Source organism: Trachypithecus francoisi, unplaced genomic scaffold, assembly GCF_009764315.1.
Source record: "Trachypithecus francoisi isolate TF-2019V2 unplaced genomic scaffold, Tfra_2.0 Lachesis_group5, whole genome shotgun sequence".
NCBI classification, from domain to species: Eukaryota; Metazoa; Chordata; class Mammalia; order Primates; family Cercopithecidae; genus Trachypithecus; species Trachypithecus francoisi.
In genome coordinates this window covers 37008227-37235084 of record NW_022681470.1, presented here as the reverse complement: position 1 = coordinate 37235084, position 226858 = coordinate 37008227, and the positions used below count along the sequence as shown (strand labels likewise).

At 37.8% G+C, this 226858-nt stretch overlaps 2 protein-coding genes, 1 non-coding gene and 1 pseudogene across 3 annotated transcripts; 3 read left to right on the top strand and 1 right to left on the bottom strand.

The window, feature by feature from the left end:
* Positions 1–4254: 4254 nt before the first annotated feature.
* Positions 4255–217980, top strand: ACBD6 (acyl-CoA binding domain containing 6). The gene is made up of 8 exons (XM_033196388.1): positions 4255–5180; positions 12207–12271; positions 16014–16110; positions 83850–83932; positions 100847–100952; positions 117930–118019; positions 191922–191952; positions 217692–217980. The coding sequence occupies exons 1-8, from the start codon at positions 4959–4961 to the stop codon at positions 217844–217846; spliced, it is 849 nt and encodes a 282-aa protein (XP_033052279.1). The 5' UTR covers positions 4255–4958; the 3' UTR covers positions 217847–217980.
* LOC117074687 (voltage-dependent anion-selective channel protein 1-like) lies at positions 77758–78230 on the bottom strand. The gene has a single exon (XM_033196394.1). The coding sequence runs from the start codon at positions 78145–78147 to the stop codon at positions 77758–77760; it is 390 nt and encodes a 129-aa protein (XP_033052285.1). The 5' UTR covers positions 78148–78230.
* Positions 165444–165531, top strand: LOC117076999 (annotated as a pseudogene).
* A 6607-nt stretch (positions 217981–224587) lies between the features above and the next one.
* On the top strand, positions 224588–224694 carry LOC117076941. Its single transcript, XR_004434552.1, has one exon. It is a non-coding gene; the product is annotated as a U6 spliceosomal RNA (small nuclear RNA).
* The last annotated feature ends 2164 nt before the right edge of the window (positions 224695–226858 follow it).

The window sequence follows — 226858 nt, the reverse complement described above, 5'->3', positions numbered from 1 at the left end:
TCTGGGGTCTTGCATTACTTCTCCCCTTATTGTTCCCTTGGGGTTGGCTGTCCGCGTGGGGAAAAGAAAGAGATCAAACTGTTACTGTGTCTATATAGAAATAAGTAGACATACAAGACTCCATTTTGTTCTGTATTTGAGATGCTGTTAATCTGTGACCCTACCCCTAACCCTGTCCTTGCAAGAGACATGTGCTGTGGTGACTCAAGGTTTAATGGATTTTGGGCTGCGCAGGGTGTGTCTTTGTTAAACAAGTGCCTGAAGGCAGTATGCTTGTGAAAAGTCATCACCATTCTCTTAATCTCAAGTACCCAGGGACACGTACACTGCCAAAGGTCGCAGGGACCTCTGCCTAGGAAAGCTAGGTATTGCCCAAGGTTTCTCCCCATGTGATAGTCTGAAATAGGGCCTCGTGGGAAGGGAAAGACCTGATCGTCCCCAAGCCTGACACCCATGAAGGGTCTGTGCTGAGGAGGATTAGTATAAGAGGAAAGAAGGCCTCTGGGCAGTTGAGATAGAGAAAGGCATCTGTCTCCTGCCCATCCCTGGGCAATGGAACGTCTCGGTGTAAAACCCGATTGTATGTTCTATTTACCGAGATGGGAGAAAACCGCCTTAGGGCTGAAGGTGGGACTTGCTAGGGCAATGCTGCTCTTTATGCACTAAAAAGGTTGATGGAGATGTTTGCATATGCATATCAAGGCACAGCACTTTTCCTTAAACTTATTCCTGTCACAGAGATCTTTATTCCTATGTCTTTCTGCTGACCTACTCTGTACTATGATCCTACTATCCTGCCACTTCCTGTTTTCCGAGATGGTAAAGATAATGATCAATAAATACTGAGGGAACTCAGAGACCGGTGCCGGCGCGGGTCCTCTGTATGCGGAGCGCTGGTCCCCTGGGCCCACTTTTTCTTTCTCCATACTTTGTCTCTATGTCTCATTTCTTTTCTCAAGTCCCTCATTCCACCTAACGAGAAATGCCCATAGATGTGGAGGGGCAGGCCACCCCTTCAGTCTGCATGCACATGCTTGAGCCTACTTGCCCCACTCCTGAGATCTTACCGGGAAGCTGCTGATCACTCGTTTCAGGTGTTTTCTATCAGGAGACGGCTAGTCCCTGGTGCCAGCTGTGATCAATTATTATTTTAGTGAAACAGTTAACAACCACTTGACCATCACCTGACATTCCTGATATGTGGGTGTGGTGGGGAGCCCTCTCCTGCCCTGCTCATTCCTGACTAGCTACCCACTGTAACAAGATTGAGATGTTGGGCATCTCAGTCTTACCTATAGAGAAGAGACTAGCATGAGAATAAAGCTGCAATTTGTAAAGTAGTGGTAGTTATTTGTTTGGGCCAAGAAAAAGGTGTTGTGTTTTGCAGTCAGTAAAGTGAGCTTTTTGTCTGTGCTTAGAAAAGCTTAATGAAGTGGTTTGCTTTGTATCATTGTATCATAATTTCAGAGTGACCTTGCCTGCGGTTGCTATTTTGTGAGATTATTTCTATCCAATAGGAGAATAACAAGGCCTAGCTGTGAGTGCCGGGCCAGCTTCTGAATGTTAAGGACCCTTTCCTTTTTCTTTCTTACACGTTATTTTTATAATAAATTTTTTCATTCAAATCTATACATAAAGTACATAAATTAAAAATGAATTTTCATAAAGTGAACAAACATCAGTGTACTAATGTCTGGCGTAAGAAACAACTTATCCAAATACCAGAAGTCCCCTTCATGTGCCCTTCAGATCACTAACCCTGAGGTTACCCACTATCCTGAGTCTAACACCACAGATTACTTTTGCCTAATTTTGAATTTTTTTTTTTTTTTTTTTTTTTGAGGCAGAGTCTCGCTCTGTCGCCCGGACTGGAGTGCAGTGGCCGGATCTCAGCTCACTGCAAGCTCCGTCTCCCAGGTTTACGCCATTCTCCTGCCTCAGCCTCCGGAGTAGCTGGGACTACAGGCGCCCGCCACCTCGCCCGGCTAGTTTTTGTATTTTTTTTAGTAGAGACGGGGTTTCACCGTGTTAGCCAGGATGGTCTCGATCTCCTGACCTCGTGATCCGCCCGTCTCGGCCTCCCAAAGTGCTGGGATTACAGGCTTGAGCCACCGCGCCCGGCCTAATTTTGAATTTTTTATGACTAGAAACATATAATATGTACTGTTTTGAGTATAGGCCTCCTGAATTCAACATTTGTGTTTGAGATTCATTCATGTTGTTCTGTGTCATTGTAATTAGTTCATTCTCACTGATGAATAGTGTTCCATCATGTAAACACACCACAGTTTATCCATTCTAGTGTTGATGGACATTCGGGAGCTTCCAGTTTGGAGCAATTAGGAATTAGTTCATAGTGCTGCTATGAATGTTCTCCTACATGTTTTTGGTGAATGCCATGTATACATTCCCACTGGGGAGGAGTCAAATTGCTATATGTTTATGCTCAGCTTTAGTAGATAGTGCCAAACATTTTTCCACAATGATTGTATCAATTTATGCTCACACCAGTAGTGTAAAAGAATTCTGGTTGCTCTCTTTCGCAAGTTATGTAAACTCTTCCAGAATACAGAAAAAGATGAAAACTTCTAAATGCATTCTACAAGGATTTTATTACCTTGACACAAAATTGAGAAAGTATAGAAAAGGAAAACTGTAGGTGAATCACATCTTTAAATGGAGATGTAAAGATAATGAAAATATTAGCAAACTGAACCTACAAATAACTTTTTTAAAAAGTTTCAGGAACAGAAGTGATGCTCAAAACTAGGAGGTTTTGAATTAACGCATATTAATATATCAATGTTAGCTATTATTCATTAAATCCCAAATTTATTTTTGTTAATATAATTCGTTAAAATAGAAATTGTTAATATAATTCCTTTCGAAGACTAGAGAAAAGCAGATAATCTCCAAAGATGCCAAAAAAGCAGTTAATATTCAATTCTCACTTTAATAAAAATTAGAAAAACAGAAAGATATAAAAGGCCCTGTTATCTCTCCTTCAGTCTACTCTTCGGGTTCATCATCCATTATTACCCCACATGCAGGCTAACTTCTTTTTCCTTGCTCCTCCATTTGCTAGCTGTGCATCCTTTGACAAGTTAACCACTCTGTGCTGATTTCCTATGTGTAAAATAAGAGTACCTACCTTACGTTATAAGGATCAAGTCCTCAATACATTATATATTCTTAATCACTTTTTAATCGCAAGAATTTGGTCATTAAACATCCCTTTGACTGGATTGTGAGCACCTTGACAGGGACTAAATGTCATGCACATCTGTGTATAGACCACCAAACAGGCTTCGTATGAGCAACATGGCTGTTTATTTCACCTGGGTGCAGGCGGGCTGAGTTTGAAAAGAGAGTCAGTGAAGGGAGGTAAGTGTGGGGCCGTTTTATAGGATTTGGGTAGGTAAAGGAAAATTCCAGTCAAAGGGGGGTTGTTCTCTGGCGGGCAGGAGTGGGAGTCACAAGGTGCTCAGTGGGGGAACTTTTTGAGCCAGGCACAAGATAATGTCATTGCTTAAGGCAAGGACCGGCCATTTTCACTTCTTTTGTGGTGGAATGTCATCAGTTAAGGCGGGGCAGGCATTTTCACTTCTTTTGTGATTCTTCAGTTACTTCAGGCCATCTGGGCGTAGACGTGCAAGTCACAGGGGATGTGATGCCTTGGCTTGGGCTCAGAGGCCTGACACTAACAGTGGAACTTTCTGCAGACTTAAGTAATGTTTGTTGAATCCTGATGCAAGCTTTCTCACCTTCCTGTGTTCTCTCATAGATTCCTCATCCTGTCCAGCCCTCTGTCCACCCATCACAAGCCTAACCCCAGTCAATAACCACTCTTTATAACACTCTTTGTATCTTCTTATAGTGCTTATTACATTGAGTATTAAATGAATATATAGTGCGTTGTTGTGTTTAACATTTAGGACATAACCACTCAATGTTATAGTTTAAAAAAAAGTTTTGTACGTTCCTCTAGGGTAGAACTGTGCCGTACTTCCGGTTTCACTTCATAGGGTCTACAAAGCACAGTGTCAAATGCAGAGCTCGTCATGAGAACTGGGCTAAGGCGCGCGCCGCACCCCCCAAACCCTATTATCGGCGCCCGGAGAGGTGCGAGATCCGAAAGTGTGGACAGCGAAACACGCAGAGGAGTGATTCCACTCATCAGTCCCACGGTAGGGCGGGACAGCCCCATCTTGCAGTTTTTCATTATTTCAACACAGAGCCCAAGGCGCGGGCAACAGATCCGCGCGCAGGGCTGTTTGGGGGCGCTTGAGGCGCACAATCTGGGGCAGGCGGAACCTTAGTCCTCAAACCCGCGTTTCCCGCGACTCCGCTCTCACCGCTACACTACCACACAGACGGCCTCCATCCCCCACCCCCAGGGGCCCATGCCGGTGCCGGGCTCCGGAGTTCGGGACTGCTAATTTCAGCGAAACGATTAAGAGACGCCCGAACAGCAGACTGCACTTTCTCTCCTCCGGCAGGGAAAAGCTTCCAGCGTAGCGTCTCCCACGCTTCCCCGCCGGCGCAGAGCAGGCCCCACAAAAGCGCACGCCGCCGGCACGCACGCCGCCCCGCCCCGCCCCCACGGCCTGTAGCCAGCCGCGCCCCGCGCTCGCCCGCCCCTGCCTCCCTGGCCCTCGACCCTCGTTCGGTTGGAGGGGCCTGAGGCGAGCCCTAGCGAGCTGTTGGCCGGAGGGAAGCCGGAGGAGACCGGGTCGACTGGGCAGAGCGGCAGAGGGTCGGGGAGCCTGCTCTGCAAGCCCAGGGAGTAGAAGTGGGCAGGGAGCAGGGTTACGTGAGGGAGCGCGCCGCAACTGAGCTTGGGTCCGACTGGAGCTCAGGCTCGGGACCCAGACTGGTGGGCCAGGCCTCCAAGTCGGTCTTACACCCTATCCAAGGAGGACACGCCGGACGCAGAGGGACGGAGCGAGCAAGGAGATATGGCTTCATCATTCCTGCCCGCGGGGGCCACCACCGGCGACAGCGGTGGAGAGCTGAGCTCAGGGGACGACTCCGGGGAGGTGGAGTTCCCCCATGGCCCTGAGATCGAGGAGTCCAGTTGCCTGGCCGAGCTGTTTGAGAAGGCTGCCGCGCACCTGCAAGGCCTAATTCAGGTGGCCAGCAGGGAGCAGCTCTTGTATCTGTATGCCAGGTACAAACAGGTAAAGTAGCAGGGAAAGGGTGGATGGGGGAGAAAGATACGGAGCATCATCTTGAACGAGGAAAAGATGTTTGCTTTCTAGGAGTGATATTTATTTAGCTGGGCACTGGACACTTTTTCTGTTTTTTTTTCTGACTTATTCAGTGATCTTGCATTTTACCAGCTTAAGAACCTTTACAAAATGAGGATAAAATAAGATTTATCATTCATTTACCCTTTCCAAAGGGCCACATGGAAGTAAATATGGTAAAGTTAATTAAACTATATTGAGATCCAAGAAGATAATAGGATTGTAATAATGTGATGCAGGGCTGGGCGCAGTGGCTCACGCCTGTAATCCCAGCACTTTGGGAGGCCGAGGCGGGAGGATCACTTGAGGTCAGGAGTTCGAGACCAGCCTGACCAACGTGGAGAAACCCCGTCTCTACTAAATTACCCAGGCGTGGTGGCGCATGCCTCTAATCCCAGCTACTCAGGAGGCTGAGGCAGGAGAATCGCTTGAACCGGGGAGGCGGAGGTTGCGGTGAGCGGAGATTGCGCGCCATTACACTCCAGCCTGGGCAACGAGAGCAAAACTCTGCCTCAAAAAATAATAATAATAATGTGATGCAATGCAAAATACAATATTGCAACTTTTGTGATTTTTATAAAATCCAGAATATCTTTGATTTATGTTTTCGTTGAATATGTCTTCTTTTCTGTTTGATACAATCTAAAAAGAGCTATGAACACCAGATGAAATAATGCCCTTCTTTTACAGAAAAGGAAACTGAAGGCCACAGAGAGTAGGCAGCTTGCCTAGGGTCATACAGATATATCAGTCAGAACTGGATTGTAGCTCCTGACTCAGTCTAAGGCTGTGAACTTTACCTGGAAATAGGGAGATGTATAGACATGTTTAATTTATAATTCAGGTTGACATTGGTTAGGTACCAGAAGGGAAATAATTGCTTTGTCATAAGCAACATATATTTGTTCAGCAGCTTTTATATGCAAGACACTTGGATATAATGCCTGCAGAGAATGCAGAGAAGGAAAAACATGACACAATTTTTTTTTTTTTTTTTCCACAGAGAGTTTGGGTTTCGCCACGTTTCCCAGGCTGGTCTTGAACTCCTGAGCTCAGGCGATCCACCTGCCCAAAGTGCTGGGATTACAGGCATGAGCCACTTTGCTGGCTGACACTTTTTTTTTATTTTTATTTTTTTTTTTTGAGATGGAGTTTCGTTTCTGTTGCCCAGGCTGGAGTGCAGTGACTAGATCTTGGCTCACTGCAACCTCAGCTTCCCCGATTCAAGTGATTCTCCTGTCCCAGCCTCCCAAGTAGCTGGGATTACAGGTGCCCGCCACCATGCCCGGCTAATTTTTTGTATATTTAGAAGAGACGGGGTTTCATTATGTTCACCAGGCTGGTCTTGAACTCCTGACCTCAGGTGATCTGCCTGCCTCGGCTTCCTAAAGTACTGGGATTACAGGTGTGAGCCACCGTGCCCAGCCCACATTTGCTTTTAAGAGACTTACAAAGTACTTGAGGAATCTAGGTTTGAACACACCTGAAAAATTGCTGACAAGAGTTAAATAACAGTTCAGGAAAATTACAGCTCTTTGAAACACTGGAGGAAATGAAATTCTGGATAATAGCCTATTTTGTTTTATTAAAAATGTGTAACCTTTTTTTCGTTTTGCCTCTTGACATAGTTACATATTTTCCCCTGTATTTGTTAAAGGAAAAATAAGTTGGGGGAGAGGCCTGCTGTATTCCTCTTTTTTTTTAACTAAAAATTTTTTTTTAGAGATGGGATCTTGTTCCGTTGCTCAGGCTAGAGGGCAGTTACACACTCATAGCTCACTGCAGCCTTGAGCTTCTGGCTTCAAGCGATCCTCCTGCTTAAGCCTCCCGAAGTACTGTTATTATAGACATGATCCCCCATGCCCAGCCCCACTGTGTTCTTAAACTGGATATATTGAGTAGAGATGAACCTTGTTTTGAAGGTTGATGGTCATTATTATGAATGTCAGTTAATGTGACCTGAAAGATAAAGCTGTAGGAACAAATGGTATAAATTATAGTGTTGAATGAAAATTACCTCCAAATTGGACTTGGAGTTAGCTTTCTGGGAAAAGTTCTTGATATCTGTTTTCTCTTTGGTCATTTGTTATACTTTGTCCTAATAACATTAGAGTGAAACTTTTGATTATTTAACAAATATTTATCGAGAATCATATTAGGACCTGTAATATGTCTGATGATTCTCTGGGCAGTATGAGACTAATTTTCCCCAAATTCCCTAGAAAATATTCTTTTTTCTTCTAGGACATATCTTTATTTATTGATATCGGTGTCATTATTCAATATTCTATTTCTAAGTCATGAGTGAACTGTAGTCACCTATCAACTTGGGAACCATTCTGTCTCAGGTATACTCACTTCATTCAGATAATATGAAGGAGGAACGTCCCTCATCCTTTCAAGAACTTGACTTTAGGGTGTTTAGAGATATTCTGTATCTGCAAATAAAATTCTGCATTATTAGGAAATAATATACTTGCTTAGATATGACACTGGGCCACAGTTTTCATCAGTCTCCTAAATATTTTATTTTTGACAAAATTCTGAGATAACATTAAGAATAGCATCTTTGATAGAATAATAAAGTTGAAAGTCCAATATCATTTCTGCATATTGTATCAAAATTTATCATAAAATAACATTTTGTATTCAGAATAGCACCCTATTTTGTAGGCTGGATGAGGTTGTTGTCAGGAAGATAATAAATAAGCTAAGATATGAACCTTATTTTCTCAGGGAGAACTCTAAATTTACTTAGCGTCACAGCTTTATTAGTCTCAGATTAATAAAGTATATAAATAATCTTTCAATAAAGTTTCAACAAAATCAAATGAATGAACAGTTTTTTGGTCGCTCTCTACATCAGCCTACACTCTCCCTCCTAAAGATAGCTAATTGACAGCTGTGAAAACTGGAGAGTAATGAAAATTTGTGAATTCCTGTTGACTTCATGAGATACTATTTAATAATACTTTTTTTTTTTTTGAGACAGAGTTTTGGTCTGTCATCCAGGCTGGAATGCAGTGGTGTGATCTGGGCTCACTCCAACTTCCGCCTCCTAGGTTCAAACGATTCTCTTGCCTCAGCTTTGTGGGTAGCTGTGATTACAGATGTCTCTCACCACGCCCGACTAGTTTTTGTATTTTTAGTAGAGATGGGGTTTCACCATGTTGGCCATGGTTGACCAGGCTGGTCTCCTGATCTCAGGTGATCCGCCTGCCTAGGCCTTCCAAAGTGCTAATATTACAGACATGAACCACCGCGCCTTAATACTACTTTATTAAATATTAACCCTTGAGTCAAGTCTTAAATTTTGTGTGATGAGATGGGAAGTACACACAAAATACTTCTGCTGCATACTGAGTTATGTTAACTATTTTGAGGAAAAGCACTTGTGTAATTTCTGAGTTGCAAAATGAACTATATACTTTTTTCCATTTTTACTTAACAGAACAACTCACAGATAATTATACCTACTCAAATTTGGGTATTTGGCAGGTAGTTTCTTGAAAATGAATGAAATAAGCCTGTCACTTCAAGGAAAACAACTCAAAGTATTTGTTGCCAGTAATAACATTTGAGCCTTCAAGTGAAAATGAGAAGTTTGGAAAATCTGTATCTGCCACTGTGAGCTTGACAGCTTCCCAGTACTTAAAAACTTTTTTTGATGAGATAAGTGGTGACAGTCATGAATGTGAACGTTTGCTATTATATCATGAAATGTGTCAACATTTGAAAAGTCTGTGTAACTCAGTAAACCATATTTTCTAAATATTTCATGGAATGATGTTACAAATCATGTGTTGGTAAAAGATGCCTTTCAAAGTGCAAGTCAGACCAATGGATTTCAGTGTTAACAGTATGAAAAATTCATTGATATGAGTTCAGATTCCTCATTGCAACTGATGTGAAACTACCATCTGTTAGGTTTTGGCATAGTATCAAGGAAGAATATCTACAACTATCTCAAAATGCTGCTAAAATACTTCTCTCTTTTCTAACAACATATCTGCGTGAAGCTGAATTTTCTTCTTATACTTCAACCAAAACAACATATTGCAGTAGATTGGATGCAGCAGTAGATATGCAAATGCAACTGGCTTCTAAGCGAGACATGAAAAAAATTAAGAAATGTAAAACAGTGCTACTTTTCTCACTGATTTTTTTAGAATATGTAGTTATTTTGCATAAAATGTTATTTATGTTAACATCTAATGGATTTATTATTTTTAAATGAGCTAATACACATTTTTAAAATGTCCCAGTTTTAATTTCTAATATGGTAAATATCAATAGATATAACTCATATAAATGATGGCTCTTTAGGATCATGAGAATATAAAAGGATTATAAGACTAAAAAATTTGAAAACTGCTGCCCTAAGTTCCTTTTTCATGGTCAGAGGTGGCTTACCATCACCACATGTATATCATATCCAGGGCAAAGGGAAAGGGGAAGACAAACTCCTTTTCTTTTTAGGAAGTTATTTGTATCACTTTTCCATACATCCAGTCCCCAGAACCTAGGCAGAAGTTGGATGGCCATGTGTAATGTTTAGCTGGATGATCATGTGTCCAGCTGAGACTTCTGTTACTACAGGAGAAATGGAGAAGAACTATTGGCATTTGTTGCTGCCACTGGATGGTGTCTGGATAAAAAACAAAAATAGTTATAACTGCTATTTTTATGATGTCTTGAAGTTTGTATAATTTATCTCATTTAATATTTCTAACAGTCTGATAGTTCATGTGATTTTAGAGAGTCCAGAATTGAATCCCAGACTCTATTTAGCATTTAAGACAGAATGATGTAGTAAAGGGGTATTGAACTTTGGAGTCAAACACTCTTGGATTTAAATCCAGACTACTAATTCAGGAATATACTAATGTGTGAACTGAGACAACCCTCCTGAGCTTCTTTATCTTCATTTATAAGATGAGTTTGTAATGGCATACCTAGCAGGATTATTTTTTGGTCTTTTCGAGATAAAATATGTGAAGTGTTTGGTCTATGGTGATTGTTTAAGAAATGTGGCTCCTTCTTTTTTTTTTTTTTTTTTTGAGACGGAGTCTCGCTCTGTCGCCCAGGCTGGAGTGCAGTGGCCGGATCTCAGCTCACTGCAAGCTCCGCCCCCCGGGTTCACGCCATTCTCCTGCCTCAGCCTCCCGAATAGCTGGGACTACAGGCACCCGCCACCTCGCCCGGCTAGTTTTTTGTATTTTTTAGTAGAGATGGGGTTTCACCGGGTTAGCCAGGATGGTCTTGATCTCCTGACCTTGTGATCCGCCCGTCTCGGCCTCCCAAAGTGCTGGGATTACAGGCTTGAGCCACCGCGTCCGGCCAATGTGGCTCCTTCTTACGCTTTCTTCTCTCTATTCCATCATAACAGGGCTGTTTCTATGTAAGTATACATTTTAATAACAGCAGAGGGCCATGCGATTAATTGCTAAGCAAATGATAGAGGTGGTAATTGTTATGAATTCAGAGGTAGATGAGATCATTGTAGATCGAAAGAGTTCTTAGAATCTGAAATTTGAGTAGAACTGGAAGGTCGTGCAGCATCTTAAAAGCTGAGGAAAGAAGAAAAGGCGTTTCAGGTGAGTGGAGTGACAAGCAAAACCCTAAACTAGGAATCCCTAAGGCAATCAGTAGATCATTCTGGTTAGATGAAGGCATCAGTTAGACTTTAGCAGAATTCAAGTGTGGAAGAGTAATGGGAGATAGTGGGAAAATCCCTGAGAAGTAGATAGGTGCTGTGGATGAGGTAAGAACAGTTACAGGCTCTATTCTAATAGAAAGATGAGACTTTACACAAAACTTTCTAACACATGGTAGAAAAAGTGAAAAGTACCATAAAAGATATATAGAGTAAATGCTCTAAGAGTTCATAAGGAAGGAAGATGACTTCTGGCAGTGGGAATCAGGGCCTGTATAGTGAATTCTGCACTTGTGTGAATTTCATTTATGCTTATTCTCAATGAAAATATTCACTGTACAGTTTAACTACAAATGTCATTTGAGGATTAAAATTAAGTATTGACCACAAACAAAAGATGATAAGACTGTTGTAGAAAAATAGAATTGTATTGTTGAGAACCCCTAAAATTTTTTTGCATGGCTTTTGGCATCCAAATTTATATTGATGAGTTTCTTAACAGGGCACTTTAAAAGTAGTACACTTTTTCCCCTGAAATTTTGGAGAGATAAAATGCTAATAGAGTTACGAGAATCAGCATGAAGAAATAGTGTTATGAATTCTGATAAATTATGAATTCTAAACCTTATTAATTCTGTGTTAAAAAATTCTTTATACATGGTAATAGAGTATATAATGTATATTGATAACTTGTCATATGTAAATAGTCTACTAACTTCGAAATGCAACCATTTATCACAGTTTTTCTGTATTTCAATATTAGATAATAGTTGTTTTGGCCGGGCGTGGTGGCTCAAGCCTGTAATCCCAGCACTTTGGGAGGCCGAGATGGGCGGATCACGAGGTCAGGAGATCAAGACCATCCTGGCTAACACAGTGAAACCCCATCTCTACTAAAAAATACAAAAAACCTAGCCGTGCGAGGTGGCGGGCGTCTATAATCCCAGCTACTCGGGAGGCTGAGGCAGAAGAATGGCATAAATCCAGGAGGTGGAACTTGCAGTGAGCTGAGATCCGGCCACTGCACTCCAGCCTGGGCGACAGAGCGAGACTCCGTCTCAAAAAAAAAAAAAAAAAAAATAGTTGTTTTATGCAGTAAGCCAAAGTAGCCTGTATGCAATGTTTGATTCTGTTTGGGTTTTTTGTTTGCTTTTGCAAAGAATGTTAAATTTTGCTATTCCATATAGGTGCAAATATTTTCCAACCTATGGTTACTAAATATACATAATACATTTGAAAAGGAAAAGTTTCTCAGATGTTTCTTTGAAAAATAAGTTCTTGATTTTCCTTCCCTCATTTAGGTCAAAGTTGGAAATTGCAATACTCCTAAACCAAGCTTCTTTGATTTTGAAGGAAAGCAAAAATGGTAAGAAATTCTTGGAATCTTTAATGAGGTTGTTGGAAATGGTTTAGGTGTTTAGGAATTAGAAAGCAGTGAGCTGATTAAAGAATTATTTTTATATTAATCTCTCTCTGCTGTAGACTGTACTAATAACAGGCAATTGGAGAGAGATTAAAGAAATCTACTTTTAGCTAAGTCTCCTGAAGGATTCTTAAGCTAGCATGTTGGAATATAAGTGGTTCACAACAGACATACATGCCTCACATTTTAATACGTAGGAGAGTGATCATGAGAGCTATTGCTTGAGATTTTCCTTTCCTGTCATTCAGCCCCTAATGGATCAGGACTTCTCCCCTCTGGAGGGTTTTTGGAAGAAGGCCAGAATGACGGGAAGGGCCGAACAGCAGGATAAATCCCCATTTTTCATCCTTCTTCCCTGTCCCAGTTTCATCTCCCTGTCTCTTGCTAATCTTGTGTTCCTTGCCCCACCCACGCCACAGTAAATAACAGCTTATAGTACTCTTGGAAAGAAGGGAGAAGTTCAGTGAAAAGCCAAAACCAGATACTAACTTCTGTGTTTCTCTGAATACATAAAGAAAGAGTATACTTTTGCAAACTTTTTAAACTTATAATCCAGAAGTTCCCTCTTGTCATTTATGAGACCTTGTCTTCTCTTACCTTGTCTAAGTGAAAAAAGAAATTGCATACAACTGGGAATCTTAGTTATAGAAGGGAAGGCTTTGGAGCATCAGCCCTGGAATTAAAAGAAGGTTAGAAGGTAGAGTTGAAAACGAAAAAAAGATAAAATATGATTATAGAGAGAGGAAGTGATAAAATACGGGTTCTGAGTTTATATTCTAGAGCAGTCCCACATAAAATCTGGTCCCCTGGATACATTTCCTGCCTGCCAACTGTTACCCAGCTGTAAGGAGATACAGAGCTTGAACCCAGATGTAAATCACTTATGTCACTACCCACACTGTTTAGTTCAGCTGATTTTTTTTTTATATAGGACAGTCTCAGTGAAGGAAGCAGTGCATTGATTATATTCTTGCACAAGTTTTTTGGTTGATGATAACCAACAGTTCTCTGGCATTTTACTACTGTTCTAAAGAATACCTGATGTTAATGTTTATGGTGAGTTTTTGTCATAATTGATGAAATTTTATAGCTTCATTTTTTTTCTGTGCTTTGCCTGTTTCTCCATTGTTTTTAGCAATTAAAAAAATTTAGATTTTATAGCCACCATAATAATTGTTTAGGCAAGAACATCAACAAATGATAAAATATTAGATGACAAAATATTCGGGAACTACTGGAGAAAAACTATTGAGGAAAACTGTTGTTAAAATGCTAGGTGAAAAACTATTGGGGAGCAAAACCATGGGTTACAGGCTGACCCACCATTTACTTTTTAATTATGAGGGAGAAACCTGACAGATACTGCCGTTACCAAGCCATGAATCTTATTGATGATGGGACAGACTGACATCATGTGCCCCCAGTGTGATGCATTGAAAAGGGCATGTCACCTATATATTACTCTGCTGAAATAATTTAACCCAATTCTAATCATGATTAATCATTTCTGGCAAGAACACTATGTAGGTAAGGAAACAATTAGACAAATTCAAATTGAGAGATATTTTATAAAACAGTTGGACTCTTAAAAAATACCAACAATATGGAAGACAAAAAAGCTGACGATACATGAAACTCAATCCTGTGTGTGGATCTTGATTGGTTCCTGGTGTGGGAGAAGAAAGCTATAAAGGACATTATTGGGACAATCAGGAAAATCTGAATGTATAACCTCTCTATTATATATATTTTTTTTTTTTTTTTTTTTGAGGCGGAGTCTCGCTCTGTTGCCCAGACTGGAGTGCAGTGGCCGGATCTCAGCTCACTGCAAGCTCCGCCTCCCGGGTTCACGCCATTCTCCTGCCTCAGCCTCCCGAGGAGCTGGGACTACAGGCGCCCGCCACCTCGCCCAGCTAGTTTTTGTATTTTTAGTAGAGACGGGGTTTCACCGTGTTAGCCAGGATGGTCTCGATCTCCTGATCCCGTGATCCGCCCATCTCGGCCTCCCAAAGTACTGGGATTACAGGCTTGAGCCACCGCGCCCGGCCAACCTCTCTATTATATAATAGTATTGATGATAAATTTCCTGAGTTTGTGTAGGCTGATCTATTTAGGGATGAAGTGTTATGATACATACAAGTAGTTCTTAAGGAATTCAGTGAAAATAAATTTAGAAAACCTCAGAAAGATGTTATATTCATCCTAGAAGCAGGAAGGTAGTGAAAAAAAAAATGTGGGATTGAGTTCTGTTTGACAGCAAATCAGGGAAATTGAGAAACCCTGGTTGGAATTAGAAAGAATTGGCAGGGAAAAACCACGAAGGAGGCCTGTCCTGGCAACCTGCAGCGGGTGGGAAAAAAAATGACTCAAAAGGAAGCTCAGGACTAAAATGCTGCTTTTGCCATTTATATTGTAGGAAGTCCCTAACTTACTCATTAATATTCTTTAGTTGTTGCTTTTGCTTTTTGGGTTTTTTTTTGAGACAGAATTTTGCTCTGTTGCCCAGGCTGGAGTGCGGTGGTGCCATCTCAGCTTACTGCAACCTCTGCTTCCCAGGTTCAAGCAGTTCTCCTCCCTCAGCCTCCAGAGTAGCTGGACTACAGGCACAAACCACCATGCCTGGCTAATTTTTGTATTTTTAGTAGAGGTGGAGTTTCACCATGCTGTCCAGGCTGGTCTCAAACTCCTGAACTCAGGTGGTCTACCTGCCTCAGCCTCCCAAAGTGCTGGGATTACAGGCATGAGCCACCACCCCTGGCCAGTGTTCTTGTTTCTGCCCTCACCATCCCTGACTTTTGAAGTCCCAGACTGAGTTCCCAGGATCAGTTACTAGTAACTTATAGATGAGGTAAGAGCAGAAAGGGAAGGTGGATTCCTTGTATCTTAGTAAGAAGTTTGATGCATTTTCCTTGGGAATATTGTTTTTTATGTGATGATTAGTTTCTGTATGACCAAAATCCCATAAGCACAGTTAATTTATGAGAATAATCTGTATTAGTCTGTGGAGCATACATCTGCAGTGGGGTGAAAATTGGTTTGAGGAAGTTATAAAATCTTAGATTACAGTGGTTTGTGGTCTTCCAAAATTTAATAGATATGCAGTGTATCTGTGTTTTTAAAATTTCATAGGGGAGGGTGATTAGGAAAAAAAAAAAAAAGTCTGAAAAGGCTTCTTAGGTAGGGCAATAAGGTCTGTATAGCCCTAGACCAATGTAAATGCAAAAAGACAGAACTTCTGTATCCATAACTTATTATCTCTATATTCCGAGACCCTCGAAATGTGTGTGCAGGCCGGGCGCGGTGGCTCAAGCCTGTAATCCCAGCACTTTGGGAGGCCGAGACGGGCGGATCACGAGGTCAGGAGATCGAGACCATCCTGGCTAACATGGTGAAACCCCATCTCTACTAAAAATACAAAAAACTAGCCGGGCAAGGTGGCGGGTGCCTGTAGTCCCAGCTACTCGGGAGGCTGAGGCAGGAGAATGGCGTGAACCCAGGAGGCGGAGCTTGCAGTGAGCCGAGATCCGGCCACTGCACTCCAGCCTGGGCGGCAGAGCGAGACTCCGTCTCAAAAAAAAAAAAAAAAAAAAGAAATGTGTGTGCAATGTTTTTTAATAATAATAAGAAAAATGCTATTTGTGTTATTTGCATAATGACAGGCCATTTTGGATATTCCATATTGTAGGGAAGCCTGGAAAGCACTTGGTGATTCAAGCCCCAGCCAAGCAATGCAGGAATATATTGCAGTAGTTAAAAAACTAGATCCAGGTTGGAATCCTCAGGTAAGACTTAATGATTATAAATAATACTTTCCAAAAACTTATGATCCTTCTCTGTAATAAATGTCTAAAACTAAGCTTAGTTTTAAGTAACATGCTTAAAGTTTTACTTTCTTGAAATATTATAAAGTTATTGTAATATTTATCTAATAAAATAATTGCTGGCCAGGTGTGGCTGACACTTGTAATCCCGGCACTCTGGGAGGCCAAGCCAGGTGGTTCACCTGAGGTTCAAGACCGGCCTGGCCAACATGGTGAAACCTTGTCTCTACTAAAAATACAAAAATTAGCCAGATGTGGTGGTACACACATGTAATCCCAGCTACTCTGGAAGCTGAGGCAGGAGAATTGATTGAACCTGGGAGGCTGAGGCTGCAGTGAGCCAAAATCAGGCCACTGCACTCCAGCCTGGGCAACACTGCGAGACTCTGTCTCAGAAAAATAAAAAAAATTAATAATACTTAAATAGTAACATAACCAGCTACTGATGCTGAGAACTTCTCTGAGTTGCAGAGTTTTTGAAAGCAGAAGAGTTTGAATTACATAAGAATTTGAAAGAGTTTAACTTGAGATTATCATGCTGGAAAAAACATTACTCTTGGATTTCTTTTTTATGATCACCTTCTATGCAAGGGCAAAATGCTTCTTATTAGGGATAAAAGATAAATAAGACATGATTTCTGCCATTATATAGTTTAAAGTGTAATAGAGAAGGTAAAACATATCAATATATATAATCTTTAATAGTATAAAACGATAATGTAAATGTTAGGGAATCCAGCAGGAAAAGAGATTGCTTTGGACTTTGGAAGCATTGGATATTATTCACTTAAATATACCCTGTTTTTCTCATATACTTATTGGAGAACATCTAGACAGAATTTAATAAAGGTGAGGTCACTATTTAAGAATATTGTTAACTGATTAACAGGTATTTCAGTGAGATAGAGGTTGCATTGTATCACATAAAACATGCAAATTGAATTTTTTTCAATAAAAACAATTAGGCCAAACATTTTAGCAGTTAATGAATTAAACAATTTTCAGTGTTTTTGTAATAATTACATGGGTACATAGTTGTTACTGGTATGAAGGAATTTGTTCCATTAATCATGGAATCTTAAAAATCTCAGACTTGTTAGGAACTTTAAAAGATTATATATTATGACATATTAAAAATGTATCTTTTTTTTTTTCTTTGTTGAGACGGAGTCTCGCTCTGTCGCCCAGGCTGGAGTGTAGTGGCCGGATCTCAGCTCACTGCAAGCTCCGCCTCCCGGGTTTTCGCCATTCTCCTGCCTCAGCCTCCCAAGTAGCTGGGACTACAGGCGCCTGCCACCTCGCCCGGCTAGTTTTTTGCATTTTTTTTTTTTTTTTAGTAGAGATGGGGTTTCACTGTGTTAGCCAGGATGGTCTCGATCTCCTGACCTCGTGATCCGCCCGTCTCGGCCTCCCAAAGTGCTGGGATTACAGGCTTGAGCCACCGCGCCCGGCCTAAAAATGTATCTTAAGAGTACAAAGTGGAAGAGATAACCAACTTTGGATATCTTTAATGATATGACTGCCTTTTAGAAGTCATTGAAAAATTTCCTTCTTTTTTTTTTTTTTTTTTTTTGAGACAGGGTCTCTCTCTATCAGCCAGGCTGGAACATAGTGGTAGGATCTTGGCTCAATGTAACCTCCGCCTCCTAGGTTCAAGTGATTCTCCCACTTCAGCCTCTGGGACTACAGGTGTGCACCACTACACCTGACTAATTTTTTTATTAAAATTTTTTTTTTTTTTTTTTTTTTTTTTTAGTAGAGATAGGGTTTTGCCGTGTTGGCCAGGCTGGTCTTGAACTCCGGACCTCATGTGATCCACCCGCCTCGGCTTCCCAAAGTGCTGGGATTATAGGCATGGGAAATTTCCTTATGTTTCTGATGTGCATGAGTCTTCATTTTCAGAAATTTTCTATTTTTTATAAGACCAAATATGCATACAAGTATGTATCTCAAGGTTCTGAGGGCTTAAAATCTGAAAATCAGTGGTCAAAACAAGTGCCCCCTGAGCTGAACTCAGCCTGAACAACTGTTGCACAATGTTTAAAAATGAAACAAAACGCCGGGCGCGGTGGCTCAAGCCTGTAATCCCAGCACTTTGGGAGGCCCAGACGGGCGGATCACAAGGTCAGGAGATCGAGACCATCCTGGCTAACACGGTGAAACCCCGTCTCTACTAAAAAAAAAAAAAAAATGCAAAAAACTAGCCGGGCGAGGTGGCAGGCACCTGCAGTCCCAGCTACTTGGGAGGCTGAGGCAGGAGAATGGCGGGAACCCGGGAGGCGGAGCTTGCAGTGAGCTGAGATCCGGCCACTACACTCCAGCCTGGGCAACAGAGCAAGACTCCGCCTCAAAAAAAAAAAAAAAAAAAAAAATGAAACAAAACTTGAATATGAGTGCCTTTAGGCAGAGTATTTTTCAGGTCCAGTCACTGTGTTCTCATCCTTCCCTGTTGATTTATACAACACTATTGCTGATGCTTGGCCTATGAAGGCATTTGAGTTTATAAATTCTGATAAATGACAGAATTTATGATTTCTTACCTTCAGTACTTTAGTAAAATTTCGTTAACTATTACTCTTAAAATGCTTGCAGGCCAGGAGCAGTGGCTCACACCTGTAATCCCAACACTTTGGGAGGCTGAGGTGGGTGGATCATCTGAGGTCAGGAGTTTGAGACCAGCCTGACCAACGTGGTGAAACCCTGTCTCTACTAAAAAATGCAAAAATTAGCCAGCCATGGTGGCGGGCACCTGTAGTCCCAACTACTCGGGAGGCTGAGGCAGGAGAATCGCTTGAACCCGGGAGGCAGAAGTTGCAGTGAGCCGAGGTGTGCCATTGCACTCCAGCCTGGGCAACAGAGCAAGGCTCTGTCTCAAAAAAAAAAAAGCTTGCAGATTCCAAACAGGTGTTAAGGATGCTTTTTAAAAGTGTCTAAATCTAACCTATTGAGCATATACTTGAGTAAACCAAGCAGAACCAAAGGCACTTTCATATTCTTTCATTATTTAATACATTAAATAATAATCTTTTAAAAAATATATTATTTAGTACATTGAATAACATTAAAAGAATATACAACATATTATTCTAAAAGTATTTTAACATTGGAATCCAGTGGTAAGGAGGAATTTTATGTTTTATTTACATTTTAGTTTTTGGTTTAAACACTCTAAGCTGGTCCCCTTTGACTCATAGCTTTTTTTTTTTGTCTTTTAAACTGTTGGGAGGCAGATCATAACCTCCATCTCAGAAAAGATTTGTCATTTAGTTCATTATCTTTTAGGTTAAAAATGTTCTTTTGATATTCTAAAAAATAAATAAATAAATAAGAACAACACTCATTCTGAATGTGCTGAGTTCCTTTTTTTTTTTTTTTTTTTTTTTGAGATGGAGTCTCTATCACCCAGGCGGGAGGCAGTGGCACAATCTCAGCTTACTGCAACCTCCACCTCCCAGGTTCAAACAATTCTTCTGCCTTAGCCTCCTGAATAGCTGGGATTACAGGCGTGAACCACTGCACCTGGCCTGAATGTGCTGCGTTCTTTACATGTATTGTCTTTTGATATCTTCACAAAAAGTCTTCACAGTTAGAAACTACTATAATCTGCATTTTAAAAATGAGGAAATTCAGGCACAGAGAGATTTAGTAACTTACCTAAAATTAGCCAGCTAAGGCCAGGTGTGGTGGCTCACTCCTATAATTCCAACACTTTGGGAGACTGAGGCAGGAGAATCACTTGAGGCAAGGAGTTTGAGAGCAGCCTGGGCAACAAAGCAAGACCCCATCTCTTAAAAAAAAAAAAACAAATGGCCGGGCGCGGTGGCTCAAGCCTGTAATCCCAGCACTTTGGGAGGCCGAGACGGGCGGATCACGAGGTCAGGAGATCGAGACCATCCTGGCTAACATGGTGAAACCCCATCTCTACTAAAAATACAAAAAACTAGCTGGGCGAGGTGGCGGGCGCCTGTAGTCCCAGCTGCTCGGGAGGCTGAGGCAGGAGAATGGCGTGAACCCGGGAGGCGGAGCTTGCAGTGAGCTGAGATCCGGCCACTGCACTCCAGTCCGGGCGACAGAGCGAGACACCGCCTCAAAAAAAAAAAAACAAAACAAAACAAAAAAAAAAACAAACAAAAAAAATTAGCCAGGCACGGTGGTGTGCGCCTGTAGTCTCAGCTACCTGGGAGACTGAGGTGGAAGGATCCATTGAACGCAGGAGTTCAGGGTTGCAGTCAGCTGTGATTGCACCACTGCACTCCAGCCTGGGTGACAGAGTGAGACCCCATCTCAAAAAAAAAAAAAAAAGCCAATAACAAATGATGGTACTGGGATTTAGACCTGTATTTATGTGAGTCCAGAGCCTTGTTGTTAATCACTCTACTGTCTGTTCTATAGCTGATATTGGAAATATATCTATAAGGTGTAAACTTAAGTGTATGTATATGTGTAAAAAGTTCAAGGCAGCTATTATTTTTGTCAAAGCTCTGTGGTACCTTGAGGTATAAAACAGTGCTTTAAAATTCATCTTTAAAAATGACTATGTTTTCTGTTATATGTTTCGTCTTATCTCAAGAATATGTTGTTCAGTGTTTACTATAATCAAGGCAATTATTTTTGCCTTTGTTTTGGGGGGAGGGTAAGTTTTTTTTTGTTTTGTTAAGTTTCGAATAATATAAGGAACTTCTGTAAGGCCTTTATCTAGGTTCACCATAGTTGTATTTGCTTTATCATTCTCTTTCTTTACAGATAGACACACATGTATATAACACACACCCCCCCCCACACACACACATAAATACATTTTTTCCAAATTGTTTGAGATAAGTTGGAGACATCATGTTCCTTTATCACTGATTCAGGATTTTTTTCCTAACAAAAAGAACCTTTTTTTATGCAGTGGTCCCTCCTTATCAGGGAATACATTCCAAGACCCCCAGTGAGTACCTGAAACTGTGGCTAGTACTAACCTGATTGTTAACAGTTGGAAAACATTCCTGTGCATGTCTTCAATCCACAAAGTAAATGTTTTTTTCTTCTGTACTAAGTACTTATGTTGCATTATGGCTGTAACTTTTGTAGTTTAAGGTGGGATAGGAAAACTAGCACAAGTTTTTTTTTCTTTCACAATTTCTTGGATAGAAGATTTGTTCTTACTGTCGATCTTAGTAACCTCAGCATACGATGTTTTTCTTTCCTTAAGTTGAGAACTTTCACCTTTTCACCTAAAGGAAGCAATTTATGGCTATTCTTTGGCACACTCAATTGCCAGTATCACTACTCTTTTACTTTGGGGCCATTATTAAGTAAAATAATGGTTACTTGAACACAAACATGGTACTGCAACAGTCGACAGTCGATCTGATAACCTTGAAGGGAACTAAGTGACTAATGGGCAGGTAGCATATACAGTGTGACTATACTGGCTAGACAAAAGGATGATTTATGTTCTAGGCGGGATGGAGTGGGTTGGAGTGGAGGGCATGAGATGGTGTGAAATTTCATCACACTGCCCAGAGTGGTGCACAGTTTAAAACTTAGGAATGGTTTATTTCTGGAATTTTCCACTGAATATTTTGGATTGGCAGTGGGTAACTGAAACCGTGGAAAGTGAAACTGTGGATAAAGGAGGGCTACTGTATAAGTATACTATAATGATCAAAATGAGGAATTTTAACATTGATTTAGTATTGTCAAGTCTATAGTCCGTATTCAAATTTATCGTTATAATGATAATGTCCTTAGTAATGCCCTTTAAAGTTATTCTTCAAATGCTGATCCATCTTCTAATGCAGGGTCATGCATCGTATTTAATTGTCATGTATCTTTAGTCTTCTCTAATGGAGCAGTTTCTCAGCCATTTTCTTCCCTTTCTTGCCCATGATACTTTTGCAGATTACAGGCCACTTATTTTGTAGAATGTCCCTTATTTTGGGTTTACCCGATGTTTCCTTATAATTACATTTAGATTATACATTTTTAGGAAGAATACCACGCAGTTGTGTCCTCCTCAATACATCATACCAGGAGGTACATGATATCTGTTTGTCCCAATACTGGGATGTTAACTTTGATCACTTGGGAAAGGTGATATCTGCCAGACTTCTCTACTGTGAAGTTCCTATTTTTCCCTTTGTGATTAATGGGAAGTTAATTCCTTTTGTAATTAATTAATGAGTACTTTGTGGGGAAACAGTTTGAGACTATGTAAATATCCTTTTCCTAGTCAGATTTCACCCACTAGTTGTAATATTTGTGAATTATTTTTTAACTCCATAATTTTGCCTTCATTTATTATTTAACATTCCACTGCAAGGATGGACTTTCCCTTTCTGCCCGTTTATTCATTGTCGAGAACTTTCCTCCCTTTTTTTTTTATTTATTCGTTGTCAAGAACTGTGAAATGTCTGAGATTTTACTCTACCTGGAAGCTGGTAAGTTAGCCTGTTACTGTTTCTTAGATGCTGGCAGAAAGCATAAGACTCTTGGGTCAGAGCCAAAGGACTTTATTATTCATGGCATTGTAAACTGTATAAGCTTCATTTGGTTTGCATTGATTTTTTTGTGTTCCTCAAATCCCACAGGGATTTTTTTTTTTTTTTTTTTTTTTGAGACGGAGTCTGGCTCTCTCGCCCAGGCTGGAGTGCAGTGGCCGGATCTCAGCTCACTGCAAGCTCCGCCTCCCGGGTTCACGCCATTCTCCTGCCTCCGCCTCCCAAGTAGCTGGGACTACAGGCACCCGCCTCGTCGCCCGGCTAGTTTTTTTTTTTTGTATTCTTTAGTAGAGACGGGGTTTCACCGTATTAGCCAGGATGGTCTCGATCTCCTGACCTTGTGATCCACCCGTCTCGGCCTCCCAAAGTGCTGGGATTACAGGCTTGAGCCACCGCGCCCGGCCTGGATTCTTACATATGCAGTGTATTGTGCTATAGGGAAGGAGCACTGAGCTATGGGGATTGACCACTTTTTTAGCAGGTGGAAGCAAACCTGATTGTTGTCAGGGGATGGAGATACATTACTTCATCCCTGAAGATGGCTTCCTGCATACACAGAAAGAAATGGCCCAGGTAAAGAATGGTCAGGGCCTGGTCTATTGAACCAGGATGAGTAGGGACACTCAGGGCTCATGGTAGATTGCCTCACTCAACATTCATGTATTTATATCAATTTAGACTCATAGATTTTTATTCAGTGGGATATAATCCATTAAGATCATTATTTTTTTGTCTACTGGGAGTACCTTCAAGATGGCTCCTATATTTATATTGGTATAGACTCATGGATTTCTCTTTTATTCAGCGAGGTATAATTCGTTAAAAGCATTTGTTTGGCCACTTGGAGCTTTTTCAAGATGGCTTCTATGTCCTTTTTGATATGTCCCCATCATTGAGCATTTTCTTACTTCTTGGCACAAGACGTTTCAAGCAGTACTAGTTTCCTAGGGCTACTGTAATAAAGTGCCACAGACAGTACTTTGTGGTTTAAAACAACAGAAAATTATTCTCTCACAGTTGTGGAGGCGTTGGAAAGAAGGTGTTAGCCAACCCATGCTCCCTGTGAAGGTTGTAGGGAAGAATCATTCCTTGCCTCTTCCAGCTTATGGTGGCCCCGGGCATTGTTTGACTTGTGGCTGCCTACCTCTGTTCTTAGCCTCTGTCTTCACATGGCCTTCTTCCCTATGTTTCTGTATCCAAATCTCCTTCTTCTTTTTCTAGTAGACACTAGTAATTGAATTTAGGGCCCACCTTAATCCAGTATGACCTTATTTTAACTTACATCTGCAAAGATCCTGTTTCCAATTAAGGTCTTATTAACAGGTCCTTGGAGGCCAGGCACGGTGGCTCAAGCCTGTAATCCCAGCACTTTGGGAGGCCGAGACGGGCGGATCACGAGGTCAAGACCATCCTGGCTAACCCGGTGAAACCCCGTCTCTACTAAAAAAAAATACAAAAAACTAGCCGGGCGAGGTGGCGAGCGCTTGTAGTCCCAGCTACTTGGGAGGCTGAGGCAGGAGAATGGCGTGAACTTGGGAGGCGGAGCTTGCAGTGAGCTGAGATCTGGCCACTGCACTCCAGGCTGGGTGACAGAGTGAGACTCCGCCTCAGAAAAACAAAACAAAACAAAACAAAAAAAAAAACAGGTCCTTGGGATTAAGATTTGGGCATACCTTTTTGAGGGACACAATTCAACTCACTACACGGACTTACCTGGTGTTTGCCCTGCCCTATCCCTGGAATTGGCTGCTTCTCTTTAACTCTTTAGTAGAGAAAAGTATTTAGAAACCAATGTCTGGATGCTCAGGTATGTTCATTGCTACTGGAGTGTCATTGCTTCTAGGCCCTCTCATAAGACAGACCTAAAATTACATACCCTCAGATGTATGTATCTGTAGATACACACACTTTTTTTTTTTTTTTTTGAGGCAGAGTCTTGCTCTGTTGCCCAGGCTGGACACATCTGCAGTGGTACGATCTCGGCTCACTGCAACCTCCGCCTCCTGGATTCAAGCAATTCTCTGCCTCAGCCTCCCAAGTAGCTGGGATTACAGGCGCCTACCACCACGCCCAGCTAATTTTTGTATTTTTAGTAGAGACGGAGTTTCATCATGTTGGCCAGTCTGGTCTTGAACTCCTGACCTCGTGATCCACCCGCCTCAGCCTCCCAAAGTGCTGGGATTAAAGGCGTGAGCCACCACACCCAGCCATACACACACACATTTGTATATATATGCATACATGCGTATGTATGTATATGTATACATACATAGATACACATGTTGAATACACATTGTAGACAGACATATGTATATGACACAGACATGTGTATACATGTATTAATACTTATGTAACTCTCACATATGTGTCCTGTATCAGTATTTATATATTTATCTACTTATATACTAAAAACCATAAGTTTATATTCATACCTATAATTCCATCCCAATACTACAGGGTACATGCTAGCCTTTCCTCTTTCATATTTGTAACTCCTTTCTCCAACAGAACAACCCTGGCTCCCAGTATCCTCAATATAGTTACTCATTTGCTTAAGTCTAGAATATACAGAAAGTAGTTTCAGAATTTCTAACCTATACCACTGTGAAAAGAAAATTTACCAATAAAGTTCTCTATAGGAGTCTTACTTTGTTTTTTGGCAAAATTTATGTATAGTGAAATGTACAAACGTTAAGTGTGTAATTCAGTGAGTTTTGACAAATAATAAGGCAGTTTTGTAAAAACTTTGGTAAAATTGGAAAATAACCGCACCCCAGTCACCTTGTTTTTTTGACTACTACTTAATTGACTTAGTGATCACATGGAAGGGCAGTATTTTCCTTAGTGTGAATGCCCTGAGCCATAAAGTAACACTGTTCTGAAGTGGCTTCCTTGCTTGTAAATAAATAATGATGACATGTAAAGCAGGACCACCAAACTGTAAGTCTTGTAGTAATTTTAATGTATTTTCCACTCTGGACAAAAAGATATTTTTTTATCCCTGATAAATATTAATGGTTCTAGAAGAGGACATTTTCCAAGTTAAAGAATTAGGTATTTTTTTCGTAACTCCCAGGTAGTATCTGATATTTTCCATAGCTCTTTGGAGAAGATTCTTGTTCCAAGATGCATGGGCACTATTTCTTTTGAGTCCTGTTATACAAAAGCTTTTAAGTACTAATAGCAGAATGATTAAATTTGAGTGTATTTGGTATCTTAGTCATATACATTAGGCAGAAACAAAAAAGCAGCCCATTAATGACATTAATGATCTCTCTCCAGATCTCACTGATTAAAAGATTAATAGTATGTACTTTGCATGTATAATTAAAATTTATCCTAATCCATAATAGATTACCATTTTATATTGAACCAAATATAAAATGAGGCATTTTGTTCTTTTTTCTACCATATATTAAGGTGTTATTGATACCAGTCAGTCATTTATTTCACACATTAATTTTATACTTACTGTGTGCAAGTTGTAGTTCTAGGGGCTGGGGATTTAGCACTGAACACAGCAGAACAACCCCTGCTTGCAGTGGTTAGAGAAGGAAGCTTGCAGTCGGATAGAGATAAATAATAAAGTAAATATTGTAAGTATTAATATTGTATTAGTAAATGTGGTGTCTTAAAAAGTGATTAGTACTATGGAGAGAAAGCAGGGAAGAAGGATAGGGCACACAGGAGGTAGGGGTACCTTCTTAGTTTAAAATAAGATGGTCAGGGGAGGCTCACTGAAAAGGTGACATTGAGCATAAATTGAAATTAAGTGAAAGAATGAGCCATACAGGGGGAAGAATATTCTGTATAGAGGAAACAGCCAGTGCAAGTCTCTAAAGTAGGATCATGCCTGAAACTGTGCTCTAGAAACTGCAACGAAGACAATGTATATGAAAACGAGGGGTGGAGAAATAGAAAATGAGGCAGAATTGGGTACATAGTAGAGCCTGCTGTAAGGATTGTGGCTTTTACTCTGAATGAGAAGCAAAATATACTGATTGTAAACTTGTAAAAAGACTTAGGTATTCCTCCACATTGTCCACTAAATAATGTTTTCATGAAAATAATAGAGGCTTATGGAAACAAAAATTCAGGCAGTGTGGAAGAGTAGAAAATGAAACTTAAAACAAGTGCCTTGCCCCACACACTGACACACTCTTTCAGTCCCATTCCCTAGAAGTATCTTTTCACTTGTGACTGTTTCTGTAGTCCTGCAGAGCTACCTCCATAACACTAAGCTCTAAATTCTTCTTTTAAAAAAGGGTTTCTTTGAAAATGAAACCTTTGTCTGATAGATAGAAGAAGGTTAACTTAGTTTCTGCAATTCCACTTCTCTGTCTTCTGCCTCCGTTTCTACTCGCATCTGGTAAAACCTTTAGTGACCGCCAGAGGGAGCAAAGTTCATTATAAATAAGATGCAGTTTTATTCTCGGGAATTTCTAGTGTTTTCTGTGTGTTTCAGTGGTATTGTTAATACTTTGGTTCTCTCTCTTGCTTTTTTTTTTTTTTAAACTTCTTAGATCTTTAAAACTTTTATATTTACTGGGGATCTTATTATTAGCTTCATTTCTCTTCACTTCCCTGGTCTGATGATGTTTAGACTGGGATCCATTGTTATTTGTGTGCTGTCCGTGTAGATAAATAGCATAGATGAGAGAACTGACACCCTCCTTTCTTTAGTTCCAGCAGCCAAATAAGTGGTTGTCTAGCTGTCCAGTATCCATCTAGCCTTTTGCAAAATTTGCTGCTATTCATCTGTGGTTTTTGTAACATCATCTTTACCTATAACAATTATTGAAAGAGTAGATAAATTTTTACCTGTTGTTTATGCTTACCTATGAAGGCAGTCATAACTTTTACAATTTGTATTTTAAGAATTAGCTAGACAGATTTGTTTATTTTTGACAAAAATTTACCTTTGACTTTTTTCTTGTTATTCATATCTAATTTTTGCTGACTATAAGGTATTACATTGAGGTTCTTTAGCTGCCTTATGCTAGAGAATAATTCTTTAAGTTATGTTTTCTCATGTACTAAAACTCTTATCTCAGAAAGAAATTCACCTGACTGGGCCGGGCGCGGTGGCTCAAGCCTGTAATCCCAGCACTTTGGGAGGCCGAGACGGGTGGATCACGAGGTCAGGAGATCGAGACCATCCTGGCTAACACGGTGAAACCCCGTCTCTACTAAAAATACAAAAACTAGCTGGGCGAGGTGGCGGGCGCCTGTAGTCCCAGCTACTCGGGAGGCTGAGGCAGGAGAATGGCGTAAACCCGGGAGGCGGAGCTTGCAGTGAGCTGAGATCCGGCCACTGCACTCCAGTCTGGGAGACAGAGCGAGACTCCACCTCAAAAAAAAAAAAAAAAAAAAGAAATTCACCTGACTGTTGGACTTGATAGTAGACCATCCAGCCCATAGGCTCTTCAAGGCAAGGACCGTGTCAGATTCACCTTTGTGTTGCTATTTACCACCTACAAAGTTCAACACAGGGCCATGCCATAGAGGGTACCTAGATTATTCGAATTTCCTTCTAATTCTCTTTTCCAGGGTAAATAACATGAATCCCTTACATTTCTCTCTTAGAGTGTGTTTCCAACCTTCTTCTGGTTCTTCTTTTGTTTCTTCAAGTTCCAGGGCATAACTTATGCTCAGTATAAGGGGAATACTTTATTTAATTTAATTAGCATTTTTAGAGCATGTAGGTATGTAGGATGCTATTAGCAATTCCTGAAAAAAGCTACCTGGGAATAAATAGAATACTCAGCATTTGTGGTTAAAGACTAACAGTATTACTGAAGAGATTAAAATATACACAGGGAAAGTGAATTTTGAATCAAGATTTCAGTATGGTAAAGTCCACTTTTAAGGTAATAGAAATATTATAAAGCATAAAATCTGCATGATTAAGTATTTTTTTGCCCCAAGATTCAGCCTGTGTTGATGATTTTCAAAACTGTGTCTCTCCCTATCATTTTTGCAGTTTTAACCACAGCCTATATTGAGTCTAAATTTATGTTTTAGCCCTGATCTTTCCTGTGTCCTGATCAGGGCTTAGGGTTTTTAGAACAGGGTCACAAAAAAAATCAAAAACAAGTGCCTTCATGGGCCAGGCCATTAACATAAATGAATGAAGTGGGTTTTGATTTATATAGAGAGAATCACGAGGCTGTGGTTTGCAGTAGAGTGCATGCCCTATTTAAAGAGGGGAATTGGACCTTAGCTCAGCTCAAGCCAGTTATTGCCATGAATGCTCAGTAGTACCAGATCTGATATAAACTCTCGATTTCTTTTTTTTTTGAGACGGAATCTCACTCTGTTGCCCAGGCTGGGGTACAGTGTTGTGATCTTGGCTCACTGCAGACTCTGCCTCCCAGGTTCCAGTGATTCTCCAGCTTCAGCCTCCTGGATAGCTGGGACTACAGGCACATGCCACCACACCCAGCTAATTTTTGTATTTTTAGTAGAGACGAGGCCTCACCATGTTGGTCAGGCTGGTCTCAAACTCCTGACCTCAAGTCGTCCGCCCACCTCAGTCTCCCAGAGTGCTAGGATTACAGGCATGAGCCACTGCACGCAGCCTGAAATCTCATTTTTTAAGTGACATCTTCTGATTTTTTTTTTTTAAGTTAAACATAATGTGAGCCTAATCAAGTACTTCTATAAGCTCCATTTGGCTTGAAGAACTCTGCCTTTTTGGCTTTGAGTTTCCATTGAGTGCTGGAATACTTACTGAGCATTTCTGTTTAGTGTTGCATTGGCACTTCCGACTCAACAGGTCTAAAATAGAACTCATCAACTCTCTACCCCCTTTACCCTGGCCTTCAGGTGCTTTCTTCTCCTTCATTGCTTATTTAATGGTACGGCCATATACTGAGTTCATTCAAGTGACAAACCTAGCAGTGATCCCTGAGTCTCTTCTTACTGCTTTTTCTTTCTTTTTTTATTTTTTTGAGACGGAGTCTCGCTCTGCCGCCCGGGCTGGAGCCGGATCTCAGCTCACTCCAAGCTCCGCCTCCTGGGTTTACGCCATTCTCCTGCCTCAGCCTCCCGAGTAGCTGGGACTACAGGCACCCGCCATCTCGCCTGGCTAGTTTTTCTTCGTATTTTTGGTAGAGACGGGGTTTCACCGCGTTAGCCAGGATGGTCTCGATCTCCTGACCTCGTGATCCACCCGCCTCGGCCTCCCAAAATACTGGGATTACAGGCTTGAGCCACCGCGCCCGGCCTTACTGCTTTTTCTTAGTGACCTATTTAATTAGTTACCAAGTGTCACTAATTTTATATTTTAAGTAATCTACATCTATCACTTTCTTTCTATCCCTACTGCCTCTATCTTAATATATCATCATCTCTTGCCTGGGCTGTTGCAATGCCTCCTGTATTCTCCTTGTTTTGAGTGTGGTCCCTCTCAATTCTGTCCTCCACATTGCTTCTGAATTGACTTATCTGAATGTATACCTGACCATGTTTTCCCCATTTAAAAGTAGTTCCCCTTTACTTACAGGCTAAATTAGCATGACATACAAAGTCCACCATAATCTGATTTATATTCACACTTAAGTACCACCTATTTATCTCTCTTCATCTTTTATTTTAGATTCCAGTGCTATCAGACTGCTTGTATTTTCTTTTTTTTCTTTGGTTTTGAGACAGGGTCTGGCTCTGTCACCGAGGCTGGAGTATGGTGGTGTGATCTCTGCTCACTGCACCCTCTACCTCCCGGGCTCAAGCCATCTTTCCACCTCAGCCTCCTGAATACCTGGGACTACAGGTGCGTGTCACCACACCCAGCTAGTTTTTTGTATTTTTAGTAGAGCCGGGGTTTCTCCATGTTGCCTAGGCCAGTCTTGAACTCCTGTACTCAAGCAATCCACCCACCTCAGCCCCAAAGTGCTGGGATTACAGGTGCACCTGCCAGACTGCTTGTATTTTCTTATGAATATGTGGGGTACCAGTGAAATTTTGTTACACGTGTGCAGTGTGTACTGATCAAGTCAGGGCATTTAGGGTATCTGTACATTTTTGTCAAGTGTAGTCCCACTACTCTGCTATCAAACATTGAATTTATTCCTTCTTTCTTACTGTATGTTTATACCCTTTAACCCACTTCTCTTCATTTTCCCCTCTTCCCCCGACTCGCCCCTCCCGCTCTCTTTTAATTCTTTCCACTCTCTACCTCCATGTGATCAAATTTTTTAGCTCATCCATATAAATGAGAACATGATATTTGTCTTTTTGTGTCTAGCTTATTTCACTTGAGATAATGACCTCATGTTCCATCCATCCATGTTGCTGCAAATAACATTTCATTCTTTTTTATAGCTGTATAATGTTTCATTGTGTATATATACCACATTTTATTTATCCATTCGTCTGTGATAGACATTTCGGTTGACTTGTTATCTTTGCTATTCTGAGTAGTGCTGCAATAAGCATGCAAGTATTGATTTCTTTAGAGAAGAGGCTTTAAATGAGATTGATGAACATTTTGTTTGTGTTTAGAGACAAGGTCTTGCTGTGTTGCCCAGGCTGGGTGCAGTGGTGCAATCCTAGCTCATTGCAGCCTCAAATTCCTGGGCTCAAGTGGTCTTCCCACCTTCGCCTCCCAAGTAGCTGGGACTACAGGTGTGTGCCATTGCACCAGCTAATTTTCTTTTTCTTTTTCTTTGGTAGAGATGGGGTCTTGCTTATTGCCTGGGCGTGAGCCACTGTGCCCAGCTAAATGGATATTTGACATAGGCATTTCTCTAGCATAAACTTCTTTTTTAAAAAGGGATTTATAGACTGTGTGCGGTGGCTCATGCCTGTAATCTCAGCACTTTGGGAGGCCAAAGCAGGCAGATCATCTAAGGTCAGTAGTTTGAAACCAGCCTGACCAACATGGTGAAACCCTGTCTCTACTAAAGATACAAAAATTAGCTGGGCATGGTGGTACTGTAATTCCAGCTACTTGGGAGGCTGAGGCAGGAGAATTGCTTGAACCCAGGAGGCAGAGGTTGCAGTGAGCCGAGATCATGCCATTGCACTCCAACCTGGGCGACAGAGCATGACTCCGTCTCAAACAAAAGAAAAAAAGAGATTTATAGAGCGGGAAAATTTTTCTTCAGGAATGAGGCAGAAAGTCCAAAATTCCTTGTCTTGTCTAGATTATATTGTTCTAAGTATTATAAATTGAATTGTTGTTTAATTCAGTGGACTATAGAGGGCAGTGTTTCCCAGTTTAAAGTTACTGTGATTTTTCTGTGAAACTAAATACACTTGAATTATGCTTATTTTGTGTGTTTCCCTAATAGACACACAATAAAAACTATAAGGTTAGAAATTATTTCTTAGCTGTACTTAATAAATAAAAATACATTTTAATGAAAAATTATAATAATTTCAGTAAAGATAATCTTGTTATCTTTATATCCCCAAATGGTGTACTTTTGGGATAATAGATTAGAACTAAAAATGATTTTGTTTTCCTATTCAATCCATGTAAGTTAAAAATAAGCATCATATGGTGATCTAAATTCATTGGAAAATTTAGAGAAAATTAGTATCCTGTGCAACTAAAATTTTCTTTTGCAAAAGAATTCTTTTTTTTGTTTTTGTTTTTTTTGTTTTAAGCGATGGAGTCTCACTATGTTGCCTAGGCTAGACCTCAACTCCTGGGCTCAAGTGATCCTCCTGCCTCGTCCTGCCAAGTAACTGAGACTACAGGTGCACACTGCCCTCCCCAGCTTGCGGAAGACTTTTTAAGACTTCTTATTTGTGCATTAGAGCAGGATAAGCTTTTTGTAGATACAACAGTTACACATTTTAGTAGATTAATTAATTAATTATGATGTTAAAGCTATAGCTAAAAGAAATAATCTAGAAATAGTTTCTTTCCTGATTTAATAAACCATTTCTGACTTATTTTAATAAAAAAGTAACCTGTATGTATTAGTTGGGAATTAAGAACTAGGACTGCATTTTATCTGTTTTTTAAATTATAAAGAGATTATTTTTTCTACTGAAAAAACATTTGTTCTAATGGAAAACTCTATTATGACATGTTTTGTTACTGGGAACAGAGATTGATTATATTTTGGGCCAAATTTATTAACCTCCATATAGAGATAATTTTCAATACAGAAAAGCATGGTGTGTTAGTAAAAACATTTAATGGTCTATCCTACTGACTTTATAGAGAGTTATGCAGTATTTAGGAACTGTAGGATTCTTAATGCTTGTGTGTATGCTCTTATATATGTGTATGTGTTTGTCAGTGGTCCCTGTTTGTGGTTTAAAAATGTATAGCAGTCCTCCCTGATCTATAGTTTTGCTTTCTGAGGGGTTGCAGTCACCTGAGGTCAACGTTGCTCCAAAAATATTAAGTGGAAAATTCCAGAAGTAAACAATTCATAAGTTTTAAATTGCATGCCCTATTGTGATAAAATCTTTCCTGTCCCACTCCATACATCCCTTCGTCAAGATGTATCATTACCTGTTTCTATATAGGAAAAAAACATATTATATATAGGACTCTGTAGTGTCTACAGTTTCAGGCATCTACTAGGGGTCTTAGAATACATACCCCGTGGATAAGGGGGTATAATGTTATACAAAACATTATATTGTGTAATGTTTTGCCTAACTTCAGAGGGGAACTGGTGAATAGATATATAATCTGATATATTCATTGGATATTTTCACATTTCTTCCATCCATGTACTTGAGTTTTTGAGTTTTCTTGTTTTTGTTTGTTTGAGACAGAGTCTCGCTCTGTTGCCCAGGCTGAGTGCAATGGCATGATCTCAGCTCACTGCAACCTCCGTCTCCTGGGTTCAAGCAATTCTCCTGCCTCAACCTCCCAAGTAGCTGGGATTACAGGAGTACACCACCACACCTGGCTAATTTTTGTATTTTCCTAGAGACGGGGTTTCACCATGTTGGCCAGGGTGATCTCAAACTCCGGACCTCAGGTGACCCACCCACCCGCCTTGGCCTTCCAAAGTGCTGGGATTACAGGCACGAGCCACTGTGCCCAGCTGAGTTTTCTTGTTTTATTTGTCAATTGTACTTTTAAATTTTCTTTTGTGATACTTCTCAGTTGAGGAAAAGAAGCACTGTATTAGCCTATATCTGTGCATAGGCAAAAACCTTTGAGTGACTTCATTTAAAAAAAAAAAAAAATTTAACCCATTTATGCCTTGTGTTCCATTTATTGGAATGCAAAGCTTGTGGGAGTTATTTACATCTTACTGCTCAAGGTCATTGCCAAGGTCTGATTTTTGAAAAAAAATTTTTTTCAACCTCCGGCATAAATGAGTTAATGATATAACTTAAACAGAACTTGTGAATGCTTTTGGCCTCACATTCCGTCTTTAAATAACACGATAGTTTCACATCAGATATCTCAAATGATTTTACCTGGGGAGAAACTTCTAGTCTTTTCATTGATGTTGGTGGGATTGGGTTGTATTGGAACCAGATTCAGATTTTGGTATGTGATAGTTGTTTGTTTTGCTATTTTCCCTAGCCATAATGTATACCTGAGTGCCTAGACGTGATAAATGTTACCTTCTACTTGTCCTGTTTTTCCTTGGGTTGAATTTTAATATGTTTAATAACAAACTTAGTGAAACTCTTAATAATCTGTGATGTTGATTTAAGTAAAAGGGAAAATGAAAAGTGCCCCACTAACTCTAGGTGTTATAGCATTTTCCATTATACGGTAAACGTTAAGTCATTTTACTTTTTTTTTTACACAAATGTTCATAGCAGGTTTATTTATAATAACCCCAAACTGGAAACCAAATTTCCATCAACAGGAGAATGGCTAAACAAATTATGGTATATCTATACAATGGAATACTAAATGGGAAAAAAACTATTGGTATACATAACATGGTGGCTCATGCCTGTAATCCCAGCACTTTGGGAGGCCAGGATGGGGGGATTGCTTGAGCCTAAGAGTTCAAGACCAGCCTGGGCAATATAGCAAGACCTCATGTCTACAAAAAATAAAAAAAATTAGCTGAGTGTGGTGGTTTACACCTGTGGTCCCAGTTACTCAGGAGGTTGAGACGGGAGGATTGCTTGAGCCCAGGAGGTTGAGGCTATAGTGAACTGTGATCATGCCATGGCACCCCAGCCTGGGCCACAGAGTGGGACCCCATGTCAAAGATAAATAAATAAATAAATACAATTCTAGAAAATGCAAACCACGGTGACAGAAACCAGATCAGTGGTTGCCCAGGGATATGAAGTAGGAATAAACAATAGGGATTACAAAAGGGGCACAGGGAAACTTGCTGAGATGGTGGATATATATATATATGTTCATCATCTTGACTGTGGTGGTGGTTTCACCAGTATATGTCAAAACTCATCAAACTGTACAATTTAAATATGCAGTTATTATATGTCAATTATATCTCATTTAGGCTGTTAAAATAGTGCCACCTTTCACTCTCAAAACTATCTCAGTTTGAATGCTGGTAATCTATTTCTTGATCTGGATGCTGGCTTAATGGATTTTTAAATCTGGGTGTTGATTTCATATTTATTCAGTTTGTGAAAATCCACTTAAAATATGTACATTTTTCTGTGTACATGTTAACTTTAACCCCTTTCCTCTCCACAAAAAGCCTGAAAGTATCCCTGAAAGGGACGTATAGAAAATGTCCCAATTGGACAGTAAATTACAGGGAGACAACACTGGATCATTTTAAATATAGATCCTGAAAGTCTGTTGTTTTGGATTTGAAATCCAGTGAAGAAAGATAATTTTTTATTCTCCACTTATTTTAAAAATACACTGGTACAGAAGTAGGTGAAATTATATAACGTAGACTTAATGAATGTATTATTTCTATTCTAGTATACTCAGTAGCTAAAAAGTTTTTAGGTAAAAAGCCAGAAAGATTCTATTAGTCTCAATTAGTCCTTTTAACAATCTTGTAGAGAAAATAATTCCCCTCTTACAGATGAGGAAGCTAAGGATCAGAGAGGTTAAGTAACCCAGCCCATAGCCAGAATGTCCAAAAGCGAAATTTCAGGTCTAGGCTTGCTTAACTTAGATACCTGAATTATTTTCTCCACATGACATTACACAACACATTTTAGAAGTTTTTTTTTTTTTTAGCTTTTTAGATATATTTTATGTTTTATGTTGTATTTCTTTGAGTATCAGCTATTTGGCCATATTTTATTAGAGCCTGGTGCTCTTTTCTAGGACTGCATACCCTTTTAAAAGCAAGTATGAATTTCAACTATATTTAAGCTATTCTAGTATACCTCTCATTGTATAACTTTTTAAGGAGCAATATACTCCACATGTGTTTCAGGATGGCTTAATAGCTTTCTGTGCTACCTTGACAAAATAGTGCTATCTTTTCTTGTATTTCTCCCTGAATGTAAGTGAATATTAGCAGAATTATGAATAAATTGGAAATTGTAAATCAATAGAAAAATGGTCTTTAATTCGGTAAGAATTGGTAGTCTTTGGAAATATTTTGAAATACTACTTTTAGATTTACAATGAGGCAAAATCTCAACATTGAATGTTATAATTTTATAATTTAACCCTATTATATATAAAATCGGCTATGGGCATGTGTATGTATATGCATATATATGTTTTTATATATATATATATGAGTATTAATATGGGCATTACTTTTTAATACAAGTAAAAGGTTATAAGAAATATTTTAATCAAGTGAATCCAGAACTTATTTTGGTGGTGGTGATAGTTTAATTTTTATGTTTGTGTGTGTGTGTGTGTGTGTGTGTGTGTGTATGTGCATATGTGTGGGTTTAATCTCTTTGTGCTACTGTTATTATGTACCATTCAGTATCAGTAACTATAGCAAAGGGAGTTTGATGGTATTAGTAAGAAATTAGACACATTAAAAACCTGAAAAACAGCAAAATTGTATATACATATATTACTGACTTTTATTCCAAACAATCCTATCTGTATTGCCTCAATTTTTTAAAATGCATGGACAATTTATCTCTTTTTACAGTTTTTAAATTTTTAACATTTTGGGATATTAAAATTTTGTATTACGAAGTTAGATAGAGACATTTTAAAGTTGATTTCTCTCCCTACCACCCTCCCCTCCACTCCTGCCAAATTTGACTCGTGTAAAAGTTTTACATTTTGAGAGACTAAATGTTTAAAATATCTAATATTTATACAATAGCTGATTAAATCATTTTTACCACTATCTTAATCTTTGTGCTTTTTCTAAATACAAATTTTTATAGTCCATGGAGCACTTCACTTGTATATGTTTTATTCTATGGAATTATTCTATGCTTTTGTTCAGTAGTATTCTACTAGATTCCTATACTTCCAAGTACTGTATAGTCTTTGTTTTCATATCTATTTGTGTTGTAAAACTAGGGGGTGACTATGTTAATTTGTCCCTTGAGATTCAGTTCAGCTAAGATTTATTGAGCCCACTTCAGGCCGTATTACTTAGCATAAACTAATGCTATATTCTTGCTGAAGTCTTATAATAATAATAATGATTAATTATATGTCATCTTCTTAAATTTTTAAAGAATTAAAGTACTTTAGAATGTGTTTTTCCTAGTAAACTCAAGAGACCAAATTACTCAGCTTTTAGCTTCTTTCTTTAGCATTCCTACTGATCAGTGTAACATGAAATCATCCAGTTCAATTACTGTATTATTGAACTATGACTTTGAAAACTGAATTATATTTTATGAATTTTTTTATACTTATTGATGATACACACCCCCACACCCTCACACACACAACCACCCAGCCTGCCTTTGTGTTTGTAGTGTCTCCCATGGAAATTTAAATTGGGGAAGTTTATCTCTAGACCAACAGCTACCCTCTGGCTTTATCATCCAGAGTTTCCAGGAATGTTTGATGAAGTACTTTAACTACATCTACCCTGAATCACAATGCTGTTGTCCTCTGATACTCTGAGGCATTCTTGTTTACCAGTAAAGTGTGCACCGTTCATTCGTAGTATAATTTTTTTGCCACACGTCACCTAAACATTACAGATCAACCTTGAATAGTGAAGTAATGGAAGGTTAACATATTTGGTACCCAAATGGGCCCAGCAGAGAATACCTTAACTTAAAGGAGGAGTTTGACACTGTAGTGGGACTGAACAAGATAGAGCAAAGATATTTTGGAGCTCCTCAGGTCTGGCCTTGCCCTATACGTACCTATGTTCCTAAAACTTCAGCACATTAGAAATAATATTACATGCATAACTTTAGTCATTAGAGATAGAAACATTTTTCTTTGTTTATAAATATCTGTGCATGCATGTGTGGAAGAGAGAGTTTTGAGGAAACTCATTGGTATAAACCTCTGCTGAGGCAGAATACCATGTCTCTTGAATAATTTGCTATACCAACCATACTTGGTTTTTGTTTGATCATTTTTATGCTTAAATAAAATCTGGAGTTTTAAACTTTATTACCTTATACCTATTAAGAAAGAGTAAAGTGCCAGTTTTCTTGATGTGGTGTGGTTGTTTCCCCACCCAAATCTCAACTTGAATTGTATCTCCCAGAATTCCCATGTGTTGTGGGAGGAACCCAGGGGGAGGTAATTGAATCATGGGGGCTGGTCTTTACCATGCTATTCTCGTGATACTGAATAAGTCTTATGAGATCTGATGGGCTTATCAGGGGTATCTGCTTTTGCTTCTTCATTTTTCTCTTGCCGCCACCATGTAAGAAGTGCCTTTCGCCCCCCGCCATGATTTTGAGGCCTCCCCAGCCATCTGGAACTGTAAGTCCAATTAAACCTCTTTTTCTTCCCAGTCTTGGGTATGGTTTTATCAGCAGCATGAAAACAGACCAATTCATATCTCCTTCCAAGTTGACTGATAAACTTTTTTTTTTTTTTCTCTTCTTAGAATCTCACTCTGTGTTGCCCAGACTGGAGTACAGTGGCACAATGATGTCTCACTGCAGCCTTGACCTCTCCAGGCTTTGATCCTCTCACCTCAGCCTCTCAAGTAGCTGGTACTACAGCCACATGCCACCATGCCTGGCTAATTTTTGCATTTTTTTGTAGAGATGTGGTTTTGCCCATGTTGTCCAGGTTGGTCTTGAACTCCTGGGCTCAAGAGATCTGCCCACCTCAGCCTCCCAAAGTGCTGGGTTTACAAGAGTGAGCCACTGCACCTGGCCAACAGATAAACTTTTAATTTTTTGCATCACTTAGGAACAAGGAAATATCAATTGCAAAATGAACAGAAGAACGAATTCTTAAGTTGCAAATTTCTATTTACATTATATTCACAGGTTAATAACAAAAAGTTCTGAAACTTTAGAAAACAATATTTTTCTTTAAGAGATGGATTTATTTCATCCAAGAAATTGAGCAGTTAATTATTTTTACCCATCTTCACACAGTGGCATTTGGTCTTAAATACCATTTTAATTATGTGCTTTAAAAAATGAATTCAGTTTAACTATATTTAAAAAAATACTTTTTGTGAGCATAAACAAAGTGACCCTTAATGCCTGGATATGATGAAATGTGGATGTAGCGCTTGTTGGTATGCAAATAGTTAAAACTGTATTGTTGTCTTTTCCAGGGGTTTAGCAAAAATTTTTCTGTATTCTAGAGTTCCTTGTCAACTGTGTGATCATAGAATCATGGGAGGCTTAAGATCTTCTAGGGACTATTTGAAATATTGTAATATATACCGTAGTTTAACTACGTACTCTTTTGCAGATAGCCCTCATTTCATGCAGAGTTCTGTATTTAAATAACTCAGATCATTGCTATTCTAAGTAGTGCTTTTGCAGTCAAACATCTGAAAGGTGATTGACTTTTTTTCCCATAGCACCATAATTTATAAGAAAACATAAAATGAAAAGACTAGACCAAGATGATTCTGGTACATGGTTGTAATATTAATATCAGTTTAGAAAGTAAAAACTAAGTCTGTTCAGAATAGACTGTTTAAACAACTGATCAGCTGGAATTTCATATAACTTCTTTTCATGGTTCTTGTGTTTTTTTGTTTTGTTTTTTTTTTGTTTTTGCTGTTTTTTATCTTTACGTTTAAGTGTTGGGTGTCTTTGATTTTATGTCTTTTGAGAAATTTATGATCCTGTGCTTTATTTATGACACTAGTCTCAGCTTAGGCAATTGATTGAAATACAATATAGGGAAATTTAGTATGCATTTTTTAACAGCTTAAATTGGAAAAATGAACCAACAATGTTAATGTGGAATTGTTTTGTAGCAAGATAAGAAGGGAACAATAGGTTAATTTCTTTCTATTTCTATTAATCTTTTATTGTTAAAATCTTATTCATTATATTTGACATAATTTGCTTTTGGAGGTTAGTAGTGTATTATGCTTTAAAGTTGTGAAGGAAGATTGTAATTCATTGAAATTATATATGTAGAAAACAATTTGTAAACTGTAGAGTACAATGTAAATATAAATTTTATATCAAATATGATACTTAACTGAGGCAAGTATTTTATTAATATGCTACCAAAAAATAAATGGGATGCAATGTTAGTGTTGCTGAGGATATTAGTAAATGATAACCTGCACATGGTAGGCTATGGTGAATAAATGACCAGGTTGAAATTACAGAGGAATTATTCAGAGGGAAACATTAATACATTTCTGTTATGTGGCTGTACCATGGCAAACCTCGATTCTTATGGGATTGATTTAGTTGTCTAACTCATATTCCTTTAATTTAGAGTTGGAAAATTATTTTCTTCATCTATATTGAATCTATCAATTGCATGAATTAGATTTTATTAACCAAGTTGAAAATGAATTTACTTTTTGAAAATGTTTTTGAAGGCCTGGATTTAAAACTCTGTAGAATTATTATATTGTTTTCAGGCTCACTATAGAGTATCCTCCTTCTAGAGGCAGTGGAATTTTATTTTCTTTACAGAGCATGTGAAATACGACTTCTAGTTATTTGACACAATTTCTAGTTCAAGACCAAAAATATTGCTAACTTTACAGCTTTACTTCCAAAACTACCAATGTTTGTTGGACTTTGAATTCTTGGAGTATGGCAAAGATGAAAAGGGGGAGAGTTAGGTGATGGGTTTGCGTACAATGCAGAATCAAATCTAAAAAAACAATCAGGGTAATTCTTGACAGGTAAAAGGAGCCTGAGAGGAAAAAGAGAAGATGCTATTACAAATTTGGTTCTGAATTTCTCAATATGTATCCTTTTGTGGAAAAGGACTGTGTATTGTTAAACATGGTTATCTTATGGTCAAAACCCTGTAGTAATAAAATAAATTTGAGCACTGGCAGTGCAGCTTGGTTGGTGTGTAGATAGAGAGGTGATGGCAGGCAGGTGTTGTTCTGTGTGATACTGAAGCATTCTGGCCACAAGTTGAGGACATATGGAAAGCTGGGTGGAATTGCAAAGTTTTGTTAAATGTCAAAAGTTTCCCTAACCCTACAAAATATAGCTGTGGAAACTAGGATAAGGCAGTTATCATGTTTTTGCCTTGTCTTCCTCTGTGGTATCTATGGAAAGAATAACCATCAAAGATTTTTATGATGTTAAGCTAACTGATAGCCTTAAATATCTGATTTAGGGGTAACTTGAAGTAATTTTTGGAAATAGGGCAGAACTGAGATTAACAGTACCTTGTAGTTTATAGACTCTTAATGGAAGGGTGAGAAATTTGTAAAAATAGTCTGTCTCCAGGGGAAATAACAAATGCCAATAAACAGAGAAAGATGTTCAGCCTCACTAATAATCAAGAAATGTAAATAAAATAGTATATACTACTTCTTATCTGATAGATTGAATTAGAAGGCTTGTTGGCAGAGCTTGAGAAAATAAGCCCAGTCACGCATCTTTAGTGGAGTGTAAATTGGCAGCAGTCTTCTAGGATATAGTTTCTTTGCCTCCTTAAACCGGCGGCCTTCTTAGCCTCCTTTAGTATGAGGACCCGCGTCAGCAGGACCTCCTATCCAGCCAAACTCATGGAGGCTTTGACTCCTACTGCTTCTGGGCTCAGGAAATGGGGACAAATGTGATAGAAGCTCTATCCTCAGTAATTACTTGGAGGAATTAGGTAGCAGGCCCAGAAGTTCAAGAGGCAAACTTTGCCCAAGGATAGGCAGGAGATAGGAAAAGACTGGCAGATGATTCCTTTTTTCTTTCTTCCTTTTCTGCTGGTTGGGCTACATTCTGCTGGTTGGGCTTCCTTTTCTGCTGGTTGAGCTACATTGGTCCATAGCCTGACTGGAAAACATCCTATGTGACCTAGGTCAGTCAAGCCAGTACCATCTTTTGTTTGCTTTTCCTGTTCTCCTTCCACACCCCTGTTTTCCTCTTATCCTTCATATTCTGGGATTTTACTTTCCAAGAATTCCTTAGCTTGGGAGCTTTGCCTCAGGTTTTGTTCTTTAGGGCTAAGTAGCTAACAATCCCATTTTTGAGACTCTGAAAATATCTGCAGGTTTTAGAAGATATATGTACATGTTTACATTGTAGCATTGTTTGCTTTACTGAAAAATTAGAAACAATCTAAATGAATCTCAATAGGGGAATGGTTAAACAATATACAGTGAAATACTGTCCAGCAATAAAAATAATGATATGGAAAGTTGCTCATGGTGTATTAAGTGAGATAAAGTGCAGGCCAGTATGTTTAGATTGATCTCATTTTGGGAAATTAAGCCCTTTATTTTATTTTTTTAGAGACAGGGTCTTGCTCTCACCCAGCTGTGGTGCAGTAGCGTGATCATAGCTCACTGCAGCCTCAGACTCCTGGGCTCAAGTGGTCCTCCTGCTTCAGCCTGCTGAGTAGCTAGGGACTACCAGCATATATCACGATGTTCAGCTTATTTATTTATTTATTTATTTATTTCAGAGATGGAGTCTAACTATATTGCCCAGTTTGGTCTTGAATTCCTGGGCTCAAGTGATCCTCCCACCTCAACCTCCCAAAGTCCTGGGATTACAAAGTCCTGGGATTACAGGCATGAGCTACCATGCCTGGACTACTTTTCACTTTATATACTTCTTTTTTTTTTTTTTTTTTGAGACGGAGTCTGGCTCTGTCACCCAGGCTGGAGTGCAGTGGCCGGATCTCAGCTCACTGCAAGCTCTGCCTCCCAGGTTCACACCATTCTCCTGCCTCCGCCTCCCAAGTAGCTGGGACTACAGGCGCCCACCTCGTCGCCCGGCTAGTTTTTTGTATTCTTTAGTAGAGACGGGGTTTCACCGTATTAGCCAGGATGGTCTCGATCTCCTGACCTTGTGATCTGCCCGTCTCGGCCTCCCAAAGTGCTGGGATTACAGGCTTGAGCCACCGCGCCCGGCCACACTTTATATACTTCTATAAGATTAAATTTTTTTGCATGTTGAATATCGATAAAACAATGGAAAAAGAATTTGCTACATGCTTGGTGTGGTAGCATGTGTCTGTAGTCCCAGCTACTCGGAAGGCTGAAATGGGAGGATCACTTGAATACAGGAATTTTAGTGCAGCCTCGGAAACACAGTGATACCTTGGCTCTAAAAAAATAAAAGTTATAAAAAAGAATTTGCTACTTAAAGATATAGGCACTGAAATAATAATTAAAAATGAAGAACAAATATATTTAAGGCATAGAAAACTATACTAGAGTCCTTAGACTCTAGTCTAGTGTTAATCTTTGGGGATTATATAGGAACTAAAATTTAAACTTTATTGTATATGTTTTTATAGGTATATATACATAGTTATATAGATATATATGGGTTTACCTTAAACTGGGGCATTATTCTAAGTGCTTTATATGTATTATCTTATATACTGGTCACAATAACTCTTTGAGGTAGGTGCTGTTATTCCTGTTTCACAGACAAGGAACCAAAGCCTAGAAAACTTTAAGAAAGAAAAAAACTGGCCGAGCACGGTGGCTGAAGCCTGTAATCCCAGCACTTTGGGAGACTGAGACAGGCGGATCACGAGGTCAGGAGATCGAGACCATCTTGGCTAACACGGTGAAACCCCGTCTCTACTAAAAAATACAAAAAACTAGCCAGTGGCGGGCACCTGTAGTCCCAGCTACTCGGGAAGCTGAGGCAGGAGAATGGTGTGAACCTGGGAGGCGGAGCTTGCAGTGAGCTGAGATCCGGCCACTGTACTCCAGCCTGGGCAACAGAGCGAGACTCCGTCTCAAAAAAAAAAAAAAGAAAGAAAAAAACAAAACCATGCCTGATGCTGTATATACTTAAAGTGACAGCACATAAAGTTTTTGACATTCATGAGCTATATAATGGACATTTTGTGCATAGGCAAACTATCAAAGGTAAATTTTAATGAAGTTTATCATAATTGTTTTAATAATAAAACAAATTATTTAAAAAATATAAATACACTCAATAATAAGTCATTAATTTCTGCAGCAAGTCAAAGAAACAAGCAAGTGTTGGAAAGTGTCAAGGTCTTATTGCATGAACATTATAATCAAACTGCCAGACCACCTATCGAATAGTAAATATTAGTTTGGTGTAAAAGTAATAGGCAAAACCGCAATTACTTTTGTACTAACCTAGTAAATATTTTAATAGAAATGTGGCCATAAATAGTCCCAGAAAATTCCTTTGACTATGTTATGTTTACATTTCAATTTTATGTTGTTGGTTTGTTGCTTCAACACTGAATATGATTAGAATAAAAATATGCTAATACTTTAATTTTATATTTTGAGTCAAAGCTTACTAAACTAAACCTTTACTCCCAAAATAGTATCTGAAGTAAATACATGCAGTTTACCCACTTTATTTATGTTTTCTTTTTAAAAATTTTTATTTTAGGTTTAGGGGTACATGTGAAGGTTTGTTACATTGATAAACACATACCACAGGGATTTGTCTTACATATTATTACATCACCCGGGTATTAAGCTCAATACCCAATAATTATCTTTTCTGCTCCTCTCCCTCCTCCCGCCCTCACCCCTCAAGTAGACTCCATTGGCTGTTGCTTCCTTCTTTGTGTTTGTAAGTTCTTATGTAGCTCCCACTTATAAGTGAGAGCATATGGTATTTGGTTTTCTGTTCTGTGTGTGTTTGCTAAGGATGATAGCTTCCAGCTCTATCCATGTTCATGTAAAAGGCATCTCATTCTTTTTAACAGCTCCATAATATTCCGTGATGTATGTGTACTGCATTTTCCTTATCCAGTCTGTCATTGATGAGCATTTAGGTTAATTCCATGTCTTTGCTATTGTGAACAGTGCTGCAGTGAACATTTGTGTGCATGTGTCTTTGGGTAAATGCTTTATATCCCTCTGCGTATATACCCAGTAATGGGATTGCTGGGTTGAATGGTAGTTCTGATTTTAGCTATTTGAGGAATTGCCATCCTGCTTTCCTCAATGGTTGAACTAATTTACACTTCCACCAACAGTGTATAAGGGTTTCTCTGAAACCTTGCCAGCATCTGATATTTTTTTGAGTTTTTCATAATGGTCATGTTGACTGGTGTCAGATGGTATCTCATTGTGGATTTGATTTGCATTTCTCTAATGATCAGTGATGTTGAACTTTTCTTCCATACTTCTTGGCCATATGTATGTCTTCTTTTGAAAAGTGTCTGTTCATGTCCTTTGTCTACTTTTTAATGGGGTTGTGTTTTGCTTGTAAACCTGTTTAAGTTCCTTATAGATGCTGGATATTAGAGCTTTGTCAGATGTATAGTTTTCAGATATTTTCTCCCATTCTGTAGATTGTCTGTTGATAGTTTCTTTTGCTGTGCAGAAGCTCTTAAGTTTAATTAGATCCCATTTGTCAATTTTTACTTTTGTTGCTATTGCTTTTGGTTTCTTTGTCATGAAATCTTTGCCCATTTCTGTGTCCAGGATAGCATTGCCAAGGTTGTTTTCCAGAGTTTTTTATAGTTTTGGGTTTTACATTTAAGTCTTTATCCATCTTGAATTGATTTTTGTATATGATGTAAGGAAGGGGTTCGGCTTCAGTCTTCTATAGCTAGTCAGTTATCCCAACACCATTTATTGAATAGGGAGTCTTTTCCTCATTGCTTGTTTTTGTCAGCTTTGTCAAAGATCAGATGGTCATAGATGTGAGGCCTTGTTTCTGGGCTCTGTATTCGGTTGCATTGGTCTATATGCCTGCTTTTATACCAGTACCATGCTGTGTAGTTTGTAGTATAGTTTGAAGTTGGGTATTGTGATTTATCTGGCTTTTTTCTTTTTGCTTAGGATTGTCTTGGCTATTTGGGCCCTCTTTTTGGTTCCATATAAAATTTAAAATAATTTTTTTTAGTTCTGTGAAGCATATCATTGGTAGTTTGATAGGAATAGCATTGAATCTGTAAATTGCTTTGGGTAGTGTAACCATTTTAATGATATTGATTCTTCCTGTCCATGAGCATGGGTGGTTTTCTCATTTATTTGTGTCTGGTTTTTTTGAGCAGTGTTTTGTAATTCTCATTGTAGAGATCTTTCACCTCCATGGTTAGCTGTTTCCTAGGTACTTTATTTATTTATTTTTATGACAATTGTGAATGGGATTGGCTTTCTGATTGAGCTCTTCATTTTGTTGGTGGTGGTGTATAGGAATGCTAGTGATTTTTGTACATTGATTTTGTATCCTGCAACTTTGCTGAAGTTGTTTATCAGCTGAAGGATCTTTGGGGCCGAGACTATAGGATTTTCTAGATATAGAATCATGTCATCTGCAAACAGAGATAGTTTGACTTTCTCTCGTCCTATTTGAATGTGCTTTCTTTTTCTTGCGTGATTGCTCTGGCTAGGACTTCCAATACTATGTTGAATAGAAGTGTCGATTTTCAAGGGAAGTGCATCCAACTCTTGCTCATTTAGTATAATGTTGGCTGTGGATTTGTCATAGATGGCTTATACTACTTTGAGGTCTGTTTCTTCAACACCTAGTTTATTGAGAGTTTTTAACATGAAGGAATGTTGAGTTTTATCAAAATCCTTTTCTGCATCTATTGAGATAATATGGTTTTTTCTTTAGTTCTATTTATGAATTTGCGTATGTTGAACCAACCTTGCATGCCAGGGATGAAGCCAACTTGATCATGGTAAATAAGCTTTTTGATGTGCTGCTGGATTCAGTTTGCCAGTATTTTGTTGAGGATTTTGCACTGATGTTCATCGAGGATATTGGCCTGAAGTTTTCTTTTTTTGTTGTGTCTCTGCCAGGTTTTGATTTCAGGTTGATGTTGGCCTCATGAGTTGGGGAGGACTCTCTCCTTTTCAGTTTTTTGAAATAGTTTCAGTAGAAATGGCACCAGCTCTTCTTTGTACCTCTGATAGAATTCAGCTGTGAATCTGTCTGGTCTTGGGCTTTTTTTTGGTTGGTAGACTACTTATTGCTACCTCAACTTCAGAGCTTTTTATTGGTCTATTCAATAATTCAGTGTTAGGCCGGGCGCGGTGGCTCAAGCCTGTAATCCCAGCACTTTGGGAGGCCGAGACGGGTGGATCACAAGGTCAGGAGATCGAGACCATCCTGGCTAACACCGTGAAACCCCGTCTCTACTAAAAAATACAAAAAACTAGCCGGGCGAGGTGGCGGGCGCCTGTAGTCCCAGCTACTCGGGAGGCTGAGGCAGGAGAATGGCGTAAACCCGGGAGGCGGAGCTTGCAGTGAGCTGAGATCCGGCCACTGCACTCCAGCCTGGGTGATAGAGCGAGACTCCGTCTCAAAAAAAAAAAAAAAAAGTCCTAATAATTCAGTGTTAGCTGGTTATTCGGTTTCTTCCTGGTTCATTCTTGGGAGAGTATATGTGTTCAGGAATTTATCCATTTCTTCTAGAGTTTGTAGTTTATATGCATACAGGTGTTTGTAATATTCTCTGATGTTTTCTTGTATTTCTGTGGGGTCAGTAGTAATATCTCATTATTTCTGATTGTGTTTATTTGAATCTTTTTTCTTTTTTATTCTAGCTAGCGGTCTATTTTATTAATTTTTTCAAAAAACCAGCTTCTGGATTTGTTGATCTTTTGAATGAGTTTTCATCTCTCTATATCCTTCAGTTCAGCTCCGATTTTGGTTATTTCTTGACTTCCGCTAGCTTTGGGATTTGTTTGCTCTTGATTCTCTATTTCTTTCAGTTGTTATGTTAGGTTGTTAACTTGAGATCTTTCTAACTTTTTGATGTGGGCATTTTAGTGCTATAAATTTCCCTCTTAATACTGCCTTAGCTGTGTCCCAGAGATTCTGGTACATTGTATCTTTGTTCTCATTAGTTTCAAAGGACTTCTTGATTTCTGCCTTAATTTCATTATTTACCCAGAAGTTATTCAGGAGCAGGTTATTTAATTTCCATGTAATTGTATGGTTTAGAGTGATTTTCTTAGTCTTGGGTTCTAATTTAGTTGTACTATGGTCCAAGAAACTGTTTGCTATGATTTCAGTTCTTTAGCATTTGCTGAGGAGTATTTTACTTCTGATTTTGTGACCAATTTTAGAGTAAGTGCCATGTAGCATTGAGAAGAATGCACATTCTGTTGTTCTGGGATGGAGAGGTCTGTAGATACCTATCAGGTTCATTTGATCCAGAGCTGAGTTCAGGGCCTGAATTTCTTTGTTAATTTTTCATCTCAGTGGTCTATCTAATATTATCGGTGTGGTGTTAAAGTCTCCCACTATTACTGTGTGAGGGTCTAAGTCTCTTTAAAAGTCTCTAAAAACTTGCTTTATGAATCTGGGTGCTCCTGTGTTGGGTGCATATATATTTAGGATAATCAGCTCTTCTTGTTAAATTGAACCCCTTACCTTTATGTAAAGCCTTTATCTTTTGATCTTGATGATTTAAAGTCTGTTGGAAACTAAGATTGTGACTTCTGTTCTTTTCTGTTTTCTATTTGCTTGGTAAATTTTCCTCCATCCCTTTATTTTGAACCTGTGTGAGTCATTGCATGTGAGATGAGTCTCTTGCAGACAGCATACCAGTGGGTCTTGGTTCTTTATCCCGCTTGCCACACTGTCTTTTAATTGAGGCATTTAGCCCATTTACTTTTTTTTTTTTTTTTTTTTTTGAGACGGAGTCTCACTGTATTGTCCAGGCTGGAGTGCCATGGCATGATTTTGCATCACTGCAATCTCTGCCTCCCAGGTTCAAGTGGGTCTCCTGCCTCAGCCTCCTGAGTAGCTGGGACTACAGGCCTGTGTTACCACGCCTGGTTAATTTTTGTATTTTTAGTAGAGATGGGGTTTTACCGTGTTGGCCAGGCTGGTCTCACATTCCTGACCTCAAGTGATCCGCCTGCCTCAGCCTCCCAAAATACTGGGATTATAAGTGTGAGCCACCGTGCCCAGCCTACCCCATTTACATTTAAGGTTAGTATTATGTGTGGATTTGATCCTGTCATCATGATGCTACCTGGTTATTTTGCAGACTTGTTTTTGTGGTTGCTTCATAGTGTCACTGGGCTGTGTACTTCAGTGTGTTTTTGTAGTGGCTGGTAGTGGTTTTTCCTTTTCATATTTGGTGCTTCCTTCAGGAGCTCCTGCAAGGCATGTCTGGTGGTAAGGAAGTCCCTTAACATTTACTTGTCTGAAAAGGATCTTATTTCTCCTTTGCTTATAAAGCTTAGTTTGGTTGGATATGAAATTCTAGGTTGGAATTACTTTTCTTTAAGAATGTTAAATATTGGCCTCAAATCTCTTCTGGCTTGCAGGGTTTCCATTGAGAGGTCCACTGGTAGTGTGATGGGCTTCCCTTTGTAGATTACCTGGCCTTTCTCTCTGGCTGCCTTTAAAATTTTTTTGTCATTTCAACCTTGGAGAATCTGATGATGATGTGTCTTGGAGATGATCTTCTCGTGAAGTATCTTAATGGGGTTCTCTGCATTTCCTGATTTGAGTGTTGGTCTGTCTCGTAAGGTTGGGGAAGTTCTCATGGATGATATCCTGAAATATGTTTTCCAAATTGGATCACTTCTCCCTGGCTCTTTCAGGTACACCAGTCAGTCATAGATTTGGTCTTTTTATATAATCCCGTATTTCTCAGAGGTTTTGTTCATTACTTTTTAATTTTTTTCCTCTATTTTTGTCTGCTTATTTCAGAAAGATACTCTTCAAGCTCTGAAATTGTTTTCTCCACTTGGTCTATTCTGCTATTAATACTTGCAATTGTATTATTAAATTTTGTATTGTGTTTTTCAGCTCTATCAGGTTGGTGATGTTCTTCCCTATCCTGGGTGTTTTGTTTGTCAGTTCCTGCAATGTTCTATTATGGTTTTTAGCTTCCTTGCATTGAGTTAGAATGTGCTCATTTGGCTTAGTGAAGTTCATTTTTATTCATGTGGTGAGGTCTATTTCTGTTGTTTCAGCCATGTCAGCCTCAGCCACATTCCAAACCCTTGCTGGAGCAGTGATGTTGTCATTTGGAGGAGAGAGGCCACTCTGGCTTTTTGGTTTTCAGTGTTCTTGTGCTGATTATTCCTCATATTTGTGGGCATACTACCTAAATCTTTGAGGTTGCTGACCTTTGGATGGGATTTTTGGTTTTTGTTGTTTTGTTTTTTAAGAGTCTGGCCACTTTTTTGTAGAGCTGCTGTGGTTAGGCATCCACTGCAGTCCGTAGTTGCCTCGGATTTTCCAGTACCTGGAGGTATCACCAGTGAAGGCTGTGAAACAGCAGAGATGGCAGCTTGCCCCTTCCTCTGGGAGCTCCATCCCAGAGAGGGTACAGTCCTGTTGTTGACCTGAGTGCACCTGTAGGAGTTAGCTGGAGACCCTGGTTGGGAGGTCTCACCCAGCCAGGAGGAATGGGATCAGGGACTTGCTTAAAGAAATAGTCTAGCCCCACTTTCATAGCGCAGCCATGCTGTGCTGGGGTACTGTTTCTGCGACCTGTTGGGTTGGGCTCTCCAAAGCCTGGAGGCTGCAATGGCTAAGTTGCTAAAACAGCAAAGATGGCAGCCCACCCCATACCCTAGGAACTTTGTTCCAGGAAGTTTTCAAACTTCTGTCAGCCAGAGAACAATGGTGGGAGTGGCTTGAGGCCCCTGTTGGTAAGTCCCACCCAGTGAAGAGGAACAGATCAGGGACCCACTTAAGGCAGCAGTCTGGTAATGCTTTTGTAGAGGAGCTATGCTGTGCTGGGGTACCGCTTCCATCCCTGAATGGTTTGGACTCCCCTAAGCCCACAGGCTGGAACCAGTTTACCAGCTTTAAATGTTTTCTAGAGGTCATATGTGTTTGGTATTTTCCCATTGTAAAATTTAAGAGTATGTATCTAGATGTGTAACATTTTTTTCCCCATATAAGCATCACTCATTTAACAGAATTTAGAAGAAGATGAATTTATGAATTAAATAACAAATTGACTTTAATTTTTTCTCATCTTCATGGAAATTGAGAAACTTGACATTTCACATATATTGCCAGAGACTACCAAACCCCTTTTACTGTGTAGGTTATAAACTAAAATGAATGTGGGAGAACATTTTAAAATGTACTAACAACTGTTAGTGAGAGCCCTTGTCCTAGTAAACAGACCCTTATACTTGGGACTGTAATTGTCACAAAGGCCCAGTTTTCTCATTTGCCTATCAGGATGTTCATTAGCTGTGTGTGAGTTGCAAGACCTAGCTAACTGGAGCTGAGTTTCCTTAGCTATGCCATAATTGAATATTTCAGTCTATGACTTTATAAACTGCTATTCCTATGCAAGGATACCTTTAACAAAACGGGTCAGATATACTTAGGGGGGAATGTTAGTAAATAAAACAGTAATTATAATTATGGAAAAAGTGTGAAAGAGTTAAATTATTGACCATGGTTTCAAATTTAGAAACATTAGGTGAACTGGAGCCAAATTGCTAAAATACTAGAGATTTCTCTTGAATAACGGGAATATTTTAAGTTATCTGTTAGACTACTAGATTGTCTAATGAACCTACCATTTTCAGCATCTTATGAATAATTTTAGTGCTTTGTAATATGAATTATTTTTAGTGTTTTACACTACTGAGATCTTGAAAAGATATCATTACTTTTATTAGAACTTTGAGGTTCTAATAAAACTTCTGATAAAACTTTCTAATAAAACCTTTAAAAAGTTTGTTACATTCTAAGTGTGATTGTACTGCATATGGAGATAAATAAACAGTTTTATACTGGAACATATGCTTCTTTTTAAATAATGAAGATTAATAGGAAAATGACAGATTTTTTGCCAAACTTTTTAGGAATCATTATTTAAATCTAAGTTTTTAGTTCTTTGAAGATCCTTTTTTTTTTTTTTTTTTTTTTTTTTTTTGAGATGGAGTCTCGCTCTGTCGCCCAGGCTGGAGTGCAGTGGCCAGATCTCAACTCACTGCAAGCTCCGCCTCCCGGGTTCACGCCATTCTCCTGCCTCAGCCTCCCGAGTAGCTGGGACTACAGGCGTCCGCCACCACGCCCAGCTAGTTTTTTTTGTATTTTTAGTAGAGACGGGGTTTCACCATGTTAGCCAGGATGGTCTCGATCTCCTGACCTCGTGATCCGCCCGTCTCGGCCTCCCAAAGTGCTGGGATTACAGGCTTGAGCCACCGCGCCCGGCCAAAGATCCTTTGTAGTATGTACTTCTCTTCCCAATATTATGAATCCAGACTTATCTCTTAACTTTACACACTGTAAGTTTGATTGCCATTTGATATACCTTTTCATTGCCCCTCGACTGTGGTGGGTTTATTATGCCTTCTTTTAACTCATGCTGTTTTCTGAAATGCCTTTATTACTGTTCCTACCTATGGTTTTTTTTTTAAGCCCTGGTTAATTCCTGTTTATTCCATGAAGCCTTCAGTCCCCACTACCTTCTCCCTTTCTGCAAATCAATCACATTTATTGTTTATGGCAAATATTTTAATATTTGATCTTATTTGTCTTATATTGTTTCTTATCTGTGTTATATGGCAACACACCTAAATTCCTGGTTATACTAAATGTCTTGATAGCAGGTGCCTTGATTAATATCTTACAGTGATGAGCTCAGTGTTTAAGACAGTAGGTTCTTAAAAGTACTTATGCTGTTGAAATGAGTTGAACTGAAATAGGTTATGCCCCATAGTATGGCGTGTGTGCTTTTTGAATGTGGTTCTAACAGTTATGTATATTTTTCAGTGTCTTTTTGAAAACATTCCAGTTGCTGAATCGTGCTTATTTATTGAAGGACTATTTTGAGCCATGCTGTAGGAAAGATATATTAGGATTGTATTATCAACATTGGTAAAAAGTTAATTTTTGGCCGGGAATGGTGGCTCACACCTGTAATCCCAGCACTTTGGGAGGCCAAGGTGAGTGGATCACCTGAGGTTGGGAGTTTGAGACCAGCCTGACCAACATGGTGAACCCTTGTCTCTGCTTAAAAAAATACAAAAATTAGCTGGGCATGGTGGTGGGCGCCTGTAATCCCAGCTCCTCAGGAGGCTGAGACAGGAGAATCACTTGAACCTGGGAGGTGAAGGCTGCAGTGAGCTGAGATTGCACCCATTGTACTCCAGGACGGTGACAAGAGCAAAACTCCATCTCAAAAAAAAAAAAAAGGTTTTTTTTTTTTGTTTGTTTTGTTTTTTTGAGGCGGAGTCTCGCTCTGTCGCCCGGACTGGAGTGCAGTGGCCAGATCTCAGCTCACTGCAAGCTCCGCCTCCCGGGTTTACGCCATTCTCCTGCCTCAGCCTCCCGAGTAGCTGGGACTACAGGCGCCCGCCGCCTCGCCCGGCTAGTTTTTGTATTTTTAGTAGAGACGGGGTTTCACCGTGTTCGCCAGGATGGTCTCGATCTCCTGACCTCGTGATCCGCCCGTCTCAGCCTCCCAAAGTGCTGGGATTACAGGCTTGAGCCACCGAAAAAAAAGTTTTTGTGGTACAGTAGACTTTTTTGGAATAATGCATTTAGTGTTTATATATACCTATATGTCTTTGTATTTTATTGTGTGAAAATTCTCTGATTTCTTCTATTAATTTTGCTTTCCTCAAAAGAACTCACTCATTCTGATTCATGTTAGCCTCTTGCTCTCCTTAAATGGTTGTAATTTTTCTTTGCCTATTGATTGTAAGATTCCTTAGCACTAGGTCTGGCTTTTGAGGTCTTTTGAACAGAGCTCAGGTCTGACAGTTTAAGTGAGATCTAATTTTTTCCTAGTCTTGTAGGTTAGAGATCCCTACTGAGACGAGATGGAGTAAGAGAGACGTTTCTCTCTTTAGGACTATCCAGGTGAATGCTGAGTGAAGGTAGGTCACTCTGGAACAAAGAGATTGAGGACAGTTCAGCCTACCAGGATAGTTTGGGACTGCCAGAGTAAGCAGGATTCACCATATGTAGAAATTATATGTAGCATGTAGCAGATGTGGCCCCTCTCTGCTTGCTAAGAAACTCTGCCTTCCCCAGGCAGTTGGGCCCCTTTGAAGGTTCAGGTTTTACTGCCTGAGTAAATTTCTGTTCTCACCTTTGGGCCGTGGATCTTTTGCCCCTACATGCTCTCCTTTAGGTACACCTGTATTTCCATCCAGGCTTGTTTCAGTTTTTGATATGCCATACTGGGGAGAGGGAGCCAAGGGTATGTGTTTACATCTTCCTATTATTGTTTTTAGGAAAAGTTTGCTGTTTCTACTGTCTTTCTGCGGTTTCTAGGTTTGCAAGGCTTTTTAGTCAATATAGTTTTTTCAAGTACTTGTTGTAGTGTAATGTTATGAAATATATTTATTTGATCTCTTGCTAAAGATGAATTAGTGGGAGACCCTGTCTCTACAAAAAAATTAAAAAATAGCCAGGCATGGTGGCACATACCTGTAGTCCCAGCTACTTGGGAAGGTGAGGCAGGAGGATCACTTGAGCCCGGGAGGCTGAGGCTGAGGCTGCAGTGAGCCCTGATCATGCCACTGTACTCCAACCTGGGCATCGGAGCGAGACTAAAAAAAAAAAAAAAAGAAAAGCTTTTAAAGATCAACATTTAGTCACATTCGTTGTGTGAATTTTTCTGATATTCTTCATAACTAATTAGAAAGTATAGGTGGAAATACCTTTCAGAATTGCATGTTTGTTTTTGTTGTTTCATGATGTGTCAGTCTCGTCAAATAAATGTTCTGTGTGCCTATAACTATCGTGTTTATACTTTTCGTGTGCTTTCTTAGGGTGGAATTCCTTGACCAGTGGCAACCTAGGTGAAGTTTGCTATGGATCCTCTTTGAGCTGATCCTCAATAGTATTGAGCTGATCCTCAATAAAATACCAGAGCAATTACTGTACCCACATTAATGGTCTTCTAATCTCCAACTTTGCATGTAATTGCTACTGTCATGTACAATTACTCTCTGCCCAAGTTTCTTTCCCTGGGGACACTTGTGCCATGCCTTGATACAGAGTTAGAAAATGAAAAGAGAGTTTTTCAAACTTTATGAGGGTTTGGCTTCTAAATCTGTCTACTTTGAAAATTTAAAACTATAAAATTAAAACACTTTTTTTTTTTTTTTTGAGACGGATTCTTGTTCTGTTGCCTAGGCTGTAGTGCAGTGGTACAATCTCAGCTCACTGCAACCTCCGCCTCCCAGGTTCACGTGATTCCCCTGCCTCAGCCTCCCGAGTAGCTGGTACTACAGTCATGCATCACCACGTCCAGTTAATTTTTTGTATTTTTAGCAGCGATAGGATTTCACCATGTTGGCCAGGCTGGTCTCGAACTCCTGACTGCAGGTGATTGCCTGCCTTGGCCTCACCTTTTTTATTTTTTGTAGGACTGACCCGAAAAAGTCTGACAATAATAAAAGATAATAGGCTGGGTGTGGTGGCTCACACCTGTAATCCCAGTACTTTGGGAGGCCAAGGCGGGTGGATCACAAGGTCAGGAGATCAAGACCATCCTGGCTAACACAGTGAAACCCCATCTCTACTAAAAAATAGAAAAAAATTAGCCAGGCGTGGTGGTGGGCGCCTGTAGTCCCAGCTACTTGGGAGGCTGAGGCAGGAGAATGGCGTGAACCCAGGATGCGGAGCTTGCAGTGAGCCAAGATTGTGCCACTGCACTCCAGCCTGGGCAACAGAGTGAGACTCCATCTCAAAAAAAAAAAAAAGAAAAAACAAGATAACAAAAAAGATTTGAAAGTTCATTGATTGTAATTATATTTCTGAATAATTAATTATGAATACATTTCCTTTTTGGATTAGGACCATATTGGCTACAGTTCAAAAAACGTAATTCTAAGATGGTGTTATTTTTTAAAAAGTGTATATATAGTTGATTCCCCCTGCATACTTTTGAATTAATTCAATTTTATGGTTGTAATTGGACAAGATCGTAATCTAGTGTTTCTGGATTAGGGATTACTTATTAAAGTAATGCCTTCTTTAACCGAGTTTTGGAGAATGAATTAGTCTACACGGTGAATTTTTCAGCAAATAAAACCTTCCTTTTCAAGTATCTAAACTTTTTTTCATTTTTAGGTAATCACTCTTTGTAATATGATCATAAATTTCCTAGTTTTTTTTTTTTTTTTAATTCTTTAAGTTCTGGGATACATGTGCAGAACGTGCAGGTTTGTTACATAGGTGTATACATGTATACATGTGCCATAGTGATTTGCTGCACCCATCAATCCATCATCTACATTAGGTGTTTCTCCTAATGCTATCCCTCCCCCTGCCCCCCCACCCCACAACAGGCCCCTGTGTGTGATGTTCCCCTCCCTGTGTCCTTGTGTTCTCATTGTTCAACTCCCACTTATGAATGAGAACATGCGGTGTTTGGTTTTCTGTTCCTGTGTTAGTTTGCTGAGAATGATGGTTTCTAGCTTTGTCCATGTCCCTGCAAAGGACATGAACTCATCCTTTTTTATGGCTGCATAGTATTCCATGGTGTGTATGTGCCACATTTTCTTAATCCAGTCTATCATTGATGGGCATTTGGGTTGGTTCCAAGTCTTTGCTATTGTGAATAGTGCCTCAGTAAACATATGTGTACATGTGTCTTTATAGTGGAATGATTTATAATCCTTTGGGTATATACCCAGTAAAGAGATTGCTGGGTCAAATGGTATTGCTGGTTCTAGATCCTGGAGGAATCGCCACACTGTCTTCCACAATGGTTGAACTAATTTATACTCCCGCCAACAGTGTAAAAGTGTTCCTATTTCTCCACATCCTCTCCAGCATCTGTTATTTCTTGACTTTTTAATGATTGCCATTCTAACTGGTGTGAGATGGTATCTCATTGTGGTTTTGATTTGCATTTCTCTAATGACCAGTGATGATGAGCTTTTTTTCATATGTTTGTTGGCCACATAAATGTCTTCTTTTGAGAAGTGTCTGTTCATATTCTTCACCCACTTTTTGATGTGTTTTTTTTTTTTTTTTTTTCTTGTAAATCTGTTCAAGTTCCTTGTAGATTCTGGATGTTTGCCCTTTGTCAGATGGATAGATTGCAAAAATTTTCTCCCATTTTGTAGATTGCCTGTTCACTCTGATGATAGTTTATTTTGCTGTGCAGAAGCTCTTTAGTTTAATTATATCCCGCTTGTCAATTTTGGCTTTTATTGCCATTGCTTTTGGTGTTTTAGTCATAAAGTCTTTTCCCATGTCTATGTCCTGAGTGGTATTGGCTAGGTTTTCTTCTAGGGTTTTTATAGTTTTAGGTCTTACATTTGTCTTTAATCCATCTTGGGTAAATTTTTGTATAAGGTGTAAGGAAGGGGTCCAGTTTCAGTTTTCTGCATATGTCTAGCCAGTTTTCCCAATACCATTTATTAAATGGGGAATCCTTTCCCCATTGCTTGTTTTTGTCAGGTTTGTCAAAGATCAGATGGCTGTAGATATGTGGTGTTATTTCTGAAGCATTTGTTCTGTTCCATTGGTCTGTATATCTGTTTTGGTACCAGTACCATGCTGTTTTGGTTACTGTAGCCTTGTAGTATAGTTTTAAGTCAGGTAGCATGATGCCTCCAGCTTTGTTCTTTTTTCTAAGGATTGTCTTGGCTATACGGGCTCTTTTTTAGTTCTATATGAAATTTAAGGTAGTTTTTTCTAATTCTTTGAAGAAAGTCAGTGGTAGCTTGATGGGGATAGCATTGAATCTATAAATTACTTTTCACAACTTTGATTCTTCCTATCCATGAGCATGGAATGTTTTTCTATTTGTTTATGTCCTCTCTTATTTCCTTGAGCAGTGGTTTGTAGTTCTCCTTGAAGTGGTCCTTCACATCCCTTATAAGTTGGATTCCTAGGTATTTTATTCTGTTTGTAGCAATTGTGAATGGGAGTTCACTCATGATTTGGCTATTATTGGTGTATAGGAATGCTTGTGATTTTTGCACATTGAGTTTTTATCCTGAGACTTTGCCGAAGTTGCTTATCAGTTTAAGGAGTTTTGGGGCTGAGATGATGGGATTTTCTAAATATACAATCATGCCATCTGTAAACAGAGACAATTTGACTTCCTTTCTTCTATTTGAATACCCTTTATTTCTTTCTCTTGCCTGATTGCCCTGGCCAGAACTTCCACTAGTATGTTGAATAGGACTGGTGAGAAAGGGCATCCTTGTCTTGTACCAGTTTTCAAAGGGAATGCTTCCAGCTTTTGCCCATTCAGTATGATATTGACTGTGGGTTTGTAATAAATAGCTCTTACTATTTTGAGATACGTTCCATCAATACCTAGTTTATTGAGAGTTTTTAGCATGAAAGGCTGTTGAATTTTATTGAAAGTCTTTTTTTTGCATCTGTTGAGATAATCACGTGGTTTTTGTCATTTGTTCTGTTTATGTGATGAAATGCATTTATTGATTTGTGTATGTTGAGCCAGCCTTGCATCCCAGGGATGAAGCCAACTTGATCATGGTAGGTAAGCTTTTTGATGTGCTGCTGGATTCGGTTTGCCTGCTGAGGATTTTTGCATCAATATTGATGAGGGATATTGGTCTAAAATTCTCTTTTTTTGTTGTGTCTCTGCCAGGTTTTGGTATCAGGATGATGCTGGCCTCATAAAATGAGTTACAGAGGTTTCCCTCTTTTTCTGTTGTTTGGAATAGTTTCAGGAGTGGTACCAGCTCCTGTTTGTACCTCTGGTAGATTTCGGCTGTGAATCTGTCTGGTTCTGGGCTTTTTTTGTTGGTAGGCTATTAATTACTGCCTCAATTTCAGAACTTATTATTGGTCTATTCAGGGATGCAACTTCTTCGTTAGTCTTGGGAGGGTATATGTGTCCAGGAATTTATCCATTTCTTCTAGATTTTCTAGTTTATTTGCGTAGAGGTGTTTATAGTATTCTCTGATAGTAGCTTGTAGTTCTGTGGAATCAGTGGTGATACCCCCTTTATCATTTTTTATTGTGTCTATTTGATTCTTCTCTCTTTTCTTCTTTGTTAGTCTTGCTAGCAGTCTATCTGTTTTGTTAATCTTTTCAAAAAACCAGCTCCTGTATTCATTTTTTTTGAAGGATTTTTCATGTCTCTATCTCCTTCAGTTCTGCTCTGATCTTAGTTATTTCTTGTCTTCTGCTAGCTTTTGAATTTCTTTGCTCTTGCTTCTCTAGTTGTTTTTATTATTATTATTACTATTATTAATTTTTTTTTGAGATGGAGTCTCTGTTGCCCAGGCTGGAGTGGAGTGGCATGATCTCGGCTCATCACAACCTCTGTCTCCTAGGTTCAAGTGATTCTCCTGCCTCAGCCTCCCGAGTAGCTGGAACTACTGGCACGTGCCACCATGCCCAGCTAATTTTTGTATTTTTAGTAGAGATGAGGTTTCACTATGTTGGCCAGGCTGATCTCAGTCTCCTGACCTCTTGATTCACCCACGTCGGCCTCCCAAAGTGCTGGGATTGATTACAGGTCTGAGCCACCCGTGTAGTTGTTTTAATTGTGATGTTAGGGTGTCGATTTTAGGTCTTTCCCACTTTCTCCTGTGGGCATTTATTGGTATAAATTTCCCTCTAAACAGTGCTTTATCTGTGTCCTCGTGATTCTGGTACGTTGTGTCTTTGTCCTCATTGGTTTCAAAGAACTTATTTATTTCTGCCTTAATTTCATTATTTACACAGTAGTCATTCAGCAGCAGGTTGTTCAGATAGAAATGATCCCTGAAAGGGCCGGGCGCGGTGGCTCAAGCCTGTAATCCCAGCACTTTGGGAGGCCGAGACGGGCGGATCACGAGGTCAGGAGATCGAGACCATCCTGGCTAACACGGTGAAACCCCGTCTCTACTAAAAAATACAAAAAACTAGCCGGACGAGGTGGCGGGCGCCTGTAGTCCCAGCTACTCGGGAGGCTGAGGCAGGAGAATGGCGTAAACCCGGGAGGCGGAGCTTGCAGTGAGCTGAGATCCGGCCACTGCACTCCAGTCCGGGCGACAGAGCGAGACTCCGCCTCAAAAAAAAAAAAAAAAAGAAATGATCCCTGAAAGTATAGTCTTTCCTGGTTTCTTTAAATGTAGTTTACTGAGCACATTTTTTCATTTTTCTCTGCTTTTTAAATTGACACATTAAAATTCACCCACTATGTTCTCCCATTTAAGAGTACAATTCAGTGATTTTTAGTATATTCATGAAGTTGTTCAACCATCATTACAATTCATCTTAGAACATTTTCATCCCTTCAAAAAGAAACTCCATACCCTTTAGCTCTTAGTTTCAATCTCATTTCCCTCAGCCCTAAGCAACCATTAATGTAGTTTCTCTTTCTATAGATTTGCCTATTCTGGTTTCAAATGGAATAATATAGCATGTAGTCTTTTATGACTGACTTTTTTTATTAGTATGTTTTCAGGGTATTCTTTCACATTGTAGCGTGTGTCAATACTTCATTCCTTTTTATGGATGAATAATATTCTATTGTATGGATATGCCACATTTAGTTTTTCCATTCATCTTTTTTTGAACATTTGGGTTCTTTCCACCTTTTGGCTATTTTGAATAATGTTGCTGTGAACATTTGTGTGCAAGTTTTTGTGTGTACATACATCTTTATTTCTAATGGACATATATCCAGGAGCGGAATTGCTGGATCAAATGGTAATTCTGTGTTTAACTTTGAAGAACCATTGGACTGTCTTCTAAAATGGCTACAACATTTTACAGTACTGTCAGCAGTGTATAAGGGTTCTAATTTGTTTTCTGTCTTTTTGATTATAGCCATCCTAGTGGGTGTGAAGTGGTATCTTACTGTGATTTCAATTCACATTTCCCTGATGACTGATGATATTGACCACCTTTTAATGTACACATTGACCATTTGTGTATCTTTTTTAAGTTATATTTCTCTTTCTTCTCTTGTTGTAAGCTTGTAATCTCATTATTAGAATGAATTTATTGGTTATTTAGACTAATTTTCTTTCTCGAGATGATTCTAGCATACAGTCTTTTAGCTTCTATTGGAAGAGTCCTAATGATGGGAAATTTACTATTTGTGAAGAAATTGGCCCAATTTTTGAAGAACTCCAGTTGTTAGAAGCTTCTTTTTATATTAAGCCAAAATTTATTTCGCTGTTTTGGTACTGTTATTGTTTTCTAATCTGTTATATTTTTGCTTTTTAGGCCCACATAGACTGTTCGATTCTTTACATAAGAGTCTTTCATAAGTTTTTTGTTTGTTTGTTTTTGTTTTTGTTTGGAGTCTCACTCTGTTGCCCTGGCTGGTGTGCAGTGGCACAATCTCGGCTCACTGCAAGCTCCGCCTCCCGGGTTCACGCCATTGTCCTGCCTCAGCCTCCCAAGTAGCTGGGACTACAGGTGCCCGCCACTACGCCCGGCTAATTTTTTTCTATTTTTTAGTAGAGATGGGGTTTCACCGTGTTAGCCAGCCAGGATGGTCTCGATCTCCTGACCTTGTGATCTACCCACTTCGGCCTCCCAAAGTGCTGGGATTACAGGCGTGGGCCACCGCGCCCAGCCGAGTCTTTCAGATGTTTTATGACAGCTTTTAAGTCTCCTCATCTTCAGGCCAAATATTTATAATTTCTAAAATTGTCCTTCATCTTCTTCATTATCAAGTCCCACTACCTTCCCTGTCATTCTTGTGTGAACAAATTTCAGTTTCTCAACACCTCTTTTAGAGTATGGCCTTTGGAATTGAACAGACTATTTTAGACGTAGTGTGACTACTGCCGAATAGAAGTTTTCTCTCTTTGGAACACTATACTTGCACTGATTGTGGCTTAAAATTACCTTAACGTTTCTTGCAACCACATTACAATGTTAATTCTTCTTTAACTTTCAGTGAACTAAAATCCTGTCTTTTTTATGCATTCTGTTATGCAATGTGTGTTCTGTATTAAGGTCAGTACTTATGTGTACCCATATTAAATTTCATTTCATTTTGTCCAACATCTTATTCCCACATTTAAGACTCTTGGGTGGGGGGATTCTGAATGTGACATCTAGTGTGTGAGCTGTCTTTCATTGACCCTGTCATCTGGAAATTAGATTAGCATGCTTTTTTTAAGTTTTTTTTTTTTTTTTAATTTAAGTTCTAGTGTACGTGTGCACAACGTGCAGGTTTGTTACATAGGTATACATGTGCCTTGTTGGTTTGCTGCACCCATTAACTTGTCATTTACATTAGGTATTTCTCCTAATGCTATCTCTCCTCCTCTCCCCCACCCCATGACAGGCCCGTGTGTGATGTTCCCCGCCCTGTGTCCAAGTGTTCTCATTGTTCAGTTCCCAGCTATGAGTGAGAACATGCAGTGTTTGGTTTTCTGTCCTTGTGATGATGGTTTCCAGCTTCATTCATGTCCCTACAAAGGACATGAACTCATCCTTTTTTATGGCTGCATAGTATTCCATGATGTATATGTGCCACATTTTCTTAATCTATCATTGATGAATATTTGGGTTTGTTCTAAGTTTTTCCTATTGTGAATAGTGCCGCAATAAGCATATGTGTGCATGTGTCTTTATAGTAGCAGATTAGCGTGATTTTTTTGTACCTTGAGTCAACCATTAATGAAGGTGGTCTATAGAACAGTGTCAGAGACTGACGTTGCAACTAGAAACTTTGGTGGCGATTGATATGGATCCATTTATACATGCCTTTCGCTAAGGCAGTCAGTAATAATAAAAATAATCATTAGGTTACATACAGCATTCTTACTATGTGCCGTGCACTGTGCTAAGTATGTGAGATACATTATTCTATTTAGTCCTCACCATGACCCTATAAAGCAGATACTATAATTATCTGCATTTTCTGCATAAGAAAACCAAACCTTAGGAAAGCTAATAATTTGGTCTTAAGTTAAACAGCTAATAAGTGGCAGAGGCGGGTTTGAAAACAATCTGTCTTATTCTAAAATTCATTCTTAAACCTTACTTTCATATGAAAACCCACCTTATTTGAAGTTATGCCTTATTTTTCTTATCCATTTATTCATACATTAAGCAAATAATTATTAAGTTCTTACCATGTGCCAGGCACTGTTCTATCTCTAGGATACATCAGTGAGCAAAAGCAGACATTTCTTACCCTTATGGAGCTTATTCTACCACTGGAAGTTTTGGGAGATTGTGAGCGTAGAATGAAGGGGTATTATTGGTTTATAATTTTAAATAGCGTGACTAGCGTAGGCTGTATTGACAGGATAAACATTTAAATAAGCACTTTAAATTGGCAAGGGAATGAATTACTCAGATAACTGGAAGAAAAGATTCCTGTTCGTTCCTCCTTGAAGTTATTCTGCAATGTTTAAAAGGCCAGAGATAGTTCCTTAAGATGCTTTTTGGTTATTGTAGGGAATCTAAAATATACTGTCTGAGAAAATTATTTATCTCTTCATGTCCTACATATTGCATCCTTGAGATAAAATGTTATTAGCTTGTATCTAAATAAGAGGAAAAAACCTCTTACAAGCTAAGGAAAGTTTTATTTTGAACCTCTCTTTCCCATTTAGAACTTCTTGTTTGATGAAATAAGAACACATTTCTCCTTTTTTCAAGTGAGGAGCTGGAGAATCCATGAAAAGAATATTTCTGGTTATTTGTCCTCAATAAGTTTCTTCTTGAATAGTTTGGAATTCCCTAGAGGACGTAATGTGTTGAGTCCATTTCGAGAAGCTATAAAAAGAAAAAAAGTCAAATTTAAAGGAAATAGAAGGAAATATAAAGATAAGAAAAGCCAATGAAATAGTTAACAAATGTATACTGGAGAAAAATCATCAAAGCTGAAAGTTGATTCTTTGAAAAGATTAGTAAAATCCTAGCAAGATCAATAAAGAAGAGAAAAAAAAGACAAACCAATATCAAGAATGAAAAAGGGACATCACCATGTATCTTAAAGAATCAAAAAAATTAATAAGTAGATCTGATAACTAGCTTTAGCCAAGTAAATGGATTATTTGGAAGAAATGGAATATTTTCTCAAAAAAATACAATTTGCCAAAGCTGACAGAATAGGAAACAAAATCTGAATAGTCCTGTATCTATTAAAGAAATTGAATCTTTAATTTTAAATTTCTGCATGGAAAATATCAGTTCCAGATAGCTTCACTGGTACGTTCTTCCAATTGTTTAAAGAAGAAGTAACACTAATCATATACAAACTCTTTTGAAAACCGTTAAAAGAGGGAACACTTCTCAGTTCTTCTTTAAGGCCAGAATAATCTTGACACTAGAGTCTGGCAAGAATGATAACAGAAAAAGAGATTTATGAACTGGACCACTGAGATCAGCCCAGTCCAGCCCAGATCAGCTAGACCCCTACAGACTGATGAGCTAAATAAATGTTAATGTTTTATGTACTGAGATTTGTGGGGTATTTGTTATATAGCACTGTCCTATCAATAGATAACAGATATGGATAATAATATTCACTTCATAGAAGTTGCTTTGAAAAATAAGTGAGAAAAAAAGAATGATACAAAAGAGGTCAGTTGGTCAATTTACTCATTAAAATATGTGGGGAAAAAAACCCTTAGCAAATCCAATTCCTCAACATATAAAAAGAATAGTATGTCATGATGAAGTAGGATTAATTCCAGGAATGTAAGGATGGTTTAATTTTGAAAAGCAGTGTAATTTGTCATAATAACAGAGAAAAAGAGAAAAAAATAATCATTTTAACAGAGGGGAAAAAGATTTGACAAAACTCAGTAGTCAATCATGATAAAAACCTCTTAACAGCTTTTAATAGAAGGGAAGTTTCTTAATCTGATAAAGAATATCTACAAAAAGCCTATGGCAAATATCAAACTCAATTTTAATTTTTGCATATTTGGTCAGTGTTTTCAGCCCACAAGTTTGTACATGATGACTTCATAGTAGTAATTACAAAGCAATAGTGTATTTCATGTGCTATCCATCAGTATGATGACATTGATTTCTACATGTGAATTTCTGATGGCATTAGTTAATATTCTCCTGTGTACTTAGCATATGGATTCATATAAATTTGATTTAATTACTTAAATCTTGCTTATAACTAACACTACTTTTGGTGGTGGGACCGCATCAACCAAATTTTGGACTGTGAATTAGGAAGTGTGAGTTGGGCTGGGTGCAGTGGCTCATGCTGTAATCCCACACTTTGGGAGGCCGAGACGGGCGGATCACTTTAGGTCAGGAGTTCAAGACCAGCCTAGCCAACATGGTGAAGCCGTGTCGCTACTGAAAATCTAAAAATTAGCCGGGCATGGTGGCGGGCACCTGTAATCCCAGCCACTCAGGAAGCTGAGGCAGGAGAATCACTTGAACCTGTGGCGGAGGTTACAGTGAGCTGAGATCACACCACTGAACTCCAGCCTGGGTAACAGAGGAGACTCTATCTCAAAAAAAAAAGATAAAAATTATGAGTTGTAAGTCAGTGATATGTTGCTCCATTTTATATCCATATGGCTTGCTTGCACATTTAGTTGATGGAATGTAGATAATGGGCCTGCACATCATAGCTTCAGGGAAGTCTAAGACATAAGGTTTTGAGAATTCTGCTTTTAGAAGTTGGGATTCACAATTTGGGAAGCTATTAAAATGTTGAGATAGTATTCATACTTGGGTAAGCCACAAATAACTGATGTTTACTGAACTTGTGTTGTCGGTCTCTAAATCTCTCTTTCATGAAATCATGCAACTAAGATAGTTGCATGGAGGCAAAAATAATGCAAAAGAGAGAATGGAATGGAAACATACCTACTTTAGCAATACATATCTATTTGTGTATTCCTATTCATGTGTTACATTAAAAATTATTTATGGTATTTGGAATTCTGGGAAGATGGTAGGGGCTGTAGCATAGTTTTTGCATCGTCCTGTTTCCTTAATAGAATAACTAGGATAGCATAATCAAAAGCTCTTGAGCAGTATCTGTAACAAAATTAGTTGATTAGAGAAAATAGGGACAAACCGCCAACAGCTGCCAGATTTGTATTTTTTAAAAAATGAAAGAAAAAAAAAAGATTTGTGTGGCACTGGCATCTCATCTCTTTAGAAGGAAGCAGTAGAGTACCTTACTGTCCTGAGAATGGCAGATTTCCAAAATAGCCAACAGGTAAAGCTAAAAGGGGTTTTTATGCATTTCAATTCATGGCTGAGTACAAGACATTCATGGTAAGGTTCTCCAGAGCTGTCTGGGCTCTAAGCCTCTAAAATTAGCCAAAACTTTTTTCCAGTATAAAGCTTCATACTAAGAGCAGTCTACAGGGAATTTAATCAAAATCAGGTAGGACAACAAGTACAATAAAACAAGGACAACAAGGACAATAAAGACAAAAGGAAAAAGAAGAACCAGAGGGGGCAAGAGCTAAGTGTCCTAGGGGCCAACATTTTTACCACTTCGTGAAAACAATAGAAAAGGGAGATAGAGATCTAAAAATCTATCCTGACCTATGTTTCTGTCTTAAAAATTTAAGAACATTAAATTTAGGTAAAGATGACCAACAAGAAGGATTGTTGTTGAATCTCATAGCAAGTTGCAATAGTTAAGGATTGTATGTTTTTCTTATAATATCCAGAAGTTATATTATTGTGAAAATAATTAATATGTGCTTAATATTTTTATGGGTCTTGGTAGGATTGCCATATACTTTCCAAAAGACTAATATCATTTTACAAGGCCATTAGGGCCATTCACTTATTAGTACCTGTTTCACTGTAATTTTACTACCTTATTTATTCTAATATAACTAGTTAAAAATTCATTGTTCATTGTTGCTTTAATTTGCATTTTGCAAATTATTAAGAGATGTTAAACATTTTCCCAAGTATTGGTGTATGTGAGTGGAACCCTAAACCTGTGGGTAACTTCAAGTATCTAACTGCTGCCTACTTATAATCATGGTCTGTTTATCCATTGGGTCTTAAAATTTTTTTTTTTTTTTTTTACACATGAGGTCATTTGGATATATTATAGAAATATTAACCCTTTGTTTTGCTTAATTAAAATATAGTTCCTTCTTTTCCTGTTTATTTTTGAGACATTATTACAGAAATGCTGGTTTTAATATCTGAATCTTTTGATGTTTTGTGATTTCCTTTGGTGTTTAAAATCTAAGAAAAGTTGTAATTTCTGAACAGCTATGATAAATACTGTATTTAGGATAATTTTCTAAAGAAAATTTAAATTTTGATCAGCGTCACATTTCTAGAAAATTAGTCATAATAACCTGAAGGTAATTTTCCATGATAGCCATTTTAAAACAGTGTTACATTGAGTAAAAATACTAACAAATATAAATGACTTACATATTACACCTTAAAGTGTGCTGGAACCAAGACAATTGACAAAAGCCAAGAAATCAACAAGAGTAATATAATATTTATTCTTAAATTCTGTTGTGGGGTGGTAGAAAGCAATTTCCCATTTTTGGTTTGTTGTTACAAAGTGATGACATTTACTTTGTGCACTATAAGGGAATCTTTGGAGTTCTGTTAACCATAGTAATTATGTGTAAAAATTATCTCATATTTTTGTGGTGTAAAGTGTTTTGTTAAAAAAAAAAAATTCTTCAGTCTTTTAATCTTTAAAACGTGTTAGCTAGTGTATGTAGTATATGTACAAAAAATATTAGGAAAGGCTGAAATTTGGAGGATTGGATAAAATACTTGTTCATATCATTTCTGTTCTCATTGCTTTTATTTAAAATTATTTTCCAATGCTAATTTAAGCATTTATGCAACATTTCTAGAGAATTGGCATTTTTATAAATGTCTGGGTTTTTTTGTTTGTTTGTTTTGAGACAGAATCTCACTCTGTCACCCAGGCTGGAGTGGCACCCAGGCTGGAGTGCTGGCAGTGATCTCAGCTCACTACAACCTCTCCCTCCTGGGTTCAAGCAGTTCTGCTTGAGCCTCCCAAGTAGCTGGGATTACAGACATGCACAACCATGCCTGGCTAATTTTTGCATTTTTAGTAGAGATGGAGTTTTACCATGTTGGCCAGGATGGTCTCAAACTCCTAACCTCAGGTAATCCTCCCGCCTCTGCCTCCCAAAGTGCTAGGATTACAGGCATGAGACTGCGCCTGGCTAAATGTCTGTTTTTTAAAGGTTTTAGGAGATGATTTTTTAAAATACTGCCGAGTGTTTGTAATTTTAAGAGAAACAAGTTAAAAACATACGTTTATGGATTTCCCCTTGAAAAAATTTGTAAATATTACTGTTATAAGTAGCAACTAACAATATTTTCATGGTAAGTTTTCTTTTCAGTGGTGTGACAAATGGTAGATGAGATGAAATCAATATTGTTACTTTTCTATGTTGAACTGAATAGCTATTCATGTTTCAGGGAAAAAAATTTAGTATTTCAAAAGGATTATCAGAAAAATGTTCCTCTTTTAAGGGTTTAGAATGATAGTATTAATCTGTCGACTAAATTGTGCATAATTTATCAGAATAATTTTGCTTCAAAATGTTTACTTTGAAGTTTTCTCTTTGAATAAATGGAGTACTTTATGTAAACATTTAAAAAGTACACTTAAGGCGGGGTGTGGTGGCTCACACCTGTAATCTCAGCACTTAAGAAGGCTGAGGTGGGTAGATTGCTTGAGCCCAAGAGTTCAAGACCAGCCTGGGCAACATGGTAAAACCCCATCTCTACCAAAAATGCAAAACAAAAAAAAAATTATCTGGGCGTGATGGCGCTTGCCTGTGGTCCCAGCTACTTGGGAGGCTGAGGTGGGAGGGGATCCCTTGAGCCTGGGAGACAGAAGTTGATTGAGCCAAGATCACCCACTGCACTGTAGCCTGGGTGACAGAATGAGACCCCATCTCAAAACAAAACAAAACAAAAAAAGTACACTTAAGACACAGACAAAATTTTCATTTATAATATTGTCAGTGTGTAATAATGGTTTCCAAAATAGCTTGGAGAAGTAATATAATTTAATTTAATAGAAAGAACACAAGCTTTGGATTATCAAAGGATCTTGGTGTGAATCCCAATTCTGCCACTTATGTGACATTGGGTACTTCACTTCTTTTCAGTTTTTGAATCTGTAAAATAAATATTTACTTATATTTCATCAAATCTTTTTTTTTCCCCCCCTTTTGTAGAGACAGGGTCTCACCATGTTGTCCAGGCTGGTTTTGAACTCTTGAGCTCAAGTGATCCTCCTTCCTCAGCCTTTCAAAGTACTGGAATTAAAGACATGAACCACTGCACCTGGCCAAATCTAAGGCAGATATTTATTCAGTTTTTAACATTTTTGAAATCTTCATGAGTCTTAGATAGTGTATTATATTTAATTGGTTATGTTTTTTTTTTTCTGAACATTACAGAAAATAATGGTGCTTCTTATAATTGAGGATATCTTAGATTAAATAAAATACAGTGATAATGCCAGCTTTATAGGCTCATTTTGAAGTGGAAATTGGATAATATAAGCACACGGAAGATATTCATTAAGTACTAGCTTTCTTTCTCTTTTTCTTATAACGAGGTATGTTAGAGTTTTTATGATTGTTTTGTTTGGGGGATTTGTTGTTGTATTATCAAAAGAATCAGAAGTTTAGAGCTATTAGGTAAAGACCATAGGTCAATATTTTAAGTCCCCATACCACAACATCTTGTATCTATATTGCTGGAACACTTTTACTTTGGAGAAATGGCTATGTTTTGGGCAATAATAATTATTGTATTAGCTAACACTTACAAAATGGCCACTTTGCACTGGATATTGTTCTATTTATGTATACATATAAATAGATATGAAATAGGGACTGTTATTCCCATTTTTACAAATGAGGAAACTGAGGCAAAGAAGTTGATTAATTTTCCCAGAGTTCTACAGTTAGACTATATATGAATTAAACAAACCAGTAAAACAAATCCAAAAAAGGTAGCACACAGAAGCAAGAAATCTCTTTGCAAAGACTAACCTAATAATCTTAGGAATAGAAGAAAAAGTTTCACAAGGCTTTAAATCTTGACTCTAAAACTGACTAAGGTGGAGTCTGAATCAAGTGATAAAGATTTAGCTAGCAACTTACCCTTTCCCTTTTGAGTGAAGGAGGATTTAAAAAAAAAAAAAAAAGGAGGATTTTAGTTTCTCAACTAGAGTCTCAGGCAATATAAGAATTGGCAAATTTTATCCTGTTGGCTGCCAAATTGAACTCTGTTTAATTGCTGATGCAACATAAAAGTGACTTAATGGATTTTGAGTAGAGAGAAATGGAATAAACTTCTAAGCCTGTATCAGAGAAATTTCACTGGAGTGGAAATCAAGAGGGTCAAGTAGCCAAAGTTTACCCACTCTGGTAGATGAAGTGTATAGAAAGGAAAACTAACGCATCTTTGGCATCTTTATTCTGGATTCAATCTGATAATGGCAGGTTATTTTTAAAATATTATTTCTGGCTGAGATAATAATCTTTTTATTTCCCCACAAAACAATGTGACTAGCATTCTAACATGTGTATTTGTGCAGTTGCATTAGAAGGAGGAACTAATCCCAGGAAAGGGGAATGTATTTAGAATATATCATAATCAAATTTTGGGGTCTTTTTTTTTTCTAAAGATTTTAATTAAAAGTACTTTCTTTCTTTTTTTTTTGTTTTTTGTTTTTTGTTTTTTGAGAGATGGAATTTCACTCTGTCGCCCAGACTGGAGTGCAGTGGCCTAAAAGTACTTTTTCTTATATTTAAAAATATTCATTATGTCTGTTTATGAGTGAAAAAGTGAAAATAACCTAATATTATACAACCGTTAGATAATGGTTAAGTAAATTATATTACATTACCTCATGGAATATTATGCTGGGTTTAAAATTAATGTTTGTAGGACTTATGTTCCTGGGAATGGTGGAGTAATAGGGACGAGATTTACCCTTTTGCCAGAAACAAGAAGAAAGCCAGACGCTTGGCTAAAATTACTGGATGAGACAGTAATCTTCAGACATTGTATTATAGGTACTGTAAAGTTCCAAAAGAAGGGAAACTGCCGGGCGCGATGGCTCACGCCTGTAGTCCCAGCACTTTGGGAGGCTGAGGCAGGCAGATCACGAGGTCAGGAGATCAAGACCATCCTGATTAACACGGTGAAACCCCCTCTCTACTAAAAACACACACCCCCACACAAAATTAGCCAGACGTGGTGGTGGACGCCTGTTGTCCCGGCTGAGGTGGGAGAATGGCTGAACCCAGGAGGCGGAGCTTTCAGGGAGCCAAGATTGCGCCACTGCACTCCAGCCTAGGCGACAGAGTGAGACATCATCTAAAAAACAACAAAACAAGCTGTGCCTTACAGGTGCATCCATTTATTTATTACCTGGCAGCATTTTCCAGGCTGCAAGGAAGGAGAACCCAAAATGGCCTGGCAGTCTCACCAGTTTGAACTAGAATTTGCAGGGCTGAATACCAGAGAGGATGATCCTTTATTGACAGTTCCAGAGATCTGCAGAGGGGTCCCTTTGGCTGAATACTAATCTATGCATGTATAAGAGGCCGGGGAAAGAAACATAAGAAAGCAGTAGGCCAATTTCTGGAGCTGACATAGGACTGAGAATATTTTGTTTCCTACCAGTTAGGAGTAGAATGAAAATGTAATATGTGGGGTATATGATACAGGCCTCAGAAGGGTTTCACTTCAGTAGCTGTGCTAAATTAAATGCTATATCAAAGGCTGCTTTGCCCTTGCCTTAGCACTGCTTAAAATTGAGCTTCAAAAGGATCAGAATGATTCCAAGTAACTTAATGCATGCCAAAACAAAGTCCAACATAATTTAAAGGAACACAACAAAATCCAGCAAGCAAGAATGTGAAATTTATTACAATGCCTTGCTTATACAGTAAAGGTCTTTAAAACTTGCCAAAAAGAGAAAAAGAAAAAAAAGTGGGGGCAGGAAAATATGACCCAGGAGAAAAACCTGTCAATAAAAGTAGATGGTGGAAATGATAAAGATGATACAATAACAGACAAGGACATGAAAACACTTATTTTACAAATATATACTATATATTCAAGAAAGTAGAGGAAAACGTGAACATACGTAGAGAGAAATGGAGGATACAAAAATATCCAAATGGAACTTTTAGATATGGAAAAATATAATATCTGAAGTAAAAAAAAATACTGGATATGATTAACAGCGCATTAGACATTACATAAGATCAGTGAGCTTGAAGCTCGAAAATGGAGCAAGTGAAACTAATCAAAATGAAGCACAGAGCGTAAAAAGACTGAACAAAAAAAGAACAGAACTTCAATGAGCTGTGGGAAAATATAAAGCAATGTAGCATTCTTGTAATTGGAGACCCAGAAGGAGAAAAAATGTGAGAGAAGACAGAAACAAAATTTAGTTAATAATGGCTGAAATTTCAAACAGTTGATAAACTGTAAACCACAGTTTTTCAATCTTTGCCCCATTGATATTCTGGGCCAGAAAATTCTTCATTATGGAGGGTATCCTGTACATTGTGGGACATTAAGCAGCGACTCTGGTCTCTATTCACTAGATGTCAATAGCATTGCATAGTGTGACAGCTAAAAAGTTGCCCCAGACATGCCAAACATCTGTGGATGGAGATGGCAAAAAAGAAAAAAAAAAAAAAAAACTGTCCAGTTGAGAGTCACTTCCATAAATCCATAGATCCAAGAAGCTCGATGAACCCTGTGCAGAATAAATGTAATGAAACCATACAATACATATAAAACTGTTGAAAGCCAATGAAAAAGAGAAAAAAGCAGACAGAAAACATAAAGATAAACAAAGGTAGAACTACAGTAGACTTCTTTTCAGAAGTCTGAAGTCAATAGGTTGACAACAAAAGGAAAAGATGATCAACCTATAATTCTATACTCAGTTAAGATATAATAGCTTCCAAAAATGAAGGTAAACTTTACTCAACGTAATGGGTATTTATGAAAAACCCAGAGGTAGATCAGGAATAAGACAAGGATGTTTACTTTCACCACTCCTGTTCAACATTGTATACATAAATTCTAACCAGAGCAATTAGACAAGAAAAATAAAGAAACAGCATCCAAATTGGAAAGGAGGCAATAAAAATGTTTATCAGTGACATGATCCTATACAGTATATAGAAAATCCAGGGAATCCACAAAGACATGCTAGAGTTAATATATTAATTCAGCAAACTTGCAAGATATAAGATCATAAGATCAGCATGCAAAAATCACTGTGTTCTTTAGACCGTCAGCGGATACTCTGAAATGGAAGCAAACAAAAAAATTCCATTTACAGTAGCCTTCAGAAGAAAAAAAAAAACCTGGGAATTTTAACCAAGGATGTGAAAGATTTTATAATGAAAACTATATTGCTGAAAGAAATTAAAGAAGACCTAAGTTAATGGGAATTCATCTTGTGTTCATGGATTGGAAGATTTAATTTTATTTAGATGGCAGCACTGTCCAAGTCAATCTGATTTATATGGAATTGCAAAGGGCCCCAAATAGTCAAAAGTATTGAAAAGAACAAAACTAGAGGATTCACACTTTGCAATTTCAAAATTTACTATAAAGCTACAGTAATTAAAACAGTATGGTACTGGTATAAGGATAGGCATATGGAAAAGAATTGAGAGTGCAGAAATGAACTCTCAAGTTTAAGGTCAGTTGATTTTCAACAGGACCATTCAGTGGGGGAGAAAATAATCTCTTCAACAAATGATCCTGGAACGACTGGATATCCATATGCAAAAGAATGAAGGTACATTCCTATCTTGACATATATACAAAGATTAACTAAAAATGGATCAATGACCTAACTGAGTTAAAACTCTGAGTCTTGGCCGGGTGCTTTGGCTCATGCCTGTAATCCTAGCACTTTGGGACGCCAAGGTGGGTGAATCATCTGAGGTCAGGAGTTCGAGACCAGCCTGGACAACATGATGAAACCCTATCTCTACTAAAAATACAAAAATTAGCGGGCATGGTGGCAGGCGCCTGTAATCCCAGCTACTCAGGAGGCTGAGGCAGGAGAATCGCTTGAACCCGGGAGGTGGAGGTTGCAGTGAGCTGAGATTGTGCCACTGTACTCTAGCCCGGGTGATAGAGCAGGACTCAGTCTCAAAAAAAAAAAACAAAAAAAACAAACAAACAAAAAAAAAAACTCTGAGTCTTTGAATAAAACATAGAAGTGTGTCTTAATAATCTTGGATTTGGCCATGGATTCTTACATAAGGCGGGAAAAGCTCAAGCAACCAAAGAAAAGATAAGTAAATCGGACTTCATCAATGTTAAAAAACTTCTGTGCTTCAAAGGACACTACCAAGAAAGTAAAACAGGAAATTTTTGCAAATCATATATTGAATAAGGGTCTGCTATTCAAAATATGTAAGTAACTCTTACAACTCAACAACAGAAAGACAACCCAACTAACAAATTGTCAAAGAACTTAAATAGACATTTCTCAAAAGAGAATGGTGTATAACAACCTGAGTTAGTCTTTTGAGTAATTCATTGTGATTTTGAAAGCCGAGTATGGTATTTCAAGCCACAACAAAATACTGCTTCATACCCAGTAGGTTGTCCACAAAAAAAAAAGATAATAACAAGTTTTGGCAGGGATGTAGAGACATTGAAACTGTCTTAGATTGCTGCTAGGACTGTACAATGGTGCAGCTGCCATGAAAGACAGTTTGGTGATTCCTCAAAAAGTTAAAAATAGAATTACTAGTTTTTTTGGGTTTATACAGGAGTGGAATTGCTGGGTAATTTGGTACTCAAATACCTGTATACAAATGATCATAGCAGCACTATTCACAATAGCCAAACGTGCAAACAACCCAAATGTCCATTAACTGATGAGTGGCTAAGCAAAATTTGGTATTGGAATATACATAAAATAGACTATTAATCATAAAAAGGAATGAAGAACTAATACATGCTATAATATCGATGAGCCTTGAAAACATTAAACCAAGTGAAAGAGGCCAGACATAAAAGATTACATAGTGTATGATTCAATTTATATGAAATATCCAGAATGGTTAAATCCATAGAGACAGAAAGCAGATCGATGGTTACCAATGTTTTGGGGGAGAGGGGAATGGGGAGTGACTGCTTAGTGGATTCAAGGCTAAAGGTTTGGGGGATGGGGGAATGGGGAGTGACTACTTAGTGGGTTCAAGGCTTTTTAGGGGGAATGACAAATATGTTGTGGCACTAGATGGAGCAGGTTGCACAATATTGTGAATGTATTAAATGTCACTCAGTTGTACATGTTAAACTGGTTAATTTTATGTGAATCTCATGTCAATACAAAAATAAGTAAATGTGAAATAAAGACTTTTCAAGGCTGGGTCTGGTGGCTCATGCCTGTAATCCCAACACTTTGGGAGGCTGAGATGGGCAGATCACTTGAGATCAGGAGTTCGAGACCAGGCTGGACAACATGTTGCAACCCCACCTCTACTAAAAATGCAAAAATTAGCCGAGTGTCTTGGTGGGCACCTGTAATCCCAGCTACTCGGGAGGCTGAAGCAGGAGAATCACTTGAACCCAGGAGACGGAGGTTGTAGTGAGCTAAGATTGCGCCACTGCACTCCAGCCTAGGCCACAGAGTGAGACTTCATCTAGAAAATAAAAATAAATAAAAAATAAAACTTTTTCCAAATAAACAAAAGCAGGTAATTCATTGCCAACTGAACTGAACTATAGTAAATTTACAGGAACTTCACATGAAAGGAAAATTATATAAGATGGAAATTTGTACCTCCGTAAAGGAATGAAGAGTCCTAGAAGTGCTAAATATGTGGGTAAATTTAAAGGACTTTTTCCAAAATTTTTAAATCTCTTTAAAAGATCACTGAACTTCCCGTTTTAGCTTCAACATGTGAAGAACATGCAAGTTATCACTCCTGTCCTTAACAATAACAGTAATCTGACCAAACTGAAAATCAAAGACTGTTCTGGATCCATCAGAGATTTGAGGTACCAGTTCAAACTGCCATCCCCTAAACTAGAGAGACAGGTGAATGCAGAGAATCATAACCAAGATAACAGAAGATGCTTGGACCATAAACTGGTAGAAACAATTCATTGGTAATGGATGAATTGCTGGAGGCTGAGTGTTTACTAGGGAGTCAAAAACTCCTCCCCAGTATTTCTTTTTGTTTTTTTTTTTCTTTTGAGATGGAGTCTCGCTGTGTCGCCCAGTCTGGAGTGCAGTGGCGCGATCTCGGCTCACTGCAAGTTCTGCCTCCCGGGTTCACGCCATTCTCCTGCCTCAGCCTCCCGTGTAACTGGGACTACAGCGCCCACCACTACGCCCAGTTAATTTTTTTTTTTTTGTATTTTTAGTAGAGACGGGGTTTCACCGTGTTAGCCAGGATGGTCTCAATCTTCTGACCTCGTAATCCACCCACCTCGGCCTCACAAAGTGCTGGGATTACAGGCACGAGCCACCACATCCAGCCCCTCCACAGTCTTAGTAGGGCCTTCCACTTTGGTAGGTCTTACCTCCCAGAATCACATTACGGTAAAGATTCAAGAAAAATCTTATGTTTTGTGCTAGGGGAAGTAGCATATAATTAACACTACTCACAGAACTCAGGGAAACACATTTGCCAGTTTATTATAAAGGATGTTACAAAGGATACAGATGAAGATGTTGAGGAAAAAAAGCCAAACTGTAAAGTATTTGAAGAGATTTATTCTGAGCCAAATATGAAGACCATGACCCATGACACAGCCTCAGGAGGTCTTGAGAACGTGTACCCAAGTTGATGGGGTTACAGACTGACTTTATAACCTTTAGGGAGATATGATGGCATTAACATTGGCCTGGATACCATCTTGAATAGAAGTGATGAGAATAGATATCCTTGCCTTGTTCCTGATCTTAGAAGGAAAACTTTCAGTTTTTCACCACTGAGTGTGGCCTTTCCATATATGGCCTTCATTATGTTGAGGTAGTTTTGTTTTTGTTTTTGTTTTTGAGGTTTCAGTATTTTACTCGTTTTTTTTTAAGTGATACTAATTACAGCATTTGAAGGGGAGGATCTAACTCCACACAAAATGGAAGACTCTAAAATGTACCCATTAAACTGCTAAAAAACAAATTGAGTGGTGAGAATACAACAGAAGTCCAATTTAGATTCTGAGTGTTGTCACCATGTGATTACAGTCACACAGACACTTTCAAGCTTATAGCTGGAGCTCCTGGAAGCTATTTCATACTCTGGTGCAAGGGCAAAAAAACAACGCAAGAAGGAATAAGTCCTGAATTACTGGCTTTATCACATCCACCCTCTCCAGCCCAAAATGGCACAAAAGAAATAGTGACCGCACCACCCTGCAGGCGTTTTGGTATAAAAGAGGTGATGATGAACTGGGGTGGGAACAGGTCATGAAGATCTGTCTAAAAAAATCCCAGTCGGGTGAGTTTGTACACACCATCAAGCAGTGAGCCTCTCATCAATTAGGGTTAGGAAACCAAGGTTTGATTCTCAGGAAATCACAGTTTCATTTACTCAATAAAATTTACAAAGTACCTACATATTATCAGCTTCCACTTGCAGCCACTTCTAGATAAGAAACCTGGTATCTCAAAGGGGCCACCAAGTTACCCCCAAGTCTATCACTGAAAGGACCTTTTTTGGAAATGGGTTTCTTCTGTACTTCTGAAAGGGTAGCATCTTAAAGCTGAATCATCTTTAACCTGGAGGTCTAACATATTTAGCAATACTTGCATTCCAGACATCCAACATTAAAAGATACAGTAAATTCTGAAGATAGCTATGCTGCAGAATGTTTAAAGTTAAACAATTGTACAGTATTCATTTATGCTTGAAATTCCAGGCCTAAACCAAGCTTGTGGCCACCAGCATTGACGTACTTGCCATCCAGAAGAGCTGACAGTGTCAATTTGATACCTGGCTTTAGGGTCTGAGTGTATCCTAAACCTGTCTGGCTGGCGTTACTCACTTTAACTGAGAAGCAGGTGTCAGGGTCAGTCTGATACTTGGCTGCTATTCTGAAGTGCATGTTACTGTTTCCTGCTGTCCAGGCGATATTGACAGCGGTCTCCAACTTGTTGTTCACCTTCTGGTAAACAGAGCTGCCAAACTCTGTCCCGTCATTCATATTAGTGTGAAGCTGGAATTCATCAGTCTTGTAGCCAACCACAAAGTTGCTCTGGTTCACTTGGGACTTTGCAGTCTCAAAATTCATCTGGGCCGTGTGCGGTGGCTCAGGCCTGTAATCCCAGCACTTTGGGAGGCCGAGGTGGGCGGATCACGAGGTCAGGAGATCGAGACCATCCTGTCTAACATGGTGAAACCACGTCTCTACTAAAAATTAAAAAAAAAAAAATTAGCTGGGTGTGGTGGCGGGTGCCTGTAGTCCCAGTTACTAGGGAGGCTGAGGCAGGAGAACGGTGTCAACCCAGGAGGCAGAGCTTGCAGTGAGCCAAGATCGTGCCACTGCACTCCAACCTGGGTGACAGAGTGAGACTCCATCTAAAAAAAAAAAAAAAAAAATTCATCTGGTAGCCGGCCAGCCAGGCCTGGTAACCTAGCACCAGAGCACCCAGATGGAAGGCCTAAGCAATGCCCAGGTTAATGTGCTTCCGCTTGTACCCTGTGTTGATTGTAGCATTTTTTTCCCCCAGTGTTAGGTGAGAAGGATGAATCGAAGGTACACTTCAGTCCACGTGCAAGCTGAACCTCCACGGTACTCTCAGTGCCTAGTGTATTGTTGGTGTTCCATTTCTCCGTAAACGTCAGGCCGTACTCAGTCCACCTGTACTTGGTTTCTAGACTGCCCGTCACTGGTGGTCTCAGTGTTGGCTGAGGCTGAGCTTGTAAATTCCATTTCATTCTCAGATTTTGCTTTCAAATCAGGCTTTATTAAGCCAAATCCATAAACCTTGGTGAAGATATCCCTTTCAGTTTTGCCAAGATTGGCATTTGTGGGTGCCACAGCCACCTTCTGCTTAGAGGCATTGGTGGCAGGCTCAGTGGCAGCTATGGCCTGTTGAGGTAGTTTTATTCTATTCCTGGTTAGGCATTGGTGGCAGGCTCAGTGGCAGCTATGGCCTGTTGAGGTAGTTTTATTCTGTTCCTGGTTTATTAATACATGTGAGGTATACATTTGTTTGGTCTGGAAAGGCAGGACAACTTGAAGCAGGGACTTATATATAGGTCATAGGTGGATTCAAAGATTTTCTAATTGGCAGTTGGTTGAGAGTTAAGCTATTATCTAAAAGCTTAGAATCAATAGAAAGGAATATCTGAGTTAAGGGTTTGTGGAGACCAAGGTTCTTACTATATAGATGAAGTCTCATAGGTGGCCACTGTTAGATGCAATAGATGACAATTGTTTCCTGTTCAGATCTTTAAAAGATTCTTCAGATCTCTCAGCTAATCTCTTTAGGATCAGAAAAAGGCCTGGAAAGGAAAGAGGATTCTTTACATAATGTAAAATTTCCCTTTTAAGAGATGGCTTTGCAGGGCCTTTTCAAAATATGTCAAATATATTTTGGGGTAAAATATTTTGATTTCATCCAGGGCCCGCTTTCTGTCATGTGATGCTATGCTGGAGTCGGGTTGAAATTGATATCTTATTGATACAGAGTCTTTTTTGTCAGTTGTAAGATCTTTGTTTTAATGTTAATGCTGGTCAGTTGTTCCTGAATACCAAAGGGAGGAAAGTATAATGAGGCATGTCCAGACTCCGACTTCCCATCATGGCCTGAACTAGTTTTTCAGGTTTCTTTGGAGAAACCTTAGCTGAGAGGAAGGGTTCATCCAGTTGGTCGTAGGGCTTAGAATTTTGTTTTTGGATTACAAGGAGATGTGTAGGGTGAGGCATGGAGGAGGGGACATGGAGCTTTCATGACCTCTCTCTGGGCATGCCACCCTCCAGGGACCTCCATGTATTCCTCTATCCCCAAGCTCCCAGCACCCATTCCTCTTGGGTTTCATGATGTCAGTATTCCTTCCCCTAGGGTATAGGGCAGGACTCTCTCTGGGGATTGTGACCCACAATCAGAAAGTGTAACTTGGGGCAGGTAAAAGGAGGGCAGGAGAAAGTCCCATAGATTCTCTTTCCTGAGGCTTGCTCTTGAGGCCTGACCCACCTAATTATATAACGAAAGACTGTAACAAGAGCTATAGGAGTTAGAAGCCAGGAACCATGGACAAAAACAAATCTCTCAGGCCGGGCATGGTGGCTCACGCCTGTAATCCCAGCACTTTGGGAGGCTGAGGCGGGCGGATCACAAGGTCAGGAGATCGAGACCATCCCATCCCGGCTCACACAGTGAAACCCCGTCTCTACTAAAAATACAAAAAACTAGCCGGGCGTGATGGCGGGCGCCTGTAGTCCCAGCTACTCGGGAGGCTGAGGCAGGAGAATGGCGTAAACCCGGGAGGCGGAACTTGCAGTGAGCTGAGATCCGTCCACTGCACTCCAGCCTGGGTGACAGAGCGAGACTCTGTCTCAAAAAAAAAAAAAAAAAAAACTCTCTTCTGTGCGTGCTCTATCTCTCACTCTTTCTCTCTGTGTACACACACACACACACACACACACACAGCATAACACCACAAATGCCTTTTATTTCTTGTCTGATGGCTCTGGCTTGGATACCATCTTGAAAAGAAGTAATGAGAATGGATATCCTTGCCTTCTTCCTGATCTTAGAAAGAAAGCTTTTAGTTTTTTACCACTGAGTATGTTGGTAGCTGTGGCCGTTTCATATATGGCCTTTATTGTGTCGAGGTAGTTTTGTTCTGTTCCTAGTTTATTTAGTGTTTTTATCATGAACACATGTTGAATTTTGTCAGATGCTTTTTCTGTATCAATTGAGATGATCATGTGGGTTTTGGCCTTCATTGTGTTAATATGCTGTGTTATATGATTGATTTTTGTGTGTTGAACCATCTTTGCATTCCAGGAATAACTCCCACTTGATCATGATGTATAATCCTTTTAATACAGTGTTAAATTCAGTTTGTTAATATTTAGTTGTTTTTTTGATTAATATCCTGGGATATTGGTTTTAGTTTTCTTGTAGTATTTTTGGCTTTGATATGAGAATAAGGCCTCATAAAATGAGTTAGAAGTGTTCCCTTTTCTTTAATTATTTTGAAGTTTGAAGAGGATTGGTGTTAATTCTTTAAATTTGATAGAATTCTCCAGTGAAGTGATCTGGTTCTGGGCTTTTCTTTGTTGGGAGGTTTTTTTTTTAATTACTGATTCAGTCTCTTTCTTGGTGATAGGTCTGTCAGATTTTTAATTTCTTTGTGATTCAGTCATGGTAGATTGTATGTTTCCAGGAATTTATTCATTTCTTCTAGGTTATCCAGTTTTTTGGCATATAATTGTTCATAGTTATCTCTTATGATTCTTTGTATTTCTGTGGCATTAATTGTAATATCTCCACTTTCATTTCTGAGTTACCTGACTTCTTTTTTCTTAGTTAACCTAGAATAGCTCATTTCTTTGTATTGCTGAATAATATCCTATTTTATGGGTGTATCATTTGTTTATTAATCTATTTAAGGACATATTGGATTTTAGCTGTTCCAATAGGTGTGTAGTGGTTTCTCATTTTTGTTTTCATTTGCGTTTCTTTAATGACATGATGTTTAAACATCTTGTCACTCGCTTATTTGCTATCTCTGTATCTTTGGTAAGTTGTCTATTTAGATCTTTTACTCACTTTTCATTGGGTAACTTATTTTCTTAGTGCTGAGTTTTAAGAATTCTTTGCATATTTTGGATACCAGTCCTTTATTAGATATGTGTTTTGCAATTTTTTTTTTCAGTTTATGGCTGGTCATTGCATTGTCTGAACAATATTTTTCACAGAGCAGAAATTTTCAATTTTAATTCAATTTAATAAAGACCTACTAATAATCATTTTTTTCTCTCATAGATTATATATATATATTCTTGGAGACAGAATCTTGCTTTATTGCCAGACTGGAGTGCAGTGGTGTGATCTTAGCTCACTGAAACTTTGCATCCAACTTCTGCAAGCAATTCTTGTGCTTCAGCCTCCGAGGTAGCTGGTACTACAGGCACACACCACCATGCCTGGCTAGTTTTTTGTATTTTTAGTCGAGGTGGTGTTTTGCCATGTTGGCCAGGCTGGTCTCAAACTCCTGACCTCAAGAGATCCACCTGCCTCCGCCTCCCAAAGTGCAGGGATTATAGGTGTGAGCCACTGCACCTGGCCTGTCATGGATTATACTTTTGATATTGCATGTAAAAAGTCATTGCCAAACCCAATATCACCTAGATTTTCCCCCATGTTACCTTCTAGGAGTCATTATTTTTTAAGAAGCTATGCTTGCCACTTCATACTTGGTTCTATCTCTATTTTTTTTCCTTTGGTATCCAGTTTTCTCGTTTTTAGTTTTATTTATGTAGTTATCTTGAGCACCAAGTATGTTTTAGTTTTATCCTATCAATGGAGCATGTATTTGGAATATAATTGGATTAAGTAAAATAAGTTCTCCCTTTGTACACGTTCCTCACCTTATAATGAGGATACATACTGATAATTCCATTAAAAGTAAAAAATGTCATAAATTGAAACATTGTAAGTTGGGGATCATCTCTACTTTTTTTGGGTATAAAGAAATACATTATCTATCCCAGAAATTCTTCATAGCATTTATTCTCTAAAAATGGCCCTCAGAGCACAGAGAAATCTGTCGTTTACCTAGTGCTTCTTGTTTGCTATCATCATACTAATACACTTTATATACTTTGTCATTTAATCATGTTAATAGTTGTTGTCTATGATTTTATAACTGTTTCTGTTACAAGTTGGTAACTGACTTGATTAACCTCCTCAAAATTTTACAACGTTTTTTGAAGCCTTAGGTCCCCCCAGTAGTGTTAGGAACAGATAGAATATGCTATCTCCGGAGGAGGGGGGGAGTCTTTTTCCTCAGTCCAGTGATCCACAGACTGAAACAAACAATTAAAAAAAAAAAAACAAAACTCGTACTTCTCTTAAGTACTGAAAAAATGTGTGTAGGAATTGTCTGTATTTTATTTGAAGTAAATCTAATCTTTTTGCAGTCAAATTAAATCATAATGTAATTTTGATTCTAAAGGAATATTTATGTCCGGAATCAGAGTTTTGACTTTTGCAGGATGTCCTGTACTAAAAGCTGTCAATACATGGGGTTTTGCAGAGGTTGCACTTTGATCCTTGCAGACAGTATTATCCAGGTTCATTGCTTCCACATTACATATTTTAGAAGAATCTTATTACTAAATTAATTTTATTCTTGTAAATTAGAATCTTATTACTAAATTAATTTTACTCTTGTTTTGAGAACATAGAGGGGCAAGACCTATTGAATCCTTGAGTTTGGAAAGTATTTCTGTGTAGTTTACTTCTTTTTTCTTTTATTTGAGATATAAACCTCCTTTCCTATCCCTCTTCTACCTTTTCTCCTTCCTTTTTTTTTTTAATCTATAAACTTTTTTTTATAATTAAATTTGAACTTTAATGTAGCTTCTTATTTGGGAACTTTTATTTTATAAATCTAGATATGATTTTGCTAATCACATTCATGTCTGGGGTTTGTTTTTCTTTTCCTCACCTGAGCATCCATATGTACCACATTGAACATCATCTCACAGTCAGCTAGGAGAATTGTTTTTTGGTGGCTCCAGAAGGTTGTACTAGAATACCTTAGATTGCCAGCATGTACCCATTCCACTCCTGTGATGGACTGAGAATCTTATTGCCTTTCTGTTCCACCTTAAAATTTTTACTAGGGTTTGAAGAGATGGTTGAGGGTAAAATCCTTAGTCTTTCTTAGCAAAATAACATTTTGTAACTGATTTAAATACATACTGTTTTAACCCATTTGTCTTTTTTTCGCTTCTTTTCCCCCTTCCCACAGATACCAGAGAAGAAAGGAAAAGAAGCAAATACTGGTTTTGGTGGGCCAGTTATTAGTTCTCTATATCATGAAGAAACCATCAGGTAATTTCTCTTCTGATCTTTGATAATAGAAATATATATGCCTCTGTGTGTGTGTGTGTATGTATGTGCTTATGTATGTGTATGTATGTCCTATATGTTTTTAATCCTGAAATCTTCAATTTGTGAAGCATTCCTTCTTAACATGAAACTGATTTGGTGGTATTTGCAAGTAGGACAATAAATGACAGGAAATAATTTTTTAGGTGTATAATCTTTAAAAACAATTAAATGTCTGAATCAGTGCCAGAGAAGTGTCTGAATAAGTGATAATAATTACTTTTCATCAGTGTCTAATAACAGCTGTCTCATTCAGTGACTTTTCCCCACACAAGTAGTTGGTGGGACAAGATGTTGTGTCTCAGTCTAAAGCTAAGGATTTTTGTGTTAATTTTCCTCAAAATACTACTATTTCTTTTAAAGATTTTAATTTTTTTAATTTGTTTAATTAAAATTTAATTTGCTCTATATTAAAAGTCATTTTGGAGTATAAAATGATACAGCCACTGTGGAAAACGGAGATTTCCTCGGAAAGTTAAAATAGAATTACCATATGATCCACCAGTTCTGCTTCTGGGTATGTATCCAAAAGAAAGCAGAATCTCAAAGACATATTTGCACACCCATGTTCATAGGAGCATTCTATACAGTAGCCAATAGATGGAAGCATCTGTTGACGAATGGATAAACGAATTGTGGTATATACAATGGAATATTATTCAGCCTTAAAAAGGAACGAAATTTTGACACCTGTTGCAACATGTATGAACCTTGAGGACATTATGCTAAGTGAAACAAACAAGTCACAAGGACACAAACACTTTGCGATTATACTTACGTGAGGTATTTGAAGTAGTCAAACTCACAGAAACAGAAAGTATTCAAAAATCAGAGAGACAGTAAAATGGTGGTTGCCAGGAGCTAGGGGATAGGGGAAATGGGAAGTTGTTTAATGGGGACAGAGTTTCAGTTTTACAAGATGAAAAAGTTATGGAGATTGCACAACAGTGTGAATATACTGTATACCTAGAAATACTTTTACCTTTTAGTTTTTGATAATGAGGATCATATTTTATCCATCGTTGCATTCTCACTATCTGAGGAAGTCCCCCAAACTTAGTAGATCTTCAGTGAAAGTGCTCAGAACGTGGGAGGTAGCCACAGCCGCTTCCGTTGAAGAACTGATAGTTTAGTGACTATTGCTTCTGCAGAGTTAGCCTAAGAGCCCTGTTGTAAAACTGAGAGCTGCTAGTTTGGTTCTTCTGTGATATGCCCATCCTCACCTGTTTCCCTTAAACCATAAAAAATGTGTAGGCTATTTTTCTTTCCTAGTTAGATAAATAAATTGAGATAGTTTCTTGACTTTCCTTTTTAAAAAAAAAAAATCACTGCTTAAGTTTCTAACAATGTCAATCACTTATCTGTAAATTATGATCTTTATTTTGTATGCCGTTTTCCTTAAGGGCTCCCAGACTCTAGTATTTTTCAAAATGACATACTGAATACAGTGTCTTTTCGAATGTCTGATGACATGACTGATCACAGCAGCCCTACAGAACATGAAGCAAATCCAATGTACTCCAGTTGTAGTGAGAGTAGAAATCCTGAGATAGAGTTAAACTGTGTTGAAAGGGTTAATCTTCCTTCCTTTATCCTCCACCCAATTGCTAGTGAAGTGATTCTTAGATTTAAATCAGTATTTAGAATTTTGACCATGATAAACAATGACAAAGAATAATACAGTTTCTTTTTGTAGAGATTTTAATTCAACACACATTTATTATGAACCTGTAATGACACAAAACATTGTGAATATTTGTGCTTCTCAGCTTCTTCACTTTTGAATAATATGTTCCTACTACTTTTGGCATTTTCATGAAAGTATGTTTAATAAATATTATTAATTGAATGAAATATGAACCTTTGTGGGCAAAACTGATTAGACTTGGCCTTTTTTTAATGAAGTCTTCATTAAGTATCAGTCTTATGATATCATCTAAATCTTCATATTCTGAACATATTGTTAAGAAAGAGTAAGAAACATGAATGTGAACAAGCCATTGAAAGCCATTTATTAAAAACACAGCAATTTTGTTACTACAGCAGATCAAAAATTACAGCAACTAATCATATTCTTGTATTGGGAGAGTTCTTTTTATAGTGTAGTAGAATTCCATTATAACAAATTAGGCCATAATGAAAATTCTTTTTTTTTTTTTTTTTGGAGACAGAGTCTTGCTCTGTCACTAGGCTGGAGTGCAGTGGTACGATCTCGGCTTACTGCAAAGTCAGCCTCCTGAGTAGCTGGGACTACAGGCGCGCACCATCACGCCTGTAGTTCCAGCTAATTTATGTATTTTTAGTAGAGGCGGGGTTTCACCGTGTTAGCCAGGATGGTCTCGATCCCTTGACCTCGTGATCCGTCCGCCTTGGCCTCCCAAAGTGCTGGGATTACAGGTGTGAGGCGCTGTGCCCGGCATGACAATTCTTATATACTGAAATGTTGGATTATTCCAGTGAAGAGCCAGATGTAGTCTCTATAGTTTCTTACATGTCAGAATGCAATTGCAACAATGAAATGGGTTATTTGTTGAAGTTATGTAATCAAATTATGCTTGTATTTTGGTGAAATATATCTGGTGTGTTTTATTTTTCTAAGAGAAAGTTGTGCTTTAATTGATGTTAATTGCAATTTCTTGGCAGAATTATGTTTAACTGAGGTGAAAGTGACAGTAGGTTTTAGAGTTTTAGAAGCATCAAATGGAAGACTTGGATGAAAGCAAAAATTCTTTTCTATGGAACTGTTTTTTTAAAAAGGACATAAAATAACGTGTTTTAAAGGTTTGTTTTGATACTTTAATGTATAAACTCCAGATTTTTTTTTTTTTTTTTTTGTAAAGATCAGGCAAATCAGTATCTAATAATCTATTTGGTTAAGTTTGGGTTCCATTGTTTTGGCAGCTTTTCTGATGAATGTGTATTGTATAATAGATGATGAGTTATGAGTTTGTTTTAGTTTTAAGGTAAATATTCTTGAGCCAAGGGCCACAGGGGCCAATTCTGAGCTTGCTTCCTGCTTTCCACCCTGTCATAGAAAGTATCAGTATAATGTCAGAGGTTCAGATCTCTGTGTTAATATCGCAGAGCTCTGACATCAGTTTCTCATTCTGAAGCTAGTTAATTGTTCTGTAATATAATTAAGGGGATGTAGGGGTATTCTAATTAAGTACAAAAAGTTATGGAGCCAAACCGCTGACATTCAAATGCTAGTTCTACCACTTACTAGCTGTGTGATCTTGGGCAAGTTACTTACCTATAAAATGGGGATAATTATAGTACTTGTCTCACTTGATACTTAGCAGATTATGTCAATACACAGACATCCTGGAACAGTTCTGGTGCAAAATAAGTTACTGTGTAACCGTTAGCTTTTATAAATAGTATTGTTACTCAGCAGAGGGAGTCCCTACAGAGGAGCAAGGAACTGATGTTAAGAGCTAAAATAACATGGCATTCTGGTTATATAATTAAATACAAGTTGTTTCCTTTTGCAAAAGAAAATGGAAAACAAGGAAGGAGAGCCGATATTTTTAGAACTATAGAAACAAGAGAGTAACAAATCTTATAACAGGGAGTAACCTCTAGTTTTGAGATCAGCTGTGTTTTTCATTTATACTGCAGATGGGCAGAAAAAGCACTAGTAATAAGCATAGGGGTTTGTAGAGTAAAATGATTCTTCACTACATATACAAGAAATTGCTTCTGGTTACTTATATGCTTCAAAGGTTTGATCTAGAAGTTTGCACATAAATTGAGAAATTAGGGCAAGAATTAAAAATATAGTAAATGAAGATTGAACAGTACCCACACCACCCTGCAATAAGATTTCGTCCTCCCTGTTATATTTTGTAGTTTGATGTCATGTAATCTATTAGAATTTTATTAATTCCACTTACACAGACAGCCATCTGGACCTTCTCTAAGCAAGACCAGACCTAGTATACAACTGAAATGATTGATGGGCTCTGGAATTGATTAGTTGTTCTGTGAGACAAATGAAGTGTTTTGGCAGAAAATACCAGAGGTCGCTGCTTGTGGTCAGACGCAAAAGCCTGTAGAATTTCAAAGAGATGCTTTCATCATTAACTTATAAAGTTTCCATTTTTAAACAATAATGGATTTTGAAAATATTTCCCAAATATCTTTTCATTGGCTGCTGTCTAGTCCTGATTATAAATGGAAGAATATAAGTATAAAAATTAGAATGAAAGTGATTGTTTTATGCTTTAATTTTTTATTCTTGGTGAAATATGAACTAGCTTGGAAGTAGCATAAAAGCCTGTCACACATAAATTATTCTCTAAAATTTTCCTGAAAGAGATATGATTGGAGAAAAAGCTGTAACATGTATAGTTTTGTTGTAAATTACTTCTAAAATCAGATGTTATAAAATTCTATTTATTCAAAGCTTCACATTGTTAGATTGCAGCCTGTTTTTAACAAATCTACTTAAAGATTCTTAAGCTTCAAGAGTGTATGTTATACATATTTGTGTTTTTAAAAATTGAATATTTGAATTTTTATGCGTTTAACAGGCCAAGTCATTCTGGAACACCACTATCCTAATGATACCACTGCCTTTAAGCACCAAAAAGCTTCCCTCCATCTGTTTGGCTGGTGGTAGTGTAATGCTTCCCTATTTCACTATGTTGCCTGTGATCAACATTGTGTTAACACCTTGGTGATAGGTGATAAATTGGATGACATATGTCTTGTTACATTCTGGTTATTCTTTGAGGACTACACAAGTGTGTATAGGCAAGTGGGCAACTCCCCCTGGAGAATCTGACTGCTCAGAATGAACTTGAGTTATGGATTTATTCAGCCTGTAAAACCTCAGCTGGCATAAATAATTGAGAAAGCAAAGGTTTGTCTTTGGTGCATACCTTAGGGACTTAAGGCTCCCTTCCTCCTCTCTACCTCCCTTTCTTATGAAAATGATTCCAGTTGCACTCCTAGATAATAACACACCAAGCAATTAAAAGCCATGGGTGGCTGGAGAGAGGAGAAAAGGTTTAGTTAATGAGCTTTTCCTCTTCCAGTGCCCATGAGAGCCTCAGGAATGACAAGGCGATTAAAGCGAAGAGATAATTATAGATTATGTGAAAATGGGTCCCCTGGGACATGTGGGTCTTGACATAAGCAGTAACTGTTGTAAGAGTCTCCTGGCTCTCGTATTCACCCTTTTCTAGCGTACTTCGTTTACCTCCTGTGTGCTCAGTATCATGATGCCAACCAAGCATGTACACAAATCTAGCCCTTTCTGAACCAAGGGTCATTCATCAACTAAAACCATCATCTTCTGTTCCTCTCTGTTTTCTTCTTTTTTCTTCTCCTCTTCCTTCTTCCCATTTTGCTCTCTGTTTCCTGTCTACCCCATCTAGTTTTTCCTTCTCTTCTTCCCATATCCTTATCTGTATGTGATACCTATGAAATGCTTGTTTACAAAATTTGTTGTGTATGTGTATGTGTGCATATATAAAGAGATATAGAGGTTATGGGTATACTGTATTCATTACAGTAATGAGAAGCAGAATATGTATTACAAATAATATGAACAGTGCCCCTTACCATCTCATCTAATGCCAGTTTTCCGCTCACCCCCTTGTTCACTCTGTTCCAAACACATTGGGTTATTTTTCCTTGAAGTTCTAATTAATATTTATTAGATTAATTGATACTTATGTAGGGTATGAGGAATGACCCCCAGCTTACAACATATGCTAAATTCTTAATAATAATGACAGTTAACATTTATTGACTGTTTCTTATATGCTAGTATAGTAACCATACTATATCATATGTATTCTCCTAGTCTTTAGGATGACCCTATTAAATATCGATGCTGTTAATATTCTTGTTTTACAAATAAGGAAACTGAAATTCAGAGAAATTAGCTTACTTGCCCAGGGTCACATAGTTAACTCTGCTCTTAATTACTGTGCTATGCTGGCTCTGGAAATGTTTGAGGAATCATTATAATCTCTAATTAATGAAATTGAGTCTGATGGTTGTTACTATTTACTGTGGTGAGTATCTTCAGTTAAATTTTTTTAAATAAAATTTCTTTTCCATTTAATGCTTTTAAAAATGTACTTTACTGGTAAAATTCGAGACTTTGGTCTTTCATTTATCAATGTACTGATGGTGATATTTCCTTTGGATCAATTATCTTATTGATTTTAGACTTACCTTAATGGTTGAGAATGTAATTCAGCTCTGTAGAGACTTTTAGGAAAGCGTATCTGTGCTTTTTCTGATATGGCAACTGATTTTCCAGAGATTGATTAGAACTCAACTACATTTTATATTATTGGCATTTAAAGTATCAGAAATTTTCAATCAACTTTATTTAAGGTTAAGCAGCTTTTAAGGGGTGAAAATACATTTTTAGTAAATGGTGTCTTTATAAATTAGGGTTAAGTAACTTCTCCAGTATAACTAATTATCTGTAAGAAATATCTGAGTCATTGATTTTTTTCTTTGTCAATACTTTATTGAAAGATTGTGAGAAAAATACATAAAAATGTATGTAGTTTTATTTGAAGGGACCCTTATCAACATAAATAGTGTAACAAATGGAAGTTTCAATTTGAAGGCTTTAAGAATTTTCTAGACCTAGAACTAAGTACCTTGCATATATTAATATAATTCAGTCTGAAAATAGTTATGTAGTAGAAGAAGATGTTGCCATTATCATGTAACAGGAAGGGGGAAAACTAACTGGTTTGTTTCTATAACTACCTGAAACCAGTTGCAGATATGGCACTGTGAGTGCAGGAATTGTGATTCAAAATATAATTTCTGCTTGACAAACACAGGTTGTGACTGCATAGGTCCACTTGATATTTTTCCACTTGATTATCAATGAAAATGTACATTGATATTTTTCAATAAATATATTGGAAACTTTTTTGGAAATTTGCAACAATTTGAAAACACTTACAGATGAACTACGTAGCCTAAAATATCCAAAAAAATTAAGAAAAAGATATGGCATGAATGCGTAAAATATATGTAAATACTAGTCCATTTTTTCATTTACTACCATAAAATGTATTCAAATCTGTTTTAAAAAGTTAATCACAATGTAGGCACATAAACACTAGCAGACCGTATCTGGTGCAATTCTCAATCCAGAAAAATGTAAAAAAAGCAAAGATGCAGTATTAAATCATAACTACATGAAATTAACTGTAGTACATACCATACTACTGCAGTAATTTTGTTGCTACCTCCTGTGGCTATTGTGGTGAACTCAGGTGTTGCTAGTAGCCACTTAAAATGCCAAGACGCTCATCATCTCCAAGTGAGCAGTTCATCTCTCCAGTAAACTGGGCATAACAGTAAAAAGTGATCCCTTGTGGTTTTTGAGTATTTTATCATTGTGTGTAGCACTATACTGTAAACCTTGAATGACACCATGAGACCCATATGAAGTACCACTAGTGATGCTGGAAGTACTCCCAAAAAGCAGAGAAAAGTCATGACATTATAAGAAAAAGCTGAATTGCTTGATATGTATTGTAGATTGAGGTCTGCAGCTGTGGTTGCCTGCTATTTCAAGACAAATTAATTCAGCATTAAGGACTTCTGTAAAAAAGAAAAGGGATAGGCCGGGTGTGGTGGCTCACAGGCTGGCCTTGGGAACACCTTGGAAGGCCAAGATAGGTGGATCACCTGAGGTCAGGAGTTCGAGACCAGCATGGCCAACATGGTGAAACCCCCGTCTCTACAAAAAATACAAAAATTAACCATGAGTGGTGGTGTGCACCAGTAATCCTAGCTGCTCAGAAAGCAGAGGCAGGAGAATTGCTTGAACCCGGGAGGTGGAGGTCGCAGTGAGCTGAGATCATGTCACTGTACTGCAGCCTGGGTGAAAGAGCGAGATTCCATCTCAAAAAAAGGGGAAAGAAAAGAAAAGGGAATTCGTGAACCATCACTGCAGCTACACTGGCAAGTACAAGAACCTTGTACTTTTTGTGCAATATCTTTTGATCTCATATTGTAAGTTCAGCTTTTATGTAGGTGTAGTTTTGCTATAGGAAAGGCATACTTATAGACTCGACTATGACTTGAGAAAAAGAAAAGTCATTCTGTGACAACTTAAAGCAAAAGGAAGGTGGAGGATCTATACCTGGAAAATATAATGCCAGCAAAGGATGATTTGATAAGTTTAGAAGGAGGTTTGACTTTAGAAAGGTCAAGATAATAGGAGAAACAGCTTCCTCTCACCAAGAGGCAACAATTAAGCAAATTTACAAGGAAAAAAACATTAAAAAGTGGGCAAAAGACATGAACAGACACTTTTCAAAAGAAGATGTACATGCAGTCAAAAAACATGAAAAAAAGCTCAACATCACTGATCGCTGGAGAAATGCAAATCAAAACCACAATGAGATGCCATCTCATACCTGTCTTTTAGTAACAGTCAGAATGGCTGTTGTTAAAAGCAACTGATTCTGGTGAGATTGTGGAGAAAAAGGAACACTTTATACGTTGTTGGTGGGAGTGCAAATTGGTTGAACCGTTGTGGAGGACAGTGTGACAATTCCTCCAAGACCTAGAGGCAGAAATACCATTTGACTCAGCAATCCCTTTACTGGGTATATACCCAAAGGAATATAAATCATTCTGTTATAAAGTTACGTGCGTGCATATGTTCACTGCAGCACTATTCAGAAAGCAAAGACATGGGATCAACCTAAATACCCATCAATGATAGACTGGATAAAGAAAATGTAGAATACTATGCAGCCATATAAAGGATCAAGATCATGTCCTTTGCAGGGACATGGATGGAGTTGGAAGCCATTATCCTTAGTAGACTAACACAGGAAGAGAAAACCAAACACCACATGTTCTCATTTATAAGTGGGAGCTGAATGATAAGAACACGTGGACACATGGAGGGGAACAACCCACACTAGGCCCCTTGGGAGATGGGGGGAGGGAGAGCATCAGGTAGAACAGCTAGCTGATGGGTGCTGGGCTTAATACCTAGGTGATGGGACAGTCTGTGCAGCAAACCACCATGGCACCTATTTACCTATGTAGCAAACCTGCACATCCTGTACATGTACCCTGAACTTGAAAAAAAAAATCATTGAGGGGAAAGGATATTTATTTGCATGAACAGGTTTTTAATGTAGACAGAAATGCCTTATTCTGGGGGAAGAAAAAATGCCACAAAGGACATTTATTAGTAAGGAAGAGAAGAAAGCACCAGGATTTAAGGCTCTGTTTTCTGCAAATTCAGGCAGGTTTATGATCAACACTACATTTATCTATAAAGCTGCTAACCCCTGTGCCTTGAAGGGAAAGGTAAACACCATCTTCTGGTCTTTTGGTTGTACAATAAGAAGACCCGGACAATGAGAACCCTTTTTTCTGGATTGGTTCCATTGATTCTTTTTCCCTGAAGTCAGGAAGTACCTTTCTAGTAAGAGACCACCTTTTAAAGTTCTTTCAATATTGGACAATTCTCCAGCCAATCAGAAACTCATGAGTTCAACACACAAGGCATCTACTGCAATCTACTGGCTCCCAAACACAACATCTCTAATTCAGCCTCTAGATCAGGGGTTATAAGGACCTTTAAGGCTCATTACACATGGTAGTCTATGGAAAGGATTGTCAACACCATGAAAGAGAACCCTGATAGAACATCATGAAGGTCGGGAAGGATCCACTGGAAATGCTGTCATTATAGAAAGGGCAGTGAAAACCATCATGCCTGAAGACATAAATTTCTGCTGGAGAAAACTGTCTACATGTTATATATGACTTCACAGGATTTACAACAGAGCCAATCAAGGAAATCATGAAAGATTGTGAGTATGGCAAAAATGTGTGGCAGGGCAAGGGCAGAGTTGGTTTTAAGATATAGATCTTGAAGAAATTCAAAAGATAATAGACACCACACTAGGGGAGTTAACGGAAGATGACTTGATGGAAATGAGTGCTTCCAAACCAGATAGATATGATGAGAAACAAGATGTAGAATAAACAGTGCCCGAAATAGAATGACATTAGACAATCTTGCAGAAGCATTCTGATTATTTAAGACTGCTTTTGACTTTCACTACATGGACCCTTATATGGGCACCCAAACTTAAGCAAATGGTGGAAGAAGGATTTGTACTGTATAAAAACTTTAAGAGAAACAAACTAGAAAGTCAGGCAGAAATTATGGTGTGTTTTCACAAAGCTACACTGAGTGTGCCTGCCTCACCTGCCACCTCTTCTGCCTCTGCCAGTGCTGAGACAGCAAGACCAACCCCTCTTCAGCCTGTGAAGACAACAAGGTGAAGACCTTTATGATGATCCACTTCCACTTAATGAATATATATTTCCTTATGATTTTCTTAGTAACATTTTCTTTTCTCTAGCTTACTTTATTGTAAGAATATACTATATAACACAAATACAAAATTTAATCAACTGTTTACGTTATCGATAAAGCTTCAGGTCAACAGTAGGCTACTAGTAGTTAAGTTTTTGGGGAGTCGAGTTACATGCAGATTTTTGACGATGCAGTGGGTCGGTGCCCTCCACCCTCCATGTTGTTTAAGGGTCAACTTACACGAATTCCTTTGGTCATTCACTAGTCCATTGGGTACTGTGTATTTTGAACCTACCTTATTACCGCCTTGACTCCTGCATACCGTTGTTTAAATACTATTAAGAAAAGTATGCCATCATTTAATTGTAAGATGCTGCAGATTATAAGATTCATAGGAGATGTTAACATGAAAAAATTTGCATTCAGAATCAATGAATATGACAAGGTAATAGTTTCCAAATATCTCTTTGTCATCCAGGATTTCAAGTACGATTTTTTTTTTTTTTTTGAGATGGGGTCTCGCTCTGTTGCCCAGGCTGGAGTGCAGTGGCACAATCTCAGCTCACTGCAAGCTCCGCCTCCCAGGTTCACGCCATTCTCCTGCCTCTGCCTCCCGAGTAGCTAGGACTGCAGGCACCTGCCACCACACCCGGCTAATTTTTTGTATTTTTTAGTAGAGATGGAGTTTCACTGTGTTAGGAAGGATGGTCTCCATCTCCTGAACTCGTGATCTGCCCGCCTCGGCCTCCCAAAGTGCTGAGATTACAGCTGTGAGCCTCTGCGCCCAGCCTCACGAATGATTTTAAGATCAGCACAACACACAAAAAAACACTTTGTTAAGTACTTTGTTATGAAGGCTAGACTTCTTGAACGTGGTTACCCCCCAAGCAATGTTTTGCCTCTTCCAGGGATTAAATCAAGGTTTTTCAGAAAGGAGGTACTATTTGGAAGATTTTACCTGAGTATCATAGTATAGATTCTCATTCGTTGTCTTTGGTAAGATTGAGAGTCAAAAACAGTATCCTACAATGTGAAATCAACATCTGTAATTTTAATTAAATATTAATTAGAAGTGGGGGTTTTCAGTGTGCTAAGTATGGCAGCCATGACTATTTAATCCTTGAGTTAGGAGTTGATTTTACCTATTTTGCTCCTCCCAGATAAGTCTTTTTTTTTTTTTTTTTTCCTCTTTTAAGAGACAGGGTCTTGCTCTGTTGCCTAGGTGGGGGTGGAGTGGCGTGATTATAGCTCACTGTAACTCAAACTCCTATGCTCAATTGATCCTGTCACCTTACCTGCCCAAATAGTTAGGACTACAGGCATGCACCACCACACCCAGCTAATTTGAAAATTTTTTTTTGTAGAGGTAGGGTCTTACTATGTTGCCCAGGCTGGTCTCAAACTCCTGGGTTCAAGTGATCCTCCCTTCTTAACCTCCCGAAGTGCTGGGATTATAGGTGTGAGCCACCACACCCTACCCCATATGTCTTAAACCAGCTTCACTAAACACCTTTGAATAAGAATAGATTCTTTTTTTCAGGGAGAGAAACATCTGTAAGTAAAATTAATATATGCTTGTGTGGTTATTTTATATTTATAAATTAAAACATACTTTTTAGTCTCAACTTAAAATATGGTTTCATCAGATCAAAGATTATATAATATTGTATTTATAAAATGAAGATTAGATATGTGAAAGATTATATTAAAAAGAATCAATGTTAGACTTTGAGTTTCATATTTGGCGTATACAGAATGTTGAAAAACATAGTTGAAATCAGTGAGATGACAGCATTATTTTCTTTTTTTTTTTTTTTTTTTTTTTTTTGAGACGGAGTCTCGCTCTGTCGCCCAGGCTGGAGTGCAGTGGCATGATCTCGGCTCACTGCAAGCTCCGCCTCCCGGGTTTACGCCATTCTCCTGCCTCAGCCTCCCGAGTAGCTGGGACTACAGGCGCCCGCCATCTCGCCCGGCTAGTTTTTTGTATTTTTTAGTAGTCTCGAGACCTCGTGATCCACCCGTCTCGGCCTCCCAAAGTGCTGGGATTACAGGCTTGAGCCACCGCGCCCGGCCGACAGCATTATTTTCTAACATTATATTTGAACAGAATACATTTCTTTGCCTTTCAGATCAACAACTGGCCCATCCAACAAGTAAATTAGGAACTTAAATTCCTACAAAGAAGTAATATTCACTAGCAGTATGACTGAATTTTGGAAGATAGTGTGCAGTGCAAGCTTTTATCCTAGAAAGACTAGCTCCAAAGGAACTTCACAGAGTGGAATTTTTGGTGAATTACCATTGATCAGTCAACCTCAAAGATGTAGAAAAAAGATCCATAGATCAAGCAGACCCTTAGAGACAGAGTAGGAATAATAAAATTGGCCCCAAACTGAGGTGTAAACTAAAATGCTTATTTGCTTACCAAAGGAACTATGTCTTTGTAGTGATTGAAGTGCTGGGTCCCTTTCTGAGAATTGAGGAGTCCAGAAAAACAGATTAACAGTTAAATGGTTATTTGTGAACATAAAAATAGAGCCAGAGAAAGTGTATCATTTTGAGGATTGCCTTAGCCATGGTCCTAATGAGACCTCATGAATGAACTGTCTTCCTCCAGAGAAATCACTCAGAATGTTTTTTTGCCTCAGTCTTTTGGTTATACTTCCTGAAGTATACTAACTATAGTAAGGAGAGAGGTGTAATGCTTCTTCACAAATGAGGAGAAGAGTGTTTGAGCAGAGGGAATGTGGAAAAGGAGAATGGTAATGGAATATTTGCCACAGGAACCTTTTCAGGTAGGTCAGTTTAGTAAAGAATGCAAGAAGTTGAAGAGCTGGAGATTGAGTCACTTAAAATGATCTATACCTGTATATCCTTTTAAAGGTGTTTATGTACCCTAGAGCCCACGAATATACATTCCTTAGTTTGAGGAATGATGGCATTTGTTTTTATCTTTGTAGGTATTGGCTTACTTTCTTGAGATTTTCATTCATGCAATAAATACATATTCATTGTCTATTTACTAGAATACTGTGTTTTATATCTGATTTCCAGGTGCTTGATAAATATATGAATTGAATTGAATATTTGTTGAACATGCCTATTAAATAGATTTCCAAGCTAGTTCCTTCCATAATTTTTGTAGTTAAATGGACTTTATATGTCTTGCCATGAGACCTATTTGAAATATTCTTTTGATAAGAAAATGCTATCTGAGTAGAAAATGGTACAGATAACATATTTAGGAATGGGCAAGGATCTTCCTGTGTTTGGGTGAAAAAGATAGCTGTACTTGAACACTATCCCTCTTTCCCATAGAGTGTGCTCTTACATTTCAAAAGAATGTCAAAACCAGTGATTTTTCCTTCAGGAATATAAGTGTATTTCCTGTCAACTTCAGAAAAAAATTGTAGTAACCTAAAGAAGAGACTTTCTGGTTTGTGCTAGAGATAACATGGGACATACTTTAGGGTAGTATCATAAACATAACTTACAGTCATCTACAGATAATGAATATGATAATTTTAGATGCACATTCAACAAAGAGAGGGAACAAGATAACTGAGTAAAAAATCAAGGAAGGAAAATAAAGATGTGGAGAGACACATTTATTAAAGGCTCTACTGTATTTCATAATGGTTGGATTCATTAGCACATTATTTTATTTCAGATAAGCATGGATATAGTGGGCAAGATTGACTTTGGAAGGCTTTATTGAGCTCTTAGAGAACTGTAGAGGGAGAAAGTTTGATTTACATATGTACATACTTTTGTTAGGGGGCAAGAAAGGAAATATGGAATGATGTTTCTCCAGATGTTTCTTCATTTTGGCCACTAGATGGTGACATTGTATAAAGACAGCTTGGTTGTAGCAGGTGAAATACTCAAAATTTGTGTGGGATTGGATATCTATATTTAACAATTAAGCCCAAGAATATCACTTAATTTTTTAATATTCATCATTCAGCCTTGTAGCACATTTTTGGTGAATTTATTGAACTTCTCTTTTTGGTATTTAATTTATATGTATACATTGTCCTGAAGTATTTTGTTAATATCTCTGTGCCTAGCATATTTAGTGATGATAAACTATATATGATAAACAAATACTTAAACAAATGCCACTTGCCCTCCAAAAAATTACATAGCAAAAAAATCTTATTGATGTATATGATGTGACTAAGAAACATATTTAAGATACATTAAACAAAACAGAAATTTATTTGTGTTTGTACTGTGTTTACTTCTTTACTGCTGATAGCATAGGTATACATGCACATTTGGAAATTGAACTCAGGAAGAGGGTCCACTCCAAAGGTCCTCTCATCTGTGAATAACCCTTTCATATTACTGGGTATGGGTAACCCATATGCCAAGGATCCTTCTGCTTTCCTTTCTGTGCCCTACCACCAACTTCCCATTATTTTCCAATTCAAAAACAATTGGCGAGTAGCACTGTAGTATTGCTATGACTTTAAAAGACACAGTCCTTTCTGTAACAGTTGAGGTTGGTGCCTCTTGAATTAGTGGGTTTTCTGTTACTGGATTGAAAGAAAGTAGGTCCCTATTATCCTTAAGTTGGAACTCTGAAGGTATTCTTTCATAGACATGGTGTTTGTTTTTTTGTTTGTTTGAGACGGAGTCTCACTCTGTCGCCCAGGCTGGAGTGCTGTGGCATGATCTTGGCTCACTGCAACCTCCACGTCCTGGGTTCAAGTGATTCTCCTTCCTCAACCTCCTGAGTAGCTGGGATTACAGGCATGTGCCACCGTGCCCAGCTAATTTGTGTGTTTTTATTAGAAACGGGGTTTCACCATGTTGGTAAGGCTAGTTTCAAACTCCTGACCTCATGATCCACCCGCCTCGGCCTCCCAAAGTGCAGACATGGTTTTTTTTGTTGTTTGTTTGTTTTGTTTTTTTGATTTTTTGAGACGGTGTCTCACTCTGTCGCCCAGGCTGGAGTGCAGTGGCGGGATCTCAGCTCACTGCAAGCTCCGCCTCCCAGGTTCATGCCATTCTCCTGCCTCAGCCTCCTGAGACATGGTGTTTTTAATGACGGTTAAATACAACTAAAGTGGTATTATTTGCAGCTCTACTTTTTAAAATCAGAATTTTCTTTTCTGGGGTTTGGCCTCACTTCTTATTTTCTTTACAGAATAAGTGATCGAAAAAGCATTTTCTCTTCTGTTTAACAGGGCCTCTTCAAGTGACCATATAGTCCTATTAAACATGATTTCTTAAAACCTACTTCATTTTCTCTAGCTTGAAGCAAGTTGTTTCTCCTCTCTTTTCTTGTGTCCTTTTTAAGGATTCAGCTTTTATGTTAATCCTGTGTAGATTTTTGTCATCCCAACTATACTATTTGTGTCTTAAAGGCAAACTTTCTTGCTTAGCCTTGTATCTGTTATCAACAAAATCTTCTCCAGTGCCTTACATGTAGCAGATGCTCAATAAAATACTTCAGATGCTTAAAGAATGCTTAGATGGCTGATGCCAGAGTAGTGTCTTTTAAGAAAATTAGCTATGACTGTATATGGCACAAGATGTTTAGATTGGGTTTTAAGATATAAGAACTCCGATGACCAGGTGTTTTGCTTTCTGATGAATGGATGCTATGGCATTGCAAGTTATAAAACACATTAGTTTGACTTTTGGAATGGAAAATGCATTCCTTTATACTTGTTCATAAAATTCAGTCCACATATGGGGCAGTTTGATGTTAATATTATAAATTACTGATCTTTATGGGAGTCACTGATTCTTTTGAGAATCTGTTTGAAACAATTCTTCCCCCGTACATACAACACCCAGAAAAATGCACCTGCATTATAAAGATAATTCTGTACATTATTTAAAGAGCTCATAGATTTCATGTTAAGAACTTTTGCTTCAGATTTTGGAATAGACTGCAGCTGATTAGTCAAAAGGCAGCATAATATAATAGAAAAATGTACTATATACAAAATCAGTTGATCTAAGTGAATTCTAGCTCTTATTCTACCTTTGATAAATGTAGTACCATTTGGCAGGTCATTTAATGTCTCCTTTTTGCCTGTTTCTTCATTTGTAAAGTGAAGTTGTTGGATGAAAGATTAAGTGAATTAGCACATGCAATATACTTAGAAGAGTGCTGGGTATGTAGTATGCTTCCCAGCTTTTCTTTATGGTCTTTGATTCTACTATCTTATAAAGGATTTCTGAATTTTTTAATGCCCTCCTCTTTTTGTCTAATTGATTTTCTTTGCTTTAAGAAAATAACTTTCATGTATATTTAAAAAACTTGAGTAACAATTTGTTCTCTTATCCTGTAAGGCAAGTGGGAAACTAAGAACTTTAGTCTTTTCAGGATTTGGATGTATTATAGCTACTGAAAAACTATTACTGTTCATGTAAAATTTTTTTTTAAACAGAGTCCATTAACATCTATGTCAGCAGCAAACAGATTGTGTTGAAAATATGTAACTTTTTTGTATTACCCAGTAAGAAAAAGACCTTTCTTTTTTTTATTCTAGGGAAGAAGACAAAAATATATTTGATTACTGCAGGGAAAACAACATTGACCATATAACCAAAGCCATCAAATCGAAAAATGTGGATGTGAATGTGAAGGATGAAGAGGTATGAAAAACGTGCCCTGTTAATTATTTTCCTATGCATGGTTGTTCTGCCCCAATGCTTTTTCCTAAATGGTAGGCCCATGAACTATAACTCAAAGTACAGCGTGGTTAAGAGTATATCAGAATATCTAAATGAGATGCTGTTACCTAGTTAAGATACGTTCTGTGATTATGTCAAACATTTTTTTATCTATGTTGTAGAAGTTACTACCTGAAATTTGTAGGAGTCTGATAGCTTCCATATGTTTATGCTAAAGGGACAGATTATTAGCATAATAAGTGAAATCTACAGGTAATAGCAATATCTCATTTATAAAGAGCTTTCGTGTCTTCTGTTTTTATACTTTGAACAGCTAGGTATATTGTTCTTTACTCAATAAATGTATCTCTAGAAAACTGTGTCCGAATTTTGGTAAATCAGTAATTTAAATGCTGGCCTACTAGTTAAAGGAATCATATAGTAAATTATTTTATCAAATATATTACTTCTTTTTTTTTTAGAGAGAGACAGGGTCTCACTCTGTTGCCCAGGCTGGAGTGCATTGGTGCGCTAATAGCTCACCGCATCCTCAAACTCATGGGCTTATGCAGTCCTCTTGCCTCAGCCTCCCAAGTAACCAGGACTTCAGGCATGTGTCGTCACTCCTGGCTAATTTTTTTATTTTTTGTGGAAATGGGGTCTTGCTGTGTCGTCCGGGTTGGTGTTGTCCTCCTGGTCTCAAATGATCCTCCTGCCTCAGCTTCCCAAAGTGTTAGGATTATAGGCATGAGCCACTGTGCCTTGCCTATTACTTCTTAATTTATTTGTGTTGTGAATAATACCATTCACATATTGAGTTTTAACTGACCCTGCATTATAGTTGTTAACAAAGGAGCAACATTTACTAATTCACTTCTAATCATTTTCTCATTCTTTGGTGATGCTGTGAAAGATTACTGAAATGGCCAAAGGTAGTAATTGTTAGGAAGAAAGCATTGAGTGATCATAGATAATCTGGAGAATAGATAATAATCAACTTATGTGTAATTCAGAGCCGCCTATATAAAAGGTTAGCCCTTAATATTGTCTCACCTTTCGGCAACATCTTTCCTGTGATAATATTGTCAATGGCATCTGGAATTGAAAATGTAGGACTATGATACTGCACAAAGGGACTAGTAATACTATGTGGTTTTCATTAAGTAGTGAAACAAAATAATACCAGGTCTTCTGATTCTAATTGGGTTTGTGGTTTTTGTCTGTTTGTTTGTTTTTTGCCTTTTGGAATCAAAATACAGGCATACCTCTGAAATATTGCAGATTCAGTTCCAGACTACTGCAATAAAGTGACTACTGCAATAAAGCAAGTCACATGAAATTTTTGGTTTCCCAGTGCATATAAAAGTTGTGTTTACTGGGTGGACACAGTGACTCACGCCTGAAATCCCAGCACTTTGGGAGGCCGAGGGGGGTGGACCACGAGGTCAGGAGCTTGAGACCAGCCTGGCCAACATAGTAAACCCCATCTCTACTAAAAATACAAAAAAAATTAGCCAGGCATGGTGGCGGGTGCCTGTAATCCCAGCTACTTGGGAGGCTGCAGTAGGAGAAATGCTTGAACCTGGGAGGCAGAGGTTGCAATGAGCCGAGATCGCACCATTGCACTCCAGGCTGGGTAACAGAGCAAGACTCCATCTTAAAAAACAAACAAACAAAAAAGCTGTGTTTACACTCTACAGTCGTCTATTAAGTGTAGAGTAGCATTATATCTTTAAAAAAGTACATACCTTAATTTAAAATACTTTATTACTAAAAAATTCTGACAATCATTTGGCTTGCCTTCAGGAAGTCATAATCTTTGTGCAGCAAAAGGTCTTGCCTCAGTGTTGATGGCTGCTGACTGATCACAGTGGTAGTCACTGAAAGTTGGGGTGGCTGTGGCAATGTCTTTTTTTTTTGAGACGAAGTCTCCCTCTGCCTCTCAGGCTGGAGTGCAGTGGCACGATCTCCACTCACTGCAAGCTCTGTCGCCTCCCAGGTTCACGCCATTCTCCTGCCTCAGCCTCCTGAGAAGCTGGGACTACAGGTGCCCGCCACCACACCCGGCTAATTTTTTTTGTATTTTCAGTAGAGATGGGGTTTCACCGTGTTCACCAGGATGGTCTTGATCTCCTGACCTCATGATCCACCCGCCTCGGCCTCCCAAAGTGCTGAGATTACAGGCGTGAGCCACCGCGCCCGGCCGCAATGTCTTAACATAAGTCAGCAGTGAAGATGGCTACATTGATTGAGTCTTCCTTCGTAAAAGATTTCTCTGTACATGCAATGCTGTTTGATAGCATTTTACCCACAGTGAAACTTCTTTCAAAATCGTAGCCAATCCTTTCAAACCCTGCCACTGCTTTATCAACTGAGTTTATGTTGTATTATAAAACTTTTGTTGTTATTTCAGCAATGTTCACAACGTCTTCACCAGAGTAGATTGTGTCTTAAGAAACCACTTTCTTTGCTTATCCATAAGAAGCAACTCCTCATCCATTCAAGTTTTATCATGAAATTGTAGCAATTCCGTCACATCTTCAGGTTCCACTTCTAATTTTAGTTCTCTTGCAGTTACATCTGCAAGTAACTTGTCCACTGAAGTCTTGAATCCTTATCAGTGTCATCCATGAAGGTTAGAATCAACTTCTTCCAGGCTCTTGTTAATGTTGACATTTTGACCTCCTCCCATCACACATGTTCTTAATGGATCTGGAATGGTGAATCCTTTCCAGAAGATTTTCAGTTTGCCCAGATCCATCAGAGCAATCATTGTCTATGGCAGCAATAGCCTTATAGAATGTATTTGTTTAATAATAAAACAAGTGAAAATTATTCCTTGATCCATGGACTGCAGAATGAATGCTGTGTTAGCAAACAAGAAAGCAACATTAATTTCCTTATACATTTCCATGAGAGCTCTTGGGTGACCAAGTGCATTGTCAATGAGCAGTAACATTTTGAAAGGAATCTTTTTTTTTTTTTTTCCTGAGCAGTGGGTCTCAACTGTAGGCTTAAAATATTCAGTAAACCATGTTGTGAAGTAAACAGATACACTGTCATTCAGGCTTTGTTTTCCTGTTTCAAAAGCACAGGCAGAATAGATTGAGAGTAATTTTTAAGGGCCTTAGGATTTTCAGAATGGTAAATGAGCATTGGTTTCAACTTAAAGGTAACAGCCACATTAACCCCTAACAAGAGTGTTAGTCTGTCTTTTGAAGCTTTGAGGCCAGGTATTGACTTCTCTCCAGCCATGAAAGTCCTGGATGGTATCTTCTTTCAATAGTAGGAGTAGTCTATTTTCTCTACATTGAAGATGGTTGTTGAGTGTAATCACCTTTATCGGTTACTTTAGCTAGGTCTTCTGGATAACTTGCTGCAGCTTCTACATCAGCACTTGGTGCTTCACCTTGTACTTTTATGTTATGGAGATGGCCTCTTTCCTTTAACCTCATGAACCAGCCTCTGCTAGCTTCAGACTTTTCTTCTGCAGCCCCCTTACCTTTCTCAACCTTCATAGACTTGAAGAGAACTAGGACCTTGCCCTGGATCAGGCTTTGGCTTAAGGGAATGTTGTGGCTGGTTGATCTTCTATCCAGACCACTCACTCTTTCCATATCGGCAATAAGGCTTTTTCACTTTTGTATCATTTGTATGCTCACTGGAATAGCACTTTTAATTTCCTCAAGAATTTTTCTCTGGCATTCACAGATTGGCAGTTTGGCACAAGAGGCCTAGCTTTTGGCCTGTGTTGATTTTCTTTTTTTTTTCTTTCTTTCTTTTTTTTTTTTTTGAGAGGAGTCTCGCTTTGTCGCCCAGGCTGGAGTGAAGTGGCGCGATCTCGGCTCACTGCAAGCTCCGCCTCCCGGGCTCAGGCCATTCTCTTGCTTCAGCCTCCCAGTAGCTGGGATTACAGGCGCCCGCCACCACGCCTGGCTAATTTTTTGTATTTTTAGTAGAGACGGGGTTTCACTGTGTTAGCCAGGATGGTCTCGATCTGACCTCGTGATCCGCCCGCCTCGGCCTCCCACAGTGCTGCGATTACAGGCATGAGCCGCCGCGCCCGGCCATGGCCTGTGTTGATTTTCAATATGCCTTCCTCACTAAGCTTAATCATTTCTGGCATTTGATTGAAGGTGAGAGATGGTGCAACCCTTTTCCTTTCACTTGACACTAGGTTTTACTTGAAACTTAGCGACTATTGTATTATTGGCTAATAATTTCAATATTTTTGTGTCTCAGTCAGTAGGGAAGCCTGAAGAGAGCAGGAGAGACCAGGAATAGCCAGTCAGTGGAGCAGTCAGAACACACAAAATATCTATCGGTTAAATTTGCCATCTTTCTCAGTGTGGTTTGTAGCACTCTAAAACAATTACAATAGTAACATCAAAGATCACTGATCATTACCCTAACAGATATAATAATAATGAAAAACTTTGAAATATTGCAAGAATTATCTCAGTGTGACACAGAGACATGAAGTGAGCACATCTTGTTGGAAAAATGGCAATAATAGTTGGCTTAACCCAGGGTTGTTACAGATCTTCAATTTACACAAAACACAGTATTTGCAAAGTACAGTGAAGCATAGTGCAATAAAATAGGGTATGCCTATACAGCTTTCTTTTTTTAATAAATTCGCATGATTGCTTCCCTTGATTTTTTTATTGTAGTTTTTTATCTTTGTGCTTGTGAGTTAAAATTTTTATAAAGTTAATACATTCATTCTTTTTTTTTTTTTTTTTTTTGAGGCAGAGTCTCGCTCTGTCGCCCAGGCTGGAGTGCAGTGGCCGGATCTCGGCGCACTGCAAACTCCGCCTCCCGGGTTCACGCCATTCTCCTGCCTCAGCCTCTCGAATAGCTGGGACTACAGGCGCCCGCCACCGCGTCCGGCTAGTTTTTTGTATTTTTTTTAGTAGAGACGGGGTTTCACTGTGTTAGCCGGGATGGTCTCAATCTCCTGACCTCGTGATCCGCCCGTCTCGGCCTCCCAAAGTACTGGGATTACAGGCTTGAGCCACCGCGCCTGGCCAATACATTCACTCTTAAAAAAAAAAAAATCGAATGTTACTATTAGTCTTATAAACAAAAAGATTATCTCTTACCTGCATCCTTCTTACATTTTTTTCTAGTTCCCTTAAGGCAAAAGCTTTTTTTTTTTTTTAGACAGATTCTCAGGCTGGAGTGCAGTAGCATGATCAGGACTCACTGTAGCCTCTGCCTCCTGGGCTCAAGTGATCCTCCCACCTCAGTCCCCGTGTAGCTGGGACCACAGGTGTGCACTACCACGCCTGGCTAATTTTTGTATTTTTAGTAGAGATGGGGTTTCACCATGTTGCCCAGGCTGGTCTCGAACTCCTCAGCTTTAGTAATCAGCCTGCCTCAGCCTCCCAAAGTGCTAGGATTACAGATGTGAGCCACTGCACCTGGCCAGACTTCCAGTTCTTTTAATGTGTCTTTTGCACCTTACCTACATAACTCTAAATAATATACTTCTATTTCTTGATTTTTCAACTTTAGACATTATTGATTTGTTTCTGTTATATTTAGATTTAACTGTTTTACTCATCTTCTCCCTCTCTCTCTCTGACCCTCCTAACATAATTATATCACAACTTTTAATTTTAGCTTTCTGATTGAATCTCTGTTGAATCATTGTTAATATTATTATGACTATGTAAATACTCATTGCTAAGCTGTGGATTGTACTTGTATCAGTCAGCTTTTGCTGCGGGACAAACGACCCCCATATTTCAGTTGCTTACAGCAACAAACATTTGTTTTTTGCTTATATCACTGTCTCATGAGGTGAGTGACACCATCTCATTTATATATTCTGATAATGCTCTTACTTGATTTATGTTTATCTGATATTTCAGAAGGGTTTTGGATCAGTTGAGACCGTCTGTATATTTTAGCTACTTTTATTACTAATAGTATGAGTGAAGGATGATGATAATATAACAGAAATAAATAAGTAAGCCACTTAACTTTTCAAAGTCACAGGTTTTTCACTGGAAGTATCTTGTGTGTACTATATGTTGCCTGTTAATATTTATCTTTCAAATAACACATAATACTTTATATAATGCATGTGATAGTTTACAGAGTACTTTCACTTATTACTATATTATCTTTACAACAGTGCTCTTTCTTTCTTTTTTTTTTTGAGACAGAGTCTGGCTCTGTCGCTCAGGCTGGAATGCAGTGGCCGGATCTCAGCTCACTGCAAGCTCCGCCTCCCGGGTTCACACCATTCTCCTGCCTCAGCCTCCCGAGTAGCTGGGACTACAGGCACCCACCACCTCGCCCAGCTAGTTTTTTGTATTTTTTAGTAGAGACGGAGTTTCACCGTGTTAGCCAGGATGGTCTCGATCTCCCGACCTCGTGATCCGCCCATCTCGGCCTCCCAAAGTGCTGGGATTACAGGCTTGAGCCACCGCGCCCGGCCTACAACAATTCTCTAAGGCAGATATTGTTCTTGTTTTACAGACAGGAACTGAAGTTCAGAGACCTACATTTACTTGCTCAAATCCATATAACTGCTAAGTAGAAACCAGGTCTGGGAGAGTATTCTTCCGACCACTAGATTTTAGAAGGATAAATAAAAGGAAGAAAAAGAAGGATAAGCAGTTGTCATTTGGCCTTCCTTGTGTTATGCTCTGGTTTGCAACAATTTCTTTTATAGAATATTACTAGAAGTCGAATCCACATGTGACCTCCACGAAGATCACTGGATGGACAGCTGTGATAGGGGTGGAATAAGTGCCTAGAACACAGATAGCTTACACTAAATAACACATATTTTGTATGTGTAAAGATAAGGAAAACTTGTGTATTTCATTACTTTGATGTAGTGCTGCTTTCCAGATCTTCCAGTTTGTTAACCATGCAGCTACCTTTATCCTCAGCCTGCCAGAACATTGTATTTCATGAACAGATGAAGTGCTTACACATTCATAGACTGAGACGCCAAGAATTCAGTTGGGTTCTCTCATTGCTCCAAGCAGATTTCTGCCCTCTCAGCCATGACAACTCAGGCTGGGCTTTGAATACTGATGGCAAACCCTTTTATTATTAATCAGGGATTTGTATGAATTAATTTAAGAACATAAGGGAGGTGGGAGCTTAAAATCAAAATCAAACTTAACATCCCAAAATAAAATAAATGGTATTGCTTCATCACATTTAAAGCTCTAGCAAATAAAACAATTTGGTAAGCCTTGATGATGGAGTAAAATTGTGTAGCCTCAAAATTAAACTTCTAGTTAAATACTTTTAACCCTTTCTATTCTTTTGACATTTTCTTATTATAAGTTGGGTAACAATTACAGTTTTGAAAGGACATTCTGTTCTTTTTTGTGTTTATGTGATATTTGAACTTGAGATATTTCCCTACTGATTCCCTAAGATTCTCTGGGATAATATACATTTTTACTTAAAATCTTCATTCAGCAGGTTCAACCTAATTTTATGACTAAAAGTCACATTTATTGCACCTAAAATTTGCTGTGAGCACATAGAGAAATTTAATGATAATTTTAATAATAAAAATGATAAGCTATATTTGTATTCCCACACATTGAAATAAATACATTATTCACTGATAACTATGAATTTATAATTTATAAATTATTATTTGAATACATACATTTGGATCTAAGTATTGTATATGAACAAATATATATGAAATGCCTTTTAAATAAAATGTATTTGTATTTCATAATGAAGTTATTTTATTGTATATAAGTATAATTCCTAGTGTACATCTTTTATTCATTTAAGTTGTAATTACTACAAGTTGGGTATTCCTCATCTGAAAATCCAAAATCTGGAATGATCCAAAGTCTGAAACTTTTTAGCAACAGTGTGACACTTCAAGGAAATGTTCTTTGGAGCACTTTGGATTTCAGACTTTTGGATTAAGGAGGAGCAGTCAAGTATATAATATAAATATTCCAAATTTTTTTTAAAATGTAAACTTCTAAACACTTCTGATCCCCAGCATTTGGGATAAGGGGTACCCAACCTATGCAAATATAGTAAGGCATATATTTCTAATTTGAGAAAATTACCTGGTATTTCCTACTAGTATAGTAATTAGGGGACATTGTCTGTATTTTGCATAATAGAAAAAAGTTTCATAGTTATGCTTAGATGTTTCAGGGTCCGAGTTTATAACACCATGGTGTCATATGTACTTTTTAAAAAAAACTAAATTACAACTTTTAGTGTATTTTCAATCATTTGAGAAATGCTTGAAAACTGAATTTGAAATATGAAGGGAAAAGTTAAAGAGAAGATCTTAAAGCCTATTTATTTTTTAAATGGTGGTTCGATTTTTATCTTTGACCCACATTAGTACAGCTCTTCACACATACCAAATATTTTTGGTTCTTCCAGGAAAATATCTTTTAAGGGGAAGGGATGATTTCAATAATTTGTAAAAGCATATTCGAAGTATGGGGAGAATATTTGCTATCAAGCATCAGGCTCAAATTATGTTTATATAATTCTTGTCACATTATTTCTCAGATTAATGTACAATCAACACTAAATACATGCTTATTGATATTATTTAAATAGTATTTTAAATCTTTGAAGTAATTTAAATGTTTTAGATCAAATGTAACAGTGTAATATTTTAGCAAAATAGATGACATTATTCCAGTACAAATGTTTATCATCAGTCCCCCAAAAAGCATTCATACATATAGTTCATTGGTTTTCCATAGTTTTTTTTTTTTTTTTTTTTTTTTTGTGAGACGGAGTCTCGCTCTGTTGCCCAGGCTGGAGTGCAGTGGCTGGATCTCAGCTCACTGCGAGCTCCGCCTCCCGGGTTTACGCCATTCTCCTGCCTCAGCCTCTGGAGTAGCTGCGACTACAGGCACCCGCCACCTCGCCCGGCTAGTTTTTTGTATTTTTTAGTGGAGACGGGGTTTCACCGTGTTAGCCAGGATGGTCTCGATCTCCTGACCTCGTGATCCGCCCGTCTCGGCCTCCCAAAGTGCTGGGATTACAGGCTTGAGCCACCGTGCCCGGCCTTCCTTTCCTTTTCTACTTTGTTTTAAATCTGTGGCTCCTAATACAATTTGCATGCTTTTGGCTTGAGAAACTGCTGCAAACTCTGGTGAAACTGTGACAGTACTAACATAACAGAAAAGCAAAAGATTTAAGAGGCAGGGTCAGTATACTGAGACTAAATTTATGCAGTTATATGAGATTTGAGAAAGGAAGGAAGAAAAAATACATCCTCTTAAATAACTTTGTATATCATAGTATATGTTATTTTGGTTATATAGTTGATTAAGATGTTAATTTGAAGGAACTTTGTTTATTCACACGAATGACTGGGAAATGCATTACAAATTGTCTATTATGCTTATTTGCATTAATGTAGGCAGTGCCATTTAAAAATCAAGCCTATGGTTTTGCTTTGCATCAGAAACTTATATTTAATACAAAATCAGAAAGTAGTGAAAGTAGCTTAAATCCTATGAGCTTTGGCAACTTATTTTTGGTATGTTTTAATAGTGGTGAAATATATATAAAATGTATCATTTTAATCATTTTTAAATCTACAGTTCTGTGGCATTAAATATGCTCACATGAGGCCGAGTGCCATGGCTCGCGCTTGTCATCCTAGCACTTTGGGAGACCAAGGCAGGTGGATCACCGGAGGTCAGGAGTTCAAGACCAGCCTGGCCAACATAGTGAAACCCCGTCTCTACTAAAAATACAAAAATTAGCTGGGCATGGTGGCACATGCCTGTAGTCCCAGCTGCTTGGGAGGCTGGGGCAAGAGAATCACTTGAACCCAGGAGGTAGAGGTTGCAGTGAGCTGAGATCATGACACTGGATTCCAGCTTGGGCGACAAAGTGAGACTCACTCTCAAAAATATACACATGTATATTTTTTTTCACATGAGCCAAGTGTGGTGGCTCACACTTTTAGGCACAAGGAACTCTTGAGCGCAGGAGTTTTAAGACTAGGCTGAGCAACATACTGAGATCCCATCTCCAAATAAAAAATGAATAAATAAAACAATATATTCACATGTGTAACCACCACCACCATGCAACTTTTTTATCTTCCCCAATTGAAACGCTATACCAAGCCAGGTGCCGTAGCTGATGCCTTAATCCCAGCACTTTGGGGGGCTGAGGCGGGCGGATCACCTGAGGTCAGGAGTTCGAGACCAGCTTAGCCAACATGGTGAAACCCCATTTCTACTAAAAATACAAAAATTAGTCAGGCGTGGTGCTGCACATTTGGATTCCCAGCTACTCTGGAGGCTGAGACAGGAAAATCTCTTGAACCCAGGAGGTGGAGGTTGCAGTGAGCCGAGATCACACCACTGCACTCCAGCCTTTGTGACAGAGTGAGACTTAGTCTCAAAAAAAAAAAAAAAACTCTGTACCCATTAAACACCCCCCATTCCTCCCTTCCCCTGGCCCTTGGCAACTACTATTCTATTTTCTATCTGAGTTTGGCTACTCCAGGTACTTCATTTAAATGGTGTCATAACAATATTTGTCCCTTTTGATTGGCGTATTTCGCTCAGTGTAACATCTTCAAGGTTCGTTCATTTTGTAGCATGTATCAGTTTCCTTCCTTTGTAAGATGAATAATATTCCATTGTATGCGTATGCCACATTTTGTTTATTCAGATATCCGTTGATGGACACTTGGTTTTGACTGTTGTGAATTATGCTGTGAACATAGGTGTACAAATTTTTGTTTCATTTTTTTTTCCCCAAGAGTATATTATGAAAAATTTTAAACATAAAGAGAAGTTGAATTTTACAATGAACGTCTATATTTCTACCATCTGGATTCTACCATTATTATTTTACTATGCTTACTTTACCAATATCTAGCCATTCGTCAAATCTTTTTTTATTTTTTGATACATTTTAGAGTATACAGACAACAGTACACTTTCTTCTAAGTATTTTAACATGCATATAATTAACGAGAATTCAGCATTTGGTTTTTCTTTTAAAATAATATTTATATACAATGAAATGCACAAGTCTTAAGTGCACATTTCATGAACTTTGACAAATACATATACCTGTATAACTGAAGCGCCTATCAAGATATAGAACGGTGCTGTCACCCCAGAAAGCTTCCTCATGCCCCTTCCCAGCCACTCTTTTCTTTTAATCTCAAAAAGGTAACCACCGTTTTGATATTATTCTACCATAGATTAGTTCTGCTTGTTCTCAAACTTCATATATATGAGATTATACATATGTACTCCTCTGTGTAGGGCATCTTTCATTCAGCATGTTTTTGAGACTCATCCTATTACTATAGTTCAGTACTTCCTTCTTTTATACTGCTCAGTATGTTCCATCATGTGAATATACCATTGTCTTATGATGGATACCTGAGCTGTTTTCATGGCAACTTCCTATTATTATTGCTATTAATTACCTCCTTTATACAGGATGAATTAATACCTCCCTTTCATGTTCCTTCACCCTTAAGTCACTGACATTATAGCTTAGAAAATTCTTGTGAAGGGATTTTTTTTTTCTTCTTTTGAAACACGAGTGTCACTGTGTTGCCCAGGCTGGAGTACAGTGGCTTGATCATGGCTCACTGCAGCCATGACTTCATGGGCTTAAGCGATTCTCCTGTTGAGCTCAGCCTCCTGAGTAGCTGGGACTACAGAAGTGTGCCACCATGCCCAGCTAATTTTTGTATTTTTTGTAGAGACGGGGTTTCACCATGTTCCCCAGTCTGCTCTTGTACTTGCCTGCTTTGGCCTTCCAAAATGCTGGGACTATGTGCATGAGCCACCACACCAGCCAGATTTTTTAAAGTAGTGTATTCGAAATCTTTCTCAATTTCCTGACAAATTAGCAACACCATTTTTCCCTACCGTAGATCTTTGCCAGTGAAAGAGATCCAGTAGTTGCTGATTTTAAGTGTATATCACACATACTGGTGTATGGTTTTCTTTTTAATGCTGGTAAGTAAATTATCCCAGGAGGAGTCATTGGCTTCCATGCTAGGTATATCTTGAGATGTTAGACTATCTTTCAATCTTATTCCTAAGTTTTTGAAACAACATTGTCATTTTACTATGGACAGGGAAGTGAAAGAAGGAGGCATTGTGTAATTTCTGGTGGTTGCAGGTAGCAGAGTTCTCACTATGGCCAGCTGCTACAGTAGTAGCAGCAAAAGGTAGAAGATAGTACAGAGGAGATGGGGACATTACAGGTTGTTGGTAGGTGAAGTCAATCTCTACTACAATTATAAATTGATACCCAGTTTTTTTGCAGAGAGAAATTCAGGTCTGACTGTTTGCAGTATTTCATTTACTAATTAGACAGTGCCATGCCGTATACCATATGTGTTTGATAGAATGACAAAAGGACAACTCTTACAAATTTAAATATACCAACTTTGCCATGTTTTAATCTATTGTATATATGGTATATATACTTTGAATTTGATCTCAAAATACCATAAGAACATCAAGACTCATTTTATAATAGAATCTCCTTCCTTCCCTCCTCTCCCCTCACCGCCCCCCCCCCCCATTTTTTTTTTTATTTGACAGAATTTTGCTCTGTTGCCCAGGCTGGAGTACAGTGGCATGATCTCATCTCACTGCAACCTCCACTACCCCGATTCAGGCAATTCTCCTGCCTCAGCCTCCCAAGTAACTGGGATTACAGGCACATGCACCACCACACCCCGCTAATTTTTTGTATTTCTAGTAGATACAGGATTTTGCCATGTTGGCCAGGCTTGTCACAAACTCCTGACCTCGGGTAATCTGCCCTCCGGCCTCCCAAAGTGCTGGGATTACAGATGTGAGCGACCGTGCCTGGCTAAAATCTCCTCTTTTTTTAAATTTTGTGATATTGAGGAGAAAAGTCTAATTTAAAAAAAAATTCTACTTGGTTTAAGGATGAGTTACTAAGGAAATCAGAGAAGCATTTCATATATTAAGATGTGCTCTCTGTATTTTCCAGAAGGTATGAAAGTAATACCACTTAATAGGTTAGCTGCTACCCTGCACTTTCAAAGCACTTTAGAGTCATTCATCTGTCTGAGGTAGGACAGTGTTAGCACCCTTGGTTAATAGATGAGAATTCTTTTTCTCCCTGCATTTTACTGTATTTGAGTTCCAGAATTTATTCAGAGCTCTCCAGTGTTTGTGGTCTTCTGGTGGCCTAACAAAAGTTCTTTTTAATAATGGCTCTCCCTCACCAATCTCCTGAATGCTTCTGGGATATTTTCCAGAAGAGTTTTTAAAATTAGAAACAAAGAATTGTCACTTATTGTGGTAGCAATAAAAATAAATTTAACTTGAAAATTTATAAGAGATTATATCACTCGTGGAAAAAGATAAAACAATTATATAGACAAATAGGTAAACTATTTCATAAATTTAGATAAAGTCTTAGGAGATATAACTTTAATGCACACCTAATTCATGGTTTTCCTTCTGGAGGAGAGATTATGGAATTCTTTACCTAAAATAATAATTATATTGAACTAGGTGCGTTTGTGGTTAACAAGGGAAAGAAACCACAGATGTTTATTTCCTGCATCTCTGCAAATTACTGGTTATGTTAGTGAGTGAATAATAAATTAGAGTATGGTTATAGGAACTTTATAATTTGAAGAAGTAAAAGGTATCACAGACACCTCATTGTGCTGGTTTTTATTCATTTAAATATAGAGCTTCTTGAAGGTTAAAATTCCAAAGCCTGATTTGTTTTCTCTGTGTTTGTTTACAAGTATGTTTAATCCTACTCTTGTTTTTGAGCTTTGTAATACTGCATGGAATATTAATCATTATGTGATCTTATTGTAGATATCTTCAGTGCTTCCACAGAAAGTCATTGTCAGAGAATTCATTCTAATTCAAGGTTAATTAGTGTACCATTAAAATAATGTGTTACAAGAATTAATTGCATTGCAGGTCAGAAAACGTGTTAAAAAGTATGGTGTAAATGTCTGAGAGCACATCATCCTTTTTAAAACATTACTATACATGTGCCCCGCTTCTGGAAAATATATCCAAAGTGAAAATCACTACGGAGGTCCAGTCATAGGTGTTTCCCCTAAAGTAAATTTTTGGCACCACATGGAAAATTTAAAATATGGGAAATTTAAAATATAACCCCCATTAACAGTAAAATGTGTTGCTTCTCAGCTTTACCATTGAAACAGCTAAGGATTTATATTTTAGCTTTGGTTGATATAACCCTATTGGGTCAAACCTAAGGAAAATTCAGGGACATGGCTGAGAGATATAAATTATCTATACATCTTATGGTAAAAGTACAAGATATATTATGTTGTCCTACTTAACTATTATGTAGTTTTTGTAAGTACCCTATGTAAATATACCACACATCATCTTAACTATGTAGTAACTCTTGTCTATAGTTTAAGCTAATAGCCATAAAATGCACACTTAACAATTAGAACTAAAAATGATAGACTTTGAAATTTTGTGTGATTATTTTAATGTATTAATAAATGGTGTGAAACAATAACGTGGACCTATAGAATATTTATTCATTAGTATTTGTTCAGAGTCTCATTAAAATATCTAATTGTTCATATGGAGGATTTTTGAATTAGGGCCCTAGTAACAGCAGATCACATTAGAGCTACAAAAATTTTAACATAGGAAACTGCTGTAGTACTCAACAATACATTTTCACCTGGACTTTTAGAATCATCTCCACTAAAAAATAACTCCTGGCTGGGCGTGGTGGCTCATGCCTGTAATCCCAACACTTTGGGAGGCCGGGGTAGGCGGATCACAAGGTCAGGAGTTCGAGACCAGCCTGGCCAACATGGTGAAACCCCGTCTCTACTAAAAAAAAAAATACAAAAATTAGCTGGGTATGGTGGCGGGTGCCTGTAATCCCATCTATTTGGGAGGCTGAGGCAGGAGAATTGCTTGAAACTGGAAGGCGGAGGTTGCAGTAAGCGGAGATCCCGCCACTGCACTCCAGCCTAGGCAAAAGAGTGAAACTCCATATCAAAAATAAAATAAAATAGAATAAAATAAAAATAACTCCTACTGGGCTCTGAACAAGGCAAAATAAAATAGTTTTGATACTGTAAAGTGTGAATGATTTGCCCACATTTTTTCTCTGCTTTTCTCCCTCTTAGGATTTTGCATAAGCCTGTTAGAAAACAGGTATTCACAGGTAAATAAAAGTAAATCAAGCAAATGAAAGCAAAAGAAGACAATTTGTAGGGAAGAAGTTTTCCTACTTTGTTGTTTGTTTAAAGAATAGATCCTAGTTTAATTAGTTGAACTAATAGGTGTGTGAAGAGAGTCTGGATGATAAAAAGAATGTAGGCAGTTTTAGAAAAGCTGTTTCTTGAAAGGTGCTTTTTACTTTAAATCAATCCTCGCCCCAGCTTATATCTTTTCTAAAATGACATAAAGTAGGGATTTCAACTTAATGTGGAAAAACATTCCATTCTTTATAAATGACAACATCATCACCATCCTCAGAAAGTAGTAAGCCATGCATCCCTCATTTATTCAGAAAAGCCCTTAGCTTTTGGGGTTTTGTTAATTCTTTTGAACCAAGTAGGCTTTTTTTCATTAACTAAAACAAGATTTAGCAGTAGAGAATAGAAATAACACATGTAATAGTAACTGTGAGTCTTTGGTAGACAAATGTTAAAATTAATATTTCATATTTGGTATTTGTCTCCTAATAGTTAATCATCCATTCTCTTTTACAAGTGGCTTTCACAGTCAGCTGTTTGATGATAGACACTAATAGATTGTACTAGTGTTTTTGAGGTATTTCAGAGTGTAAACTTGCAATAGTAAGGAGAAATGCTTATTTTCAAACTGGTTAAATAATCTTTTTAAGGAATAAACTTGAGGAAATTTAGATATAGTACATTTGGATTATGATTTCTACTTAGGTTTAAGTGCTTGCTTTTTTATTCTTATGAATTCATTGGACATAACATTTTAGAAAACTGGAATTTATAAAGTACAGTTTACAAAGCATTTTCTTGTAGTTCATTTAGCAGATATTATTGATATTATTGTTGTTATTACTATCATCGCCACTCTGTAAGTGAACTGATTGAGCTGAAAGCAGGCATTGGGCTAGTACAGACCCAGAAGTAGATATTGGGGCTTCCCATTGATTGTTTTCGTTGTTGTTGTTGTTTTTGAGATGGAGTTTTACTTTGTCACCCAGGCTAGAGTGCAGTGGTATGATCTCAGCCCACTGCAACCTCCGCCTCCCGAGTTCAAGCAATTCTCCTGCCTCAGTGTCCCAGGTAGCTAGGTTTACAAGCGCCCATCACCATGCCCGGCTAATTTTTGTATTTTTAGCAGAGACAGGATTTCACCATGTTGGCCAGGCTGGTCTTGAACTCTTGACCTCAAGCGATCCACCCGCCTCGGCCTTTCAAAGTGCTGAGATTACAGGCGTGAGCCACCGTGCCCTGCCCCATTGATTGTTTATTGCTTTTCCCCTAGTGCATTTTTATATCATTCATTCTTGGAATAATTAACCCATACTTTTACATATTTCCTTATCTTTCTTAAAACATTAGCCGGGCGCGGTGGCTCAAAGCCTGTAATCCCAGCACTTTGGGAGGCCGAGACGGGCGGATCACGAGGTCAGGAGATCGAGACCATCCTGGCTAACACAGTGAAACCCTGTCTCTACTAAAAAATACAAAAATCTAGCCGGGCGAGGTGGCGGGCGCCTGTAGTCCCAGCTACTCCGGAGGCTGAGGCAGGAGAATGACGTAAACCCGGGAGGCGGAGCTTGCAGTGAGCTGAGATCCGGCCACTGCACTCCAGCCCTGGCTACAGAGCGAGACTCCGTCTCAAAAAAAACAAACAAACAAACAAAAAAAAACATAATATCTTTTACATGGCCCCACCACTGAGGTAACAAATTCATTTATCTTGTTCTGTGTTTTAGGGTAGGGCTCTACTTCACTGGGCCTGTGATCGAGGACATAAGGAACTAGTCACAGTCTTGCTGCAGCATAGAGCTGACATTAACTGTCAGGTAAGAGTGACAAAATAAAGAAGAGCTTTTATTTTTTAAATTGAAGTATGATTCACATAACATAAAATTTACCAGATAAACTCTTTTGAAATGTGGAATTCAGTGGCGTTTAGTACATTTCACAATGTTGTGTAATCATTGCTATTATATAGTTCCGTAATACTGTTGTCACTGCAGAAGAAAACCCTGTTCCCACTAAGCAGTCACTTTTTAAAATTTTTTTATTTCTCCCTTTGCCCCAGACCTTGGCAACCACTAATCTGCTTTCTGTTTCTATAGATTTGCCTATTCTGGATATTTTATATAAATGGAATCATAACAATTACGGTTGTGTTTGTCTTCTTTTACTTAGCATAATGTTTTGAAGGTGTATCTATATTGTAACATGTAACAATACCTCATTCCTTTTTATGGCTGTATTTTTTGAATATCCCACGTATTTATCCATTAATCAATTGATGGGTTGATGGGCAGTTTGGGTTGTTTCTGTCTTTGGCAATTGTGAATAATGCTACTGTGAACATTTGTGTACTTGTGTTTTTGTTTGAATACCTGTTGTCAGTTCTTTTGGTTGTAGACATAGGAGTGGAATTACTGGGTCATAAAGTAGTTTGATGTTAACCTTTTGAGCAACTGACAAACTGTTTTCCATAGGAGCTACACCATTTTTCATGCCCAGCAGCTATGTATGATGCTTCCAGTTTCACCACATCCTCACCAATACTTGTTACTTTCGCTTTTTAAAAAATAACTATCTTGGCCGGGCGCGGTGGCTCAAGCCTGTAATCCCAGCACTTTGGGAGGCCGAGACGGGCGGATCACGAGGTCAGGAGATCGAGACCATCCTGGCTAACACGGTGAAACCCCGTCTCTACTAAAAAATACAAAAAATTAGCCGGGCGAGGTGGCGGGCGCCTGTAGTCCCAGCTACTCGGGAGGCTGCGGCAGGAGAATGGCGTGAACCCGGGAGGCGGAGGTTGCGGTGAGCTGAGATCCAGCCACTGCACTCCAGCCTGGGCGACAGAGCAAGACTCCGTCTCAAAAAAAAAAAAAAAAAAAAAAAAAAAAACTCTCTTAGCGGGTATGAAATGATATCTCATCATGGTGTAATTTTGATTTGCATTTCCCTAATGACTAATGATATGGAGTATCTTTTCACATGCTTGTTGACTATTTGCATATTTTTTTTTCCTTTTGTTTATGGTGCCATACTTTAGAAACCATTGCCAAATCCAAGGTCACAGAACCTAAGGTTTTGGTTTTCTTTCTCCTTTTTATTGTGGTAAAATACTCATAAAATTTACCATTTTAACCATTTTAAGTGGATAGTTATGTGGCACTAAATACGTTTATATTGTGTGCACCCATCGCCACCACCCATCTCCAGAACTTTTTCATCCCCCGCAACTGAAACTCTAACCATTAAACACTAATTTCCTATTCCTCCCTTTCCTTAGCCCCTGGCAACTACCATTCTACTTTCTATTTCTGTGAATTTGACTGCTCTAGGTACCTCATATAAGTGGAATCATACAAAATTTGTCCCATTTTGACTGGCTTATTTCACTCAGCATAACATCATCAAGGTTCATCCGTGTGGTTGCGTGTGTCAAAATTTCCTTCCCTTTTAAAGCCGAATGTTATTTGTATGTATTTACAATACTTTGTTTATTCCAATATCTATGGGCACTTGGTTTGCTTTTACCTTTTGGCGATTATGAATAACGATACTGTGAACATGGATGTACAAATGTCTGTTCAAATCCCTACTTTCACTTCTTTCCAGTATATACCCTAGAAATAGAATTGCTGGATCGTATGATAATTCCACGTTTAATTTTTTGAGGAATTGCCATATTTCCCACAGTAGCTGCACCATTTCACATTTCCACCAGTAATACACAGATATTTGAATTTCTCCACATCCTTGCCCACACTTGTTATTTTCTGTGTTTTTGACAATAGACATCCTAATGACTGATTTGGGTGCCTTTTTTTCATTTCCTTGCCTAATTGCTCCAGCTGGGCCTTCCAGTACTAGGTTCAATAGAAATGGTAACATAGGCATCTTTGTCTTTTTACGCTTAGGTTCTGGAAAAAGCTAAAAATAAAAATAAAAAAAATCACACAACACTGTTGTTACCATAAATCATGGTAATATAATCATTAAATTTGACTACCTAATCTTCTGGTCTTTATCTTCAGAATACCTCCTATTTCACAGAGAAAGTAGAATAAATGTTTATGACCAACCCATATCTCAGCCAGTAGCTCCAGACATATCTCTTTGATGTCCCTCAGACACTTCAAACGCACAATATCTAACACTAAACACCAGCATCCCTCAACAGCCCACTCTTCCCTGCCCGCCACTCACCATAATTGGCACCATCATCCAACAAGTTCCCAGGAGAATGTGTCATAATTTAGTTAACTAGTACCATATAAATGGACTGTACCAATTTATACTTCGACCAGCAATGTATGAGAGAATTCCTGTTTCTCTAGCCCTGCCAAATAGTTCATCATAACACTTTTTGTTCTCTGCCTGTTTGATGAATGGTATATCATATTTTTAATATAGCTTTTCCTCAGTTTCCCATTGTGTTGATGGTATTTTTCTCCTTACAGGAACTTTTTATATAGTAAGGAAAATCACTTTCTTTGTGATATAGTTGTTAAAATTTTCCCCCACATTTTCTTCTAGAATTTTTATTATTTCATGGTTTTTATCAACTCATCTAGAATTGATATACGTATCCTACGTATGTAATAGGAATTTTACTTTTGTCCAAATGGTGCCAACTTTATTTTTTTCCATATGACTAGCTAGTTCCAGTAATGTTTATTGAATCATTGGTATCTTTTCTATAGCAATTTGAACTGTCTTATCATAGTCTCAATTCTTTTATGTATTTCAGTCTATCTTGGGGGCTTGTTCTTCCATTCCATTGCTCTGGTTTTCTGTTCATGTATTTGTGCTACACTGTTTTAAGTATTATAGCTTCAAAATATATTTTTAAATCTGGTTGGGCAAATTTCTTCACTACTCATTCAAAATACTTTCTACTATTTTTGCTTATTTATTTTTCTGTGTAAATTTCAAAATCATTTTTTCAATGCCCAACTTTCCCTACCACTATTACCACTAAGTTAAAACAACAAACAAGAAGAACTGGCCAGATGGCGATGGCTCATGCCTGTAATCCTAGCACTTTAGGGGGCTGAGTCAGGAGGATCACTTGAGACCAGGAGTTTGAGACTAGCCTGGGCAACATAGTGAGACCCCATCTCCACAAAATTTTTTTTTTAAATTTGATATAGTGGTGGGTGCCTATAGTCCTAACTACTCTGGAGGCTGAGGTGGGAGGATCACTTGAGCCCAGGAGTTACAGGCTACAGTGAACTATGATTGCACCACTGCATTCCATCCTGGATGACAGAGCACAAGACCCTATCTCTAAAAAACAACAAAACAATATTTTTAACCAAACACATTGTTTGGAGATATTGTATATGGAAATTTCCCCAAGTTAGACATTGCCTTAGGTTTTTGCCTTGCGGATTTCTTATGTTCTGTTTGTTTGGATAGTGTAAGACAAACAATCCAAAAACTATAGGTGGCTTTATAGAACATTCTTTACTAAACACCAAGCTTTAATGCAAAGTAAAAGTTCAATGTAGGTTTTTAGGACGGATCTGTTAGTATTATATGCCTGGCACAATGTACTCCTTTGTATTCACATGACCATTGTGTATAGCCACCAGCTTTGATTCTCTTTTGACAGTCATAATCTATACAATCTAACTTTAGTTAATGGGATGCTTTTGGCTTTTCCAGTTTGAGTTGCTAACATGCTTCGAAGTCAAAGGGCTTCTGGAGGTTAGCTCTCAGAATAGCTCTTTCCCTTGTAATATCTTCTTTGGTTTCGTTATTGAAAACTCTTTTCAAATATAGACAATACAAACATAATAAATGGAAGGAAAGGTTCATCTCCCTCATGACTCAATATTTCTTAAACAACATTATTATTGACTGGCCTATTGGTTGCAAAAAAGGAAAATCAATTTTATTAGAAGTATTTGCTTGGCCACAGATCTTGGTACTAACTCAGCACAGGCAGTCTGATGTTATCAACTATCTGAAGACTAATTTTTACCATTAGTCTGGAACGAAGCAGTAATTAGAGATATGTCAAAGTCTACTCTGTGTTTTCCTGTCGTTTTTTACCCTTCAGTCTGTCTCATACATTTTTTTTTTATACTGTGGCTTCTATTTTGTGTGACTGTGATGGAATTGAAACTTGAAATTTTATTTCTAAGGAAGATGTTGTATAGATTTCGTTTGTTATCTGACAGTATTATGGATACAGTTTTGTCTCTTCCACTGCTTGGTACTGATTTTTAATTCCACTCTGGAAGTTAGGTTCATACCACATTTGAGATTAGGATATGGCTTACATGCACGCGCGTGTGCGCATGCATACACACACACCCTTCTCTGACTTCTTGAATAACTTTGATTTTTTAAGCCCTGAAGAAAGATTAAAACTACCCCCCAAAGCACATTAAAAGGTATTTGAATGCTGAACATTTATTGGTAGGAGGAGTAGGAGCATCTGTGGTGTATGTGCCAGTACTGTGTACTGGTGTTATGCAGTTTAAAAGAAAAACATTTTGTTTAAGTGGTACAGAAATGTATAAAGGCTTTATGACATATACATTATATAAGCTTACAGTTTTTAGACTACCCCGTGCCCTCTCAGTGAATACCTTGTGCCTATCTGTGTCTTATGAAAGATTTCAAAAACATGAGAAAAGTATAAAGCAATAAATAAAACCATCTGTAATCCCATTACATAGTGCATATCTGTGTGCAGTGGGGTGGGTAGGATATAACAAGTATTTAGTGTTTACTATGTGTCAAGAATTTTATGTGTATTGTCTCTTTTAGTCATTGCATCAATCCATGCTCTACATTTTACGGTGAAGAAACAGGAGTTTAAAGAAGTTATAGAGCTAGTGAAGGCCAAAGCCTAGATTCAAATATTCTAACTCCAAAGCCCAAGCTCTTAACCTCTTCACTGTAAAATTTGAATATATTTCATTTTCATCTTTATTTTTTTCTACTTACATATATATATTTTAAAGGTATTTAGTATAATGTATATTAAGTATTTTTCTTCGCTAATTAAAATTAAGTCTAAAATAAATTCAGTGAGGTAAATGTACACAAATCTTAAGGATATGGCGCAATGCGTTTTACATACATACACACACACACACATCTATACACATACACATACCCTTGTGTGACTACCACCTATTTCAAATTAAAACATTCCTGGGATCCCTAGAAAATTTATTCCCTAAAGTTACTTCCTGTCAATATCCATCCTTCACTTCCACCCTGAGGTGACTATTATTCTGAACTTCTGTGACCCCTGATTAGTTCTAACACTTCTTAAAATTCAAATATTTGGAATAATAAAGTATATATACTTTTGGATTAAGCTTATTATGTTCAATATAACATTTGTGAGAGTCATCCACGTTACATGTATCAGTTGTTCCCTTATTGCTGTGTAACATTTCATTGTATGTTTATACCATAATTTTATCTGTTCTCCTGTTGATGGACATTTAGGTGTCTTTTTTTTCCTTCAGTGTTTGGCTATTATGAATAAAGGAGCTGTGAGCTTTCTTGAATGTGGACATATACACGTATATTTTCATTCCTCTTAGGTATATACCTAGGAGTAGAATTGCTGGGTCTTAGCATAACTCTGTGTTTAAATTTTTGAGGAACTGCCTGTTGTTTTTCAAAGAGGCTGCACCATTTTATATTCTCAGCAGCAATGTATGAGAGTTCTAGTTTGTCCACATCCTTGCCATTACTTGTTATCATCTGTCTTTTTGATTATGCCATCCTAAGGTATGGGAAGTAGCATCTCACTGTGGTTTTGATTTTCATTTCCTTGGTGGTTAATGATGTTGAGGATCTTTTCATCTACTCATTGGTCATTTGTATATGTTCATTGTGGAAATTTCTATTCAGATTTTATGCTCATTTAAAAAATGGTGTTATTTGTCTCTTTATTATTCAGTTTAAGAGTTACATGTTTTGGATACAAGTCCCTTTTCAGATGTATGATTTGCAGATACTTTCTTCAGTTCATTGAATTGTCTTTTTACTTCTTCGAAAGTGTCCTTTAAAACATAAAAGTTTTAAATTTTTTTGGTCTTATTTTTTGGTTTTTTTTTTGTGGTTTTAAGAAATCATTGTCTAATCAAAGATCATGATGATTAAGCCTTTTTCTTCTAAGAATTTTATAGTGTTATCTCTTACATTGAAGTCTTGGATTATTTTGAGTTAATTGGGTAGAGTGTGAAGTAGGGGGTCTAACTTCATTCTTTTACATATGGATGTCCAGTTGTTTCGCCACTGTTATTGAAAAGACTGTTCTTTCCCCCATTAAGTCATTGTAGCACTCTTGTCAAAAATAAATTTGTTTATAAATTTGAGGATTTATTTCTAGATTCTTAGTTTTATTTCATTGATCAATATGTCTTTCCTTATGTTAATACCACGCAGTCTTGATTACTATGCCTTTGTAATAAGTTTTGAAATTGAAAAGTGTGATTCTTCCACCTTTTTTCAAGGTTGTTTTGGCTATTCTGGGCCCCATGAATTTCTATGTGAATTTTCGGATCAGTTTGTTCATTTTTGCAAAAAAGGCAGCGAAGTTTTTAATAAGAATTGTATTGAATCTATAGATCAGTTTGAGTAGTAGTACCATCTTAAAATATTAAGTCCATGAATACATGATGCCTTCCCATTTATTTAGGTCTTATTTAATTTCTTTCAGTGATGTTTTATAGTTTTCAGTGTACAAGTCTTGCACTTCTTTGGTTAAATTTATTGCTAAGTATTTTATGTTTTTGATGTTATAGATGGAATTGTTTTCTTCATTTCCTTTTCTGATTGTTCATTCTTAAGGTATAGAAATATAATTAATTTTTGGCCAGGCATGATGGGTCACACCTGTAATCTCAGCACTTTGGAAGGCCAAGGCAGGAGGATGACTTGAGGCCAGGAGTTTGAGACCGGCCTGGGCAACATAGTGACACTGTGTTGCTACAAAAATTAAAAAAAAAAAAAAAAAAAAAAAAAAGTTCTGTGTTTATTGATCTGTATCCTGCATTCTTTCTGAATACTTCTATTAGTTCTGACAGTTTATTAGTGGATTCCTTATAATTTTTATATACAAGATTGTATCATTTGCAAATAGAGATAGTTATATTAGCTGCATAAAACCAGATGGGAAATACTCCTTTATTCTCTGAAACAGTGCATAAAAACAGTGCATAATTTAAGATTAGTATTAACTATTCTTTAATGCTTAGATAAAGGGTCTTCAGTTCCAGATAAGACTTATTTCTGCCTATTCTTCCTATTCAGTTCAGATTTAAAACGCTGGACACATACAGCAAATAAACGTAAGAAGACTAAAGGGTTAGAAGAAGAGAGCTGACTGACTAGGGACCTCAAGAATTGAGAAATGACACTGCGGTGATTTCTCTGGGTTTTCTTTTTGTTTCTTTATAAGCTGAAGTGGTCTCTGGAGAAGCCCACAACCCAGAAATACCAACAGGTGCAGACAAGAAAAGCCTGTTATCTCTTGCCAAAGGACAGGAAAAGGGGCAATCTAACAGAACGGAACTCTTCAACAACACCCACCCTACCCCAGCCAAATACATGGAGGAAGAATATGCCACCCCCTTGCTTGGAGGCTGAAAGGGAAGCCTAGACATCGCTGGCTTATGGTAGCAAGCAGTGCTTCTCTTCTCCATCAAGGTGTTATCAACAAATGCTGAATAAGAACCTTGGGCTTTCAGTTCCTGCCCAGTGGTAGCAGGGAGTGATTTCCTTCCCTCACCAGGGTGGTGCCAGAAGAGGCCAAATGGGAAGCCTAGACTTTCATATCCTGCCCAGAGGTAGCAGGTGATACTCCCCTTCTGTCACAAGTGTGGTGTCAGTGGAGACCAAGTGGTAAGCTTGGATATCCATCACCTCCCACCCTGGAATTACAGGCAATAAGGTAGTACTTCTCCCCTTCCCAATAAGGAGTGATGGTGTGGGGGAGAATTTTAGAGAGAAGGGAGCTGGAGAAAGAGATGCTTTCAACTTGTATGTAGAGTTCTGTAAAGATCCCAGAGTGACTCATACATAATACTGACCAAAATTAACATGACAGAAGGGTTGAGAACTGAACTACAGTGTGGAATAGTGCCTACATTTTCACATTGACCTCTAGGTAGCACACAATCAAGGCAGACCCAAATAGTATTATAAGGGCTCTGAAAATGAAATTACTGTTGGAACTACAACTCCTAAAAGTAGGTCAGGACCTACACAAGAAACCCAAATAGAGAAACTGCCTGCTAAACTAGAAGATTTAAATAGAATACAGATTCACATACTCAAAATTGAAAATTACTCATCATACCAAGAACCTGGAAAATCACAACTCGAATGGTAAAAGGAGGTCAACATACACCAAACAGTGAGATGTTGAAATTGTCTGACAAAGGTTTTAGAACAGTCATCATAAAAATGTTTCAGTGAGTAGTTACATTCTTGAAACAGATGGGAAAAAAAAAAAAATCTCAGCAAAGGAATAGGAGATCTAAAAAGGATATAAATGGAAATCATAGAATTGAAAATATAATAGCTGAAATAAAAATTCACTGGATGCACTCAATACTAGATGGAAATTATAAGATCAGTGAACTTTAAGCAAAGTATATAATTTGAACATCAGAGAGAAGTAGATGGAAAAGAAATTAACAGAACCTCCAGGACTGTGGGACAATTGTAAAAGATCTAACTTTTTTTGTCATCAGAGTGCTAGAAGGAGAGGAGAAAGAGTGTGGAACTACAAAAAATATTCAAAGAGTTACTGGCTGGAAACTTCCCAAATTTGATAAAAGGCATAAACCTATAAGATTTAAGAAACTGAGAGAACCATAGACAGATATACCTGAAAAAATTCACAGCAAGACACTTTAAAATCAAGCTTTGGCAGATTAATGAGAAAAATAAAAAACAACATTGAAAGCATTTAGAAGGAAAAAGTACATTGCTCCTCAATTTATGATGGGCTTACATCCTGATAAAACCATCATAAGTTGAAAATATCTTAAGTTGAAAATGCACTTAATACACCTAACCTATCTCATAGCTTAGCTACTGAATGCATTTATTTATTTATTTATTTATTTATTTTTGTGAGACAGTGTCTAGCTCTGTCGCTCAGGCTGGAGTGCAGTGGTGTAATCTTGGCTCACTGCAACCTCTGCCTCCTGGGTTCAAGCAGTTCTTCAGCCTCAGCCTCCAGAGTAGCTGGGGCCACACTCGGCTAATTTTTGTATTTTTAGTAGAGATGGGATTTCACTGTGTTAGCCAGGCTGGCCTCGAACTTCTGACATCAAGTGGTCCACCTGCCTCAGCCTCCCAAAGTGTTGGAATTACGGGCGTGAGACATTGCGCCCAGCCTTTTCTATCCTTTTACTTGTACCATATGTGTATGTGTTAGTCTTCTTGGTCCGCTATAACAAAATACACAGACTGAATAGCATAAACCACAGACATTTATTTTCCCACAGTTCTGGAGGTTCTAAATCAAAGATAAAGATGCCAACAGGGTTGGTTTCTGGTGAGGCCTCTCAACTTGGCTTGTAGATAGCCACCTTCTTGCTGTGTCCTCACAGGCCCTTCCTCTGTGCTAATATATCGAGAGATCTCTAGTGTCTCTCTCTCTTGTAAGGGCAGCAGCCCTATCACATTAAGGCCACACCTTTATAACCTAATTTAACCCTAATTAGCTCTTTAAAGGCCCTGTTTCTAAATTTAGTCATATTGAGGATTAGGGCTTCAACATAGGAATTGGGTGTGGGAGAGCACATTTTAGTTCATAACACTGTATCTTCATATTTAAGGCATGTCTCTTATAAACAGTGTGTAGTTGGGTTTTGGTCTTTAGTATGATAATCTTTGTCTTTTAATTGCAGTATTTGATTATTTATGTTTAATGTAATTACTTGTATAGTTGTTTAAGTTACCAGCTTGCTATTTGTTTTCTGTTTGTTCCATCTGCTCTATTTCTCTATTTTTTCTTTCCTGACTGATTTTGTGTTAATAAGTATTTTCTATTTTTTCTTTCCTGACTTCTTTTGTATTTATAAGTATTTTACTGCATGCATAGAATGTGTAATGATCAGAGTATTTGGGTAACCTGGAGTTTTTATCATTTTTATGTGTTGGGAGCATTTCAGGTTCTCTCTTCTAACTGCTTTGAAATATACAATACATTGTTGCTAACTATAGTAACCCTACTCTGCTACAAAATATTATACCTTCTATCTAACTGTATGTGTATACCTATTGATGAACCTGTTTTCATCACCACTTCCCACCAGCACACCTTTCCCAGCCTCTGGTATCAGTCCTTCTACCCACTACCTTCATGAGATCAACTTTTTTAGCTTCTACATATGAATGAGAACATGTAAAATCTGTCTTTCTGTGTCTGGCTTATTTCACTTGACATAAGGGCCTCCAGTTCTATCCACATTGCTGCAAATATCATGATTCATTCTTTTTCATAGCAGACTAGTATTCCATTGTGTATGCATACCACATTTTCTTTATCCATTCATCTGTAGATGGACACTTTAGTTGATTCCATACCTTTGGTATTGTGAATAGTGCTACAGTGAACATCAAAGTGCAGGTGTACCTTTGATACACTTATTTCTTTTCCTTTCAATAAATACCCAGTAGTGGCATTGCTGAAATGTGTGGTAGTTCTGTTTTTAGTTTTTTATGAAATCTTCATACTATTGCCCCATAGTGGCTGTACTGATTTACATTCTCACTAACCATGTGTAAGAATTTTTCTCTGCATCCTTGCCAGCATCTGTTATTTTTAAATCTTTTTAATAATAACCATTCTAACTGGGTTAAGATGGTATCTCGTGGTCTTAATTTACATTTCCCTAATGATTAGTGATGTTAAGCATTTCTTTCATGTAGCTGTTAGCTATTTGTCTACTTTTGAGAAATATCTGTTCACACCCTTTGCTCATTTAATAGGATTATTGTTTTTTAACTATTGAATGATTTTTTTTGTATATTCTGGATTCTAGTCCCTTGTCAGATAATTTGCAGATATTTTCTCACATTCTGTAGGTTGACTCTTTACTCTTTTGATTGTTTGCTGTGCAGAAGCTTTGTAGTTTAATGTAGTCTCATTTAGCTTTTTTTTTTTAAATCTCTGCTTTCAAAGTCTTAGCCATAAAACCATTGTCTAGACCAAGTTCCCTATGTTTTCATCTAGTAGTTTTGTAGTTTCAGGCCTTATGTTTAAGTATTTAATCCATCTTGAGTTGATTTTTATATATGGTGAGAGATGGGGATCCAGTTTATTCCCCTGCGTATGGGTATCCAGTTTTTCCAGCACCATTTATTGAAAAGGATGGCCTTTCCTCAATGTATATCCTTGGCGTCTTTGTTGAATATCAGTTGACTCTAAATACCTAGATTTACTTCTGGATTCCCTATTCTGTTCCACTGGTCTGTGTGTCTGTTTTTATACCAATACCATGCTTTTTTGGTTACTATAGCATTATAATATATTTTGAAGTCAGGTAGTGTGATGCCTCCAGCTTTGTTCTTTTTGCTCAGGATTGCTTTGTCTATTTGGGCTCTTTTCTGGTTCCATACACATTTTACAATTATTTTTTCTATTTCTGTGAAAAATGACGTCAATATTTTGATAGGGGTTGCATTGAATCTTAGATTACTTTGGGCAGTAGGGTCATTTAAACAATATTCTTCTAATTCATGAGCATGGGATGTCTTTCTATTTTTTTGTGAATTTCTTTCATCAGTTTTGTAGTTTTCCTTATAGAGATCTTTCACCTCCTTGGTTAAATTTATTCCCAGGTATTTTTTTTTTTTATAGCTATTGTAAATGGGATTGCCTTCTTGATTTCTTTCTCAGCTAGTTCATTATTGGAGTACAGAAACACTACTGATTTTTTATATGTTGATTTTGTATTCAGCAACTTGACTGAATTTGTTTATTAGATCTAGGAGATTTTTGGTGGAGCCTATAGGTTTTTCTAGATATAAGATCATACTATTGTCAAAGGAGGACAGTTTGACTTCAAGTTTTCCAGTTTGGATGGTTTTTATTTCTTTCTCTTGCCTAATTGCTCTCGCTAACACTTCCAGTACTGTGTTGAATAGGAGTGGTGAAAGTGGGAATTCTTGGCTTTTTTCAGTTCTTGGGGGAAAGGCTTTCCGATTTTTCCCCATTTGGTATGATGTTAGCTGTGTATTTGTCATATGGCTTTTATATGTTGAGGAATGTTCCTTCTATGCCTAGTTTGTTGAGAGTTTTTTGAAGAGATGTTGAATTCTATCAAATGCTTTTTCTGTGTCTGTTAAGATGGTCATATGGTTTTTGTCCTTCATTATATTGATGTGATATATCACATTTATTAATGTATGTTGGACCATCCTTACATCCCTGGGATAAGTCCCACTTGATCATGATATATTCTGTACTGTTGGATTTGGTTTGTTAGTATTTTGTTGAGAATTTTTACATTTATGTTCATCAGGGATATTGGCCTGTAGTTTTCTTTTTTTGTTGCACCCTTACCTGATTTTGATATCAGGTAATGCTGGCCTTGTAGAATGAAGTGGGGGGAATGCCTTCCTCTTTAGTCTAGTTTTTTTTTGGGGGGGGGATAATTTGAGGAGAACTGGTGTTAGTTCTTTGAAAGTTTGATAGAATTCAGCGGTGAAACCATCCAGTCCTGGACTTTTCTTTGTTGAGAGACTTTTTATCACTGATTCAATTTTATTACTCACTATTGGTCTATTCAGGTTTTATTTTTATTTTTTATTTTTTATTTTTTATTTTTTTTGAGACGGAGTCTTGCTCTGTTCCCCAGGCTGGAGTGCAGTGGCGTGGTCTCGGCTCACTGCAAGCTCCGCCTCCTGGGATCATGCCATTCTCCTGCCTCAGCCTCCTGAGTAGCTGGGACTACAGGCGCCCGCCACCGCGCCCGGCTAATTTTTTTTATATCTTTAGTAGGGACGAGGTTTCACCGTGGTCTCGATCTCCTGACCTTGTGATCCGTCCGCCTTGGCCTCCCAAAGTGCTGGAATTACAGGCGTAAGCCACCGCGCCTGGCCCAAGGTTTTGTTTTTTTCCAGATCCAATCTTGGCAGTTTGTATTTTCCAGGAAGTTTCCCATTTTCTCTAGGTTTTCTAGTTTTTTTATTGTGTAATTGTTCATAATTGTTTCTGATGATCCTTTGTATTTGTATGGTATCAGTTTCAGTGTCTGCTTTTTCATTTCTGATTTTGTTTATTTGGGTCTTCTGTCTTTTTTTCTTGGTTAGTCTAGCAAGTGGTTTATTAAGTTCTGTTTATCTTTTCAGAAAACCAACTTTTCGTTTTGTTGATTCTTTGGTTTTGGGTTTTTGTTTGTTTTTTAGTCTTTCTTGTTTAGTTCTGCTGTGATTTATTATTTCTTAGACTAATTTGGGGTTTGGTTTGTTCTTGTTTCTCCTTTTCTTTTCTTTTTCTTTTTTTTTTTTTTTTTTTGAGATGGAGTCTTGTACTGTCACCCAGGCTGGAGTGCAGTGGCGCAATCTCGGCTCACTGCAAACTCTGCCTCCTGGGTTCGAGCTATTTTCCTGCCTCAGCCTCCCTAGTAGCTGGGATTACAGGCATGCACCACCACGCCCAGCTAATTTTTGTATTTTTTAGTAGAGATGGGGTTTCACCATGTTGGCCAGGCTGGTCTCAAACTCCTGACCTCAGGTGATCTGCCCACCTCAGCCTCCCAAAGTGCTGGGATTACAGGCCTGAGCCCCTGCACTCAGTTGTTCTTGTTTTTCTAGTTCCTTGAGGTGAATTGTTAAGATTGTTCATTTGAAATATTTCTACTTTTTTGATGAAGGTATATATAGCTATAAACTTCCCTCTTAACACTGTTTTTACTGTATCCCATAAGTTTTGGTACCTTGTGTCTTGATTTTCATTTGGTTCAATACTTTTTTTATTTCCTCATTTTTTTCCTTGACCCAGTGGTGATTCAGGAGTATGTTTTCTAATTCCCATGTATTTGTACCGTTTCCAGAGTTCCTATTATTATTGATTTCTAGTTTTATTCCATTGTGTACTGAGAAGATACTTGATATTATTTTGATTTTTTAAAATTTGTTGAGACTTGTTTTGTGTCCTAACATATGGTCTATCCTGGAGAATTTTCTGCATGTTGATGAGAAGAATATTTTGTAGCTGTTGGATAAAACGTTTTGTAAATGTCTCTTAAGTCCTTTTGGTCTAATGTGCAGTTTAAATCCAATATATCTTTGTTGATTTTCTGTCTAGATGATTTCTGTCCAGTGGTGAGAATGGTGTATTAAAGTCCCCAATTGTTATTGTATTGGAGTCTATCCCTCCCTTTAAATCTAATATTTGCTTAATATAACATTTGAGTGCTACAGTGTTGGGTATATGTTTAGAATTGTAACCTGTTTCTAAATTAATCCCTTTATTATTGTATAATGACCTTCTTTGTCTCTTTTTACTGGTTTTGACTTAAAGTTCATTTTGTCTTATATAAGTATAGTTACTCCTACTTGCTTTTGGTTTCTATTTGCATGGAATATCTTTTTCATCCTCTCATATTTGGGCTGTATGTGTCTTTACAGGTGAGATGAGTTTCTTGTAGGCAGTATATAGTTGAGTCATTTTTAAAATCCATTCAGCTGCTGTGTATCTTTAAAGTGGAAAATTTAATTTATTCACATTTAAGGTTATTATTGATGTATGAGAGCTTATTCTTACCATTTTATTGCTTGATTTCTGGTTGTTTTGTGTATCCTTTGTTCTTTTATTTCTCTCTTACTTTTTATCATTGTAGTTTAGTGATATTCTGTAGTGGTAACATTTGAGGTTTTTCTCTTTCTTGATTTGTGTGTTTGCTCCACCAGTGGTTTTTATATTTTCATGTGTCTTCATGATGGTAGTTATTGTTGTTTCACTTCTGGGTGTAGGACCCCTTTAAGCATTTTTTTTTTTAACTTTTAAAAACCTATACAGTATGTTATTATACTGAATATCCGTTAAGCATGTCTTGTAGGACCAGTCTAGGGCGATGAATTCCCTCAGCTGTTGCTTGTCTGGGAAAGACTTTATTTCTTTTTCATTTCCAATGGATAATTTTGCTGGGTGTAATATCCTTGGGCAATTTTTTTCCTTCAGGACTTTGAATATATCATCCAATTCTCTCTTGGCCTATAAGGTTTCTACTGAGAAATCTGTTGTTGTTCTGATGGGGGTTCCTATATAGGTGACTAAATGCTTTCCTCTCTCTGGTGTTAGAATTTTTCTTTGATTGTTTTTTGTTTGTGTGTTAGTTTTGTTTTGTTTCTTGTTTTTGCCACACGATCTCACTCTGTCACCAAGTAGCTGGGACTGCAGATGAGTGTTACCATGCTCAACTAATTTGTTTATTTTTTGTAGAAATGGAGTTTCACCATATTGCCCAGGTTGGTCTCGAACTACTGGGTTCAAGTGATCCTCCTGCCTCACCTCTCAAAGTGCTGGGATTGTAGGCATGAGCCACTATGCTTGGCCTGTCTTTGAGTTGACAGTTTGACTATAATGTGGCGTGTAGAAAACATTTTTACATTGTATCTGTTTGGGGATCTTTGAGCTTCCTATATCTGGATGTCTAAATCTCTTGGTAAACTTCAGAAATTTTCACTTATTATTTCATTAAATAGTTTTTCTAACCTTTCATTTTCTCTTTGCCTTCTGGGGTTCCAAAAATTTGCCTATTTGGTCATTTTATGGTGGCCCATATGTCACAAAGGTTTTCTTCACTGTTTTTTTGTTTTTTCTTTATATTTGTTTCACTGAGGTATCTATGAAGACCTGTCTTCAAGTTCTGAGATTTTTTTCTTCTGTTTGATCTACTGTATTGTTGAAGCTTTTGAATGTATTTTGTATTTTATTCAATGAATTCTTCATTTCCAGAATTTCTGTTTAGTTCTTTTTTTTTATATTTACCTCTGACAAATTTCTCATTCATATCCTGAATTGTTTTTCTGATTTCTATGTATTGTTTTTCAGAATTCCCTTGTATTTCACTGAGGTTATTTAGTATCATTTTTTGAATTCTTTTTCAGGAATTTCATAAGTTTCTTTTTGATTGGGATATGTTGCTGGAGAATTATTATATTCCTTTGGAAGTATCATATTCCTTTGCTTTTTCATGTTTCTTGTGTCCTTACATTGGTACCTGCAACCTGTTGTGACAGTCACTTCTTCCAGTTCTTTGAATTTGCTTTTGTAGGAGAGAACTTTTTCCTAAAGATGTATCTATGGTGTTGGTTAGGTAGGTCACTTTGGTTTTGATTCTGGTAGTGTAGTTTCTGGATGATTTCTTCAACTGTAAACAGCATCAGTATTACCTGTGATTTCCTTGGTGGCTTAGCATACAGTTGTTAGTGAAGTTTTTCTGGGGACTGGGGTTCCAAGTGGGCCAGTCTTGAGACCCCAGGGTGGTGTACCCTGGCATTGGTATTAGTGGGTCCAGGCAGACTGACTTGTAGGCCTCCAGGTAACTTGCTTGGTGCCAGGAATGGCAGTGGTGGGTCAGTCAGGTGTTATGTTCTCGAACCCCTAGGTAATGAGTGTGATATGGGCAGTGGCAGTAGCAGTGGTGGGACAGCCCTCTGGGACCCAAGCAGAGGTTCTCACTGGTGGTGGTGGTGACTGGGATGGGTTGAGTGGGTCAGTGCCCAGACCTGCAGGTAGCATATGCTGGTGGATGCCATCTATGGTGGCAGTGGTGGGCTGGGTGGGCCCAACCTCCAACTCCAGCGGGGAATGCTCAGGTGCCACTTGTAGTGGTCTGGGCTGGGGGCATTCCCTAGGCCTCTGGAGCTATTTCCTACTTTCTGTCTTGAATCCAACATTAACAGTTTACACTGGATTTTTTTTCAATTTTTATTTGGAAATAATTTTAGACTACAGAAAAGTTGCAAAAGCCGTACAGATTTCCTGTATACTACTCATCTAGCTTTCCCTAACAATTAACTTCTTGTATAGCCATAATATAACTTTCAAAATTAGGACATTAAGATTGGTATTATACTGTTATTTAAATTACAGTCCTTATGTGAATTTCAACAGTTTTTCTGCTAATATCAAGAGTGTTTTCTGTTCCAGGATCCTACCCAGTATTGTAATTTGGATTTAGTTATTCAGTTCCTCAGTTATTCCTTATTCTTTAATTATCCTTATACTTTTGAAGATAACTAATTAGTTTGTAGAATGTTCGTCACTTTGGGTTTGTCTAATGTTTTCTCTTGATTGGAATTAAGTTATGCATTTTTGGCAAGAATATCACAGAAGTGATATGCCCTTCTTAGTGCATCGTATTAAAGGATTCATAATATTATGTCTGATTACTGGAGATGTTAACCTTGATCACTTTGTTATGATAGTGTCTGCCTGATTTCTTTACTGTAAAGTTGCTGTCTTTTCTTTGTAGTTAATAAATATGGGATGGAGTGAGATACTTGAACACTGTGCAAATCCTGTTTCTCCTCAAACTTATGGCTATTATTATTATTATTATTATTATTTTGAGACAGAGTTTCACTCTTGTTTCCCAGGCTGTAGTGCAGTGGAGCAATCACGGCGCACTGCAACCTCCGCCTCCTGGTTTCAAGCAAATCTCCTGCCTTGACCTCCCGAGTAGCTGGGGTTACAGGCATGTGCCACCATGCCCAGCTAATTTTACATTTTTAGTAGAGACGGGGTTTCTCCATGTTGGTCAGGCTGGTCTCAAACTCCCGACCTCAGGTAATCCACCCACCTCAGCCTCCCAAAGTGCTGGGTAACAGGTATGAGCCACCACACCTGGCCTATGCTCGTTAATTTTAGCATCCATCAATGGTTTGTGTCTCCAACAGTTGTTATTGTGGTATTTGCCTAATAGTGATTTTCTGATTTCCTCTTTTCTTTTACATTTACTAATTGGAACCCTCTATAAAGAAGAACTGGCCGTTTCCTCCAATTCTAGGTTCATCTTATATTTTCCCTACCCCAGTCCTGGAACCAACCGTTTCTCCAAGGATCAGTGGTTCCCTTTGTTAGAAAATGTGTTTAAAAACTAAGAGCTGGACACTAGATGTGCTCAGTTCTGTTGGAACGGCATTGTTTCTTTGTTCTCTTAATGGTCAGAGCTGCAAAATACATGTATATGTAGGAAATGTATGTATGTATACTAAACCATGCATATACACATACTCTGTTTCTGTATCTGTGTATCTGTATTTCTACTGAATATCATGTGTTTACAATGATACTTTGCTTATAATCCAAAATTACAGGGTTTAGTTTAGCCTTTCCTTATTTGTAATTTGTTCTCGCAGAAACTCAGCTGTTACTATTTGCCGTGTTTTTTTCTGTTCAACTCTAGTATACACATAAAGGAGTTTCAGAATTGTTAACTCATACCTCTGTGTGAAACATTTACTAACTATGTTAAAACATTTATGTATAGTTCATTTTGCCATTAGCCTTAGGGTTTCCAGTCAACATACTGTTTTCCAAAGTTACTTATGTTTGTTTCTTCCCCACCCGCTTCAGTATAGTTATGTTGTTCAGTTCAGGTTCATTTGTGGGTGTTTGCAATTTTAGACTCACTTCAAGTACATGGTTGGCTTTAATGTTTTGTTTATTTTAGGGGTATCTGAAACATTGCTATAGATATGAACGTAAGAGCTGTATAAATAGATGTACACAGAGATTGTTATTTTTCCCCCATTCCTGCTACCCGAATGCCATCTCCATCTTTTCAGTCCTTTTTCACCCACTCTCTATAGGTAACCAGTCTCCTTTGTTTCTGACTTATCTTTTCTGTATTTCTTTTGCACTAATGAGAGAGTACATGCACATTTTCATATCCCATTTTTCTTACATGAAAGGTAACATACTTTGCTCATCACTTTTTCATGTAACAGTATATTCTAGAGTTACTCCATATCACTTCATGAAGATTTTTCTCTTTTATTTACAGCTGCATAGTACTCCCTTATGCGGATGTACCATAGTTTATTCAAACACTCTCCTGTGGGCATTTAGGTAATGTCTGACACTTTGCAATTACAAACAGTGCTGCAACTAATAACCTTGTACATACGTATTTTCATGTTGTTGGAAGTGTACCTTCAGGATAGATTCCTATAAGTGTAATTACTGGGTGAAAAGGTAGGTGCATATGTAGTGTTTTGTTAGATGTTGCCAAATTTCCCTCTAGAAGGGTTTACTAATTTATATTCCCACTAGCAGTTGATAAGAGAGCCTGTTTCCTTATAGCCTTTTCAGTAGATGGTGCTCTCTCACATTTTAACATTTTTGCCCTGGTAGAGAAATGGCATCTCAGTGTTGTTTTAGTTTTCATTTCTCTAATTATGAATGAGTTCTTATTTTTATATATTTCAGGGCCATTTTTATATCCTGGTTTTGGTGAACTATCTGTTCACATTTTTTCCCATTTTTCTATCAGGTTTTTGGCCTTTCGTGACTCAATTTGTTCAGAGTTCTTTCTATACCGTGGATGTTAACCCTCTGTCTATGGTATATGTTATAGATATTTTCTCCCATTTTTGTTTCATTTGTCTGTTGATTTTGTTTATGGTATCTTTCATCATGCAAGAACTTTTTATTTTTATATAATCAAATTTATTAGAAATTTTATTGCCTCTGGATTTTAAGTCATAATTAAAAGCATTTTCAAGAGGGATTCCATATTTTCTTATAGTACTTGTAGGGTTTCATAGTTTACATTTAGATTCCGAAATGTATGATTGGAGATGTGGTTCTAATTTTGTCTTTTTCCAAGTGGCTTTCCTGTTGTCCTGGCACCATTTATTTAAAAGTCTATCCCAGCTGGGCACAGTGGCTCACACCTATAATTCCAGCACTTTGGGAGGTCAAGGCAGGATGATCCCTTGAGCCTAGGAGCTCAAGAACAGCCTGGACAACAAAGCAAGACCCCATCTCTACAGATAACAAAAAATGAGCCAGTCATGGTAGTGTGCACCTCTGGTCTCAGCTGCTCATGAGTCTGAGGCAGGAGGATCACCTGAGCCCAGGAGATCGAGACTGCAGTTAGCTGTCATTGTGCCCTGTACTGTAGCCTGGGTGACAGAGACCTTATCTCAAAAAAAAAAAAAAGAAAAGTTCTGTTCCCCAATGATTTGAGATGCCACCTTTGTCTTATATTGTATTTGCTTATGTTTTGGGGTTTAATTTTGGACTTCATAACCTCTTCCACTGGTCCCTTTGCTCATGTACATTATTTTAATTAAAAGGCTTTATAATAGGTTTTAATGTTTAGAATAGGTATTTCTCTTTCATAGTGTTTCTTTTTAAGTGTTTTCCTGTCTATTGCACTGTTTGAAATATGAAGTTTCATAATAATTTGTGTAACTCCATAAAATAGCTTATTGGTATTTTTATTGGGATTGCACTGAATTTATAAGTTAGGGAGAACTGACATCTTTATAATATTGAATCACCAATACAAGAATAGGGTGTCTTTTCATTTGATCTAGTCTAATTTGCATCTTTCAGAAGTTTTATATTTTTTTCTCATATGGGTTTTACACATTTCTTATTGAATTCTTAAATATTTAATATTTTTGCTATAAAGTGTTTACTGTTTATAAGTTTTTCATATAATGTTTGAGATTTTTAGATCTCTAATTTCTATACTTCAGTGTAATTCTTATACCATTTATATGATGTTAAGTCATTGTCTATATTTCAAATATATTATCCGTAAGTGAAGGTGTAAGTATGTTTCCTGTTTTCCATCACCTAGTGTCTTTGTGATTTTAATTAAAGAGTCTTTTGAAAAGCCTGGGCTAATGTGTTAAGTCACCTGTTGATCTTCTAAAGAATTGCTTTAATTCCACTTAAGAATAGGCAGGTCAACGAAAGTCAGGTGTGAAAACAGAAGCTCTGCCAAAAACACAATACATTTTGTCTGTTGATCTTCTTTTTCTGCTGAGTGGATAATTGTGAAAACACTCTTACCCTTCAAATTATTTCCTTAATCCTTGATTCTCTCACACATTGTAAAGAGTCTCTTCATATCGGTTTTACTTCCTTCCTGGATTACTAATATGTTTCAAGTACTGAGGAAGAAATGTTTGTTAGCACTTGAGTGTAGCACCTTTCCATAGGAAAATATAAAACTCTTCTCTAAAATGAGTGAAAGTTTTACCTACTCTACAGCGAGTGTGCTGTGAGAGTAAGGGGGGAGAGGGGCATATGGAGATTAAATCCAGTAACTGTACTTAAAAAATATATAATTGTTTATTTTTCATCATAGGAATCACTTTCATGCATGCCAGTTTCTTTTCTACAAGATTATTTGATGAGAAAACTTCCTTTTTTAATGGTTTGATAAAACACTGATTTATTATGGTGTGGCATAGCTTTTTGCACTAAGGATGTGCCTTCCAAATACACTTGTAATTCTTGCCAAATTAAGGGCAGAGTTTTGCTTTAATTTTGCATTGCTTTTAATATTGAAATACTACTGGGCATTCTGATTAAATCTTTTCTTTATGTTCCCTAGAGCCAATCAAAAATTAGAATTTTAATAAATAAGTAAAAGGGTTTTTACAACATCAAAAATATCAATTGATAATGTATATGGCTTTAGGATTCTCTTTATACTTTCTATTAATTTTATAATTTCATTATCAGATACCAAAAACTATGTCCCAGAATGCAAAGATTCTTCAATAATATTCTTTACATTTTTTAATTGCTTTTTTAAATGTCCGGAGGTTAAATCATAAAGTTAGGGCCATACAGTATATTTAGCAATTTCTCATCCCACTAGTCATTGTTAGTATCAACATGATTTAGAATTCCCACTGGCCAGTATGTAATCTGGTTCCATTGGATTATGGGTTAAACATAAATGTATTTTACACATTCTTATTCTTTGTAAGCTTGGATATTGCCTTTGCAGTGACATTCTATTTGTCTGCTTTTTATGCATTAGCCAGCTGTAGGAAAAGTGCATTTAGGTAAAGGTTAGTACTCTTTTCCCTAGATGATGATATGTTTTTTCCTTGATGCTCGTAGATTATTAAATGTTTTAAGTTACATTTTTGCAAATGGTTGCTTTGATGAGTTACTCTTTAATAAAACTCTGAAATAGCAGCAGAGTGCTAAAATGGCAAGTACTTTGATTTTTGTATTCAAAGAACATGTTTGGAAAGCTGAAATTAGGAGAAATTTCAGTGAATGAAAAGAAATAAAAAATAAATGAGGTAATCAAAGTCAGAGAAATTGATATTGGCAGGTTCTGAATGATGTTTCTAGATGAGCAATATTTTAAAATACTTCTTGTACATTGCTGCTATTCCTTTATTTATTATTAAAATAACATGATCCATGAGGAGCTCGGGGTGACTCTCGGCCTAGCTAATTCTAATTAATCCAGTCAGGGAGAGCAGTAGGGTAAGTGGAGCAGTCTATCGGATTGAAATTCATAACTTAATTGAGGTCAAAGTCCCGGTCTGGGAGAACAAAAGTCTTTTGCTAGGACCAGGCAGATCAATAGCAATAAATATCTGGCTTGGATACAAGTAGCTTATAGTGACAGATTATCTGACACTGGCCAGAGGTCTTGGTTCTGTTAAGCGCAAAGTCTTGAGCATGTCAGGTTCTTGCTGTTGTTCAGTCCATACCCATGACACTTGGAAAGAAGTAAGTGATACTCTCAAGAACACTGGAAAATCTTATGGAAGCACTATGTATGAAATTCCAAGTGACTTCTACTTGTTGTTATCAAATGAACGTTCTCTAAGGATGCATTTTTTACATGACAGAGAAGCTTCTCTCACATTGCCGGTAAAATCCAAAGGATTTGCGAAGTTGATTAATCTTGAGAACTAACTTTCCCACTAATAAATTCAAAAATAATGTATAGAATTGCTTTAGGGAAGAAAAATAACAAGCCTATATTATCATAATTTATACGTAACCATAAAAGTTAAGAGGACCATGTAACATTAATATCAAGGAGTTAGCGTTAAGTCTTTTAGGTGTAACAATGGTATTGTGGTTATATAGGAATATGTTCTTGTTTTTAGGTACATACTGATTGATAAGATGTCATGATGTCTGTAACTTGTTTAATCTACTTCAGCAAAGATAGATAGGACAGAATGTTAATTGTTGAATCTGTGTAATAGATGTCTACTTTTCTGTATATATACATATTTATGTAATAAAAAGTAACAACAAAAGAACCATGTGTTTTAAAACCATTAGGCTAGTGTGTTACTAGGAAAGGTTTCCGCCTGTCCCATTCTGTTCATAACCTTAAATTCCTATTGAGTTATCAAAATCTTGATTGTTCTTTTATGTGGTATATTGTTGTTTATCCGTCATCATCACCATCATAACTTAATTAGTATAACACTTTGGTATTCTGTTTATCATTTGATAACATTATTGCCACTCAGGTTCCACTACAACCTGACTGTAGGCAAAGGAATTCTTGTGATCTGCAATTGTTGACCTTGTAAGGTGTGAAGAACTTCATAGTAAATATTCCACTCCTGTTGATACTTCACTAGTCCAAACTATGATTTCTTCTTGTGTGAATTATTGTGGCAACTTCTTATGTGACTTTTTTTAAATCCTAAATAATTACAACAGATTAGTCTTCTGTAAACTTCGTTGTCTAAATTCCACTTCATATCTAAATGATTCTGTGATCAAAAACCTCTAGTGGTTTTCTTATGAATCATTTCTCAATTTTTATGACTAACTCTCAAGGTCCTACCTCTTATGACCAAACATATTTATCCAGTGTTCCTCACTTTGGTGAAATTGGTGAGCTTACTTTGTGTATCTCAGAAGTTCTGAAACCTGGATCACCAGAGTCAACTATAGATCTTTAAAAAAAAATAGGACCCAACTCCAGAAATTAGGACTCAGAGGGTAGGTTAGGAGAGAGCTGTCGGGAAGATGAGAATTTCAAAATTATAAAATATCCACATCTATTTTTGTGGTATCAGTTTTGTAATTCTAAACTCTGTATCTACCTGCCAGACCTTCAGTGCTTCCTATCTCAAGTAGGAGTTAGGATAAAAACAATCAGGTTAAACTGATTCATTCCTGTGATGAATCACTAACAACTCTCTAGAATTCCCATATACAGTTGTATTTTTAAAGAAAGGATGCAAATTCAGATATAATCCTATTGGCTGAGCACTTGCTATTTTTAAAATAATTGTACAAAATGTGTCTATGTATTTGGTCTCTTTTTTCCTTATAATCATCTGTGAAATGTTTTTTTCTTTATAAAATAACCAAAGTCACAGAGCTACTATACAGTCAAGATTCAAATCCAAGTTTTCCAATACCAAATTATCTATGATAAATTTTCAGTTTATCAATTTTCAGTTAGTCAAAATAAAGTGAAAAAAATTAAGGCATTTTAGAGAACATTTTTTTTTTTTTTTTTTTTTTTTTTTGAGACGGAGTCTTGCTCTGCCACCCAGGCTGGAGTGCAGTGGCCGGATCTCAGCTCACTGCAAGCTCCGCCTCCCGGGTTTACGCCATTCTCCTGCCTCAGCCTCCCGAGTAGCTGGGACTACAGGCGCCCGCCTCGTCGCCCGGCTAGTTTCTTGTATTTTTAAGTAGAGACAGGGTTTCACCGTATTAGCCAGGATGGTCTCGATCTCCTGACCTCGTGATCCGCCCGTCTCGGCCTCCCAAAGTGCTGGGATTACAGGCTTGAGCCACCGCGCCCGGCCTAGAGAACATTTTTTAAACAGAACTAATAAACAAGGCAGTCCAACATCAGATTGTTTTTCAGCATGTTTTATTTTTAAACAGTTTCTGCCCTTTATTTGTCTTGGAACCCACATATTTTCCATAAGTTCACATACACATTAAAATAATAATAAAACAACTCCTCTCTGATGGCAAATTGGAGAATAAATGTAGAGTTTTTTAATGGGTCATTTGGAAGCCAAATGAAGTCAGAATACATTTGTATACCTGAGTTTGAGAAAGCATAGTAGAAAATGTATAACTAAGTAATTTAAAATTTAGACAAGCAACCTCTGCTGTCCGAAAAACACACAGACACACACACACATGATAGCTCTGTAGTATAGAGCTGTTGGAGAATGATATGCGTGAATACACTTTATATGTATATAATACCTGTATAAATGTATATTTGTATAAAAATATAAAATCTATATTTAACTGTTACTGTATTATATTTACTTTATTGTCCACTTTGTGTTGTCTTTCCAGTGGATTGTAAGATCTTTGAATGCAGGAACCATGTTTTCTGTTTCTTCAATATTCCTAGTGGTCTCTTGTGTAATGTTTGACATACAGTATTATAAAATATGCAAAATGATTGTTCCTTTGTAGATAGATACTCCCTCAGCCTAAAACACATGTACATGTGCGTATGCACACTCACAAACACACATTTCTTTTCCCCATACCCTCTTTACTAAAGTTACCACCTTTTTGAGGAATACCCTGACCTAATCTCACTCCTTTTCCTCTAACTACAACCTCCCTTTAAACCCCTCTCTTTTGTGCTTCCGTGATATTCTTTGTTTAATCTGCCATGTAATTTATCATTCTTTATTACAGTTGTCTCGGTCTATTAGACTCCAGGGTCCTTGAGAGTAGGGACTTTGATATTTTTCCTTTTCTTAACTCCTAACACACTAGTTGGCATATCACTTAATATGTTTGATATAAGCTAAGAATAAAGACTTAGAGTAGAAATAATATTGCCTCAAAGAAATAATGCATCCAAATTTATGGAAAAGGAAAAAAATTCAGGTTATGAATGCTCAATCTTAAGTTTATTTGAATGCTTCATGACTTTCTTGATATATCTGGTCAATATGCTTATTCTCTAGAAAATTGAGTGTGGCAGGAATAAATAACTATGCTGTATCACATATATCATATAGACATTCTTGAGTGGTGGATGCTAAATACTTTGTTCTAAAGATAAATTTGATGTACTCTTAGATGAAGGTTATGCATTAGAGACCACAATGCCCACAATGGACTGATTTTGTTTCATGCAACTGTTACTTGCTAACAGTTTATTTTTTAGAAATTTTTTTTATTTTAACATTTTAAAAACTGAGTAAGTTGAAGGAAATATAGAGAATCTCTTTAAACTGTGGTAGAAGGTATTAGTTTAGAGATGGAAGAAGAAAGCGGGAGGTATACGACAATCATCTCTCTCTGTATCTCTCTTTTCTCCCTTTCCAAAATATAAAATTTATAGCCACTTAGTACTTTTAAAATCACATCTTCCCTCAGTTATGCAGTGGATTTTATATAGAGACCAGTGCAAATGACCCAGCTCACTCTCAGGATCAACCAACGACAGATCTTGCTGTTGATATGTGTGCCCCTAGGCTGAAGGGTGGCCAAGGGGCAAGTGAGTGAAAGGTGAGGGAGTGTATTGCATTTGGACAGGTAAACTGAAATGTCTATACATCACATTTGGAAGGTCCTTTGTGATGTGGGTTGGAGCCCTACATAGGCTGCTCCATTTATACTCTTGCCCCAGGCCCACACAAATGTTGGGGGAGGCCTGCCTACCAGCGTGGTAGTTTCAAACTGTTCTGTGAATTCCTTCAGAGATGCCTAAAGGTTTTCTTCCTTTGAACGTTCTTCCTTGAACCTTTACTTATTTTTAGATTAGACTTCTGAATAAGATTTGTTTTAAAAATGAGTTCCCTATAAAGGATTATAAACTCCTTTTTTAAGAATTGAGATTATGAAGGTAGATACTAAATCTAGTCCTCACTGTGTACAGGAAGTAGCCTTTCTTATCCATGGTTTCACTTTCTGCAGTTTCAGTTACCTGTGATACAGCACAATAAGATGTTTTGAGAGAGAGAAAAGGATACCACATACACATAACTTTTATGACAGTATGTTGTTATAATTGTTCTATTTTATTAGTGATTGTTGCTAATCTCTTGCTGTGCCTAATTATAATTTAAACGCATATATATATATATATATATATATAAACATGAAAAATAGTATATATGGGATTTGGTACTATCCACCATTCAGGCATTCACTGGGAATCTTGAATTGCATCCCCCTGAAAAGACTCCCTATTCAGTAAATGGTGCTGGGATAACTGGCTAGCCATATGCAGAAGATTGAAGTTGGACCCCTTCCTTACACCATATACAAAAATTAACTCAAGATAGATTAAAGACTTAAATGTAAAACCCAAAACTATTATAACCCTGGAAGACAACCTAGGCAATACCATCCTGGACATAGAAACTGGCAAAGATTTCATGACAAAGACATCAAAAGCAATTGCAACAAAAGCAAAAGTTGACAAATAGGATCAAATTAACTTAAGAGCCTTTGCACAGCAAAAGAAACTATCAATAAATAGACAACCTATAGAATGGGAGAATATATTTGCAAACTATTTATCTAACAAAGGTCTAATACCCAGCATCTGTAACGAACTTAAATTTACAAAAGAAAAACAGCCCCATTAAAAAGTGGACAAAAAACAGCGACAGACACTTTTCAAAAGAAGACATACATGAAGCCAACAAGCATATGAAAAAAGTCAATATCACTGATCATTAGAGATCATTATCACTGATCATTAGAGAAACACAAATCAAACCCACGAGATACCATCTCACACAAGTCAGAATAACTGTTACTAAAAAGTCCAAAAATAACTGATGCTGGCAAGGTTGTGGAGAAAAGGGAACACCTATTCACTGTTGGTGGGAGTGTAAATTAGTTCAGCTGTTATGGAAAGCAGTATGGCGATTCCTCAAAGAGTTAAAAGCAGAACTACTATTCAACCCAGCAATCCCACAAATGGTATATGTACCAAGAGGTTCATAAATCATTCTACCACAAAGACACATGCATGTGAATGTTCATTGCAGCACTATTCACAATAGCAAAGACATGGAATCAACCCAAATGCCCATCAGTGACAGACTAAAGAAATGTGGTACATATACATCACAGAATATTATGCAGCCATAAAAAAGAACAAGATCCTGTATTTTGCAGGAACGTGGATGGAGCTAGAGGCTATTATCCATAGCAAACTAATGCAGGAACAGAAAACCAAATACTGCACGTTCTCATTTATAAGTGGGAGCTACATAATGAGAATTCATGAACACAAGGAAGGGAACAATAGACACTGACTGGGGTCTGCTTGAGGGTGGAGGGTGAAGGGTGGGAGGAGGGAAAGGAGAAGAAAAGATAACTGTTGAGTACTGGGCTTAATACCTGATGAAATAATTTGTATAACCCCTGTGACACGAGTTTACCTGTGTAACAAACCTTCACATGTACCCCCAATTCTAAAATAAAAGTTAAAAAAAAAAAAAGGAAAGAAATGTATCCCCCTCGGATAAAAGGGGACTACTGTACCAAGACTTTAGTTAATTATTTAAGTCCTGGAACTTGGAGTCATTTTGTAAGTATTTGTTGACTAATGAAACAAATTTATTCATTCCCTTATGCAAAGAAATCTCTACATCTGCAAAAACATAGCAAGAGTTTCTGGGTTAACAAAAAGACAAATGCCAATGCAAAGGAAGTCTGAAAATTGTGAAGAAAGATGATTAAACCAGTATTTACAGATCAAACATTTTGATCATTTTTCCATTCTGCAAAGTATGTTTTTCTGTATTAGCTCATTTTATCCTTACAGGAATCTGTGTGGTATTATCTTCATTTTACAGTTGAGGAAACTAAAGCTCAGAGAGGTTATGTGAATTGCTTGAGGACACAAAGCTAGTAAGTGGCGTAACCAGGGTTCACAGCCCCCTGGTATTTTAACTGTAGATTCCACTCTTTTTTTCCTGCATTATGTTGCCATCGTACTTTATCATACTGACTGAGTGGTTCTAGAATTCATAGCTATCGGATGCGTTTTATGAGGATATAGTAATAAGTTCCTCGTATCTTCTATATTATATATAATGAAATTCATATATGTAGATGACATTTTGTTCATCAGGCTTTTCCTTTCAGTGTAACTTTTAACCCATATTCCTATTCACTATTTTCTTATAATCAGTTATTTTTCTGTCATTTTTATATTGAATAGTCACTTCTTTTGCTAAGTTTATATCTGAGAATGAACAGCTGGCTCACAGTACAGTGTGAATCAAGTTCAAATTACTTTGAGTTCAGAGAACACCCAGTGTCATCTTATTTTTACATCTAACTAAATTATAGGACACTGTCAAAGTGTTATGACCTGCTATAGTAAATTGCTCCTCCTTAATGGTCCCCTGGCTACATTCTCTCTTGGTATTGCTATTAACCAGAAATTGTTGACGTTTTGTACATTGTAAGCTTGAAAACAAAAGAATTAGTTTTTATTCCCAGGAAAATCTACCTTCTTCACCATAAAGGTTTCTAAATGTCTAAGCTACCTTACAACTGAATCATCACATTTTGTAGTCTAACCTTAATGGTATCCTCAGAATTGAATTAATTCTGTAATTTTAAAAATTTTTTAAATGTCAGGCAATTCTTCCTCATTGAAGTCAGGAAATGAGTTAATCATCTGCCTTAAAAGAACTAACTTGTTTGAATGTTGAACTGGTGGATCATTGATGGTTTCTGAGATGTATTTTTTAAATAAGTATGTACATGTTATAAAATATATTTGAGTATGCCTAGTGTTGCTAAACTTTAAATGCTCTTTTAAATGTAACATTATAAGAACCAATTAATGATGAAGGAATTACACAGAATAACAAAATGCTTGCAAATGAGACCAAGCAATTTGCTTAGTTATACTAAGTAAACAGAGTAAGTTCTAGAAATGGTCATTATTGCTTTTGATCAAACTGATATAGTGGTTAATGCCTGAAAGATGGGAAAAAGATAAGAAAAAAACTCTTCAAAGAAAAGTAATTTTTTCCATAAAATAATTACTACAGAATACGGAGCGTATTTAAATATACTTATGGACCATATGCATGTATACATGTATAGAGATTGTTTATGCACAAATAGATTCCGTAGAAAATTTGATGGCTATTGTGGACTGTAGGTAAACAATGAGATGGCAATGTAGTGTTGCTCTTAGAAAGCCAATTTAATGCTGCCATTATAGTAACAGAAATATAATCTATAAAGGCCAGGGCAAAGTACTGTTATATACGTAGTGATTATTAGGATGTAATTAATATAACACATAAAGCTTACATTTTTGTATTTCAAAAAGGATGTTGATAAATTTGAAGACTCCAGAGAAGGATTTTTTAAAATCAGTAGTTTGGAAATGGAGTTTTTGAGGAAAGTCTCATGGTCACAAAACAGTACAAGTCATGTGCAGCCCATAGATCTATTTTTGTTTGACACCTGTAGTGTTAGTCCACAATATATTTATAATTAAAAGTCAATTTCATATAAAAGTACAGATTTTAGGCTTCTCTTGAAAAATCTGCAAATATGGCAATCATGGGCACATTGTTCCGTCAACTAGAGCTGAGTACCTACTGCCCTCTATTGACAGGCTTTGAGCTCTTCAGTTTCCCTGACCCAGTTGACCTTAGTCTTTTATATTTTTGCCTGAAGACTTTTGAGGAGTTTATAACCTTGTGTTTGGAAAGACTGTGTTTGGAGTCACATTACCTGAGTTCCAATTTCTCTTCTGCCACTAACTGTATGACCTTGAATAAATAATAATTGCAAAATCTTAAAAGTAGGAATTGGGCAGGTGCGGTGACTCACACCTGTAATCCCAGCAGTTTAGGAGGCCGAAGCGGGCGGATCACGAGGTCAGGAGATCGAGACCATCCTGGCTAACATGGTGAAACCCCGTCTCTACTAAAAATACAAAAAATTAGCCGGGCGTGGTGGCAGGCATCTGTAGTCCCAGATACTTGGGAGCCTGAGGCAGGAGAATGGCGTGAACCCGGGAGGCAGAGCTTGCAGTGGCACACGCCTATAATCCCAGCTACTTGGGAGGCTGAGACAGGAGAATCACTAGAACCCAGGTGGCAGAGGTTGCAGTGAGTCAAGATTGTGCTATTGCACTCCAGCCAGGGCAACAAAGTGAGACTCCATCTCAAAATATATATATATATAGAAAAGAATTTAAAGATCATCTGGTTCAACTCCCACCTGATGCAGGACTCCTCTCCACTAAATTTCCAAAAGATGGTTAAGCCAGCTAGCCTGTCTGAAGATTTCTGTGTACTTCACAAAATAGCCTATTCTGTTTCAGAAAGTGCTAATTATTAGAAATTTCTCCTACCTGTTAAATCTATGTCTGCCTACCTATAACTCACTCTGGTTTTAGTTCTCTTTTTTTTTTTTTTTTTTGAGACAAAGTCTCGCTCTGTCGCCCAGGCTGGAGTGCAGTGGCCCGATCTCAGCTCACTGCAAGCTCCGCCTCCCGGGTTCCTGCCATTCTCCTGCCTCAGCCTCCCGAGTAGCTGAGACTACAGGCGCCACCACCACGCCTAGCTAATTTTTTGTATTTTTTTTTTTTTTTAGTAGAGACGAGGTTTCACTGTGTTAGCCAGGATGGTCTCGATCTCCTGACCTCATGATCCACCTGTCTCGGCCTCCCAAAGTGCTGGGATTACAGGCTTGAGCCACCGCGGCCAGCCTTAGTTCTGACTCTTAAAACTATGAAGAAAAGCCATATCTCCCAAGTGACAACCATTCTGTTATTTTAAGACAGTAGTCATTTTCTTCCTAAGTTTTCCCCCAAATTAGTTTCACCAACCTAGTGGCTCATTACTGAATTGAATCAGTGTCCCTTTTTAAACATGTAACACTAAAAATTTACATTATATAAGATGTCTTATCACTGGTAAGGAACAGAGTAGAGCTATAACTTAATAGATGTGACATCCAAGGCAAGGTATCTGCCTTTGCTGTTCTTCTTAAAGGGTAGCTTATTTGTAAAATGTGCTAGACCATCAATGAGTGAATGATTTTATAGCAAATCACTGTATAGATGTAGATATTATATTAGCCCAATATTAGCCAGACAAGTTACAGAGTTTCATTGTGGACTTAGTGCCCAGTCTTTATTGTAGCGTTGTTTTAAATATTTGCCATCCCTTTTTTTAAAAAAGGTAAAGAAAAAGCAGGAAAAAAGGCTTAGACATATCTTGTATTCTTGTTGGTATTACGGCATTTGTTAGTGTGTTCATACTTTTAATTTTCTAGTACTTGCCAACTTAATCCCATGAGCTCAGTTCTAATATCAGTAAAGGGTATGAGCTGTCTGTGTGGTTCAAGCTGCCACTTGAGGGTTTCTCCATCTTATGGAGCTTTCTAATGGAATTCAAGGTTCTCTCTAAGGGTAAGCATTACAAAGCCTTCCCTGGCTGCTATGGGAGGAGGAAGTGCACCATAGGTTCAAGGACACATGTGAAGTTTAATGTGCACAAGCATGCTCCCACTCCTGCTCCTGCTCCTGCTTACTCTGATTGGCAAGGTTAACTCTGAGAAGCTGCTGCTTTTTAAAGTGATTTGATTAGACCCACCACTTCATTCCATTCACTCCTCCCTCCCAAGGACCAAACCACCACTTTGTCTTTGCAATCTTTGCTTTGCCAGTTACATTTTCTCTCCTTTTTTCCTGCTTTTCCATCAACTTTTAACATTTTGTAAAACAAAATAAGGAACTCGAAAGTAAAGTAACTTGCCTCACTGAAAGGTTTGACATGAAAAATTTCCATACTTTTGTTTTCTACACTTATAAATTAGAAATCTCTTATTTCATTTTCACATACCTCATAACATAAGGAAAAATAGAATTATTATTCACATTAGTTCACTTAGATAATTCCACAGTCCTCTATCACAATTTATTTTGTACATAATGAATTCACACAATTCTTTAAAAAATAACTTTTTAATTACAAAAACTTCTACAAGGTGCAGAAATAAAGAGAATATCTAGTTTCAGCAATTACCAATTTGTGGCTAATCCTGTTTAATCTGTACTGCTATCTCACAGCAGTGATCTTTAACCATTTTAGGAAGAATATGAGGAAAGCTATGAACACCAGAGAAAAAGGACATACATGTTTAATTTTTGCAAAATATGTTAATAAGTTAATACATTTGCCAGAGCCCTTCCATGGATATCCTAGAAATGCAAGAATTCAGAGTAAGAATCCCTGCGTCCCAGCAAAGAGAATATTAAGGTTTCTCAACTTTTCTAGTCACCTGAGTGTTGGGATTTGGGATTAGCATAGGTTCTATGCCAACAGTGATGAAGTTAAGCCAATGGCAGGATCTTTGTAATGATTAAATATTCATTATGTAATTTCTTTTCTAAATATACTTCCTTACTGCCATGTTTAGCTTCTTTTCCCTTTGGTTGCTTATTAGTTTGTCTTTTTTAAATTAGTAGTATTTTTACCACCATTGATAGGTTTGGTGAAGACTTTGAACCGTCTAAACTTTTAAGGCCTACCAACTCAGAATTTTATCTGGAGCTTCTGAGTTATCATTGCCAACAGCTAAGAAAGAAAAACTACATCTCCCTATATATGAAGGATAGAATGATTAATAGTGAATGCATTAGGAACTTAAGTAGTAAAGCTAGGGTTTCCATAAAAGAAGATACTAGCACTTGAATATGGATTCTAATTATTAAAGCATATTTATTTAAGGTATAGAGATAGCTGATTGTTACATGACAAAACGGTCATCTTTCTTTTTCCCATCCTGTTTCACCTCCTTTTGTCAGCTGGCATTTGGTCTTCCTTTGGAGCAGCTGTGGTCATAGGGTGAACTCAAAACATAGCAGTTAGTAAAGTGGCGCTAGCAGCCTAAGGATTTCCCTGTAGAACTCTCTCATTGTTAAATCTCATACCTTCTGGCCCTGATGTGAGCTAAAAGTACTTTTTAAATGCACGTAATAAAAGAATAGTTGATATAACTTAATTCATTATTCCATTTGAAAACACTAAGTATTTTGCCTTTAGCACAGTTTCTTTTCTTTCTCTCCCTCTCTCTTTTTATTTGGTGTGGAGAGCTAGGGAATGGATAATGTACGTTTCTCTCTTTAGTATGATTAAAAATATTTCTATTAAGGTGATGATTCAGGAGAGGAACCACCTTCATTTATAGATAGTCATGTGTCTATTTCGGAGTAGATTCTCATTTTTTTAAAGTTCCCTATTGTGGTGTTCCCTCTATAACAATTCGTGGTTGGCAGTACTTTTAATATTTTATTGAATGGGGGTGGGGGAAATCAACAGCAACAATATAAAACCTAGAGTGTTCAACAAATACAGCAAAATAAAGATATGTTCAAAGAAAGTGTAGACTACCTCTTTATTAGGTTTCTAAGGATGTATGTAATCCATATAACATATAAATAACCCTGGTTTTATTAATTGATGTTTCTGTAGTATCTTGAAAGTTGTAAAATGTGGGGTTTTACCCCATTATAGGCATCTATCTGCATGGCTTGGGAATACACAGTATCTGTTTTTGCTAGATAGTATCTCCGTTGGAAGGCTGTTGAATGCCTAATCTCTGTGCTCTCCTTTGGAGTTGGCTTTCTTCAAGGCCAAATCTCTTAAGAAATTGTTCAAGAAGCTCAACACGGAAGCATCACTTTACTAATCATTACTTTTAATACATTTTAAAACATTTCTTTTAAAAAAGTGTCTATAAAATTTGTTTGAAATATTTTACGGTTCCATTATGTGTTTACAGATTCTACAGATATTTTACAGATTCCATTATTTGTTTGTTATTTGGACTGAGGTCTCGTTCTCTGCTCTTTGAGGTAGTGCCCTGACATCCTCTCAATATAAAGAAGCCTAAGCATGTCTAAGCACCTGTTTAAAAAAAAAAAAAAAAGTTGCTTGTAACAAAAACTATCCCACCTACAATTTATTAAACCTTGACATACTGCATTACTTAAGAGTTCTCAGAGAAAATTAAAACCCTTTTGACTGGGCTTTGCAATGCAGGGAAATTTTTAGTGACATTTAAAAGGTTTCTCTTGTGTTCCTCTAATGGGATAAATAAAAAAGGCTTGTTTTAGCCCAGCAAATGGGGGGACAATCCAATTTCCTTGATTCCATCAAGACACTCTTAAAGCATTAGCCTGTGCAGTAAAAAAAATTCAACTGACCCCCTTTGCCTGATGGCTTTGAAAAGTGTCCTGATGTGTAGGTATTTACCCACCACAGCATACTTGGTTATTACTCTTCCGACACATCCGTTGATGGAAAAACCTTATATGAAGCTCCAATAAATGTCAGTTTATGTTATAGAACTATAAAAACAGTGCACCAGACTATAATGCTCTCCTTGATGGGTAGCCTTTCACTTGAAGATGAAAAGAAATTCTGCCAAGTATGTTTAAATTTTAAAATTAAGGAATAAGATAATATTATTTAAAATAATATTTTAGTAAATTTTTTGTCACATTTAATTACTTCACAAAGGTTGATTTCTATTTTTCCAAAAGATAGTGCTCCTTTACAGAGAATTTACTAGCATAGGGCAGTGGTTCTCGATTATTAGACTGTATTCGAATTACATAAAGTTTGTTAAAATAAATTGCTGGGCCCCACCCCAGAGTTTGATTCATTAGGTCTCTGGTAGAGCCTGAAAATTTCCATTTTTAACAAGTTCCCAGGTGAAACTGATACTGCAGGTCTAGGACCCACAGTTGGAGAACCACTGGCCAAGGGGATGTGTGAAAAGAGGTACCTCTGGATTCGTGGTTCAGATTTTGAATCAAATCAGTTAGTTCTGAAAGTCATTAACATCTGAGAGCATCCTAATGGGTGAAAAATGTGCTGATGGATACCAATACAGTCTTGAGTGGATGGGCATTTTTTGGACATTTGTCTCCTTAATTGGCAGTTTTTAAAACCCAGTCTGAAGGGGGGAAATCACATGAAAATAGAACTTTCATTTTAGAGAAGGTGCAGAAGAGAAAATTTGGGTCCCTGTGTGTTCTTTTAAAGAATAGAAACTGAATGTTTTTTCTATAACCAATTGCATAATAAAGCTGTTGTTTATATCCTATTAAAAAAGTTATTTTTATCAAAACTTCTGCCTTTAACTATGTAAAAACCCAAAGTACCCTGTTATTCAATAAAAAATTAAAAAGTATGTTTGATATTCTGATTTTTAAAAAATTGATTATTTTACATAGTAAATAATTGTGTTATCCAGAGTATCTCACTCTCTGTGTCCATAATAATTTACCTAAAAATACTTAGAATTGATGTGTAATGGTCTCCTCTAGAGTCTAAAGAGTTACATGCTATTTATTCATCTGTTCTTCAAATGCACTTTGGAAATAAATAGGAGACAAAAAAAAAAAAATCACCATTATTTGACAAGAAGAAATTCTAAGAGAGAGAGAGATTTGTTGACTTATCCAAAAATCATAACAGCAAAACAAGAATAAAAGAGGCTTAGGCACCTAGAATGAACCCTACTGAAAGAAGGTAGTCCAGCAACCAGTCTCATTTTCTTCTGGTGGAAAAATACATATGATGATGAGTACATGTATGTCTTCTAAATGTCTAAAATGTCTAAATACTTGGAAGTAATTCATAATTTTCTTTTGTTCAACACTTTTCTTCCATCAGTCCAAGTAAATTCCATCCTAACAAATCCTTTTCATAAAACAACACAGGCATCTTATATTTGCATAACATTTTGTATTTTTACAGGGGGTTTTACATACATTGATTTCATGTCATTCTCAAAGCTTTTTTTTTAATGGTTTCCTTCTAAAGTCCTGGAAATATTGTACAATAGCGATACAGGGAGGCCAAAAAAAATCCATAATACTCGTATTATAAATATTTTTGTTTTATTTATTGGCACTGTCACCTTTTACAAAATATATGTTGAATTTGTGACTAGCTTTCAAGTAAAATAAATGTTATTTTAAAAGAGTTATCAGTCGCTTTGTGCTTCCTTTGGGATTAAGAGTACTATCTGCATTACTTAAAACTCAGTTTGAAAATAATTAAAGGTGACTTTGAAATTGCCGTGGGTTAAATGAATGAAATCAGGTAATCAGCACTTTTCTGGAGCCCTTCTGCATTTCCCTAGAGTCCTCGGAGCCCTGTATTTTGTGATTCCCTTCCAGCACCTTTCTTCTTCTTTTTATCCTCAGCAAAGGATAGGTAAATCAAGTCAAATGATAATTTTCCACATTGTACTGGTATGATTAAGCTTAAGTTTACCTCTGGTGCAGTGAGTACTGAAGATGGAGTGCAGTGAAGACTGTACAGAGGAGGTCAGTGCAGAAGTGGTAGCAGTTAATCTCTCCACTACTCTGATATCCGACAGCTGGTCTGACATGGGCCTGGTGCCAGCAGTGTCTTTACAGGCTTTGTGGCAGAGATTATTCAAAGGAGATTAATCCCTCTAAACCCCTTATATTTTAATTATTTCTGTATGTATTTATAAAACCTGCAGTCTGCTAGTTTCAGGACACAACTGTTCAAGCCCTCATCTTTAACCTGGTTTCCATAATGAGACAAAATATATTTCTTTTACCACAAAGAGTACATCATTGATTTGATTTTGTTATTAAAATTTTTTTATTTTGGGGTGTTTTTTGTTTTTTGTTGTTTTTGGTTTCTGTATGATATGCTAATGTTACTAATGTTACTTTTTTTTTTTTTAAGGATAACCAAAGTAATATTACTTATTTTAGAATATCTGCTAAAATGCTGTGGGTTTCTTTCTTTTTTTGTGTGTTTTTTTTGAGATGGAGGCTTGCTCTGTTGCCCAGGCTGAAGTGCAATGGTGCAATCTTGGCTCACCGCAACCTCCACCTCCTGGGTTCGAGCAATTCTCTTGCCTCAGCCTCCTGAGTAGCTGGGATTACAGGCACGCGCCACCATGCCCAGCTAACTTTTGTATTTTTAGTAGAGATGGGGTTTCACCATGTTGGTCACGCTGATCTCGAACTCCTGACCTCAGGATCCCCCCCACCTTGGCCTCCCAAAGTGCTAGGTTTACAGGCGTGAGCCACCGTGCTCGGCCCTAAAATGCTGTTTTTGTATTACATGATAGAAGTCTAAAGTTGCAGACATGTAGAATGTGAAAACCTCTCTGTTAAAAACAACATGCCCTTCAAGGAATTTTTTTTTTTAATGGCTGCCATACTTTCCAGCATTGTTAGGCAACTTTATCCCTGACCAGGGTATCCAGAACAATGATTTCTGTCTGCCCAATTTATGTTATTGAGGGCTATAAAATTTTACCCCAAATTCAATAGTTAACACAAAATGAACAACCAAAGAATTACAAGAGCTTATGAAATAAGCTCTGCTGGCAAGAGCATCAAGTCTCTAGCACCATGAAAGCCTTGCCAAGTCTTTCACCTGTAGGGAAGCAGTTCTGTTTCTTTATGCACACTGTTGCTCCTTCTTTCATATACTGAGAAGAGGAAGACTTTGAGGATCATCTTCCTGAAGGTCTTCCAGCTTCTAGGGAATCTCTAGTGAGGCCTGTCTTGATGTGTGCTGGTGATAGAATGTATTTGTGATATTTGTATCTTCAAAACACTTGTTTTAGATCATTTAATCTTAGTATAAAGTTGCTGTTTTGATTATTGAGCCTGTCCTCTCTTCTCTTAGTTGTATTTCTTCATGCTTATCTGAATCAATGTTGGCAGCATATTTGGGGCAGGGATGCAGAGGGATCTTGGCTAGCCAGAATATTAGTAGCTTGTGTTTTATTATCCAAATTGAACAGTACTTTTTGCTTGTGCTCTAGAAATGGGAATTAGACATTAGTATCTCAAAACTTGCCATTTCTTTACTTATTCCATTTGTATCAAGGAACATAAATTTAAGCACTAACTCTGCTGTTTGGCATGCTATCATTTGGGGCAGGTGATTTAATCTTGTTGAACTTGACTTTCCTTATCCACGAAATATAGCTACTAATACCTACCTTACTTATTTCAGGATGTTAGTTTCAAATAAGTTGGCATAAATAAAGTGTTATGTAAAATGATATATAAATGTTTTAATTTTCTTAAAGAACAGCATGTCTGAATCAAGAAAGATCTGTGGAAAGCTCAGCAGTGTTAAAAATATTTTATGCTGTTGATATCTTGTAAATGATTTTTTAAATTGGTGCTGGTTGAGCTTTTTCCTTGTCTCTTTCCAAATAATGTAATCTTCTCCTCCTGTTAGTCATTGTTAGTTTTCAAAAATGTAATGGTTTTACTGTAATGGTTATGATAGAAGTGTAACCGTAAGGAATTAGATTATAATATCATTATACCTAATATAAACAATCTTATTTTTCCTTTTTTTTTTTTTGAGACAAGGTCTGGCTCTGTTGCCCAGGCTGGAGTGCAGTGGCTTAATCTTGGCTCACTGCAACCTCCACTGACTGGGCTCAAGCCATCCTCCCATCTGAGCCTCCCAAGTGGCTGGGATTACAAATACACACCGCCACAACCTGGCTGATTTTTGGTTTTTGTTTTTTTGTTTGTTTGTTTTTGTAGAGATGGAGTTTCGCCATACTGCCCAGGTTGGTCTTGAACTTACGAACTCAAGCAATACACCTGCTGCAGCCTCCCAAAGTGCTGGGAGTACAGGTGGAAACCAGCATGCCCAGCCAACAATCTGTTTTCATTATATGATATATTATCATATTTGAACTGATCTAAACTTGCTGTATGTACAATGTTAATTTTAAAAATTATAACAATAGGCTGGGCACAGTGGTTCACACCTGTAATCTCAGCACTTTGGAAGGCTGAGGCAGGTGGATAGCTTGAGCCCAGGTGTTCAAGACTAGTCTGGGTGACATGGTAAAACCCCATCTCTACGAAAAGTACAAAAAATAGCTGGGCATTGTGGCACACACCTGTGGTTTCAGCTACTTGGAAGACTGAGGTGGCAGGATCACCTGAGTCCAGGGAGGTCAAGGCTGCAGTGAGTCGTGATCATGCCACTGCACTCCAGCCTGGGTGACAGAGTAAGACCCTGTCTTAAAAATTATAACAATAGGCTGGGCGCAGTGGCTCACGCCTATAATCCCTGCACTTTGGGAGGCCAAGGCACGTGGATCCCCTGAGGTTAGGAGTTTGAGACCAGCCTGACCAATATGGTGAAACCCATCTTTACTAAAAATACAGAAAAAATTAGCCGGGCATGGTGGTGTGCACCTGTAGTCCCAGGTACTCAGGAGGCTGAGACAGGAGAATTGCTTGAAACCCAGGAGGCAGAGGTTATAGTGAGCCGAGATCATGCTACCGCACCCTAGCCTGGGCAACAGAGCAAGACTCCGTCTCAAAAAAAAAAAAAAAAAATTATAGCAATATGACAGATTCTGTTCGAAGCTAGGGAAATCCATAGTTAGAAATTCTTGTATGACTTGAAGACAATTGGAATATGCTTCAAAGTTTTAAACAGAGTAGTGACTTGCATAAGACAATGCTTGCAAAAGGGATGGGAGACTAGATAAATTATTATTATTATTATTATTATTTTTTGAGACGGAGTCTCGCTCTGCCGCCCAAGCTGGAGTGCAGTGGCTGGATCTCAGCTCACTGCAAGCTCCGCCTCCTGGTTTTAGGCCATTCTCCTGCCTCAGCCTCCCGAGTAGCTGGGACTACAGGCGCCCGCCACCTCGCCCGGCTAGTTTTTTGTATTTTTTAGTAGAGACAGGGTTTCACTGTGTTAGCCAGGATGGTCTCGATCTCCTGACCTGGTGATCCGCCCGTCTCGGCCTCCCAAAGTGCTGGGATTACAGGCTTGAGCCACCGTGCCCGGCCTAGATAAATTATTAAGGAAGCTCTTGTAGGAGTTAGTGGATTAGGAAGTGAGGGCCTGGATAGAGTTCATTAGTGTAGAAAAAGAAGGAACCAGGGATATATAGTACAGAAGGAGAATTCAATCAACCTCACTTGATGAAAGATAATATAAAAAATAAAAGAGAAGTTGAACATGACTTCAAAGCCATGGGCAAAAAAAACTGAGCTCTGGTTTTGACATGGCTGATTTTAGTGAGCTATTATGACATCCTTGCTGAAATCTCCTAAAGAAAAAGAAAATTCAGTACAGGATATGCACATAAAGAGAAGAATGAATCTTAAGATTAGAATACTGTAAAACCTCCATATACATATGAAGATACACAGAGAAACCTATGAAATTCCAGTCATATTTAAGAGCATAAGGTTGGGAGCCAGAGACCTTCTAAATTCTCCCTCTGCCACTTACAAATCACGTGACCTTGGACAAGTTACTTAACCTGACTAAGCGTAAGTTTCTTCATTTGTGAAATGAGATAACTTAGTACCTATTTCATAAGGTGGTTGGGTGGGATTAATAAAAGAACTCATGTAAAAATTGCCTAGTGCAGTAAACAGCATTAGCCACTATACTATCATTGTTTTTACTCACAATTGACATAAATCTTTTTTGTTGTTGTTACATTGACAGTATATAGCATGCAGAAAGGTATACAAAATAAGGTAATATTAAAGCCACCTAGAATACTGCATCTTTGTGTGCTTTACTATTCAGAGACTATGCTGCGTATGTCTTTATTATACAATTCTAATTCATACGTGACTTGGAGGACGTGTTTTGTTCTTTTTCTTTTAAAACTATATCAAAAATAAGACCTTATTATTTGGTTCTTAGTTGTACAGTCATGCACAAAAGTTGTTAAATTACAGAAGGCCTGGTAGATAGCGGTACAGCAGGGGAATAAACTAAAGCTAACATTTATTGAGAATCTATTCCCCTTATACAGTCATTCATTCTTCTTAAAATCAGTCACTTATGCTAGAAAGAAAAGCTCAAAATAGTTTTATCTTTGAATGCATGGGTTTTGTTACTTTTCTTTCATTGGCAGTCCTACTTTATCAGGGGCCTAAAGAAAGCAGCTTATTTAACATTTCGTTAGGAGACCCGGGAAAGAATGTAGGCGGCAAGACTAATGTGTACAGTAAAAATCAAAGTAAAAATCTTTCCGTGTTTTTAAACGTTTTTTAAAATTACCATATCCCCTAGTCCATACCAAGTGTTAAAAAAAAAAAAAAAATACCATAAAGGGGGATGGAAAGCTTGTGGGTGATGATGAAACCACATTTGATAATATTTATAGGCAAATAGTTATGAATAAATTATAGTACTCAAAACTGATATTGTACCTTCAGGGTAAATAAAGGGTTAAATCTCTGAGCTGTAGAAGCAGATTGTGTTTTCCTTTTGTGATCTGGGCTGACAAGACATCAGTATTCTATTCATCTGTTGGGAATTAGGCTGTTAATCCAATCAATGACTCTTGAGTGAGCTGTGGCCTACCTCCCCCACTGGGGAACAATCGGATCAAACTGCAGATTGTTTAAGAGCACAGTGCTGTCCTCATGTCAGGTGGAATTCTCAAACGTTCCCTGGTGAATTGGGGATAGGGAAAGCTGTCTTGGCCCATTTATCCTGCTCCTTAAATAACCAGGTATCTGCCTTATCCATACGAAAGCATTTGGCAGTAGTGACAACAGGAATGCAATAGAAATCCATTAACTTTAACTCACAAAAGTGTGGATGAAAGGGAGGAAATGTTTTCAAACACCCACAAAATAATCTATATTAAAAGTTTTTTTGCTTTGTTGATATTTTTTCTATTCCTTAATCCTTAAATCATTTTCTTTGCTGGGCTTTTTTTTTTTTTTTTTTTTTTTGGTTATTAACTGTTTTATGTTACTGAATTTTTTTAACCACCACAAGCTCTTTTTGTATTTTTACCCTGCCCTGCATATATTTTTGTAAGTCAGCAGGGTACAAATAAATTTTTAATATAGATTATGGGCACACTAATTAAATAAAATTTTAATTTTGAAATATGTTTCTCTGAGGAATGCTAATTAAATACAATTTTAATTTTAAAATATCTTGAGCATACATAATTCTGACATCTTTTGCAGCCTAGCAAAATTTGATTTCTAATTACTGATTTAATAGGCCATTAAGTACATTTGGAAATTATTATTGAACTGATTCGATATCTGAGTTGCAGTTGTCTTCTATGAAATGCTGCCCAAATTTTTTCTGTTAACCAGTAAGGTGACATGGGCCATCACAGAGTAAAACATCTAAAATGACAAAAAGAAATTCTTGAGAAGTACTTACTAACAAATCTTAGTGAAGATAAGCTTAAATAATAATTTTATTATTTTCTATCTGTATTATGTAAGAATATTCCAAAAAGAATTTCCTAAGTCAGCCAAATTTATCCATTCATTCTGTGGATATTTAGTGTCTACCTTTTATGTACCCCATACCTCTTCTAGGCATTAGAATTATAGTAAACAAGAGAAGATTCCCGTTCTTTTGGAGCATACATTCTAATGAAGAAAGTATGCCAAAAACAAACAAGATAATATCAGTTAAGTTCTAAGAAATAAAATAGTGGTGGTGACTGGGCACGGTGCCTCACTCCTGTAATCCCAGCACTTTGGGAGGCCAGGGCAGGCAGATCACGAGGTCTGGAGGTTGAGACTATCCTGGCTAACACGGTGAACCCCCCGTCTCTACTAAAATACAAAAAATTAGCCAGTCATGGTGGCAGGCGCCTGTAGTCCCAGCTAGTGGGGAGGCTGAGGCAGGAGAATGGCATGAACCCGGGAGGCAGAGCTTGCAGTGAGCCAAGATTGCACCACTGCACTCCAACCTGGGTGAGAGCGAGACTCCGTCTCAAAAAAAAAAGAAAAGAAAATAGTGGCGGTTACTTTAAAGAGTGATCAGGTAAGACTTTACTGAGAAAATGATAAGCTGAGAATTCAATGAAGAGAAGTTGCTGTAAGTCGTGATAAAAAGTCCCTGAAGTAGGAATGAGCTTGACATACCAAGAACGAGCTACTTAAAGGTACACTATTCTCCAGGCCAGTAAGTTTCAGACCTGGTTATTGAATTTTCTTGGGAACTTTGTAAAAATAAAGGTATCTGAGCCTTCATCCTTAGATATGCTGATTCAGCAGGGCTGAATGGGATGTACCCTTTGTATAAAGTACAGTGAACAGTGTTGAAAATCTTATATCTAGTTAATGTAGTTTCTTCCCTTGTACATATCACACACTTGCTCTATCCGTGCCTTTGGTCATGTTTGTTCTTTACCTGTAATGTTTACCCTTACTGTCTCTCACATACTTCCATCCACACTGTCTCAAATGCCTTCTGCTTTTTAAGGCCCCCTCTCAGTAGAAAGCAGAGTAGCACTTGCATTCTTCCAAAGAATGTTGAACCCAAATCTAACAAAACCTATTAAAAATGTGGCTAGGTATGGAGGCTCACACCTGTAATCCCAGCTTTTGGGAGGCCGAGGCGAGTGGATCACCTTAGGTCAGGAGTAAGAGACCAGCCTGGCCAACAAGGTGAAAACCTCCTGATCCTCAGGAGCCTAAGGCAGGAGGATCACTTGAGCCCAGGAGTTTGAGGCCACCCTGGACAACATAGCAAGACCTCATCTCCAAAAAAATAATAATAATAATATTAATAATAAAGCATTCATTTATTCATCCATTCACATTGTTGTGCAATCATTACCACCATCTATCTCCAGAACTTTTTTATCCTCCCAAACTGAAAATCTATGCTCATTAAACAATAAATGCCCATTATCCCCACCCCACTTCCTGGCCACCATCATTCTACTTTCTGTCTCTGTGAATTTGACTACTCCATGTACTTCATGTAAGTGGAATTGTGGCATATTTGTCATTTTGTGTCTGGCTTATTTTATTTAGCATAATGTCTTCAAGGCTCATGTTGTAGCATGTGTCAGAATTGCATTCCTTTTTGAGGCCGAATAATATTCAGTTGTATGTATGTATGTATATACCATATTTTGTTTATCCTTTCATCTGCTGATGGATATTCATATTGTTCCAACCTTTTGGTTATTGTATGTGATGGCACTGTGAACATGGATATAAAAATACCTGTTCAAGTCCCTGCTTTCAATTCTGGGAAGTGGAATTGCTGGATCATAAGATAATTCTCTATTTAATTTGTTGAGGAATTGCCAAGCCCTTTTTATAGGAGATACACCATTTTACATTCTCACTAGCAATACTTGAAGGTTCCACTCTCCCCAAATCCTAGCCAACACTTATCATTTTCTGTGTTTTTGATACTAGCCATCTTAATAGAGATGTGAAGCGGTATCTCATGGCCCTATCAAAAAAAAAAAATGTAATATTGGGCCAGACGCAGTGGCTCACGCTTGTAATTCCAGCACTTTGAGAGGCTGAGGCGGGCAGATCACGAGGTCGGGAGATTGAGATCATCACGGCTAACACAGTGAAATCGCTTCTCTACTAAAAATACAAAAAATTAGCCGGGCGTGATGGCACGCACCTGTAGTCCCAGCTACTTGGGAGGTGGAGGTTGTAGTGAGCCGAGATTGTGCCACTGTACTCCAGCCTGGGCGACAGAGTGAGACTCCGTCTAAAAAAAAAAGTAGTATGTGGCAGGTAACTGACAGCACCCAGATTAAAGGGATACCTGGAAAGTAATATAAGCTATAGAATGACATAAAGATGTCTAGATTGAGAATAAACCTGTATATTTTTATCACTTTTCTATGGAAATAGATATCCGTAATTCATCTATATTATATTTCATAGGATTATTTATTATGGTTAAGAGTAATTACTAGAAATTCTGCATACAGATTACCATAATAATAAAATCAGCAATATAAACAGCCCTGAAATTATTAAATTTAAGTCAAATATTTTATTAAATACTTACTCCATGACCAGGATGCAACAAGACACTAGGAGACACAAGAGGTATAAACTGTGGTTCCTGCGCTGACATCGTTTACTATCTAACTGAGACAGTAGAAAACTCTTTAAATTATTAAAGAACAATTATGAGTCAGACTATAATCAGATCCCATAATGAGAGCTCATCTGCAAGTGCATTGGGAGAGGTAAGAGGAAAAAAAAGGGAGAGATTATTAGGGGGCACAGTAGTTAGAGACATCTTCAGTTATGAATTGTGGCCTGTCTTGTACTGTAAAGGCTAGGTGATATTTGAATGAAGCTGAGGTGTGGAAAGGGATAGGTAGCAGAAATAGCTCAGGCAGACTGTGGAAGCCATAAATACTCAGATTAAGGAATTTGGATGAGTGTGGATGTGTTTTAAATTAGCACTATAAGGAATTTTTTAGAGTGATTAGTAACAGTGTACTGTTACTAGGAAGAAAGGGAATAGGAAGGAATACCAGTGAAGATACCCTTGTATTAATTTTGGTTATTGATGTTTAATTGACCAAGGATTTGTGTTTCAGGAACAACAATAGAAAATATAGATTGATTTCTCAGATACCTGAACTGGGGTCTCTTAACACATTGAGTGAAATGCTGGGAAGAAATCAGAATTAGGAGTCGGCTAGGCATGGTGGCTCACATCTGTAATCCAAGCCCTTTGGGTGGCCAAGGTGGAAGAATCACTTGAGCTTAGAAGTTGGAGACCAGCCTGAGCAACATAGCGAGACCTCATCTTTTCTATTAATACAAGTAAAAAAAAAAATTAGCCAGGCATAATGGTCTGCATTTATAGTCCCAGCTACTTTGGAGGCTGAGGCAGGGAGATTGCTAGAGCCCAGGAGATTGAGGCTGCAGTGAGCTATGATTGCACCACTATACTCCAGCCTGAGCAGCAGAGCAAAGACCCTGCTCAAAAAAAAAAGAAAACCAAAAAACAAAAAAAAAAACAAAAACACTGGAGAGGATTGAAACACATTTAGTTGTACTATTATTGTGTAGCCTGGTTGATTACATCAAAATGATGCAGTTGTTAGCGGGGGGAGTTAGGAGAATACAAATAGAAAAAAAATATATTTATGGGATTTTCTGATAGCTTAAAGATTTCACAACTTGAGGAAAAAAAATCAGTTTTACAGTGACATTTAGAGGAAAAACCGAAGAAGATTTGAAACATTAATAAAACTCTGCAGGATAGAAAGAGAAGCTAACAAGAATAGGAAGGGATTTATTTCGGGATAAAACAATATTAAAGAGGAAGGCCCACTAATAAACAAGGTCATATGAATCAAACAAAGCCCATCTTTAATGGAAAAATTAAATCCATTTTAAAAAGCTAACTTTAGTGGTTGCTTGGCAACACATAAAATTTATTATACTAAAAATTATTTATATTTTTATACTAAATTAAAAATTTTTACTTATATTTATTATACTAAAAAAATGGAACAATACAGAGAAGATTAGCATGGTCCCTGACATGCAAATTCGTGAAACATTCTATTTTTTTGATAAGTAAATAAAAGCTGACTTTATAAGAAGAATTAAGTTAAATAAAGGATACAAAGTTATGATATTAAACAAGTGATACTGCTCTTGCAACATCCTAAAGCGGGTTAAAAAAACACAGGAAAACTTTTCTCCTTTGCCTATAAATGCTGTGAATAACATTTTTACTGAAAAGGGTAATATTCAATTATATTTTTGATTCCTAATGATATTTTGTCCTATTAACCTGAGAGAAAAAAAAAATTATAAGAGCAAAAAGAAAGCTTGTTCGGATTTTATTTGTTGATATGTTGCCTAAAATACATTTGTCATAAGTTCTTAGTAAAAGCAGTTGAGTAAGTAGAAACTAAAGTTTTAGAAGGCGATGGAATATAGCAGACAAGAAATAAGGAATTATTTGTATATCAAAAAATGAATTAGACTGTTTAAAAATTGATAGCTTTTTGGACTGAATTTTTAATTAATGGAGGGTTAGGCTTACAATTTACTTCTCCATTCTATCTAAAGCTATCCTATTCAGACACTTCAACATTCATACTAACGCGACCAATCTTGGTCTGTGAAAACCCCTCAATCCTGGCTACATTCATTTATACTCCATTTTAACTTACTTGAACACTTAACATCTTTGAGCTTGCTTCCTGTCACAACCTCAAATTCTGAAACTTCTCTAGATCTTAATACTTTTTTTTTTTTTTGAGACGGAGTCTCGCTCTGTCGCCCGGGCTGGAGTGCAGTGGCCGGATCTCAGCTCACTGCAAGCTCCGCCTCCCGGATTTACGCCATTCTCCTGCCTCAGCCTCCCGAATAGCTGGGACTACAGGCGCCAGCCACCTCGCCTGGCTAGTTTTTTGTATTTTTTAGTAGAGACGGGGTTTCACCGTGTTAGCCAGGATGGTCTCGATCTCCTGACCTCGTGATCCGCCCGTCTCGGCCTCCCAAAGTGCTGGGATTACAGGCTTGAGCCACCGCGCCCGGCCGATCTTAATACTCTTAATAGCTCCCATTTCCTCAGTTCTCCTGATCCTACACTTCTTCCTGCCTTAACATGCCTTCTAACTCAGCCTGAACCCCAGGATTAATCATTTCAGTTCATTTTTTGAACTAAAAGTGGTGGTGCCAAGACTAAAACTCACAGTCCAGAGCTTTTGTCACTTCTCTATATTGATTTATTTGCAAGAAAAAGACATACTTCTTTCTCCCAGAGATAGCTGCTGCTACCTTCATTGCCATCAAGGTTTTATTTTTAATTTGCCCAAAAGGAACATTAAAAGACAGTTAGATCCTAGGATATTAATATTCTCATTTTTTCCTTCATTATACTTTTGTGCATTTATTCGTTCAGCAAATATTTATTGGCTGCCTACAATACACTAGGTTCTACAAATATTTATACTGTCAATAGAAAGTACCTCTTTATATACATACAGTATTTAAAGATGCAGATGCCTAAGAGAGAAACAAGATTATTAATCAGACCATCTAGAAATGCTTAGAATCTCTCTCTCTCTCTCTTTTTTTTTTGAGACGAAGTCTCTCTCTGTCGCCCAGGCTGGAGTGCAGTGGCACGATCGCGGCTCACTGCAAGCTCCGCCTTCTGGGTTTACACCATTCTCCTGCCTCAGCCTCCGGAGTAGCTGGGACTACGGGCGCCCGCCACCACACCTGGCTAATTTTTTTGTATTTTTAGTAGAGACAGGGTTTCACCATGTTAGCCAGGATAGTCTCCATTTCTTGACCTCATGATCTGCCCACCTCAGCCTCCCAAAGTGCTGGGATTAGGGGCATGAGCCACTGCACCCGTCTTAGAACCTCTTTATATATGCCTGCTAATCAGTCATCCATCTAAGCTTGAAAACTTCCAAGGATAGGGAATTGAAGGAATATTAAGGTAGCCGTTTTAAGTTTGAAAAGAGCTTTCTACCAGCTGAGCCAATTTGTACTAAATTAGCTGGGCATGATGGCAGGCATTTGTAATCCTTGCTACTCAGGAGGCTGAGGCAGGAGAATTGCTTGAACCCCCAGGAGGGGGAGGCTGCAGTGAGCCCAGATTATGCCACTGTACTCTAGCCTAGGCGACAAAGCATGACTCTGTCTCCAAAAAAAAAAAAAAAAAAATCTTTCTGTTGAAAAATTAAGTGTTTGACTCCCTATGATTTTCTCATACTCTTCCTACTTCTAAAATGTATAGCCGTATAGAAGCAAGCAATTTTATTGTTTTCAGATATTTCGTCTTTCATTCCTAACATGACATGATTTAGAGAAATGATGTTTGTAAAATTTCCAGTGCGCAATAGGTATTCAGTCAATGTTTGCTCCTTTTTCTTTCCTTACAGCAGTGGAGTCTTAACTGTCTAACACTGGAAGGTTAAACATTCTAGATAAGTGTTCATTTCAGTTGGCTGAACAGTTACATTCTGCCTTTTATTTTTTAACCGTTTTTCTATAAAATACTTTTTCTAAAATATAATCCATACTTCATTGCTTCCTTCTTAAATCATTTTACTATACCATGGGTATTTATAACTGGTGTGAGACATAAGGCTAAAGCTTCTCTTTCTCTCTTGTGATTGCTGATATCTACTGGTTGGCATGCCGCCCAGTCCTCTTTATGGCTGGCTATTCTCTGTGGTCTAAAATGTCTACAACTTGCCACCTCTGTCACAGCTTCTAATTTCTGCTGCCTGCTACTGTTGCTACCCCATTCCTTCTAATTACCATTAGGCTCTGCTCACTTCTTACCCATTTGTGCTCTTTACTCCTTGCTGTTTTTTAACTTTTCACTTTTCAGTCTCTTTTTCCTCTGTTGCATCTCATATTTTATAGGCAAAGACAGGCCTTTCATTGCTTTCTCAAACCAACTAGAAGAATTCTTCTATACAGAGCCAACTGGTCACAACGTGTCTAATATGGTCCTCATCAGCATTTTTTCCCTACTCTGGGCCCTATTCCAGGTACTTGAAAATGCCAAAAATCAAGAAAGTCAAACTATATTTATTTTTCTTGCAAGTAGTTTATTTTTCTTTTGAGATAGGGTGTCTTTCAGTCACCCAGGCCGGTCTCAAAACTCCTGAGCTCAAGCGATTCACCTGCCTCAGCCTCCCAAAGTGCCAAATTACAGGCGTGAACCACTATACCTGACCTGTTTGTTTTTGTTTTGTTTTTGTGCTTACTTTTACTATATGCAAAGTTTTGTGCAGATACAAAGGATAAAAGAAATTGTAGTATATAAAGTTAAATTATACCATGATCCTCACCTTCAAAGGAACAGAAGAACACAAACATAATAATACAGTTAAAAGATGAAGGAGGTCATGGGAAACAGTTGTAAGTAAGGATTGTGAAGACTCAAGGTTCTGCTTAAACTTATAAAGAGGAGTAGCTGTTTTTGAATCCAGTCTCAAAGTATTAGCTGATAGTTTAGAATCCTGTAAGAGTCAGAACAGAGAAAAACAGGCCAAATGGAAGGGAGCTTCCATGATTCTCTATCATTTTAAAGGTATGGTAAAGAATCATTTAGGAGGATTATGGGTACTTTTTGCCTTTCCTTATTTGAGAATTTGGGTCTTTAAACGTTGTATATTATTTTGTCATTTATGTATATTCCTTATAGGTTTTTAATATTTATTTGGAAACAGGATATGGAGGTGGAATAAACTCTTTTTTAAATAAGATTTTTAAAAATATTTGAAGTATTTAGGTTGTGTGTTTTTATGCTTTTGTAGCTTCAATTTTAAGCATGCTTGAATTTTTTTACATTTTAACTCTATTATGTAATTTTGTTTATTTTTAATTCAGCTGGGTATTTTTATTTTACCCTAATGTTTCATCTATTAAAAAGATTTCAAACATATAATCTATTTTAATTCATTAGAATAGTTTCTGTTGCTGTTTATAACAACTTCATATTTATTAAATTTGAACATTTCCTTTAAGATAAAACAGAAGGGAAAAGCATAAATAATCATGACAAACAACCCTTTTCTGGTGTGGTCGTTTGAAATGAAACAACAAAAAAAATTTAATCAATTTAAATCTAGAAAAATTAGCTGATATAAGTTGTAAACCAGATGAGTAAAAGCTTTCACTTACTCATTCTTGACATTCAATTCCATTTATTCTTTGTAATATATTTTAAAACAGAATGTCTGTAAAGACTAAGGTTTTGGTTCCTATATCCTATTCTGAGATTATTGAGAAAAAATGTTCGGGCTATACTCATGCTTTAATATCAATTCCATTTTAACACACAAAGAAGATTAACAGAGTAAAGATTTTATAGAGACATGGTGATGTGGTTTATTAAGGCATCATAATTATAATAGTAAGTGAATTATAGTAGATTTAAGAAGATAATTATTAATAAAGATTTAAAACTGAATGGGCTTTATATTAGTAAGTCATAATCATTCCAAATAATTATGTTCATGATTGAATATTTCTTAAGTGCCTATTATGTGCTAGGCATACAAAAAATGAGTAAGAGAAGAATAACTTACATTTGGGTCCCTAAACATTACAATTGGATTAGAGAATAATTTAAGATAATTGTCTTTTCTTTGTTTCACTCAAATACCTGTCCTTTATCAAGGTGCTTAGACATATACAAACAATTCAGAGTTGAAAATTCTTGATATCTTTTTTAAAGACTGATCCTCTTCTCTACTACTCTTTGAAGGCAGAATAGATAATCTAATTAGAGGACAGTCTGGTTGGCCTCCTGTCTTTCTATTCCCCACTTGCCAGTCGATTCTGTAATTGGAGTCATGGTTCTTATGTTCATGTCCTTGCTCTAATTGATTTCTAGGTAGACATTCCCTAAATTGAAAGATCAAAAATCTCAACATTTCCCATTAAACAGTAGAACACTTCAGCCCACAGCATCTGAACACAAAAGCTCCAAATTAGGCATGGTGATCTGAGGAACATAGCAAACAAGAAATGGATTGGGAAGTGGTAGGTAAGCCTATCATGCTTGTAATTGTAAAGAGCTACTTTATAAGTAACTGAGATTTTAGTTGGTTTGATGAGTTTTTCCTTGGAACAGCTAAGTAATAATTAAATCACTGAATAAGTTTGTAAGCGTGTAGATGGTATTCAGAGAGTGTACCAATAATACCATGACCATGGAGAGCATACAAATAAATTTTAACTGTAGCTTTTTCTTATTACAAAGTAATAATATATTTTATAAATTTTTCCAAAAAAAGAAGTGATTGGTTTTCCTGACAATAACAAGAAGAATAGTGGAAGTGAACATTTGATTCAAGTGGGTTTAAGAGATAATGGGCAGGAGGAATTAGAGTATAGACAACGCTTTCATGAATGTTGTTGAAAGAGGAGGGAAATGGGGCATTAGATAGATGGTTAAGGTTTGGAGATATAGCAGCATATTTATATCCTGATGGAACCTATACAGAAAAGAGGGAAAACCGATAATGCAAAAAGAAAATCTTTGTCATCCATAATCTTATGCTCAAGATAATCCCTGTTTTCATTCTCATACTTTTAAAATCATTTTCCTGTAGATAGAGATACAATTTTAAAACAAAAATGGGACCATACTCTACATAGTTTTATAACCTACTTTATTATTAATATTTTCTCATATCCATATTCTTTTTAATATAATTTCTAATTACTAGCTAGTTTCATATAATATGCCTGCAGTATACTATGCTTGTAGCAATCCCACTGTTAAGATATGTAGGTTGTTTCTATTTTGCAATATGTAAAGTACATTGCAAACTCCGTAAAGGCAAAGACTGCAACTTGGCTTGTTGCTATGTCCCTGGTATATAGTAGACTTTCAGAAAGCAGGTATTTAAATGAATTCTACTCTTCCATACCTCCACCCATGCAGCTAAATATGGCTGGAAAAAATTATACAACCATGCTCACTCCATGTTTATAACCACTAATCTCAGCAGTGACACTACATTTCCCTATCCCGTGAACTCTACAAGTTAGATGACTTTTTCATACTTTCTCGTGTCTCCTCAAAATTTAGGTATCTCAATCCTCATCATCATTCTGTGCTGGTGACCTACCTTCCCATTTAACTGATGAAACAGGAGCCATTAAAAAAGAAATTCCACAAATTCTCACTACCGCATCTACTGACTTACCTGCACCTGTGCTTTTATAGTTCACTTTCCTTTGTATTAGTGTGGATGAACTATCTGTGCTCTGGTTAAGGCCCACCCCTCTGCTTGTGTACTATATCTCATCCTGCTCCAGGATCTTACTCCATATTTAAACCCCCTCCCCGGTTTTTTTTTTTGTTTGTTTTGTTTTTGTTTTTGCATTATCAGTTTTCTCTCTCTTCTGTGTAGATTTCCATCAGGATACAGATATACTGCTATCCTCTGCCCCCTTACCCATTTATGTAATGCCCCATTTCATTCCTCCTTTTTACAACAAAATTCCAAAAAGAGTTCTTTATACTCTAATTCCTTCTTTCCCATAATCTCTTGAACCCACTTGAAATCAAACGTTCACTTTCAGCATTCTTCCTGTTCTTACCAGGAAAACCAGTGACGTCCACTTTGCTAAATCCAGTGACTATTTCTTAGTCCTTACCATACCTGACCTATCAGCAGCATGTGGCACAGTTGATCACTCCTTCTGTTTTCACCCTAGCAGCCAGAGTGATCCTCTGAACCCATAAGTGAAGTCAAGCTATTCCTCTGCTCGCAACCCTTCAGTGGCCTCTCATTGAATTAAACATAAAAGCCAAAATCCTTAGAATGGCTTACAAGGCCCTATGCCATCTGGCCCTTTATTACCTCTCTCTCTCTCCCCTCATCTCCTGTTACTAATCTAACTTGCTTTCATTTCTTCAGTAACACACTGGCCTCCTATCAGTTCCTCAGACCATGCTGGGTACATAACCATTTCAGGGTCTTTGCACTTGCTCATCTTGTTCCCTCTATTGCTTTTCCCCCAGATATTCAGACAACTTATTCCCTTACCATCTTCAGGTTTTTCCCCCCTAGTTATCTCAGTAAGGTCTACTCTTCCTACCTTATTTTAAGTTGATACCCATTCTACCTTACCTCCCAGCGTTCTGTATCTTTATTTCCTGCTTTATTTTTCTTTGCAGCACGTACCATCATCTAGTGTACTATATTTTACTTAGCTTGTTTTCTGTTCCCCCTCTCCCAATTAGGGCGATATTTTTGTCTTGTTTGCTGTCCTTAGAACAGTGCATAACACATAGTTGATACTCAGTAAGTATTTGTTGAATGAGTGAACTTAAGCAATGAACATCCTTGCAGATAAATATTTATATATATATATATATATATGAATAATTTATTCACTCAGTGAAATTTTTGAGTGCAGCAGGTCTATGCGGTCAGAATTATTTCGTAATTCCAAGACATTATTTGCCTTTTTCATACTCATTCTCATTAGCATGCAGTAGCATATTCCAGAAGCTATGTCACTTGTGTTGTCACAACAGATTGAATGCAGAACTAGATATGCATATCCAATTATTTTCTATTTAACCAGATATTAAAGAAATTTGCAAAAAACTAAAATGATACCACTCTTCTCATTGTGTTTTTTTGTTTAATCTGGAAAAATACTTATTTTCATTTTAAAAATTATGTATAATTTCTGTTAAATGTAAAACATGTAACATGTTTTTATGTTATATGTAAAACATATAGTAACATAATGGTTTTTAAATTTCCTGGCTTTAATTTCTAATATGGTAAATATTGATAGATTTAAACCACATAAACAGAAGTTCTTTGAGGTCCTCAGTAATTCTGAAGAGTAACTCTGAAGAATTACTATAAAGGGATCCTGAAACCAAAATGCTTTAAGAACTGCTATTCTAGGCCATAGTAAGAGTTTCGAACTTTATTCTAAAAACAGTGAGAAGCTGTTGAAGGATTTAAAAGCGAGGTAGTGACATAAGCTGGCTTAACTTTTGAAAAGTCATTTATCTAACTCAGCAGTCCCCAGCCTTTTTGGCACCAGGGACAGGTTTCATGGAAGACAATTTTTCCGTGGACCGGGGTCTGGGGGATGGTTTCAGGATGATTCAAATGCATTACATTTATTGTGCACTTTATTTCTATTATTATTACATTGCAATATATTATGAAATAATTATACAACTCACCATAATATAGAATCAGTGGAAGCCCTGAGCTTGTTTTCCTGCAACTAGATGGTCCCCTCTAGGGGTGATGGGAGGCATTGTCAGATCATCAGGCATTAGATAGATTCTCATAAGGAACATACAACCTAGATCCCTCATATGTGCATTTCACAATAAGGGTTGGCATTCCTATGAAAATCTAATGCTGCCACTGATCTGACAAGAGGCAGAGCTCAGACGGTAATGTGAGTGATGGGGAGCAGCTGTAAATACAGATGAAGCTTTGCTCGCTTGCCCGCCGCTCACCTCCTGTTGTGTAGCCTAGTTCCTAACAGGCTGTGAACAGGTAACAGGGATTGGGGAGCCCTGCTTTATCTGCTGTCTGAAGAATAGATTGTAGTGGGGCAGGGGAACAAACATGAAGTTACTGCCTTTGTCTAGGTAGGAAATGGTGGAGGTTTGTCCTGATGTGGGGTATTAGTTTCCTAGGACAGCTGTAACAAAGTGCCACAAACTAGGTGGCTTAAAACAACAGAAAGTTATTGTTAGCACAGAGCAGGGCCATTCTGCCTCTGAAACCTGTAGGGGAGAATCCTTTGCCTCTTCGGGCTTCTGGTGTTTGCTGGCAATTCTTGGCATTCCTTGGCTTGTAGATGCATCATGCCAGTCTGTTTCCAAATAAGGTACCCATTCTGTGGTACAAGGAGTTAGAATTTTACCATATTTATAGGAGACAAAATTAAACTCATAACAGGTAGTAACAGTGATGTAAAGAGACATGGATAATTTGACTTTAGACATCATATATTTTAGAATATACTCCCTAGTAGGAGTTGTTTGTGGATTCAATATAGAGGATGAGGAAAATAGAATTCAAGGACGGAGCCCAAATTCTTGGCTTGAGCAGCTGGTTAATAGAGCCAAATGACATGCCATTTATTAACATGAAGTCTTGGGGTTGAGACCATTTTTCTTGGGGGAAAATTTTCCAGAAGTGGAATTGTGAAGTCCCCTATTTCCTTAAATATCCTCATACATCTCTTTGTCCAGATATGCTGTAGCACTGTTATATTGTTTTAGTATTATTTGATCAGATCCCCCTGGTTTAAACAATCAGATGTAGCAAAATATATTGTAGCCCAATTCACTTAGGTATACTTAATGTGAAAAGAAAAAAAAAAAAAGGAACATGTGGGCCGGGCGCGGTGGCTCAAGCCTGTAATCCCAGCACTTTGGGAGGCCAAGACGGGCAGATCACAAGGTCAGGACCCATCCTGGCTAACACGGTGAAACCCCGTCTCTACTAAAAAATACAAAAATCTAGCCGGGCGAGGTGGCAGGCGCCTGTAGTCCCAGCTACTCGGGAGGCTGAGGCAGGAGAATGGCGTGAACCCGGAAGGCGGAGCTTGCAGTGAGCTGAGATCCGGCCACTGCACTCCAGCCTGGGCGACAGAGCAAGACTCCGTCTCAAAAAAAAAAAAAAAAAGGGAACATGTGCTGTGAGAGAAATTCTTATAGTCAAAGTAACAGACAAAAAGAGTTGGCAAAGTCCTATGATATCCCCAAAGTATTTCAAATTAAACTTCAGTGTGGAAATTCTGATTATATAAGTTTGATACCATATTAGAATATTGACTACATTTTCCCCTGCTGAATGAAAATCTGGCTTTAGATTAAAATGGCTATCTAAGTTATTTGGTAGCCTGGTGAGGTTAAAGATGTTAGTTATATTACTAAGTAACATTATAACAAAAATGACCCCTTGATTGGTAAATTAATTTGGACTGGGAAGAACTGCAAAGGAATGATAAATATCTGATGGGGACACTGTACTTTGGAATGTCCTGAGTTACTTGTAATTGGCATACCCCTTGTGCGACCCTAGAAGCTACTGTTATATTGTGGCATTTGTAAAGTACCAGGGCTTCTAAGCCAGGATAGACCCCACATCTCCTGATGTGGATCTCTTCCCCTAATATCTTGTGTTATATCTCCTGGAGAGAAGAAACCTGGGTGTCTGGATAAGCTGTCACGTGAATTACCTCAAGGACTCCAGTCTGACACTGCACTGATGGCAAATTCAGAATGGTTTCTGTCTGAAATATTTCTGAATAATTGATGCTAATTGTACCCAACAGTAGTTTTGTGAATCTGAATGATTAGAAGACCACCTTGTGGCTAGAGCACATATATTATCCATTCTTTAATTTCAACTGCTTGTTTACACTGTACCTATTTTACTCCAGTTCCTCTCTCTCCAGCAATTTTAATATAATGTCAAAGTAAATGCATTTGTTTTAGCTACAGTTCCCAAAGCAAACTTGCTCTTAAGAACATTTGCTCAGTTGCCTTAAAAGGGATGAATAATCAGTAATACTACCTTTGTTTTCCTTTTAGTTGTTTGCTTGTCATGTTTACAGTAGCTATTTATCAATTTGGATATCATCTATTTAAGTTAGCTTTTACTGTTGTAGCCCATGTGTAAAAAGAGTTTGAAATGCCCATTTCTATTTGATCACAGATGTATGGTTTTTCAAACGCAGGTTTTTTTTTCATGGTTTTGGTTTGTTTTTTGTCTGTTTGTTTTTGAGACAGAGTATCACTCTGTTGCCTAGGCCGGAGTGCAGTGGTGTAATCTTGGCTCACCACAGCCTCAATCTCCTGGGCTCAGGTGATCCTCCCACCTCAGCCTCTCAAATAACTGGGACCAGAGGTGTGCACCACCACACCTGGCTTTAAAAAAAAAAAAAATCTGATACAGTCAAGGTCTCCCTGTGTTGCCCAGGCTGGTCTCAAACTCCTAGGCTCAAGCAGTCCTCCCACCTCAGCCTCTCAAAGTATTGGAATTAGAGTCATGAGCTACCATGCCCAGCCTTCAAATGAAGTTTTGATCCTTAATTATTGCTTATACCCAATTAGAAAGATGTCCAGAGAGTCAAGTCCTTGTATTTTGTTATATTTTGTCAGCTTTTTGGAATATATACTGTAACTTTCTGTTTTTTATTCATAGAGAAAAATTAAGAAAACTGAGGAGTGGGCTGGTCAGAAAGTTATCTTGTAGCTATTGATTAACAAGTTAGTTCCATTATTTTGTGGAGGATTAGACAAATGTCCAGAAACAGAAAGACAGCCAGTAAAAAGAGTTACCTCTAACTTGTCCAAAGACATGTTACCCATTTGTAGTGACACCGATGGCAACTGGCAGAGAGGCAAGAAGGCCAAGTGTGCAAGGGCTCCAGATCACCACCCAGAGTAGTGCCACTTTAATGTTGGCTTTATTTACTTGTCATTCCAGATTCTATTTGAATACAAGCTTCCATAGGTTGCTAACAAAAAATTGAAAATCACTGATCAAGAATATAATCTATGCTTAGAAGTGCTCCCCAAAAATTAAAAAAAAAAGAATATAGCCTAAAACCAAGAAAAAACCAACATGAAAATAAAATACACAGATCTATAGTAAAGATTTCTACAAATCATATTGTAAGACCATTCCCAGACTATCAGAGATGGTTTCCCAGTTTTAGACACAGCTTGAGGAACTTGCTTGTCTGATTTCCAGTCCACAGCAAATGAGAGGTAGAAAATTTTTTAAAGAGTTCAAGTACACTGATAATAATAAAGGATAAATGAATATCCTATGGCTGAGGAAAAGCTGCTTAAAAAAAAAGACAAAAATCACACTCAACAAAAAGCAAAAGTAGTCTGGGGCCATTTCGTGAAAAACCAAGTAGCCTTACATACCTTAATACACTATAAAGGCATCTTTTATAGTATGTACAATAAATGATGTTTTTGTTCAATCATATTCCCAGACATTCACTTGGTGCCAGAAGTTGAGGGATATAATCAGTTTATGATGTTGACTATGAATCATCAGGAAAAGGTTAAATCATTGTCCGTATTCTCCATATAGAGTAATGAGAAGTAAGATGTGTTAGGAATAATCATATGCAAAAGTTTACAGGGATGGTGTTTTTAATTTTTGGATGCTTAAATGTTAATGTTCCAATTATTTGAAAAACCTACCGATATAAACTCCCTCATTCCGTAAAGATGCCAGTTAAATAAGGTGTTAGTGTATCTACATTGTTTCCTAGAAAGAAAAGAAAATACCTAGAACCTGCAGCTGAAAGCTTAACTTATATATAGAGAAAAATAATCGTAAAATGGATTTGCAAACTTCTAAATTGTCAGATTAGTTTAATCATCTGTTATAGAGTCACAGATCTCATAAAGAGAGACAATACATTCCAGGCTTAGAAATAATATTATATAGCCGGGCGAGGTGGCGGGCGCCTGTAGTCCCAGCTACTCCAGAGGCTGAGGCAGGAGAATGGCATGAACCCGGGAGGCGGAGCTTGCAGTGAGCTGAGATCCGGCCACTGCACTCCAGTCCGGGCAACAGAGTGAGACTCCGTCTCAACAAAAAAAAAAAAAAAAAAAAAAAAAAAAAAGAAATAATATTATAATTTACCTAAAACTGTATTACTAACTCAAAATTTTTTATTACTACGAATTTCTCATAGCCGATTTGCTTGAGTGCCTCACTTATCATACATTCACTTGAAACACTATTTTTTAAATAAAATTTATATTTTAAGTAAATTACTGGAAATAAAAAAATTTTCTCAGCCATATCATGGGAAAAATCCAACCCCTCTATGCAGCGCTGTTATTACTCATGTATCTTTAGAGCTGACATTACTAGAGATATGGTAGATCAAGTGTGAATTCAATTAGAGCATCAGAATCATGGTAAAAAAAAAAAATCCAATTAGACTGAAGAGAATTTTCCACTTAGAATATATATGTGTGTATATATACATAGCTTGTATATATACAAGCTGTAAGAACAGCTTGGAATATATATGTTTGTGTGTGTGTGTGTTACATATATATACACACACCTGTACCGGAATATGCATGTATATTTATATCTATATGTGTGTGTGTATATATGTATGTATCTTGACCTAGAAATATGGCTCTTGATTCAGTTTGATAAAATGTATTTAGCAGTTAAAACCAGGGGCCACACAATTTTATGCACAAGAAACAGCAGCATTATCAGTGGCTTAGTGTTAAAGAGATAAAATAAATGATAGTTTCCTTGTACCAGTTCTAAGCTATGTATTTAATATTTTCGTCAACACCTCATTTGGTAGAATAAAAACATACTATGTTTAACGAGGCACACAATTTGAAGATAGAAAACTCAGTCTTTAAAGGAAATACTCATAAAACGGAGACATGCTCAAAAATAAGAAAGAATTGCTACAGAGTACATGTGGGGAAAGAAATAATCTATTTAACTTCAGGAGCACATGTGGAAGAAAAAAGAATCCAGAAATCAAACAAAATATAGTAGTGATTTTGCAGCTAGTAACTATAAGGTAAATATCCTGTTCGTCATTGTTTAGACCTTCATTGTATTGTCATGTCTGACATTGCACTCCACACTATACGAAATATATGGGAACATTCTTTTAAAGGGTTTAAGTTAAAGGAAAAAGGTTAAAGACTAAAATTAATTAGTCTTTAAATTGGTTTAAAGAATAAACTGAGTGTGGAGCAAGATTGCCAAATAGGCCCCTCCACCAATTGTCCTCCCAGCAGAAACACCAAATTTTAACAAATAACTACACATAAAACAGCACTGTCATAAGAACCAAAAATCAGATGGGTAATCACAGTACCTGGTTTTAACTTCATAATACTAAAAGAGGTACTGAAGAGGGTAGGAAAGACAGTCTTAAATTGCCGACACCACCCCTTCTCAATCCCGCAGCAGCCATTGGCGTGGAGAGAGAATCTGTGCACTTCGAGAGGGAGAGCACAGCAACTGGGAGATTTGGCATTGAACTCAGTACTTCCCTGTCAAAGCAGAGAGCAAAGCCATGCAGGGCTCAGCCAGCATCCACACACAGAAGGAGCATTTGGACTAGCCCTAGCCAGAGGGTAATTGTCCATCCCAGCGGTTGGAACTTGAGTTTTGGCAAACCTCACCACTGCGGGCTAAAGATCTCTGGGGTCCTAAATATACTTGAAAGGCAGTCTAGGCCACAGGACTGTAATTCCTAGGCAAGTCCTAGTGCTGAGGTGGGCTTAGAGACAGTGGACGAGGGCGGCACATGACCTAGGGAGACATCAGCTAGGGCAACAAAGGGAGTGCTCGTGCCATCCCTCTGACTCCTTCCTTCTGTTTGAGGAGAGGAGAGTAAAGAGGACTTCGTTTTACGTCTTGCATACCTGCTCAGCCACAGTAGGATAGGGTACTGGGCAGAGTCTTGAAGCCCCCATTCCTGGCCCTAGCTCCCAGATGACATTTCTAGACACAACCTGGGTCAGAAGGGAACCCACTGCCTTGAAGGGAAGGAGCCAGCCCTGCAGGATTCATCACCTGCAGACTAAGGAGCCCCCTTGGGTGATACTCTGAGATGTGCTGGCCTTAGGTGAGACCCAGCACATTCCCAGCTGTGGTAGCTACAGTTGAAAGACTCCTTCTGCTTGAGAAAAGTAGAGGGAAAAATCAAGGGGGCTCTACCTTGTACCATAGGTACCAGCTCAACCACAATGGGCTAGAACGCCAAGCAAGCTGTTGGGGTCCCTCATTCCAGGCCTAGACTCTTGGACAGCTTTGGGCCAGACAAGTCTTGGATAGCCTTCTGGACTTGTCGTGGGCCAGAGGGGAGCCCACTGCCCTGCAGGGTGAGTTCCAGGGTTGGCAGCATTCACCACAGCTAACTGAAGAGCACTTGGGCTTTAGGTGAATATTGGCTGTGGCCTGGCAGAGCTCTCCATGGCCTGGTGGTGGTGGTGGCAACTGGGAGAGGCTCCTCTGCCTGTAGAAAAGGGAGGGAAGGACTTGTCTTATGGTTTTAGGCCCAGCTTAACCTCAGTAAAATAGAATATCAGGTAGATTTCTAAGGTTTTTTACTCCAATTCCTAGCTCCCAGACAGCATCCCTGGATCCACCCAGGGCCTGGGGTAACTTGCTTCACTGAAGGAAAGGACAAAAACCTGGCTGGCTTCCCCACCTGCTAATTGTAAAGCCCTGGGGCCTTGAGTAAAGATAGGTGGTAGCCAGGTAATGATTACAGTGGGCCTTGAGTGAGAGCCAGTGCTGTACTTGGTCCAGATACAATCCAGTACAGTCCCAGTGGTCGTGGCCACAGGATGTTTGCATCACTCCACCCCCAGATCCAAGTGTCTCAGCACAGGAGAGACTCCATTTGTTTGGGAGAAAATAAGGGAAGAGAACAAGAGTGTCTGTCTGATAATCCAGAGAATTCTTCCAGATCTTATCCAAGACCATCATGGCACTACCTCTATGAGTTTTCAAGAACCACAGTGTTGTTGGCCTTGGAACCCAATTCTCTTCCAATACCTGGAAAACCTTACCAAGAAAAATGGGCACAAACATGCCCAAATTGCAAAGACTACAGTAAATTCTAACTCTTCAATGCTTAGACACCAGTGACTATCCACAGGCATCAAGTTCATCCAGGAAAACACAACCTCACCAAACAAACTAAATAAGGCACCAGGGACCAGTCCTGGAGAAAGAGATGTGCAACCTTTCAGACAGAATTCAAAATAACCATTTTGAGGAAACTCAGAAAAAGTTAAGATAACACAGAAAACAAATTCAGAATGCTATCGTTTAAATATAAAAAAAGAGATTGAAATAATTAAAAAGAATGAAGCAGCAATTCTAGAGTTGAAAAATGGAGTTGACATAGTGAAGAATGCATCAATCTCTTAATAGCAGAATTAATCAAGCAGAAGAATTAGTGAGCTTGAAGACAGACTACTTAAAAATACACAGAGGAAACAAAAGAATAAAACACACATAAAAGATCTAGAAAACAGCCTCAAAAGGGCAAATCTAAGAGTTATTGGCCTTAAGGAGGAGATAGAGAAAGAGAGAGGGATAAAAAGTTTATTCAGAGGGATAATATCAGAGAACTTCCAAAATCTAGAAAAAGATACCAACATTCAAGCACAAGAAGGTTTTAGAACAGGTTTAACCAAAAGAAGACTACCTCAAGGCATTTAATAATCAAGCTCCCAGAGGTCAAGGGTAAAGAAAGGATCCTAAAAGCACCAAGAAAAAAGAAACAACATATAATGGAGCTCCAATACATCTGGCAGCAGACTTTTCAGTGGAAATCTTAACAGTCTAGGAGAGAGTGGCATGACATATTTAAAGTGCTAAAGGAAAAACAAAAAAAAGTTTTACCCTAGAACAGCATATCTGGTGAAAATATCCTTCAAGCACAAAGGAGAAATACAGACTGTCAGACAAACAAAAGCTGAGCAATTTTGTCAACACTACAGCTGTCCGATAAGAAATGCTAAAGGGAATTATTCAATCAGAAGGAAAAGCATGTTAATGAGCAATAAGAAATTATATGAAGGTACAAAACTCACCGGTAATAGTAAACACACAAATACAGAATATTATAACACTGTAATTATGGTTTGTAAACTACTCTTAAGTAGAAAGACTAGTTGATGAACCAATCAAAAATAATAACTAGGATAACTTTTCAAAACATAGGACAATAAGACATAAGCAACAAAACGTTTAAAAAGTCAGGGCATGAAGTGAAAGTGTTATTTTTTATTTTTTTGCCTATTTGTATATGCAATCAGTGTTAAGTTGTCAGCTTAATAATAATGGGTTATAAGATATTATTTGCAAGCCTCATGGTAACCTCAAATAAAAAAAACCATAACATGCAAAAATAAAAACAATAAATTAAAATATACTGACAGAGAAAACTACCTTCACTAAAGGAAGACAGGAATCAATGAAAGAAGAAAGAGAAGACCAGAAATCAAATAACAAAATGGCAGGAGCAAGTCCCTGCCTAATCAATAATGACATTAAATGTAAACGGACTAAAAACTCTGCTATCAAAAGGCATAGGGTAGCTGAGTGGATTAAAAAAATCAAGACCCAATGATCTGTTGCCTACAAGAGACACACTTCACCTATAAAGATACACACAGACTGAAAATAAAGGGATGCAAAGAGATATCCCATCCCAGTGGAAACAAAAGAAGGGCAGGAGCAGCTGTAGTTATATCAGACAAAATAGATTTCAAGACAAAAACTGTAAGAAGAGATAAGGTCATTATATAATGATAAAGGGGTCAATTCAGTGAAAGGATATAATAATTATAAATATATATGCATCCAACACTGAAGCATCCAGATACATAAAGGAAATATTATTAGAGGTAAAGAGAAAGAGAGACCTCAATACAATAGTAGCTGGAGACATCAACGTACCACTTTCAGCATTGGACAGATCTTTCAGACAGAAAATCAAACATCAGACTTAGTCTATACTGTACAACAGTGAATTAATAGATATTTACAGAACATTTCATCAAATGGCTGTACAGTACACATTCCTCTCTGCACATAAATCATTCTCAAGGATAGACCATATGTTAGGCCACAAAATAAGTCTTATTCAAAAACTGAAATAATATTAAGCATCTTCTCTGACCACAATCAAATGAAACTACAGATAAATAACAGGAAGAATTTTGGAAACTATACAGACACATGGAAATTAAACAGTATGCTCCTGAATGACCAGTGAGTCAATGAAGAAATTAAGAACATTGAAAAATTTCTTGAAACAAACAATGGTGAAAACACAATATACAAAAACCTATAAGACACAGTGAAAGCAGTACTAAGAGAGAAGTTTATAGCACCTACACCAAAAAAGAAGAAAAACTTCAAATAACCTAATGATACATCCTAAAGAACTAGAAAAGCAAGAGTAAACAAACCCAAAATTAGTAGAAGAAAATAAATAATAAAATAATAAATAAAATAAAAATCAGAGCAGAAATAAATAAATCAAATTGAAATGAAGGAAAGAATGCAGTCATCGAAATGAAAACTTGGTGTTTTGAAAAGACAAATAAAATAAACTTTTAGCCAGACTAAAAAAAAAAAAAAGAAGACCCAAATAATATCAGAGATGGAAAGGTAAACATTACAGCCAATACCACTGAAATTCAAAGGATCATTAAGTGACTACTATGACCAACTAACTATGTGTCAGTAAATTAGAAAATCTAGAGAAAATGGGGAAATTTGTAGACATATACAACCCACCAAGATTGAACCAAGAAGAAATCCAAAACCTTAACAGACCAGTAACACATAACAAGATAGAAGCCGAAATAAAGTTTTCCAGTAAAGAAAATCCTAGGACCTCATGGCTTCACTGCTTAGTTCTAGCAAACATTTAAAAAATAACTAATACCAGTCCTTCTCAAACTATTCCAAAAAAATAGAGGAGGGAAGACTTCCAAACTCATTCTATAAGGCCAGTATTATGATGATACCAAAACCAGAGAAAGATCGAAAAAAAAGAAAACCACAGGCCAGTATCTCTTATGAATATTGATTCAGAAATCCTCAACAAAATAATAGCAAACTAAATTCAACAATATGTTAAAACGATCACTCATCATAACCAAGTTGGATTTATTACAGGGATGCAAAGATGGCTCAACATATGTGAATAAGTCAGTGTGATACATTATATGAAAGACAAAGACCATATGATCAATTGATGCTGAAAAAGTATTTGATAAAATTCAATATTCCTTCATGATAAAAAATCCTTAAAAAACTAGATATAGAAGGAACATCTTACCTCAACGTAATAAAAGTCTTACAAGACAGACCCCCAGCTAGTATCGTAGTGAATGAGGAAAAACAGCCTTTCCTGTAAGATGTCACACATGACAAGGACACCCATTTTCACCACTGTTATTCAACATGATATTGGAAGACCTAGCTAGAGTAATCAGACAAGAAAAAGAAATAAAGGGCATCCAAATTGGAAAAGAAGAAGTCAGATTATCTTTGTTTAATTTGTTGATCATAGATGATAGGATCTTATATTTTGGAAAACCTAAAGACTCCACCATAAAACAATTAGAACTGATAATTCAGTAAAGTTGCAGGATACAAATCAACCTACAAAAATCAGTAGCATTTGTTTTCTTTTTCTTTTTTTTTTTTTTTTTTTTTTTCGAGTTGGGTTCTTGCTCTGTTGCCCAGGCTGAAGTGCAGTGACATGATCTCAGCTCACAAAAATCAGTAGCATTTCTATATGCCAACAGCAAACAGTCTGAAAAAGAAATTTTAAAAGTAATCCCATTTACAGTAGCCACAGATAAAATTAAATACCCAGGAATTAACCAAAGAAGTGAAAGATCTCTGCAATGAAAACTACAAAACGTTGATGCAAGAAATTGAAGGGAACACACAAAAGTGGAAAGATATTCCATATTCGTGCATTGGAAGAATCAATATTGTTAAAATGTCCGTACTACCCAAAGTAATCTATAAATTCAATGCAATTCCTATTAAAATATTAATGACATTCCTTACAGAAATAGAAAAAACAATCCTAAAATTTATATGGAACCACAAAAGACCCAGAATAGCCAAAGCTATCCTGAGCAAAAAGAACAAAACTCAAGGATCACATTATCTGACTTCAAATTATACTACAAAACTATAGTGACCAAAACTGCTTGGTATTGACATAAAAATAGACACGTAGATGAATGGAACAGAATAGAGAACCCAGAAACAAATCTGTACACCTACAGTGAACCCTTTTTCAACAGAACTACCAAAAACATACATTGGGGAAAAGACAGTCTCTTTAGTAAATGGTGCTGGGAAAACTGGATACCCATATGCAGAAATGAAACTAGACCCCTGTCTCTCACTATGTACAAAAGTCAAACCAAAAGGATTAAAGATTTAGATCTGAGACCTCAAACTATGAAACTACTATACGAAAACATTGGGGAAACTCTCCAGGACTTTGGTCTGCATAAAAATTTCTTAATACCCCACAAACACAGGCAACCAAAGCAAAAATGAACAAATGAGAGCACATCAAGTTGAAAAGTTTCTGCACAGCAAAGGAAACAATCAGCAAAGTGAAAGACAACCCACAGAATGGGAGAAAATATACAAGAGATTAATAACCAGAAGGAACAACAACAAAAAATAAACTAATCTGGTCTTATTTTATTTTGCTTTTTTTTTATTTTTATTTTTTGAGACAGACTCTTGCTCTGTCACCCAGACAGGAGTGCAGTGGCCTGATCTCAGCTCACTGCAGCCCCTACCTCCCGGATTCAAGCAATTCTACCACCTCAGCCTCCCAGGTAGCTGGGATTACAGGTGTGAGACACTGCGCCTGGCTAATTTTTTAAATATTTTTTAGTAGAGATGGGGTTTCATCATGTTGGCCAGGCTGTTCTTGAACGCCTGGTCTCAGGTGATCCACCTGCCTAAGCCTCCCAAAGTGCTAGAATTACAGGTGTGACCCACCATGCCTGTCCTAATAATCAGATTTTAAAATGGGCAAATGATTTGAATAGATCTTTCTCAAAAGAAGACATACAAATGGCAAACAAGTATATGAAAAGGTGGTCAACATCATTGATCATCAGAGAAATGCAAATCAAAACTACAATGATGTATCATCTTACCTCAGTGAAAATGGCTTGTATCCAAAAGGCAGGCAATAACAAATACTGGCGAGGATGTGGAAAAAAGGGACCCCTCATACACTGTTGTAGGAATGTAAATTAGTACAACCACTATGGAGAACAGTTTGGAGGTTTCTCAAACAACTAAAAATAGAGCTATCATATGATCCAACAATCCCACTACTGGGTATATACCCCAAAGGAAGGAAATCAGTATGTTAAAGGCATATACGTACACCCATATTTGTTGCAGCACTGTTCACAATAGCTAAGATTTGGAGGCAACCTAAGTGTCCATCAGCAAATGAATGGATAAAGAAAATGTGGTACTTACATACAATGGAGTACTATTCAGTCATTAAAAAGAATGAGATCTTATCATTTGCAACAACATAGATAAACCCTGGAGATCATTATGTTAAGTAAAATAAGCCAGGCACAGATAGATATATTTTGCATGTTCTCATTTATTTGTAGGAGCTAAAAATTAAAATAGTTGAACTCATGGAGACAGTGGGAGGATGGTGACCACTAGAGGCTGGGAAGGGTTGTGGGGGTGTGGGGAGAAGTGGGGATGGTTAATGGGTACGAAAAGTAGGTAGAATGACTGAGACTTAATATTTGATAGCACAACAGAGTGACTCTGGTCAATAATAATTTAATTGTACATTTTAAAATGAGTACAAACTAAAAGGACAATTGGATTGCTTATAACACAAAGGATAAATGCTTGAGGGGATGAATACCCCATATATCATGATGTGATTATTACACATTGCATGCCTATATCAACATCTCATGTACCCCACAAATATATATACCTACTGTGTACCCACAAAAATTAAAAATTTTTGAGTTTAAAGAAAAAAAAACAGGAAAAATTAAAGTAGTGTATTCATTCTCTCATTTCATGAACACTTACTGAGCACACAGTGTATGTAAGACACTGGATGAAAGACGTAGTACTTGCCTACAAGAAGTTTATAGTCTCAGTGGAAGAGATAGATAAGAACAGAATGTATGTGTTGTACCACAGTAGTAGAAAAGAGGAGCACCTAACCCTACTTGAGAAGTCAGGGGAGGTTTCCTTAAGAAGGTGAACTGAGTCTTAAAGGTTGGGGGTTTTCATTTTCCTGCAAGATTCCAGACTAATAATAATCTCAAAATTCTCCCACCACAAAACACTCAGAAATGCAGAATAAAATATAATAAGCACCCCTTTGAATGCATAGACAAGCTTACAAAAAAAGCAACTCAACTTTCCAAGGGCCAAAATAAGCGTAGCTAAAAACAAAATAGGAAGCTTTAAAATAGTTTTTTAAATAAACAAAGCTTTAAAAATAAAGTGGTAAGTTTAAACCAACACTGGGCTGCTCTGAAAGGATTTGGCAGTCTCAATATCTCTGGGGTAGAGATCTCAAATAATACCAACTACCCTCGGAGTAGACTGAAAAATTCTACCCAGTAACAGAGAATTGGCATAGAGAGTTTCTCTTAGCCTGTGCTCCAAGTCCGGACTTAGGGGTGGCAGTGAAGGTGGGTTTACTCTTTTTAAATTTGCACTTCTTAAGTTTTCAAAAATCCCCAAGCTAAGAAATCAACTAAGTGATTTCAAGCTGATAATGTATCTGGGGTGCTTGACAGAAACAAAAGCAAAATCATTCTGGAGGGACAGAACCTCAATCTAGGGAGCACAGCATAGATTTTTTTCAAAGATAAAACTCCACTTAAAATAAACTCATAGTACAGAATCAAAAAGCATATAGGAAGCAATAAGTAGGTGTCAGCCAGCACAACAAACATCACTCTGCTTCCCCTCCCTGAACTCAAGTAAAAGAAATATAGGGACCATAAAATAAGTCAATTTAAAATGCTCAGATATATCAAAGAGGAATTTTTTAAACACGAGAAAAGAGCAAGATTTTATCTTTAAAATGTTGAGGGACAGTTTCCAGGTAGAGCAAGGAGCATTCACAGCTATGGGAGTCCAGTAAATTCTTTCTTTCTTTCTTTCTTTCTTTCCTTTCTTCCTTCCTTCCTTCCTTCCTTCCTTCCTTCCTTCCTTCCTTTCGTTCTTTCTTTCTTTCTTTTTCTTTTTCTTTCTTTCTTTCTCTTTCTTTCTTTCTTTTCTTTCTTTTTCCTTTCTTTCTTTCTCTTCTTTCTTTCTTTCTTTCTTTCTTTCTGTCTCTCTCTCTCTCTCCTGTTCTTTTTTCTTTCTTTCTTTCTTTCTTTCTTTCTTTCTTTTTGGAGATGGAGTCTCACTCTGTCACCCAGACTGGAGTGCGTGGCGCTGTCTCAACTCACTGCAACCTCCACCTCCCAAGTTCAAGTAATTCTTCTGCCTCAGCCTCCCGAGTGCCTGGGACTACGGCGCATGCCACCACGCCTGACTAATTTTTTGTATTTTAGTAGAGACAGGGTTTCACCATGTTGCCCAGGCTGCTCTGGAACTGCTGAGCTCAGGCAATCCGCCCACCTTGGCCTCCCAAAGTGCCAGGATTACAGGCATGAGCCACCACTCCAGGCCCCAGATAAGTATTCTTACAGGAATTGGCAGTCACAAAATTGGGTAGAGAAGGTATTGGGAGATAGATGAGCAGGGTGTCGTTCATAAAATGCCTTGCATTCTAGGTTAGTCAGGACTCTTGTTTACAAGTGACAAAAAGATCATATTTGTCTAGGGAGTATTTTGCTGTTATTGGCTTACCTAACCAAAAAAAATATTGTTGAAATGACAAGAACCAGAGACCCTCATTCTCTCTCCATGTCTCACCACTACTTTTTTCTTTGTGAATACTTATTCCCTTCTACAGCAGACTGATTTTTGCCCAAAAATAGAGAACATTGCAACTTGTAGTTTTTGGCTCGTACCCTTTTCTAATTGTCTTTCTTTTTTATTGTGGTAAAATATATGTGGAATTTACCATTTTTACCATTTTTACCTGTACTGTTAAGTGGCATTAAGTACATTCACATTATTATGCAGTTATCACCACTATTCATCTCCAGAACTTTTCCACCATCCCAAACTGAAACTCTGTACCCATTAGACAAGAACTCCCCATGCTTCCCTCCTCCCTGCCTCTGGTAACCACTATTCTATTTCATGTTCCTGTGAATTTGACTGCTCTAGGTATCTCATATAAATGGAATCACACAATATTTGTCCCGTGTCTAGCTTCTTTGACCACACTGTCTTTTAAAAAATTGACACATAATAATTGTACATATTTACAGGATTGCACCCTTTACTTTTGATCAGAGAGGAAAGAACCTTCTGTGTGCACACATTTCTATCTTATAGCTCCATTTTGAAAAATTTTGAAAGAAAACTAATTGGCTTCACTTGAGTAACTTGCATACTTTCAGACAAGGAAGATGACCAGTGCTGTGATTTGCCCATTTGGGGTTGCATGACCACCTTAGTATCTTCCCCAGTTCTCTGTGTAAACATACCTTCTTATAGGGTCCTCTGTCCTTTCTACCTAAAATAGCACCCCACATCAGTCTAGTCTCTTACTCTGTTTTGATTGTTTTCCAGTGTACTCATCACTTCCTAGTGTTAAATATATTTATTTGCTTATTGATTCCCTAGCCACTACAACATAAGATTTATAACATTAGAGACCTTCTCTGTCTCATTCATCTCGTTGTTTCCAGTGCCTAGAACAGTGACTGGAACATAATTGGAGCTCAGTAACTATTTTTAATTAATTAATTAGAAATTGAGGTAGAGATATAGATTTAGTATTCACTGGTAAATGTGATTAAAAGAAATTAATTATGCTTTCTTCCATCTGCATAGTGAAGATGAAGAATTAGAAATTGAAAGAAAATGAACTTTGAGTATATATGAACACAGTGATTAAACATGAAAGTTATGCACAAATAGTAAAAGAACTATGCTCTCTAAAGATATATAATTGTGGAAAATACAACCTTGCATGATGGATGCCTAAGTAGAATCCTGAAATTGCAGTAGATTAAGCTCTTTCTGAAATTGCTTCCTAATGCAGGACATTCACATTTAAACTATAAATGTGAACGTATAAACTCCTCAGGTGTTTGCATGTGTGTCTGTGCGTGCACGCGCACACACACACTTTTATTGATTAACATTGGAAACTGACAAATATAGATATGAGTCTTAAGCCAATAATGGTCAGTACTGTTCTTTCAAAATTACCCTTAGCTTTCCCAATCAAGACCACATTCTCTGGAGCAGAACTTCACATTGTCAGGCTGCCCTGTATAAGAATCACTCAGATACTATTCACGATAGCTGCCTTAGCTCTCTTCCCCTACCTGTCCTTAATCTCAAGGGCAGGGCAAGTCAAAGGGGAGCAAGATAAAGGTTGTATCTAAAAAGACAAGAAAACAAGTAGGCAAAAATGATCTCCTGTGCTTTCTGACTTTTTCATGCTGCTTTCCATCTTTTACTTTTCTTAGAGTTTATTATCTTTATGTTGCTTCCTGAACATCCCAAACTTAGCCATAGTTGCACCTTAGCCAAGTGTACCCTACCCCGACTCCCTGCCAAAATTACTTCTTTATATCTCCTCTCACCCATGTAATAAGTACCTTACCTCCAAATACAATCAGAACTTCATTCCACAGTAGGAAAACAAACCACATTGCCTCAAGGTTGTCCCCCTGCCATGACTTTTTTCTTACTACCTATCTGAACCATAAAATAAGTTCTCTATGGCAGCTTCTTGCTTTTCTTTCTAGGAGATTAATAGGGAGACCCATTACCAAAAAGTTCCAGAACCAACCTCCACCCCTACATTCAGCTGTTAGGAAGTGGGAAAAGCAGATATGGGTACCCAAGAATAGTTTGGTTGGCATAATGTCACCCTTTCCAAGTTATTCAGATTAACAGTTTCACATTTATTCTTAATTACCAGGGACATGATGGCCATGCATACTACAAAGTGCTTATGAAGTTAATTACTAAATTCTGCTTTTCACTTGTGTACTTTGATTATTTGTTGCTCATGTAATGTGATTAGCTGCTCTCAATTTAAAAGGTGGCTTGCTAAAAAGTACTCAACTGCGCTACAATTATAGCATATATATATAGAGTATATATAGTTTTCTTGGTTTTAAAGGAAAATAATTAACTGAAATGTTGGAATTTCCTAAGTATTCTATGGCAACTTTTGGCTTTCTTAACAACTTCTGAGACTTTGTATGCTTTGAAATCACATTACTTTATGATATTTGATCTGGTTAGGAAACCTAATGTTATTAGCCTAGAATTTGTGAGTCTTTGAAAAGGGATAAAAGGCTATCCACTGTAAATCACAGACTCGCTAGATAGATTTAGGGACAAGCTTAGGGAAAAAAAAAGATCGTAATACTGGCCAAGATGAATGAGACATAGTGTCAATTTTTCTGCCATGAACTAGGTAACCAAACTACCTCACTTTAAGAATTCCCCTTTGGATTATTACCTGCAGATATCTGGAGTAACTGGTTATCCTGTTACTCCATTGTAGCTGCTACAGTGCACAAGTTATCATTCTTTATTCTTCAGGATAGTGAGCTTGGTCAAAAGTGACTGTGAAGCTCAGATAACTGACTTCTTTTCCAAAGTCTGATAAACCTATGGAATTTTGGCATATCAGATAAATTTGCTGCAGTTTATGTACTTTCATACTTTTGCAATTACTTAGACTTCTAAAATGTATTATTTGTTTCTTTTATAGGACAATGAAGGCCAAACAGCTCTACATTATGGTAAGAAATTTCTAAATTATTATGTAATCATATTTGAACATCTTCTCTATTTGTTTATTTCAACTTTGTCCATTCCTATGTAGTGCTTAGATAAGTACCTGGCAGCTAGCAGAGATACAATAAATTTTTGTTTGAAAAATGCATTAGGCTGCACGCAGTGGCTCACACCTGTAGTCCCAGCACATTGGGAGGCTGAGGCAGGCGGATCACTTGAGGTCGGGAGTTCAAGACCAGCCTGGCCAACATGCTGAAACCCTGTCTCTACAAAAAATACAAAAATTAGCCAGGCCTGGTGGTGGGCGCCTGTAATCCCAGCTACTCAGGAGGCTGAGGTGGGAGAATCGCTTGAACCTGGGAGGGGGAGGTTGCAGTGAGCTGAGATCGCACCACTACAGTCCAGCCTGGGTGACAGAGTGAGACTCCATCTCAAAAACAAAACAAAACAAAACAAAAAGTATTAATAACTTAGTAAGTTGAAGATATATTAAAATTCTTATGGTCACATTTATAATAAATTGTTTCTATACTAGCAACAGAAATGGAGACCCCTCCAGCCCCACTTTGAAAATTCATTATTTCGGCCGGGCGCGGTGGCTCAAGCCTGTAATCCCAGCACTTTGGGAGGCCGAGACGGGCGGATCACAAGGTCAGGAGATCGAGACCATCCTGGCTAATACGGTGAAACCCCGTCTCTACTAAAGAATACAAAAAACTAGCCGGGCGGCGAGGTGGGCGCCTGTAGTCCCAGCTACTTGGGAGGCGGAGGCAGGAGAATGGCGTGAACCTGGGAGGCGGAGCTTGCAGTGAGCTGAGATCCGGCCACCGCACTCCAGCCTGGGCGACAGAGCCAGACTCTGTCTCAAAAAAAAAAAAAAAAAAAAAGAAAATTCATTATTTCATTCTTAGTTCTATTCATGAGTGACAAGAAAGATGTTAATCATTGTCACTATAGAATCTAGCATTTCTCCTACAAGAAATATTTTCTTGATCTAATTGAAGAAAAAGAAATTTGATTTTTTAACTAATTTCTCCTACTAACTGATTAACTTAAGTAATCTGTAAAATAGAAAAAAATCTGTAAGATGGAAATAATATGGCTTTTAGAGAGCTGCTTGGTAAATTTAGTGAGATAGAAGATATTACAGTATTTTGTAAAATGTAAAGTCCTAGTAAATATAATTTAAAGATTCTGCGTAGATTGGGCACAGTGGTGCACGTCTGTAGTTCCCGCTACTCAGGAGGCTGAGGCAGGAGGATCACTCAAATCCAGGAGTTTGAGGCCAGCCTGAGCAACACAGACCCCGTCTCCAAAAAAAAAGATTCTATTTGGGTGTGAATATGGCTGAATGAAAGACAGCCATCAGTATTTAAACCAGATTACGGATCAACCTTTTGGGAGGGAATACGCTTGTCAGTCTTGGCAGTCTTAGACTGCCGTTCAGTATCAAGTGGCTCGGATGACCCTGGACACTTTTGTCTGCTGCTTTGGACTTTAAATTTGCACTTAAGTGTTCAAAAATCCCAAGCTAAAAAGTCAACTAAGGTATTTCAAGCTGATAGTGTCTCTGAGATGCTTGGCGGAAACAAAAGCAAAATCATTCTGGAGGGATGATTCTGGAGAAACCTCGCTGTGCTATCTAGGAGTCTTAACCTATTGGACTAGCTATTATATTACCTATATATGTCAACCTAATAATTGAGGTTGAAATGTCTGTCACCAACTACCAGCCTCAACTCACTTATGAGTTTATCTAGCATAACCTGTTTACCAAAACCAGGAGGAGAAAGGAAAATTGTGAGTCAGTCTCACTTTTGAGCATAGATGCAAAAATCCTAAATAAAATATTAGCAAATGAAATCCATCAATATATTTTTAAAAGAAAGAAAGATATGTGCTGACCAAGTTGAGTTCATCCCAGGAATTCAAGGATGACTTAACATTTAAAAAATCTATTAATATAACCTTCCACATCAGCAAATTAGGTAAAAAACCATATGATCAAATGAAATGCAGAAAAAAGCATTTGAGGATGTTCAACACTCATTTTAAGAGCGGTAGAGAAAAGTAGTTAAGACTGCTCATAAGTCAGACTTTTGGGTTCAAATTCTAGTTCTACCCCTGACCTTGGACAAAATACTTAACTTACCCTGTACCTCAGTTTACTCATGATGAAATAGGGATAGTAACCTCAGAGATTTGTTAGAATGAGTTAATCTGTGTAGTGTTTAGAACAATGTCTGACACATACTCTGACATATACTCAATAAATGTTAGTTAATTATTTTTATGATAAAAGCTCTTAAACTAGGGATAGAAGGAGACTTCTGTGGCCTGATTTACTTATCAAAAACCCAGAGCAAGCATTATTATTAAAGATGGAATGTGTGAAGCATTTTCTTTAAAATCCAAAACAAGAAAAAATGCGTACCATAACTGTTTCTCTTCAATACTGTATTAGAATTGCAGATAACACAAAATGAAGAACAAAATAAATAAAAGGTACATGAGATGGATAAAACACAATCATCATCATTCTCAAGCAATACAGTTACCTACATAGAAATCCAAGAAACTCTACAAATTATAAAAACTATGCAATTTAGCAAGGATGCTGAATGCATTAGTTTTTTAAGTTCAGTCTTAAACATTAGTGTAAAAAGGTAAAAATATTTTTAAACATTTTTCCAATATTATTTACAGTAGCAACAAAATCCTAGGACTCAACCTAACAAAAGGTATGTAAAACCTTCATAGAAAAAAATACAATTTTTAAAAGACATTTTTAAAAGACCTAAGCAGAAGGAGAAATAACCCATGTTAATGAATGGGAAGACTTGATTTCATAAAGATCATTTCTGCCAAGTCAAACTACAAATACAGAGAATTTTCATAAGAATTCCAGCAGATGCTTTGTGGAGTTTAACAAACTTGCCCTAAAATTCAAATGGAAGATAAAGGAGCCAGGAATAGCTAAGGCAATTTGAAGAAAAGCAAGAAAGAAAGACTCGTTCTTCCAAATATCAAGATGTTATTTTACAGCTATGATAATGAAGGCAGAGACTGACTTCCAACATGACAATGTGAGAAGCTGCACTGATAAGCTCCCTTGTCAAACTGGTAAAAATTATTTTTGGAACTATAGACATTTAATAGCTTCTGGGTACTAAGGACAAAAAGCAAATGAAGAGACATCTATTCAAGAAAATCTACAAAAATTTGGTAGGAAGAAAAACTTTGTGGTATTTGAACCAAGATCACTCCCTCCTTTCTCTCTTCCCAGCTCAGTGATGTGGAGACCCCACTCCACAATGCCAGGAACACAGAGCTCCCTCTCCTCCCAGCTCCTAATCAGAGGACTTTCTTCCTGGGAGAAGCAAGACAAACATTTTCCACCTTGCCTCCAGCTACGTTTTGCTAAGGCTGTCCTGGGCAAATATGGTCCCAACTACTTGGGAGGCTGAGGCAGGAAAATCATTTGAATATAGGAGTTGGAGGCTGCAGTGAGTCATGATTATGCCACTGCACTCCAACCTACTTGACAGAATAAGACCCTATCTCAAAAAAAAAAAAATTAAGAGTAAAAAAGAAAGAACTATGAATCGTGTGAGATTGTATTTTGCTTACAAGCTAGCAAGTTAGCCTGACTGTTTCATGCTTGCTGGCAAAAGGCACAAAACTTTTGAATCAGAGACAAAAGACTTTATTATCCATGGCACAGCAAGCAGCATAAGCTTCATGTTTTTGTCATTTCCTCTTGCCTCCAAAGTCCCACCAAAGCGACGCAGAGAGGTCCACATAGATACTGCATTCACCGTGTCATGGCTTAGGAATCGTGATCTTAGGGAACTCCAATCTTTTATAATGGGCTGTAAGCAAACCTTTGCTCAGGAGGAGGTATTATGTTTATTATTCTGGATGGTAAACAAACCTGCCCTCTCTTCTGGAAACACTATCTCTGTTGTCAAATCTGTTCATTACACAAACATGCTTGAAATTTAGTCTAGAACAAAAGCTGTCTTATGTCTTCTGCACATCTTATGTACCTTTGTACCTTATGTACCTTTGTACGTAAGACGTGCAGAAATGTGAGAGACCGGTCAAGAATTGTCTCCCAACAATAATTAATTGGGGAATGCAGATTAAAACATTTAGATACAACTTCATACTGATCAGACTGGCAACATGTAAATGTCTACAAGTATTAATATTAGGCTATAAAACAACAGGAATTCTCATACATTGCTGATAAAAGTGTCAACTGTTACAGCCATTTTGAGATCAGTTTAGTAAGATTTAGTAAAGCTGAAGGTACACATACTCTACAACCCAGTAATTCTAGTTCTAGACATATACCAGAGAAAAACTCCTGAACATGTGTATAATGAAACATGATTTAGAACATTTATTGCAGCATATTTGTAGTAGTCAACAACTGGTTTTATTAGCCTCTATTCCTCTACATGCCATGCTTGCAATATTTGTTAATTGAAATTGCACATATATACATATATGCATATATAAATACATATTTTATAGTATCAAATGCCTTTGAAAGAACCATTAAAATGAGCATATAAAATAGTAAAATAATAAACTATTTAATCTGTAAGCTCCTGTCTATAAATAGCCCTGTAGTAGGGTTTGTTTGTTTGTTTGTGAGTCAGTGTCTCACTCTTGTCACCCAGGCTAGAGTGTAATGGCACAATCATGGCTCACTGCAGCCTTGAACTCCTGTGCTTGAGCTATCCTCCCACCTCAGCCTCCCAAGCAGCTGGGACTACAGGCACGCACCACCACACCTGGCTAAGTTATTTTATTTTTGTTGAGACAGGATCTAGCTCAGGCTGGTCTCAAACCCTTGGCCTCCACCAATTTTCCTATGTCAGCCTCCCAAAGCATATGTAGTAGTTACTGTTTTTTATAAATGAGGCAACCTAAAATCAAAGAGATTAACAAGCTTGCCTAAGGGAACTGGAAATTGAAACCTGTGTGTCTGTATTTACTAGGAAAAGACAAAAATTAATGCTTTCCCATACCTCCTTCCACAGCATTCACATCACTTACTCCTCAAACGTATTTATTTAGTATTTCTGTCATAGGACTCCTCTTGTATTATCAAGAGCTGTTCTAAACCCTAATTTTCCACCTAGAAGACATTTTTCTCAGCCATCCCCACAGCTATGATTGCAATCTGGAATAACCAGGCTTAAGTCAAATAACCGGAGAGTCAAAAAAGAGGGAAAATAAACTCTTCACACACTCGTTGTGAGGTCTTTAGCACAAAATTCAAGGCTACTCATTTTTCCTGATGCCTTGCTTCGAGAGGCCAGCCTTCTTTTACTCTAAAATATTTGCCCTACAGTCTAGAGTTCACTGCTCTGTTTATAAAAACAACCATTGCCAATGCACCCACATGCCCTGCTGAATCAGCTCTTATTTCCATCCCCTTATTCCTTCTTTCGTTCCCTCATTCAGATGTTTTTCAGTGCCTTCTCTGTGGCATGTGCTGTGTTTTCCTTTTATTTCTCCCTTCCAGAAACTGTAGCAACAGCTAAACCAGATTGAATGTGCCCTTGAGAATTTAGATGAGTCACTCTGTCATCCCTAGTTAACCATTAGGAGTGAATGCCTTTATGGATGTAGGAATGTGTCCATTTAAGTTTGATGTATTTAAAATGCATTTATAGACAGCAACAGGGTAGGGATTTTTCAAAAGGCATTTCTGACTGGGTTCAAATAACCTCCATTTTCTTTATGTACTGGTGCAGAAAAATCTCATAACATATATTGTTGAACAAAAAGATTAAGGTTTAGCACAGTGTATATAGTGTGCTGCCATGAATATATCTATACATACTTGCTAGTAAATATATATCTCTGGGAAGATACATAAAAAGCTAATAATGTTAATTGCCTTGGGGAAGAGGAGCTGTGGGGCTAGAATACAAGAATAAGATGAAAACCTTTTTCTGTAAGCCCTTTTATAACTTCTGTATTGGACCTATATGCATATATCATCTGTTCAAAAATTAAATTATTTTAAATTTAAGTATCATAGGTTCTATTAGTACTATGAATATGATACACCTTCTTAATTATATTTCATTCATTCAACAAATATGTGAATGCCTACTATTTGCTGGATAAAATACATCAAACATTCTTTTTAAGATAAGAGATGTCCCCAGATTCCTTTACTTCCCACCCAATAAAGAACCCAGTATCTATAGCGGTAAATGGGTGAGCAAACACTATATCTGGGAGAACTCTGGGCTTGGATTTCAATGCCAATGCAACCTGGAAATAAGGCCTCTTGAACTAGAAGTAATCAGGACTCAAAACTGAGATCCTGCACATGAGCCAGGACCTTCAAAAGGCTATATATATCCTTGATTTAAAAGAGGAGGCAAAGAGGTAGAGATTAGAACAAGTTGGCCTATTGGTAAAAAAGAAGACAGAGAAGCTTCTCTGCTTCAGACTAGCATTTGGGTGGAAACAAAAGCCCTATAAGTTTGGGGTTCACATTTATATTCTGATTATTTCAGGAATCCTCAAGTCAAGAAATTAACATAAGTGTACCGGGCTGGCGAATGCTAAACTTCTCTTGAGAAACACATCTTCAACCTATACAGTACAAAGTTCCTCCAGAATGAAGCCCCACTGATAATAAGTTCACAATCCAAAATTACAAAATACACTTGAGTGAATGTCAGCAGACACAGTAAACTATAGTAATAGACTTTGAGAAACTTCAGTAAAAGTTGGATAAAAATGATCAGAATAAGTCTGTATAAAATGAAGGAATCAAAAACACAAGAACAAGACATTCCAAAAAAGAACAGGCAGATTTGAAAGAGAACCAAATAGAACTATGTAAATTTAAAAAAAAACAAAAACAAAAAAAAAAACAAATTTTACAATGGATAGGTTAAAGTGAAGAATTGACACAAGTTAAAAAAAAAAATTGGTGAAAAGATTTGTCTAAAGAAATTGCCAAAAAGGCAGCACAGAAAGGTAAAGAAATTATAAATGTAAAGAGACATTAAGAGTGGAACAAGAAAGTTCAGCATTTATTTATCTTAATTTGTTTTTTGAGACAGAGTCTAGCTCTGTCACCCAGGCTGGAGTGCAGTGGTGTGATCTCGACTCACTGCCCCCTCCGCCTCCCGGGTTCAAGTGATTCTCCTGCCTCACCCTCCAGAGTAGCTGGGACTACAGGCATGCGCCACCACACCCAGCTAGTTTTTGTGTTTTTAGTAGAGACAGGGTTTCACCATGTTGAACAGGCTGGTCTCAAACTCCCGGCCTCAAATGATCAGCCTGCCTTGACCTCCCAAAGTGCTGACATTACAGGCATGAGCCACTGTACCTAGCCTAATTTTTTTATTTTTAATTTTTGTGGGTACGTAGTAGATACATATTTATGGAGTACATGAGATACTTTGATACAGGGATCCAATGTGTAATAATCACATCATGATAAATGGAGTATCTATTCCCTCAAGCATTTATCCTTTGTGTTACAAACAATCTTTTAGTTATTTTGAAGTATACAGTTAAATTATTATTGACTGTAGTCATCCTGTTGTGCTGTCAAATACTGGGTCTTTTTCTTTGTAAAAATTTTTTTTGGGCCGGGCACGGTGGCTCAAGCCTGTAATCCCAGCACTTTGGGAGGCCGAGACGGGCGGATCACAAGGTCAGGAGATCGAGACCATCCTGGCTAACATGGTAAAACCCCGTCTCTACTAAAAAATACAAAAAACTAGCCGGGCGAGGTGGCGGGCGCCTGTAGTCCCAGCTACTCGGGAGGCTGAGGCAGGAGAATGGTGTGAACCCGGGACACGGAGCTTGCAGTGAGCCAGGATCCAGCCACTACACTCCAGCCTGGGCGACAGAGCGAGACTCCGTCTCAAAAAAAAAAAAAAAAAATTTTTTTTGTACCCATTAACCATCCCCATTTCCACCCCCATGTCCCTACAACCCTTCCCAGCCTCTCGTAACCATCCCTCTACTCTCTATCTTCGTAGCTTCCATTTTTATTTTTAGCACCCACAAATAAGTGAGAATATGTGAAGTTTGCCCTTCTCTGCCTGGCTTATTTCACTTAACATAATGACCTTCAGTTCATCCATGTTGTTGCAGATGACAGAATCTCACTCTTTTTTATGGCTGAATGTTCTCCATTGTGCATATATACCACATTTTCTTTATCCATTCATCTGTTGATGGACACTTAGGTTGCTTCCAAATCTTGGCTATCGTAAATAGTGCTGCAACAAACGTGGCAGTGCAGATATCTCTTTGATATGCTGATTTCCTTTCTTTTGGGTACATACCCAGGATTGGAATTGCTGGATCATATAGTAGCTCTATTTTCAGTTTTTTGAGGAAGCTCCAAACTGTTCTCCATAGTGATTGTACTAATGTACATTCCCACCAATAGTGTACAAGGGCTCCCTTTTCTCCACATCCTCACCAGCATTTGTGATTGCTTGTCTTTTGGATAACAGCCAAGTTCAGTATTTTTAATAGGAGTTCCAGAAGGAGAGATTGGGAAAAATTAATATTTGACGATATATTTACTAATAATTCCTAGAATTGATTTAAACATTAGGATCTTCAGATTCAGGAATTATGAGCTCTGGTTAGTAATCATCTGTGATATTCATTTGGTGGAATACTGTACAGCAATGAGAATGAGCTACATCTACACGCAATAACAGAAATGAATCTTACTGCATGCTATTGAGCTGAGATGCCAGACACAAAACAGTACATACGGTATGGTTTCCATTTATATAAAGGTCACAAATGGGAAAATCTTATCTCTAGCATTAGTAAAGGGGATAATGATTACCTTGGATGAAGTAAGCAGGTAACAGGCAACTAGAAAGGGTTAACAGGGCAGGGGTGCTTCTGAGAGTCTAATAATGATCGGATTGTTGATATGTGCTAGTTACGTGGATAAATTTCCTTAAAAAAGTTTATATACAGTTGATCCTTGAACAACATAGGTGTGAACTGTGCGGATCCACTTATATGCAGGGTTTTTTTTTTTAATATAAATATATTGGAAAATATTTCAGAGATTTGTGACAACTTGAAAAAAACTCAATTTTGCATCCTAGAAATACCAAAAAAATTAAGGAAAAGTTACTTACGTGATGAATGCATAAAATATATGTAGATACTAGTCTATTTCATTTACCATCATAAAATATACACAAATATATTATGAAAAGTTAAAATTTATCAAAACTTACACACATAAACACAGACCATTCATGGCACCATTCAAAGTTGAGACAAATGTAAATGAATCTAAAGATGCAATATTAAATCATAACTGCATAAAATTAACTGTAGTACATACTGTTCTACTGTAATAATTTTGTGTATACCTCCTGTTGCTATTACAGTGAGCTCAAGTGTTGCCAGTCTGTGCTTAAAGTGCCAGATGATGCTGGTCATCTCTACGTGAGCACTTTGTCTCTCCAGTAAATTGTGTATCACAGTAAAAAAGTGATCTTGCAGTTCTTATGTATTTTTCTGTGTTAGTACACTACCATAAACCTTGAATAACACAAGGGGGCCTATACAAAATGCCACTAGTGATGTTGAAAGTGTTCCCGAGAAGGGAAGTATGACATTACAAGAAAAAGTTAAGTTGCTTGATATGTACCATAACTTGAGTTCTGCCACCGCAGTTGCCACCATTTCAGACAGATGATTCATCTTGGAAACAGGCAACATAAACATACAGCATCAATAAATACAGTACAGGTACTATACATGTATTTTATGATTTTCCTAATAACATTTTCTTTTCTATGGCTTATTATATTGTTAAGAAGACATATAACATACAAAATATGTGTTAATTGACAGTTTCTGTTACTGGTAAGGCTTCTAGTTCAGCTATAGAATATTAGTAGTTACGTTTTTGGAGAGTCAGCAGTTATATGTGGCTTTTCTAATTCATGTGGAGTTGGCACGCCTAACCCCCATGTTGTTCAAGGCTCAACTGTATATGATTTTGGTACTCTTCTGTGTACATTTTATACTCTTTAAAAAGTATACAGACACCAAGAAAGTCTAAACCTAGGCAGATGTTATTGTTTCTGTGTAAAGTCTCATTTAGCCTTTTCTACAAATGTTTGAGCTAGGTACTGCCTTCCCCCATTTTTAGATGAAAAACTGCAGTTCAGAGATGTTACCTTGACATGGTAATCCAAACTGTAGTTAGCAGAGCCAAGACACTTGTACAGGTCTTCTGATTCTACATCCAGACCTCTTTTCACAGTTCCATAAATAATTACAGTCCTGCTGTCTTTTTAAGGAAGACATTATTTTGTGGAAGATAATCTTTTATACAAATGAAATTAAAGAAAATCTTTTCTGGCCGGGCGCGGTGGCTCAAGCCTGTAATCCCAGCACTTTGGGAGGCCGAGACGGGCGGATCACGAGGTCAGGAGATCGAGACCATCCTGGCTAACATGGTGAAACCCCGTCTCTACTAAAATATACAAAAAATTAGCCGGGCGAGGTGGCGAGCGCCTGTAGTCCCAGCTACTCGGGAGGCTGAGGCGAGAGAATGGCGTAAACCCGGGAGGCGGAGCTTGCAGTGAGCTGCTGAGATCCGGCCACTGCACTCCAGCCTGGGCGACAGAGCGAGACTCCGTCTCAAAAAAAAAAAAAAAAAAAAAAAAAAAGAAAATCTTTTCTTATTGTTACCTTGGTCAGTGATTCAAGGCTAATTTTCAAGACTGTATTTGGGAGTAAATGTATATCAATATTTCTGTCTATCTGTGTACTTTTATCTTTTTATTTCTGTTCACTAAGAGTTTATACATTAATAAAAATCATCCCTGATTCGGAAATCTTGCCTAAAATTCATCTAGAACTTCTGTTTCTCTCAGGTTATTTTAATCATCATGGAAAGAACAAAACAAATGCCATATATGTTAAAATCAAGATAATAAAATACTAAATATCCCTAAAAGTTCTGGCATTACAAATATATAAAATTAAAATATTCTGACAGTTCAGGAATGTTTAATAAAAATTACTATTTTAAGTTTAATTCATAATCACTTATAGGAGTGGGTTATTTTTAATTTATAATTTTTCACTAGGTCACTGGATTCTTGCCAGTTTTTAAGGTAGTCAAAACAGTCTTGCATGTAATAATAATAATAATAATAACCATTTATTAAGCACCTATTATATGCCAGAGAATCTGCTGGGCATATTTGTTATTCATTTAATCACTTAATATTATTTAACGCTTTTTATTTAGTGGGCAGTGAGTTAGTATTTGTTGATTTTATTTTATTTCAGGACTCTTAACCTACTCTTGGAACTTTCATAAAACTATAAGTATCGTTAAATCCAGAGAGTGCAGACAGTGTTGGGGATGTCTTTGGGGACTTAGCTATTATTTTTTATGAATTATGGTTGGGCTTGACAGCTGTCCTTGTGTTGACAGCTCTTCTGATTATAGCAGTTGTCAAACTCCATCCTTAAGCAGGTTGTAAATCCTGACTTCTTCCGATTAAAACTGGGTCAGATCCAATCGCAGGTTAACTAGAGGCCAGTATTCTACTACTGTACGTCCTTACTAGTTCATTCTAAATGGGCTTTGTGTGGCAGCATACTAAAACCCTTATATGCCTGTATTTTACTTGGGTTTTTTTGAATCTTCAGATATTGGTCCTCCTGCTATTTTGTGATTAAACATGGTCCTTGCTGAAGAGTATATTGGTATAAGTGTAGTCTTCCTTATAAATGGCCTGTTAGCCTTCCCCTCCTCTTCCTCCACTGGGAATACTAATATCATTGCATCTGTGTCTCCCAGGGGAAATCAAGGCTTTTCCTTGCACGTGCAGTCATGTGATTTCAGAGTGGGCAGGCTTTGTATCCTCATGAGCCCTTGGTCTTCCACGCAAAGCACCATCTGTTCTGTTACCTCCACACTGTTACAGGGCAGTGGGAGGAGGCATTAGAGTGAAAATAAATAAAATAAAAAAAGAAAGAAATTCATCATCAAAACCCTGAAGATTAATGGAGTCAGAAGGCTCACTGCTCTGAATGGAAATTCATCTTCACCTGTGCCAGTGTCAGGGCTGCCTCTATGGCACTTGACAAATAGAGGTTCCCAGGGTACCATAAATTCAGCAACTGTTCTAATCCCTATAGACTTGCTCAAGCTTTTCCAAGATGGGCTTATGACTGTTTTTATATTTCCCAGCACATAGTGGGCACCAGTATATCCCCTCATTAATTTGGTAAAATGTTAGCACCCTTTCCTCCTCAATTCTCTTTCACGTTCTTTGCCTTTGTCTGTTTTGAAAGGGTGGGCAGAGTACACGTTTCTGAAAGGCGACTCTACATTGTGACTTGTGTTTCACTGAAGATGCCAAAGGCAGAGAAATCAATTAACTAATGAATTTTGAGCAAATAGTAAGTGCCCAGCATTACACTAGATGGAGAAGATAATACAAAAAGCAGCATATACTCAAGTAGTTCAGCATTCCATTGCGGGATACAAAGCATATTTTTTCAACAGCTATTTTTTGGGCAACTATATGTGCAAGTAGGCTCTGTGCTAACATAAACATAATGGATGCCTCTCAACAGTGAGTCTCCCAAGAGATACTGAAAGTAGCCTACTCATATCAGGATAAGATGTACTTATGTGGTTTAAAGGACCCCTGTCCTTTAAGTTACTCAGTCTCATTCTTCTTTATCTATAAGTTGTTTATGCTGTCATGTAAGTCTGTCTTTGCATAACTCCCAGGCATTTGTTAATAGAACTCCTTTCATATGAATGCCATATTTCTGGCTCTGAATTACTGTTTTGCAACCTTAAATTCCAAATTTATATCTCACATCATAGTTAGACCTGAGCTAAAATTTCATTCACATCTGTCAAGTTAGGGAATTATTATTAGCCTCGGGTAGCATTTTCATAGCTGGTTGACTAGAGTTCCCTAGATGTGGAACTTAATTTCTTAAACTCCATACCTGGGTTGGTGCCCATAGATTATATCATATCTCACCACTGGAATGGTCACATCATCATACAGCATAAATGTAATTAATGTCCCTTTGTCTGAGATGGCCATCTTTTGTGTCTTCAGCCATAGCACACATCTACTTAGCCCTGATCTTCTTGTGTAACTGTTGGGTTAGAATTGAGCCAAGCGTGATCTGACAGATCATGATGGTTATTATTGTGTATTATAGATTTATTCAATGGGAAGTTTATTCCTGTGATACTGCTAAAGGTCCTATTTTAAAACCTACGTGTTTCTTACAATAAGTTGAAACTAATAACTGCAGTGTAAGGTTAAATCGTTATTGTTCAAAATATAAATGTCTTGTAGCTAGTTCTATGCAGGATAAATAGCCTTTTTTCACAGCTATTTGATATAAGGCAGTGTGTCTTCAACTTTGTTGTATTTTATAGGAGATTGTCTTTTATTTTAATCCAATTTGGTATACAGTGATTCATGATAAAACCCTTCAGAAATTTAAAATTAAAATGTTTGCTAAAATTATCTTTGGACCAGGCACAGTGGCTCATCCCTATTATCCCAGCACTTTGGGAGGCCAAGGCAAGTGGGTCACCTGAAGTCAGGAGTTTGAGACCAGCCTGGCCAACATGGTGAAACCCCATCTCTACTAAAAGAATTCAAAAACAATTAGCTGGGCTTGGTGGTGGACGCCTGTAATCCCAGCTACTCAGGAGGCTGAGGCAGGAGAATCACTTGAACCCGGGAGGCAGAGGTTGCAGTGAGCCAAGATCGTGCCATTGCACTCCAGCCTGGGCGACAAGAGACTCCATCTCAAAAAAATGATAATAAAATTATTTTGGGAGGCAATTTTAAATTCTCAAAAAGATACTATAATCCTAAACACTCTCTTGAATCCTCAGCCTTGGTAAAGATGATACCATGTCTTCCTCCCTGTCTGTGGCATCCCTCAAGATGCAGAATAGCTCTTGAGTCTCAGAAGCTACCCAAAACTGTGATCTCAGCCAATCAGCAGTGACCCTGGGGTTGGAATAGGCAATTCTTGCCTCCCTCTGCATTTTCTCCTATTCTCCATTCATCAAATATTAATATCTATACCTTGGTAGCCTTCTAAGAAACCCCACAACACTGAAGGCAGAGATAGGGTTCATAAATGGTCTGATTTTAGCTCAGAAAAAAATGTACCCTCTACTTTGGTTCAGTTAGAAGCACCTCTGAGCTTACGTGGTTATGGATTACAGTTTGGTGCCTAAGCTTATCAGGATAAGTAGTGTGAAGGATCACAAAATCTATCCCAAGTACCTGTCACAACCGGGTTTTGGCTGTCGGCTCTGTGCACACTTCACAGCACATAACCATGAAACTCTGAGCTGGAAGCACCCACCCAAAGAGAAAAGATGGTCAAGGGAACCAGAGAAACTACTTTATCTTTACCTAAGTACCCTTTGAGAGCAAAAGAAGAAATATCACTGCTAAATCATTTAAAACAAACCCCTGGGGAGTTCTGCTTCCACTATTAAGATGTAGTAAACTGCAAGAGAACTTCATTCTCACCCTAACAAAAGAAAAAGATAGTCTACAAAATCATAACTTTTTGTGAACACATCAGACAGCAGAGGTTTCATGGCAGCCAAATAAACTGAATTCAAAGAGTGACAAGCCCCTATAAGACACACAAACTGTTTCACCTTTGGCAGAACACCTGAGGAAGAGGCAGCCACCATAAAAATAGGTAGGAAGAAAACAGCTATGATTAGCAAATTGTTAAAGTGAGCTAGTATGACAATTTAGAGTAACTGGGAGCCTGAGACCCAAAAGGAGTCTTCAGTTGCATTCTTTTTCATTAACTGGGTGCTCATGAGAGAAATTTCTTTAGAAGAGAGAAAACCTCTTCAGTGGCACACAGGCATGAAACATTTCCACTTCCCTGTATCCTTCTTTTTTAATTAATTAAATTTTTGACACATAAACCTTGTATATGTTTCAAAACATGATGTTGTAAAATATGTATACATTATGGAATGGCTGAATCGAGGTGATTAATAGATGCATTGCCTGACATACTTACCATTTTTTGTGGTGAGAACACTTAAAATTACTCTCAACAATTTTCAAGAATACAGTAAATTATTATCAACTATAGCCACCATGTTGTACAATGCTAAACCCTTATGTCATTCAAAGCCAAATCCTTAAGCCATAGAGGAGGAGCTGAAAGCCTTTCTGGCCTCCCCTCCTGCTGCTTCTGGGCTCAAGTAGATATCTACTGCTTTTGAAGTTAGAGTAAAAGCAAAATCTGCCTTCAGGGAGGGACAGGAAAGCCCTGAACTTAGGACTCTGTAGTGATATAAAGCAGAGATTCCCCTACCACTGAAGGCAGGGCAGGAAAGGCTCTCCCACCCAAGACACCCACCACTACCAACACCACATACACACACACCGCAGAGTTTGGCTGACATTTGGGGGAGGGGTGTGTAGAAACAATGAGAAATCACCATCCCTGAGGTCCTGCCTAAGACTGAGACCAGCCCAGAAGGACAAAGAACTCCATTGTACTCCTGCCATGAGCCGACCCCTGAGTAATAAGCAAAAGTAGTCCATTGATGGAGGAGGGACAAGAATGTAGAGAGAGAGAGACTTCCTTTGTGGTACAGACATGCAGAGTGCTGAAAGCTAAGGGTGGAGCAACAACATTGCGGGGGGAGGGGGGAAACCCTAGCACCCTATCCCCACACTAAGCATAAGGTAGCAGCATCCTATCACTGGAATAGTTTGAAGGCAGTGATGCACTGAACTTATCTGTCACAACAGCAAACCCAAACCCAGTTCAGCTGTTGACATTCATCTCTGTACACCTTCATCAGAGCTCTTGGGTGAATAGGTGCATTATCAATGAGCAGTAATATTTTGAAAGGAATCTGTTTTCCTGAGTAGTAGGTCTCAACAGTGGGCTTAAAATATTTAGTAAACCATGTCATAAGCAGATATGCCATCATCCAGGCCTTGTTGTTGCATTTATAGAGTATAGGCAGAATAGATTTAGCATAATTCTTAAGGGCCCTAGGATTTTTGGAATGGTTTATGAGCATTGTCTTCAACCTAAAGTAACCAGTTGCATTAGCCCCTAACAAGAGAGTTCACCTGTTCTTTTATTTATTTATTTATTTATTTATTTATTTAGTGATGGAGTCTCTCTCTGTTGCCCAGGCTGGAGTGCAGTGGCGCGATCTCGGCTCACTGCAACCTCCCGGGTTCAAGCTGTTCCCCTGCCTCAGCCTCCCAAGTACCTAGGACTACAGGTTCTTGCCACCATGCCCAGCTAATTTTTTGCATTTTTAGTAAAGATGGAGTTTCACGGTGTTAGCCAAGATAGCCTCAATCTCCTGACCTTGTGATCCTCCTGCCTCAGCCTCCCAAAGTGCTGGGATTACAGACATGAGCCACTGCGGCTGGCCAAGAGTTCACCTGTTCTTTGAAGACAGGCATTGTTTTCTCCTTTCTAGTTATGAAAATACTAGATGGCGGCCGGGCGCGGTGGCTCAAGCCTGTAATCCCAGCACTTTGGGAGGCTGAGACGGGCGGATCACGAGGTCAGGAGATCGAGACCATCCTGGCTAACACGGTGAAACCCCGTCTCTACTAAAAAATACAAAAAAAAACTAGCTGGGCGAGGTGGCGGGCGCCTGTAGTCCCAGCTACTTGGGAGGCTGAGGCAGGAGAATGGCGTAAACCCGGGAGGCGGAGCTTGCAGTGAGCTGAGATCCGGCCACTGCACTCCAGCCTGGGTGACAGAGCGAGACTCCGTCTCAAAAAAAAAAAGAAAATCCTAGATGGCATCTTTTTCCAATATGAGGCTGGTTCATCTACATTGAAAATCTGTTGGCTGGACACAGTGAGTGGCTCATGCCTATAATCCCAGCACTTTGGGAGGCCCAGGTGGGCAGATCACTTGAGGTCAGGATTTTGAGACCAGCCTGGCCAACATGGTGAAACCCCTTCTCTACCAAAAATACAAAAATTAGCTAGTCATGGTGGCGTATGGCCTGTAATCCCAGCTACTCAGGAGGCTGAGGTACAAGAATCGCTTGAGCCCAGGAGGCAGAGATTGCAATGAGCCAAGATCGCGCCACTGCACTCCAGCCTGGGCAACAGAGTGAAACTCTGTCTAATAAAAAAGAAAAGAAAAAAAGAAAATCTGTTGTGTAGTATATCCATCCTTGTCAATTATCTTTATCTTAGATCTTCTGGATAACTTGCTAACACTTCTGCATCAGCACTTACTGCTTTACCTTGCACTTTTATTTTATGGGAACAACTTTCCTTCAGCCTCATGAGTCAGCCTCTGCCAACTCCTAACTTTTCTTCTGCAGTTTCTTCATCTCTTTCAGTCTTCATAGAATTAAAGAGCTGGAGACTTGCTGTGGATTAGACTTTGGCTTCAGGGGATGTTGTGGCTGGTTTGATCTTCTGCCCAGACCACTCAGTCTTTTTCTAAATCAGCAATAAGGCTGTTTTGCTTTCCTATCATTTGTGTGTTCGCTGGAATAGTGCTTTAATTTTCTTCAAGAACTTTCATTTGGCATTCACAAGTTGGCTGACTGGCACAAAAGCCTAGCCCATGTTGGTTTTTGACATGCCTTCATCACTAAGCTTAATCATTTCTAGCTTTTGATTGAAAATGAGAGATGTGTGACTCTTCCTTTTACTTGAACACTTGGAGTTCATTGTAGGGTTATTAATTGGCCTAATTTCAATAATATTGTATCTCAGGGAATAGGGAGACCCAAGGAGAAGGATAGATGGGGGATTGGCTACTCCATGGTACAGTCAGAACACTTACAACATTGGTCGATGAAGTTCATATTATATGAGGTGCAGTTCATGGCACCCCAAAACAATTACAATAGTAACATCAAAGATCATTTATCATAGATCCTCACAACAGAAATAATGATGAAAAGTTTGAAATATTGTGAGAGTCCCCACAGTGTGACACAGAGACACAAAATGAACATATGCTGTTGGGAAAATGGCACCGATAGACTTGCTTAATATAATGTTGCCACAAATCTTTAATTTGAAAAAAAAAAAAAGGCAGTATCTGTGATGCACAGTAAAGTGAAGCACAATAAAATAAGTTATGCCTATATAAAATATTTTGAACTGAATGAAAAGGAAAACACTCCTGTCAAAATTTGTGGGATGCACAGGAGGCTGAGGCAGGAGAATCGCTTAAACCAGGGAGGCGGAGGTTGCAGCGAGCCAGGATTGCACCACTGCACTCCAGCCTGGGCAACGGAGCAAGACTCCACCTCAAAAAAAAAAAAAAAAAAAAATGGATGCAGCTAAACCAGTGCTTTAAAGGAAATTAAATACTATTATTAGAAAAGAAGAATTCATATCAGTGATCCAAGCTTCTACCTCAAATAAAGAAGGGCAAATTAAGCCCAAAGTAAGTGTGAAATGGTAAGAAAGATCAGAGCAGAAATCATTGAAATAGAGAACCAGAAAACAGAAAATCAGTGAAATCAAAAACTGGTTGTTTATAATAGTTCTCTAGGCAGACCAAGGAAGAAAAAAAAGAGAAGAAACAGACTGGTTGCTGTGGCTCACACCTGTAATCCCAGCGCTTTGGGAGACCAGTGCGGAAGGATCACTTGAGACTAGGAGTTCAAGACCAGCCTGGGCAACATAGCAAGACCCCATCTCTACAAAAAACTTCTTAAACATGCCAGGCATAGTTGTTTGAGCCTGTAAGTCCCAGCTACTCAGGAGGCTGAGGCAGGAGGATCACTCATGCCCAGGAGTTCCGGGATGCAGTGAGTTATGATGGTGCATCGCACTCCAGCCTAAGGAACAAAGTGAGATGCGACAGCAGAAAAAAGAAAAAAAAAGCAAATTACCAATTTCAGGAATGAAAGGATATCAGTACATATCCTAAAGATATTATAAAGCAAATAAGGAAACATTATACACAATTTTGTACCAGTGAAATAGATAACTTAGATGAAATGGACAAATTATTATTATTACTATTATTATTACTATTTTTGAGACAGGGTCTCACTCAGTCACCTAGGCTGCAGTGCAGTGGTGCGATCTCAGCCTGCTCACACTGCACGCTCCACCTCCCAGGTTCAAGCAATTCTCCTGCCTCAGCCTCCCAAGTAGCTAGGATTACAGGAATGTGTCACCACACCCAGCTAATTTTTGTATGTTTAGTACAGACAGGGTTTCGCCATGTTGCCCAGGCTGGTCTCAAACTCCTGGCTTCAGGCAGTCTGCCTGCCTTGGCCTGCCAAAGTGCTACTGCTAAGATTACAGGCATGAGCCACCGCACCTGACCAGGACAAATTTTTTTAAAAACACAAACTACCAAAGTTTTCTGAAAAAGAAATAGAAAGCCAGGCATGGTGGCTCACACCTGTGATCCAAGCACTTTGGGAGGTTGGGGCAGGCAGATCACCTGAGGTCAGGAGTTTGAGGTCAGCCTGGTCAATATGGTGAAACCCTGTCTCTACTACATATACAAAAATTAGTCGGGTGTGGCAGTACACACTTGTAATTCCAGCTACTCAGGAGCCTGAAGCAGGAGAATCACTTGAACCCGGGTGGTGGAGATTGCAGTGAGCCAAGATTGTGCCACTGCACGCCAGCCTGGGCTACAGAGCCAGACTCCATCTCAAAAAAAAAAAAAAAAAGAAAGAAAGAAATAGAAGTGCACGCCTTTAGTCCCAGCTACTTGGGAGGCTTGAGGAAGAGGATCACTTGGAGCCAGGAGTTCAAGGCTGCACTGCACTATGATCATGCTTGTGAATAGCCACTGCATTCTAGCCAGGGCAACATAACCTGACCCCATCTTAAAAAAACAAAAATAAAAAATAGAAAATCTCGATAGCCCTATATTTATTAAAGAGATTGAATTTGTAGCTAAAAAGTTTCCCACAACAAGATTTCCAGGTCTTGATTACTTCCCTGGTGAATTCTACTGAGTGTTTAAGGATGAAATTGGCTGGGCACAGTGGCTCACGCCTATAATCCCAGCACTCTGAGAGGCTGAGGCAGGCAGATCATCTGAGGTCAGGAGTTTGAGAATAGCCTGGCCAACGTGGCAAAACCCTGTCTCTACTAAAAATACAAAAATTAGCTGGGTGTGGTGGCGGGCGCCTGTAATCTCAGCTACTTGGGAGGCTGAGGCAGGAGAATTGCTTGAACTTGAGAGGTAGAGTTTGCAGTGAGCTGAGATCATGCCATTTGCGCCACTGCACTCCAGCCTGGGCAACAGAGTGAGACTCTGTCTCAAAAAAAAAAAAAAAAAATTCTACACACAAATGTTTCGAGAAAATAGAAGAAGAGGGAGCACTGCCCAACTCATTCTGTGAAGCCAGAATTATCTTGATAACCAAATCCAGACAAAGACCTTAGAGGAAAAGAAAACTACAGGCCAGTATTCCTTATGAACATTGATGCAAAAATGTTTAATAAGATGTTAGCAAATTGAACCTAGTAAATACAAAAAGATTAATAAATTTTGTGCAAGTGTGTTTATCCTAGGAATGCAAGGTTGGTTTGGCAATTGAGAACCATAGTATTTCACCATATCAACAGATCAAAAAAACAAAACGTGATTAGATCAATTTATGTAGAAAAGGCTAACAAAATTCAACTTCCCTTCATGATTAAAACAACAACAGGCCGGGCGCGGTGGCTCAAGCCTGTAATCCCAGCACTTTGGGAGGCCGAGACGGGCGGATCACGAGGTCAGGAGATCGAGACCATCCTGGCTAACACGGTGAAACCCCGTCTCTACTAAAAATACGAAAAACTAGCTGGGCGAGGTGGCGGGCGCCTGTGGTCCCAGCTATTCGGGAGGCTGAGGCAGGAGAATGGCGTAAACCCGGGAGGCGGAGCTTGCAGTGAGCTGAGATCCGGCCACTGCACTCCAGACCGGGCGACAGAGCAAGACTCCGTCTCAAAAAAAAAAAAAAAAAAAAAAACAACAACAAAAACTCACAGCAAAGTAGAAATAGGAATAGTAGGGAATTTCTTTAGCCTGAGAAAATCGACAGTTAATATCATCCTTGATGAAAGGCTGAATGCTTTCCCTCTAAGACTGTGGACGACAAAGATATCCACTCTCTCCAGTTTGATCCAACATTGTATTGAAAGTTCTAGCAATGCATTAAGGCAAGTAAAAGAAATGGAAGCCATGTAGATTTAAAAAGAAGAAATAAAACTTCCTTTTTTCATAGGTGATGTGTCCATCTGTGTATAAGACCCCAAGAATCTATTAAAAAAAAAAAAAAAACACTAGAATAAGTGAGTTCACCAAGTTCACAGGACGTAAAATCGACATATATAAATTAAGAGTTTTCCTGTATTCTAGTAATGAACAATTGAAAATTAAAATTCAAAAACACTGAGGCTAGTATACAAATCTTAATTGTTTTTCTTTATGCTTACAGTAAATTGAATTTTTAAAAGATATTATTTGCAGTAGCCTCAAAAACATGAAATTCTTAGGGATACATCAAACAAAATAAGTGTAGGATTTGTATGCGTAGAATTCCTAAATATTATTGAATTTAAGGAAAATTTAAATGGAAAGAGATACCAATGTTTGTAGATCAGAAGACTCAGTATTGTTAAGCTATCCATTCTTTCCAAATTGATCCATAGATTCAGCGGGGTCCCAATCAGAATCCCAGCAGGATCTTTGTAAAAACTTCTAAGTTGATTCTAAAATTTATATGGAAAAGCAAAGGACCTAGGGTAATCAAAACAACTTTGAAAACGAATAAAGTTGGAGGCCCCACACTGGTTTCAGGACTTAACTATAAAGTACAGAAATCAAGGCAATGTTGTATTGGTATAAGAACAGGTATATAGATCAAAGGAACATGATAGATAACCTAGAAATAGATCCAATCATAAATGGTCAGCTGATTTTTGACAAAAATGCCGACATAAAATTCAGTGGAGAGAAGAATAGCCTTTTCAATATATAGAGTTGTAACAATTGGACATTCAAATGCAAAACAAAATAAAAAGGTGAGCCTGAAGCCTACTCAAAAATTAACTGGGAAAGTAAGATCTTAGGTGTATACATAAGAGGAATAATGATAAAGAACTAGAAGAATATTTTTGTGATCTTGGTGTAGGCAGTGTTTTCAAATGGAACACAAAAAGCGCCAACCATAAAAGAAAAATAAATTGCACTTTATCAAAATTAAAGACTTCTGTTCTTCAAGATACTCTTAAGAAAAATGACAAGTCACATGCTGGGAGAAAATATTTATAAAACATATATTTGAGAAAAAAAAACTTTGTATCCACAACATATAAAGACCTCTTACAAGAAAATGACAACCTTATTAATAAATGAACAAAAGATTTGAACAGATAAATCACCAAAGACAGTTGGCAAATAAGCACATGAGAAGTGTTCATCGTTAGACATTAGGGAAGTACAAATTAGAAATCACAATGAAAAGCCACCATAGACCTAACTAGAATGGCTAAAAAATATTTTTAGTAATAGTAAAGTGCTGGTAAGGCTGCAAAGCAACTGGAATTTATACTTACTGGTGTGAATGAAAACTTTAGAAAAGTTTGGTAGTTTCTTGGAAAGTTAAACATTCACTTGCCCTATGACTCGACAATTCTCCTATTTACCCACAAGATCACCCAAGTGTTCATAAGATCCCTGTTCATAATGCCAAAAATTGGAAGCAGCCCAGATGACTGCATACATCCATACAGTAGAATACTACTCAGCAATCAAAAGGAAAGAACTGATACTTGAAGCAGTGTGGATGGATCGCAAAAGCAACATGCTAAGTGAAAGAGACCAGATACAAAAGACTATATGCTATATGATTTCTGTTTCTGGAAAAGACAAAACTATAGGGACAGAAATCAGATCAGTGCTTGCCAAATTATGCCACTCCACTCCTCATAAATGCCTGTGGATCACTTGATAAAACCCAAACTTCTTAGTGTAACCGATTCAAGGCCCTAGATAATTTGACTTCAATCCAACCTCTGTACTTTCAACTCTTTGTACTGCTTCCCTGAGCAAGCAGAGACAGTTCACAGTTTTCACAGCATACCTTGTCATGCCTCTGCTAGTGGTATTTTCGCATTCTGCAATGCCTTTCCTTCTCAGGAATTTTGCTCGATCCTTCAAAGCTCATCTTACATCTTACTACCAATTTGTAGTGTTTTTGATCCTTCAGTCTCCTCCTTCCTCCCTGCCTTTGCAGTGTATGTATTTCTGCCACAGTACTTATTCATTCTTTTGTGTTAGAATTGGTTATTTACATATTTACGATCCATTCTCAAGAGCAGAAATCTTACCTGTATTCCTGACAGGACTGGTACAGTATGTGCTCAATAAAAGGGCTATAGGGCCAGGTGCAGTGGCGTATGCCTGTAATCCCAGCATTTTGGGAAGCCAAGGCAGGAGAATTGCCTGAGCCCAGTAGTTTGAGACCAGCCTAGGCAACAAAGTGAGACTCCCAAAGTGAGAACCAAGCATGGTAGCACATACCTATAGCTATAAATGCTCAGGAAGCTGAGGTGAGAGGATTTGCTTGAGCCCAGAAGGTGAAGGCTGCAGGGAGCCATGATCTCGCCGCTGCACTCCAGGTTGGGAGACAGAGCCAGACCCTGTCTCAAAAAAAGTCCGTGAAATTCAGCTCCATACCCTTTCTTTCTCTTAAAACAAACAACAACAACAAAAAACCCCACACACTGTGTTGTGTGATAATCATGCTACACAAGAGTATATAAAATGTATATGAAGAATTTAAACATAGCTTTTAAAAATTTACCCATTACTTAGCTTAAGAAATACAACATCACAAATATCTTTGAGCCTTCTGTGCATGCCTCTCAAATCATATGGCCTTCCCTAGTGGTAATCTTTGAGAGATTACAACTATCTAAAATTTTATATTAATGATTTCCTTTGTAGTTTCAGCACATATTTGTATGTCTGAATAATATTCTTTAGTTTTACCTGTTTTCAAAATTTTGTTTAAATGAAATCATATCATATGTATTATTCTCACTTGTTTTTTTCCCTTCAACATTATGTTTTGTATATAAACCCATGTTGTGTGAAGCTATAGTTCATTAGTTTCCAGTGTTCTATAGGATTTCATTGTACACGTGATTGATACTTTATTTACACGTTACCATTAATGAGCATTTGGGCTATTTACATTTGGAATCTATTGTGAACAGTGCTGCTGTGTACATGCTTGCAGATATCTCCTGGAGGACATGTGCAAAAGTATATAACTAGAAGTAGAATTGCTGGGTTGGAGGGTATATGTGTGTTTAGGTTTAACCTGTAATGCTCTAGTGTTGTCTAAAGTAGCAACACCGGTGTACACTCTGACATCTAAAGGGGTTTCTTGCTCCATTCCGTATCAGTGCTTGGCATTGTCAAAATTAATTTTCACCAGTCTAGTGGGTATGAAATGGTATCTCCTGGTTTTAATTTTCATTTCCCTGATAATGTAGAATGCTCATCTTTTTATATGTTTATTGCCATTTATGTTTCATCTGGTACCTCTTTTTGCCTGTAGTGAGTCCAGTTGTGTCAACACCATCTAATCATTAGGTCTTGATTTCCCCACTGATCTGCCAGCTTTGTCATGAATTAAGTTTTCATATGTGTGCAGAAGAATAGATCACCCTCTGCTCTAAGCTTCTGGTCTGTTTGTCCATTTGGGGGCAATACCATACCATATTTATAAGTCTTGATATCTCTACGCCCTTTTTTCCCCTTCCTATACCTTGAACTTGAACTTATCAGTGACACCCATTGGTGCCCTTTTTTTTTTAGTTCCTGTAGAGGAATGGTCTGATTACTGGGCCAGCTTTCTTTCTTTTTTTTAATTTATAAATTGTAAAGTTCAGTTACTTACCCACTTATCCCCTCTTCAAAAACAAAACAAAACATTTTATTTGACATTTACAGTATTTTTAGCCTTTTGACATATCCTGCACATGTATCATTATTCTGAAATAAAGATCAAAGTAAAATAGATACTTAAATATTATTTTTTATTCTTTTCCTTAATCCCATTCTTTTTTTTTTTTTTTTTGAGGCGGAGTCTCGGTCTGTCGCCCGGACTGGAGTGCAGTGGCCGGATCTCAGCTCACTGCAAGCTCCGCCTCCCGGGTTCACGCCATTCTCCTACCTCAGCCTCCCGAGTAGCTGGGACTACAGGCGCCCGCCACCTCGCCCGGCTAGTTTTTTTTTTTGTATTTTTAGTAGAGATGGGGTTTCACCGTATTAGCCAGGATGGTCTCGATCTCCTGACCTCGTGATCTGCCCGTCTCAGCCTCCCAAAGTGCTGGGATTACAGGCTTGAGCCACCGCGCCCAGCCTCCTTAATCCCATTCTTAAAGACTAGAGCCCAAAAGTCTCACAATTTAGAATATATATTTGTTTGTGTGTGTGTTTCTAGGCAACCAAAAAGGTAAATTTGATTTTCCTAAGGCTTGAAAATCTAGCATAATACCACAGTTCTCATTACCAGGCCTGATCATCCTTCAGCCACTGTAACATTGCTCATGGTTCAGTATTCTTTTTTGCTCAGCACTTTTCTTTACTGCTGGAGTAGAGGAGTTTCTCTGTCTCGTGGTAAACTGGTTTTCATATTTGTCGATTTTCCTTTCAGCCTCTGCCTGTGAGTTTCTGGATATTGTAGAGCTGCTGCTCCAGTCTGGTGCTGACCCCACTCTCCGAGACCAGGATGGCTGCCTGCCGGAGGAGGTGACAGGCTGCAAAACAGTTTCGTTGGTGCTGCAGCGGCACACAACTGGCAAGGCTTAATCAAAAGACTGGAAAACCACAGTCTGTAATAGCATAAGGCTTCCATTATGAAAGAAAACTACAAAAATAATACTTCTTTTTCTGCCCATCTTTGGTATGTATTGGCTAATAAAATCAGTTCTGTGGAACTGGGATTTTGAAGCCTCAGCAATTCATTCTTCTTGCATACATTCTAGGCAGTACAGTTTTGGTGATGAACATGTGTACTGTGCATAATATAATCCAATTCTGCTGAGCATGCTCTGAAATTTATCACTGCTTTAGAGGGTGGGCAGAATAGGAGACAGATCATATTTCACAATATTAAACATGGCTGCTTTTCTAAAAAACATACAGAAGCAAATGTAACCATTAGGGAAAGTTTCGTGAGATCCCAACATGGTAGAGATCAAATGATCTATTGTAGCATTTTGTACACCTGGTCTGAATAGGCAGCTAAAATGTCTATTCTTTTGGCAGATAGAATTGGGAAGATAGGAAAGAAGAGGGGTGTTAAGAAAAAGAAAGCAAAGGAGAAAGCAGAGTTTTGTCACATAAGGGATGTAGAAGTCAGAACAACCAGATTTACTGAAAATCTCAAAACCCTGGGGCATTTTAGAATAATAACTTTGTTTTCACTCTAGGATTGAAACAGATTCTGGAGGATTCATCAGGGTTAGTTCAGATTCCTTAAACTCACATTCACTAAACAGGAAAGGAATTTCTTTAGTGCTCTTTTAATTGGCTATAATGACCATGTCATATGTAGCAGCAGTCTCTGTAAAAAAAAAAAAAAAAAAGCTTAGATCCAAACTGTTAGGTCTTTATGGGTCTATCTAATTTGTTATTGTGAAGTTACTTCTGGATACCAGAAGAGCTTTTGTTTTTTATTAAAAACGTAGACAGGTATGCTATCATTTTAATTTAAAGGATAGACCAGTATATCACTTTTTTTTTTTTTTTTTTTTGAGACAGGGTCTCGCTCTGTCACCCAGACTGAAGTGCAGTGTTGTGATCATGGTTCACTACAGCGTCCACCTCGTGGGCTCAAGGGATCCTCCCACCTCAGCCTCCTGTGTAGCTGAGATAGCTGGGACTACAGGTGCGTGCCACCATACCCCACTCATTTTTGTATCTTTTGTACAGATAGGGTCTCCCTATGTTGCTCAGGGTGGTCTCAAACTCCTGGCTGCAAGCAGTTTTCAGGCCTCTTAAAGTGCTGAGATCATAGGTGTGAGCCACTGTGCCCATCCAGGTATGCCACCCTTGAAACTGGCTCCCAACATTTTCCCCTGTAAGCTCCAAAAGCTCCATCTGGGGAATTCACTGACTTTTACTATTATATAAGGAAAGTAAATAGTTGTCATAGTAAGAGAAATGAAATAAAAAATGAATTGAGATGCAAAGATAACCACTTAAAAGATAATTTTTCTAACAGGTATTACTATTAAAATGATGAGTAATAAACTTGCTTAGTATAGTTCTCAATGGTGAAGATTTTCATTACTGTGAGCTAACCTGTTCTTTGGAACAAGCACCTCTATAACAGAAATGAGGCATATTAGTGCTGTTTATTTTTTGATTTTTCTATTTTAACTTATTTTCTGAGATATAAACCAAAATCATTCACCAAGATGATTCATTTTTGAAATAATTTAATTAATCTGTGGAAGTGATATGCATATTAGTACATTCTGAAATGCTGTAATTCTAGTAGAGCATTCTCTTCATTGTCTGTTCTTTCACCACAATCCTAGCTACACTGCAACCTGCTGTTTAGCTTATGTCTTTCACATTCCACACTAACTGAATGTGTTTTAAGAAACATATAGGCCGGGCGCGGTGGCTCAAGCCTGTAATCCCAGCACTTTGGGAGGCCGAGACGGGCGGATCACGAGGTCAGGAGATCGAGACCATCCTGGCTAACCCGGTGAAACCCCGTCTCTACTAAAAAATAAAAAAAATTAGCCAGGCGAGGTGGCGGGCGCCTGTAGTCCCAGCTACTCGGGAGGCTGAGGCAGGAGAATGGCGTAAACCCGGGAGGCGGAGCTTGCAGTGAGCTGAGATCCGGCCACTGCACTCCAGCCTGGGCGACAGAGCGAGACTCCGTCTCCAAAAAAAAAAAAAAAAGAAACATATATTAGTTATAGTGAAGTCACCAGGATGATGCATGCAGTTTTTAATTGATATTACTTTGTGCATTTTTAAGATATTAGCAAATCAAAAACCATTTATTCATTTTTAATTTACAGGGTATTTGAGCAAGAAGCTATTAAGGAACTACTTTTTTCATCTCTCTTTTGCAATTCAAACTTGGTATTTCTTAGACAAGTTTTTTATTACCTGTGTTACACATCTGAAACTGTATAGATTTGTTTTTAAGCATAGAATATAACTTATCTTTTATTTTATTTTAAAGGTTTCAAATTTATATTCAAAACTGTCACTAAAAACAGCCATCAACTTAACATTTTCAAATACATTCTAAAGCCAATTTCCAAAATCTCTGTTCTTTATTCATGAGTATCTGAATTTTCAGAAACCTTGCTATCATATAATAATCTATAGATCATCTCCCTGTGCTTTAAAACACTGTTCTAGGCCCATGGCATTCCCTTTTCTCAGTATTATGTATATTTACAATTAATTATATGATATCTCAAGATACTACATGAGATATCTTGAAAAGTCTCATAGAAAGTAGTGAATTACCAATCAGAAACTAACTAAATCTTTTAAACCTATTACAACTATGTTTCTAATAAAGATGTAAGAAGTCAGCCAGCTGGCCACATATTATCTCTTATTCTTGTCAGGTAGAAGGGTAACAACCAAAGTATAATATCTGGAATTGTATCTAGTATATCTTTTCTTAATGTTTCAGCATTTTCCAGCTAAAAGGTTGCTATAATCCAGTGAACCTTTCTATTAAATGGGTATTTCTTAGCTTCCTGCCAGGTTTAACTACTTGGCTATGGGTCATTATTCCATGTACACTACAGCATCTCTGAGATTAATGAATACTGTGTGTGACTGTAGCAGAGCTGAGCTTGGGGTGTAGAAGAGTTTAGCGTCCAGACAAATATATGCTTCAGTTGAACATGAAAGCTTTTATCAAACTTCAAGCCCTTAAAAATTCCCCTTCATAAATAAATATTTATCATAGAATAAGTATGTAACACATCAGCTACAATTTAGTAATGAAAATATTGAGTTTAAATATTTATGAGTGAATTTCAAATCCCAGTTCCTAAGGTGATTTGAGTCAAATGTTTTCATCATAGTTACAATATTATATTTGATCAGTTCTGAGATGCACCTATTTTCACTTTTTTTTTTTTTTGAGACGAGGTCTCACTCTGTCGCCCTGGCTGGAGTGCAGTTCACATTTAAACATATCCAAAATTGGATGGCTTTTATAAACAATGGCATATCATAGTTCAATTGCCAGCATTTTTTTCTTAGTGATACATAAACTTATGTTTCTTACATTTAGTTATATCTTAGCTTCAATGAAATAACAACAGTTACACCGTTTTTTGGGGTTTTTTCATATTTTTGAGTCAAGGTCTCGCTCTTGTCATCCAGGCTGGAGTGCAGTGGCACCATTAGAGCTCACTGCAGCCTTGACTTCCCTGGCTCAAGCAGTTCTCCCACCGCAGCCTCCCAAGTAGCTGGGACTACAGGCGCATACTACGAGGCTCAACTAATTTCTTTTTTTCTTTTGTAGAGACAGTCTCCCTATATTGCCCAGGCTGATCTAGAACTCCTGGGCTTAGATGATCTGCCTGGCTTGACCTCCCAAAGTGCTGGGATTACAGGTAAGAGCCACCACGCTTGGGCACATGATCTTATTTATTCAAAATCAGGGTGATTATCCAAGCCTTTCCTATCAAGTCCAAAAGTTTCTCAGAACTATGTTATCAGGATAAGCAAAAGCAAACACAAAAGCAGCCATATTCAAAGATGCATTATCAGGCCTCTTGGTGGATTTTGTATATACATATTGAGCTTTCATTTTATACCATAAAGACCTTAATGTTGACCGTGCTCGGTGGCTCATGCCTATAATTCCAGCACTTTGGGAGGCTGAGGCAGGTGGATCACCTGAGGTTAGGAGCCTGAGACCAGCCTGACCAACATATAGTGAAACCCCATCTCTACCAGAAAATACAAAAACTAGCTGGGCATGGTGGCGCATGCCTGTAGTCCCAGCTACTTGGGAAGCTAAGGCAGGAGAATCACTTGAACTTGGGAGGCAGAGGTCACAATGAGCCGAGATCGCGCCACTGCACTCCAGCCTGGATAACAGAGTAAGACTCCGTCTCTTTAAAAAAAAAAAAAAAAAAAAACCTTAATACCGTCTTTCATAGTCATGTGATTTGAAAAGTTGTTATTATTATTGGAACTTTACCTTGAGTATCTTTAATTACTTTAGTAATCATTCACAGTTTCTTCACCAGAGAGATGTTGGGTTAAAGTATAGTAATTATCAGACTCAAGAAAAAATATGCTTCCTTCTTATGCTTGTCAGCCAGTGTTTATTATGCACCAAGTATGGTCAGTTTTCAAATATGCATTAATTGGCATAACTCTAGAGGACTGAACAGGTAAAGCTATTTAACCTAATCTTTATTCACTTGTCCTTGAAATATTCCTGTCATGATTTTCGTATGGATCACTTCGCATGAATCATGTATAGTTATGGGGAATTCATGGCTTATTTCTTAGTTCAGGGAGACTATTCCTTATCCAAAATGCTTGATTTCTGTTTTGTTTTTTTTTTTTTTTTTGGTGTTTTTATTTTTTAATTTTGAAATGTTTGTGTTATATACATACCAGTTGAACATCCCTAATCCAAAAGACCAAAATCCAAAATGCTTCAATGAGAATTTCCTTTGATATGTAAGTGCTGAAAAAGTTTTGGGTTAGAGCATTTATGATTTCGATTTTGAGATTAGGGATACTTGACCTATATTTTTCTTTTATACTTGAATTCTTCAAGATTTTCTTTCGTGTGTTTTGTTGTATCACTTTTTCTTAGCACAATTACAAAACAAGTGTAATTATTTCACATTTTTCACTCTTAATTATTTTACATTTTTCACTGTCTTATGGGATGTATGTACTGGAATCACTTCTGGGGACACTGTTCCTTCCTTTGTATTCCTGGTCCTAAAAACCAGGTCAGAGTGTTCACAAGTTACAGACCGGTTTCTACGCATGACAGAATCTTTTGCTTATTTTATTCCTAAATGATAGAACACCGAAGTTAAAAACCAGGTGAGAAAACCAGGGGAGGAGCTGCCCGACAGCATGCACTTGTCTCATGGTGGAACTCTAGGCAATCAGGGTGGGTTTCTCTCAGAGGTGGGAAAGTCAGCATTTGAACCTAATGCTGCTGGATGCAGTGGCTGAACATGTGGGACTGTGAGGGCATTAAGGAGTCGACAGGTGACTTCCAATGGACTGTGCTAAGCAGCAGCCACAAATTCATCATCAGCACTACAGGCAGGATTTATTTTTCCTCTCACTTGTGTAGCAATCCCGGTTTCCATTTTAATATTTAGAAGGTAAGTTCAGTTGATGGACACTTTGTGTAATAAAAGGCTCTTTTAAAGTACGTGCTCATGCACACATGCAGGATAAAAAGTGGCACTCCCTGTGCCCATGGCTTTCATGGAGTACATTTGTGGAGCCCAAAGCTTAGTCCTGGATATGTTTATAGCACTTTAGCTCTGTTTGTGAGTTTGGAACCCTTCCAAAAAAAAAAAAAAAAATAGAAAGACACATATTATTGTTTATAATCTGCTTTATTCCACCAAACCTTGACTGAACAGACTTGTGGATTGCTGTTTAAATCCCTCAGTGCCTTTAACTACCGATACAGAAAGTGGTTAATGCGCATTCTAAATGAAGCTTGGCATCCACTCCAGGGAATCACTTTAATTGAGGAGCATTAAATGTTAAAATGATTTTTTTTAAAGCCAGCACACATATACTGAGTATAGAAGTTCTGGCCCACCAGTAATATAGTTTCTTGGTTATTGTATTTCTCCAGCTTTAAGCCCTGCAGTTGACAGGTGTCAAAAAAGTGACTTTCAATTCCCTGGGTCACTATCTGCAGGCAGCTGGCCAGTGAGGAGGCACCCATCAAGGATTCCACTTCAGAGTAGGGGAGGGAGCTGTCAACTTTATGGATATTTGTTTTTCTGAAATAATAAACTAGTCCCAGGTGACTAAAATATGAGATTTAACCCCAAAGTCCTTGCCTGGGCTCTCCATTGCTGTGCAGAAGCCATCTGTTGAAATCTGTTTACCATTTTAATGGTCTCGCTTTTTTTTAACTGCTTGTTTCCAACTCCAAGTGTGTGCCAAGACCACTTTTTTTGGGTCTATATTTTATCTTTCAGAAAGCAATTCCCAGCCTTTCCCAAATCCCCAACCCCTCCCAACCACAGGAGATCCTGGTCCAGGGTTGGCAAGCAATAGAAAGATAAATCATTAAATTTTTTTAAAAAGCCTCTCCTACAATTCTAGAGGCGGCTCAGCCCCTCTGAGCCTTGTGAGCTCTGACCAGTTCAGGGACACCCTGTAAGTTGCCCAATTTAGTTACAGAATAACATACCAGTTTGTGTGTAATACCTAAATTCAATTTTTGTGTTTTTGGAGATGGTCAATGGAAAAATCACCAAAAAGAAAGGGTTCTAAAGGAAAATCCTGAAATCACAATGGCAAAAATGACAGATGAAAATGAATTAAGTGCTCCCTTCGGCAGCACATATACTAAAATTGGAACGATACAGAGAAGATTAGCATGGCCCCTGCGCAAGGATGACACGCAAATTCGTGAAGCGTTCCATATTTAAAAAAAAAAAAGAAAGAAAGAAAATGAATTAAAAGATGGAAAGAGACAGATGTTACATGCAAAAGCCCATGCCTGCTTTCTCTGAAAGGATGTGATATACTCTCCCCGGGCAGGAGCTGATCATTTAAAAGAACTTTATTTAATAGTTTTGGATGGTTTATTTTTATTACTCCTTTTAGAAGGATGATAATAAAATTTCCCTTTTCCTAATGATTTGGCCCCATTTTATAAACATCGATTTTTTTTTTCTCCCTTCTAACTCAGTACTTCTCCACAGTAGTGACTGAACTATTTACTTCCCTGTGGCAGTCATGAGCCAAATAATCATCCATACTGAGCTTGATGAGTACTCCTTGCACAGCCAGGCAAAGGGACTTTATGAAGAAAGGCACCAGGAATTCTGAAGGATAAAAATGAAATACCATTCTTCTAAGCAAGTGTGGCAAAGGACATGCTTTCAGACTGTAAAGGACAATTTTTAAACTGTGTCTCACATATCAAATCTAAGGAAATACATACAGATACATTGAGGATCACCTCTCAAGATGTTACTTCCAGTTTAGCCATCGGTTAAAATGTGCAAAACACTGATTTGCCTTTCATTTCTTTTTTTCCTTTTGTGATTTTAGTTGAGTAGAATCCTGGGCCCAAGGGGAAAGGACAGTAAAGCAATGGAACACTGACTGCTGTGCTTCCATTTATTCTCCTGAGTGAGTCTTGCTTACTTCTTTCTGGCTAGTGATATCTTTCCTTTATTCTTTAAGCAGCTGTCTTTTTGGAAAACCACTGTCAGAAAGAAAATCAGACTGCTCAGGAGCCGGTCTCCAGTGACCCAACCAAAATAAGGGGGTTGTTGTTGGGGGGACCAGATCTTCTCTCCTTTGTGAGCTGCACACATTTTATAATCCCGAAAAGTTATTACTAGGTTAGCACTGTGGTGGAAGCTGTGTACACTAGAGGATAAAGTGGAAGTGGTCCAATAAACCTGCTATACTCAAAACAGTTGATAGTATGTTGAAAACAAAGATGCAACATAGGCTGGTGATGAGGGGCTGAGAATGGAAGACAAGTTAGGCTACCCAAAAACATGGTATATACTGCATAAACTAGCCAAAATTCTCATGCCCATTACCAGTGCCTCAGGAATGAGTAACCAAGTTTAGTAGCAACAGAGCCTTTCCTAGCCACATTGTGAATTTCCCTAACCACCACCCAAGAGACTGGGCTAGTGAAGAAAAAAAGACCTTATGTACAGCACCTTCTGTATTCCCCTACCAATATCTTCACTCCCATTTGAACTTCTCATCTTCTCCACCCTTCCTTGGTATATAACCCAGTAAGATCTCTTGTCTTTCTCAGTCTAATAGAGCACTTACTATGGGAGATGATTTTGGCAAAGGATCATGACTCTCCTTGATAGCAGAGCTTTGGGTCTCCACTAAAAGACCTTTAATCCCTCCAGGAATCTCACTGGGCATTCTGCCTGGGAGGTACTAACTTTCCGGTTTAAGTGGGTAGACTTTAGGGCGCAAAGCAATTCTAGGACTTAGGTTAAGTCCCAACAACCCGGTGGCAGCATTAGAGAACTCAGAGGTCTGGAGCCCAACCTCCTGCTTTGTATCTAAGTAAATTGTTCTATGTAATGCTTTTTGTTTTGTTTTCAAGTTTTCTCTGTCCAGGAAAGGAGAAAAAACAAAGGGGGAGGGGGAAATGCCACATACACAATAAGATGGCAGAGAAGTTGGCACTGCCACTGTCTAAGGAGTCAGAATATTTCACCAAGTATTCCAGGATAACTAGTAGCTACACATGTGATGAATGAGATTTCCTTGCCCACTCTCCCTAATGAGACTCTATCAGCACCGTCCAATAGAGCCATCTGCAATGATAGAACTGTTTTATATCAGTGTTGTCCAAATACAGTAACTATTGAGCACCTAAAATGTGTCTAGTGTAAGGAACTAAACTTTTAGTTTTATGTAATACTAATTTAAATTTAAATAGCCATGTGTGGCTAGTAGCTACCATATTGGACAATGCCACTGCTTTGGATCTTGTCTTCAGCCAAACAAAACTAATGATTAATGGGGAAAAGAAGCATACTGTAGTTTTTACACAGTGGAATCCCAGCTGTAAAGAAATGCTATGACTTTTTTTTTTTTTTT

What these genes read in the sequence shown, in the direction of transcription:
- ACBD6 (XM_033196388.1), top strand. Translation starts at nt 4,959, where the DNA reads ATGGCTTCATCATTCCTGCCCGCGGGGGCCACCACCGGCGACAGCGGT. An exon ending in ATCCAGGTTGGAATCCTCAG is followed by an intron (nt 16,111 to 83,849) that starts GTAAGACTTAAT and finishes CCCTTCCCACAG; the next exon opens with ATACCAGAGAAGAAAGGAAA. An exon ending in TATCATGAAGAAACCATCAG is followed by an intron (nt 83,933 to 100,846) that starts GTAATTTCTCTT and finishes TTTTTATTCTAG; the next exon opens with GGAAGAAGACAAAAATATAT.
- LOC117074687 (XM_033196394.1), bottom strand. Translation starts at nt 78,147, where the DNA reads ATGAATTTTGAGACTGCAAAGTCCCAAGTGAACCAGAGCAACTTTGTG.